Here is a 288,358-nt window from a genome sequence, read left to right as displayed (position 1 = left end):
ATTGTATCATTCTTAGTAGTTTTATCTTCTGGTGTTTGGACCAAAGGTTGTACATTAGTAGCTGGAGGGATAATAGAAGGTGGTTCTTATGGATTCACCTTTTCCCTTGCAGTATCAACCACTATCTTCTATAGTTCATCCATACTTATCAACACAGGATTAGCACATAATTATGCTTGCAATGTAGTTTGATCAGGTATCTTCTTCAAATCATCCTCTGTAAGGGGATTGATGTTCTAAGCTGATAGATTAGAAACATCCTTGATAGTTACTATTTCAGTAGTTTCACTTGTGTCATGTTGAGGACTGACACTTGGCAATTCTGTGTCTTGCACACTCTATTCTGGTCATTGCTCTGGCTCAGTTGTTGCCTTGTCATCTATGTTCATTTTTTCTTCTTCCTCAATAGTGTCATTATGATCATCATCTTCATCATCCTTCACTTCAATGGGTTCTTGTTCTCCTTCCTTAACTGTAGTCAACCCATAAGTAAGTCTCCATATCTGTGGACTTCTTGACTACGTCCTCAATATTGTTTTGCAAGATGTTGAAGGCTCTATATTTAGATGTAAACCTAACTGCATACTTCTTTATAGCCTTAGAAATTTTTTCCTTAGTTAGTTCAAGCATCACTTGGGCTAGTGTGGTCTCCCTAATTTGTCTTTCCAAGTTCAGACAATAGTGCCATTTTTGCTCAACTATATTAGATAAAATCTTTGGCATTGAGTTGGCAATCTCTAGTGGAGTTGTCTTGAATTTTTTCATCATAGCATATATGGCTTCTTCCACTTGATTTTTCTCTACTTTACCCAAATTAACAAAATCAACATGTGTAAATCTTAATAATTTTGCACTATTCTTAACATTTTCACATAAATTTTCTAAGTCTGAAAGAGGATTAAGATGCACCACCTTAAATTAGTTGATGTAATCTGAATCTATATTATCTTCATCAGACTTGGCTTGTGCCACATACTTCCTTCTTATCCTTTTTGGCACTCGACCTCCTTGTTCTACTAGTTCAGTCTTTTCTTTAGCCTTTTGAGCTATTGCACATGTACTAGCCCTTGTAGTAGGTGCAGTGGGCTTCGGCTGACTTGGCTTAGCTACCTTTTTAGCTTTAGTCACTGGTTGGACCTTAGTCTTCCTCTTCTTTGGCTTGGCAAGAGTAGGTGCTTCCTCGGTTTCTTCTCCTTTGGCACCTTCAGTTATTTCAATCTCCTCTTCTTATGGCTGATCTTCACCCATACCCTATGCTAATGCAAAAGGTGCTTGTGCTTGGGTTTCTTCTTCCTCTTCATCCTCCTCTTTTTCTTCTTCTTCTTCTTCTTCCTACTTGGCACCCTATCCAAATTTATCTTTCAACTTCTTCACTATCTTCTCCATTATGATTTTGGATTTAGCTATTTTATAATTTCTAATTATCTTTACACTTTTATCTACCTCTTCTAATAGTAAAGTAATAATGGCTATAGAGGCTTCATCTACATTTATTTCATAACCTAAGGGTCTCAACCATCTCACCCTTGGTGTAGCAACTTGTACAAAAGTGTAGTTGGCATCCACAAGAAAACATACATCATCATAGTGTTTCTCTACTAATGACATTGGTATTCTGAACCTTTTCTTCATTGACTGTTTGAAATCTTCAAAGTAGCTAGTCATTATAGATTCAAAGTTCTCACCTAACTATTCAATATATTCACCAATCTGCACTGCTATTCACCTATGGGTTTTCCATGCATCTGTTCCAAATGTTAGAAAGGTTTTTTGCATGTAAAAGAATATGCATATTAATATGGAACCAAATTTTCATCGTGCACTCTTTGTCTTTCTAATTGCTCCAAGGTTCTCCATCAATTGTTGTAATTGTAGCTCTGCTAGATCATATCTTTCTTAACAATTTTATATCCCATATCCATAGCTATTTATGGCACACTATTCAATCTACTAGATTGATAGAACTTGTGTAATATAACCCTTATAGCAAAGTCTATCAAAGGATCAATGATTGTGTCAATTGTCATGCCTCTCTTGTTCCATATAGCTCTAGTATTTTTCTCAATTACCTCCTTCAAATCACTTCTCAGTGTCTTAGATCATAGTGTTTCTCTACTAGTGACATTGGTATTCTGAACCTTTTCTTCATTGACTATTTGAAATCTTCAAAGTAGCTAAACATTATAGATTCAAAGTTCTCACCTAACTATTCAATGTATTCACCAATCTGCATTGCTACTGACCTATTGGTTTTCCATGCATCTATTCCAAATGTTGGAGAGGTTTTTTGCACATAAAAGAATATGTATATTAATATGGAACCAAATTTTCACTGTGCACTCTTTGTCTTTCTCATTGCTCCAAGGTTCTCCATCAATTGTTGCAATTGTAACTCTGCTAGATTGTATCTTTCTTAACAATTTTATATCCCACATCCATAGCTATAGATGGAACACTTTTCAATCTACTAGATTGATATAACTTGTGTGATTAACACTTATAGAAAAGTATACCAAAGGATCAGTGATTGTTTCCATTATCATGCCTCTCTTGCTCCATACAGCTCCAGTATTTTTCTCAATTACCTCCTTGAATCACTTCTCAGTGTCTTGGGCCAATCTAGGGTTGGGTAACCAGTAACCCTATGGATTATCCTCTTAGTTATGTTGATAGGTCCATTATCCAACCATAGTGAACCATCATGAATTCGGCTAAGCACTATCCTAATCCACTTTGTCTTAAACACATTTGGGAAACCTAGGGCTTCTGTTAATCCCTTTTTCTCTATAATTTTGAATTCTTCCTTTAGTACACCATTATCACAAAGTTTTTTGTATGCTTCTCTAATTTCCATATCCCCAATGCTACTAATCTTATAGTTATAGCATTTTCTTACATCTTGTACCATTAAAATGTTTGATGGAATCATCCACAATGCACCAGAAGGGTCTTTCTTATAAGTAATATCAGGAATAGCTTTGAAAATTAGTTGCTTAACTTTGTTACTCACTAATTGAAGATTCAAATCTTCCTTTCCTTCTACATTCTTTGAACTCAATTCCATAATGAGAAACTATGGTTTATAAAAATTTAAATTACATAGCTCGACTCTTGATAAATACTTTATAATATTTGATGAAATGATGTAGGATTGCTGCTAAAATATTTTGCAACTACTTTGGATGGATTTCCAAATCTCCTTTTGCTCTTTCTCAAATTATAAATGATGAGAAAATGAGCTAAAAATGATCAAATACCCTCTAAAAACCTTGCAATTAATGTTGAGTGCTTACAAAATTGTAAGCTTGGCATAAACCGGTTTTAGGCTCACCCGAAAACCATTAGCATTTCCATCACTCAACAACCATTAACATTTCCATCACTTGGAAACTATTACAAGCTTGGCATCAATTTAGCTAGTCTATTAGTTCAGCATCTTCTAGCATTCCACTTGGCACATATTTTTTTAGTACTAAATCCTTTGGAACTGATGTATGCTATAACATTTGAATGTCAGTCCCACATACCTCTTGATTACCTAGTTTGATGAGGTGTGATCACTTGACCCGTTGGGTGAAGTGATCCCTTCTCCATTTGATGTACCACAATAATCTTTCTTTTTCCATGTCTTATTCATCTCATCTCTAATTTATTCAACATCTTCCTTGCCTTTGCCTTTATCAAATTCACAACTTGGCACTTTTGACCTTGTTGGACAATATCTACTTATGTGACCAATCTTTAAATAGCGAAAATATGTGGTTTGACTTAACCACCTTTGGTATTTATCATTGAAGTGTGTCCTAATACAATTCTCAGGAACATGTCCATATTCTTGACAATAATGATAGTTATATCTTGTGTTATAATCCCAGTTATAAGAGTTGTCATTCTTCCTTACCTTTGTTTGCCTATTTGATGACCACATAGGTTTGGATCTACACTCAAAAGCTCTATGTCCATACTACTGACAACTATAGCAATATCCTTCAAATATTTGTGTGTGCATGGTCTTGGTTTTGCATTCATGTGCTTGATGGCCTTGCTTTTTGCACCATGTGCTTAGGCTTGATATTCTATTTTGTAGTCTAGCTTCTACACACATTAGCAGTATGTCCTTTCTTACCACAATTATGACAAGTAGGTTTGGACTTCTTACCTTTGTTGTTTCTTTCTTTTTCACTTTTGGATGATTCTCCTTTTTCAATCCTTGTGAATCCCAATCTAGATGCATAATTATTGGATCTAAGGGATCTCAATAATTGCTCAAAGTATTTGATGTCTTCATTTGGCTTGTTGAATCTTTCAGCAGATTCATTTTCCCTCTTTAGGTCACTCTGCAATTATTCATTCTACAATTTTAATGTAGTTATCTCAATGTCCTTTACATTCAATTCATAGTTGGCATTCATCATTCGACTTAGAGTATCCAATGGCATGTTGGAAATCTCGGTTAGCTCTGTTAACTTCTCTTCCAGTCTGTTACTTAGAGTTATTTTGTCTTCTTCAATCATGGCTTTGTCTTCCATAGCTTTCTTCTTCTATTCAGTCACCTCATATAGTAGTATGGTTTGTGATTCTTTCTCTAACTTGAAATTTTTGGTTTCTTCAGCTTGGACTTTTTTCTTTTCCATCAGATCTACAATTGTTGCATCAAATTCATTTGATTCTCCATCTGCAAATAGCTTGGTAGTGTCAATCTCTTTGTATTGTGTGTCATTCTCCACAATAGCAATTTGTTTCCTTCTCTTCAAAGACTTCTTTAGTTCTTCTCTTGCTTCATCCAATTGATGTAGAATGAGTTGTATCTCAATTCCCTAATTCTCAATAATCTTTCCCAACTTGTAGGCTTCTATTTCAAGATCTTTCCTCAGAGTTGCAAAGATTCTCTTTCAAAGAATAAGGCCCTGATACCAATTATTGGAATTACAATAGGAAATATAAACTTCTGAAGGGGGGGTGAATTAGTAGTTTAAACTTGGACTCATAAAACTTTCACCACACATCCATTTTGTGCATTCAATGAGTGAACTAAAATAACATGTAAAGCATGTAAACATATAAGAAATCACACACATATGACACCAAATATGATTACTCAGAAACCCTCCAATGAGAAGATAAAACTAGGGTGAGGATGACACCCACAAATCTTCACTACTACAGCAATAAAGTGTATCCAATGAAGGTTACAATATTTTGATCACGAAACATGATCTACCCTGTGAAAGATCTTCTCTATTAAAGGCTTACAAAGACTGTTAGGTCTCACCTTTTTAGAGGATTTCAACACTCTGTTAGAAGTGTGCCTGGTTAAAGGACTTTAACTTACAATTAAGTAAGCACCCTGTAAGAGGATTTCATACAGCCTATTAGGACTACTCTATTAAGAGATTTGGACTAAAATCACCTGTTAAAATGTCTCAGCATTGATCCTATGGTTAGCACTTGATTTCCTGATAATAGATCAGCTCTAAACTACTGTATCTTTGATCCTTCTTGATTAGATGTCTCTTTTTTGTATCCTTTTCTTTCCTCTATTCTACTCTAACTGATTCTGCAATGTAATCTCACTTCATAACTTCTAAGCCACCATGAATGCTCTATTTTTTTCATGCAAACTATTCTCTTCACTCCTTCAACATTTGTAGAAAGTTTAGGGATTGTCCTCCTTAAAAAGACTTTAGTGACTTAGGGTTATGTATGAATCTATTGTTGTGATTCATCTATTTTTTCTGCTTAATCCTTCCCATTTTTTGATTGGCTACATGTAATTGCATAGGAAATCCAACTAGAGATTTCTCCTTATTTTCAAAATATCAAAATTCAATCTTAAGTCAGCTCAAAAATGGTTTACATAGTTGTTTGTGCCTTTAAAGAAAAATATGTCAAACTATTTCACTCGGCATATAAAGTCTTTGATGCTCAACATGCACTAATATTTATACTATGACTCGACACCTATAATTCTCGGCATCCACTATTTACTCGGCTCTTGAATCACTCGACATATGCTATTTGCTCAGCACTCACTATGACTCGACATGCTCTATAATATTCATGTTGTCCTCAACATGTTCTACTTGTTTGGTATGAACTGAGTAACTTAGGTGTGTTGACACTCATTTGTCAAAACCAATTTGAGATCAATAAGTACCACTTCTGCAAAACAACACTTAAGTTCTTTCCATTAATCTTGTGGTGTAGTAAATCCTCAACATGAAGATGTGGCTATCAGAATGTTTGTTGATACACTTGTAGACAATGTTGTTGATTGGTTTCATGATCTACCTGCAGGATGCATCACAAATTGGGATACTATGAAACAAAGGTTTAAAGAACGTTACAAAATTATAGAAGATGCACAAGTATTATTGTTGCAATTGGAATAGATAAAGAAAGAACCATTAGTTTCTATGAGATATTCCAATGCAAGATTCAATAAACTCATCAAAATAATACCCACTACAAGAGCACCTATGAATGATAATAAGAAAACTTTCTACATTAGCTCTATGCCTCTTGATTTGGGATATCAAATTAGAAGAGAAAATGTAGAAAACTTGCAAGCTACCTAGACACTAGTTGTGGAGATGGAGGATGACATGATAGCCTCTGATAAGTGGAAGAGAGAGTTCCAATGTGGAACCATGAGTAATACAACTAGTAATTCTTACAATACAGAGGCTATGCTTCAAAAATTATCTAATGAGCTCATTTCATTGAAGAAAAAAATTAATAGGCCTGCTCATTCTTTTCATCAACCTCATCAAGAAGGTTATAGAAACTCAAATGGAGGCAAAAAATTGCAAATACCACCTATTCAATAGAGATTAGCAATTGAAGGTGCCCCAAAAAGATAAAAATGTGTTCTTTTCACTTAAGGGTAGATCATGATGGAGATACATGTGTTGATATGATTAGATATAGGCAGGTGGTGGATAACAAAGAACAAACAATTGAATATCATAAAAGTGAGGATGATCATGCTCCTTGTGGCGACTCTGAAAACTATTTCTTGGAGTATGAATCAGATTTAGAAGCAAGAGGTGATTGTTTTGCTACTCTAGAAGGACCTCTGTTAATAATAATGACTAGAGGTTAGAAGAATAGAAATTAGACTAACAATTTAGTTCCTGTAAAAAATAATGCACTATCAAACAAAGTTGATAAAGATAGTGGCATGGAAACTTCAACTTCACAAAAGGAACAAAAAGGTAAATCAACTAATTCCTGTGACATCATATAATATTATGAAGAGGTAAGATTCTAGATATCTCCATTAGATTACTTGAAGTCTAATCTTGACCAATTGCAAAGATTATTGAGCATTGTAATAATAAGGATGGGGGTCATGTTATAATGCTAATGTTCATGATCATAATGAAGTTAGAACTAGTGGAACTTCTTTAGCTAATGAAGATTTTGCACTCCCTAAGTTTTTTAAAGAAGAAGAATCTCTTGTCTTAGCCACATGCCCAAATGAGAAATTAGATCCCTTCTACATATCCTTGTTTATCAATGGAAATAGATTAAGTTATTACATCATAGATTTAGGAACCTTTGATAATGTAATACCTACCTCTATAGCAAAAGCTTTAGGCCTTCCATTGACTAAAAATTTTGGTAGATGTTATTCAATGGATAAAAAACAAGTGCCCTTGACTGGATAGATAAAAGATGCTCAAGTTGCCCTTGCTGCCTATCCTTCTAAAATGCTAAAACCTACTATTCTAGTGGCAAACATCCCTAGAAGCTATGGCATGCTCCTAAGTAGAATTTTTTGCAAAGACATGGGGGGAGAAATAAAACTAGACTGGTCTTATGCCACTATCCAAGTTGGAGATAAAAAGGTGAAGCTAGAACTAGAAGAGAAGGCAAAATTTATCATCCTAAAATTAGATGACTAGATCTTAGATCTTGTATCATGAAATTTAGTTTGGTAATTACATGCTTTTCTCTAACACCCATGATATGATATTTTAGAAGAATTAGAGAAAAATACAGGTGATCAATTGTGGACTGTGGAATTTGATGAAAATTGCATGCTAATGCTAGTTCAGGTGCAGGGGTAGTGTTGACATCACCTAGTGGAGAAATGACTTGCTTGGATTATAAGTTAGATTTCAAAAATACTAACAATACCACTAAGTATGAAGCTCTTCTCCTTGGTATAATGACAGCAAAACAAAAAGGAGTCAAGATACTTAAAGCTCAAGGAGATGCACAGTTGGCAGTGAAACAAGTCAAAAACCAATATGCAGTAAAGAACTCAATATTGAGAAGCTATCATAATAAGGTGTGGGATGAAATTGAGAGTTTGGATGCTTTCTCAATTACATCAGTACTTGGATAATTCAATTCAAGAGTTGATTCTTTGGTAGTTTCTACATCTTTGCTCCTACCACACCTTGATTTCAAAGATCAAGTTTATAAAGTAGAAGTTCTATTCAGGCCTAATGTCCCTGATAATGAAGATTCATGGTAGGTGTTTGAAGATGATAAGTATATAGTAAAATTCATTGAAGATGAAGACCTTTTTGAATGTTTTTATTTTGAAGGAAGCACAAATGCAAATGGTGATGATTTAGTGATAGATGATAAAAAGAAAGTAGAGCCTAAAATGATTCAATTGAAAGGTAATAGGATTCCACCCCATAAAATCTCTTTAGAAAAACCTTTTGATAGGCATGATGCATACATAAAGAGGGAAAGAGATAAGAAAGGAAAAACCTATGGTGAATATAATGGAGTAAATATAGGTACAACAGTTAGCCCAGAGATGAGTGTTACACACCAGAGGAGAGGGTAGAGATCAAGAAATTACTTATTGAATTTCAAGATGTATTTTCTTGGAGTTATGAAGACCTAAATAATTTCATGGGTGGAAAGTTCAAACATGAAATCCCTCCTAAATTAGAAGCAACACCATTTAGGCAAAAACAAAGAAATTATAATCCTATAGTTAAAGGAGAAATTTTCAAGGAGATTGGCAAAATGTTGCAGGCCAAGAATATATACCCTATTCATCATTCCACTTGGGTTGCTAATATTGTGCCAGTGAGGAAGAAGAATGGAGAGATAAGGATTTCTGTAGATTTTAGAAATCTAAATCAAGCCTAACTCAAAGATAATTTTGTTTTCTCTAATATGGATCATCTCTTAAAAACTATTGTAGGGTCAGAAATGATGTCCATGTTAGATGGTTTTTCAGGATATAATCAGATTCAGGTAAATGAAGCAGACCGGTTCAAAACTACATTTACCACACCATGGGGTACTTTTGCCTACAATAGAATACCTTTTGGTCTAATTAATGCAGGTACAACCTTTCACCGTGGCATGAATTTGGCCTTTGAAGATTTGAAAGATAGAATTATTGTCATATACCTTGATGATTTGATAGTCTTTTCCAAGAAGAGAAAAGATCATATCAGAGATCTAGAAAAGGTACTGCAAATATGTAAAGATCATGGTGTCTCACCAAATCAAAAGAAATCAGTATTTTTTGTGATAGAAGGAAAACTTCTTGGTCATATTATATCCCAAGAAGGAGTGAAGATTGATCCAAATAGAGTTAAAGCTATTTATTAATTAAGTCTGCCATTGAGTAAAATTTGAGTGAAGTCCTTGTTTGGCCAGGTAAATTTCTTGAGGAGATTTATTCCTAACTTCTCTAAAATAGTTAAATGTATAGTTGATATGATGAAAGGAAATAAAACTTTCAAATGGAGTGATGTTGGGAAAAAGGCTTTTGAAGATATCAAGGGTGCCATTGCTAAAGCCCCTGTGCTTCTCCATCCTGATTACACTAAAGAATTCATCATTTATTGTTATGCCTCATAGCATACTATGTCAGCTATATTGATGCAAGAAAATAAAGAGAGAATACAAGCTCCAATTTCTTTCATGATTATACCATTAAAGAATCAAGAAATGAGATACTCATAGATGGAAAAACATGCATATGTAGTGGTGAGAGCCCTTGAAAAATTTCAGCTTTTATGTGTTGCATTCTTATTCAGTGATATAAGTGTTAGATCTTGCAATGAAAAGTATTCTGACACAACAAGAGGTTGGTGTAATAATATAGGAGTTCGGATAGTAAAAGTCCAAGAATATGATATAGAAATTAAGCCAACCAAACTTGTAAGAGGTAATGCACTTTGTAAAGTTGTGGCAGAGGATCAAGAATTCAAAGAAGAAGATACTCCAAAAGTTCTTATGGTAAGTCTTCAAGATCCTTGGTTCTCAAACATTGCTTATTTTTTGACATTTGGTGAATGCCCTAATGGATTGACTACTAAGAAAAGAAGGGATCTAGAAACAAAAGCCTTGAAGTATGTGACTCATGATGATGTCTTGTACAAGAGAGCAATTGATGGAACATTTTTGAGATGTGTGGATAAGGAGTAGTAGGTAAAATTGTTGACATCTTTTCATAATGAGGCACGTGGAGGAAATTTTTCTTCTACCAACACTACTTTCAAAATTTTGAGACAATGTTACTACTGGCCTGACATGTTTAAAGATGCATATAAGTGGGTTTCTAATTGTAAGAAATGCAAAATGTTTACTGGTAAACCTCAGCATGCTACCCTACCTCTTTGGCCAGTGATAATTGAAGCTCCTTTTCATCAATGGGGTTTAGATTGTATAGGCCTAATCAATCCTCCTTCCAGTTAAGGATACTCTTACATATTGATTGCTACAGACTATTTCAATAAATGGGTTGAAGCAAAGACAATAAAGAAGACTTTATCAGAAGTGGTATGCGAGTTTCTCAAAGAGCGTATATTGATCGAGTTTGGAGTTCCTGTGAAGTTGTTAATGGATAATGCATCTTATTTTTCCTCTTCAGAGATTACTGAATTTTTCTATGCTAATGGTATTCAAGTTGGGAATTCCTCTAATTATTTCCCTCAAGGAAATGGGTAGGCTAAGTCTAGTAATAAGAATCTTATTAATATTTTGAAGAAATTCGTCTCTAATAATAAAAAAAGTTGGCATAAGAAGATTCATGATGCTTTATGGGCTGATAGAACCACACCGAAAAGAGCTATAGGTATCTCACCTTTTGAATTAGTCTATGGAGTCGACTGTAATTTTCCATTTCCTTTAGAGTTTGTTGCTTGTAAATTAAAGACTATGATTGAAGAGGATGTTTTCAAGGATGGATTAGAGAAGAGGATCTTTTATCTTACCAAACTGCAAGAAGAAAGAGAAGAGATGATTGATAAAATCATTGAACATCAGGGAAGAGTCAAAAGTTTGTTTGATAGAAGAGAAAGGCCTAGAAAATTCATGGAAGGTGATTTGGTATTGCTATGGGATAAGCGACATGAGCCAAGAGGTATACATTTGAAGTTTCAGGTTGTATGGAAGGGCCCTTTCATATCATACAAGTGAATCAAAATAATTCTTTCAAGTTAGCATATCCTACTGGAGAAACCCTGCCATGTTCTAATAATGGGCAGGATTCAAAGTTGTACCAAATGAAAAATTGAAACTAGGTAACCCCTGCATAGTAGTTAGATAGGTAGGTTTTCCTTTCATGCAATTTGATTTCTTTTAGTTGCCTTCTTTCCTAGGTAGTTTATTGTTATTTTCTTAGTTTAGTCTATCATTTTTGTTTCCAAGTTGTCACATTTGTGTGGAACCAAAGATTACTAGGATTCTTTCAAGCATTATCATGCTTAAATCCCTAGACTGAGCCAGTTATTGCCCAAGTTTCAGTTCCTATCTTTTTGCTTTAGAGTTTTGAGTCAACTCAAGTGTCAATGTCTTGAGTCTGAGTCTAGATTTCCTATATGATGGCTTTTCTTCTCATCATTCTTTTTGAGCTAACATGATGTGGGAATTCATATGAGCAATGCACCAGTCCAATGGCTAGGTGATTAGGTTTTGGAGGGTTTTTTATATGTTTCCTTGATGAGAAGAAGGTATGGATTTCTACTAATTCATATTTCTTTGTTCCTAATCATGTTGAAGACAAGGATTCATGTTGTGTAATAGTTTTTCATGGAAGATATTGCAAACAATCAAATTCAAATGCAAGAGAAGCAAATAAATTATCAAAGATGGTGAATTACCCAAGTCAAAGGTGGTATGAGTCTTGTTACAATCTAATAGATGGCTTATATTTAATATGCATGCTTACGTAGCTAAGTTAACAAGTCAAATGGGTCAGGGTTTAAATTTGGATCGTCAAATAAAGATCAGATCAACAAATGATATTATAAGATGAAATTATAAGTACACAACAATGCATCTCCTCAGTTATCAGATCTCACATAGATCCATGGTCATTATTATGTCACTATAAAAGTTGCTCAATCATTATTTGTAGCAACATAACAATAGAACAACATGGTTCCCTGTGGGCCATTACCTTTTGTGATTGATATGATTGTCAAATGAAGCACCATGTGTCTACATTTGATTGGTTTGATACAAAACAAAGCCATGTTCTTAAGAAATTTCTTTTCACCATTGATCTCTAGATCAATCGATGGTTGTTGCTATGTCACCCTAAAAATTTGCTGGATCAATAATTCTAGCGACATAGAGACAAAGCAACATGTATCCTGGGGGCCATCACATTTCACGAGATACAGTTAGAACCTAGTCACAAAGTGCCACAAAGAAAAGAAGTTCAATATTAGGTTCTCCAAGCAATGAAATAATGTCACCTATCTACCATGGTGTGCGGTTGATATGGTTGTCAAATGAAGCACCAAGTGTCTATATTTGATTGGTTTGATACAAAACAAAGCCATGTTCTTAAGAAAGTTTTTTTCACCATTGATCTCTGGATCAATCGACGGTTGTTGCTATGTCACCATAAAAATTTGCTCGATCAATAATTCTAGTGACATAGAGACAAAGAAAAATGTGTCATGTGGGCCATTACATTTCACGAGATACAATTAGAACCTAGTCACGAAGTGCCACGAAGCAAAGAAGTTCAATGTTAGGTTCTCCAAGCAATGAAATAATGCCACCTATTTGCCACGATGTGCATAGCTGGAAAGTGGACCTGTATCAAAAAGTAAAAGGTTAAGATCTTTTATCGTCATCGTCAGATCAAAAAGAAATCAATGCTTTTCATTATGTCACTATGGAAAGTTGCATGAAAGATAATTATAGTGATATAACGATATTTTAATACATGTTCACAGAGGGACCCATGAAGGAAGTTATAAAGAAAGGGTTATAATGTTTTAATCATGATCATTGGTTTAAGATTGATGGTCATAATTCCAACTTGTTATGACTGTTACAATATGAATTATAAAAACTTGGTGCCAAACAATAGAATATGAAGAAAAAAATGATTGTCTATAGGATTCCTAAGATTGCATGAAGCTAAACAATCATTGGGTGTTTTTAGAAGTACCATGGATTCATAATCATTGATGGAAAAAATGCCATGTATTCATATTATTAGATGATTCCATATTTTCTTTTCTTTTCTATTGTGTGATTGTTTCTTTGTTGAATTGAAGGATAACAACAAACTATAAATGTAATCTCATTTGACAATACAAAGGTCAGAAAACTTGATGGTGAATTGGTTTATAATTCCATTTACCTAATTTTCTTGTCATGTTTTTTTGCCCATGCATAGATTAGTTATGCATTAAGAGTTGAAAGACAATCATATGTGATTCTCTAATAATCATATGGATTCCATTTCATTTTGGCAATTATAGTGAAGGTGATTCCATTTACTTTCTTCATATATGCTTTTCTTTCTTTACTTGTTAATTTCATATCAAGTTAGGTAGTTTCATTGGGAAATGAAAGATAAATGTGTATGAATTTATTAGTTATTGGTTGGATTCCATTTTATTCAAGGCTGATAGTGAAAGCAATTCCATTTTCTCTCATGTGCATATCTCTTCATTCCTCTTCTGCATTTATAATAGAAGTAAGGGTTAGAAATCTCAAGATAATCTATTACAGTCATTCCATTGGGGTGTGATAGGTTATTCAAAAGCATCTTGCCTAAATTGTTTGTGTCTACAAACAATTTGGTCATCCTTTACTACTCTTAGGTTAAGATCTTATAATGTCAAAACTTCTAATGTCATAAAAACATATTCATTGCATATCATTGAGAATCATAGGGAGTTGTACCTAATAATTCAGAGGGTAGTGATAGAATACATACACTAATTAACCCATTTGTTGGTAAACATCCTTTTGTCTCTCCAAAACATTGGGTATCAAAGAGTCAAGTTATAAAGTCTAATAGGAGGACAAATTGTTAATCAACACACTCTAAATAAAATTTTTGTAAATCTTAGTCATCATATCAGAATATGCACAACCACTCTCAAATTTTAATTGATTTTGGCCCTTCACATTTTGCCATAATAAATACCAAACAACAGTATGCAATTCTGAAATAATGATCAGCTTATAATTAAAACTATTCTTGCAAATATTATGCCAAGGAATAAGAATCACTAGAGTTAAGCGAAAGCCAAATTGTGACAATAACAATTTTCACACATATCATCACAATATTTTCTACATAATGAGAAACTATCATTTAATTCAGACTGTGAACTTGATAATGATCTCACGATGGGTATCTAGCTACACCATTAATTGCAGCCTCCAAATGATATTAATCTAGGTAGTCAAGCGCTCAAATAATAGTTGTAAAATGTTGACCAATCACAGAAAATATGAATGCCAACAAGGAAAGTAGTTTCCACCTCCAATTGCAATGCAAAATTACATCCCATAGTAGACACATGTCAATGTTGAATATGCAGTCAATCATCCAAGGGTGGATAATATAGGTAGTCAGGATGTATGGTCGACTTCAATTCCCACACAACCTGTCAACATTAGCAGTAGCTTCAAACCAAAATCGTGACCTTTAGTTGCTCACATGGATGGAATCCTCACATGTATGCTAGTAATCTACAGGCCTTCACAACAATGTTGCATAGCCTTTAGCAAATACTGTTGGCTAATGGATTAGTTTTAGGTATCTAATCCATAGTCTCCAGTTAGGAAATTAGGTTCCAATCTTAATTAAATTCCCTCCACTTTCGATACAATGGGAAATTGATATTTATTTCATAGTGATGATATCTATTTCATAGTGATTTCCCCTCAATAATCAACTAATGACAACCAATTTCAAATTTCCTAGACACAATAAGAAACGGTAGAAGAATTTGCAATCTGTTATACTTCAGCAACAAATTGCAACACTAGTAGAAGAAACCCTTAGCCAATCAATATAAAATATTCCAAATTATTCTCCTTAGCCATAGAATGCACACTAGGAGATGTTGACCAATGGTATACCTTAGCACAATTGCCAAGAACTTCTCAAATGAGACCATTATACTCTAGTAAGGGCTCACAAGTCAAAAATCAGGAAAAGCCACAAAGGCACAAAAGTAAATATATTTTCAACCATGCCTTTCCCAATGAAATAAGCCCTAATTTCAAAGCCTTTTTTGGCCAAGGTTTCATTAAAACTCCACTTATAAAATTGTGGAAGTTTCCCAAAAGAACTCAACACTAGAAACTTTCCAACTCACTTTTTAGAAATATCTCTTAAAGTCATTATTATAATAATACAAACATCATTATAATAATGCAACTCAATGATTAATAAATAAACAAGAGCTCATGCAATTATTAACCTAATTAACTCAAGGTGACAACCAACTGCCCAACCACCCATTGCATTGCCAAAATAGAAACTGCCAATAATAAACTTACTAAAAATAGTAAGTCCACAATTGAGACCCCCAAAACACCTTGTTAGCTCATGAGGATTTCTATGATGAGCTAACTCCATCAACTGAGTAGACAAGTTCCAAAAATAGGGACATTACACCCACCCTTCGCAACTTTGTTATTCTCTTTTGCTTTGACAATGACTTTCAAACCTTGGACTTCATGCTCTAGTGGTAATATGCAGCTTGAAAATATTTACCAAATTCTACTTTGAGGGATCTTACGTAGTATCTACTTATGCCTTTGGTAGTTGAGAAGAAACATATGTAGCTTTTGATATTTTTGTGGCTTTCTTTATTCGATCTCTGATTTCTCATAGCAACTCAAAGACCATCCACAAGAACATCTACACAATGAGTTGTCTCTGATACCAAGATGGTGAAAATCGAAATCTCAAACTCGACCCTCTTTAGAAAATGACAAGAACCAAAATCATAAACTTGCACGCATATAAGTGTTAGAAAATAAAACTTAGTACACTTTTTGTTTTTATCCATGCTTTTATTGGATAAATCTTATATCCTTGGTGTGTAAGATAACTAAGGAATGCTTCTGATTTTTTTAGTTTTATTTCTATTTTTCCTCTACTTTTTATGCTTTGAAGAAGCCTGTATTATTGTAATTCTTTCATTGTAATTAATGAGAAGTTCCATTTTTCATCTTTTGTTTTGAATTTTTTCTTCCTATAGCTACATGTTTTGTTCTATCATTCTAGCTAGATTATTTGTTGGTTAAGCTAAAATTTTACATGGTATCAAAGCTCATGGCTGCTAGCAAGGAGAGTGAATTTTTTTACTATAGGTATTGAAGAAACTTAGAGCTTTTGAAGAACGAAATTTTTTGCCTTTGCTTGCTTGAAGCTATATTTCTATTTTAAATGGAAGCCAAAGATTTTGCTCCAGCTCAGAAGTAGAGACTTGCATGGAATAGTAATGGAAATAGAGGTTGAACTGAATTATGTTGGTCCATCATAGATAGGCCAAGATCATGCTCTTTTTGCATAGGCCTTGCCTTCATCTTCTTCTTAGTGACACAATTTTAGTGGACCTCTCATGCCTTTCATTTCAATATTTTGGAGGGTTTTCTACAATTAGTGTTGATGCTTCCTTGGTTCCATAGTTGATCAGTTTTGTAGACTATTGACACCTACACTTTGACCTAGAAATTTATTTTTGCATGGTTGAGTAGTGTCATTCAGGTCACTCATACAAATTTATGTGTCATATGCATCCTTCACTGACAAATGTTTTGCCTTTTTTTTCCATCTATTCATTGTTTGGGGCCTTCTATGTAGATTATTTTGTTTTGTATCTTCGATTGACAGATGTTTTCCCTAGTTTTTCATCTACTCATTGTTCAAGTAGTGTCATTGGGGGAACTCATGCAGATTGATCATGATTTTCATCTTGGTTTCAAAGGAGGTTTTGCATTCAACACTATGATAGTTACCATTTGACAGTTGTCCACACTTTTCTTGTGTATCAAAAGATGCTTTTCTAGTGCATATTTTGAGGGGGGGTTTTGTTCCTACTGAGTTTTCCCTCTTTCCTCTTTCCTTTTCTCAAGCTTTTATCTCCTTAGTTAGACTTAAGAGGGGTGTTAGAAAATAATATGTAGCACACTTTTTGTTTTTATCCATGCTTTTATTGGATAAAGCTTATTTTCTTAGTGTGTAAGCTAACTAAGGAATGCTTCTAGTTTTTTAAGTTTTATTTCTATTTTTCCTCTACTTTATGCTTTGAGGAAGCCTATATTATTGTAATTCTTTCATTTTAATTAATGAGAAGTTCCATTTTTCATCTTTTTTTCCAATTTTTTTCTTCCTAAAAGTTGCATATTTTGTTCGATCATTCTAGCTAGATTATTTGTTAGTTAAGCTAAAATTTTACAATAAGAAAGGCACAAGCTTGTAGAAAATATATATTTCTTAGAATGAAATAGGAGGGTACATAGATATATCTTTATGCATGTGATTTCATCTCCTCTCTATCTCAAGGATGAATTTTTTCCTCCTTTTAACCCTACAAATGACTACTAAAAGGTTAAAACCCATATATGTAACAAATCAACTTATTTAAGAAAAATCAAATAATAATCCCTAATACTCCTCAAACTCCCTATACAATTTGTTAAATAATTGGATTTGGAAGATTGTACATAACTTACAACCTCTATCTTAGAAATCTCCCACATCATACGAGACTAGAATAGAAATGGGTAAAATGTGCTTGCATCACTTTTGACTTTATTCTAATATTCGCCACTTCCTCATGTTTAAAAATAATAATAAGATGCAAAGACAATGATGTTGCCAAGATGAAAAAAAATATGCTAAGAAGCCTCCCAAATAGAAGAGATTAATGCATGGTATTATACTTTTCCTTCCAAAAAAGTAAGCATGTGAATGATAATTTATGTAAGTTTATTTCAAAAACTGTAAGCACTCATTCAAAATATAATGTTCACTAAGTATATTCTATTCAATATATCTAAAACATTTGGAATAAAATATAATTGTTTGATTTCTTCAATGAGAGATATGAGGAAAATTTAAAGAATTTCTCTGTGCTAATAAGACTTCCAAAAAATCATAGAAGAGAAGTGACAAAAGAATATCAAGAAATCCTAATGATGCATTAGAGAATCCATATGAGGCCAATTATGGTCATCCCCCTCAAAATCTTAAGTTCAAATAGCTTATTTCAAACTCCCCTACCTCAATACACTAATTAAGATGAGAAAAATCCTCTATTGGAACGTTCAATAATATGTACCCAATTTACTTTAAAGCTCTACAATCTAACTAAAATGGTCTATCAAAATTTATTAATCCAAAAGAGGCATTGGGAAATTCAGTGATATATCAAAATTAGTATCTTCAACATGACAAATGGACGTGAAACTAAAAAAATACTTCAAACTATCCAAAACTATTTATCATTTGACATTCAAAAGTGGAATAAAAATTTGTGCAGACATATTATCAATTTATGAAAATTAAACAGACTATGGAGGAACCTTCAAAAAGTTTTAGAATAGACTAATAAGCTTCATAAACAACCTTTTTTGCTAAATTTCCATTGCATATTGTAAGCATGCTTTTAGCACATGCTTTCATAACTTTGAAAATTGGTCCCATGGGAAGAATCTCTAAATCATCCCAATGTTGTAGTTGATTTTTACCACTAATGATGATTTTGTAGACCGTGACTTGTGAAGAAGATAGTGTTTTGGGGATGTGTTGAACCTGAACTTTGAACCTCGAAGTTCAAAGGTTCAAGTTCAAAGTTCAAAATTGAGTTCATTAATTCAAAGTTCAAGATTCAATTTTAGAGGTCCACCTGTCAATTTTTGAAATGCAAATTCAAAGGATTAGTGGCTCAAAGGTCCAAAATTGAGTTCAAATTTAGTTTCCAGGTTCAAAGTTCAAGATTCTCTAGTTTAGAGGTTCAGATGCATGGTTTAGAGTTGCAAGTCTTTTCGAAGTTCAAATTCGAGTTTAGGGTTCAAAGTTTGAAATGCAGATTCAAGTTCAAGTTCATCTCAAAGACATGATTATCATTGTAGTTTATAATTTGAGTTTTGCTCCCAAAATAGGATTTGAATATACATATTTGGGAAAATGGACTCAGTATGATGGATTCAAAATCACATGTTTTAAGTTTCATATCACAAGCAAAAGAGTCTCATTGACTTATATAGACCTAGTTGTTAGCTCCATGCAGTTAAAAGGGGGAGGTGATGTTCTTGAAGTGAGAAATATCTCTCAATGAATTGGTCCTCGAGATGATATGGCCTCCTCAAACATGGAAAGCTTGTGAATTCCAAACCTCATGTCATGCCCAACAAAATTGAAGTTGTACTTCAAACACTTGATAGACTAGTAAATGGTGGAAATGTAAGATTGAGGAATCCCCAATAAATATTGCATGACAGTTAACCAATTTGATGCCTTTTGAATGCACCTTGTGGCATTCTTGGAAAATGTTTCTGATGTGAAGACTCTTCAATTGTGTGATAAATCATGATAATTTTCTTCCTTAAAATCAGGTTACAAATTCCATCAAGCATGTTGCCAACATAATCCCAATGTTCATGATGCCCATGGATGATGTTTTGAGAAGTATCAATATTAACCTTCCATTTGATTTCAAAGACAACACATATAGTCTTCCCGATGATAGAGATACATCAAGTATTTACACTTGTCAAAGAACTCCATGCCATTCATCAAGATAACGGTGCATGATGATTGTTGAAGAAGATTAACATGAAGACACACATTATGAATGCGAGCTATTTACCAAAGCATTTGAAAGGAGAAAATCCTGAGTGGTTCAAAAGATTAACAAAGGGAAAGAATCTCCAGGTATTTGTGATCAGAGACTATCTACGAAATCTAGCTTCCCCTTTGCGTGAACAAGTGAAATATTTGTTGATTCACTTGCATGAAATCAAAATCCATGGTGATGGCAAAGCATAGGAGCCAATGCTAGTGTTGTTAGGAAATTGATCACAGTATGCACCTTAGTTGGTTACACCCAAATAACAATGCCCATTTCACATGGAGAGCACACACACCAACCATTCGACCAAATTCCTACATAATTGAAGGGTCAGAAGACAATCCAATTTTTGTAGAAACTGAATGCAGCCACCCAAAGAAAATAGAATAAAATAGAGATTTTACACAGGCCTAACTTTGCTAAGCAAAGACCACTTTCTTTTATTCCATAGACACACACTAATTAATCTGATTACATTACCTCTTTATATTACAGAGGATTGCATATTATTCAGCCTAATTCTCTCATCTAAACTAATCATCCAATTATATAATCATAAATATCCACTCCACTCGAAGAAGCTCAAACAAATACAAATCGCTAAGTTCTCAAATTGATCTTCTTGCATGGGCATGCCATTTGGAGAAGACTCAAATGGGCATGCCATTTGGAGAAGACTCAAACACAACTCTTTCTAATTGATACTTTAACAAGCGTAAATGGTGGAGATAATCTTGAATTTACATTTTTGTTAATCAGTCCTTGTTGTTGTGCAGTGAACTATCAAATCACACTCAATGATGGAATTGGAGTCAAGCAACAGTAATCTACATACTCCCCCTTGATGTTGAGACTCTCAATTCAATCTCAAGGCACTCAAACTTAACTCTTACATCTTATAATGCAACTCTTTCTCATTAGTCTTATAGACTCGCATGGTACTTCTAATAGAAATGAACCATCTCTTTATAAATTTTTCTCTTTTCGCATCACTAGAGTCTTATAGACTCATGTAGAACTTCTAGTAGAAGTGAACTATTTCTTTCTTAATTTCTCTCTTTTTATGAAAGATCACAAGGTTCAGTCTTCCCTTCCTTTCTCTAACATAGAGAAGACTCGTGACACATCCATGTGCCAATCAAAACAAGAAATCATCAACTACTTCACTCACATAATTGAAGATGGTTGCTTACCTTCGTCTTCAACTGACAAAATAGGAGAACAAACCAAATCTTTTGTGCTACAAGAAACATCACAAACTAGTGGCTTTGATTTCAACATTTCTTTTTCTTCTTCCAAAACTTTTATTTTCTTACCCAAATAATGAACATTCTTCTTTTTAACTTCATCAAACACAATTAACTTTTCTTTCAACTCATATCTAAACCTTGATCCACCATTGCCACTTTTAACATGCAAACTTGGAGATTTGTACAACCTTCTCAACATTTTCGTCACTTTCTACCAACATGATCCATCGATCCATCCATAATCAGTTTGTATACAACCTTTCAAAGATTGTCCACTATAATCTCTATTACTACATGACTCTTCACTATGAATCTTCAACCCACAGATGCTACAAGGCTGAAGATGCCAACATTTATCCTTTGTATGTTCATCTCTGCTACAATGGGAACACAAAATACATTCCTTACTCGAATGTGATTTGTTCGAACCTATAGTACTACCAACATCAAATCTATCACAAGCAACATCAAATCTCTCTCTCTTTTACCAAATCCAAGGCCTTCAAATTTCAGCCTCCAAATAGGTTTGATGGGCTCCTTCATGCCTTGCCCATGCTTTCCTAATCCACTTCCTTGAAAGCCCATTTTCTGCATAATCTTCAAGCCAACATTATTCCTAAAGCAACATTTTTCACTATCTATACAAATTTCATTCATACTTGTAGATGGTTGCTTACCTTCATCTTCAACTAACAAAATAGGAGAACAAACCAAATCTTTTGTGCTACAAGCAACATCACAAACTAGTGGCTTTGATTTCAACATTTCTTTTGCTTCTTCCAAAACTTTTATTTTCTTACCCAAATCATGAGCATTCTTCTTTTTAACTTCATCAAACACAATTAACTTTTCTTTCAACTCATAATTTTGTTAGTTCTAAATTTCTCTATTTTGGACAAATATTTATGTCTCTCCTTTCCAAAAACATTGAAATTCTCCACCAATTTTGAATTGAACTTCTCCAATTTTATCACTTCATCATTCAAACAATCCTTCTCACAAATCAACCTCAAATTTTCTTTTTTAACACTTTTTTTTCCAAATCTACCCATTAAAACAAATTTTCTTTACACAAATAGATTACCTCTGTTGTGGGCACTACTCGTGGACTACACAAAATAGATCTTTAATCTCTATAAAACTCCAATCTTCCATCTTCAATTTTTGTAAACAACATTTCCCAAATTACACATGCTCAAATCTTTGTCAAAATATTGCAGCCCAAACGAACATCTTCATAGCCCAAGATCTTCATCTACTCCGATACCAATTGTAGAAACTGAATGCAGCCACACAAAGAAAATATAATAAAATGGAGATTGTTTACACAAGCCTAGCTCTGTTAAGCAGAGACCAATTTCTTTTATTCCATAGACACACACTAATTAATCTAATTACATTACCTCTTTATATTATAGAGGAGTGCATATTATTCAGCCTAATTTTCTCATCTAAACTAATTGTCCAATTCTACAATCATGGATATCTACTCCACTGGAAGAAACTCAAACAAATACAAATTGCTAAGTTTTCAAATTGATCTTCTTGCATGGATGTGCCATTTGGAGAAGACTCAAACACAACTCTTTCTAATTGATACTTTAACTAGCATAAATGGTGGAGATAATCTTGGATTTACATTTTCTTTAATCTGTCCTTGTTGTTGTGCAGTGAACTATGAGATCACACTCAATGATGGAATTGTAGTCAAGCAGCAGTAATCTATAGTTTTCCTTGCTTCAAGGCAACATGTAAAATGCTTGATAATATGCTTACTCGAAAATACAAGATAAAGGAACTCACAATAGTTGGAAGTGGTGCTTGCCACAACTAGATGGAAAAAGAAAGGGATAGGAATCTAATTGACCAGTGACCAGTTATGAGTGCTTTCTTGAATACACAAACATATCATCAAGCTCACTTCTACATGTGATTCAAAAGCCACCATTAGATCATGTCAACCATGATTATAATGGTGTGAATAGAGCTCGATTGCTTGCAATACTAGTGAAAACATTATTAGGAATCTATGGGCTCGAATCAGTGGATGTTGTAAATATTCAAGGTGATCAATATGCTACACACAACAATAAGGCAATTGGATTGCAAGAATGTGTGATCAACCCAAACTATGGGTCAGAATCCCTTTCGTCTCAAAACAACATAATCATCAATCCACTATCAAGCAAAGTAGGAGATGCCTACCATAATGCAAAAGTCAACGAGTAGATGGAATTCTTATACACACACACAATGCTCAATCTCCAGTTTCGAAGAGATGGACAGTCACTAACAAAGTTCCTCACCCCGTCCCCTGCCCCCCAAATTATTGTGAATTTCATAATCAATGGTGTTTGAGGTCAAATACAAGTGTCTCCTCAAACCCAATACATGAAATGCACATGTTTTCTCATAGTTATGAATCTAGTCAAGATAGGTGCCACAAAAGTAATGTGTTGCATAAGTAACCTTACATTTAAGTTGAATCACAAAATCTACCCATCCAAGACATGAAGTCATAATATGGTTTTTATAAACAATATGACTAGAAAGTAAGGGGAAAATCTCATCAGGAAAATACATATAAGTTGGAGTGAATATTAAATATACTGACCCTTCCAAGATTGAATTTTGATAACTGAATGTTAGGCTTGTAGTTTATTTATTGCAAGAAATCCATTGAAAGGGGGTTCTTCTTTTCAAATTTGACACTCCTGAGGCTGCAGAAAGGGAGGAGAATACTTTCTAAATGTAACAAGGCAATGTAGAGGAGAGGTTTTTCATTTGGTTTTCTGTAATTTGACCATATGAACAAGGACATGATGATTTTTATAATTGTTTTGTCATGTTTTCTTGAAATAAAAGGATATTTGTGTGTTGGACCTTGAGGTCTGAACATTAATTTTTCTAATTGAAACCAATCATGTGATTGTTTCTTTCTTATTCTTGAATCCAGTCATGTGATATCATGTCAAGAATGGGTATATTTATAAGTTGGTTGGCTAATAAATTTGTAATTTACAGAATAGATAATATGTTTAACTCGCCTTGTTTCTTCAGTGGTGCAAAGAGTCGAATAGATGATCTTATGGTTATCTGTTCACTCTCTTGCTCTAGTTTGTAACTCTTATAATCACACTCGGTCCATGGTTCTAGGCGAGTGTTAGTATGCCTTAGTGCCTTCAGGTTAAAAGTATATCATAATGTTTAATTCATTGCAAATCTTTTAATGAGGGAGTTGTACCTCTCAATTCAGAGGAAGATTATCAATGCAATGATAATCTATCCAACTGTTAGTACATGTTTGTTCTTCTATTTGGGCATCTCGAGTCATACCTTGTAATTATTTTTCGAAGGAAAAATCCTTATACTAACACATAGTAAGTTCTTCAAAAAAGGGCAATATAAGATTTAGAGATATACAAAAGTTTCCATCTTCAATTTGAAAAAATGACATAGAACCCAAAATATATCTAATATTAAATATACATCAACGTCCATGTATCCTAATGCTTGACTACCTTCAAGACATGTAAAAATCTAATTTGGTTATTTTTGGACACTAATATAATCTCTTTTGATGATCACATCTTTGTATGATATTTCTTTCTAAGCCACCAGGCTAATCCACACACTAATAAAGAAACTCTGATGGGAACAAATAGAGCTTGCCCATGCCCAACTGGGCTTGTTATTGATCGTGCACCAACATATTTCAATAGAACACAAATCTACATTAAGCACATAAAATGAGATGCATACTCACCTTTAGCTACAAACATGACCATTTTATTTGATTTTTTAGATTCTTAGTTTGACCCATTTTTTTGCTCATCTCCATTATAAACCTTTGCACACAAACAGTCATAGGAACCTGCCAAATTATGACACATCCCTCTTTTCTGTTTTTCAAAGAAATCATTTAATTTATAGTTTTGCACTCATCTATGTTGAAAACTTGTCATCATTCCCACCATGGAAATCAACCATCACCCATATTCATTGATTAAAGGTTTTTCTCCACCCTAGTTGTTCTTGAAACACTGCCAAAACAAGACATGTAACACCATCTACAAGTTATGCAATGTGTAGGTAACAACTTCTGAAAGATCTACTTATTCATTACTATCAAAGAAACATTGAAGCACCACAACTCGTGTTGCTTGTGTTCTCTTTCAAACCCTTTTCATATGCATGAATGAAAAATGTTGATCCACAAAGGATACAAATAACTCCTCCAATAATTGTCATGCATAATAGAAATAGACACACTTTCCTTGTAATTTTAAATTCAATATTACAAAGTTTTCAATGGCTTTTATTCCATTTTAATCCACATACACAAAAGACATATTATATAGAGGCTATGTATACATACATATGTATGTATGTGTGTGTGTGTGTTACTTTTATTTTAAGAAATTAGATTTTAAAAAATTAACTTAATAAAAATCTTTAAAAATATTTGTTATTTAAGTATCAAGTTATAAAAAAGATTACATATAAATCAATGGAAAATGTTACCCACATATTATAGTTACTGATGGCCAAAAAGATTGAATTAGAAGTTGTACTATTAAAATTAATTTCAAATATTACTTAGTGTTATAAATAGAGTTTAAAATTAAGAGGTTTCTTAAATTTTAATATAAAATTGACTGAAATATGTTAGTTATGTCATTTTTCACAATTCTCGTGATTATTTCTCATTTATTTTATGGATTATTCTTTGGTGTTCTCCTCACCCTTACACAAACCTAATTAGCATATTCATTTTATTTTGGAAAAAATGTTGTAATAGGTTGGATACTCATATTTTGTAGAATATGTAACCAAAATGTTTATCTTATATCATCTTTGTTCCTTACTTTTCAATCCAAAATGTATTTGGATCTTTCACAAAACTCACACTAATTTGCAAGTACTTGCAACTAATAGATTTAGAAATAAAGGAAACCCTACAATGCATATTAGGTCTCTTGAACACATATCCATTCTAAAATTAATTTATCTTAGTTCTCAATATTAATGTTAGATTAAATAAATATGCATGACATCGTTGAAAATAATTATTCAATTGAATGTTGTCTTTGATGTTACACAAAATGTCAAGCCTTTACCGAGCAGTCGGTGATAGCCACCAAGCTCACTTGGGCATCCAAGGCAGTTTCCTATATATGTTGAGCATTCAATTATAACCAAGTTCAGAGACAATATTAACGGAGCTTAGTCTGTTAATGAAGCGAAGTCAATATTGATCGAGTTGGGTTAGTTAACATTAGAACTCCTATTCTAACAAAGTTGGGTTGGTTCACGAAGGGATCCTCTCTGTTGACCCAGTACTCAATTCTATATTAGTTGACTATCAGCATATTTAGTCTGATAAATTTATTGGTTAATACAAGTCGACTTAAGGATGAAAACTGTTTAATTAAAAGAGTATTCAGGTCGACTTGGCAAGTTGAATCTTATATATGAAAGGTCAAGTTGAAGATTGAAAAATGGAATTGAAGAAGATGAACTAAGGAAGCAAATTTGGAATGATATCTATAAGAGGATAGAGTATCTGAGTTGACTAAGCTACAAAGAACATTCTAATCAAAGAGGATCAAGTAATCAAGCCAGAACTGAGATCTGAATCAACAAAATCAGTTGCATCAACAATTAGGTCAAGTCATTATTAGTCTCTAATAATTGTAGCAGTGAATCAAATCTCTTAAAAGAGTTAGCCTAACAGCTATTCAACAAATCCTCTAACAAAGCCACTCCTAACAAAGTGAATTAAATCCTCTAACAAGGTCACACCTAACAATGTATTTTGTAACCTTTAACAGGGTTGGCTCTTAACAAGACTCACTTCAGAAGTGTGAAAAACAATAACTAGTTGCAATTAGTGGTTTTCCCAAATTGGGTTTCCAAGTTAAATTTTGGTGTCTCTTTTGTTCATGTTATTTCCTTTGTCTCTACAACTAAGTTAATAAAGGTTAATCAAATTAATATCTTTAGATCTAATAGCTATATCACTTCCAAACTCACATGTGACATAATTTGATCACTCTACCTTAACCACATTCTCATTTTATCAAATTTTACTCCCAAAAATAATTACACTATAGGCAAGATCTTTGACGCTTGTGTACCTTGTTTTAAAGTTCAAATTGATAGAAATATTAATTTGATTTTCAAAAATTGAAGAGATGTTTTATTTATATATTTTTGGATCAAATTTATTGATTTATATTTCATAAACAACAATTTTTAATAAATTCATTTCTTATTAGCATGGAGTATCTTTAATGATTATGTATCTTAAATATATTTAAAAAGTTTTGAATTATTACGCATTTCAATACAACTCGAATATTTTTATTGATAATTTTTTTTTTCTAAAATCAAATAAACTTCCCAATTGATAATTGCTATTTAATTTATGTACAAATCAATATACCAAGCCTAATACCTCTTTGAATTTAAGCAACTAACTTTGTAATCAATGGTTTAATTTAATTTAATTTATAAGTAGTAGATATTAGCACTCATTAGATCTAGGTGATACTCACACATGTGATGCACTGAGACTTTTGTGGAGGTCACCCATCCTAGTTCTACTCCAGCTTAAGCGCACTTCACCATGGAGTTTCATCCATGGTTAAACTTACTCTATTTCCAACCCCATTTGCAAAACCTTCACCAACCTTATGAACCAAAATCCCTTAAGCTCATCAATTGATAAGTAGAATACTTTCCACAACGAGTCAAATTGTAATATTGCTATGAGTCCAACTCATTGTCCCATATTTCACAAGTAGTGGTTTACACAAATCTAGGTGATCATCACAAAGCCACCCCAATCCTATTCTAGCTAGACCGCAATTAACTATGAAGTTTCCTCCATGACTATACCCACTCTAGATCAAACGCATGTTTTATTCATTGTTATAAGAAATAAATTTGTGTAAACCACTACTCCTAAAATATGAATCAAACTAAAAAAAAAAAAAACTTTTATCTATCAAAATAATAAAATCTCTTCCATATTGTGACCTTTAATAGGAGTGATCGGCCATGGTACTATGAATACTTAAAGTGACAGGGCGGGAAGGAAAAAATTGTTCACTAAATTTTATTCGAAGAGAATACCTTTATACTCGCTTGTGTCCGTCCCACTTAAGGAACGTGGTAATATCAATCTTATATTCTATAGGCTCTTCATAGTAATTTCTCACTTGCTCCTTTTGTCAAATCAAGACAATAACATGCAAGCAAGCTGTCCTACAGTCACATCACGACCAAATTTCCTTATTTTTATAAATAGTTAGTCAAAAAGAAATTTTGGTGAGATGACGACTTTGGAACAAAGGATTTCCTTCACATTCACCATTTCTTTTCCATTTAAATTATTCTACAACTTTTCTACTTCCTCATTTCCCATGTTAACGCTGAAATGAACGAGCTAGTGAAACCCAATTCGCATTTGAAACTGATTTCTTCGGAGCACGAAAATGTGAAGCTATTTAATTTAATTTAGTTAATTCTAAAAATCCAATCACATACTAATGGCAAATTTACTAGGCAAAATGAAACGTAATTTTTTCCATACATAAAATTATCTTTAAAATAGTATAAAAATTCTAATGTGAAGTCTAATCTCTCCCAAGTCAAATTTTCTCCAGGCACAATCCCAGCCTCATTTATTATGATGCACTCGGCAAGACTTTTGGTAGGCTCTTTTATCAACTTTACTAACAGACATTGAGAGTTTTTGAATTTTGCTCAACAGCGTCTATTCAAAAATATTGTAGAATAAAAAGACATCGTTAATTGGTACTACAGTGGCATTCTGAGATGTGTTGCAAGTAATACATATTTGCAAGAGTCTGATCGCAAGCTATGAGTTTCTGCACAAGGACAGATGTGCGGAGAGCGACATGAGAAGATGAAATCATGAAAATGCTACGGGAAAATCTCTCTGCCTTCAGAAAATGGTATATTGAATGCTGTGTGATTTTAATTTTTAACACAACGCTATGCTCCAGTGTGCAGTGTCAGGCTGTCAGATACGAACTGACAAATGACTCAATCTGCTCTCTAGGGCCTCTCATGTCATTTTCATTATTTCATTTTTTACATTATCCATTTGTTGTTTGGGCGGGTCTGCGCACACTGACTTTGATCAGAGGAGCAGCACATCCGGCCTCTAGGAAGTGCAAATTCGATAGGTGGACGCATTCTGATGCTACTATAAAATTACTAATTAATTAGCGCTTCTTGCCAGATGTGTACTCTCCACAGGCTGCATAATTTATCCAGTCGGCCTCTTTTCCAGCATTACGATTATGCAAAAGAGCTACTCCAAAATCTGGCGTCTCAAGAGGGCACATAAAAATGGTCAAGGCGCTCAAGTGATTTTCTTCACCTTGAGCTGGTAAATCTCAGGGATCAAATACAAATGTTATTATTAGCCTGCCAGAGTTCAAATCTTGGCTGCAGGGAAATTCTATAGAAAAGCGTGCTCACCAGAGGCTAGGCATAGATGATAATCCGTAAAGACCAGCAGCAAATCTATTGGTGAACTCAAATGTTTCTTAATCATTCACCAGGAATCAAATTTTGTTCAGAGCAAGTATCTGACACCATAAAGGGTGAGTCCCCAGCTTGTGCCTCAGGCAAATTCAGCGGGATGCATACCCCTCATTGCTCGACTCTTGGCAAAAGATATTTCAGCCTACAGGCTGATGCTCTAGTTTCAGGTAGCAAAAACTGGCTTAGGGTCCATTTGGCCCCTGGAAGATGACAGCAATTGACTTTTCCAAAATCTGGATTTGAAAATTTTTACGTTTGTTTCAAAATAGGCAAAATGGAATTAGCATACCGGACTTCCAATTTTGCCCTAAAACCAGGTTTTCCAACTTCCTACTAGCAAGTAGGAATTGAAAATCAAAACCTGGTTATGTTTTATAAGGAATGTAAAAACAATAGATTGGACTACTTTATGAAATTTGCCTTCAACTCCAAGCTTACACATAAAAATGTGTCTTCACACACATCTTCCGAGTGAAACAAACGGTTCAAGTAAAATCTCAAAAATCGGAATGAAGATTTGCAAAATCTTGATTTGGCTAAACCAAGGTTTGTAGAAATCTTGGTTTTTTAAATTCCATGAACCAAACAGACCCTTAGAGAATTAAAAAGCTTTAAAAAAAGGGACTGCACCTAAGTACAGGAAGAATCGACAGTTCTCTGAAGGGAAAAAGTCCAGTGGTCTCACCTCTTATACAAATGTGCTTATTGGGCTGCAAAGATACTCACCAGTTATGTGAAAGCAGGCAGTCGTGGTAATTAAGGACCGATAATACATTACCACTGTGAAGCGTATTCTAATGGTTAACCTCCACGCCAACAAGAACATACAATTTACTTGAATTATATTATTATAATTTTATTTAACAGACTGGGATGCTATTCCCTACATGTCTTTGTTGGACAATGTGGTCAAAAAACTTGCCAAAAAGATCGCGACATTTCATAAACTAAAAACAAATCGATCATTCTTAAAGCCTTCAATTTTAGATATAGAGAAAGCTTTTTTCATGTTTCAAATTAAATCTTACACTGAAACTCTTCCCATTTCGAATGCTGGGACATCCTTCTGGCAATTCAAATGTAGCTACCAGTGGGAACGCATTTTAGTTATAGATGAACCCTTGCATATAATTTAGTGCAAAATATATGATAGTAGGAACGGCTTCTGGTGGCTGTCCTGCTGCTGGCAGTGGTGGGCTTGGGCAAAACTATACAGTTGATGTGGATCAATTTACTCCCCACATTCTCTATGTATTCACCAGACAAAAATAATGTCCCAGATGACAATGAACATCAAGAAATTCTTTACATTTTCAATCTATAATGTAAGTTTCAATGATTTATTGGCTTAGTTGATGTACCGGACCAGAGTAGACAACACCTTAAAGACAGAACGAAAAATAAAAGCAGAGAGCATACCATGAGGTACTGTCTTAAATGTTTGAGAAAAGCTACATTATCATATACAGTGCCCAAAATGCCAGAAAGATACAATTTGCCATGCATGGAGCATATAAAGAAATAGTCAAGCGCAAAGCAGTAGCAAATCCAACTTTGCTGACAACACCTGCCCTATCTCTCTGTGTTCCTCTAGAGCATGAAGCCAAAACTGCCTACCAATAGTAATGCAATTGCTTCAAAGGAATCAATATCAGCAATCGCCCTTCAATAATTAAAAAAAGAAAGACAGATACTGATGGCTGCTAAAACCAGCAAAGGCTATCCATCAAAACTGTAAGCAGCCAGCCGATATTACATATCAAGTAACCTTAAGCAAATTCATTGACCAGAATCCAAAGGGTTTGATCTGAAGACCTTGCTGTATTTCACAACATGATTGCAGAGAAGCAGGTGCAGCTTTAGTAAGCAAGTTGTCAAACTGGCCACAGAAAAAAGAATCATTCATCTTTACTGATTAATTTAATAATCCAGATTTACATAATAATAACAGAAGAATTCAAGAATTAGATTTAAACTATTGTTCTTTTCCTTCTAAGGTTTCATTGTTTACCAGAAAATAAGCACGATTCGGTATTTGATCTTGGCTTTGAAGATGATGAAGAGGAACCAAGGGTTAACTCAAGGTCATCTGAGGCAATCTCACCACCACATTCTTCGTGAATCCTCTCCCCCTGCCAGGGCTTAACTGCCACATTTCCGAAGGCAAACTCCTCTGCTGGATCCATGCAAACATCAAACATCATTCTCGGTTCTCCTTCACTTGCTGATGCAACAGAAGAAAATTGTATATTATTTATAGTTTGAAAGGTACCAGGTATTTCGTCATAAACAACACAAGCAGCTTTGGTTGAGAAAGAAGGAAAGAAAGACATAACCATGTTGCAACAATAATATTTTGATGTAGGCTTATAAGAGTGGAAATAAAGAATTGTCCAAGAGAACAAAGGTAAATTCTAGAAAATGCTAAACAAAAATAGACTCCAGACAATGCCGTTTCTCTCCTCTGTCTTCACATGTCTGTTATCATCAGAGAAAAGAAACAACGACTCAACTCTCTTCAAAGATGGTGCATATAGTTTAATAGATTCAAACAGAATAACGACCCTGATTTGTTTAGAAATATAGATTGTGAGATTTTTGTAAACTCTTATATTGAAAAGATTTTGCTTAGACAAATAGCATAGTAGCATATCACAGATTGGAATAAAAAGTAGGCATCCATGACATCTATCTCTTCACATGATTGAGATTGTTTACTTATTCATTGTTGACTTAGCTTTAATTTTATTAGCATAATCTTGTTAGAAGTCTATGAAATTGCCAATAGTGGCATGTTGTGATGTTTAAGTTGTTGAGTTGTTATCCTTCCCATCAAGGTTCAAATCTAATAGGATGAGGTCCCCTGTTTGTGGCCTCACTAGTTCATAGCTCCAGATCAAAGCGTTTACCCCTCAATAAAAAAAAATTTTAAAAAGTCCATGAAATACCTGCATCACTTGCTCTATCCAAAGCAGCAAAATTTGAAGGAGATGACATTCCACTTTGTCCGGGTGTCCAATTCGACGGAGATGACATTCCACTTTGCCCAGGTGTCCAGAGTCTGCTGCTTGGGGCTGAATTGTGCCCTGAAATGCCTGAAAGCCCTTCATGCTGGAGCTGCCGGGCTGCAGGGGTTAGAAGATTAAAGGTAGGGGATGCTGGACCAGCAGGAGGCAAACGTATCCCATCCATCCACTGACCCTTGTCTGCTACAGCCTTCACAACAACCTCCGACTCCCTGACAGAGGATAAGGGAAATCCTTGCTCAATTGTTCGAGTGCATAAATACCCTGATTCTGGTGGTGGACTGGCAGGCATGGATGATGCAGCCACAAAAGAGTAATGTGACCATGGGCTCACAGGCGTTGAGAACCCAGATGTCGGACAGTCCATTTCATTATTGGATTTCACCATGGCATCCCAATCGAGCTTAACACGTGGCCCACGGGATGTGGGAGAACTAAGAGGTGGTGTAACAGGTGCACTAATTGAGCCAAGTGGAATCCTACTTGGTGAGGATGTTGACAAGTTCTTGAGCCAAGGTATAAGGGAGCTCCCCTCCACATAGGATGATGAGGCTGGACTTGGCTGATATGAGGCCGCTGGGCTTGGTTGGTAGGATGATGATGGGCTCACTGAAGTTGATACCGCAACATCCATCCGCTCTGGTGGCTTGCAACCCTGAAGAAGTATCAACAAAAATAACAAATGTCAAAAGACCTGCAGAGTGAACAAAATGAAACAATGTGATCTTTCAGAATTCCTCCAATATCTGTGAAGGGAGGAAAAAAAGGGAAAACAATATCTCTACATCTGGCCAAAAAAAGGAAAGGGGGAGGGGGCCGTGTTTATCTTAAGACCCCCTGCATAAATGAGCATTACTAACAATTACTTTATAAATCTGCATATTTGAATGAAAAGAAACGAACTTCCAGATTATTGCAAGAAATATCTAGAAACAACTCTGTTATGTACTAAAGAATCATGACTCAACGTGCCTCAAGACTAATGAGATAATGTGTTCAGAAATATTCTAAATCTTTCTTTTTTTTAACATTCACTGCATAAACTGCAAAATAACCAAATAGGATAAAAATAATCTCGATGGCAATGAACAACAAAAGAGTATTTCAAATTCCTTCCAAAATCTCCAAACTAGATAAAAGGATCACACAAAATAATCAATACAAACGAGTTGTAAAATACAACCACTAAGCATATATAAGCACAACTAAGAAAATTATAATTAATCTTGAGAAGGTAAAGAACAAGGACGAAGATCAGAGGAAAAGTATTTTAAAGTAATTCAGATTATGCGAAGTGAGAGAAAGATAAAAGAAAAATATGATGTAATGAAGGATGAAAAAATGAAAAAAAAATCTGCCATAAGAAAATTAATCTACCGTACCTACAAATATTAGGATGAAAAACTAAAAATAACTTTTAAATTACCTGCAAATGAAAAATGGAGCAAAAAAGAAAGAATCAAAGACTAAACAATGCAACGGGTGTGTATAGAATAAAAGCAACGTTTTAAACTCCCTCCATGAATATGCAGAACGGAGAAAAAATCTAGACCGATTTCAAAAATGGGGAGAACGAAACAATTATTTTCAAACTACCCAAAACACCTTCAGAAATACTAAAAGAGCAAAAGAAAAGAAACAAAATCTCAGAAAAATACAAATTGAGGCCTTATATAGATCATAAATCATCTTTCAAACTCCCTACAAATTTGGAAAATGAGAAATTGAAATTATACTAGTAAAAGCTGTAAATTCAGGATCGTAAATTTAAAACAAGAACAATCTTTCAAGTTGCCTGCTAAATGCGCAGAATGAGCACCAAGAATTAAACTTATCTAAAAAGACGGAAAAATGAGGATTAAAAAACAAAACCTATGTTGGATTCACTCCAAATACAAAATAAGGAAATAGAACAAGGAAATACCAAACAACTTCAGAAGCAATCAAGCAGCCTTAACTTTAGAGTTCCCCGCGCAACGTAATAAAACAAGAAAACACAAAAACAAAAACCTACACACGAATACACTGAAAGATAAAAAGTGAAGCTGAAAAAAAAAATACTATTGCAGATCCATACAGACGCTGCTGCAACTTGAGATCTTTATACAGACACTAATATTTCAAATTAACGCAAAAATAGGTCCAAAAAAGGCAAAAAAACTAGACAGCTCTTCTGAATTATTTTGAGTAGAATACTAATCTCTCGAAATAATAATTCCAACAGATGGGAAAACGAGTAAACAAAAAGGGATATAATTATCAAATTCATGAATACCTTGCGGTAAGTGGTTCCATCCTCCTCCACGGTCCATCCAGCCTCTGCACAGAGAGCCTTTAGAACCTCATTGTTGTCACAGTGCTTGGGAAGCTTGTAGTTCCCATACATCCTCAGACCCGCATAAATCTTTGCAGCTATAGCCCTCCTCCGCCTCTCTCTCCTCTTGTTATTCTCCCGCTCCTTCCAGGTCGGCAATCTCGTCCCGGACGTCATCATTAACTACCAGAGATCCCGAATACAACTCTACAGATCCGATTCCTGGACCCCTCTTCCAAACAACACAATATTTGCACGAGGACTCGACCTTCGGAACCCTAAACAACGTCCTACAAAATCCTTCAATTAAAGTATTTTCACCTATTAACTTCACTAACGCAATACAATGTCCAAAAACCGCGAAAGCGGCACCGTCCTTTCCGCAACTGAGACCAGATCCTTAATAACACTCATCAACCTTTCTGCAGATAGCGAAAGTCGATCCACCAAGCAACTGAATAAAAGCGATCAAACAAGCAGACGCGGGAAAGCGCAAAGACTTCTTATCGTTCCGAACCTTTCCCGCAGATTCGATCTGCAGGCGCCTAAATCATGAATGTGCGGGGAAACCGTCAAAATACGTCTGATCCCGGCCGTTCGGCTTACACACACCTTTTCCGCTCCTGTACCTCGGTCCTTCGTTGCCTCCAGCTTAAGTACACGCTTCTAACTCCTTTATCCCAATCCTCCGAAGCCTCGAGCTTAAATATTGTGCTTCCAGTCCTCCTCACACCTTTCTCACTCCTGCACTTCGACCCTCCGACGCCTCAAGCTTAAACATGCGCTTCCAGCCTTACACACACACCTTTCCCCCTCCTGTATTCCAATCCTCCGACGCCTCCAACTGAAATATAGCGCTTCTATTCCTCCACACACCTTTCTCACTCCTGGCACTTCGAACCTCCCGCTTAAACACGCACTTCCGGACCTTTTTCCCCTCCCCTGCTCCAGCTCAAATATGCGTCTCCGGCACGACAAAAAGCTCCACTCGGATTCGACCGTCGGACCTCCAAACCCTAGAAAACCAACCGAGATTCAACACAATGCCGCGTAATCTTCAAAACACATCCTCCTCGACGCCTGATGATGCCGCGGAGGTCAAAGAACGCACGCGCCTTTTTTAGCTTGGATTCAACCCTGGGAAGCGCAGAAAGAACACGGAAGGTGCAATGCGAAGGGAAAACATCCCAAGAAGAAGAAGAAGAGGAAGCGGAAGAAGAGGATGAGGAGGAGCACAGGGGAAAAATTAGGGCAGGGTCACACGAATCACGGGACCTGCTTTGAAAAGGCAGCAAGCACGCCACAATAAGCCCCTGCACAGATTAATCCCCGCGCTTTCCACCCCGCCACGTGTCCCCACACCCGCGTCTTTTCAACACCACGTCATCCGCCTCGACAAAACAAGAACCAATACCGACAAGCCCACTTTTTTCTACGCCTACGTGCGGCAGCGAAGACTACTTAAATACTACTATATCTCTGTATGGCGCCATTACGGCTTTGAACGTGCGCGTCGGGCCCGTTAAGTGTCGCGCAAGTTGCCGGGGCGAGGGGGCATCCGGGCCGTCGGGTGGAGAGAGTGGAGCGTGAGATGCACGGCGATGGGGACAGGGCGCTTTGGCGACGTACCGCACGCGCTTTTGGAGTAAGGCTCGTTCACGTGGATGGGCACACGCGTCTTATGCGCAGAGGGCCCCACCCTCGCACGTGCGACTTCTTTTCCCGGTCTTCTGAGATGTCACTCATGGGGCTAAAAGTCAGGGGGAGTGATTTAGTTGTTTTTTGGAGGCTTGCTTGGGTTTGGATTTGGACGGACCCTTGTGGAAGGAAGGAAGGTGGGCCTCCTACTTCCTGCCTACCTAGTCTGCATTACCTTACAATGCCCCACACTACCTACTAACAACTGTATATGTAGGGGGTCATTCAAACACATGCTTCAAGGGGTTTTTAAGTGTTTTCATACAAATGGTTCACTCTTAGGTTTCCTTCTTGTGGGGAGTGATTAGTGTAGGAGAGAAATTTCTCTCTTTGCCTTTATTACAGAGAATTAATAAGACCTAAGGGTACAAGGATAGGGATATAATGAATTTTAAAATCTAAGGGTACAAGGCTGGGATATAATGAATTTTAAGTTTTTGCTTGGTTGAATTAGTGAGTCCAATTTAGCTTCCTTCTTGTAACTTCCATGTCATTTTATGTGGGAATCAACATTTCTCTTTCATATTTATTGCTAGAAAAAGGGATCTTGAGATATAATCTAGAGAAATAATTTGTGTTTTTCAAGTTTTGTTCGAGATTGAATTTGTTTAGAGGATTTAGGTAGATGCATAAATAACTTATATATTTTGGTATCTTTTGATTTTGTTCTTGTTGTTTATATATAGGCAGGTTTATGTTATCTTTTAATTGGTTATTAACATTTTGTGTGTGTAAGAATATGAAGGTGATGGAAAATACATAAAAGAAAGTAGATAATAAAACTATGGAGTAGAAGGTAAAAGTGGGGAATGAGTGCCCTCCTACTTGCAACTGACAAAAACACTCATTTAATATCATTTGTTGATTAGTTGAAAAATCTAATTTGTAATGATTTGTATTTTTTTTTTAATTAATAGATACTAGATAATTGTTTGGTCAGTCAATTTTGTGTGCTTAATGGACATTGCCCTCCTTCTCTAGCTCACCCAATCAAAGTGAGGTAGGATAAATTTTAGAGTTGATTAGAAGGTGAGTTAAATATTTAAAAAATATATATAAACATTAATCAAGATGACATAAAATATGACATCAATAGAAGCTAAAGTGTGCAATTGGAAAAGACAAAATAAATGAAATATAACATATCAAGTTTTTCATACTCTTGTGAGTCCCTTATAAGCATTCATCTATGTGTTTTAACTTTTAACAATTGTTGTTGTTTATTCATTGTTGTTATATATATAATTCTTGATGTTTTTACTATTATACAGTCCAAAACAATTGTAGCAATAGCTCTGTGTTTCATATATTATAACTACATGTTTGTTGTGTAATGTTATGTGTTTATCTAATAAAAATGAAATGTAACATATTATATATTTAAATGGGAGATACAAAGTAAAAATGAAGATATGTGAAGCATTCAAGCGGGGATGACAAACTTAAAGTGAGGCATAAGCAATTAGTGGTAGAGAAAATAAAATCCACCCACCCTCACAATGTAAGGGGAGATAACTTTCTGAAGTCAATACATATGGAGAAACAAATATTAAAAGAAACAACAATATAAACATAATCAAAAGCACTGAAGCATAAAATATAACATCTAAAAGAAGTTAAAAGTGTACAGTTGAAAAAGAATAAATAAATAAAATATAACCTACTATATGAATATATTATGTTATAAAGAGGTGAGAACCTATAACACAATGGTAAATTTTGAGCCTCTTAGCTGGTAGGTCTTGGGTTGAAGTCCACTGAAGCTTAATAAACAATAATAATAATTAATCACAACACATAATAACTAATATAATTATTAATCTTGGCATCAACCTCTTACTGATAATATCATAAATAATTAAAAACAATTGATCTTGGACACTACCTTGAGCAACCTTACCAAATTTATCATATTTTTGTTATGATACTTCTTCTTCTTTGCTTGTGTTTACAATGACATATTTCATCTTGATATTCTTTTATGCTTGATTAAAAGGTATGTCAATGAGTGGTACATTGGGTACTTTTCTTACCATTGCATTCTTTCAAACTTGTGGTTGTGAGATAATAATATTTGTTGAGATGTATAACAACTTATTACTTTGGTTTTCACAGTCTTCTTTATTTGAAAGTTTTGATTTGTCTTTTTTAGTTTATTTCTTTCATTCATGTTTGATGTTCTATTTTGGTTGCTTCTTATTTTATTATTTTTGAAAACATGATGTTCAACTTGATGATGTTTAGGTTCTTGCTATTTTTTTATTTTTATTAAATTGAAATAGGCTTGTTCATGTGGACGGACACGCATGTTTAATGCACATAGGGCCCCACTCTTGCGTGTGTGGCTTTTTCCTGATATTCTAAAATGTCACTCTTGGGCTAAAAATCATTGTAAGGGAATTTTTTTTGGAGGCTTTCTTGGGTTTGGATGTGGACAAACCCTTACGGAAGGAAGGTGGGGTTCCTCCTTCCTTCTTAGTGCATTTCCTTATCATGCTCCATTACTGACAACTATATATGTGGTCATTCAAACATGTGCTTTAAGGGTTTTTTGTATTTTCATACAACTAGCTCATTCTTGGTTCATTTTGTTGCCTTCATGTTATTTTGGGGCAGGGTTTAGGGTTGGGGTAATATTTCTCTTTCGTATTTATTACAGAAAAAAAAATCTAAGGGTATAAGGAGAGAGATATTTTAAAGATTTTATAAAAGTGTTTGCATACAATAGGTTACTCTTAGCTTCCTTCTTTCTACCTTCATGTGACTTGGGGGAGGGGAGGTTGGGGAGTAATATTTCTCTTTCATATTTATTGGAGAAAAAATAAATAAAAATTGTAAGTGTTTTCATACAATACATCAATTTTAGTTTTCTTCTTTCTACCTTCAAATCACTTTGGGAAAAGATTAGGGTTGGGGTGGCATTTCTCTTTCATTTTAAAATTTGGTAAAAACTGAAAAACAAATTACAATATAAGGAGAAAGACTTAATGTTTTACAAGTTTTCTTTTGAATTGAATCACTAATCGGATTTAGTTTCCTTCTTGCTATGTTTATGTCATTTCAATCAGAGAGATGGGATTAGGGGTGGGGGCTAACATTTATCCTTCATATTTTGCTAAGAAAATAAATCTTAAGGTATAAGGTGAAGGATTTTGTGTTTTTAAGTTTAATCTGAGATTGAGTTGGTTAATAGAATCTAGTCAGATGTGTAAGTAGCTTAGATGTTTATATATGCAGGTCTTTGACCATTTTCCCAAAAAAGTGACATATATATTTCAAGATGTCTTTTGATTTTGATTTTGTTGTCTGTTATCAATGTGTTTATGTTTACTTATTAACATTTTATAACTGTAAGAAGGTAAACATAATGGGAGATACATAAAAGAAAGTAGACAATAAAAGCATAAAATAGAAGGTAAAATAGAGGAATAAGCAATTAATTGAAGAGAAAATGAAAACCAAAAAATAACCCCCATACGGCCACCCCCCCCCCCCCCCCAACAAGGTCATTCTCCACCTCACTCCACTGAAGTAGGAGAGGATAATTTTCTAAATTTAATAGATAAGGCAAAATATATATTAAAAAAATACTATTAACATTAATAGAAACAATATAGAATATTACATATAAAAGAAGCTAAAGTATGCATTTGTGAAAGAGAAAATAGATGAAATATAACATATTGTAGTAATGGATATCAAGTTTTGCATGCTCTTCCTTTATAAGCATTCATCTTTATGTTTTGATTTTTAACAATTGTTTTTGCATTCCTCGTTATTATTTTTGTAATCTTTGATGTTTTGGATCTTATACAGTCCACAATAGTGACCACTTTACATTTATTGTACAATGTTATGTTTTTATCCAACTAAATTATTCAAGTGGGAAACATAAAGTAAAAGTGAAGATAGTTGAGAACCAATAAGCAATTCAAGTGGGTAGAACAAATTAAAAGTGAGGCATAAGAAACTAGTAGGAGAGAATAAAAACCAACAATGTTCACCTCCAATGTAAGGGAGGATAAATTTGTGAAGTCAATATAGATAGGAAATAGGTACATAAAAAGCACAACAATTTAAACATTATCAAAATCATTAAAGTATAAATTAGAACATCTAAAAGAAACTAAAGTGTGCAACTGGAAAAGAGAAAATAAATAAAATATAACCTATTATATGAACATATTATGTTATAGTAGTGATCACAAATCATCAAAAAACTTCTTCTTGGGTGTCATCTCGAGTAACCTCATCTAATTTATAATCTTTTTGTTTTGGTGTTTCTTGTTCGCTTATTTTTGCATTGACGTCGAAATTGGAGTGATTTTGTTGTGTTGAAATTGAGCATCCTAGAATCATGAAAACTTGTGAGCGAGAATCATCAATCAAATAAAGCATGGATTTGCTGTCAAAATTTTCCAAAAAGTTTAACTTTAGTACTTCTTTTACAATAGATGGACCCTATCAATAAGATCATTAAACAAAAGAAACTTTATGATAATCTATCATTCAAGCTTGAATTGCCACAAAGTGGAAACAAAGGAATTGGCTCGACCAAAATGTCATGTGGGTTACCTTCAGAACCAATACATTGGACACTTTTTGGGACACATTTTGAACCAATTGTTGTCATAAAATAATTAAAAATCATATCAACATGCATCTAGGGACCATGAAATTGAACAAACATATTCGAATAAGTCACAAAAACCATTTCACCACAGGGATTTTTCATGATGTAGTGTGGGTTTCAAAATTTTAATTGCCAAAGATGATTTATGGGGTATATTGCAATGGGGGACAAACTTGGTCTTTGTTGCCAAAGCGGAGGTGCATAGGCATTTTATTTTTGCAAGAAATAAAGGTGTTAACATGGGCTCATGTTTGGGCATGAATACCCTTGTAGGTATGGTGAGATTCCAAATATTAGGGGTGCGTGCTAGATGCCTCCTCTATCAGGCATCTCTATCATTGCTTCAAATTTCTCTCCTTCGAAAACCAAACTTCAAGCTTCATTTGGTGGACCCACACCACAAAAAATGAAAAGAAATAAATTTCCCTATATGTCAAACTCTTTGGTTTGAGTTGACCTACACACACCCAATCTACTTATACCACACAAAAAAATACATCGAAAAGCTTTGTTAAGTCGTGATTCATGCTTGCAACATTGTAATAAGAATACCAACAAGCTACTATACGCGTTCTTTATGCCTACCACACATATTCTTATCATGATAAGAAATACAATAATATCTAAAATGATCCCTATCACTTAAAATAATATTATAAATATTTTACCAAATAATCTCAATACTTATAACATCAGCAGCAGTAGTAGTAATAATACATCATTTTACCCCAATACAAACATTTAACTTCCTCCACCTTGAACTTGATAGTTCACCAAACCTAATTCATGTTCAAAGAAAAAAAAAACAACCTATGTTGATAATTACCTTATTGGAAAAACCGGTAGGCAACTTACCCATCAAGTTTGTGGAACTTTTCCTTGCGAAAGATTGGGCACAAAACTTTTGGGTTGAAAAGCACATAAATTATAGCAATTGAACATTCGTATGCGTGCAAAACTCGTCTATCAAAGCACCTAAATAATGCGTTGGCCTTATCCCATTGAAGGCGATGGCGAATGAACGTAAGGTACCTCTTTCTAGTGGTCAAGGTGCATGAATTTGAACGTGAGCATCCATTAAAAAGGTCAAGGATAAGGTGGAGTGTGGATCAAGTATTACCAAATTGCTCACACGTGAAGGGAAAAAACACTTTTTAAAAGCCCACTAACAAATCAAATAATGTATGTACTACAAATCCAAGATTTATAGGTAGTTGGACTTTATGCTATAATTTAAAATAATGCCCATTAATTCAATTACAAGGCTAATATATAATGAAAATAATTGTTCAATTTGACTTGTGGAATTAGGGAGAAATAATAAAAACTCATGAAGAGAAAAAGGCTTCTAGAAGTGATGACAACATGCATATGCAATGGAGGAAAATATTATGTATTGCTTTAAGTGACCTCAAAAGCACTTCTATAAGATTGGGTGATAAAATGACCTCAAATAATTCAGACACAAAATTATTAAACAAGTAAAGGAGGGGGGACCGGTAATTCATGGATAGCCATGAAAACATTCTTCGAGTAAAGTATAGCAAAGAAAAATCAAAATCTTTTTAATAATTTAAAGATTTAAAGTAAAAAATAGAAAGTCATAATTCTCTAGTTGAATGAGAGATTAATGGAAAAAAAAAGTACACAAAGGATTGCTTTTTCCACGAGGATGGCCCAAGCTCAATTTAAGTGGGTTCATCTCTTACAATTATAGTGATAGTAAAAGTAGCCCAATAATTATAAAGATGGTTTTTTACCTTTTTTTTAATTAAAAATGTGAAAAGTTGGATATTCTATTTATTTTTATATATATTATATAATATTTATGTGTAATAGACATTTAAGTAGGATAGTTTGATAGATGATAAAAAAATGTTCTATTGTAATTTTTTTAGTTTTTATGTTATTTATTTATCATTTTATATTAGATTTGTAAGTGATCATTTAGTTCGATTAGCTTTATGATTAGAAAAGTGGTTTTTAAATTTTTTATTTTCAAATTTAAAAGTATTGAATATGTTTTACTTGTAAATTTGAGCCAATCAAAATATGCAATTATTAACTTGTGTGTTTGATTGTTGTATTTTAGGATATAACCGAGTGCATTATGATTGAGTAAGAACTAGCAGGGAAAACATTTTTGCTCATTACATCTCTACAAGAACATGAAATCAACATTGCATCCACACTCCTAATACACCACTTGACTACCTACTATTTTTTCTCATTATTCCATATTCTTTTATTCATATTGGAGTTGTTTGGTGAAGGGAGAACCCTTCCTCTCAAGAGGTCCTTGAATTTGTTCCTAACTGCTACTAATCAACTATCAAGTATTTTGAATTGAAGTCTAATAATTTATTTTATGTCCAAATAAAAAGAAGTTCAAATTTACAAGCTATGTCTATATTTGTACATAATGTTTAATTATGTCCTCTCATAAGTGTACCAAAGAGGATGATCATGCATTGATGCTATTAAATCAAGTGAAAAGGGAGGTAATAAAATTTAACTGATGTAAATAATGTATGATGGTAGTAGATTACAAGAACCACTAATTATTGCACATGTTGAGTATACAAAAGAACATTAAACAAGATGTTTAATACAATTAGTGTCATTATTATCAAAATATGTGTGTTAGTAAGCAAATTTGTCTTCTTGAAATGATAGTTGAATGTAACCCTATAACCCAAAATTAAAGAAAAAATGTCAGTAACAAATTTTTGGCGACTATGTCAAGGAGCAAAGTATTAGAGCCATTATTACTTAAAATAGAAGGTCATTCCCCCTCACCCTCCAAACTGTAGAGCTTGGTGACTTTGTATTTTAGAACCTACTCATAACATATTTTTGGTAGAAGAAGTCTAGGTTGATTATCATGGCTTTGCTTGTAGCTCAACCAAGGGAGATTCATTTTAGGACTCTCACTTTGCCTCAATATTTAGTTTTGCTCATACGACCAAGAAAGAATTTCCCAAAGTTTACTAGAGAAAATGTGATGTAGGAGCATCCTTGGTTGGCTAGCAATCCTGCATGTTGGGTGTTTTGGCTTTGGAGTTGGAGGACTCTGTTAGTGAAGAGGTGGTACTTGGTCGATATTGAGTTGTTCATGGTTGTTGTGTTAATCAAGTGACTCGGTTAATGAAGGCGTTCGACGATGCTTGGGGCACTCAACAGATATTGTGAGCTTGGTTTGCACAAGGACTCGATAATAGTGTTGCTCATGTTAGCTTGGTCAATGAAGGGGCTTAGTTATACTTGTGGAGTTGTTGATACTTGACATAGTTTCTTTGATGCTTGATTTGGTCTTGGTTTCTATGTTGCCCGAGTTATTTGTGAGCTAACTTTTGGCATTTAATTTGGGTTGTGGGTAGTTAATGAGTGTTGTATTCGACTTGTGGCTTATGCATATATTTAATGTAAGGGTTTTTTAAAAATTTGTAATGGGCTAGGTTGACCTATGGCTTAGTTGGGTATAAGTAGGGGTGTTTGTGGAGTCTTTGGGCAGAATCATCTAGTTTGGAGAAGAGGATGAAGTAGAGGAGCGAACTTTGAAGGGCTAGTAGCTGAGGCTTGGGAAATAAGGAGATTGTTTGGTGGGCTTGCGAGGACAAGTTTAGATCTCCCTTGGAGGTTTCTACTAGAGTGTGGATCTAAACTAGCTGGTGTTTGGCTTGGATCTTGAGGCATCTTATAGAACTATTATTGTAATTGCTATTGTATTTGGTCGTAACTGGAAAGGCCTTATAGCCTGACACATTGCATGTAAATAGTTATTTTATGAATAAAGAGTTGCATTTGGTATTAGATCTTGTATCTTGTATTGTGTTTCTAATGTGTGGTTATTTGTTGGGGGCTAGGACATCTCCTTTGGGGATTTTCCTACCTTGTACTACGTCATATGGTATCAGCATGAAGGTTTTCCTGAGCATGTAGATAGATTGCCGAAGTTGAGGTAGTTTGCACTAGGACTTAGGGAAAGGATTATCTGAATGAAGGTTGGATTTGGTTGATTTTTTATGGAGAATTTGTGTAAATCCTAGAAGATGCCTCCTAGACAATTGGACCCTAGGGAGATTGAACATCTCTGTGATGTTATGAAAGCAAGGATCTCAAAGAAGATTAAAGTAGAATTTAGATATGAGATGGTGTTAATGAAGAGTGATATGATTGTTGAGATAATAAGTGTTATAGGTTGTGTACCTCAGCATGCGAGTACTGAAGATGGTTATGAGGAAGTTGTTGAAAATTTTGAGGTTGTTGGATCAAGTGGTGAGGATGGAACTGATTGTGTGGAGAGACCTATGGAAAATAAGGATGGTTAGTTTGCTAGGCCTAGATCTTAGTTGAAGTTGAAGCATAAGATGGAGGTTTCTAATTTCTCAGGTACTTTGTGTGTTGTCTTAAAATGGAAGCACTTCCATGTTAAGAGTGTTTAACCCTCCAAATAAGTGGTATGGGGTCATGTCAAACACCTTGAATGGGTCTTTGCATGGATCTGGTTGTTTTCCCCCTATTCTTCTTCTCTTTCTCTATTTTCATCCTATTTCTGACAACTTTCTCTGTAAAGCTGAGGACTTTGACTTTTTGGGTCAAGGACAACTTGAAGAATCCAGGTAAACCTTGACCCTAGCCTAGGTCAAGGATGACCTCATCCCTGACCCCAAGTCCAATTTTCAATTTCTAGGAGTTTTAGGATATCAGGCTTCAGAAAGTTTATTTTTCTCGCTTCTAGGTTGGCTATTTCGGGTTTCAGAATGGTAGACTCTTAAAGTGCATTTAATCTAGGTCCATTTCTAGGGATCAAGGTTAATTGGGATTTAATGCTCCCATGTCAGCCTTCTCTAGGAGTTTGTGCCCTGGATCTCTATATAAGGAAGCCTCCTCTCATTTTTCTCTAACACATAAGACACATTGTGATATTAGATGAACTATTATCTTTCTACATCCATTATTCTATGAAGTAAATATCTACTAAGCATTCAAGTGTTCAAGCATTCAAGCATCCAATTCATCAAGGAGATCCATTGTTAGCCATTGAAGGATTCAATCTCTACGAAGCCCTCTTCTTGAAGATTTCTCCATCCATATTCATCCAAGCCTTTTTATATGCAAAGATACATTCAAAGTTGGTGTTGAAGATATAATTCCATTGATTTGAGACATCCTACATATATTTCTACATTCATTTGGAGCATTTGTACTTGTGGATTCAAGGATTTGAATCCTCCATAAGGATTTCAATATAAGCAAGGTGAATAGTTCCATTTACTTTATTTATACATATTGCAATTTCAATTACATTTCAAGGTTGATTCCAAATTGGGGTTTGACCAAGGCAAACCCCCCATCCAAACAAACAAACCATTTTTCTTATAGATACAGGTGTGGAACAACGAATTGAAGAGCATATTTGGATACCCTTTTTGTTGAACTTGTGACATCCGCAAATAAAAATTTCATCAGAGCAGTGTAGGTCAAGGTTGACTTTTCAGGGTATAATTTGCCCCAGGGTAAGATTATGCCCCTCTATCTGGGTCAAGATCGACCTCCCTTCAAAAGGACAAAAGTTTTCTAGGTTTTCTCCATCTCGACATTTTCATTTTGAAACAGGTTATAGAATTCCCCAAAACTATACATAGACATCAAATATCAACATTTCCAAATTTATCCTACTTCAAGGTTAGTATTTGTCTTTTATCTATTCAAGATTTAAGCACATACTTTTCAAATGGTGAAGACCATATGATCTATTATTTTCTTCATATTCTTCATTGCTTGATCCATTTGTGCATTTATTACTTCCTTGTGGTTAATCAATTTGGATCATTCCTTTTGGGAATTTAGGTTGAGGATAGGTCTTATTTTCTTCCTACTCATTTTGGTGAACTCGACACACTTACCCTCTTTTATTTTGTGGAATTTGATTTCTTATTTGTTTTTGTGGTGTTGAATTTGATTTTTATATTTGTTAGGTCTTTTCTTGCATTAAGGTTAGATTTAGTTTATGCTCTTGCATTTTAACATTCAAAAATACAAAATAAAATAAAATTGCAAAATCTCTTTCAAAATACAAAAATATTTATGCTTTATGTTTTATTAGTTTAGTTCATTTGCATTGCATTGGTTTATGAGCTTTATTGCTTCTAGTCCTATTTCTGATCTAAGGGTTAGATGTAGTCGTAGACTTATGGTTACCTTTGAGCCTGAGTCTTCTTCTCATTTTCTTAGGATTCTGGATGAGACTTTTATTCTTCCTAATTCTAATCCTCTTATGGATCAAAAATCTTCTCACTCATCTCATGATGAGGATGATGCTTTAAGAGTTCCTCTTGAACAAATTCAAAAACTTTCAACTGAACTTGATAAAATGGGTAATTGGCTTATTCAAGAAAACCATAATCAAGATTTTATTCAAGCTATAGAGACTTTTAAGAAAGCTCTTCATGATAGTGATCAAGGTTTTAATCTCTTGCATGGTATTACTCACCTTATGTAATCCAATGTTAAACCTTTAGCTCAAGAAACTCAAGATTTAGGGTTGTTTCCTCCTGTCACTAGTGTATAACCTTCTTCTATTCCTTTCCCTAGTGTTCCTACCTATACTCCTTTGGTGACTGCAATGGTTCCCGCTATCCCTATGAGTGTTCCTCCTATGTCCCTTCCTATATTACAACCTTCTTATCATAATGTTCCTTTTACTTATTCCAATCCTCTACCAACTTTAGTTCCTAGTGTTCCTCCAATTGTGTCTTCCATTACTGTAGCTTCATAGAGCTTTCCTAGTGTTTCTAATATTGCTAGTTCTTCTATTTCTTCTAGTGATTCAACAATTATCAATTTGGCTCAAACTGTGTCATCTTTACAACACCAACTTGCTACCTTATCTCAAAAAAAGTTTAGTATTCCTATGTGTGACATGGGAAGTCCTTTGTCCCAGGATATTATTTGTACTCCCATTCCTCAACAAGTTGATATGGCTCGTTTTGAGAATTATAATGTTAAGGGAGACCCTGTTCATCATGTTAAAACATTTCAAATCCTTTGTAGTGATTATGCTCATGATCATAGGATTTTAGCTAAGTTGTTTGCTCGAACCTTTTGCGACAAGGCATTACAATGGTTTTGTTCCTTGACTCCTTATTCTATTAATTAATTTCCTCAACTTGCCAATGCTTTTATTCAATAATTTCAAAGCAATATTGGCTTGCAAGTGTCTTTGATGGATTTGACGCATTGTAAACAAAATTCTAAAGAAAAAATGACTAAATTTATTGGTAGATTTAAGCATTTGCATGCTCAGATTTCCTATCATGTTCCTAATATTGATATTCAATGTATGCTTATTTCAAATTTGCAAAAGGATATTAGAGATAAGATTTTGCTTACTAAATTTACTTCTTTTCAATAAATTTGTGTAGCGCTCCATCATTATCAATTACAAGTGAGTCAATTTGAGAGCACCACTCCAATAGGTCATGTTCCTATTGATAAAGTTGATTTTGCTCCTAATCCAAATAAAGTTCATAAATTCAACAACTATGTCAAGATAAATAAACAAGAAAATGTAGTTGATGATCAAGTTGTTGTTGCATCTCATAATGCCACTTCTGCATCCACTGCTTTTCAATTGAATTGTACATTTACTCCTCTTTCTGAATCTTTACATTCCTACTATGAATAGGTTGTTAATTGGTAATATGATTACTTTACCTCCTATTTGACCTCTTTTACCTGCTACAATGGTGTCTAAATTTTTTGATCTGAAAACTTTTTGTCAATATCATCACCAAAATGGTCATGATAGTGAGAAATGTTATTCTTTAAAGCATAAAGTTCAGGTTTAATTGATTCTAATGCTTTATCTATTGATAATTTTGATGGTAGTGGGAACAAGTTTGTTTCTCCTCCTAATCAAAATCTACAAATTTATATGAATCCTTTACCTACACATGATACTAATACTATTGCTTAGCCATCTTCTATGGATATTGTGTATGATTCAAAGATGGATGATCTTAATCATGTTGTTAATCAAGTGGAGCATGTGGTTCAATCTGTATCTCCACCACAGTCTCAACCTCCACTTCAATCTCAAGTTTCAGTTCTAGCTCAACTGAAACCTAAGCATTAATTGAAGCCTCAACCTAAACCTCAACAACAAACTAAGAAAAAATGACCTCGGGAACTTTTGATAATCATAGTTTATATCATACTTCTAGGCTTAGGGATTCTGCTACCATTGGCTTCTTTTGGCCTTCATTACCTAATTCATGTCCTTCTCAACCTAATAATCTTTTCCATTCATATCAAGCCTTTGAGAATCATAAGATTCTCGAGTTAAGTTTCCCTCCTATGGATCTTAACTGTGGTCTTTTGCCTACGCCTTCCAAACCTCCTTTATCTATGGCTTCTACAACTATTAATCAAGCTCCTCCTATTTCTTGTCAGTCTCCTAATAATCCTATTAATCCTCCTATAGAACCTATGGAGGATCAAGTAATTGTTCTTCCTAGTTCTTAACATATTTCAAGAAAGGAAAAACATAACTAATTTGCTAACAAACGTTGTAAAAAGTGTTGTGCTCAAGCTAAAGCTCATAATTATATTCTTCAAAATTCTTTACCTTCTTTAGATACAACTATGCATGATGTGTTAGAAGAAGTTATTATTAATAATGATGTTAGGTTGCATGATTCTAATGGTTCTATTTGTATCTTAGATCCTATTTTTATTAATCTAGATGAAGAAGATACTCTTGTTGATATTGATGATGTTAATGATGAATATGAAACTATTGACATTGATATTGATTTACCTAATATGCTTTCCTCACAATTGACACTTACACCTAGTATTGAACATTGTGGTTTTCAAGAGGATCCTTGTTTGGAACTAGCTATCATTCCTACTATGTTGGATATAGTCCCTCTTGCGAGTTATCCACTTTCCCTAAATGATATACAACAAGATGGGGAGAGTAGGCGACATGCTTGATTGGCTAGTCCTTCATGGTACCCTTTTGTGTGTTTGTTTGTTGTACTATGTTTCTCTTGTGGTGTATTTGCTAAATGTTGTTAGATTCTTTTATACTATCTTTGTTGCTCTGTTGGTGCAAGGTGATAATAAAATCAAACTTGTTGTATTATTCCTCTATGTGTATCTTTATTCCTCCATATGTTGTTTAATGTTATGTTGTACTTGTGTTATTGTTTGTACATGTTTCCTAGTGTAATTTTCTTGAATTCACGACTTGGTAGCATTGATTCTTTTTGGTCTCTAGGTCATGGTCCAAAAAGATTTTTCTTTGTATTTCTTATGTGATTCTTCCTCCTTTGTGATTGTAGTTCTACTTTCTTTGGAGAATGATGTCAATTCATATGCACTATTTCCCTTATTTTTCTATATGTACTATTTCCCTTGATTTGTCTTCGTCCGGGGGCATCTCATAGTGGAAATGTAATCAATGGAGTTGTTTATGTTTTTGTTAAATTTATTGCTCCTATTAATGTGTTAGCAATGACTTTAAAGTCAATTCCATCTGTCCACTTGCATAGTTTCCTTGTGTGGTTCACAATGGGACATAAGTTCTCATTGGGCAAGATAATCACACTCTTTTTCCTTTTCTCTTTTTCTAGAGATGTCTCTCTTATTATGATCTTGGAGTTGACGAATACTTAAGTCTCTAGGGGCATGAGGATCTCTTTGTCTCTTTGATTTTAATAAGATTATCTTTTTATTACGATCTACTTTACCAAGAGTTTGCATCGAGTCCATACTCTTGCTAAAATGGGGGCTAAATGTATCATCTTAAAATGGAAGCACTTCCATGTTAAGAGTACTTATCCCTCCAAGTAAATGGTCTAGGGTCATGCCAAGCACCTTGAATGGGTCTTTGCATGGATTTGGTTGTTTTCCCCCCGTTCTACTTCTCTTTCTCTATTTCTAGCCTATTGTTGACAACTTTCTCTATGAAATCGAGGGCTTTTAATTTATGGGTCAAGGATGACTTGAAGGGTCAAGGTTGACCTTGACCCTAGTGTAGTTCAAGAACAACCTTGACCCTGACCTAGGGTAGGGTCGACCTCATCCCTGAACCTAGGTCCAATTTTTATTTTTTGGGAGTTTCGAGATATTGGGCTTTGGAAAGTTTCTTTTTCCTACTTCCAGGTGAACTGTTTCAAGTTTCAAAATGGGACTCTTAAATTCCATTTAATCTAGGTCCATTTCTAGGGGTTAAGGTTAATTGGGATTTAATGCTCCCATGTCAACCTTCTCTAGGAGTTTGTGCCCTAAATCTCTATATAAGAAAGCCTCCTCTAATTTTTCTCTAACGCATAAGACACATTGTGATATTAGGTGAACTATTATCATTCTACATCCATTATTCTATGAAGTGATGATCTACTAAGAATTCAAGTGTTTAAGCATTCAAGCATCCAATTCATCAAGGAGATCCATTGTTAGTCGTTGAAAGATTCAATCTCCATGGAGCCCTCTTGTTGAAGATTTCTCCATCCATATTCATCCAAGCCTTTTTCTATGCAAAGATACATTCAAGATTGGTGTTGAAGATCTAGTGCCATTTATTTGAGACATCCTACATATATTTCTACATTCATTTGGAGCATCCATACTTGTGGATTCAAGGATTCAAATCCTCCACAAGGATTTTAGTACAAGTAAGGTGAATAGTTCCATTTACTTTGTTTCTACATATTGAAATTTCAATTACATTTCAAGGTTGATTCCAAACTAGGTTTTGACCAAGGAAAACCCCCCATCTAAATAAACGAACCATTTTTTCTTGTAGATATAGGTGTGGAACAACAAATTGAAGAGTAGATTTGGATACCCTTTTCGTCAAACTTGCGGGATATATGAACAAAAATTTTGTTGGAGCAGTGTCAATCAAGGTCAAATATTTAGGGTACAATTGTGCCCTAGGGTATGATTATGCCCCTCTATCTGGGTCAAGGTCGACCTCCCTTCAAAAGGACAAAAGTTTTTTGGGTTTTCTCCGTCTCAACATTTCCAGTCTGGAATAACACTACATGAAACTGTACATAGACATTAGAAATCAACATTTTCTAGATTTATCCTACTTTAAGGTTAGTATTTGTCTTTGATCTATTCAAGATTTAAGCACATACTTTTCAAATAGCAAAGACCATAGGATCTATTCTTTTCTTCATATTCTCCATTGCTTGATTCATTTGTGCATTGATCACTTCCTTGTGGTTAATTAATTTGGATCATTCCTTTTGAGAATTTGGGTTGAGGATAGGTCATATTTTCTTCCTATTCACTTTGAATCCTAAAGACATAATTGATTGGAATGGTGAGTTGGAAGACTACTCTAAGTTGGAGGATATTGGAGATTCACTCATAATAAGGTTAGCATAACTAGGTTGAAAGGACATGTTGCTATTTGGTGGAAAGAACTACAAAGAGATAGAGAGGAGGAAGGTGAAATGAAGATCACTAGATGGAGCTTGATGGTAACTAAGTCAAAGGCTAAGTTAATTTGTACTGATTATGAACTTGAGTTGTTCAAAAGGTTGCAGAATCTGAAACAGAAAGATATGACTGTGAAAGATTATACCGAGGAGTTCTACAAGTTGATTATTTGGTCTAGACATAGAGAATTATCAAAAGAGAAGGTATCTCAATACATTAATGGTTTGAGATTCAATATCCAAGATGAGGTTGGTATTTTGAAGATTGATTCGATTGAGGATTCTTATTAGTATTCCCTAAAGGTAGAAGATAAATTGAAGAGGAAAAGTCAATGTAATTCCATAGGGAAGGAGAAGGTGGACTACTCAACAAAGGCTAAATCAAGTGCAGAAGATGAACCAAAACTTGGTGATCAGAAGAGAAGGATAGGTAGAGGTGAGTTTACAGGTACTTACTACAAATGTGGAGAAGAAGGATATAGATTTTATGAATGTCCTATGGCCAGTGACAAAAGAGTTGCTATTGTGAATGAGGCTAAAAACCTTACCAGTAAACCTAAACAAGGAGAATTTTTTTTGGCTCAGTGAGTATTGATTGGTTAGAGGATATTGGAATCTTGTCAGAGGAGTAATTTGTTTAGGACTTGTTGTAAGTCTAGTGGTAAAGTTTGCAAGGTGATTGTGGATGGTGGTAGTACTAATAACCTTCTACTAAGGAGATGGTTCAGAAATTTGGTTTGAGGAGAATGAGACATCCTTGTCCTTATAGGATTGGTTGGTTGCAAGATGTACATGCTTTGGAAGTGAGGGAGCAATGCCTTGTTGATTTCCAAATTGAACAATATAAGGATCAGGTGTTGTGTGATATTGTGGACATGGACAATTGTCATTTATTGCTTGGTAGACCTTGACAATATGATTATAGGGATGTGCATGATTGTGTCAAGAATGTGTTTACTGTTGAGAAAGGTGGTAGGAAGCATTCCTTGACTCCTTTACAGAACAAAGAACTTGATAGGAGGAACCTAAGTATTGGCAACTGAGTTGAACTGAAGGGTTCTGAGAAGGTTAGAGATCAGTGTGGAAAGAAAACTTGTGGAACATCGAGGATGGATGTGAAGAAGCAAAAGAATATCAAGGGAAAGAGTGTGTAAGTTGAGGACTTGGAGGATATGTATGTGAAGAACTAGTATGTAATTTATGTAATGAATCCCAAAAGATGTTCTTCCATCTACTGGGAACATCTTTTCAAATCTGGGGTGTCTGATGTAGAAGCATCCTTGGTTGGCTAGAAATTCTACATGTTGGGTGTTCTGGCTTTAGAGTTGGAGGACTCAGTCAATGAAGAGGTGGTACTCAATTGATACTCAGTTGTTCATGGTTGTTTTTTTAATTGAGTGACTCAATTAATGAAGGCGTTCACTCGACATATACTATAAGCTCAGTTTCACTGGGACTCACTAGTAGTGTTGTTCGAGTTGGCTTAGTCAATGAAGGGGCTTGATTATGCTTGTGGAGTTGCTAAAACTCAATGTAGTTTCTCTAATGCTCGATTTGGTCTTGGTTTTTGTATTGCCCAAGTTATCTATGAGCTAACTTTTGGCATTTAATTTGGGTTGTGGGTAGTTAATGAGTGTTGCAGTCCACTTGTGGCTTATGCATATATTTAATGTAAGGGTTTATTTTAATTTGTAATGGGCTAGGCCATCCTGTGGCTTGGTTGGGTATAAGTAGGGGTGTTTGTGGAGTCCTTGTGCATAATCATCTAGTTTGGAGAAGAGGATGAAGTAGAGGAGCGAACTTTGAAGGGCTAGTAGTTGAGGCTTGGGAAACAAGGAGATTGCTTGGTGGGTTTGTGATCACAAGTTTAGATCTTCCTTGGAGGTTTCTACCAGAGTGTGGATCTGGACTAGCTAGTGTTTGGCTTGGATATTGAGCGATCTTGTAGAACTATTATTATAATTGCTATTGTATTTGGCCGTAATCGAGAAGGCCTTACAACCTGACACATTACATGCAAATAGTTATTTTATGAAGAAAGAATTGCATTTGGTATCATATCTTGTATCTTGTATTGTGTTTCTACTATGTGGTTATTTGCTAGGGACTAGTACATCTCCTTTGGGGATTCTCCTACCTTGCACTATGTCAAAATGTACAGACACAAATTGTCACATTCCTATTACTTAGGATTTTTGGACTTTCAAAAAATGTATTTTTTTGCCTATTTTTTAATCACACACTATTGCAATAACTTGGTTCCAAATTTTGGAAGATGGATGTATTACAAATTGGGTTACCTTGAGTGATAAATTTCTTGCAATGTTTAGGTCACTGGTTGATGTGGGTACTCTTTGTGGCTACATTTTAGAATACAAAAAAAGAAAAATAATAATTTATTATTAAACAACTTGTTCTTCTTGATATGTGTTATACCTTGCATACATGTCCACACTTTTTGTGAGTAAAATGTTGGGTGGACCCTTTTTTCACTTTTTGCCTTACCTTGTTTGAGGTAAGTGTTAAGGGAAAAGGTTAATTTAATTTAATTTATTAAATAACCTTTACTCCCTTCTTAAGATTTCCATTTATGCATTTAGATTTCAATTTAATAATTAATTAGTAATTATTAAATATCATTTACCTCTTAGGGTTTCCCCTTTAGGTTTTCGATCTCCTTCATAAGGATTGATCAGTTGTAAGTTCATTTATTATGTTTTACACAAGCAAATTCTATCTTCTTGTGTATTGAGCAAACCCTTCTCTCTCTTTAAGCTTCTTACTTCCTTGTAATAGGTTATTTGCATGCTAGACATCCAAGGATCTATAATTTTTTCATCATCAAGTTCTACATGGTATCAGAGCCTTTCTTAGGGCTGCCTGTTCTTGTTTCAAGAAAAAGAAGAATGAGGGTTTGACAAAACATATCTAACGAAATAGAGGGGTCTTTAATTTTCAAAGCACTTTGAAAAAGACCTCATGGTTGGATTCAAAAGGTGTCAAAACTCCCATTTTCATATAAAGTTTATCAATTTTGGACAACATTGACTAGGGAGGCAATTTTTTTTTTGCATAACAGGGTTGTATAACCTCTGCATGCACTCTGAGACGAAGAAAAATTGCAATTTTTTTTTGCAAAAAATGTTGTTTTAATTGCCAGTTGTTCAAAAAAATTGTAGCAATTACCAAAACTACTAGGAGTCATGGTAAACCACCATGGTGACTGCAGACGGTCAATGTTAACTGTTGTGGCCTTTAGCCCGCTAGCCATCGCAGCTCCATCGCGGCTCCACCAAGCCGTCACCGCTATTGCTTAGCTCACACTCCACTAGATCATTTCCTGGAAGCCACTACCACGTGAGCTACACCGCTCGAACTCCACTCTGAGCATTTTTTATATTTAAAAAAAAAAAAAAAAAATGCCTTCTAGAGGCCTTGGCCATCTTTTTGCTCTAACTTGAGCATATGAGGGTCTTTTTTCGATCTGAAAGAAGTGACTGAAAGATGATTTAGAGACTGAGACAATGGTGTAGGTATTTTTAAAAAATTTTCTATTATAATACCTATTTTTTTGCTTGAAGTTAGATGATGTCTTCTATCTTCCAAGGGGCGTAACTTGCTCATTTTAGCTCTATTTTCTGATTCAAAAGAAGTGTTAGAAAGATCTTCTTGAGCCCCATCCAAAATATTTGATATTTTCATTAGTATTTATCAAAGTTACATGAGATTCTCAAATTGAATCATTTTTCTCTCCTTGTTTATGCATTCCTTCTAGCAGCTGGGGTTTAGTTTTTTGTATTGTGGGTGTGCTTTGTATTATTGTTTCTATTATTTACATTAGTAAACCATAATTTTTTCAAAAAAAAATCCAAAACCTTCCAAAACAATGGCTAAGACCTCTTATTGTCTAGAACTTTTGACCCCTCATAACTATCACACATGGAAGACCTCGATGACATGACTTCTCTGGTCAAAAGGGTTGTGGTCTTATTTAGATGCAGTGCAAGGAGTTTACATAGGCCTTTTTGAGGTCATGCAGCATAAGAAAAGGATGTATGAGGCAATGGGGTTGATTACTTTATAGGTATTTGTTAGTCTACAATTTTATCTTGATGGGTGCAATACCCCTCTAGCTATGTGGACCAAGCATAATGGCTTGTTTGGTACCATGAATGAGTTTAGGGCACTTCAGATTGAGGTAGAGCTTACCTCTCTTGTACCAAATTATTTTCCTTCCATTGAGGACTTCTTTTTGAAGTTCCAACAATAAAGATCTTTATTACAAGGTTGTCGAAAAACCAAGACAAACACTAAGTTTATCTACCTGATTCTTTCTAAGCTTCGTTGAAACTTTCAAATTTTTTCTTCTACCTTCTATTCCACTAAAGATACTTTGGCTAACATCCTTTGAGTTTTTTTGTGATCGTTTGACTCAAGAGAAAGCTAAGCTCTCTTAGTTGGATTCTCTCACATGCTCATAGACTTATGCATTGGTAGCTCGACCATCTTCTGGGATAAAGGAAAAGACACATAAATCACATTGTACAGAGTCTTAGATTGATTCTAGTCCTCATAGTTCATGAGGGCCACCTCCTAAGGGGGGTAAACCAAAGCCAAAAAGACAAAAGTGTGCTTATTGTAATAAGCCTAATCATGATGAGTCTCATTGCTACGAGAATAAGTTAGATGGCTATGCCAAATAGGTTTTAAATTTGATAGCTCTCCTTTAGAAGAGCAACATTGATATTCCTTCTACTTCTCACAGATCGTATTCATCATCATTTTGAGTTAGATGGTAAATATATAGGAAAGGGTCATGCACTATGTGCAACTACTACTCCACATTATTCTAGATGATTACTGGATTTAGGTGCTTCACACCATGTGGAATCTTCTCAGGATTTGTTCTCTTCTTTTGAGGCTTCTCATATTCCACATATTTTGATGGGGAACAACACTATTATGATATTATGTCGAAAAGGTTCTATTGGCATTAATGATGGTACATTTCATGATGTACTTTGTGTCCCATATTTGTCCTCGAATCTTCTCTCTATTTATCAGATTATACACAATGGGATAGGGAACACAATTGAGTTTGCACAAGATTCAGTGCACAATAGAGATAGTGAGACAAACAATATTGTTGCTACAGGGATTGTTGATCACTCTTCCTACCTATACTCTTTCTCTCATTTTGGTCCACCATCTCCACTATCAGAGACTAACTCTCCTTCATGAGAGACTACTGAGGTGAAGTCAGGTTACTTGAACTTATGTGTTGTTCCTGAGACCAGTGTTGTGACTTCTACACCTCCACCTCATGTTTTGATTTCATCCATTACACATGATTACTCTTCAGCTTTGCCTACCATTGTAGCTCTAGTCATCAAGCCACCTACTGCATTTGTTGAGGATATATCAAAGGACACACATCTCCTCTTAGATGATAGATTCAATACACTTGTTATCCCACCTCCATTAAAGATTGTTTTTTAGGACTCTCATGCATTATCCTTTGAGCGTTAGCTAGGACTTCCAACTTCACCTTACATTCAGGGGTTTTACCCTCCTTGTCCACTACCTTTGTTTCTTTCAAATTGGAGCCACATTGGTATGTTCATTGACACAAGAGTTATGCCATTTTGGGGGATATGGAGTTGCAAGATTCTATCATAAGGGGGTTTTATTGTACTTATGGTCTTGAGAGAGTTTCTTGAGATATTTTATTTGTGCATCCTTTTCTATCTCTTTTTGCAGTAGGGTTTTTCCCATTGGGTTTTCTCTATTTCTTTGTTTCATAGAGATTCGGTTGTGATTGGGTACCTCATTAGGCCTTGATGTCAGGACCCAAGTTTTCTTTCAACACTGTATTGTAGTTTCCTTGTTTTTTCTACAATGTGTGTAGCTACATTGTTGCTCATCTTAAGGGGGGTGTTAGAGTAAAAGGTTAATTTAATTTCATTTATTAAATAACATTTAATCCCTTGTTAAGATTTCCCTTTATGCACTTGCATTTCCATTTACTAATTAATTAGTAATTATTAAATGTTATTTACCTCTTAGGGTTTCCCTTTTAGGTTTTTGATCTCCTTCATAAGGATTGATCGGTTGTAAATTAATTCATTCTGTTTGCACTACTAAATTCAATCTTCTTGTTTATTGACCAAACCCTTCTCTCTCTATCTTTCTTACTTCCTTGTAACTAGTTATTTGCATGTAGGATATTTGAGGATCAATGAATTTTTTCATCATCAAATTCTACAGTAAGTGTATGCAAAAATATGTTCCAATGCCTAAACAAATAATCTAAGCCAATAAAAGCATACACAATGAAGGATTACAAATCAAAATGTAATTTTTACCTTTCCTTACTAGTTGCAATGTGCCTCCATTGTCCTCCCAGTCTTGAGTTGTCTTGATTTTGTTAGCCCTCATATCATGATCAGCTTCCTTCTTCAAGATTTCTTCAAGGTGTTGGAGATTGTGAACTTCAATGTAAGATCAAATGGAATGATCCTAATATGGATAAATGAAGATGGAGATGAATGATGAGATAATTGAGATGCAAATAGATCTATGAAATTGAAAACTAATTGCTTGAGAATGCTTCTAATGCTAATTTAAAATTCTAAATTTGAGTATGATTCTAGATGTTGGAATGAGGAAATAGATGTCCCTTTTATAGACTTTGAGTAGGTTCTAGCCTAGGTAGCAACATCCAATGGTGGAGAGACAATTAAGGACACATGGACAAAGGAGATTGACTTAGTTGGAGAGATGGAGAAAATCGAGGGTTTAGTGAGTTACGAGAGAAAAGTTAGGGAGAGGAGAGACGCTTGGCATACATCTCATCAAGACCTCTGGAGAGGACTTTAGATTTAGAGAGGACTCCATGGACAAGTGTCTCATGAGCCACTGTTGATTGCATGAGGTGGATTGAGTGAATCCAAGCTGGTAGAGGAAGTGGAAGAGGACTTAGTCACACAGAGATATGTGTCTTAGAGGTTGAGTTAATCAAGGCCACATATCCTCTCTTTGCCCCATAAAATAGGACACATGGGTGAGGATAAATAGAATTCTTTAATAATTAGTTAAAATTAATTATTGATGTAACTATGAGGTGGCACATGACATGGACTGACTAGGTGGACTAGAAGACTTAGTCATTTAAGTAGATAATTAAGTAATTTAAATAAATTACTTAATAGGATTTATTTATAATACTTAGGATAGTGTAACTGACTTAGATGAATTAGTTTAATAAATTAAATAATTTATTAATACTAATAGAGGAATAATATTAATTAAATATAAAAATATCTAATAATTTATAGAAAGTAAATTAACTTAATAAATTAAATAATTTATTAAACTTAGTAGAGAGAAATTTATTTGACATCTCTTGCTCTCTCGTCCTGATGATGGTAAAAATCTCCACACAATCTAATCCAGAAATTGATTTACATAAGAGAGAAATTTATTAATTAAATATTAAAATATTAAATTAATTGACTTGACATTTTTTTAGTGTATACATATTGCCCATCTTTGGAATAATGTGTGGACAACACATTGTTTCAAAGGTAGCTAGTGCTTGACCTTGTTTCCCTTGCCCCCTCAAAAGATTTATCAGAGTGTTAATTTGAGCAATGTTTTGATAATCGAAAAAAAATAATGGACTAGGTGATATAACATAATGAAAAGTGATGTTGTATAGTAGCACTCCCAAGAAAAAGGGTCCCATGGGTATATATGGGAAAAAGACAAGGTGGATGAGTCATCATTTGCACACTTGGCATTAGGAGATTGGAGGAGAGTGAGTGGAGCAAAGATGCCTTTCTCGATTGTAGAGCACCAATTTGAGCAAGTCTGGAGATATCATTAGCTAGCTGACTATGGAGAGTTGGTAGGTAGTCGATCCCTCTCAGTTAGTTGATATATTTAGCAAGAATTTTTGATAGATTGATAGGGTTTGATAGATTTGTTATAGGTTGGTAGGCTAGTTTAGATTTTTTTTGAATTTTTGAATTTTGGGATACAGATGCATAGTTATGGCACACCAATGCATAGGTATATTGCATGTTTGTGCATTTAGTGATGATTATGTGCATTTGTAGGCTTAAGCTGTGCATAGGTAGAGTAAAAGATCACAAATGATAGATGTGTGTATTTTTAGAATGATTAGGCACATATGTTTAGAGATGTTTCACATTTGATAAAAATGTGCAAGCTTATTCAGTTTTGGCACTATTATGTAGGGATTATGTGCACTTGTTACAAATGTGCATTCGTTTAGGGGTTGTGTGTATTTGTGTTTGGTGGTGGCACAAATGTTGTGTATGTGCAAGTGTTAAGCAAAACTATGCATCTATTGGACAGAGTTGTGCATCTATTAATTTTTTATAGAAATGATGGAAAATTATTGAATTGATAGGATAAAACAATGTTTAAAGTGTTCAAGTGGGATAACTGATGTGACCCATGTAGGTATTATTGTATAAATGCCAACTAGAAACCCCATTAGGTGTAGACAAATGATAAATTTGTCGATAGTCATGTGATAAACATATGATAGGATCAATTGTTTGATAGAACATGTACAACAAAGTATTCTAGGATAGCTAATATTGTGGTTTGTTGAATTATGCAGGAGGACCAATTAGATATTTTGATGACAAGGGATATATTTCCAGATATACAATATTTGAGGCCTCTATTGACTGAGTGATTGCATATTGATTGCCGCATGTGGACTATATCATGCTACATTTTGGCCCATGATCAAGGCCAACCTTGGCTTGTTGATGACGCTTGCAGAAAGATGACATTAAGAGATGAGCACATTTCATCTTCCAATATGGGAGACGAGTGTGACACTAGAGGATGTATACAGGATCCTTAGACTCTCAATTCAATGGAGAGCTTGTTTAGTATGATCAGTGTGGGGGATTAGAGGAGTGTCATGATATTTTGGAGATGAAGAGTTAAAGGGCTATGAGATTAGCTAGGAGTTCATGGTGGAGGCTTGTGATCTATTACCCACAGTACTAGCAGGTATGATAGCTGGGTCTATTTTCCCTAATAGGAGATCTAGAGGATTCCCCATGGGATGGGGACAAACATTGCAGCGGATATTGGAGGAGGGTACCCGATTTGTTTGGGGAGTGTGTGCATTAGTGCACTTATATCATGATTTACATCTGGTGGTATACTGAGGAGGTGCATCATTATTATCTAGGGTTACTCTATTACATGTATGGGAACAAGAGCATATAGTAGTAATTCATCCTATTCATATGAGATTGAGAGGTGCGGGGTAGCCATTTGTTCACTTGTATGCCTTGATACATTCTTAGCCTTAGTTAGGAAATTTAGAGCATTAAAGATATGTATTGGACACATTGGATGGGGTTATATAGAGACCTTACTTGGATTTTTAGGCATGGGATGATGAGATGGAGTTAGGATATTGTTTTAAGATGAGATGGTTGATTGGTCAGACACCACATATCCTGGAGAGACATTTAGTGGGTCGTATCCAAAGATTGTTTGGATGACTACAGGGGATGCCCCAGGGCATGACTAAGTTTTCCTAGATACATCAGGAAGGGAGGGACTAGGGACCGATGATATTTTATGAGGTGGCAAGACATGAGTTTTTGCACATACCATTCTAGGCTTTTATGATAAGGATAGATGTGGTAGATCTTGGTAGGACAGGGGAGTATGAGAGGTATCTTTAGAGACACCCGATTTTGCAGATATCATCTCCAGATGAGCCACCCCAAGTAGTTAGAGTTGACTAGAGAGGAGAGAGGGGGAGGGGGAAAGTTAAGAGACATGGAAGAGGGAGAGGAGATGGAGGTTATGGGGATGCTGGTGGAGATAATGAGGGAGGGTTGAGGTGATTCTGGAGATGAGGGGTTTTGGTATAAGGTTTAGGAAAAAGACCAGCTCCTTAGCTTCATCTAGAACACAAATAAGGTCCTATATTGATGCCAAGAGTATCTAGAGAGGAAGAGGAGATCGAGAGGCCTAGACAAGATGGTTTGGCGTAGGTTCAATATCAAGATGAGGAGATGAGGGAGATGATGTATATGTTTAGGGTATGGGCATGGAGGATGAGATGGACTAGGCTGCAGAGGTAGAGAAGTAGGCATACATAGTTCCTTAGCTATAAAAGTTGACAGAGAGATTGGAGGGACAACTGGAAGAAGCTCCAAGGGAGTGAGATAGGGCATTGGAGACATTAGAGAGTGTAGAGACCCTATTGGAGCAAATGTAGAGGACTCATGACTTGGATGCAAATGTAGAGAGAATGAAGCTTATGCTAAGAGTAGGCAGGGAGATTATCTATTTGAGGGAGGCCTATGAGAGAGCAGTTCCTGATGATCAGTAGATGGGGATCTTTAGAGAGAGCTCATATTATGGTAGACCATCAACAACTCCACAAAGGGATAGCGAGGGTGTAGCCTTAAGACCACCGAGGCTAGAGACCAAAGGATAGACAAAGACTGGTGGAGATACTGGTTGGTTTGGATCATCTATACCTCAACGACGAGATAGACAGATAGAGTTAGGCAATAGTGCTAGCTAGGCATTTGTATACACCATGGAAAAACATTTTGTACTCTGATGGATTTTCATTTCAAGACAGTTTGTTATTATTATGGTATATCATCAGCTATTGGACATTGTATATTATTTTTGATCATGCGTAGAAGTAGGACTTATGGACATTGGACACTTATTATTATTTTGTGATCTTTATGGATTTATGATGCTTATATGTGATGGATACTGATAGCTCATTATGCATGATGTGATATGAGATGATTTGTCATGATTCTATTTACATCTATATACATGGTTTATGATGTTCTTATGATGTGATGATTTTGGATTTTCTAATGTTCTAGATGTTTTATTTTGATGAAATGAACATGTGGGAAATGCAATATATGTTATGCAATATTTTTGAATGGTTAATGATAGATGCTATGTGATTTATGAATGTATTTTATTTTACCATGTATGGATGCCTAAAATAAAAATGTTAATGAGGAATGAGTATTTAATGAATGAGAATGATGACTTAACCTAAAGATGATAAATGGATACACACTAAATGTAAAAAAGGTGAATGAATTTTGTAATGATGGAATTCCATATGAAATGCAAATGCTTTTTATTAATGTCCAATAGCTTCAATCTGGATAATAACAAAGTCTCACCCTAAAATATCTAATGAAAGAGAATTAAAAGACCTAGAAGAATGGACTCATAATCTATAAAAGGATCCTCACATATGAAAAATGAAATGAATATGGATGATCATGGAAAATAAAAATGGATAGGTAAAATGCAATACTAAAGTTCACATTCTCTATTCCCTTGTAACATCTTGTGTTCGAAGGTAACATTAAATTTTATCATCATTGATCTCTTTATTGTTGTAAGAGAACACAAGCATCATGGTACAATTAAACCAAGATGACCAAAGCATTCCTTACATGTATTTTCATATTGCAAACTTGAAAAGCATCTATGTTGGAAATAATTATTCAATTGTATATTGTCATTGATGTTTACACAAATGTCAGTATTAACCAAGCAATACAAAGTTTGGAATATTAACATTGTATATCTTAGTATTAACCAAGCAGTCAGGTTATGAAGACTTTCTAGTAGTAACTGAGTAATGAAAGGGAACCTTCTTGTTGTATTGACCAAGTGGTCAGGCAATGAAGAAGTCATAGTGTCAACCAAGTGTTTAGTTCCAATGTTGATCGAGTGACAACATATTGAAAGTGTAAAATGTTTTATTATTTGAGGGAGACTAATTGGATGATTATTGATGTTTTGAAAGGGTATTCAAGCTGACTTTTCCTAGCTTATGATAAATAAGAAAGGTCAAGTTGTGAAGATAATGTGCATAAAGAAGAATATGAAAAAGATGGATATGTTAGCAAAGGCAAAAGGTAGAGCAGGAAAGTGTGGAAGATAAGCTGCAAAGGAACATCTGACTAGGAAGGATCTAGAGGTCAAGCCAGAATAGAGATATGAATCTGCAAAGATAGTTGCTTCATATATCAAGTCAAATTACTATTGCTTTCTAACCATTGTAGTTGTAAAGAAATCTCTTAATAGAGTTGACTTAACAATCTCTTAACATAGATGGTCAAGGATGGCAAGACCTGTCCCTAGTTTCCCATGACCTCAAACCTTTGATGGTTATCCTGAATGTTATGATCCTTAATAACAAGAAGGATGAAGTCATTTGGGGAGACAACTCAAATGGGCAATACTCTTTTTCTTTAGGCTACTTCTCGCTATGGGATAGATTGGAGAAACCCATATGGGCTAAGGCTTGGATTCTTGGTCTTACCCCAAAAATTAACATATTCTTTTGGCTTCTTCTCCAAGATAAAGTTCTTACCTTGGACAACTTGGTAAAGAAAGGTCAGATTATCCCTAATAGGTGCAACCTTCGCAAGCAAGATTTGGAGATGGTTAACCACTTATTTATTCATTGTCCCTACTCCTATGAGGTTTGGAATCTTTTGACCAGGGACTATAGGGTTAGTTGGTGTATCTCAAAAAACATCTAAGAGTTCTTTGGACAATGGAATAGTGTGCATATCGGAATGAGGACTCAGATGTTATGCTCTTGGTCTCTTTCACACTTCTGTTGAGGAATATGGAAAGAGCAAAATAATTGTATCTTCAGAGACATGGAATCCCTTGCTTTTGTTATTGCAGAGAAAATTGAAGGTTCAATGAAAGAGAATTTTGCGATTAGAAAGGGAGGAGACATAGAAGAAGGAGGAAACAACATAGAAAATAAAAAGGATAGGGATAGGAAAAGATAGGAGGCTAGGTGGCTTTTTCCCCTTGAAGATTCACATAAAGCCAACTTTGACAGGGTAGCCAAAGGGAATCTTGGTCCTACTGGCTGTGGAGGAATTATCACAAATAGTCATGGGGATGACATTGTGGCTTTTTCTTACCCTCTTGGGTCTCAGTTGAACCATTTTGCTAAGGCCAATGTAGCTTGTCACATTTTTAAATTGGCCCTAGCTTTTGGGATTGAGAACCTTTGGTTGGAGGGGGATTCTTTAAATATTGTTAATTGTTTAAAGGGTCAATCTTTGCCCTCTTGGACCAATATGAATGTGGTGGAGAAGATTAAATCTAACCTAGGAAAATTTAATAAGGTCCACATTATCCATGTGTATAGGGAGGCCAACTCAGCCACGGATTGGTTTGCAAACAAAGCGGTAGTCAAAAACATGATGATGACATGGCATAACAACGACAACTTTCTAGGGGCTGTGAAAGATTTAATATTGTTGGATCATATCCAGGGAAGTATGAAGGCTATCCAACTTTAATTATGGTAAGATTTGTAAGATTGCACGTTGGACAAGGCATAAATGAAAATCATACAAAGATATTAAATATCCATCATATCGAGTTTTTGTGACATGTTTTATGGGTCAATTTGCCTTCTGCCATTATAGCCAAATGTAATAATTTTTTCAGGGTTTGAAATTTGAAGGAAGCTGAAGTCTATGAGAGAACAATGAATAGGTGCAAGATTTTTGAACCAGAGGACATATGGTAGGGGAGAGAAGTAGGAAGGATCCGATGGGGGAGGCAAAAAATTGGAGGAAAGACTCGAAGGTCTGGCATAAGCTGGAGAAGGGTGGTATTACGAGATTCATAGAAAAACTCCATGGATTTGATAAGGAGATCACTAAGATTATGGTGAAATCATGGAAGGATGGGCGTGTAAAAATCGATGGGATCACTCATCAAGTTAATGTGGAATTGATTTCCCAGGTCATGGAGATCCCCTTGGAGGGGATAAACTTTTTCAGAGACAAGAAAATGTTGGCTAATGTAGTCAAAGACTATGTGAAGGATGAGGATGAAAGGAAGAAAATCATGAAGACTAAGACATGTTATGAAACAAAGTCCATTAAAAAGATTTGAAGGTATGTCGTAAGGGTTATTATCGAATATATATCTCTGGATACTAAGATTAGATAGGGTTAGAACACATCACTTCATTCTGTTAAATTATTTTAGGCATGGCATAAAGATTTCCTTTCATTTTTATCTTTTCACTTCAATGAGCAAGGGCATTGAGGGTTTTAAAAAGAAACCTATTGCAAACCCAACCCTTCATAAGGGTTTGCTCCTTCTAGTCAATGAATACCTAAAGACTCATACCAAGGGTAAATCCCTCGATGAAATTAGGGACGTCTCTAAGGAAACTGAGAGCTCGGACTCTGAGGAAGTCCGAAGCATAAATTTGGAAGAGGAGGATAATACCCCCTCTAAAGGCAAGAAGTCAAAGGAAGGGGAGAAAATTTCTCCCTCTTCCAGCATTGTTCCTAGCAGAAAGAGCCCTCGGGGCTTAACCCCCAATCCCCTCAAGTCTGAGGAATAGGAGGAGGAGGAGCATGACGCTGAAGAAGAGGAAATAGAGTTGAAGGAAGAGATTAAGGGGGAGGATAGTGAGAAGGTTAAGGAGGAAATGACAATTATGTCAAGGAACCCCAAGAAAAGGACAACCAAGGAAGCTTCATTGTTGGAAGAAACAAAAAACCAGACTCCTGCGATTTCGGGCCCTGTCCCTTCTATTTCTTTGCCACAGGGAAAGATAGAATTACTAGTAGAAGATAGTGGGGAGATGGTTTTGAAAGATAGGAGGGGGTTGTGGAAAAATTTCAACACCAAAATGGTGAAGATGGGGATTGTCAGGGAGACGATGAACCCCCAAGTGATGGAGGATAAAGATGGAAAAATCCATTTTGATGAACTTATCGATCTGGCTCTGGTTGCAATTTCTAATAATGCGAGAGAATATGGGCTCAATTTGCTCAAGAACACTAAAAAAATCATGATAGATAACTTTCACTCTATCAAGTGGCTATTTCATGAGATAGAAGAGCTCAAGGAGAAAAGGAGCCAGGGGGATGCCCATATGAGAAACAGTGACTAGGGATACCATGCTAACCAAGAGGATCAAATCTCAAAGGTTGAAAAAAGAGTTCTAAGGATGGAGACTTCTAATTAGAACCTGGCTAATCAAGTGATTGTAACTTTGAACACCTTGAATGAGAATATCAATAGTCTGGGTGAATCACTAAAGGATGCTGGATTTGGTGGGGAAAATGAAGATAAGGCCAGTATGGACTTTGGGCAAGCTTAGGGAGAAATGAAAGAGACCAGGGGATCGACTGATGATCAAAACTAGGACCAAGTGGGTGTGGACAACCAGAGGGCCAATGAAGCTGCAGAGACTCTGTAGGTTCTAGATAGGGAGAACTAATAGTTTCAATTTTCATTTTTTGTTTCATCCTTATCTAGGGTTGCTAGCTTTTGTTTCCTGGCCACAGGCCTGTCTTTTTGTTTTGGATTTTTATAAGCAGATGCATAGTAGCAGGACTTTATTTATTATTTCTATTTCAATTATTATGTAAAAACTTTTGGGTTTCAGGATCCTTGTAAAACCTATTTTACTTAATAAAAAACAATCATTTTTGTAAATCCTCTAACAAGATGAGATTTCAAGAGTGAAGTGTTTAAAGACCTCTAACTAGGACACTCCTAACAAGGTGATCTAAATCCTCTAATAGGGTCATACTTAATAGTATATTTTTTAACCTTAATAGGGTTGGCTCCTAACATGGCTCACTTTAGAAGAGTGAAAATTATTGTGACTAGTTGCAAGGGGTTTTTCCCAAATTGGGTTTCCATGCTAAATAATGATGTCATTCGTGTTCATGTTGTTTACTTGTGCTTTATATTTCTACAACTAAGTTATTAAAGAATAAAATATTTTGACAAATTTTAAGATTACTTTGTTAACCGAACATGAGATATATACTAGTGTTAACCAAGCTATTCAGTATTGTATGATTAGTGGAAGTTTGTATTGACATCTAAAGGACAAGGATTTGTTGTTGTGGTAACTAATTCACCCTCCCCTCTTAGTTACTACTCTTACATTTCCAACAATCTAGGTATAATTGAACCGAGATGACCCGAGTTTCATTTGCATGATCAACAGACAAGGGATGTTTTCCCATTCATCATATGAACAAATATTTGAGGTAAATATATGTGTGACCCTTCATGATCGATGCAATAATGTGATAATCAAAGTTATCAGCATGGACTTCTCAATAGATGCATGAAGGTTGTTAGGCACAAATACCCTAAAATAAATGCTTAACAAGTACAATAAGAAACATCCCACAAACAATAAACAAAGAAATATCATATTCCATCCCCATTATTCTAGTCACAATGGTAAATGGGAGTGATTAACTCTTACCAATGAGACATCCTAGAATACCATAAGAGCATGATAACAATAAAATCAAATTGATGAATGCATGTACTCTAATAATTAATCAACGCTATCACTAGATGCATAAATAGCTTTCCAAAGATCATGTTATTATTTGATGTGATTCATTTAGATTTTTTGATGAATCAAAACTTTTGATTTGTAATAGTTTGATTGAGTATTACGAGTTATAAATCAACAACTTGAATCCACTGATAAGCACTGCTTGGTTGTCATTTGTTTGTTTGAAGATTGCTAAAACAAAATCCTTTTTTGTCCTCTTTTGAGACATGGTTTTTTAAATACCCACTTCCAAAACTAGGACAAGAACATGCCTCTAGTTAGGTATTGGATTGACTTATTGATGGAGAAAGACACATAAGGGAATATGGATGAAGATCCAATACAACCCAAGCTATGATGGAACTTTATTGTGGATATGTACATGGCTGACAGTTTATTATGGTTATGTATAGGACAAATTATGAGTTTGAAAAGGGATGATGGATATAGACTAGGTGTTGGAGAACTCAGAGGAATCCTAATAGATAGAAGAGCTAGTTTTGGCATAAATGATTTCTGTTGCCATGATTTCACCATTTACTTTGGTTTTTTATTTATTTTTTATTGTTTTGGTTTATTTGATTTTTTAAATTTATTTTTGATATTTTTTGTCCCTTGCATTGGGATTTTAGACATAGAATTTCTTAAGGTGTATGATGTTGATAGGTTCATCCAACTGCTCCCTATTAGAAGTTGATAGTTGATATGCCCCAGATCCAAATACAACAATGATCACAAAAGGACCTAGCCAATTTGCTTCAAATTTGACTTTCTTTTCTGTGTCAGCTTGATTCTTTGGATTTTCTTTTAGGATTAAGTCACCCACTTGAAATTCTTAAGGTTTCACTTTGTTATTGTACTGATGGGGCATCCTCTGTTGATACACTTTCAAATGGTCAAAAGCTTTTTTTATCTCTTTTCATCTAGCAATATGAATTATTGCAAGTGTGATATTTTGCAGTCTTCATCTGGAGTAAGATCCCTTAATGTCACTTTGAGAGATGGTAACTTGAACTTGAGGGGAAGTATAGCTTCGTTTCTGAAGACCAAGGAATATGGAGTGGCTCCATTAGTTGTGTGAATGGATGTATGATAAGCCTATAGTGCTGGACTGAGTTGAGCATGCTAGTCATGACCAACGTCATTGATAATCTTTTTAAGGATCTTGATAATAGTTTTTTTGGATGCGTCCACTTGACCATTTCCTTGTGGGAAATATATGGAGGAAGAATGATGGGTGATGTGAAACTTCTCACGTAGTTCTTTGATATCCTTATTTTGGAATTGTTTACCATGATTTGTGATTATAGATGTTGGGATACCATATTGATAGATGATATAGTTAAGGATGAACATGGAGACTTCTTTTCCTATGGCGGTTATGAGTGGAATGGCCTTAACCCATTTTGTAAAATATTTTGTTGCTATAATGATAAATCTATAGCCATTAGAAGAATATGGGTGAATTTTCCAAACAAGGTCAAGTCCTCACTAGTTGAATGGACATATTGTTGTAAAAGGATAAAGCTCCTCAATTGGTGCATGAATTAAATTCCCATGTATTTGACACTTTTTGCATTTCTTGGCATATTGCAAGGAATCTGACTCCATTGTAGGTCAATAATAACCCATACACATAAGTTTCTTAGCCAACGAAAGACCACTTGATATATACCCTCATGTACTTTTCGTAAAGTAGTTTCAGATTCATCATGTTCAAGAAAATGTAAGAAAGTACCATTATGGCCTCGTCAATATAAGCTATCAAAAATTAGGGTATAACAAGATGTTTGGCAAAGGAAGTTTCTCTTTTGGTTTCGAGATAAATTAGGTGGTATGATATTGTCTTTTAGATAGGCATAGATTTTTCCATAAATTGGGGAACCTTGACTCACTAGATGAAATACAATTGAAGAGTCAAGATCATCATAAGAAGGATAAGATAAGGGTTCCACTAAGAACTCAAAATGAGCTTGTGTGTTTTCCATATCTAGCAAAGAAGCAATCGTTGCCAAGGCATCTACAACTTTGTTGTCTTATCGAGGAATCTTTTCAAATGTGATCATTGTGAAATACTACTTGAAGTCATCTACCATACACTTATTAGGGAATAACTTATCATCTTTGGTTTGATATTCATTATTAACTTGATTAATGATCAATTGGGAGTCTCCATAAAGATTAACCTTTGCTATTTTTCACTGTACTGCCATTTTGAGTCCTATGATAAATGCTTTCATATTCAGCCATGTCATTAATACAAGGAAATAATAGTTTGTAAGACTTGGGTATTTTGCATCCTTGTGGTGGAACAAAGAATACTCCTACTCCTGAACCATCAAAATATAATTTCCACAATTGTGTTGATATTTGCATGATTTTGGCATGTGGAAGCTCGACATGTATTAGGTGTTCATCTGATAGTGGAGCATCTGCTAATTAATATTCTATAACTTGTCCCTTTATGGCTTTGTGACCCATATACTCAATGTCAAATTGACTTAACACCATAAGCCACTTTGCTTGTCCGCCTGTTAGTGCTGATTTAATAAGCAAATATTTCAAAGGATCGATCTTTGCAATTAGTGTGACTTTGTGAGATAACACATAGTGTTGCAATTTTTGTCAAGCAATGACCACCGACAGACATGCTCTTTCAATTGATGAATGGTTAAGATCATATCCCACTAGAGTGCAACTAATATAATAAATAGCCTTTTCTTTTTCGTCATGGTCTTGTTGTGCCAATAAGGCTCCCAAAGAGTTTTTAGTCACTAATATGTATAAAAAGAGTGGTTTACCATGTATAGGTGACATCAAAGTTGGTGGGTTTTTCAAGTATTTTTTGATCTTTTCAAAAGCTTCTTCACATGTGGCATCCCAATGAAATGGCACATTCTTATGTAACAAGTGCATGAAAGGATGACTTATATCAACCAATTGTGAGACGAACCTCCTGATGGATCACAATCTTTCTTGTAATGATCTCAACTGACTTATGTTTTTTAGTGGTGGAATTTCCATGATTGCCTTAACCTTATTAGGGTCACTTCTATTCCTTTTACATAAACTATATATCCCAATAGTTTTCTAGATGTGATGCCAAAAGTGCATTTCTTGGGATTCAATCTAACACTGCATTTTCCAATTCGGTGAATATCCTGTCCAATACTTGTAAATGATCTTTCCTAGTTTTTGATTTTCCAAAGATATCATCAACATAGTCTTCCATTATGGTATGCATCATATCATGACAAATTATAGTCATATCTCTTTGATACATAGGACCTTTATGTTTTACACCAAAAGGCATGACATTCCAGCAATAAGTACCCCAAGGACATGTAAAGGCCATTTTCTCTTGATCTTCTAGTGCAATTTTGATTTGGTTATAACCACAAAATCCATCCATCAAAGATAGCATTTCATGTCTAACTAAAAGATCTGCAATAGTATCAATGTTTGGTAAATGAAAATCATCTTTTGGACAAGCTTTGTTTACATATCTAGAATCAGTACATACCTTGATAGATTTGTCTAGTTTTGAAATAGCAACAATATTTGACATCCATTCCACATAATCAATCACTTTAATAAAACCAACATCTAATGGTTTCTTTAATTCAACCTTGACTAGAAGTGTCACATGTGGACACATCTTTCTGAGTTTTTGTTTCACTGGTTTGATGCCTAGAGATATAGATAAATGAAGCATTATAAGATTCGGATCTAAATTAAACATATTAGTGTATGACCATGAAAAATTGATTTGTTTAGATCTAAAAAACTATGTAAAATCTTCTCTTTCTAATTCTAACAAAGGTACCACTATTTTTAGGATGTGTTGAGATTCTTCTATTATGATATTGATAGGCACTATTGATTCAATGAGTATTGTTGATTTCTCTTAATATAAATAATTAGGAAGGATGTCAATCCTTTCATCTTTAGGTGCCTTAGAGAGGTTTTCACCCTTAGATATGTCTTTTCTTTTTACAATTTTTGGATCTAATACTGCCATAGAGTGGTTTTCACCATTAGATCTATTAATTATTTTCACATTTTATGATTAAAAGGTTTGACACACTCACCAAAATAAGCCGTCATTGATTACAATAGGGAACCCTTTCTTATGATCTCCCCATGGTATATGATCTTTGATCTCAAGATAATCTATGATCATGTCATCATCATGAAAAACATCTAGTTCATGAATAGGAGGTGAAGCCCAATCAATAAGTTCATGATGTATTAGTGGCAAGGGATCATTTGGCTCATTTTCAAAGGTAGTGATGGTATTGATAGATAAGTTTTCAAGGTTTAGGAATGTATCGATAATGTCCATTTCCATACTCTCATTCAGAATGTCATGTTCTTTATAAATCTCTCTTTCTCCATGATCGTCACAATCATCATAATATGGGATCAACTCTAATGAGTCTGACTATGAACTTTATCCCCCATGGTATGTGTCATTATAAGTCTTAACAATATCAATTTTCTTATCTTCAGTGATGATATTAGAATCATCTTCATCGAAATCAACATCTTCTTGTTTATCTCTGATTTGATTTAAAAATTCTAGCATGACCTTTTGTTTCCCTTTTGTTTCATTTATTTGATCCGATCTATATCCCAATCTTGTGGTATCTCTCTAATAATTTGGATTTTTCAAAATGGATTGTAAAACACCTCTTTGCAAGCCAAGAGGTACACTTCCTTTGTATCCCATTTTTACTAAGATAGCATATCCTTTCCCATAATATTCAGGAGATATATGTTCATATTTGATGATCTCTTGTTTCTTTTCTTTGTAAAGGAATTTCTCAACATTTTTGTCATTTCCTTCATCACTTAAGGTGCCCCCACTCACAAAAGTGCCAAAGATAGTAGTGAGAGGTGGTTCTAACTTTTGTTTTATCATCAAAGATCTTCTATATATATTACCTAGGAGATAGGGGTAATTCTGTGATGCAAAATGTTTGCCCCAAGGTATATTCTCCCATTCTTTTCTCTTTGACATCAACTTTGACATCTGACGACTTGGAAGTAGATGCTATATTGCTAGGATCTTTGCTGAGAGATGTGGATATAACCCGATTATATGGTATTAGATAATCTGTCAATGACTTCAGGGTATTGCAATACTGAAAAGGATTGGGATCCTCTTTAATTGTTATCTCTTGTCCATCATGGGGGAATTTTAGACACTAATGAAATGATCAAGGTATTGCTTGCATAGAGTGAATCCAAGGATGTCCTAAAAGAATATTGTGGGATAGTTCCATATCCAAGACTTGACAAGGTGCGTCTTTGACCACAGGACCAACTTTGATAGGTAACACAACTAAACCTTTAGATGTCCTTTATTGTTCATCATAAGCTTTGATTGTGATTTTGTCTTTAGGATCTACTACATTTTCTGAAAACCCTAGTGCAAGGACTAATTTTAGAGTACATATATTCAATCCAACTTCTCCATCTATAAGGAATCTTTTGATCTTATGATTTTGTACAAGGACTTCAATGTGGATTGAAGCATTATGAGGTTGGTGAATGGAAAGATCATCATTTTTAGTAAAGGATATGAAATTTGGGGTAGTAAAATGTATCGCCATAGCTTGGAATTGATTATAATCTAGATTGGTAGGTATTGTGGTCTCTATTAGATCTTTTTCAAGAATTTCTTTGTGTGATGTTGATAACTGCAGAAGCTCTAATATGGATATCTGGGCTGGTGTTTTCTTCAATTAGTCCAAAAGGTTGTATTTTTTTGATGTTCCAAGCATAGACTTTGGTACATAGACAACTTTTGTTTGAGATATAAATGGTTTAGATGAAACAACTTGTAGTGTGACCTTAGTTTGATTCCTAGTGGTGGTATTAACGTGTTTGGACTCATCCTTCTCATGAAAGGTAATGACATTGGCATAATACTGAGAAGGATCACATTTAGATAGGTTGTTAATGTATGTTTAGGATGTATTATTGTAATTAGCTTGATTTTTAGTTTTAGTGCTGGAGAAATTCCCTTCATCATGATCTAGAAGTGGATCTTTGAATGTAGTATGTGTCTCATTTGAGGTATGTCCATCAACATTTACTTCACTACTCTCAACTAAATCCTGTATCACATTCTTTAGTCTTTGACAGTCATTCATTTTATGTCCTTTGCCTCTACGGAATTCACAATATTCATCATTGTGTTGAAGTTGATGAAAGATCAATTCCACAGCTCCCAAGAATTATTTGCATGCAAACACCTATTATAGAAAGAGAGAAGCAAAAGGCTGTGGAGGCTAGAATTCTCAGATCCATAGATGAGACATTCTTGATGAAAAAGATAAAATTGCTATTATCAAAAGTGAATCAATAAATTACAAAGAGATCAATCCTTATAAAAGGAGATCAAAACCGTAAAAATGTCTAACCTAGGTTGCATCATAATAATTAATAAAATAATTAATTATTAGATGCTCCAACCCCACAACTCCCAAGAATCACCTACATGAAAACACCTGTCACTAAAAGAAAGAAGCAAAAGGCTATGGAGGCTAGAATTCTCAAATCTGTAGTTGAGACATTCTTGATGAGTAAAAGGATAAAATTACTATTATCAAAAGTGAATCAATAAATTACAAAGAGATCAATCCTTATAAAAGGAGATCAAAACCCTAAAAAGGTCTAACCTAGGTTGCATCATAATAATAAATAAAATAATTAATTATTAGATGTCTAAAGTTTAGCTTAAGCAGACTAGAGTTAATTAGGAAATATCTAATTAGTCTAACACATTGTTCCACCATGATGGTTTCACTTTTGGTTCATAATCTTTCACTGCAGGAAGTGTTATAAGTTTCAAGTGATTAATTTCCTCAAAGCTGATTCAAGAGATTCATCTATAGGAGTAAATATTCATTTCTTGGGTATAAGAGATCTTCTCATGAAAGACTGATTGTTTTAAACATCTCAAGAATTTTGACTGGTTTGAGGAGTAGTAGATTTGTTACCAAGATTCAGTAGTGGTTGTAAAATTTTGACATTTCGATTATTGACTACTCCATCACTCACAACATTTTTATTTTTGTTCCAATATTTAGATTTGTCATAGTTGTTATTGGAATTGTTGTTGAGATTTGAAGGGCTAGCATTGTCTTTTGTGTAAAGTTTTAGTTCTCCTTTTTAGACCATAACTTCTTCAATTTTAACACCATTTTCAATGAGCTTTGTGAAGTTTGGTGAACATTGCAATTGTACTCTATAGCTCATGTTTGGTGTGATATTTTGTATAAGGATATCCATCTTTCATGTTTAGGAATGATTCATGGATATTTTGATAAGAGATGATACCATTTTTGCAAAAAGGTAAGGAATGGTTCCCCATTATTTTGTTTGGTATTAAAAAGGTCTAACATACTCACTTCATGTCTAATATTGTAGGACTAATGTATTACAAACATATCAACTAGCTCATTAAAAGACTTGATACCAGGTGGTAACTTAGAAAACCATTCCATAGCTTGGCCTCCCAAACTTTGTGGAAATAGCTTCATAAGTTAAATCTCATCATGAGCTACTTCAATACAGGCAACACAAAATTCTCTAACATGGTTTTGTGGATCTGTATTCCCTTTATATTTGTCAAACTTGGGAACCTCAAAATGAGGATGAAAAAAAATCATGACCAAACTTTTGTCATAGGGTATGGACATATGTTTTATAAGGTGTACCTCTTGGATGAAGATCCAATTTTAATTTCTTGGATTTGTTGTTGAAACATTTGGATTTGTTGTGCCAAAGGGTCTAATGACAATGTATGCCCATGCATAGTATTTCCTTGGATATTGATTCCTTGAGGATTTTGACTATGAGTGTTCATACTAGGAATGTTATAACCTTGTTGATGAGGTCCTTGGAATGTTGGATGTTTTAGTTGAAAAGGACTTGATTGAACATATGGTGCAGGTAATTTTTGAGCATAACCTTGAGAAGAAACATGTTGGGGATAAACTTGTTGTGCAATACCATGTGGGGTCATCCCTAGTTGATAAGATCCTTGATATGTTGAGTTTTGTTGTTGGGAAGGACCTTGTTGGGCTACACATTGTTGAGGAATACTTTGCTAGGTATAACATTATTGAGGAGGTCCTTGTAAAGTTACCATTGGTGAACTAGGACCTTGTTGTATTAAACCTTGTTGAGGAGTACTATGTTGGGTATAACCTTGTTGAGGGGGTTCTTATAAAGTTACCATTGGTGGACTAGGACCTTGTTGGGTTACACCTTGTTGAGGAACATTATGTTGGGTATAAACTTGTTGAGAAGGTTCTTGTAAAGTTATCATTGGTGGACTAGGACCTTGTTGGGTTACACCTTGTTGAGGAATATTTTTTTGGGTATAACTGTTATCTCTAAAAGTTGCACCTATGACTGAATTCCAACTTGGTCAACTTTGAGTAACATGGAAACACTCCTAGGTAGTAGGAGATACCTAAGTTAGGAGTGAATCTCCATATTATAGGTCAATTCCTCTTGATGTCTCATTGATTTACTTCATCAAACAGGAAAATAAACTTGAAGGAGAAAAGTGATAGAGTGGATTGCTTGGAAAGTAAATACTAAAAAAGTACAATGGGTTGATACATCGAATGGTAGGATGAAGGCATTATTGGCCTGAATCAATGAAACAATTTTGGGCAGCTAACAAGAACTCAATATTGAAAAGAACCATTCACATATAAATATTTCACAAGAAGGATACAATTTAGGCAAGACGTTAAAGGGGATACTAACATTCAAAATGGCACAAACTTGAATGGAAACAAAGTATCTTGACTTGTAACCTATATAAATAATCAATTCCTACTTATAGTTAAAACTAAGACAAAATCCAGGGATTCAAAGAGAAAAATCTCAAGAAATTTTATCCAATTAGAAACTTAAACCACAAGCAAATTGTAGGACTAATGTATTACAAACATATCAACTAGTTCATTAAAAGACTTGATACCAGATGGTAACTTAGAAAACCATTCCATAGCTTGGCCTCCCAAACTTTGTGGAAATAGCTTCATAAGTTAAATCTCATCATGAGCTACTTCAATACAGGCAACACAAAATTCTCTAACATGGTTTTGTGGATCTGTATTCCCTTTATATTTGTCAAACTTGGGAACCTCAAAATGAGGATGAAAAAAAATCATGACCAAACTTTTGTCATAGGGTATGGACATATGTTTTATAAGGTGTACCTCTTGGATGAAGATTCAATTTTAATTTCTTGGATTTTTTGTGCCAAAGGGTCTAATGACAATGTATGCCCATGCATAGTATTTCCTTGGATATTGATTCCTTGAGGATTTTGACTATGACTGTTCATACTAGGAATGTTATAACCTTGTTGATGAGGTCCTTGGAATGTTGGATTTTTTAGTTGAAAAGGATTTGATTGAACATATGGTGCAGGTAATTTTTGAGCATAACCTTGAGAAGAAACATGTTGGGGATAAAATTTTTGTGCAATATCACGTGGGGTCATCCCTAGTTGATAAGATCCTTGATATGTTGAGTTTTTTTGTTGGGAAGGACCTTGTTGGGCTACACATTGTTGAGGAATACTTTGCTGGGTATAACGTTATTGAGGAGGTCCTTGTAAAGTTACCATTGGTGGACTAGGACCTTGTTGTATTAAACCTTGTTGATGAGTACTATGTTGGGTATAACCTTGTTGAGGGGGTTCTTATAAAGTTACCATTGGTGGACTAGGACCTTGTTGGGTTACACCTTGTTGAGGAACATTATGTTGGGTATAAACTTGTTGAGAAGGTTCTTGTAAAGTTATCATTGGTGGACTAGGACCTTGTTGGGTTACACCTTGTTGAGGAATATTTTGTTGGGTATAACTGTTATCTCTAAAAGTTGCACCTATGACTGAATTCCAACTTGGTCAACTTTGAGTAACATGGAAACACTCTTAGGTAGTCGGAGATACCTAAGTTAGGAGTGAATCTCCATATTATAGGTCGATTCCTCTTGATGGCTCATTGATTTACTTCATCGAATAGGAAAATAAACTTGAAGGAGAAAAGTGATAGAGTGGATTGCTTGGAAAGTAAATACTAAAAAAGTACAGTGGGGTGATACATCGAATGGTAGGATGAAGGCATTATTGGCCCGAATCAATGAAACAATTTTGGGCAGCTAACAAGAACTCAATATTGAAAAGAACCATTCACATATAAATATTTCACAAGAAGGATACAATTTAGGCAAGATGTTAAAGGGAATACTAACATTCAAAATGGCACAAACTTGAATGGAAACAAAGTATCTTGACTTGTAACCTATATAAATAATCAATTCCTACTTATAGTTAAAACTAAGACAAAATCCAAGGATTCAAAGAGAAAAATCTCAAGAAATTTTATCCAATTAGAAACTTAAACCGCAAGAAAACATAATAAGGGTTCTAAGACTGTTCCTTCATTTAGATATCAAAGGTCATTGAACAACATTCATGCAAATTGACTGTAAAAATAAAGTGGTGTGCCGAGAAAATCATGAAGGACTCCTAAGAGATCTCGCCAATGCTATCCTACATAAGCCTTCAAAAATGCCAACCCTTTCTCCACATCTTTGGAATCCTTAAATAGACAAGGATTGCAACAAGATTCAGATGGGAGGGACACATGTCAGAAAATCAACAGAAGAGTACTGCTATCTTAGAGAATTACATTACCATTAAGTTTGATATCTCCCATTATGGGTAACAATAGGAGAATAATCATGGAAAAGCCAGGTGCTACACACTACAGGAGTACCTTTATTGCCCTTGCTTCTTGTGGCATTCAAAGATCAAGTCCACAACCACCTTGTCCGGCATAACTTTAATAGTTGCAACTATATTAAAGGAAATATCATATATTTCTTGGTGATCGTCCCATGGAAGTGATCTGATCCAATCTCCACCATCCCCATGCTTAATTTTAAATTAGATATTCATTAAAATGTGGCCATTTGAAACACCAACCCATCCCTTCAATTGATTCCAACTTGCTACTTCATTTCTCCATTGATATTGTGCTTGTTAGAAACAATAGTCCACCAAGATAACTGAGAGGGGGGCAGGGGGGGGGGGGGGGTGGGGTGAATCGGCTATCCAACAATTAAAACATTTATCTTCTTTAAAAAAACTTAACCATTCAACCAAAGTAAACAACAACCATAATAAGATGCACATAGACAATTACACTAGATATGTTGACTAGGGAAACCATTGATAGGAGGGAAAACCCCGGTGGGAATGATGCCCACAAGATGATGTAGTAATATAAATATTCCTTGTTAGAGGATGGACCCTTTTAGGAGTATATTACAATATTCAGTACATATAAGTCCCTGTTAGGAGACTTTGAATCCCTGTTAGGAGATTCCAACCCTATTAGGAGTTGTGCCAACCTTGTTAGGAGTTGCAGTACAATGTATGCAAGATGAGCCCACTGCCTAAACATGCAATTTCAACTACAAGAAGAGCTCACTACACAAACATGTAATTTACTATCATGTTATTCTTTCCTTTGTTCTATTAACTATACCAATCATTGTCAGGCCTTGTAGACTAGGTCATGAACCTTGGATCCAACTATCAAACCTCAAATCACTCAGAAAAACCTTAGAAATGAAGTTTCCTTCACTTTCGTTCTACTCTACTCAACTTTGCATTCAACTCTCTTCATTGCTTTCAATCACTTTGCATCAATTCAATTCCATACAATACCATACTACTTGATAAAGGAAAATGTCCTTCCTTTATACCGAGTCCATAAAAAAATTCCCTGAGTCTGCTATTAGACCTTCTCAATTAATCATTATAGGACCACATTAAGAACACGTTACACTTAGTGATAACATTAATCTTTTGCCTTGCAACTTGAATAACTTTCTGTACATGTGTCATTATGACAAGTGAACTTAGCATGTCTTCTTCATATCCTCAACCTCAATTCTCAAAATAATAACTTTGCTAATAGATATAACAAGTTTACTAGAACATGCCTCTGTAAACTCTATCTCAAAACAGATATCACCAAAACTTACATAACTTCTTCCACACTTATCATTTCTTCTTCTAATGTTAATTACATATACTAGCTACTCAAAAGTATCTCTCATACCCTCAAATATTTTTACTCAACTAGCCATTTGTACCATCTTGATCTTTCCATTGTTCTTTTGTCAAATACCACAAAAAATTGCTATGTTGACATCAATGACAAACTCAGTCATGAATGTAACATATCATCATAGTAACATATTTGCAATACTCCCCCATAAGAATATCATCAACATTCATGCTTCCAAAAATCTCCCCCTTTGGCATTGATGGAAACATAGATGAAAAACATCTAGTTCCAAGAATACCAACAAATGAATATTCATCTTTCTTTTCAAATCCTCTTCATCAATCATTCTCCCCCATTGATATACCTCAATGTGCTTTTTTTCAAATTGTTATTCCATGTTGGACATCTTTCAAACATGTTATACTTGTTCTTGCTTGTATTTACTTCTCCCCATGATGTTCTTCCTCATGATCTTCTCTCATGATGTTTTCCTCATGATTTTTTTCATGCAATACTTCTCCCCCATTGACATCAATTTCAAAGGTTTCAGCAACCACAAACTTAGCAACAATTGATTCTTACTAGCTCAAGTGTCCAAAGACACTATTCAAAACAACATTTAACAAGATTCCTAGATGATTCTGTCCATCACAGATACTCCCCCATATAGGAAGCATTTGCATTCAGTCTAGACAACAATGCTACTTTGTTGCACTGGATTGACACACTCTTTCATCTTCTACTCTACTATAGGAAGGGGCATAACCCCTAACATACCTCACAAATACTGAAAAGCCTCTTTGGGAAGAGGCTTATTGAATATATCTACAATCTTCTCTTTAGTGGTGACATACTCCAATCTAATTTCCTTTTCTGCAACTTTCTCTCTCAACATGCGATACTTAATAGAAATGTGCTTAGTCTTCAACTGCAACACTGGATTTTTAGACATATTTACTGTACTTGTGTTTTCACAATATGTTAGTAAATAGTTTTTCTCAAATGATTGTATATTCAAAATGGAGAAAAATGCATACCAACAAATGAATTCCTATAGAATGTTGAGGAATTCTCTGCTTAAAATTTTTCTTCAGAAAAATAGGCGCAACTACCTTTATTAAAAATAATGATTTTTGATTTTAATCTCAACAAAAAGATCTTTTTAAAATACAATTCGCTGAAAATGTTGAATTAACTTATTCTATTTCATCAATATAAAGTAGATTTGAATGCTAAAGAACCACTTGATCTTAACTATCAATATTAGCCACATAGTTGAAAGTCAAGTAAACAAGCAGATAGATCAAATAAAACTCACTTCTCATAGCTTCTCAAATTTTGAATAGGCAATTTCAGAATGAACAACAAACACAACGAAAGATTTTTATATAAATAGTATCTTTAGAAATACTGATTCAAAGAAGTAGATAGTAATATCTACCTCCAAAATCCTTTAGCAAAATCAAACTGTAGAGTTCTATTTATGTTTGCTGAAAATCTGAAATGCTATCTTCTAAAAACTTAATATTAAACCTAAAACAAAAATAGTTTTGTCTATCAGTCTGTTGGAGATTAGCCCTATGCTATACTAACTATTACATATATATATATATATATATATATATATATATATATATATATATATATATATATATATATATATATATATATATATATATATATATATATATATATATATATATATATATATATATATATATATAAGGCATGGGGCTGGACAGTTGCCAAAATTACCCCGCTAGGAGTAAAATAGTCTTTTAGTTAACATAATTGTGTTGACTGAAATGCAAGAAAAGCAAAAACAAAAAAAAGAACAACTAAACGACTATCTATAACTATGTATTTTGATCAAGTAGCACCATCCACATTGGCCACATTTCTTGCCACTTTCCATGCTTTGTAGGCAGTTGAAAATGCTGAAATAACGGATTGATGAGGCAGACCAATGTAGGCGAGCCACTGCTTCTAGATTTCTTTTTCTTTCTTCAATTCCACTATCTTTTCCTCATGCTTTTCCAAGTGTTTTAGGTTGATTATCAACATGGCTTTAGTGTGGGCTACGTTCGAAAAGTCTTGCTTAGTTGGTGTCTTTTTATCTTGGAGTTCCTGGAATTTCTTCTGAACCTCTTTGATCACTTCCTTGGATTAGACAACAAAGTCATCTTGTTTACCTGTGAAGTGCTTGACAAACAACTTGAGGTCTCTCTGAATTATCTAGTGTATGACCTTAAGTTCTTGCAAGGTTTCTTTAATTTCAGTCATGCCTTGTATTAATGCTTCATTCATCCATTCAATACAATCCTTGATTACATACAAGGCTTTCTCATCCAAACCTACTATAGGACACTCGGCTTGAAATTTCTAAAGTCCAAACTCTTGGATATCTTCTAGCCATATTACCACCTTTGCCCAATTGTTTATTTCTTTCTCATATCCTTCATTACTTAGCTCTACCTTTTTGGTGATGGCGGAGATTTATTTCAAAGCCTTGTCCAAGAGACTTATGTGTTTCATAGTGTCATCTAGGATGCCTTGCACCCACTCCCCTGCTATCTTTGCAACCACTTTGCACTTTTGTAGATTATCAAGGGATTTCTGGTTGGTTGCAGAGGACACATCAACAATTGCTGATATTTCACTAATGTTTTTTGCTTCAAGATGAAGGATGACATTGATATACTATGCCATACTCTTTATTGTCTCCTTCATCTCTTGTTTATCCTGTCCATCCTTCCACACCCTATGTGCAATTTTCTTATTAGAGGCTTTGAAGAACTCCATATCCACTTTACAGTTTTCTTTTCCTAAGTCAACCTTTGTTATTTGGTAATCTTGAGGGGCTAGGGATTCCTGCCAGCTTTCATCTAGTGGCATGGCTATTTCAGCCAACTAGTGTCCTAAGTTTTTATCAAATCTGATCCTTGATTCTATCCTAGCTTTCTTCACCTTAGGTGTTTTCCCCACACATTTACTAACTAAATCATCAATTGGCATCAAGAGGGGCACCATGCTCTGGCTCCTTTCAATAGAAGTCTCCAACCACTTAGGTGTAATGGTTCTTTATTAGCTGCAGGGGAGAACTTAGCCAAGGCAAGATTACTCTCCTGGCTATCAGTATTTACTAGTGACTTTTGGGGTTCAAGTACACTGTCCACCATAGGTGGTTCTTCTGTAGCTTCAAGATCAACTATCACTGTACTCTTGCCTTTGGTTGTTGATGCTTTCTTTGTGCTTGAACGGGTCACCCTTTTAGCTTTAGGGATTCTTGCTTGAACTTGAAGTTGAAGTGATTGTGGAATTGCTTCAGCTTCAACTTCAACTGAACCTGCAATAGGACCATGAACATATTGGTTAGTGATAGATTTTTGCTTTTGAAAGGCCTTTTTACTTTTAGTTTTTTAAGGCTTCCCAGATGGGTTAGGGATGACAAGAATTTTTGATTTTATCCAATTTTTAGTACTAGCTAGCACATCTTTAGTGCGAGAGAATACATCATCCTCTTCTCTTCTTCCCCAATCAATTTTAGGAATAGGCATGCATTCAATTTGGTCAATGTAAAATGGGTCAAGCACTTCTTCTGAATCTTCCTCTATTAGCTCGCATGTTTCAAGATCAAGATTAAACATATTGATTTGCTTAACTGTTAACCTTGACCAAAGCCTTTTTCTTACTTCAAACTCATCAGGACAATTTGCCCAGTTTTCTTCTAACTGTGGAATGTGAACAAAAGAAACTGCATTTTAAAAATTGCTCTTGATGAATCCTATGTAATCAAAATTTTCTTGAGGGGAGAAGGTCTTGAAACACAGATGGGTCAATGATGCTATTTTTAACATGGCTTGCTTTAGACTAGGACATCTATAGTGGCTGATTTCAATAGGAAAGAAAACAAAAGAAGATCTCTTAGAAATCTCAAAAGACTCTACCATAGAGACAAATTGTCTACACATTTCAGATAAAATAATAGAGTCTAAGCAATAACGAGGAGACTTCAATGGTTCACCTAAAAAACCACCCATTCTAAGATATGCGAACCTAGGGAATTGAATGTAAAAATAGCCATAGACATGTATAGCTTGCATTGCTTCCTTAGATAGTCTATTATTTTCGTGACCCTGAAGCTAAAAAACTAGCCTTCCTAGAAAGACATCATTCACTCTTCTAAACTCTTTACACAAAGTAACATCCTAAAGATCACTATAGTATTGGTAAATGGACATTTCATCCGTCCATGGTGAATGTGGAAGACTTTCCCATTCTTTAGATGCTACCAAGACATAAATTAAAAAGGAAGATAGAAAAAATGGACCAAAATTGTCGATGACCACTAAACCCTTGTGTAAATTCTCAGCAATTAGGTCAGCCCAGTCAATAAACTTATCCCCTTCAAAAATATTTTGGATGAAGAAATACATCCATGCCTCCTAATGAAATCCATGCTCATTTCCTTTGACTCTGTTCAACAAAAGCATAATGTCTGCAATTTCCTTGATGAAATGTTCAATGGTTAATAGTTTGGGCAACCTTGAACCGCCTTCTATTGGTTTTAGGAGCCAAGATTGGGCTACTTTATTGTCATAATTGCTTTTCCTTTCAGCATATAGGCATTCTGCCTCCTCAAATGTCCATGGTTCATAGGGTTGCTTGTGAGGGATCCTAAAGGCTGAGCAAACACTGGTCCTGTTGATTTTGACTATTACTGCCCTTGAGATTTTCTTGACACACCTCATGCTAGGATCATAGTGGTTTATGCATTCAATGACTAGCTCTGGGCATGTGATCACTATAGGGAATGCGTCAACTTCAAGCAGTGCACTATTAACCAGTTTCTGATAAATAGGACTTGAATGGGTATTTTTGGCTCTTTCAATGAAATTAGTCAAACTTTTGTTGACCAAAAATGTGTCACAACTTTTAGGTAAATAGCTAAGGAGACATGGCTTTTCCAACTTGGGCATTTTGGGGAAAAATAGCGTCATGGCTTGCTATGGGATGATAGGGTCTAAAAGACACAAATAGAAACTTTTCAAAACAAAAGCAAGCATAATAAAAATTATAGAGGGTAATGGCGGTGCACTTACAGTTTGACAAAGCTTATCCTGCGACACATTCTCCCTACTAGATGACACCAAGATTTATTTTTGCAAATGGAAAAATGAGCAGTGAAATGGCTAAGTAATGCATTTAAGGGATAACTTATGAAGGAAATTGTAGTACAGATATGGAAAGTAAATATAATAATTACTACTTGTGTGTCGCGCATCGAAAAATATCCTTTGAGTGATTTATTATTAATGCCCATCAAATCCACACACTTATTAATGCTCTATGTCATCATGAAATGAAAATTTTTCCTTTTCTCGAAATCTTGTCATATCAAAACACGTGCCACCTTAACATTCTTATTTATTATTTCACATTCCTTGGAAAATGTCATCATTGGGGCCCATTCTGCCTTTTTATTTCAAAGATTGAATGCCTGCATGAAAGCATAACATTAGTATACAAAAGCGATATCGAAGTTGAAGTTGAAGTTTGAGATGATCGGGCTTCAACTTTGACTTCAACTTCATCAAGATTAACTTGGGGCAGTGAATGTGGGTTTTTGATACATGAAAGACGATAAGGAAAGTGAACTTGAACTTGAAGTTAATTGAAACTTCAAGATCAACTTCACAATTGAGAAATGACTCACACATGAAACGCTTTAGGACATGAGAAAAATATGAATGTGGTAACACAATATATGAAAATAGCTTCACTAACTTCTATCCTTCTATCCTTCAACATCTGCTTCATCCAAACAACTTGATTACAATTGTTTGGTGCTACAACATATTCTACTTTCGCTATACTTTGTGATGTACAATCCTGTTTCTTGCTTAGCCAAGAAACCAATCTTCCTCAGCCAAGAAACCAATCTTTCTCCAAGAAAGAAGGCTCCACCACTAGTGATTTTTTTGTCATACCACAATCCAAACTCTAATGTTCCTTTCAGATATCTAAATATCCTTTTGATTGCTGCATAATGTGCTTCTCTAGGATTAACCTAGAATCTTCCAACAATTCCAACTACATTTTCTCTATTCGGCTTTGTGTGAGTCAGATATTGCAATCCTTCAACCATAGATCTGTAATTCTTCTGCTCAATAGTAGGTGTCTCATCCTTTGTAGATAACTTGTGTCTAGTTACCATAGGTGTTCCAATAGGTTTTCATGTTTCCCAACTAAATCTTTCTAGTAAATCCTTCAAATACTTAGTATGAGAAATAAAGATTCCTTCTTTATTCTGTACAATATGTAATCCTAGAAAATATTTCATTTCTCCTATTATACACATTTCAAATTCTTTCTTCATCTCTTCAGAAAATTTCTCACTTCTCATCATTTCTTCCAAATATGATATCATCAACAAATATTACCAAAATCATCAAACCATCATCAGTTTCTTTCCAATATAGATTACTATTTTCCATGCCTTTTCCATATACAAGCTTTATTAAATGCTTGTCCAACCTTGCATACCAGGTTCTGGGTGCTTGCTTCAACCCATACAATGCTTTCTTTAGTTTGCATACTATGTCCTTATCATCTATCAAAGGAAAACCTTTAGGCTACTCAATGTATAATTCTTCTTCAAGTTCTCCATTTAGAAATGTTGACTTAACATCCATATGATACACTTTGAATTTCTTTTGTGCTACATGGGCTAGGAATAATCTTACTACTTCTATTCTAGCCACTGGAGCATAGGTTTCATCATAATCTATTCCTTCTTGCTATGAGTAACCTTTACACACCAATCTTGCTTTGTTCCTTACAAATTTTCCTTGCTCATTCATCTTGTTCTTGAATACCCAGTTGATTTCGATCGCATTCTTGTCTGCTAGTATGGGAACCAATTCCCATGTTTCATTCTTTACTATCTGATCCAATTCCTCTTTCATAGCTTGTTTCCAATAATCATCTTTACATGCTTCATCTTCATTCTTAGGTTCAACTTGAGATATTGAACATAGTTCTTCATTGACTCTACTTCTTGTCATCACACCTTTATCTCTGGTTTTGATGATTTTCTCAGATGGGTGATTCTTTATCATATTTTTTCCTGAAGTAGGTTTTGCTATCTCAACTCTTGGCTCTATTGAACGTTCCAAGCTTTGTTCTTGTCTTATCTATCCTTCATTCTGCAAATCAAGTCTCAAGAAATACTTTGTTATTCCTTGGCTTAGTAACATTATCATCATCTAAATTGTAATCAACTATTCTCTCTTGTACCCTGAATTTCTCATCAATTCTCACATTAGCACTTTCCATAATAGTCTTAGTTCTCATATTATAGCATCTATAAGCCTTCCTTTTCAATAAATAACCAAGAAACATACCTTCATAACTTCTAGCATCAAACTTACCAATATCATCATCCTCTATTTGATCTTAAACATTTAATCTTCATACCAGATTCATTCTCAACGAATATCTTGAACTTATCAAATGCCTTAGATTTCTCTTTAAGAAATGCAACCCACATCATTCTAGAAAAGTCATCATCTAGAATCATAAAATAGCTTTCGCCATAGAATCCTTTAGTCTTTGTAGGACCACTGAGATTTGTGTGTACAATCTCCAATTTTTCTATAGTAGTAAACTTCTTGTTGGGAAAATAAGTTTTTTATGCTTTGCCAAAACACACTCCTTGCAAATTGTGTTAGTATGTTTTACAAGCTTAGGAAAATCTCTAACTGCAAACATACTACTAGTCTTCACAAGACTATCAAAGTTTATATGAAAAAATCTCTTATGCCATAACCAACTGTCATCTACCTTTGTAACCAAACATGTCATTGCAGTAGGATTCAATTGGAATACATTACCTCTAAATCTAGTTCCCGTTCCAATTACCTTTCCATCTTTGTCTTTGATCATGCATGTCTTCTTTGTTAAATATAACTGATAACCTTTTTCCACTAGTTGTCCAACACTCAAAAGATTGTTCTTCAAACTATCAACAAAATATACATCCTCAATGTTAGTTTTACCATGAAGAGTTATAGATCTAATACCTTTAACTTGGAATTTTGCATTGTTTCAAACTCTGACAATGCCTCCATCCTGACTTTTGTAGTTAAGAAACTTGTTCATATCATCAGTCATATGATGTGAACAACCACTATCAATTATCCAATTATATTTCTTCTCAACCTGTGACACCAATTTTACTTTTTTTGGACTTTCTTCCTTAATTTCCACAAATCTTATTTCATTATCACTAGCACTTACTGGTTGATCATCATAATTATTTTATTCATTTGCATACAAGTACTTTCTATCTTTTATAGGTTTGTAATTTCCTTTATACATTTTCTCTCTTTTAGGACACTTAGATGCATAATGACCATATTCATCACAAGTCCAACTTTTAAAGATTTTCTTACCTCTTTTTTCTCTTCTTACTAGAAGGGCCACTCCTTCTTTAATCTTTCTATCCTCCTTTGATCTACTGCTACTAGCAAAATCTCCTCTAGCACTTGTGCTTCTTGATAAACTAGGTCGAATATTCAAGGCACTGAAAGCTATCTCTGATTTGGTCAATTCTCTGGACTATCTAAGCTCATTCTCAACTACTTCAAGTCTTCCAAGCAATGTCTCCTTTGTGAAATATTTGGTACAAGATATCAATAACTGTATCATTTGAACTACTAGCTTAAATGGTGGTGTCAAGATCTTCAATATCTTCCATATAACCTCATTGTCTTCTTTGGTTCCTACTTGAGATCTAATACCTTCAGTGATTCATCTTCCATCATTTTAGTATCTTGAAATGTACAAATCCAACTTTGTAGCCTCAACTTCTTAGAATGTTCATCACCTTCAAAACTATCTTCAAAAGCTTTCCAAATCAAATGTGAAGTAGCAAGTGACTTCTACCTGACTGTATTCAAATTCAGGAAGTGCTGTCAATAATGCTTCTCTAGCTCTTATGTCACACATAAAAAGATCGCTTTCTACTTTAGTACAATTTTCCAAATCCTTTTCAACAATGATTGTCTTTGCTGGTTTTCTCAAGATCGAATATCTTGGACCCATACACAATAGATGTGTCTTCATCTTTTCCTTCTAGCTATCATAATTTGTTCCATTAAACTTTAGACTAACTTTTCTAAACATGCTCCCCATGTATCTCCCAAATTTGTTAAACTTTATCTTCAAGGACCTAATGCTCTGATACCAATTGTTAGAAACAATATTCCACCAAGATAACTGGGAGGGGGGGTATTTATCTTCTTTAAAAAAACTTAACCATTTAACCAAAATAAACAACAACCATAATAAGATGCACATAGACAATTAAACTAGATATGTTGACTAGGGAAACCCTTGATTAGAGGGAAAACCTTAGTGGGAATGATGCCCACAAGTTGATGTACTAATATAAAAATTCCTTGTTAGAGGATGGACCCTTTTAGGAGTCTATTACAACATTCAGTACATATGATTCCCTATTAGGATAATTTGAATCCCTATTATGAGAATCCAACCCTATTAGCAGTTGTAGTACAATGTATGTAAGATGAGCCCACTACCCAAACATGCAGTTTCAACTACAAGAAGGGCTCACTACTCAAACATGTAATTTACTATTATGTTCTTCTTTCTTTTGTTCTATCAATTGAACCAATCATTGTCTGAATTTTTAGACCAAGTCATGAACCTCAGATCCAAATATTAAACCTCGAATCACTCAGCAAAGCCTTGGCAATGAAGTTTCCTTCACTTCCACTTTGCTCTACTCAACTTCACATTTAGCTCTCACTACTTCTTACAATCACTTCACATCAATTCAATTCTGTACAATACCATACTACTTATAAAATAAAATTTCCTTCCTGTATATCAAGTCCATCAAAAAATTCCCTGAGTCGACTGTTAGACCTTCTCAATTAATAATTATAAGACCACATTAAGAATATGTTACACTTAGTGACAATATTAATCTTTTGCCTTGCAACTTGAATAACTTTTTGTACACATGTCATTATGATGAGCGAACTTAGCCACATCATCACCAACATGTCTTCTTCATATCCTTAACCTTGATTCTTAGAATAACAAATCTTCTAAGAGATATAACAAGTTTACCAGAACATGACTCTGTAAACTCTATCTTAGAATAGACATCACCAAAACTTACATAACTTCTTCCAGACTTATCCTTTCTTCTTCTAATGTTAACTACATATACTAGATACTTAGAAGTATCTCTCATAACCTTGAATAGTTAGAATACTCAACTAGCCATCTATACCATCTTGATCTTTCTGGTGTTCTTCTTCCAAATACCATAGAAAACTGCTATGTTGACATCAATGACAAACTTAGTCATGAATGTAACATATCATCATAGTAACACATCTACAATACTCTCCCATAAGAATATCATCAGCATTCATGCTTCCAACAATCTCTCAACAATGCCAACCTGGGGTCAAAATTTAACTGACTGCCAAGACATATCCATGTGTTACAACACGATAGGTTAGGAATGCCACGTTTGGTCAACGTCACAATGACTATCTAGCAAGGTCATATACATAATAGTTGGAAAGTGAATATTAAACTTTGACTCCCAATCTCCTCATAATATGACCTTATGACATACTAGGGAGGAAGAACCTTATGATCATCTCTTTCCTCTATTGGCGTAGCATAGGCAATTTGATATTCGACCTTCGTGATATTATGACAAATAATAATCATAAGATTGTAACCCGCATTAATGACCCCTGAGATTCCTCAACATGCTGCCTATCATAGCATTAGACCTTGAAGACTTTCTTGTGAGATCACAATTTCTATTTTCATTGCACTTGATCCTACGACTGGCACGATCTTATGATATATGAACAATGTATTATCTCATTCCTCTACCTTCTTTGAGATCTTAACACCCTATGATCCTATGATCTTTGTATGGTTGTGGGGATCCTTTTCTTCCTTCACAATCCTATGCCACACCATTTATCATAATATTAGAGCCTAGACACACATCACCTTCTTGCTTTTTCGTTATGGATCAAGGGCTTGCAATTTTTGTTAGCTAAAAAGTGATAACTGTAGATCTGCTAGAGATCTACGATGGAAAATATCATTGGGTCTTCTTTGTGCCCCCTCAAAATATTTTCCCAATGGGAATACATCTGTATGCCATCCTGCCCTGACATCACCTTTGTCATATTGCAACCCACCATCTGAAGTTGACCCCACATATCCATGTGGAAAATGCTTGCTATGTCACTATAAATAAAGAGCTTGCAACTCCCCAAAGTGACAAAGCGAGAACCCTTGATCTATTGAAGATCAAGGACCCTTGTGATTCTTTTGATTTTATGACAAAATGGGACCCACAAAACATGGAGATTATAATAAATAAAGTTTTTTTATAACCATAAGACATGGATATTTAAAAGATTAAAAACCTAGGGATATAATGATAAAGCATGGTAAACATTTATGTATTCCCTTAATGGAATGGGGATTTAATGAGTTAAAAATATTTCATTCTCATGACCCTAAGAAATATGGCTAGTCAACCTATCCATTTTGTGCGTGGTGATAAAAATGGGTAACACTTTTGGCGACTTTCACTAAATGGCTACTTGCTAGACATCAAACTAGTAGCCTTAACAATCTATTGGGTATAGAGTCAAACTAGGAATGATAATGGTTTGAAAATGACAGTCACACATGCTTGGATATATGCATTTGGATTAAGCATTGCCAGGGAAGGATACTAAGAATAGAGATGTTCTATACTAGCGGGTGTGCAACAACTTGCTTGCTTAGACCTCTGGGATCTTAGGAACTTATTGAAAGTAGGGAAGACCACAACTAAACACACTTGTACTAACTGCACTTAGGGAAAATGAAAACTGGAAATATGTATAAGAAAGAACCTAAAAGTCATACTTGAAAACAAAGCTTGAGGTGAATCCCATTCATAGGGATGGGTAGAACTTCTCTTTTCAGAGTACTTAGCTGGTATGCATTATGTTCCCTGCATTTTGAGATTATGAATGAGCTAGTCCACATATTATCAAACTTATTATGATGGCTCGGTCTACTTTTAAGAACATCCCACTGCAAAATCAGATCTCCTTCCTTGAATACCTTGAGCTTAGACCTCTTGTAGAACACCCTCTTGGTTTGTATCTACTGGTGTTCCATTATTTGCAATGATTTACTCTATTCTTCTTCAAGCTCCAACAACTTGTCATACCTCATCTTCAGAGGATCATCCTCTTCAAAAAGCATCAAACTTTTAGTGAGTTCTAACGATGGGAATTCTACAGAAATATGTAATTTAGCTTGCTTCCTATACACAAGAACATAGGGTGAGTTACCCAGAATCCTCTTGGGAGTGATTCTATCAAGCCACAGAGCTGATCTCAGTTTGGAATGCCAATCATGTTTGTTGCCTTCTAAAGTCCTTTTCAAAATCCTTAACAAGTTCTTATTTGTGCTTTTAGCTAGACCATTGCCTTGAGAACAATAGTTTGATGAAGTATTGAGGTATACTCCATTCTCTAATGTCCATTTATTTATTCTCATCCCCACAAATGCCAAGGCATTGTCAGATATAATGGAGTCAGAAACTCCAAACCTGCACATTAGATCATTATAGAAGTTCAGAATAGAAGTCTCGTTGGCCTCTTTCAGAGCTACTGCCTTTGTCTAACATGTGAAATAGTCTATGGTAGTTAGAATCCATTTGTGGCCACCATTAGAATTTGGATTAATGAGGCCCACAAAATCTACACCCCACTTCATGAATGGCTACTCAATCAAAATAGGATGCAGGGGTAAGGCAGGTAGCCTCTCCTTCCCAAAAAATAATGCACATTGTTTACACTTTCTTTCCCAGGCATGAGCATCCTTAAATAGGTTGGGCCAATAATATCCAACCCTCATGATTTAGATGCTATTATTTTTGGGGGAATGTGACCTTTTGCATCATGAAACTGTGCCAACAACTTGCTGGTATCATCATTGTTAATACATCTAAGGAGGACTCCATTCACATCCTTTCTAAACAGAAGGCCATCCACTAATATATAAGGTATATAATGCAATTTTAAATGCCTTCTTTTAGCCCTATCAAGTGAAGAGGGACATTCTCCAATTTGCAAAAAATGGATCATATCTTGTATCTAGATTTCTTGTTGACCTTGTTGGGGAACGTCCTAATTAGCAAAGACAAGCTCTGCTGTATCATTAGTGGTCTGAGCCTTCTCATTAGCCAATTGTTCATAGAAGACTTTTCCTCTAACAAGCTTAGTCACCTAAATATCTATATCATATTCCATGACTCGAGTTATCCAACCAGCTCTCTTTTCATTGAGATCTTTGCTCAGCAAGAACTCCTTCACACTAGGATGAGCCACCATGAGATGAATCTTTTTATTAGATACCAAATGCTTGAACTTATTTAAGCCTTTAACCACCACAAGCACATGATTCTCAATGAAGCTATATCTCTGTTCATAATCTTCTAAGCCTTTACTAAAGAAAGCAACATGCTACTCTATATATTGATCATTTTGCTAAACCAATTTTCCAAAAATTGTATCCACACTACCATATGCATACAAGGTGAAATATTTTAAAAAGTTTGGGTTTACCAAAGTAGGAGTAGCAGATAATGCTTCCTCTATCACCTCAAAACTATGCTTGGCTTCTTTTGACTAGCCAAAAACAATATTCTTTGTAAGCATTGATGTTAATGGCTTCAATAGGTTAGCAATATGTAGAATAAGGTGTCTGAAAAAGTTGATTCTCCTAATGAAATTTTGTAATCTCTTCTTATGATGTGGCAAAGGCAATTCTAGGATGGCCACAACCCTCTTAGGATCAATGATGATGCCTTGTTTGGATACAACATATCCCAATAACTTCCCCTAGTGGACAAAAAACACACACTTCTTTGGATTGAGGGATATGCCAAATTCCCTACATCTCTCTATGATTTGTCTCAAATGTTCAATATGTTTCTTAGAACGTTTGGAGAAAATAATGATATTGTCTAGATATATTAGCACAAGTTTGTATATCGAATTGTTGAAAGCCATTTCCATGGCTTTTTGGAAGGTTGCTTCTGCATTAGACAAGCCAAAAGGCATCATCTTATAAGCCATGGTACCCCACTTGGTGGTGAGTGTAGTCTTGAAATGGTCTTCCTTTTTAACTAGAACTAATAATAGCCAAAATATTCATCGAGGAGTGAAATATTTTCTGAACCTAAAACATATTAGAGCATTTTCTCCATAGGTGGTAAAGGATGACGATCCTTCAATGACACCCTATTAAGGTCTTTAAAGTCAACACACAACCTTATCTCTCCACTCTTTTTGCTAATAACAACTAGATTTGACACTCAATTGGTGTGTTTGATAGGAAATATTATTCCACTCCAAATGAGCTTGAAAACCTTCTTTTGCATTAAGGGTTCCAAATTTGGATTAATAGGCCTTTTCTTTTGCCTTATGAGTTTGGAATTGGGTTCTAACTATTAGGAATAAGATGTCTCAACCTTGGATAATTCCTATTCTTATTATTTGTTTTGTAAATGTATTTTTTTGCAAATAATGTAATTAAGTGTGAGTGTACATGTCTAGTTGGCATGTTGACGTGTTACTCCACTTGCATGTGTCAGGATCTTGAATTGTGTGCAAGGAGATCATGACTAAAATGGTTATGATGGATTTCTATGATGCGTAAGGGTTATCATTGGAAGATATGATGATGGGTCAAGACATGAAGACATGTGGCAATTGATCATTGAGTATTGTACATTTGAGTCTCCATCTAGCACACAATTTTTTTTTTGGGTTCCTACTTTTCTGGAGAATGGTAAAACCCTAATATGATTCTTCTTTTGAAGTTGCCCTAAAATGGAAAGTGCATGATATAAGTGACTTTAGGGTTTCAGATAGGAGAGAGTGAAAGTGTATTGTTGGTAGTGTTTTGTTGCGAATGGATTTGTCTTTTGTTTCCTGAAAGAACTTGCATTGAAAGTGTGTTGCAACCTTTGTGTTGAAGATAATACATTGTGTAGGTTTTGGAGGGATGGGGTTGTTTTACTAAAAGGTTTTTCCCCATCAACATATCTTTGTGTTTATTTTTTCTTTCTCTATCTATTTTTCTATATTCATGGTTGACTGCAATATTGTTGTTTATATAATATCAAATTTGAAATTATAAGGATTTAAATAGAATTTGCACAATACTTTACTTAAGGGATTAGTGTAGGAAGTTGTTTCCACACCTGATTTTCCTTACACTAACTCGATTTTATGTTGGGCGAGGCATGGATCAAATCCTTTAAGATCAACATATCCCCAAGAAAAAGTATCATTATATTTTTGGAAGAGCTGGACATAAGACTACCTTTCTTCAGTAGGAATTGCTTTGTGAAAATTTAATTTCTTTCCCTCTGCAATCTCAAGATCTTCATAATGATCCTACTGAACTACCAAGCTGGTCTTATTCTTCTTGAATTGGTCATCAATGTTGAAGATAGACTCTAGAGTGACCAACCCCTTGGGTAGTCTATTAGAGCTTAGTTGTATAACCTGATCACCATATTATCCTTACACCTTTTGTTGATTAAATGATGAATGCAGGTCTTCTTCAAGTAGAAAATTCAGGATTTGTTCATCAATATCAAAGACTTGCTAATTGACATCATTGCCAAGCATGGAGGGCGTGACCATGACTTTGATATGTTTTTGTACATTTTTTTTGCTAATGTTCTCAACTATATCAAATTGTGCCCCTACAATAGCTAACCTATCAACATGATAATTCAATTTTCTAGGAATAACAACTATGTTAAAAGCATTAAAGTCCTCAATTATATCCCAAACTCTTTGTTTATAGCCTTTTAGCTTATCATTTTTGGTCATGTGCAACCCTCTCACTATTGACAATTGGCTAATGTAGATATGTAATTATTCTCATTTATGGAAACACATGATTTACATGTTGTAGAAAACCTTAGAAATAAAGATAATTAGCTTTTGGTACTCAGAAAATTGTCTAAGTATGAAATTGGTTTACAATAGTGTATTGTTTTGTATGTAACTTGTTACTCACATCAAATTATGATTAGTGAAGTTAGATAGAGATAGTATACATGTTGGTGATGATGTGTATAACCACATAAATCAGTATAGACTATACAGAAAAGAGATATTTGTGTTTTACCAGTGAAACAAAACAACAAAATTAAAGGTAAAAAAAATATTTTATTTAAAAAATAATTACTTAACTAATTAGGGCTGACATCCTAGATGTTTACTCTAAGTTGGAAAAGTGTATTATGGTCTTAGCTGACCCAACAAAATTTGTGAAAAGGCATGGTATTTATATAAAGGATATCTTGCGATAAAATGTGTGAAAGTGTGCATTTTGTATTGTGATAAGTGATGTGTGAACTTTTTGTGAAGTGATATATGTGAAGCTTTGAGAACCTAATTTTGTGATCCAAGATTGAGCTAAGGTCAGAGATCAGTCAAGGAAAGAAGTTATAATACCTATATATTAGAAGACTAATTACTTGTTTGGGCAATGAATTCTTCTTGTAATTAGAAGTGCATTTTGGGCAGTGAGCTCTTTTTGCATCTATCGTACTACAACTCGTAATAGGGTTGGAATCTTCTAATAGGGATTCAAAGTCTCCTAACAAGGACTCTCTCTATTGAATTTTCTCATTGACTCCTAATAGGGTCCATCCTCTAATAAAGAACTTATATATCAATCTATTATCTAGTGGGTATCATCCCCACATGGGTTGTCCCTTGGCCAAGGTTTCCTTAGTTAACAAAATATGGTGTTATGAGTTATCTTTGTGCATGGTTACTATTACTATTCAACATTACTTGTTTACTTTCTTATGTGTGGTTCAAAGTAATAAATAATATCTAGTTGGCGACTAATGTTTGTAAATTACCGATTCTCCCCTCCTCTTAGTAATTCCTATTTCTAACAATTAGTATCAGAGTGTAGTTACTCAAAAGAGGCTTAACAACTTGAGTAAGATCCCTATGGATATGGAATAGTTGATGAAGAACCTTGAAGAGACACTTGAATAAATTGATCTCCTTAATAAAGAAAGAGATAAGCTGAAAGATAGATATGAAGACTCCAAAGCATATATTGGAAAATTGAAGGACAAGATTGAACATCTCAAATCCAAGCATGAATCTAAAACTAGTGACAATGATTATTCAAAACTGAAGACAGAGTACAAGATCTTGGAGCATGAATTGAATATTACCAATCTAAAGTTGAGTTTGAAGAGTGATCCTAGCAAAGTTGAATCTGATTTAAAGAATGAAAATTCATATCTTAAAGCAAGTCTAGCAAAGAAGACATCTGAGTTTGAAACATTGAAAGAAGATCATGAAGAACTTCATAAGTACAACATTATTGTGAAAGGTGAACTAACTTAGTGCAAGCAACAACTTGAAAAGCTATATTCTATCAGAGAAAAACTTGATGATTTAATGTCAATACTGAGAGCTACCTATGATAAGATTGGTCTTGGTTATCTATTTAACATGTCTGCAAAGAAATCTAAAATTAGATCAAATTCGAAAGAAAAAGATAAATCTGATGATAAGATTGAATCTGGTCAATCTTTTGATAAACCTAAAGAAGTTGATCAAGACAAAGAAGTTGAGATTTTGGATGAACCAAAGAAAGTTGAATCTCCTAAGGAAACCAAGTATGAATTTAGAGGTAAGTGTTTTTCATGTAATGAAATAAGTCATATGAAAAGAAATTGTACAAATAAGTCATTTAATCATGTTACTAATTTTTATTGTCATAATTGTCATGGTATGGGTCATAGAGCAATTGATTGTAGGAAACCCAAATATGATAATGATGGAAGAATAGTAGAATGTCTAGAAATACTAATCCTTGGATTAGCCCTTCATATTTAGCTATATTGTTGGTGCATGTAAAACTGAAGCAAAAGGTTGTATAATACTTGTCCTGCTGAGGAGAGATCAACATTGCTCCCCCACTTGAACCATTCTTGCTCCTAGAGCCATCAAAGTATTATTCCCAAACCTAATTTTGCTGCTCAAGATGATTAGTTGTATTTTTTTAATAAGGTTTGGCATTACTAGCCTAGCTTCTTGGAAGACATAATTCCCTAGACCAACATCTATAATATCTTCAATGCTAATGTCATTGGTCTCATTTCTTGAGGAGTTCTCTATCACCCACTCATCTAGTAAAACATCAGGGATACCATCAACTTGAGTATTTGCATCTTGGGTGACAAGATCTTCCTTCTGATCAAGTGCAATACAATTAGCATTGATCACATTGGGTGTGTAAGGTTCAATGTGGTCTTTAGTGAGTAACTTAGACCTAATTGTTACTTTGGTTCCATACCTGTTCCTAAATAGCATATGAGACTAATCTACTGATAGATAGCTTCCTATCTTGGCTTTGAATTCTATTGACAAGCAAAGGGAAAAATATGGGGCAAATCTATCACAAAGATATCTTGGGGAATAGAAAAGGCAGGACATGTATTGAGTGTTAGGCTTGCATTCTATATGATACCTAAGGTGTTAACACATGAACCATCTAATTGGACCACACCCTTTTCTAAGGGTTCATATTTTAAACCTAGCCAGTCTATTATCTTCTTAGGCATGACAAAGCTTGTAGCCCCACTATCCACCATACAATTATGCACCAAATTATTTCCTATAATTAATGAAACATAAAATGGTGGAGGCTTAACACCCTTACCTTGGGTTTGACTCCTTTTCTTATCATCATCTTGGATATCAGCTCCTTGATTTGTAAATACAACCTTCGAAGGCTCATTTTCAATTTGGCTTATCATGTTTGGGGAACCTTTGAATAGTAACACAAGTTATGTTAGGTTGATTTGATACCTTCACACTAATTCATAATACTAGTCCACTCTCCTAGGTGTACTAATATGCATTTGTAGGTTAACCTATCAATACGTAATACTTGATCCTGATTATCCACATAAAATGTAAGAACTAATTAAAATAATAAATATTTACCAATTTTTTTAATTTATGATATGCCATTGATCTTCTAACTTAATCTAACTCATCTTTGCAATTAATCTAGTCAACCTTTATCTATAACACTTCCTAACATGAACAACCTCTAATAAACATGTTACTAGCTTAAACCTTATAAATTTTATTATTATTATTATTATTATTGTCAAACATTGTTCTTAAGTTACCAATTAATAATTCAACATTATACAACTTCTATCACCAACCCTACATATCATCACTAATATCCAACACTTAAATACCCCAAAAGAAAGATGCTTAAAATTAGAATTCTAACTATAACATTGTAAGGTAAAATATAAATATATATAAATCAAGATTATAATTGCTAAATATCAATGTTAGCTAACTAAACTAAATAAAAAAAAGTCCAATAACACACTCACATCATTATTTATCACTATAAATCACAATAATCAACTAATAACTCAAGCTTAGTAATTTTAAACACTAAAACTATTTTTATAAAAGGCCCTACAAACATAAATCATATCAATAAACACTAATAATTATATGATTAAATTGAAACCATCCCTAACCACATTCTAAAATCTTTTACTAACTCGTAAACCATTTACTTCCTAAACATGACCTCCTTTACTTAATTGGACTAGTTTATAACTAACTAAACAATACCCAAGAATTTTTTTATTTAAATCTAATAAAAAACATAAACAATTTATAATCCTAAAACTAAACACATTTAACAACAACCTATGCTAACTTAAACATAACTTAAACTATTCCTAATTACTCTTAACCTTACCCACTTGCCAAGTGGGCAAGTGGCCTATTCCACCTACCCACACACTAACCCATGCTCCCCACCATGCATCTCCCAAGGCATCACACCAACCCATGAGGCCTGCATGTAGTTCAACAAGGATAGACACTTCCCAAAATTTTTCTTTTCCCCTAGGAAATGGGGTACACAAAGTGGATGGAGGGAGGTTTAAAGAATTACCAAGCGTGTCTTATGTTGACAAGGTAATAATCTGCATTCATTACTATTACCAAAGGCTTGCACCCATTTTGGAGGAAGAGGTGTGAGGTGGGGTTGGACCCACATGATGTCCCATCTTCCACTTCTTCATTGCTTTGAAAACTTATTTTTTAAATAATTTTTTCCCTCTCTACTTTATGGGAACTGATGATGAGTGTGTAAACAATAATATTATAAAAGAAATCTTTCAATATATTACTCTTATTTTGAGATTTCAAACAAAATGGATTTTAATATTTAAAAAATGTATTGGCGAGCATCTTATGGAATATTCTCTATGGCCTTTTGTGAGAAGGTATTTTATTTATCCCATACATTTTCCAACATTTGTAGATGCACAATTGGTCTCTCTTTTATGTTAACATACATTTTTATTTCTCCTTCACTTTATGAGTTTTCTCATGGGATTAAAATAACATGGGTATTTATATTTTCCCATGAGTTGAGGGGTGATTTAAATTAGTGTTCCAATGTTTCAACAAGGATTTTAATTCTATTGTATTGTGAGACTTTTAGTCCATTCCTTTTGATGTTCTAGCTTGATGTGTTTTCATTGCAATTATGGTCAATTTATTGTCTAGGTAGCCCCTAGGTGGCTCTCTTCTCATCAAACATCCTAAGGCTTTCATTTTGTGTCCTCTTTAGGTTTTCCCTACTCCACTTCTCCTTATACCTCCATGTGGGATTCTTGTCATTTCACTGCATTAAGGTCTTAGGTGATCTAGGATTAGGTGGGTTGTCGTCTGAGCATCTTCTTGATGAGTAGAAAGTCCTTTCTATTGCTACAATTTTGATCCTACCTCAAGTAAGAATGCTTCCTTTATATTCTGACCCATTCTTCTAGCTATTTTTCTTTGGAGTCTGAAGAATAAAATAAAAATGACATCTACAGATATACGTTTGGTTGATTCATGATGCAAAGACCAACAGAAGTAAAGATATGAAGCTAAGAAACTCTTTGATTGAATATCCGAAGTTAGAATTCAGTTTTGTGCAGAGAAACAAAACTTCATGTTTTCTGTTACTCAAACTCTGGGAGTGAACAACTTCTAGTATGTTTTTGAAGATTAAGATCATATCCTGATCATTGATGCTATCTCAGATCAAAGGCTAAGATTTAAAAATGAATAAGCTATGTTATAAAGAAGTCAATCCAAGCCTTTGATATGCATTACTAGATGATGATTCCACGGTCTATAATTCATCTCAAGGATATATAAGGAAAATGTTTCAAAATGCTTCTCTCTTTGAAAAGAAAAGTTCTCAATGGTTCTTTTCCATCTAATGGAAACATTCAAGGTTTCCTTTATGAAGGACAAGAAAGGTAAAGAATTCTTGTAGGAAAATAAGTCTATGTTTCCTCCCCTATACATAAGATGTTTTGGTATGAACCCTTGTTTTAGATTCTAAAGTGAAGAGGGGAGTTTCCATAAAAACAAATTCAACTGATTTGGTAAGTGGCTAATCTCGCTACTACATAAGATTTAAGTGAATGATATAATCATCAGATTTATGAATCATCATATGGGTGGAAGTGAAAAGTTTTAAATATCTATTAACCATGAAATTTATTACAAATCCTACTATTACAATCGTAATTGTGATTTATTTCATTTGTGTGGCACAACGTTCGGATTCTCACATCTACATGATCAAATTTTTCCCAAACATAGTTCTTCATTTTTTTAATGACTATTTTATCAAATTATTTGTCCATTTTATGAAAGTATAAGATAATGGAAATTAGCAAAATAGGGTATGATTGTCTAATTGGTTTGGAAAGTGAATTGAATAACTATTCAAATACATAATTCAAATTGTATGATTTAGGTGATCTGCACAAAAGGCTCAACTCTTAGCCTATTCACCCAATAATCCAAAAATTAAAGGAAAGTAGATTAGTTGAAGCTACTGGGTTCCCTATGGCCGTGCAAGTGCTAGAGCTAGTAAAGGAAAATATCAAAATATACAACCCAGAGATAAAGAAAATATTTCTACTCAATTAGTCCATTCTGTTTTCTATAAACAAAGCGTTAATGCAATCTACATTCGAAATCCTAGTGAAAGAAGAATACTGTGACATCAACTTCTCATTCTCTGCATCAATGCTCAATGAAATGAAGACTCTGAGAAGAGAGCACCTGCAAAGAACTTGGCTCCAGACAACTTGTTCCAAAAAGAGTAAGATGCCAAGGACTCTTTTTGGAACCAATTTAAAAAGAGAGATTGTGGACATCTTGGTATTATTGCTAAGTCAATCTTATTAGATTTCCACAATCCATTGGAGTATAATTTGTGCTTCTGGATTTGATTGTGTCAAATTTTTTAGCATCAACGTTTCGGATCACACTCTGTGATCCATCATCAGGATGAGAGAATGCCAGAATGAAAAGGAAGGGAAGAGATCTTAGATTTTGTCGAACATCACTTCTATTTGGTACATGCCATATGTGTTGAGGGGCTACAGATTGATTGGGCCCAAATCATATGTGAAGAGATAGCCTCTTGGCCAAATTCAATGAAAGCATTCAAGTAGTTTTACGTGTCATCATATCTAATTTATGCTTTAACCACACATTATCTATGGACGTGTCTTCCCAGTGTCAAAGAATATGATGAGAATACATAGGTTTATGATTTTTATCCCCACCTATAGCTATAAAGGAGCTTTGAAGAATATGTAAAGGTTAACGATGCCTTTACAATGAGATTGTGTCAGGAATTGTAAGGTTTCCCTGAGCAAAGGTTTTCACCTGAGACTACATTAGCTATGAGCCAATTCGGATGTTGTTTCATCAAATTTTTGTCTTTCTCCTATCTAAGGATTGTTGCATTTAATGGTTTCCCCAAAAGGCTTTCCAAATATCCCAAGGACAAGGTTGTTCTTGTTGAACTATGTAGAAAAATATTGCAGGTGAACACCTTGTGTTCCAATGTGAAAAAGATAGCCAGGATTTTCTTCCCAATTGTGGTGGGACCTTACTCCTATACTTCAAGCTCTGATGTCTAGAATCTGGTCAAAATCTTTGAGAACAAGATTAAATTGATTGATTATGACGTTATAAGGCCTCAATATGACCCAATAAACTTTGTGAAAGATCATTTGAAGCTTGGATACACTCATAGACATGTCCCAAATATTGAAGATTATTGGGCCGAATGTTATGATGAATACCAGACTAGGGAGAGGTATTGGTCCAGGCTAACAATAAATTAAATTAAATTGTATAATGATTATGTTGATGTTTCTGATCTTGTAGATGATGGCTCCTACATGCATCCCTCAACCTATGAGCAAGTCAAGAAGACCCCCATTGTGTCAACTTTGCTCGGAAGTCTTGTTGTTGACACAATGGAAGTCTTGATGTGTGAAATCATCAAAAGGACATAAAAGTGGGTGGAATGGACTAGAGCAAGAAAGAAGAGAACTGGAAGTGCAAGCTCTACTAGTGGAGTAGCTTTCAGAACAACTTAATCAACTACTACTACATCCATGACTACTGCTACTTCCATATAAGCTGGTCCAATACAGTCTATTGGTGGTGGAGGAGACCAACCTCTTGAAAAGAATTTCCAAATTACTCCAGCCTATGGAGGAGGATCTTTTCCGAACACAAGAAAGGTTGGAGATGATAAGACAAACAAAGAGAAGGAGTAGGAGAAGTTAGTGGCTAAGCCCTCTTGCCCTATGCAAGTCATCAACTTGGATGGTGACAATAACCCTTGGATGGTCAAGAGAAAGATGCATCTTAGTAAGGTGACACTCTAGCTCCGTCAGACACCAAGGTAACTGCTTTTCCTATTTCCACCTAGAGAAAGGAGACACCCCAAGTGGCAAGGAAGCTCTTTGATCCTACAACTCGACAGTCAACACTCCATGCCCTTTCAATTGAGTCTTGGTTAGAAGAGAACATTTATAGAAAGAAGAGGAGATGCAAGGAGAGTACTCCATATAAATACCTCATCGTGCAAGAAACTCAGTCCCAACCCATGTCAAAGAAAGAAAAGAAGTATAAGACCATTGAAACATTGGCATCAAATTTGACTATTGGTCATATGCTAGTAGATATTGCAGAAACTTAGAAGGAGGGAAAGTTTCATGAGCTGACTCCAAATGATGTTTAGATCAAAACTGTTGACTTGAGAATTCCAGTGCATGACTCTATGATCAACATTTGGAAATCAAATAATACAAAGATAGAAGATAAGATGGAGGAGTTAAGATTGGAGAAAGAGGTACTGAAGGCCTCAAATAGAGAATTGATGGATTGCATTAGAGCTACACTTGGAAGCACACTTTCAAGTACATTTGATCCAAGTGCAGAGGAGAAAAAAAACCTATTGCTTAAGCTACAACAAGAGAGGAAATTTTGTCAAATTGGCCATGCCTGGATAGATGAACTAATGACAAGCCACACCACCCGTACCAACTCACAACCAAAAATGCAACAATATGGAGATAGAGAGATGACAAAAATGCTTCATAAAGCATCCATTAATACTTGAAAATTCATTAGAACAGATTACATACAAAGAGCTTCTACTTGAAGAGCTTCACTTGAAGAGCTTCTATTTCTCCAACTTCCATTAGAAGAGCTTCCATTTCTTGAACTTGATTACAAATGATAATAAGCCTTGCTTAAATAGGCACTTCTAACCCAAGACATTACAAACACAACTAATGTGGGATAAAAGGTAAATACAACTACCTTTAAATAAATATTAAATTCCCACCCAAATACAACTAAGCACCCAACAAATATTAAATACATGATTTAAGGCATCATGCATCATGAACTCAAGGACAAAGGTTCTCCCCTCATAGAGAATCTTGTAAATATGTTGTTAGATGCATATAGATTGAGAGAAGTAGTGTCAAAGCACCAAGACTCAATCAAGAAGGAATTAGAAATCTTAAAAAAGTAATTATATTTTTTGCAAGAGGTGATTCACATGAAGACAAACATGGCTATGAATCATGGGATACTTAAATTTGGCAAAGAGCCATTACTTTATTGGAAGCAATCTTTTGAATTCAAATATTAGAGTTCATCGAAGTTTGAGAGTGAATTGAAGCATGTCTATGATTTGGTAAAGAAGGAAATGGATAAAATATGTGAATATTTAAAGGTCTTTCATACTGAATCTTATGTCACTAATAATCATCAGCTAGTGGATATTGAGTGAATGATGACTAAGTTTATTGCAATCATTGAAGAAACTTCTGATCCAATGAACTAATTCCAAGTAGCAAAGCTTCTGGAACTCACAGTAGTGAACTGCATCCTAAAATGTGTAGCAGAGAAGCTCAAATCAAAGATTTCTAGAGTGGAGGATCTAATAGAAATGCATGACTATTGGATGGTCAGAGTTGACAACATCCTTATTCCAAGTGTTATGGAGCTAAAGAATGTAATCAAAGCAATGAAGGCCTACAAAGCTAAATCCATAACTCCGAAGAAGAACTGATGCTTTGTCAGAAGCATTACATACATCCTCCCTACAATGTGACAAATGTTTCCCTCTCTCTAATTGATATTGTATCCATATGTTGCATTCTTCTTATAGTCTTGACTTTGTAACAGATGATAACCCAGTATATCCTATTTTTAGCATTCATCTATTTAGAGATTCTCTTTGATGTAATCATCAAATGTAACTGGCCATTTATTAGAGGGCCTATAAATGTAACTTTTTAAAGAAAAAATATGATCGAAAAATTATTATGTGGGCAAACCCTTATAGTCAAGACTACTATGTGAGACTTTGCATCTACATTTTAATCTTTCTATTCATTTAAGTCTCACATTGTTCTTGGAATGAAATATGTTGTTAATGAAAACCACAAGATTGCAAATAAATTGGGTTTTGTTTCCTTCTTTTTAGTGATTGTGAGCTTCACTTTCCTCATTTACAACATTATCTCGATTCCTCTATTCTATGCAAGTTAGTTCATATGCATTTCATTATTGTGTGAGAAGTTTTGGTTTTGGTTAATGAAAGGGACTAAATGGGAGACAATCTGAGTATTGTCAAATATTAGTAACTGGAGTAATCTAGATATTGTCTAGTTGACCATACTTTCTCTTCTTATGTAGTGTGCATTGGTAGATAGTTTTGTATTGTTACATCCTACATTCAATGGTTAGAATAGATTACATTTTAGATGTTAGATGAGCTTAACAATAACTTACATACATTTATATTTGTGGAGGTTGTGAGTTGTAATCTAAAATTGGCCTAGATTTCTTGAAGTGTTAGATAATCTGGTCATACCTCTTCTACTCTTTGGTTAAGAGCATACCCCAAATTAGCTGATCTACTAAAATAAAATTCTTTACAAATATTTACACCATAAGGGAGTTGTACCTTTCAATTCAGGGGTCTCTGATAGATTAGTACATTGATCCATTCAATCATTACCTATTTCTTTGTCTTCCATCACTTTAGGCCTATTAAGAGTCAAGGTATAAACCAAAATCTAAGGAAGAAAAATGTTAACCAACATATTGTTAAACCATTGAGTTTTCTAGGTAAGATTAAAGTGCATTAAAGTTGAATTTATGAACTTGAACATTGAATCTTTAACAAGAACTTATCGGAAAACTATTCAAACTAGATTTAAATTTCCTCATAAAAATGCCATGATACTACTAATGTCAAACCTTATTACTTTCATTACTAGAATTCAAGATTCAAGATATAATTTATGGAACAATTAACCTTTACTAACTATTCTATCTAAATACATTTGAAACTAGGAATTGAATTCAAATAAAATAAAACATTGTCACGCAGTGTACATCTTTTTTATAATACAAGTTCATTTATATTATCAAGATATAGAATTTATAACATATGACCTATTCCATAGATCTTCACCAAGTTAAAACTTCATCTTCAATACATGAATGCAAAATACAATAGTAGGTAATACAATGGAGAAGTCTCCAGCACAATGACTTAAGAAAATGATCAATGTTACAAATCCAAGTTTGCTCCATCATTAGGACTTATCCAAAATCTGTAAATACACATAAAACCAACCATGGAGAGCTCACTTTCCATCCTAGGTCTCAAGGAGACCACCCATTGAACTAGGAGAATGAATAATGAATGGATGATAACCAAGTCCAATCACAACAACATAAGACACAACAAAAAATCCCATCCAAGGCTCGCATAATGGGAGTCACCTTGAACCCATAACACAGAGGTGAAGGTGCACTACCATGTAGGATATTTCCAAATATAAAACATACAAGAAACATGCCTCTTCCAAGGCTAGAATTAACATACAATTTCTATATTTTCTTCTCCTTATCTCCCCCAAAGAAAGATCAATAACATTGGCATGCAAGGGCCCATACACCTTGCATTTCTTCCCTCTTCTCACCATGAGAAGAGACTCTAGAATTCCATGGATTCCATGAGGAGACTCTACACTTCCATGGAGTCCAACTAACCCCTTCCCTTATACTTGGAAACTTCTTCCCTATCCAAGGGTGAGTAATGCCATTACACCCTTCACAAATTCCCTCATACAAAATCAAAAGATGAACACAATAAGAATGGAATCAAGGCCAAAATATCATCCCCTTACATTAAAACAACACAAAATACATGAAGTACATATCAACAAGAATTAAATAACATACTAATCTATTTGCAAACAAGAACAAGATTTCCATAGCAATGGTGGAGACCAACCTTCACAAGTGTTATGGTAGAATGATGTTTGAGAAGAGCCCAATCCCTTTTTGCTTCCTTCAGTCCAAAATCCTATTGTCACTAAAAGTAGAGAGTAGGTGAACAACCTCTAACTCCTCAAAAGGCCTCTAAAAAGGCCTCCACATCCTACCCACCCACCAACATTAAATTCAAAATTGACCCCTGAGTCCTTTGACTTTCACTTGTCCCCTATCATAAATGCAATATTGGAAAGGAGTGTAGGTTTGGGGAAAGGTCAAGGGTTCACTCAATTTTAAAAACATGTGGGAAATAAGATATTAAAAGGGTCATCAAGGCCACTAGCGGGTTCTATTAGTGTTAGAAATGTCCCTAACCCATATCCCTAACACTTTGGTACTTATATTTCATTAAAATTGGCCCCTAGGACCACTTTTTGGCCTCTAGAAGTGACCAAATTTTTTTGAATCCAAATAATTCAATTGATGGGACTTTAAAAGTATCTCTAAATGAAATGGGTTTAATTAGGTTCCTAATAAGTTAGTTAGGTTTAGGATTACATACATTTCCAACCTTAGTAGACACGTCATTACACATACACGTGACATGTGTCAAGTGACACTGTAAAATCATATTACACAACATTGACATGTTACTAATTACATAGTGAAAACACCTAATACATACATACAAATTACAATCACGAATTAAATCACTTAACAAAAAGGTTTAAATCTCTTAATTAGATTCAACCTTAGCTTTACAGTTTGTACACATGGTTAGTTATTGTTTCTTTGATAATTTCCATGGTAACTTTCCTGCACACTCAATTTGAATATCAATAGTTTGATAAAAATCACATTTATTATATAAAAAAAAACTTAATTTGCATAATCAAATTGACTAACAATGTGTAAACACTTAAAATTGTCCTAAATGCTATATTAATTGATTTAATATTTCCCTTGACACTATAATTGATTATTCATTAATTAATTATATTTTTCATATTATTCTACTTATTCAATTAAATAGATTCACTTCCCTAATGTATTTAAATTTAATTTTTATTCATCCCCTCTAATGTGTTAAATTTATTTAATGCATGGTACTCCAAAAATCCCCTTTTAAATAAATTCCAATTTATTTAATTCCCTCCACTTTATTAAATTCTATAATCCTTTGATTAAGTTAAATCTTATTTAATTTAATCTTAATCCTACCTAAAACCTAGACTACCATCCATCACTCTCATCCTTCTAAGCCTACCCACTAGTCAATCCCACTTAATTATCCTAAATACCCTCCTAAACACCTTTTAGCACCTAAGTGTTTTCTCACACATGTGTGAGCAACTAAAAATCCAAAAAAGCCCCCCTTTTATTAATTTATCTAAAAAGCCTCTTACACTCTTACACACTTGTCCCCCTTTCCTTTCTCCAAAGTTGCTCACACGTGTGAGAAAACCTTGAGCCATCTCTTTCACCAGAAATGCTTATGTTGACCTTTGCATGGCTTGTACCCTTAGCCCATGTGTCTCCCTTGTGGAACCTATGTCGATGCCACATAGATGCCACCTCCCTAAGATCTCTCTCAAGCCTATAAATAGAGCCTTTGTCTTAGGCATTTCTCATCTCTATCATTTGCATTATTATCATGCTAGTATATTTCTAGAGCTCTTAGTGATTTTATGCATTGTTCTTAACTCTTTGGTAGTTGTTAGATTTCATTTCTTTCATTAATAATCTAGTTTACATTCTTGTATTCATCTCCATTTCCTAGAATGTTTTAAGAATGACTTCTTACATAGCCTCCTCTTGAAGCATTCCTCACTCACCTAGCTTAGGTTCATATCTCATTCTCATACATTAATCATTGAAGGAATTCATGCAATCATTATGTTTGGGAGAGCACATCCACATCCCTTCAACTAGAGCACACCAACAAGGTTCACACGGGTGTCCTTGTTGAGCTGTTGTGAGGTTGCGTGGGACTCATATCTATTAGTTTTTAGCTTAGTAAAATGTAATTAGTTTTAGTTGTTTATTGTTTGAATCTTGATATATGAATATGTACAACTAATGTTTACCTTGTTTAAGCATGCTCCCGATACGTAGGTTTTTCATGTATACACAACATTATAAATCTCATTTCAATGATTTGTTCGATTCTTGCATCAGATTAAATATAACAAAATTACATAATTAGATTAACCAATATTCATATTAAACTCATGTGATTCAACACTATAATATAATCCCTCAATTTTAGTATTACACTTATAAAATACAACTCATCAAAACATTCTGAATCTAACTTTGATCAGTTTATTCTTATAAAAAAGAACCATCTGAATGTGTATAACATAACCATCAAGGTATCATAAATAAAATTATCATAATATAAAATACCATATAACATCATTAGTATAAATTGATGTTTAAATAGTCAAATAATGTAGCAAGTCTCAAATCATAGGGTATCAAAACAAGGACGTACCAACTGATATCTGTTTCCATTAAAACCCCAAACTATAAAATCTTAATTCATTCGCATCATCATAATCATCTAAGTCCATAACTTCTATTACCTAGCAATGTAGATGTATGCTAGAGAACACACACAATGTTTATGATTTAAAACATAATTTTTAGTAACCGAATAACTCATCCTATACATAAATATAACCTCTCATACATAATTACTCTTACAACCTCAACACATCACAATGTACTTTTGATGTTTAAAATTAATCTACTTAAGGGCACTTCTAATGAGTTGATAAAATTTGTCTTCAAATTTTGAATGATTCATAAGATGGTAAGTATTAAATTATATAATTGTAACAATCACCAAATCATTATGTGTAATCTAGCCATACTTTATCATAATGTCTTCTGCATGGTTTTTAGCAAGAACAATAACATTTTCACATACCATCACCTTTTTGTGCTCATATATCCATTCAAATTTCCTATAAAGGATTTAACAAAGAAATCCATATTTAAATAAGTACATATGAGGAGGGGTCTTACAAGATAATGGCTAAAAGACCAATAGTTTATGAAAAATGCAGAACTCTGTCGAAATTTGGAAAATTTTGTTTTGATTTTTTCGGTTCTCTATTTTTGTTGTTGTTTTCTTTGATTTTTGGCAAGAAAAATATGCACATATGTAAAACAATATGAATGATTCCTAAAAATGTTTCTAAAATGCAATGCAAAAATACACCAAATATGTATGCAAAAATATGTGTCAATGCCTAAACAACTAATCTAAGCCAATAAATGCATTCACAATGAAGGATTGTAAATCCAATTGTAATTTTTACCTTTCCTTACCAACTACAACGTGCCTCCATTGTCCTCCTAGTCTTGAGTTGTCTTGATTTTTTGAGCCCTCAAATCATGATCAACTCCCTTATTCAAGATTACTTCAAGGCGTTGGAGATTGTGAACTTTAATGTAAGATCAAATGGAATGATCCTCAAATGGCTAAATAGAGATAGAGATGAATGATGAGAGAAATGAGATAAAAATGGATCTATGAAATTGATAACTAATTGCTTGAGAATGCTTCTAATGCTAATTTGAAATTCTAAATTTGAGTATGATTCTAGATGTTAGAATGAGGAGATAGAGGTCCCTTTTATACACTCTAAGCAGACTCTAGCCTAGGTGGAAACATTTGATGGTGGAGAGACAATTAAGGACACATGGAGAGAGGAGATTGATTTAGTTGGAGAGATGGAGAAAATCAAGGGTTTAGTTGATTTGTGTGAGAAAATTTAGGGAGAGGAGAGATACTTGAAAAAAATCTCATCAAGACCTTTTGAGATGACTCCAACTTTAGAGAGGACTCCATGGAAAAGTGTCTCATGAGCCCTTGTTGAGTGCATGAGGTGGATTGGATGACTCCAAGTTGGTAGAGGAAGTGTAAGAGGACTTAGTCACCCAAAGACATGTGTCTCAGTGGTTGAGTTAATCAAGGTCACATCTCCTCTCTTTGCCCCATAAAATAGGATACATGGGTGAGGATAAATAGAATTCTTTAATAATTAATTAAAATTAATTATTGGGGAAATTATGAGGTGGCACATGACATGGACTTACTAGGTGGGCTGGAAAACTCAGTCATTTGTGTGAGTGGATAAGTAAGTAATTTAAATAAATTACTTAATAGGATTTATTCAGAATACTTAGGATAGTGAAACTGACTTATATGAATTAGTTTAATAAATTAAATAATTTATTAATACTAATAGAGGAATCATATTAAATAAATATAGAAATATTTAACTAATTTAGAGAAACTAAATTATTTACTAAATTAAATAATTTATTAAAGTTAATAGAGGGAAATTTATTAATTAAATATTAAAATATTTAACTAATTGAGAAAGAGGTAAATTAACTTCTGATTTAAATAATTTATTAAAGTTAATAGAGGAAATTTATTAATTAAATATTAAAATATTTAATTAATTGATTTGATAGTTTTTGAGTGTATACAATAAGCCATTTATTTTGGTGTTGATTTTCAGTGTTTGGTTTCCTGCATCACTATCTAGGATGTTAGACCCTTTGGTGTATGAGAAGTGAGGATTTTTGGCCTCATGGTAGTGACCCTTGGTCTTCAAGAAAGCAACTTTTGGATTGGGCAAATTCTTATTCCCATGTGTCTTTGGCACTAGGAAAAGGTTTCTATGGTCTTAAGGTTGGATGCATGGAAAAGTTCATTAATGATGAACAAGTATAGTTAATGCACCTTTTTTAATTATCATGATTGATGGGTCATTTATGATGCTAGAAGGGATTAATTATTCCTTCGTTCAATAATAGAAATTGTTCTCTATAAGAAAAAGATTTTGTTTGGGTCATCACCTTACCTAAAAATAGTCACCTTGTAGGTTTGCAAATGTTTTCTCAGGTTAGGGATGTAAGGAAACTTGCAACAAAGAATATAACTATTTCCAATAACCCATAAGAGATCTAAAATAAATATGTAATTTAAATTTACATGCAAGAGAATAGTCAACATACCCACAAAAATGTGACACAAGATATACCCCGGGAAACCCTCATTGAGAGAAAAACCCAACTTCCAAAAGCATCCATCACAATGTATTATTCAACAAAAAATACCATTTCCATATAACCATGGAAGCCTTCAAAGCCATGACCACAACTAAGAAAGCTATGTGAACAAATGTGAATCCACACATCCCATGCCATTCTTCGAACCTTCACAAATGCTCCCTTGGCTAACTTGTCAAGCCTTGTCCTACTTGACTCTTGCCTTTTTGCCTTCTGTCTTCTCACTTCTTGCTCCAATGACTACCCTTGTGGTTGCTTATATAGCAGCAAGTCCCACAAAACCACCAAGTGATATTACATAAACCATGTGCTACATAACCTATTGACCCCACATTTAATACTAGAATTTTAATTCTTTTCCCCAATATTAAATAATTATATCCAATATTATCACAATGTTACAATTTAACTCATCAAGTATATCCCATGGGAATCTTTTCATGTTTCACATCCATCTAGACGCAACATTACATAATAAAATAAAATAATACAACATAACAATATTATGTTATGTGTGCAACACCCATTATCTCAACAATCTCCCACTTGTTGTAAACATTGCATAGGGTCAATATGTAGCCACATAAATAAACAAGGGAACAATCCCTCCTAGCACATCCACCATCATGGATCAAAGTACATGAAGTGCTCCATCCTAGTACCCACAAAAAAATCAAAGTATACAAAATCTTGAACATGAATGAAGCCACCTCCTATTATGCCACTACCACTATACATACATAGAAGTCATCAAAAGAGAAAGCCACCCAACTTGTCACATTAGAAGATCATAAAATCCTATAACAACTAAAATGCCAAGCACAAAAAACTGATCCAAAGGTAATCGTATGTATCTATAGTTTTCAAAATATATAGCTGAAATAGAACCCATAGAAAGTGCCAAACCCATCCAACTATCCATACCTCCAAAGGTATAAAAAGTTAATCTCACATCATCAACATATCCAATTTGTAGCCAACAATCACAAGCCTTAGGAGAAATACTTGCCACATATATACCAAAAAGTTCCCGCTGCAAAAAAAAATGTCAAATCTATAGCCAATCCACTCACAACATCTCAAAGAAGTGAATCCATATAGTCTCAAGGACATCCACAATACATAAACTAATAACCCATAAGAAAAACTCTCATAACCAATCTCCAATGTTCTCCCAAGTTCTCCACAACCAATAGAGGAAAGAGATAAAGGAATAATCATGTCATCTCTCACATGACATACATGAGCACAAACTAGTGATGACAACCTCTAACTAATCTCAAATCCAATGTAAGTAAAACCAAACATCCAAAAAGATAACCAAGACCAAAGAGAAACCATGCAAATTATAACCTGTATCATGTCCTTCTACACACACCTCTAGATGTAAAATGTGCAAGTATGATCTCCTCCATAAAACCCCAAACAAGAAGACTTAACAACACCCAAACCATACTATATAACTAATCATGGATGTAAGCCTCTCACAAGAAGATCAAACTCATAAACCATTCCTAATCCAAGGAATATGCCCAATATAAAACCATCTGCCAAACTCAACCAACATAAAAACATATGCAAATGGAGCTAACCAATGCTAAACCATCTCTCAAATGAACCCTCCAGAACTAACTCATGTACCATAGCTCAAGATCCATATCCATGAGAAACAAACATAAATATAATGCACCTAAGAGAAACAATGGGCTATACCTCTCAAGTAGAAAAATTTTGAGTGGACCAAGAGCGAGGAATTAGAATGCTCATCAAGGTGTCCAAGTCTTCAACCAAGACTCGTCTAAGAAAAATCTCCTCTCAAGTCCATATCAGGTGAATTCCCCTTAGGGTACCTGCTGAAACCAAACAATTGTCCCAACAAATATTTTTCTAATCCAAGACAAATTAGCATCACCACCATCTCTAAGTATCTATGAGCACCTATAACCAATCAATCCATGCCAACTCCAAATGCAACATATCAATATCATGAAGTATCCAACTTATGATCAATGTACTTAATACTAAGAAACTAAACCAACATCATTGTCAAAGTTCCAACCATGGCCTTAGGAATATAAACATGTCAACATGATCTAACCATCTCAACCAAAGAGATAACATGCTCTATATGAACATACTATAACATGTCAAAACTCTAAATGTGTATCAAGAGTATACCATGACATAATAATAAAAATATCCTCACTCCAAGGATAACATGTCAAATGAAAGCATAAACCACACCTTTATCAAGAACCTCATTCGTCCTCAAGATGCAACCATCTCCACACACCATGAAGAAAAAACCATCTCCACATACCATGAAGAACCATCTCCACACACCATGAAGATAACCAAGAACCCTATGAGACCTCAAGATCTAACCATCTTCACACACCATGAAGATAAATAAGTGTACCATGCAAATGTAAAAGATGCTTCTGTAGCAACATGATCTAAAAAAATCTCCAACATCTACAAACACTTAATAAATATATCAATGCCAAAAAAAATCCCACTCAACCATGGTACTAAGGCATCATAGAATCCATCTCCTACATTAAGATCCTCCAGGTCTACACTCACACAACCAAAGTGTCAGTACCAAGTGAAACCAAGAATATACAAACCAAAACTAGGAACTACTCCTATACTGTCACCTCATCATTGTCACAAGCTCCCACTAAACCTTATATCCAAGCTATCCATGAAATCATGAGGAAAAACCATCCTCTAAGTATGAGAATCAACCAATGCATTAAACCATCAAAGAAATCAAAATGCACATGATGAGCTCTTCAAAAAAGAAAACAAATAACCATGATCCTCAACCAAGAAGATATACCACCATAACTAAATTAGGAATACAAACCAATCAACATCAAGGACATACCTATATATCCAATCATATCATGCCAAAATTCATGGTACCAAGTTCACATCCATGAACTGAGCATCTCACTCTCAATGTGTCCAACTTATAAGCATAAAATAGTCAGCCACAATCCTTTGTCATGACTATACCTAGTAACAACATCTCATCCCTTCTACATGATGAAATAAGAAATTAGAAAATCATGTCACTTAGGGCATAGAAAACCCAAATCCAAGCCACTAATATGAATATGCACCAATAATGAAAGATCAATGGGCAAAGACAACCCATATCCAAGCTATAAATACAAACTGTAAGTATAGACCACTTACAACACTGCACAACTTGTAGACCCAACAAGTCATCATACGTATACAAACCAAAACACTGATAACCATATCATCATAAAACCAATTTGAAATATGAATTGAGTATATAATAACATCATATCTTAAATCTCCAAAATATACAAAGTCATGAACTTACAATGTTACAATAGTCAATATATACCATAAACTATTCATATCAATATATCACCAAATAAATCATGCCAAACCTGCACCAAATATGAACAAATGTGTAGAGCTCTCCAAGAGCTTTTTATTAACTACTCAAAGTCCAAAATCTAACTCTGTATGCCCAAGTTAGGCCTTAATCTGTGCTCAAAATAAATATATGATTTTAGGCTCTTACAACCTAACAAAATGTCAAACTCACAAAACCAAACCTACACCAAGTTGTAGTGCTCTAAATTATTTTTCCAACGCCTATAAGAAATCTAAAATCTAATATACTTAGAGAAAGTTATGGCCATTTTACTAAGATAGTCTTTTTACCATTTTCACTTTGATTTTTTAAATTTTTGTAATGAAAAATTTTGACGGGATTAAATTTGACGGCCATCACGAGCTGAAACTAAAAAAATCTTTCATTTCCCCTAAACATAGCCAAACTAGGGCCTATTATGTATCAAAATCTATGCAAACATCGACCCAGATCCAATGGTGAGGTTTGTTTTTACCTAGGAGGTCATTTCTGCAAGCTCCCCCTAAAACCCTCATTTAAATGCAACATCCAAAAAATCCTTTTGTCCAACAATTTCACATGCCCAAAATCTACCAATATCCCATCATAATTGCAAACCCAAAACCCTTAGATCTACAATAAACAATTCATATATCTTGTCCTTTCTTTTATCCTCTCATGCATTACCATGGATTCAATCTAGGGTTGCAACAACACAACCACAGCTTCGATATCACTTGTAAGGAAACTTACAACAAAGAATATAACTATTTCCACATAACCCATAACAGATCTAAAATAAATATGTAATTAAAATCTACATGCAAGAGAATAGACAACATACCTACAAAAATGTACACAAGATATACCTTGGAAAACCCTCATTGAGGGAAAAATCTAGCCTCCAAAAGCATCCATTACCATGTATTATTAAAAAAAAATACCATTTCCATACAACCATGGAAGCTTTCAAAGCCATAGACACAACCAAGAAAACTATGTGAACAACCATGAATCCACACATCCCATGCCATGCTTCCAACCTTCACAAATGCCCCCTTGGCTAACCTGTCAAGCCTTGTCCCGCTTGACTCTTTCCTTTTTCCCTTTTGTCTTCTCACTTCTTGCTTCAACAACTACCCTTGTGACTACTTATATAGTAGCAAGTCCCACAAAACCACCAAGTGGTATTACATAAACCATGTGCTACCTAACCCATTAATGCCACATTTAATATTAGAACTTTAATTCTTTTCCCCAATATTAAATAATTACATTAAATATTATCACAATGTTACAATACAACTCATCAAGTATATCCCATGGGAATCTTTTCATGTTGCATATCCATCTAGATGCAACATTACATAATAAAATAAAATAAAATAATATAATAATGTTATGCAATGTTTGCACAACCCATTATCTCAACATGGGCTAGTTCTATTCATGTTGAAACTAGGATATTAGTTCTTCACGCCACAAGATCTTTGCATACTAGTGCTCTAGGTTGGTGTTTCTCTATTTTTCCTTCCTTTTCATTTGTAGGTGCATGTCTTTCTTAGTTTTTCTGTAGTCTATTCTTTCTTTTAGGTCATTTTATTTCATCCATCGCATTTGGTGTAGTTTTGGCGGTCGCTCAAATTTTACTTTTGGTTGGGTTAGTGTTTTTGTTTTATTTCTTCCAATCATTCATTGTAGGGTGGCATGTTGAAAACACTTGGTTAATTGTGTATTGTCTTTGATGTTACACAAAATTTCATATCTTTACTAGTCAGTGTATGCCGAGCTCACTCAGGTGATGAAGATAGTTTCTTGTGTCTACCAAGCATTCTAGTGTTTTCCAAATTTAGAAGGTAGTATCTACCGAGTTTACTTAGGTGTTGAAGAGAAGTTTGCAGAAGTTGAGTATTAATCAAGCTCACTCGGGTAACAAAGGAAATGTTGGATGGAACCGGTGTTAACCTAGTTCACATGGTTAATATAGGAAAATCATTTCTGAGTTAGTGTCTACCGACCATGGTCAGCTAATGAAGGATTTTCTTTTTTTGGCATATTGAGTTCAATAGATTTGTTTTTTGGTTCTAGCCAATTGAGAAGATGAATATTAATTATTCTAAGTTTTATTTGAGCCAATTTGACAATGGATATGATATAAGGTAAAGTTGAGGATTGAATGAGAGGAAGTGTATGATAGAATAGAATATGCCAAGAGGAAGCGAATTAGAAGGATAAGTAGAATATCCCTAAGGAGCTGGAAAGATACATTCAATTAGGAAGAATCAAGTATTCAAGCCAGAATTAAGATATGTAATCAGCAATTCAGTTGCATCAGAAATTAGGCCAGCTCATTGTTACTCTCTAACCATTGTAGAAGTGATCTAAATCTCTTAACAGAGTTGGCTTAATAACTATTTGTAAATCCTCTAACAAGGTGACATTTCTAGATTGAAGTGTCTAAAGACCTTTAACAAGGCCACTTCTAATAGGGCTATTAAATCCTATAATAGGGTCACACTTAATAGTGTATTTTTTAACCTTTAATAGGGTTGGCTCCTAATAGGGCTCACTTCAGAAGAGTAAAAATTAGTAACTAGTTGCAATTGGTGGTTTTTTCCAAATTGGGTTTCTACGTTAAATCTTGGTGTCACTTGTGTTCATGCTATTTCTTTCATGTGTATCCAACTAAGTTAATTAAGGTTAATCACATAAAATATCTTAGTATTTTCATGTTAAGCATTTTCCAAGTTATAGTTGTTCTTTCAGTGGTTACCGAGTTACAACATAATATCAATATTAATCGAGTGCCTATGTGTTTGCCGAACAACAATATTTTTTAGTGAAGTTTATGTTCTATGATGACATCTAAGGGATTTGGGATTTATTTTAGTGGTAACTAATTCATCCCTCCCCTCTTAGTTACTCTTATAATTCCAACCAGGTTGAGTTTCTTTGGCTCTACCCTCTTCATTTGCAAGACTAGCTAGCTTTCCCTCAATGGTATGGACTTAGTAGTCTTGGTTTTGGGTCACTATGAGGTGGCTTAAGGTTTATAGTTGAATTTATATTCTATTGTGAGGGAGGTAGGCTTGTCTCTATTATTTTTCTTCTTTTTTTGTTTGGTTTGATAGTGCAATTTTACTTCCTTTGGTTTTATTGGGCATTTGCCTCGTTGAAAAGTGGTTTTCATCATTTGAGTGTCCTTTGGCACCCTCTTTTGTCCCAGTTTTGTGTGAGGTAGGATCTTTCTAGTTAAGTTGGTTTTTTTGGCTTGGCCAAGAAGTTGTATGCATTCCTTCACAGGGTGTTTGGTTGGTGGTTTTGGCTTTGAAAGAGGATATGGGTATGTTGTCACTGTTACATACACATGTGCGACCTTAGTCCTAGTAGGGTAAGTGGTGGCTTATTGGTGTTTTGATGGGGGCTCCACTGTATGTTGAGTAACTTTTAGTGGTTATTTTATACCCTTGATCATCTATGTCAGTGCAACATCTCACATCGAGTTGAGTTTCTTTCGTCATTTACAACAAAATGACTAGAATTTTGAATTCTTATGACTGTAACATTAAATGTACCCAACATTTGTGGATCCCATGTGTCATGAAGAAAATATTGAATAGTGGTCTTGTGAATAATGTAAGGAAAAATCATCATCATTAGCCACGTTACTCGAAGTTTTGTCTAGGTGACAAATTTTTGGTTTCCGATGGAGAGAAAATAAATGATGTTTTGTTAAGTTTGAAACTATCCATTTTTCACTCACAACATTTGAAATTTTAGGTTGATGGGATTCATGGATTCCATCCCCTATCATTGGTGAGAGGTAGTTTTCATGCTCCCAAGCTATGGCTTCTTGATATCATTGTTTTGCCTTTTATCAAAAGCTAATTTACTTATTAGGCTTTTGAGTTTCACGTTCCTTTCCCATGTGGCATATTTATCCTTCTAAAGGAAGTGAAGACATAAAATATTGAAAACCCAAAAATATTGAATTTGATAAAGGACTTAAGTATTTTTAAAAAGGAATAATGATATTAATGTATGTCTAGTCTCCATAGGTGCTAATGTGTACTAACTTTGGAGGACTGGAAAAACTATTCATATATCATGGCGGGACAAGTACTAGTATAAACTCCAGTACATGAATGTTGCCTAGTAAAATAGGCATGTCTGAGAAAATACATGAAGATGATTCTCCAAGGTTTCTAAGCTAGTCAGTTCCTAAGATCTAAACCATGGAAGGACCATTTTCCAACACAAGAGATGAGGCTTCTGAAGAAGGGAAGTTCTAGAATCAACAAGTTAACAAACAAAAATGTGCTTGCACAATCGTCAATCTACAAGAGTAGGTCTAAGATGTTTACCCTCTGGATTAGGCTTCCCCTTCCACATTTGACCCTCTTAGTGTCATGACATGAGAGGTTTCATAATGAGGACTCTTCTACATGAAAGATTTTCAGCATGGAGGGATCCTTTTGGCCGAATTCAATACCTGTTTAGAAGAAGCTTCACTTGCTTTCAAAAGCACCACATCTCTATGAAGTACATTTTTGGGTCTGGGATTCCTTCTTCACTATGACTTGGTTTAGTGATCTTTCATTACATGGTAGTCAACATTCAACATTCTATATTTGAGAGTCTTGGAACTAAAGCCATTTTGGTGAATGGGTCGATGTGTTGGGATTCTCTTTGAATGTGGCCTTCTGCCATCGTTGTTGGATGATAGACTTATTAGTGATACAATAAGAAGTTAATGATGGGAGATAAAGAAATTTATTTTTTTCATCTGAAAGTTTCTTGCATACCTAGTGCATTTAATATTGTTAGAGAAGTGAAGTGCTCTTATAATTTAGTGGACACCTTGGGGAGATAATTGGCAGAGATTTGATAAAATGGTGTGTCAAGATCAACTTTTATAGATCATATTTTCTGTGGGAAATCCCCTTATTTATTCTCCTCTTCTCTCTATCCCCCTTTCATGGGATTTTGGATATAGTTTCCCCTTCCACAACTATTTATGCGTGAAGGTAGTAGTAGATCATTTAGATTTAGGAAATAAAGGCGATAGGCGAATTGGTTAGGGCTATATCACCTGATTTGTTATTGCAAAAGGAACACTAATCTAAATACTAGCACTCACAAAATAAAATAGATAAATATTCATGAGAGGACAAAGGAAAAAAATAGTGGAAAGAAAACCAAGTATGGTAAGCTCCTCAGATGTAACCTTGATACTTAGATGTTTCCAAATGATAGTTGGATGTGTGCTACATTTTTCCTCAAGCTTTGAATGATGGATTATCAAATATGGGGGTAGATGGAGGTTTCAAAAATGGAAGTGTGGAGAGGTTTATCCATCATAATAGTATTTTGATAGTTTGTAAGCTCTCAAAATAACATTATAACTTTGTAGTAAAATTGGATGATTTGTGAGAGGGGAAGGGTCCAATTTATAGCCCAAGGGGTAAGGGAATGGATGGCTCAAATATGATTTAATGAGTTTGGTGTTGAAGGACTAGGATGTCCTAAAAGGAGAGCACATGGATTGTGCTTGTTTGAAGCCAATTAGGAGGTGACAATTTTCACAAGGGGAGAGAGTGTGAGAGGATAGAGGAATGTGACCATTTTGGGGAATACAAGGGGACAAGCTAGAGTTATTAAGGGATGGCCTTGGAGGGTAGGTCTTTAATGTTCTGTAAGAGGCTTAAGTGCATTTGGATGAGGATTTGAGGGATCTGGCATGAAGGAAGACTTTGGTTTGGGTTAGGAAATCTTAAACCATGCTTAGAGTTGTGCAAATGTTTAGGGAGTGATTAGGCTTCGATTAGGAAATGGGTTAGAAGACAAGTGAAGGGGGTTAGGTGAAGGCAAGTGGGTTGGATAATTAAGTGGAGTTATTTAGTTAAATGGAGGATTAACATGGTTGAATAGGTTGGGTTGAGTGTGAGCTCTTGGGTTAGGGGTTTTAGTCCATGGTTGGGGGATATTTGATTTAATTGATTTATTAAATAAAAGGGATGAACATGAAATGAAATGAAATTGGGTGATACCTTTATTTAATTTAATAGGGGAAATAGGGATTTAATTACTACATCGGACTATAGGTTGTCATTTGATTATTAATTAGAACATAGTTAATTAAATAATATTAATTAAGTAGGGGATGACGATAAATTAATTAAATATTAAATACCCAATGAATAATGTCTTAAAAGATGACTAAAAATTATTACATTAAGGATACAATTTGATTTAGGTGTCCACAGTTTACCCCTCTTTGACATAATGTTGAGACACCATTATTTCAAAGAAGTTTGAATGTAAATGACATGAAGAAAAGTTTTAAAACAACAAAATTACCCCAATCTTTGAGAAGAGAAAGAAGAGACTAGACTTTGTGATGCCTCGTTAAGAAGGTGTCAGGAAGAGAAGTCAATGCTCGATGACTTCTTGAAAATGTACAAGAAGGCAAGATTTGCAGGAGGATACATACTAGTTAATAGAGGGTTAAAATTGTGATTAAGACACAAAAATAATAGGGGAGAGATTGAACGAGATCACCTAGGTAGGGGAATGGAGAATGGGGGGCATGAAGTAGGGCCTTTAATAGGCTCTAGGAGGGTCAGAAAGGGTCAATTGCTCTCATATTGTTACCGAGATATTATGAGATTTGAGCTCTGGGTGAGAGGATGTGATAGCTACATTAGGAGAACCAAAGGATCAGATGGATGTGGTACGATGTGTGAGGGAATAAAAGACACCAGATAAAATAGTAGGCTTGAAATAATTTGTTTTTAGTTTATCATTTTAAAGTTATAACTGTTTAGGTGTGTTAGAAAATGTGTTCTTATGGTCATAGGATGGGTGGGAATGACAAAAAGGTCCACAAGAACTCGATCCCATGAAAAATTTGATAGGTAGGGGTAACTTGAGGTAGGATAGAACATTTTATAGGATCATGAACCCGTGATGAAGTTTTTGCAAGATAGAAAAATTATTTATGGGAAAGTGGTCTTAGAAGCGAGAATGCATTCTCACAAGGATAAGGGAGATAGTGAGGGAAGCCAATCACCAGAATGAGGCCAATGATGATTAGGGTAGAAAATAGAGGGGAGCATTCCAATGCATATGTGGGAAAACTTGAAAAGTAAAACCTTGCAGGAATACAGTTTTGGTATCAGGTACGCGGGGAAAGAAAAACAACGTAAGGGAAAGGGTGGAAATATAAAGGAAATGAGAGTACGAGGGATTCTGACCAAATATTGATGTGGGTGAGTGTGCTTTATGGATATAATGCTCTATGGATGCATTAATATCATGAGAGAAACACACAATAGTGTCGCATCCGAGAGAGCGGTTCAGGGCAGTAGATTAGGCCAGGATCGAGGCAATCAGATTGGGCTACTTGGCAAGGTTACCACATAGTTGCACCTCCATGGCAATGGCGACAAGATTGTGCAAGTGGTGGCACAACAAGATGATAACCTTCCATCTTCTGACTAGAGAGATGATAGTGATGCTGGAGGATGTATATAGGATTTTCAGGTTGCTAATGTGGGGGAAACTAGTGATGGCAACAAGAGGAGTGTCAAGAGAGAGGGTTGTGAGGAGATTAGTGGGGCCTAGAGTCCAATTTAGGTTCTAGAAGGGTCAATTTTCCTTGGATGAGCATCTGGATTAGGTGGCATCGTAGAGGTAGATTTATTTATATGTCTGTGGTTGGTGTTAGGGTATATTTCCCCAAACATAGGTAGGACATGAGTGACATTGGCACTGACTTGACTACTATTCAGATCATGGATGAGAGGGCCCTAGTTGCATGGGGGTTGTTGATGTTAGCAGAGCTATAAAGGGATTTACACTAGATAGTGTATTAGGACACAAGGTGCCACTAAGGAAGGAGTATTGGATTCTCGACCTTGCTACAGGTTTGGGCATAGGAGCATATTGCAATGTTTTAACTAGTGGGGAAATGAGACAGGAAACTAGATGTTGGAAATACAATAGGGAAAGTAAAATTTGAGAGGGTGGGGGTGGGTGAATTAGTCCTTCAAAACTTTAACCCTTAAAACATTCACCACACATCCATCTCAAAATTTGCATGTAAACTAAAATACCAAACTAAGCATGTTCACCCATAGCATGAAATCAAATAAACATTCAACACATATATGACACAAGATATTTGGTTACCTAGAAAACCTCCAATGAGAAGCTAAAATTGGGGTGTGGATGACACCAACAAATATTCAATACCACAGTTGTAAAGTGTATCCAATGAAGGTTACGATGTTTGATCATAAACTATGATCTACCCTATGAAAAGTTTTCCTTGTTAAAGTCTTACAAGATTGTTAGATCTTATCCTATTAAAGGATTTCAACACCCTGTTAGAAGTGTGCCTAATTAAAGGGCTTACATATAATGAAGTAAGAACCCTATTAAAATGTCTCAACAATGATCCTACAGTTAGCACTCTGTTGCTAGATAACAAATCATCTCTTTGCATGTATCTTTGATCCTCTCTGATTAGATGTATCACTGCTATCCTCTAACTTCTTTCTTTTGTTATACTCTAATTGATTCTGCAATTCATAACTTATTGATTATCACAAGTCCTTAGTCACCATGAATGCTCTGTTTGTGCATGCAAATTCTCTCTTTGCACATACAATGTTTTAGGGTTTTCCTTCCATAAGAAGACCTAGGTGACTTAGGGTTAGGTATGAATCAATGATTGTGATTCATCCATTTTTCCACTTAATCCATCCCTTTAACTAATTGGTTGCATGTACTGGATAGGGATCCTCAATCTAGATTCATTCTTATCATCTAGAATGACAAAACAATCCTTAAGTCATCTAAAAAATGGTTTACATAGAAGTTTGTGCCATTGCAAAAGACTATGTCCAAAATTGTTTTACTCAGCACTTAAAGTATCTAATGCTCGGCATCTACTATATCTTCAGTGCTGTAACTTGTCCTCTGAATGAATTGACATCCATTGATCACTCAATATCTAAATCACTTGACATCAACTGTCTGCTTGACACTTGAGTGACATAGAACTTACTATTTACTCGACACATACTAGTGATTGGAACATACTATATATCTCACTCGACATACACTATTTGACAACTTGTGCTCGGCATACATTAATTGTTCGACATGAACTAAGTTCTATTTAGTAAATGAATTAAGTGTATTGTCACTCATATGTCAAAACCAATCTAAGATTAACACCAAATGAATTGATGGTATTTAGTTGGGGTGACCCATTGACATATTATCATACATAAGATGTAGCCTATTGATAAGTACAACTGGATGAGATTACAATGGTGACATGGAGGCCATATATGGGTCTTGGGCCATGACTAGGGTACACAAAGGAATTGAGGGATACTATCTCACCATGATTCATCTTTGGGAGGTGAGACGACATTGTAGAGAAAAATAGGCCCAACCATGTCCTATGACAATTTGAATGGCGACAAGATGTGCCAGGGGATCCCATATGGTACCAACTAGTGACATGAGAGCCAATGAATTTTTTTGGGTGACTTTATGATGGAAGGGATTATTTCATGCTTGATAAGATTTATGACCAATGGAGTGGGATTGGTTTGAGGGGCCAAAAAATGTATGATCTACATAGAGATACAGGGATGCCTCTAGAAGGTTGTGACTGGTGGACCTTGCAGAAGTGATCTGGGCTATAGTAATGGTAGGAGGGATTTCTTGAGTGGTGAGGATGGGGAGGTATGAGGCAAGGAGATAGAGACAAATGGTAGAGGTGACAGTATCGAGTGAGGCACCACAATGGAGGAGACACTAGGAGGAAGAGAGGGAGGAGGAGGATAGGGGACAAGGGGAGTATAGGCTACAATCATAGGAATAGGTGAGAGGTGAGGGGCCACATGTGCTAGTAGGGGAAGCAGGTGTAGGAGGAGGATTATCATTTGAGGGAGGTGATGATGGATGGGTGGAGAGATACACATCATTGTAGAAGACACATGAAGAAACGAGCCAACTATTGAGGGACACATACTTGGAGAAGGATGAGAGGGATCAAGTGTAGAGTGAAAGAGACTTGACTTAGGGTTAGGTGGGTAGGATACAAGTAGAGATGGATGGGATTTGAATCAATTTTGAGATACAAGAGGGGAGGTTGGAGGATTTGGAGGTAGAGAGGGAGAGATTACAAGGGAGGGTGGAAGAACTGTGCAGAGAGTTAGATGACCTTCTAGTGGAGGTGGACATGCTAAGAAAATAGATGGAATTGGGAGATGGGATAGACAAGTTGAGAAAATTGAGGGGAGAGGTGGAGGATCTGTGAGAGAGGGCAAAATATTATAGGATATACCATCTAATAATCCCTATAGAGAAGATTGAGCATTATAGGCACCCTACATAGTCAGGGATACTTGCAACACATACAGGGATGCATAGCGATGGGGAGAGTGGGTGGAGCATAGGGGGATCTTAGAGGACATGAGGTTCTAAGAGGATAGGGTAGAGCCATAGATCAGGGTAGAGCTAGAAGTGGGAGAAGGGGTTTGCATGGAGGAGAGATGAGGGGTATAGCCTAGGGATTGGAGGAGATGTGAGCAAAGGAGAAGAGAGTGTGCAGATGAGGGGATAGGTAGAGATGAGGCCACCACATGCATCAGGGATAACACAGGGACCAGAGGGTGATCCATATGTGTCACATGGGGAGGATCTAATAGAGGATGGGACATATGAGCAGTGATATGCTTCATTTTGGCTAGGCAACATGAGTTTGTATAGATATTTGTTTTGCAGGAACATACCTATATCTACTATATGGACATTATATTTGTTATGGACTTGATGGACATGTACTCTTTCATGGTGGGTGATGCATTCTTTGATTATTTATGGGATGTGATATATATGATGAGCATTATTTTTTGGGGTAGGAGATATGTGCTATGAGTACTATTCCCATGTGATATCTAGTATGTGTTTTTATGAAATGCATATGATATATTGATGATGTGTGTGTTTGCAGGATGTGATGTAACACATATGAGATGTATGATGTTACTAACATGTATGATGCAAGATGTGATGTGTTTTATATGATTTTGTGTGATATGTTATCTTGGTACTGACATGTGAATGCAAGATGGATATTTAGTAGATGTGTGTATATGCATTTATGGGTGTGATTTATGATGTTTGGATGTATATGGATATAATTATCATTTTAAAAATGCATTTATTTATACATATGAAAATATATTTTATGATGTGAATGATGTAATGGAAAAATGAATATTTTCCAAATGATGACTATGTGCCAAATGATATGGACATAAGTTCTAAAAGAGGAATTAAATAATGAGATGGAAGCCTAATTGAGATAAAATATAAGGTAATAACAATATGAGTTTGTGGATTAATGAAATGAAATGAAAAGGGGACTAATATGACACTAATAAGATAATGAAATGAAATGAGTTAATGGAATGGATAATGAAATGAACCTAAGAAGTTATTGAAATGAAATGATAATAAAATGAACTTAAGAAGATAACGAAATGAAATGAGATAATGGAAGGGATTGGGGGGAGGGGGGAGGCGGCAGAAGTGTAGCATATCACTGATTGAGTGTAACCTCGTGGGGTAGGGGAGGAATCATTTGCATAACTTTAAACACAATTTAGGGAATCAATGGTGCATTGGGGGATGGGACAATGGAGGGGGATGATGGGTTAAAGTGGCCTCTTGTAGGATGGTAGAAGGTGAGGGGGCAAAAAAAAAAAAAGAACTTTGGATTATCATGGAGATGATCAATAAGATTTTGGGTAGGACTGATAGGTTTTATTTGTAGGATAAGATGGGTAGATAAATTTAGTCAAAATAGAAGTTATTTCTTGTTTTTTGGGAGTTGGGGATGATGGGTGGGGGAATGAAATCTTGAGTTTCAAGTGTTTCGTAGAGAAGCACCACCATGTAGTTTGATCACTTAATTTGATATAGAAATACTTAGGGAAATTCCAAGGTTACTAGGAATATCAAGGCCTTGTCACTAGTATTACATAGGGCTGACTCAAAAAAAACACACAAGGGTTGCCTCAATGTCACACATGAATCCTAGAGAAATCAAGGTAAAAATGATGTTGGGTAGCCCACTGTATGCGTGAATATGTGGCCTCTGCTAACACACACACACTTCAACATGGTCATTGTATGCGGATTCATGCTGAAATGAACATTGGATTGTTCATCTGAAAATCAGCCTGCAAAGCGACCTGTTGCCTTCTATCTAAAGGGATTTTGCCTGTTAATATCCTCAAAATCAAGGTGCAGGCAACCAGACCCTGTAAGAACGAAGGATTTGAATGCAATTTAAGCTATATGAATGTGCAAGTAATCTAGATGAAGTGCAAGCAATTAATCTAAGAAATAAAAGACATTAAACTAAAAATGTATGCATTATTAAGCTAGATGAATCTAAACTAAGAATGCAAGATGTATGTAAAAATATGAGAAAATGTGAGTATGAATTCCAGCAGTGATTCGATGCAAATTCTCCAAATTCATCCTCCTAAAATGAAGAGATGAGGGTCTCTTAAATAGACTTTCCTAGAATCCATCAACGGTTGAGATCGATTTCAATCAACGGTTAGGATTAAAGGTGAAGTTCAGTCATAAAGGGAGATTCCCAAATTAAAGGGAGTTAACAGATTTAATTTGAGTAAAATAAGGAGTTAACTGATTCAATTTGAGTAGAAAAAGGAGTTAACTGATTTAACTCATTTTTGATCAATAGTGAACTGGAAATTTCTCTTTTTGAACTGAAGAGAGATTTTGTTGAGATATTTAATTTAATAAAATGAGATATGCTCTCATAATTACTTTTTCTATTTGATTAAATAATCTTTAATTAATTAGAGACACTTTTCTTATTTAATTAAATAACTTCATTTAATTAATTAGGAATGGCTTCCCATTTAATTAAATAACTTTGTTTAATTAATTAGAACTAAGTACTCCATTTAATTAAATAATTTCGTTTAATTAATTAGAAATACCTTTCCCATTTAATTAAATAATTAGATTTGATTAATTAAGATAGGCGTATTTATTAAATTAAATAAATTTAATTCCATAGTACATTAGCCTTAGGATATAATTATAATTTAATTAAAGTATAAATACTTAATAATTAAATTATAATTAAATCAAGTAGGTTTAATGTGACTAATATGAGTGCGTACTATAGAAATTAAATAAGAAATATGATGAATGCAGATTAGGGTTTTCTGCATCTGACAATTAAGTCAAGTAGCGAATAGCAGAATGAGAATTGCCTATTAGAATAAGACTTAGAAATTATCAGAAATAGACCAGAATTGGTATACTAGCAATGAGCCAATTTTGGGGTATTACACCCACAAGAAAATGATATTTCCCAAGTGCATCATGTGAGCATATGTTTGGAATATGCAAGGGTTATATCTAATTGACTCACCAACATAAAATAAAGAGATGAAAGAATTGATCAAGACCTTGCTTCTTAAATTTCCCTATTCGCAATGCACCATGATATAAAAGATCGTGGCAATGTTGAGGAGGGAACTATTGGAATAATGAATGCTAATGATATTCCTATGGGGGAGTACTTTACATATGTTACTATGATAATATGTTACATTCATGATTGAGTTTGTCATTGATGTCAACATAGGAATTTTCTATGGTATTTAATAGAAGAAGAATAGAAAGATCAAGTTGGTGTGGACGACTAGTTGAGTATTCTCACCATCCATGGTTATTGGAGATACTTCCAAGTATCTATTATATACAATTAATGTCGAATGAAGAAATATTAAGTCTTGAAGAAGTTATGTAAGTTTTGGTGATGTCTGTTCTAAGATAGAGTTTATAGAGGCATGCTATAATAAATTTGTTATATCTCTTAGTAGAATTGTTATTCTAAGAATTGAGGTTGAGGATATGAAGAAGACATGTTGGTGATGACATGTCTACGTTTTCTCATCATGATATTTTGTGTACAAAAATTTATTCAAGTTGTAAGGAAAAAGATTAATGTTATCGCCAAGTGTAATGTGTTCTTAATGTGGTCCTATAATAATTAATTGAGAAGGTATAACAACTAACTTAGGGAATTTTTTTATGGACTCAGTATAATGGAAGGACATTTTCCTTTATCATATGAGATTGAATTATGACATGAAGAAGTTATTGTAAGCAACAGAGAGAGTAGAATATGAAGTTGAGAAGAGCAAAGTGGAAGTGAAGGAAAGTTCATTGCAAGGGTTTTGCAGAGTGATCCAAGGTTTGTTATTTGGATCCAAGGTTCGCGACCTATTCTACAAGGTCTGATAGTGATTGGTTTAGTTGATAGAAGAAAGGAAAGAAAAATATAACAATAAATTGCATGTTTGGGTAGTGAGCTCCTCTTCTTGTTGAAATTGCACATTTGGGCAATCTGCTCATTTTGCATACATTATGCTAAAACTCCTAAAAGGGTTGGCACAACTCCTGATAGGATTGGAATCTCCTAATAGGGATTAAAAGTCTCATAATAGGGACTCATATGTACTAAATTTTGTAATAGACTCCTAACAGGGTCTATCCTCTAACAAGGAATATTTATATTATTACATCATCTTGTGGCATCATTCCCATTGTGGTTTTCCCTCTAATAGAGGGTTTCCCTAGTTAAAATATTTGGTGTAATTGTCTATGTGCATCTTATTATGGTTGTTGTTTACTTTGGTTGAATCGTTAAGTTTTTTTAAAGATGATAAATTTTTTAATTGTTGGATAATTGATTCACCCCCCCTCTTAGTTATCTTGGTGGACTATTGTTTCTAACAATTGGTATTAGAGCATTAGGTCCTTGAAGATAAAGTTTAACAACTTTGGGAAATCCATGATGTGCATGTTCAAGGAAGATAGTCCAAATTTTGATGGAACAAATTATGATAGCTGGAAGGAAAAGATGAAGACACATCTGCTATGTATGGGTCCAGGATATTGGATCTTGAAAAAATCAGTGAAGACAATCATTGTTGAAAAGGATTTGGAAAATTGTACCGAGGATGAAAAAGATCTTTTTATGTATGACATGAGAGCTAGAGAAGCACTATTGACTGCACTTCCTAAAATTGAATACAATTAGGTAATGTTACTTCACATTTGATTTGGAAAGCTTTGGAAACTAGTTTTGAAGGTGATGCACATTCTAAGGAGTTGAGTCTATAAAGTTGGATTTGTGCATTTCAAGATGCTAAAATGATGGAAGATGAATTTGTAAGAACATATGTAGGCAGGATATTAGAAATTACTACAGGTATTAAATCTCAAGGAGGAAATAAAGAAGATGATAAGGTTATATGGAAGATATTGAAGACTCTAACACCACCATTTAAGTTAGCAGTTCAAATGATACAGTTGTTGATATCTTGTACCAAAGATTTCACAAAGGAGGCATTTCTTGGAACACTTGAAGAAGTTGAGAATAAGCTTAGATAGTCCAGAGAATTGACCATAATAGAGACAGCTTTTAGTGCCTTGAATATTCAACCTAGTTTATTAAGGAGCACAAGTGCTAGAGGAGATTTTTCTAGTAACAATAAATTAGATGAGGAAAAAAAGATTTAAGGAGTAACCCTTCTAGTAAGAGAAGAAAAAGGTGGTAAGAAAATCTTTAAATGTTGGACTTGTGATGAATATGGTCATTATGCATCTAAGTGTCCTAAAAGAGAGAGAAAAGTATAAAGGAAATTAAAAACCTAGAAGAGATAAAGAGTGTTTGAATGCAAATGAAGAAAATGATTCTGATAAACAAGTAGTAAGTGCTAGTGATGATGAAATTGGATTTTTAGAAATTAAAGAAGAAGGTCTAGAGAAAGTAGCTTTTGTGTCATAGGTTGAAAATAAATCTAATTGGATAATTGACAATGATTTTTCACATTATATGGTTGGTGATATGAACAAGTTTTTTGACTTCAAAAGTCAAGATGGAGGCATTCTTAGAATTGGAAATAATGCAGCATGCCAAGTTAAAGGTATTAGATATATAACTCTTGAATGTAAAACTAACACTAAGGATGTATATTTTGTTGATGGTTTGAAACACAATGTCTTGAGTGTTGGACAACTAGTGGTCAAAGGTTATCAATTGCAATTCACATAGAAGACATGCATGATCAGAGAAAAAGATGGAAAGGTGATTGGAATATGAACTAGATCTAGAGGTAATGTATTTTAGTTGAATCCTACTAAAATGACATGTTTTTTTGCAAAGGTAGATGATAGTTAGTTGTAGGATAAGAGATTTTTTCATATAAAATTTGACAGTATATTGAAGATTAGTAGTATGTTTGGAGTTAGAGATTTTCCTAAGATTGTAAAACCTACTAACACAATTTGTAAGGAGTGTGTTTTGGCATAGCATAAAAAAACTTCTTTTCCCAACAAGAAGTTTAATCCTATAGCAAAATTGGAGAATGCACTCAAAGATCTCAATGGTCCTACAAAGACTAAAGGATTCTATTGTGGAATCTATTTTATGATTCTAGTTGATGACTTTTCTAGAATGATGTGGGTTACATTTCTTACGGAGAAATCTGAGGCATTTGATAAGTTCAAGATATTCAAGAATAGAATTGAGAATGAATATGGTATCAAGATGAAATGTTTAAGAATAGATAGAGAAGGAGAATTTACTTCAAATGAGTTTAACATGTTTTGTAAAGAAAATTGAATCAAAAGATAGTTATCAGCTCTGAGAATCCCTAAATAGAATGGCATTGTAGAGAGAAGGAACATGTCAGTTATAGAAGTAGTACAAGCAATGTTAACTGAGAATGATGTATCCAAGATGTTTTGGAGAGAATAAGTGAATACAATAGTCTACATCATGAGCAGAGTGCAAGTCAGGAAAGAAACAAACAAGACCCCTTATGAACCATGGTTTGGTCACTCACCTATAGTTAAGTATTTAACTTTTTTTGGTAGTAAGTGTTATATCAAAAGAGATGATGATATTGGTATGTTTGATGCTAGAAGTGATGAAGCTATGTTTCTCAGTTATTCATTAAAAAGAAAGGCTTATAGATGCTATAATATGAGAAGAGAATTGATGAGAAATTCAGGATACAAGAGAGAATAGTTGATTACAATTTAGATGATGATGTTGTTATTAAACAAAGGAATGATGAAGTATTTCTTGAGACTAACAATGATTTGAAGAATGAAGGAGAGCCAAGGCAGGAACAAATCTCAGAACCTTTAGCAGAGGTAAGAGTTGAGATAGAAACTCCTACTTTGAGAAAGAATATGACAAAGAACCATCCACCCAAACAGATCATCAGAAGTAGAGATAAACATGTGATAAGAAGAAGTAGAATCAATGAAGAACTATGTTTGATATCTCAAGTTGAACCTAGGAATGAAGATTAAGTATGTAAATAACATAATTGGAAACAAGCTATAAAAGAGGAATTGGATCAGATAGTAAAGAATGAAACATGGGAATTGGTCCCTAGACAAGCAAACAAGAATGTGATAGGAACTAAATGGTTATTTAGGAACAAGATGAATGAACAAGGTGAAGTTGTAAGGAATGAGGTAAGGTTGGTATGTAAAGGTTAGTCACAAAAAGAAGGAATAGACTATGATGAGACCTATGCTCTAGTGGCTAGAATAGAAGCAGTAAGATTATTATTAGCCTATGAAGCACAAAAGAAATTCAAAGTGTCTTAAATGGATGTCAAGTCAACATTTCTGAATGGAGAACTTGAAGAAGAAGTGTACATTGAGTAGATTGAAGGTTGTCCTTTGACATTTGATAAGTACATAGTATGCAAACTAAAGAAAGTGTTTTATGGCTTGAACTAAGCACCCAAATCCTAGTATGCAAGGTTGGAAAAGCATTTGACAATGCTTGGATATAGCAAAGGTATGGAAAATAACAATCTATATTGGAAATAAATTGATGATGGTTTGATTATTTTGGTAATATTTGTTGATGATATCATTTTAGAGGAAATGATGATGATAGTGACAAGTTTGCTGAAGAGATTGAAGGAATTTGAGATGAGTATGATAGGAGAAATGAAATATTTTCCAGGATTATAGATTGTATAGAATAAAGAAGGAATCTTTATTTCTCAGACTAAGTATTTGAAGGATTTACTAAAAAGGTTTGGTTTGGAAACATGTAAACCTATTGGAACATCTATGATAACTAGACACAAGTTATTTACAAAGGATGAGTCACCTATTGTTGAGTAGAAGAAGTACAAATCTATGATTGGAGGATTGCAATATCTGACTCACACAAGGCTGGATATAGAAAATGCAGTTGGAATTGTTGCAAGATTTCAATCAAGTCCCAAAGAAGCACATTATGAAATAGTTAAAAGGATATTTAGATATTTGAAAGGAACATCAAAGCTTGGATTGTGGTACAATAGATCTAATGATTTTACTCTAAGTGCTTATACTGATGCTTATTGGGCAGGTAGTATGGATGACAGATTGAGCACCAGTGGTGGAGCCTTCTTTCTTAGAGGAAGAATGATTTCTTGGTTAAGAAAGAAGCAAGATTGTACATCAGAAAGTACAGCATAATCAGTATATGTTGTAGCAAAAAATTATTGCAATAAAGTTGTTTAGACGAAGTAGATGCTGAAGGATATCAGTATAGAAATCAGTGAACCTATTGTCATACACTCTTATGACACAAGCACAGTAAATATGTCTAAGAATCTAGTGTTGCATTCTAAGACCAAGCACATTTCTATTGAGTATCACATGTTGATAGAGAAAGTTTTAGAAAAGGAAATTAGATTGGAGTATGTGACCACTAAAGAGTAGATCATAGATATATTCAATAAGCCTCTTCCCAAAGAGTTGTTTGAGTATTTGTGAGGTATGCTAGGGGTTATGCCCCTTCTGACATCAGAATAGAAGATGCAAGAGTTCATCAATCCAGTGTAATAGAGCACCATTATTTTTTTGGACTGAATGCTAATGCTTCCTGTATGGGGCAATAGCTATGATGGATAGAGTTATCTAGAACTCTTGTTGGATGTTGTTTTGAATAGTGTCTTTGGACACTTGAGCTAGTATGAATCAGTTGTTGTAGAGTTTGATGGTTGTTGAAACCTTTGACATTGATGTCAATGGGGGAGAAGTACGACATGAAAAGCATCATGAGGAATCATGAGGGAGAAGATCATGGGGAGAAGCAAAGACAAGATAGAAAAAGTATAACATGTTCAGAAGAAGTGCATCATGAAATGAAAAATTGATGGAAAGCACGTTGAGGTATATCAACGAGGGAGAATGATTGATGAAGAGGATTTGAAAAGAAAGATTAATAGTCTTTTATAATTGGTATTCTTGGAACTAGATGTTTTTCATCTATGTTGCCATCAATGACAAAGGGGGTGATTGTTGGAAGAATGAATGCTAATTATATTCCTATGGGGGAGTATTGTAGATATTTTACTATGATGATATGTTACATTCATTACTAAGTTTTTCATTGATGTCAACATAGTAGTTTTCTATGGTATTTGATAGAAGAACATCAAAAAGATCAAGTTGGTAGAGATTGCTAGTTGAGTATTCTCACTATATGAGGTTATGGGAGATACTCCTAAGTATCTAGTATATACAGTTAATGTCAAATGAAGAAATGTTAAGTCTGGTAAAAGTTATGTAAGTTTTGGTGATGATGGTTTTGAGATAGAGTTTATAGAGGCATGTTTTGGTAAACTTGTTATATCTCTTAGCTGAATTCTTATTTTGAGAATTGAGGTTGAGGATATGAAGAAGACATGTTGGTGATGATGTGGTTAAGTTCACTTATGATGAGACTAGAAAACATAACCTTCAGGACAACTCTTTGAATATAAGGGAACTCGCATGAGGAAATTCTAAAGAACCTTTTGAAGAGAGTTGTATGTTGTAATCAGAGATGAACCAAATTGAAAGAAAAATTGGGATATGTACAAGGGTATTAAGATAAGGACTGACAATAGAGGATTTACAACTTACTAACCAAGGTATTTACAAGGGTTACTATAAAAAAGTGTAGTTTGATAGGATAGTGGTACTGACTTGATAGAATACAATAGAAAATATCTTAGGATGAGGAGATAGTAGGAGGAAGATATAGTCGACTGATTATAATGCAAGGGGTATGGTACATAGATAGGATTCATAGGAGCATAATACCATTTTTTAAGGAAACAAAGGATATAATACGAGGGATATGTTTCGATGGGAGAAGTTGATGGTATAATATAGTGCATTAATTTAGATTCCAAGCTCAAGAATTGGGATAGTGGTATTGATAGTGTTGTGACGTGATACTGGAACACCCTGGGAAAATGGAGAGATGGATGGCTAGATGGTTCATTGATAGATAATGAGAAGGCAAAGTACTCATGGCACCTATTGCTAGGTTTTCACCAAGGTATCTATCCAAGGCACTTGCATTGCCAAGTTTTCACCATTGGATGCTTATTTTTTCTAACTATTTTGGAATCATTAGGCACCCGAATTGCCAGGTGTTTCCATAATGAAGATTTTTGCTAGATTTTTAAAATGTTTTTTATATTTTATTTCTGTTGGATGCACTAAGGGTCTTAGGTATATAACTTCTAGAGGTGAATTATATTAGTAAGATCATTCAAGGGTTCACCTTCAAGTGTTGATAGTTGATATGCTCCTGAACCAAAAGTTGTTGTAAAAACATATGGAAAAAGGCCATGTGGGCTCAAAATTTCCCTTCTTTCATGGTCTTCTTGGAATTTCATGATTTTTTTGAGGACCATGTCACCAACTTGAAATTAGCACGAGTGAACCTTTTTATTGAAGTTTCACTTGAGATGATTATGATAAACTATGAGGTGGTCATAGGCCCATTGCCTTCTTTCATCCAATAAGTCTAGCTGTGTGAGTTTTGCAACTCCGTAGTCCTCATTTGATACTTGTCCTTGCAATGATATGTGTAAGGAGGGGAGGTCTAACTCAATATGTAGGAGCACTTCAACACCATTGACCAAGGAATATGGAGTTGTGCTTGTGGATGTACATAATGAGGTACGATAAGACCATAGGACTGGATTTATTTGTAGATGCCAATCGTGGCCATAGTCATTGACAACTTTCTTAAAGATTTTGAGTAGGGTTTTATTAATTACCTTAGCTTGACCATTACCTTAAGGGAAATATGGGCTAGAGAATGTAGAAGTTGAGAAAACCAACTTCACAGATCCTCAAGAACACCTACATGCAAATATCCTCCAATGAAGAGAAACCAAAAAATAGAAAATGCAGAGCTTGGAAATTTTCAACAATATGAGAGCAAAAATGTTTTCCAAGTTATGAAAAATGAAAGTACAAAGGTTTAACCTTAAAAGGTGAACAAAACCCTAGAGGGAAAAAGAAACTAGGTTTTCACAATATAATTAATATAAAATATTAATTATATGCACCTAAGAGAGCTAAAGTAACTAGAGTAATAAATGACTTACTCTAACACCCCCCCTTAAGAAAAGCTTAGGAGGAAGCTAACCTAGCAAAGCTATGAAAGCAAGAAAATGGGTCCTAGCAACAACGTTTGATTAGGTACCCAATACAAGAAAAACTCTATAAACTAAAGATAAAGGAGAAAACCTAGTGGGAAAAACCCCTCTCCAAAAAGAGATGAAAGGACAACAGAAAGAAAATGGCTCAAGAGACTCTCTCAAAACCATAAACAACCCTCCCATGAGAGAGAGAGATGAGATATCAAAGCCCCCCCATAATGATGAAGCCCTTGTAGAAATGAATGGAACTCCAATGTGGAAGAAACAAGGGCACAAAACAAGGAAACCACTGAGTGACAAGAAGGCCTAATTGATGCTCAAAGGAGTAGACATGAGGATCCTAAAAAGGAATCCCCAATGCAAGTGTTCTGACACTGTCATGAAAGAGGAGATGAACATCCTCTGTAGAATCCACAACAAGTGCTCTTTAAGGCTCAATGAGTGGAGCTAGAGGGTTCGACAGAGCTGAAGAAGAAAAGACTTCAATGGGATGTGGTGTGGTGATCTCAGGAATAATACAAAGGTTCAAGTGTCCTGACTGCACCACATGATGCTCTCACAAAAGAGAAGAAGTATGCTTTGATGATGGAGATGGTGGACCAAAGTGCAAGAAGGTGTAGAGATAGGTGGTATGATCAACTATCCCTATAGAAATAAGGCCTCCTGTTGCACTATCCTAAATGTAGATTGAATCTGCAGTGAACTCAACTGTCTTCCTTGATCCACTATGAGTAATTTGATACATCGAGAGAAGGTTTGTAGAGAGAGATGGAACATACAATACATCATTGAATGTGCCATCCTAAATGTGAACTAAACCTTTCCCGTAGACTATTAGAGAAGTGTTATTCCCCATGAGAATATGAGGAATGTGAGAAGCCTCAATAGAGGAGAAGACCCCTTGAGAAGATGCCATATGGTGAGATGCACCTAAATCTAGTATCTAAGGGACCTAGGAAGGGGATGCGATGGAAGCGTGTAATGCATGACCCTCTCCAAAATCCGGTGAAGAATTTGAAGAGGTGGAAGAAGACTAAAAGGTAGACCCCTGTGACGTAGAAGAGGATGGGATGAAATAGAGCTCTTTTGAAGAAGAACTTGCAAATCTGCAATTTGTTTCTCATAGCCATCAAATCTCTTCTAAAAATAATGTGCCTCATCATGAGCTCCTTTCTGACAATAGGAACTAGAAGAAGTCTCAGTCTTCTTTTTCTCCTTCTTCTTAGAAGAAGAGGATGGACTACTAGAGTGCTAATAAGAGGAATCAGATATTTTCTTCAGCTTTTGCTCCTATATATCCTTGGCAAGTAATGCTTGTGACGGTGAACCTATAAGTGAGTCCATCTGAGTGAGTTTGGACTGCTCACAAGTTAACCTGTCATAGAATATCTCAAAAGAAGGCATATGATGTCTATTACCCAAGGCATCCATAGTGGAGTAGAAAGAGGAAGAAAAGATCTGATACTGTCCTCACAACTTTGAGAGTATAAAAAAAATACATTCACCATTTGAACTTCATCAAGAAGTCCTCAATGGTGGGGAAATTGGTAGGTATCAAAGAAGTCAACTTTGTATCAAGCTATAGTGCCCTGAACTCATTCACTGTGCCAAACAAAGTTTGGAATTTGGTCCAAATAGCTAGTGGAGTGGTCAAACCATCCAAGTGAAATAGTATACTAGCTGAGATGTTCAGTGGAATTAATCCCATGGCTTCATCCATTTTGTTTTTTTGCTAAAGAACCTCAAAAGGGTGCTACAAAATAGGTTGGTTTGCATCTAGACATGACCATAAGCCTCTTGACATAAGAAGCCTAGTCATCTGTGTCTTCAAAGTGTGATAGTTGTGCGGTGTGAGCCAGGTCATAGAAGGATCTAACATTGAGAGAAGGAGATAGAAGCAGAAGGATCTTATTTTCAAGTAAATTACAAAAAATAAAATGCTCCCTCCCATAACGAATAAATATATCCCTCAAAAACTAAAGAAACAACTATTGAAAAACACAACTACTAAGAAAAGAACCTAGAATTTGGATGTAGAGAAGAGGAAAATAGAAACCTCTACTTCAATGCCAAAATTGGAAGCACAAACAAATTCAAAATTAAACAAAACCAATACCATTTTCTCTATCCTTGAGTCAGCTTTCTGGCACTTCTTTCAGATTGGAAAAATACATTCGTATGCTCAAGTTATGAACAAAAAATTGACTACTGCTCAAAAAAAGAAGCTCAGTGGAAAAATATAGACCTAGGAAAAAATTTGACGGTAGTACGGCTGTCAAATGGACGTCGCCAGCAAAAAAAATTGGCTGCTAGTTTGCTGACATCAGCAGTCAAAATATGATATCACCTTGCCAAAAAATAATGTTAGCAGGGGTCATGGGGTGATGATGTCATCTTGTATGATGATGACATCACATCAAAAAATGATGTCAGGCTAGAAAAGATGATGTAATCCTTGGAAATGATGATGTGTGCCGCTAGAATCTGACGTTAGCGACAGGTGGTCGTAGGTGGCAGTGCCGCTAGCTGAGGATGTGCTTGAGCGATGAACGCCAGTCTCGTGACTGGTAGAGGCGGAGCTTTGGCAAAGCTTGGGTGGCGGCTAAGACTTGGTGGTGTGCTGGTGGAGGAGTAGGCCACAATGGCTGCTGGGCAGAGTGGAGGGGTTGTTTTTTTTTAAACCCATTTTTTTTTTGATTTTTTTGTTCGTATGATCGTACAATAGCCTGCAAGGGGGCCAAAATTTTTTCCCAGACACCTGGAAGCCAAAAATGACAAGTTTTATATGTTTCTTGACTGTAAATAGCCTTCTAAATCCAATGGTGGCATCCGTTTCTAACTCCAAAAAAGTTGGGGTTTCTAACTACAAATTGTGGCTTCAAGAATCTTTAAATGAGGAAGCAACAGGTCTACTCTGATACCATATAGAAGTTGAGAAAATCAACTTCACATATCCTCAAGAACACTTGCATGCAAATATCCTGCAATGAAGAGAAACTGGAAAATGGAAAAAGCAGAGCTTGGAAATTCTTAACAATATGAGAGAAAAAATGTATTCCAAGTTATGCAAAATGAAAGTACAAAGGTTCAACCTTAAAAGGTGAATGAAACCCTAGAGGGAAAAAGAAACTAGGTTTGCACAATGTAATTAATATAAAATATTAATTATATGCACCTAAGAGAGCTTAAGTAACTAGAGTAATAAATAACTTACTCTAACTAAGAAATGGTGGTGAATGTGAAGGGAGGTGCATAACTCTTCCATATTTAGGTTTTCAAAGTTACCACCATGGTTTATAAAGATGGTGGTAGGTATGCCGAAGTGATAGATAATATAGTAGAGGATAAACTTGGAGACCTAAACTCCTAAGACATTGGCAAGAGGAACAACCTCAACCCACTTTGTGAAGTAATATGTGGCTGTGATGATCCATTTGTGGCCCTCTAAAGAAAGGGGGCATTAACGGCAACAAGGTCAAATCCCCAACATGTAAATGATCATGGTGGTGCAATAGGTTGAAAGTTTTGTGCTAGAGTTCATATTAGGTTAGCATGTTGTTGGTAGGGTAGATAGCTTTTGATACATTTACAAGCATCATGCTCTAATATGAGGTCAATAGTAGCCTTCTCTAGGAATCTATCATGCTAAGACTATACCACTAGTGTGAGCATTACAAAGTACAAAGTGTACCTCTTTCAATGCCATGGTGGCCTTGTTTTGGTCTAAACACTGAGAGAGTGTATCATAATAAACTCAACAATATAGGGTATTGCAAGCTATGCTAGTGTAGTAGAAGACTTTGCGAATAAGATTTTGGTATTGGGTTTGTGTGAGGCAAGGAGAAATGATACCATTAATTAGGTAAGTTTGGATTTTTTGGTACCACAAGGATTAGGGACCAACCAAGATGCATATTTATATTGATTCATTATTCTTGTATGAAAACTCATGTAGTTTCTCAACTAGGAATTCATATTATGTCACCTCTCGAGGGATTTCTAAGAGTGATCCAATTGTAGCCATTACATCGACAACTTTGTTTTGCAATCTGGGTACTTGTGGAAACTAGAGTTTGGCAAAGTGTTGCTTTAATTAATCAACCAATTCTTTATAAGGTAGCAACTTGTCATCCTTGGTTTGGTATTCATCAAGGACCTTCTTGATAATCAATTTTGAATCTCCAAATACTTGTAGGTCTATGATGTTCCATTCAACTACCATTTGGAGACCTACAATGAGATCTTCATACTTTGAGATATTATTGGTACATTGGAATCGTGGCTTGAATACTTTGGAAATGTAATCACCTTGTGGGATAATAGATAATATTCCTAATATTGACCCATTGGAGGTATAGGATCCATCAAAGTATGCCTTCCATAATGGTTGTTCTTCTATCATGTAGAGATGTTCATCTGAAAATTCCATAACTAGAGGATAATCATCAAGTAATGGTGCATCAACCAAGTGATCCACTATAGCCCATCCCTTGATTTCTTTTCTATCAACATATTGGATGTGAAATTCACTTAGGAGCATGAGCCATTTTTCTAGGTTACATGTGAATGTTGTGCATGATAACATGTATTTTAAAGGGTCAATCTTGGAGATGAGTTGCAAAGTATGACTCAACATGTAATGATAGAGCTTCTGATTGGCAAAAACCACTATCAAACAAGATTTTTCTATAGAAATGTAATTAAGTTCATAGAAAACTAGGGTGAAATTGATGTATTATATATGGTTCTTTCTTTGTCCTTATCATCAAGTTGTGCTAGAAGTGCACCTAACACTGTTGGAGTAGCTGTTAAGTATAGTATCAATGGGCAACCGACAACTAGTAGAACTAAGATAGATAGATTAGCCAGGTATTGCTTTATCTACTTGAAGTTGTGTTTACATATGGGGTCCCATTTGAAAATTTTATATTTCTTGAGTAGATGTGTGAATGGTTGACATTTATTTTCTAGTTGTGAGATGAACCATCTTACTGATTATAATTTGTCCCAGAGGGCATGAAGATATCACAATGTCTTGTGAGGAGGCATGCCCATGATGGATTTGACCTTCCAGGGGTCAATCTCAATGCTACACCATGTTACAATAAATCCTAGGAGCTTCCCAAATGTGATGCCAAAAATACATTTCTTGGGGTTAAGAATGAGGTGATAATTTACTAACTAATCGAACTCCTCTTAGAAGTCAAATAGGTGATCCATGAATCAACATATTTAACCAAGATGCCATCTACATAATATTCAAGGGTTTTGTGGATGAGGTTGTAGAAGATGAACATCATAGCTCATTGATAGGTTGATTTAACATTCTTTAATCCAAAAGGCTTCATGTTGTAGCAAAAGGCTCCCCAACGGGTGGTGAATGTTGTCTTATGTTGATCCTCTTCCGCTATCTGTATTTGATTATACCCAAAGAATCTATCCATGAGGGATACTAGTTCATGGCCGATTGTGAGATCCACAATCATGTCAATATTGGGCAAAGGGAAGTTATCCTTAAGAAAAGCTTTGTCGAGGTCTCTCAAATTTGTATAGATTTTGATATCACAAGAGGGTTGGGTGATAGGTACCATATTGGAATTCCATTGTGAATAGTCAATTGGGTGGATGATATTTGCTTCTAGCATATTTGTTAATTACACTTTGACCAGTATGTTGTAATTATTTAGAATAATTGGGAGGGGGATGAATCAGTTATCCAAGGTCCAAATGTACAAATAAAACTTTTCAGTGCTTAACATATTCATATCCATAAAACCATAACATGTATGCATCCATTAGATCATACAAAAGCTTAACTTAGTAGGTCACTATCCTAGGTCACAATAACTTTGTAGAAATATAAACATGAAATACCACAAACTCATTCACATAATTTGACACAATGATTTTACATGGAAACCCAATTTGGGAAAAACTACTAGTAACATGCTACTCAATTTCATTCTTCTAAAGTGATGTCGTATTAAAGGCCAACCCTATAAAATGTTACAATACATATTGTTAATGTGACCTAGTTAAAGGATTTCAATCACCCTATTAAAAGTAAGCCTTTTTATAAGACTTGAGAAAATTTCATTAGAATGTAACATGGTTAAAGGATTTAAAAATGACAGTTAGGTCAACCTTAATCCAAAGGATTTATCCACACTGATATGGTTGTTAGAAAGTAACAATAGGACTTGATCTGATAATAAAATACAACTCACTTGTAGATTAAAAATCTCTAGTTTAGTTCTCCATTCTTCTTGGAATTCATACTCTTCAAATCTCATAGCTTGTTCACCCTTCAAGACTTCAACCTCTTAAGCCTTCTTGCTTTGTATGCTAATTGCAATCCCTTCTATTTGGCCACCAAATGAAGCAACACCCTAGACTTCTTGTATTCCTTGGGTTCTTGCACATGAAAACCTTTGCTTCTAGCTTGTTATCTCTATAAATAGATAATTTAGATATTTTTTTGTTTAACCACAATCACCCATTTTAGGGTTAGGTAAGATTCAATGAATCTACCCACTTTTCCATTCTAGTTCCTCTAGAAACTTCTACAATCTTCCTTGAATTTTCCTCAAAATAGTTTATCTTGAATTCTATGCCACCAAATCATCATAGTTATCTTCCACATGCTTCACATATTTCAAGAAATCAAATTAGTCAGCTCATATTTGTTAAATATTTTATTGAACACTTTTTACTGTCACTTGGCATCTACATTGTTCACTCAACAATAATGATCTTCTGATACTTGGCCAATACTAAGTTGCTTGACACCAACTACATCTTCTTTGCTTGGTCACTACTATTATTTCCCTAATGCTCAATACTTACTAAATTTTACAGATGCTTGACACATACTAACTTTTTGGTCAACTTGAACTAGAATTTTCTTGACTTACATTGCTTGTAGTGCCAGGGTTGGCAGACACTTTTTATGAAAACACTTCTTCTTGGCTTAGCTAAAGTAACCATTTAGTTAGCCTTAAGTAGATCAAAAATACACAATATGATCAATGTCCTACGTGGTGTTATTACTCCTTTTATACACTAAATAACTCAACCTTTCTTTCGCTTCTCTTGTTATCTTTTCTTTTCAAATCCTCTTCATCAATCAAGAAAATGATAGCATTTGGACAAAAAAAGTAGGTGTCTCATCAAAAAGTAGTAGGTTTGACATCATTAACAAAATAATTATTATTTTGTGATAGGTTCTACACTTCAAACAATCTCTTTTCAACAATCTCCCATTTTAGCATTGATGGCAAACCAATACAAACAACAATGCCAAAAAGAAAATTAATATCTTTGAAATTTCTTTCTCTATCTGTATATGTCCTTTGTCTATATAGGGTATTGTAATCTTTGTCAATCTCTTTCAAGGTATCTTATCCCTTTGACTTATATGTTCTCTTGTTAGGAATTTATCCCTCTTTTCTATATCTCCCTCTTTGAAAATAATGCCAAAGACTTGTCATCTTTTCATGCAGATATAATCAATTTAGGTTCTCCCTTTGTCACCTTGCATGTGATTGTAAATCTTCTGATTCAGTTCCTTCATTACTTGAGCTAGTGTTTGATCCATACCATATTTATACAATTTACTATAGTAACCACATATTTAGATGCAATAGTAGATTAAGATATACAATTTTGTTTCTTACTGGTCTAGGTGACCAATCTCTTTTCTAAGAAACATGCTCTGCCGCTTGTACTAATTTTGTCATCAATGTATCTGACCAATAAAAATCTTGTTGGAAATATATAAGGAGTAACTAAGAGGGGGGGTGAATTAGTTACCACTAAAATAAATTCCATATCCCTTAGATGTCAACAATAAAATTTAGACTGAGAAAACTGAGTATTGCTGTTGCTCAGTAAACAAATAGAAATTGCTGAAATTCAATAAATGCAAAGTGGATTACTTTTAGTTGATCTTAACACATTAATAGTAATTGTAAGCATACGAGAAATAACATGAACACATGAGATACAAGGATTTAACATGGAAACCTAGTTTGGGAAAAACCACCAATGTAATTAGTTAATTTTTTTCACTCTTCTAAAGTGAGACCTATTAGGAGCCAACCCTATTAAAGGTTAAAAAACACACTATTAGGTGTGTCCCTATTAGATGATTTAATCAACTTTCTAAGAGTCGCTTTGCAAGAGGACTTAAAAAAATTCAATGGAATTGCCATCTTGTTAGAGGATTTACAACTAACTGTTAAGAGATTTTAGATCACTACTACAATGGTTAGAGAGTAACAATGAAATGACCTGATTGTGATGCAACTAAATTGATGAATCTAGATCTCTTTTCTTCTTAACCTTGATCCTTCCTGATCGAATATTACTTTTCTACTCTACAAGGATACTTGCTTATCCTTCAAGTTTGCTTCCTCTCTTTTCTTTTCAATTCAATTAGCACACTTGCACACACTAGAAATCTCAACTTGACCTTTTATTTATACCTTCCAAATTGTCAAGTCAGCCCAAATTCAAATTACAATAACCAATATTCATCATCATAGTTGGCTAGAATCAATACATGAAGTAATTAAGCTTCATATGCCAAAATAGGAAAAATCGTTCATAAGCCGACCCTACTCGGTAGAAACTAACTTTGGAATGATTTCATGTGTTAACCAATAGAAGCTTGGTTAACATTGAAAACATGCAAAAATCCTTTGGCAACCAAGTGAACTTAGTGAATACTAACTCTATCCAACTTTCCCTTTGTTAACTGAGTGAGCTTGGTTAACACTCTTTTCTGCCTCAATTCCTTGAATACTCAAGTGAGCTTAGTAGACATTGTCATCTATTCAGAGTAAACCTGTGAATGCTCAATAGACAAGGACAACTTTCTTCACTAACCAAGTGATCTCGGTAAGCATTGTTTGTCAGTTGATATAATATTTGTGTAACATCAAAGTCAACACACAATTAATCAATTGCATCCAACAATCTCCCTCTTTGGCATTGATGGCAACACAAGATGTCATAACATAATGAAATTTTGAGAACATGATTCCTTTTGATAGAAAGTTTCTCCCTCTTTGATTTTACACAAGAACTTCTTCTTTATGCTATATTTTTCCTTTGTATAACTTCTTTTCAAACTTCTCCCTGTACAAAATTTCAAAAAGATAAAGATATAACAATAAACTTCTCCCTCTTTGACAACACATGCCAAAGACAACACATGTCAACTTTGTATCAATGTACCTTGAGTACTGATTTATATGCAATATTCTCTTGATTATGCTGCATCAACTGATTGATTTATAGCTTGGCTCTTGTTGATGCATCACTAAACTTTATTTAGTGAGCTTTAGATAGGGGAATGACCCCTAGCTTACCTCTTAGATACAAGAATTCATCCTTAGGTAATGTCTTGGTGAATATGTCTAAAATTTGTTCCTTTGTATGGACATATTCCAATTTGATTTCTTTGTCCTGCACCAGTTCTTTGACAAATTGATATTTTATAGCAATGTGCTTTGTTTTGGAATGCATCAGTGGGTTCTTTGATATGTTAATTGTGTTGGTGTTATCACAATACATGACTACTGGCTCTTTGATTTCAACCTTCATTCTTTCCAATAATTGTTTGAACCAAATAATGTTAGAATAATCTACTATTGCTGCTATATACTCTGCTTCTACTATGGACTGGGATGTGCAATTTTGCTTCTTGCTTGTCCAAGATACCAACCTTTTACGAAGAAAGAAAGCTCGACCACTGGTACTTTTTCTATCATCAAGATTTCTTCTGAATCAACATCACTAAATACCTTTAGGTCTAGGTTTCCTCCAAGCTTGTACCATAAACCATAGTCTTTAGTACCTTTCAGATATCTCAAGATTATTTTTATTGCCATCATGTGATTTTCTCTAGGTTTAGCTGAGAATCTTACCACTATCCCAATTGCTAAGGCAATATCAGGCCTTGTGTGAACTGCATACTATAATTTTCCAATCATTTATCTGTATAAGGTCTGATGTACTTCTTTGGAATCATCATCTTTAGTAAGCTTGAGTCCAATACACATGGGGGTACCAACTAGTTTTGAATCTTCCATACTAAACTTCTTGAGTATCTCTTTTAAATACTTGGATTGGGTGATATAGGTACCATTTTTGTTCTGCTGTATCTGTAATCCAACAAAGAATTTTATTTCACCAAATATGGACATCTCAAACTCTTTGTTCATTTGTTCTAAAAATGCTTTGCATAGGTAATCATTTCCTATAAATAGAGTATCATCCACAAATATCTCTGCCAACACAATTTTGTTATCTAGTCCTTCCTTGATGTACAGACTAGAATGGTATCATTTGTTCTTTGAAAACCAATCTATATCAAGTAGTTATGTAGTCTTTTATACCAGGCTTTAGGAGCTTGTTTGAGACCATATAGTGCTTTGGTTAATTTTCAGACCATATCGCTTTTGTTAGGATCAACAAATCCTTCTGGCTATTCAATGTAGACTTCTTCATCAAGAATTCCATTCAACAATGTAGATTTAACATCCATTTGATATACTTTGACTCCTCTATGAGCTAAATATGCAAGTAGGGTCCTAACACCTTCTAATCTTGCAACAGGAGCAAAAATCTCACCATAATGAATTCCTTCTTGAGAATAGCCTTTACACACTAAGCTAGCTTTGTTTCTCGATACTTGTTCATCTTCATTCAGCTTATTTCTGAATACCCATTTTGTTCCAATCACATTTTTATCTTTAGGCCTAGGAAAAAGAGTCCAAGTTTTGTTCTTTTCTATCTATTCCATTTCTTTGTTCATTGCCTCAATCCAACTTTCATTTTCTAGAGCATCCTTGACATTTCTAGGTTCAAAATCAATAAGTAAACATGTACCTTTTAATTTGCTTCTTGTCATAGTACCTTCTAATTTATCACCAATAATCTAATCAAGTGCATGATGCCTTCTGACATACTTGGCCAATATAGGTTCTTTTCCTTTTGAATTAATTGATTTTTCATTTTGAATTTCAAATTTAGGCTTGGCTTGTTCAGACTTGGTAGGCATTGATTTGGTAGCTTTAGAATGTGACTTAGGTTCCTGTGACTTGATTTGTACTTCTTGCAACTCGATAGCTATGGAAGATGCGAGAGGTGAAGTCTCCTTATTGTTAGATGTGCTAGGCAATGTATCAAGTTTGAAGTAAACAAATATTTTGTAATCTTCTGGTTCCCTTTTGCTTTCTTCTTTAGTATTTTCTACAAACTCATCAATTCTCACATGTGCACTTTCTATGATTTTATGAGTAGACAAATTCAAACATTTATATGCCTTAGTTCTATAGGAATATCCTAAGAATATACCTTCATCACCTTTCACATCAAATTTTCCTTTTCTAGATTCTTTCAAGATATAACATTTACTATCAAATACTTTCAGGTAACTTATATTGGGTCTGTAGCCATACCATAATTCATAGGGAGTTTTATATGAGTTCTTCAACTATACTTGGTTCAAAGTATGAACTGTACTATTGATGGCTTCCTTCCTGTATTTGATAGCAACATTCTTTTCAATCATTAGAGTCCTTGCACAATCCATGATGGATCTATTTCTTCTTTCAGCTATTCCATTCTACGTAGGAGTGCTAGGGGTTGATACTTGCATTTTGATTCCTCTTTCAATGCAAAAATTATTGAATTCATTGGAGATAAATTCACCACCTCTGTCCGATCTTAAGCACTTCAATCTTTTTCCTATTTCTTTTTCTACTCTTGCTAGATACCATTTAAATTTTTCAAATGCTTCTGACTTTTCTCTAAGATACATAATTGTCATCATTCTAGAGTCGTCATGAACAAAAAGAATAAAGATTTTTTCTCCACTATAACTTTCTATTCCAATAGGTCCACACAAATCAGTATGGACAATTTCTAAGACATCTTCAGACTAATAGTTTTTGCTCTTAAAACTAGTCTTTCTCATTTTGTCAATCTGACAATTTTTGCATAAACCAACATTTGGTTTCTTAAAACTAGGGATACCTCTTACTTTTCTGAATTTTCTTATCTAGACCATATTATCAAAGCTTACATGAGCAATCACCAAGATCAAAATAAAATAGATTACCTCTTGTTTGTTTTCCTGATCCAATTAGATTTTGTTTGTCATCCAATAGTCTTGCCTTGCCATACATGAATTCTACGTTGAATCCAATGTTGATTAGCTATGCCACATTTAATAGGTTATGTTTCAGTCCTTCAACCCAATAGGCATTGTCACATATAAGTTCATTGGTTAATGAGATCCGACCTTTCCCTTTTATTCAACAAGGTTCATTGTTTCCAAACTTTACATTACCTCCATCATAGTTTTCAAAGTGTTCAATTTTTTTTTCTCCAATCATATGATGTGAACATCCAATATCTATGATCCATGTTTCATTTTTACTAACATGAGAGATAAGTTTCATCTTATCTTCTTCTTCATCATATTCATCTTTTATAACAATGTACACTGTTTCATCTTCACTGTTATTAGAATCTTTAGTCATAAAAAAAGTTTTCTTGTTGGAATATTCAAATATGGAAAGAGCACTTATGAGAGGGGGGGGGGGGGGGGTGTGAATCACAAGTATCACACTTTAGCGTATAAAACTTTCAACTGAAAGTAAATTGCATGCATGTAAATACATCAAATAAACATGTAACAAAACTCATGCATCAATAACTCATAATACTGAAATTTGGTAACCCAGAAACCCTCCAGGAACAAGAAGGTAAAACTGGGGTGGGGATGATACCCACAAAAATTTACTACAGCAATATTGTTCAACCACTTCTGATGGTTTGTCCTGTTAAAGGGCTACCCTGTTAAAGGCTTTACACTGTATTAATAGCGACCTGGTTAGAGGATTTACAAACACTTAACATGAAGTGTCACCCTATTAAAGGATTTTAATCACCTAATCAAAAGGATTTACAAAATAGCTGTAAAGCTAACCTATCACCATAGGATTTTCATTCTAATACAATTGATAGAGAGTATTAGATACAATAAACCTGATAGATTACAATCCTTGATTGCTGAATGCAGGCTCCTTTTTCGCCTTCTCTTGATCTTGATCCTTTGTGATCTGATAACTCTTGCTTCTGAAAATAGATTTTCTTATGCACCCTTGTATGTCCTTTCATGTATGTTTAAAATGAAATTTCATCTTCCTTATAAAGACTTCAAAGACTTAGGGTTTGATTTGGATCTACGATCCATATTGAATCTCAATTTCTCGTTCAATACTTGTCTTTTACTGATTGGTTGCATGCCTTTATCCATTTTCTTATTGGCTGCATGTGGATTGCACGAAAAAAATAAAAGATTCGATTTTATCATTGAATCCCTCAAAGTTTACCTTATGTCAGTTGCAAAAACTGTTTGCATCATAGTTTGTGCAATTTCAAACTTTTATGCTGATCTACTGAGTTACTCGGCTCTTGAAGTATTGCTGATACTCGGCACATGCAGTTTTCTGGATAGCTTGGCACCTAAACAAAACTGTATCACTCGACACCTGTTACTCTCGGCACTTGTTTCTCTCGGCACTTGTTAACACTCAGCACCTGTTAACACTTGGCACTTGTTGCTCTCGGTACTTGTTAACACTTGGCACCTGTTAACACTCGACACCTATTAACACTCGGCACCTGTTACACTCGGCACTTGTTAACACTTGGCACCTGTTACACTCGGCACTTGTTATAGCTCAGCACTTTATCTTAATCGACACTTACTCTTGATCTTGGTTAAGTGTAGTGACACTCAGTTGTCAAATTTATTCTTTAAGCTAGCATTTCTTACCTTTATCTTTGAAGGATTTGTGACTTTTGGATTCCTTCTTGCCTTTGTACTTGTGGCTCTTCTTCTCATCCTTTCTTTCTCTGTTTGGGCACCTGGTAGCAATATGATGAATTTCCTCACATAAAAAATATATTAAAGGAACTTTACCTTCGTACTTTCCTCTAACTCTAGAATATTTCTTTGCAAGTAAAGCTTCAACAACTTCAAGATCACTCTTAGAACTTTCCTTTATTTCCTCTTTACTTTTTGACTGAATGTCCATTATTTTCTTGCCTTTTTCTTTGAGTGAAAGTTTAGCTTCAAATGTAGACTCAAGATTTTTGGAAGCTAGAACATAATTGTCAAAGTTGTCTAGCTCAAAAGTTGTCAATCTTCGTACTAAGGCATCCAAACTTAACTTGTGATTTGGATCACACCTCTTTTATTGAATAGAAGATACTCTAATTTCATAGATAGGAAGCAATGTTTTGAGAACTTTACTTACAATAGTTTCTTCCTTGATTTCTCCTCCAGGAGCTCTGATTGCATTGACACTAGCTTTGATTCTTTCCACATATTTGGCAACATTTTCATCTTCTCTCATTCTCATTTGATGAAACTGTCCTCTAAGGCTTTTTGCTTTGGCTCTCCTTACATTTTCATCACAACCATAGATGCCCTTTAGCTTGTTTCACATATCAAAAGAAATTTCATAGTCTTTGATCTCATCAAATTCATCTTAGTCGAGAGCAGATGCAATATTAATCATCATGATGTTAGGGTTCTTTTTCTTAGCAAGATCTCCAATAGATAATGTACCAGTAGGAATTTTATATTCTTCATCAAGGTATTTGTAGCCTGAATAACTAATGGTGGCTAGATGAAGTCTCATGAGTCCCTGCCACGTTGAAAAGTTGTCTCTGTTTAGCCTTTGAATCTCTCTCTTGTAAGACATCTTGATCTTTAGCTTAAGTCCTTGAAACCTTTCCTAAAAGCACCAAAAGCTCTCATACCAATTGTTGGAAATATAGAAGGAGTAACTGAGAGGGGGGGTGAATCAATTACCACTAAAATAAATTCCAGATCCCTTAGATGTCAACAATAAAATTTAGACTAAGAAAATTGATTATTGCTGTTGCTCAGTAAACAAATAGAAATTACTGAAACTGAGTAAATGTAGAGTGGATTACTTTTAGTTGATCTTAGCACATTAATAGTAACTACAAGCATAAGAGAAATAACATGAACACATGAGATACTAGGATTTAATGTTGAAACCCAATTTGGGAAAAACCACCAATATAACTAGTTAATATTTTAACCTCTTCTGAAGTCAGCCCTGTTAGGAGCCAACCCTATTAAAGGTTACAAAAAAAACAGTTAGGTGTGACCCTATTAGAGAATTTAATCACCCTGCTAGGAGTGGCCTTGTAAGAGACTTAAAACAATTCATTGGAATTGCCACCTTGTTAGAGGATTTGCAATAGGTTGTTAAACCAACTTTGTTAAGAGATTTTAGATCACTACTACAATGGTTAGAGAGTAAGAATGAAATGACCTGATTGTGATGCAATTGAATTGCTGAACCCATATCTCTTTTCTACTTAACCTTGATCCATCTTGATCAAATATTACTTTTTTTCTCCATAAGGATATTTGCTTATCCTTCAAGTTCACTCCCTCTCTTTTCTTTTCAATTCAATCAACACACTTGCACACACTAAAAATCTCAACTTGACCTTTTATTTATACCTTCCAAATTGCCAAGTCGTCCTAAATTCAAATTAAAATAACCAATATTCATCATCATAGTCAGCTAGAATCAATACATGAAGTAATTAAGCTTCATATGCCAAAATAAGAAAAATTCTTCGTAAGCTGACCCTGCTTGGTAGAAACTAACTTTGGAATAATTTCTTGTGTTAACCAACAAAAGCTTGGTTAACACTACAAACTTGCAAAAATCCTTTAGCAACCAAGTGAACTTAGTGAATACTAACTCTGTCTAGCTTTCCCTTCGTTAATCAAGTGAGCTCATTTAACACTCTTTTCTACCATAATTTCTTCAATGCTCGAGTGATCTCAGTAGACATTATCATTTGTTCAGAGTAAACTTGTGAATGCTCGGTAGACAAGGAAAAATTTCTTCATTAACCAAGTGAGATTGGTAAGCATTGCTTGTCAGTTGATATGACATTTGTGTAATATCAAAGACAATACACAATTAATCAATTGTATCCAACACATCTGCATAGGCTCTTAATTTAGACTTATCATTCTTCTTGTAGTATAGACCATAGTCTTCTGTTCCTTTCAAGTATCTCATGATCCTTTTAACAACTGTCAATGACTCTCCCTAGGATTTATAGAAAACCTTGCAATAATCCCAACAACTAATGCAATGTCAAGTCTGTTGTGCATTACATATTGTGATTTTCCAATTATAGACCTATACAATGTTTGATTTACTTAAAATAGAATAATCGATTTTGGATAGTTTGTGTCCTATCACCATAGGAGTGCTAATAGGTTTTGAATCCTCCATGCCAAAAGTTTTCAGTATTTCCTTTACATACTTAGACTGAGTGATGTAAATAGAATATTTCATCTGATATACTTGTAAACCAACAAAGAGCTTTATCTCACCAAACATAGACATCTCAAATTCTTTCTTCATTTCATTTGCAAATGTCTTACACAATGCATCTTGTCCTCCAAATATGATATCATCAACAAATATTTCAGCTAGTAAAACCCCTTTATCTCCTTCTATCTTCAAGTACAGATTGTTGTTATCATCAATCTTCTCAAAACCAATCTTCACAAGATAATTTTGAAGACTTTCATACCATGCTCTTGGTTCTTGCTTTAAGCCATATAAATCTTTGTGTAATCTACATACCATGTTCTTGTTGTTTGAATCAAAAAATCCTTCTAGTTGTTCAATGTAACCTCCTCTTCTAGTATACCATTATGAAATATTGACTTCACATCCATTTGATAAACTCTGAAACCTTTGTATGTAGAGTAAGCAAGTAGAGTTCTTACTCCTTCCAATCTTGCAACTAGAGAAGATGTCTCTCCATAGTCAATTCCCTCTTCTTGTGTATATCCCTTGCAAACAAATTTTTCCTTAATCCTTTTTACTTCACCATTCTCATGTAGTTTTTTTTGTACACCTACTTGGTTCCAATCATATTCTTGTTCTCTCATCTACGTACTAGAGTACATGTTTTGTTCTTCTCAATCTAATCAATCTCTTCTTTCATGGCTTTACTCCAGTATTCATTCTTTAATATATCCTTCACTGACTTAGGCTCATGCATGCTCAAAAACCATGTATCACTTTTCAAACTATTCCTTGTCATTGGTCTACCTTCTTTATCTTCAATAATTTATTCAATAGGGTGATGTCTCTTGACATACTTTGACAATATTGGTCTTGCTCTTCTTTCTTTAATGGGTCTATCAACTTCAAAATCATTGTGTACTTCTCAATCAGATAAATCAACATTCCTTTAATGTATATTGATCTCAATATCAGAGTGTACCTCAACTTTTGTCTGCAACTCAGTTCCTAAATATGACTTGGTTCCTGAATACAACTCAATTCCTAAATGCAACTTGACATCCATTGTATGTGACTCAAAAGTCATTGATACTTGCTGCCATTGATTTACACCTTGGTTAACATATTCATCAATATTCATGTCTTGATATTAGTATATGAAGGTTTTATACTCTTCATGTTCCTTCTTAGGTTCAGCTTCATGTACCTTATATATTCATCAAACTTCACATTTGCACCTTCCACAACTTTTTTAGTGTTAGTATTTAAACACTTATAACCTTTACTTCTTATGGAATAGCCTAGGAATATACCTTCTTCACTTTTAGCATCAAGTTTACCATTCCTAATGTCCTTAAGAATGTAACACTTGCTTCCAAATACCTTAAAATATTTTACATTGGGTGAGTATCCATACCATAGTTCAAAAGATGTGGAATTAGTACCTTTCTTGACTTGTACTTAGGTCAAGGTATAGACAATTGTACTTATAGCTTCTCTCTAGTATTTCAAAGAAACATTCTTCTCCATCATTAGTGTTCTAGAACAGTCCATTACTGATCTATTCCCCCTTTCAAGAATCCCATTTTCTGGAGGGGTCCTAGGTGCAGAAGTCTGTCTTTTGATTCCTCTGTCATTATAGAATATATCAAACTCATTTGATGTAAATTCTCCACCTTTGTTAGATCTCATACAATTCAATCTTTTTCCAGTCTCCTTTTCAACTCTTTCCAGATACCACTTAAACTTTCGAAAAGCATTAGATTTTTATTTCAAAAACATAACTGTCACCATCCTAGAATAATCATCAATAAATAGAATAAAGTACTTATCACCTTTGTAGCTTTGCACATTAATTGGTCAACACAAGTCAATATGAACTAATTCCATAATTTCTTTTGAGGAATGAGTCTTACTTTTAAAACTAGATTTTGTTATCTTGCCTTACTGACATTGTTTGCAAATCACATTATCATGTTTCTTCAATTTTGGCAAGCCTCTGACTCTTTTCATGTTACTGATAATGACTAAGTTATCAAAGTTAACATGACATAACCTCTTGTGCCATAGCCACACATCATCAAATTCTACAACAAGATAAAATAGATTACCTCTTGTTTGATCTCCATTTCTTTTAGTTTTCAATTAGTGTCATAGATCTTTGCTTTCTTGTTAAAAAATTTAACTTTACAACCTAGACTATTCAATTGTGACACATTGAAAAAGTTATAGTTAAGTCCTTCTACATAATAAGCATTGTCACACATGATCTTTTCTGTCAGTTTGATTGATCCTTTACCTTTTATTAGACAATGCCTATCATTACCAAATCTAACACTATTTCCATTATAGTAATCAAGGGTAATGAAATTAATTTTATCTCGAATCATATGATGTGAACATCCATTGTCAATGATCCATCTATCACTTTTGTTCACATAAAATATCAATGCAGTTGCCTCATCCTCATCAAAATTATATTTCATAGTAATAGACACAACTTCATCATCAACGTCATCAGATCCATCTTTTTTTTCCTCTTTAGCAATGTAGCAAGACTTCTCTCATTTGTCTTTATAATATTTTCTGTTCTCATCTATTTTACTTTTGTATTTATCTCCACTTATATTGTTCTTCTTCCTTGGACACCTAGCAACAATATCACCAATCTGATTACAGTTAAAATGCATGACAGGTAGCTTACCTTTGTATTTCCCTTTGCCTCTATGAAAACTCCTCGCCAAAAATGCTTCAAGCTCTTCTACATAATCTTCATCTATATCAATGTCACTAGAAACATGCTTGAGCTTTTTCTTTTTCAGTTTAGGTTCTTTCAGTGATAGTTTAACTTTGAAAGAAAATTCAAGATTTTTTGTTTTGAAGTTATTAAAATTAGAGAGTTCAAATGCAGTGAGTCTATCCATTAGGCCTTCAAGGGTTAGATTACTATTAGGCACACACCTTAGTTCTTGTATGGAAGAGACTCTAATAGCATAGATAGGTAGCAGGGTTCTGAATACTTTGCTGATCACAGTCTCATCTTCAATAGCACCATTTTCTCCTCTGATAGCATTTACAATATCTTTTATTCTTATACAATACTGGACTATAGTCTAACCTTCTTGCATTCTTATGTCTTCAAAATTTCCTCTTAGAATTTCAACTTTAGCTCTTAGAACATTCTTATCTCCTCCATAGATCATCTCAATAACATCCCACATCTTCTTACAAAAATTACATCCTTTGATGTAATCAAACTCCAAGTAGCTTATGGTAGAGGCAAGATCTAACATTTCCTGATTGTTTTCTTTCTTCCTTTTCAGATCATTAGTAGTAAGGGATCCAATAGGATCAAAATGCTTAGTGGTGATGCTAGAGTGTGCATAGTCTCCAAGACCTCCTAGATGTAGCTTCATCAAACTTTGGCATGCGTAAAAATTCTCCTTGTTTAGTTTGAGCACCTCCTTTTTGTGCATCTTGATCTTTAGCTTATAGTATGCTCAAACTATTTCCTCACAAGCACCACCACTCTAATACCAATTGTTGGAATTCTTTAGAATAACTAAAAGGGGGGTGAATCAGTTATCCAAGGTCCAAATGTACAAATAAAAAATTTCAGTGCTTAATAGATTTATATCCATAAAACCATAACATGCATGCATCCATTAGATCATACAATACCTTAACTTAGTAGGTCACTATCTTAGGTCAAAATAACTTTGCAAAAATCTAAACATGAAATACCAGAAACTCATTCATATAAGTTGACACACAGATTTTACATGGAAACCCAATTTGGATAAACCATCAGTATCATGCTACCTAATTTCACACTTCTGAAGTGATGCCCTCTTAAAGTCCAACCTTGTTAAAGGTTACAATACACACTATTAAATGTGACCTAGTTAAAGGATTTCAATGATCCTATTATGAGTGAGCCTTGTTTGAGGACTTTAGAAAATTCCATTAGAATATTACCTAGTTAAAGGATTTACAAATGACTGTTAGGTAAACCTTAATCCAAAGGATTTATCCACACTCATACAATTGTTAGAAAGTAAAAACAAGATTTGATTTGATAATAAAATACAACTCACTTCTAGATTTCAAATCTCTAGTTCAGTTCTCTATTCTACTTTGCATTCATACTCTTCATCTCTGATAGCTTATTCACCCTTCACACATTCAACCTCTTAAACCTTCTTTCTTTGTATGCCAATTGCAGTCTCCTCTATTCAGCCACCAAATGAAGCAACACCCTAGATTTCTTGTCTTCCTTAGGTTCTCACACATGACAATCTTTTCTTCTAGATTGTTATCTCTATAAAGAATTTAGATCTTTTTTCATTTAACCGAATTGTCCATTTTAGGGTTAGGTAAGATTCAATGAATCTACCCACTTTTCTATTTTATTTCCTCTAGAAACTTTTTCTACAAACTTCCTCGACTTCGCATAAAAATAATTTATCTTGAATTTTGTAGCACCATCTCATCATATTTATCTTCCACCTACTTCACATAATTCAAGAAATCAAATTAGTCAATTTAGATTCAAGAAATCTTGGATTTAACACTTTTTATTGTCACTCGACATCTATGCTACTCACTCGCAGTCTTCTGATACTTGACCAACACTAGGTTGCTCGGAACCAACTACATCTTCTCAACTCAGTCACTATTATTATTTACCTAATTCTTGGCACTTACTAAATTTTAGTAATGCTCAACATATACTAACTTTCTTCTCAACCTAAACTAGAATTTTCTCGGCTTACATTGTTTGCTCGGCCAGGCTTAACAAACACTTTTTATGAAAACACTTCTTCTTGGCTTGGCTAAAGTAACCATTTAATTTATCCTTAAGTAGATGGAGTAAAGTCCCAAAATTATATCAAAGTTATCACTTATAGGTGCACAAAACCACCTCCCCAATACAATTTAGGGCTCTAAAAATGATTCCAAAAACCCACAATATCTAGACTAGATCTACTTCAAAGTCTAGAACATCTTTAAGGCATAAAAAGACAAAATATTATGACCAAATGTTTTAGGAATGGAATATGGTCTCTATCAACACTAATGAGCATCAAACCTTAAATTTTGTAAACATAAAATGCACAAGAATTGCTTTTGAAATTCAATCTAAACATGCAAGCCTATAAATAGGGCTACAAGGAGAAATCATGGATTTATTAAGGAAAATTACTTGGAACTCCACCATAGAAAGTCTTGACCATATTAAAATTCTTCAATCCACTCAATAACAACCCCTTCCAAGTTAAGACTCCTAACCAATCCCCTAACTCCATTTGTTTACAATTCTCTCCTAGGCCTCCTAGGGCTATTAGGTCACTTTTACAAAGTAAGTACTACAATTTATAAACATGTTACAACCAAAAAAATCATAACACTTGAGGAACATTAGAAAACAACTAAATCCAAGGATTTAGGCTTCTACTACACCTCTGGTCCAAGTTGTGCTTAAAAAACCCAATTCTAGACAATCACATTTAGATGTTTGTCCAAAGGGTTTGGTGTTTTATCTCAACACCCTTTGCCTCCTGATCTAAGACCCCAAAATATTTAAAATAAATCTACTCACCTTTCTTTCTAGAAAGGCTCATATTTTTCCCATGGTGTAATCTCTGGGAGAGAGATTTTATCTCAAAACCCTAGTAAGGGCCTTCCTGCGACCAACAAGCACACAAAATTAGACAACTCTCATTCTACCAAACTTCAAGACTTCAAATCACTTGAAATAAACTCATAAGAATATAGAACAACTTTTCCAATCCTTCAGTGGTAGGGTTTTCCTAAAGAAGAGTATGTATGGATGGATGAGCAAGAAATCCAAAAGCATGCCTTAACTTTGCAAGACCTTATCTCAAGAGGACATGAGATCAGTACACCCCATGAGTATGGTGCAGGAGCACCCTCAAATTGATCCATTGAAAGCACATAAAAAGGATAAAATACAAAGGGTTAGGTTAGTAATTGGATCTTGAATCCAATGTTAGAAATAATATCCTATTTGTAAGGCAAGGTGACATTAAGTATGTTATAAACCTAGTTGTCTACCTTAGCCATTTATGGGAAATTTCTAACTTAGAAATGGGTAAAAGTAGTCTAGGAGGTTTAATAAAAGTTAAAATATGGTCATAAACATCCTAAGATCCTAAGTAGAGTCTACGATTAAAGTTTTAGAAAGTTTGTTGCAATTTGACAACTTTTTCAAAAAGTTGTCAATGTTGCATAATGCAACTTTTGTGCAAAAAGTGCAAGATTTGAATCCCAATGTTCACAACCATCTTTTTTGGTTGGAATTTATTGGGAATGGTTAAATAAGGTTGAGAAAAATTTCTCCAATGGAGGAGGAAAATCTAATGTATACATTTTTATTGAAATCAATAAAACCTATTGTTTTCCTATAGAAACTGATTGAAAATACAGTTGTAAGAATTTGTATGGATGAAAATGTGCCATTGAATGATTGGATTTTTTTTTCTAGATTATTATGAGTTTATTTAAAGTTATTTTAACTCTTTAATTTGGGTAGAATAAGAGTTATTTAATTTTGTGTGCTTGCTGGTTGTTGAAAGGTCCTAACTAGGGTTTCAAGACAAAATCTCTTTCTCCTAGAGATTCCACCATGGGAAAAATATGAGACTTGGTGGAAAGAAAGGTGAGAGGATTTATTTTAATATTTTTGGGGTCTCATATTGGGAGGTAGGAGGATGTTGAGAGAAAACACTAAACCATTTGGACATGCATCTAAATGTGACTATCCAAAATTTTGTTTTTAAAGCAAAACTTGGCCTAGGGATGGAGTAGAATCCTCAATCCTTGGATTAGATGTTTGGTGATGGCACTCAAGTGTTTCAATTGGTTTTTTGGAAACATATTTTGAAATTCTAGTACTTTATTTGTAAAAATGACCTAATAGCCCTATTAGGCCTTGGAGAGAATTGTAAACAACTAGAGTTAGGGGATTGTTCAAGAGTCCCAACTTGGAAGGGCTTGTTAATGAGTGGATTGAAGACTCTAAAGGTGGTCAAGAATTTATATGGAAAAGTTCCAAGTAAGTTTCCTTCATAAATCAATGATTTCTCCCTGTAGCCCTATTTATAGGCTTCGGTGTCTAGATTGAATTTCAAAAGAAATTCTTGTGGAGTTTGTGTTTAAAAAATTTGAGGTTTGAGGATTAGTGTTGATAGAGATTATATTCCATCCCTAAAAAATTTGGTCTTAAGATTGTGTCTTGTTAGTCCTTAAAGGTGTTCTAGATTTTGAAGTAGATTTAGTCTAGATTATGGGTTTTTAGAATCATTGTTAGAGGCCTAGATTGTATTGGGGAAGTGGTTTTGTGCACCTCTAAGTAAAAAATTTGATATAATTTGGGGATTCTCCTCCAGTAGATCAACAATACACAATATCGTGAATGTCTTACTTGGTCTTAGTGCTTCTTTTATATACTAAATAACTCACCCATTCTCTAGGTTCTCTTGTTATCTTTTCTTTTCAAATCCTCTTCATCAATCAACTAAATGATAGCATTCAGACCAAAAAGTAGTTGTCTCACCAATAAGTAGCAGGTTTGATATCATTGAAAAAATAATGATTATTCTGTGATAGGTTCTACAGTTCAAACAATCTCTTTTCAACATAGTAGAGTGACCTTGGGATGCATCTTTTGTAGATTCTACTTGACTAACTTGACCTTTGGATCTATTTCCAAATGTTGTACCACTAATTTAAGATCTAGTCTTGGCATGTCTTGATAATACCATGCAAATTAACCAATGCTTTCTTGTAGTACCTCAATGAGAAGGTCTGCTTGATTGGGTGGTAAGGATGCCATAATGTATGTAATCTTGCGTGTCTCTATTAGACTGATGTTGACTGGCTTGGTTTCTTCAGTCACGATTTATGATACTATAGGCCTATGATTTTGTTTGTGAAGGATGAAATATTCATCTTTAGGTGCCTTAGAGAGGTTTTCACCATTAGATACATCCATGAGTGATATGCTAGTACTCTAGAAGAGCTTTCACCATGATATATTTATCTTTATCTTTTCACTTTTGCAACTAGAAATTTCATCCTCTCTAAAGTAACCATTAGGATCCAACATGTAGACATAGGTTGATGGTGGTTTTTCCTTTTTATGTGGTATTTTAGTTCCCATGAATCTCAAAAGTGCATCTACAGTAGGAAATTCGTGAATATGAAGTACACTTGGTTGGTCCCAATTAATGAGTTCAGGATGAGCAAGGGGAAGATCAATGAGGTTAGGGATAGTTCATAGAGTATAGAGGCTCCTAAGATGATTTATTCAAGGGAAATATTTTCATAGGCTTTCTTTTCAACTTCCTTAGGGATGTCTTCGATCTCTACAAAGTCATTTTGGATGTTCAAGAAGGCATGTCTATTCTCACTTGTGCCCCCAGTTGTAGGGAGTCCAAAACCTTGGCCTTTCTTTCTCTCTCTATGATATGCTTCTACTAGTACCTTAATGATAGATTCTTCATGTCCTAAGATTCCACCTTGATAATCTCACCATTTGTTAGCAAGTTTGTGTGAGAACGAATATTTCTGTTTGAAGAAGTCAAGGAGCTATGTATCTTTTAGAGGTGGATCCTTGTATAGCCATGTGCTAATATTTGGAGCCATTTATTTCACATTAAGGATCCCATTGGAAAAAAATGTGGTGGGTCCAAGATGCTTGAGATGAGGGGATGTGTCTTTCTACTATCCTTGATAGGTTGGGTGCCCTCAACTATGTGGGTCAAGAGGTAAAGCACAAACAAAAAATGCATCTGAGAGACTATACTTACCATAGCCTCGGGAGTTGATCTTAATAGTGGGGAGTATAGAGGCTAAGATGGTGTTGGGATTGAGGTAGGTACTAGAAGAGCTAGAGATGGTGATGCCAATCTCAATTCTAGGGCAATTATTTAGCATAGGATGCTTCTACTGCATTGCAATGCACAAAGGGTTCTGGATCGATGTGGATGGTTATCTCAATGACATGATGTAGAAATTTGACACACTGATGATAAGTGGATGGAATAAATTTCATAGCATGAATCCATGGTCAAACAAGGAGGATATTGAAGGGTTGATTAAGATCAACTACATGGAAAACTATTTCTTGAGTAGTAGGCCCAACTTTGATAGGCAATAAGATGTTTCCTTCTATGGCTCACGCCAAGTTGTCATAAGATTTAATGGCAATGACTTCATTTATGATGTCTTCCTCGATGTACCCTACTTGTTTGATGAACCTTAATGTACATAGGTTTAATACTAATCCATTATCTATCATGACATTCTTGACATCAAAGTTAGAAATCATGATGACTATGCAAAGTGGAAGGATGTGGTTTGGTTCAACTTCATGGATATCAGAGGGTTCAAAGGATATTGATCATGATGCAAAGAGATGGCATACCAAATTTTCAAATTCTATAGCATTGATATCAATAGGGATGTGAGATTCATGAAGTGCACTATCAAGGATTTCCTTATGAAGTGGAATAGTGAGTAGGAGATCTAGGATGGAGATTTGGGTTGGCATGTTTCCAAGGTGTTCCAGAATATTGTACTAAATTCTTGATGGAGTAGGCATAGATGGCCCTACGATGTTGAGTTAGGTTCTTTGTGTAGTGATTGGACAATGATTATGAGGGATTTTGATATTGATTACATTAACAAAGGGTTCCACCTGTGATATGCAACCAATCAAGTTACCATAGTCTAGGTATGCGAAAGTGTAGTTTTGTGATCTGTCATGATTATCACCTTGCTTGGTTTGGGTATTGTTTGTTTGGTTGGTGTTGTCAGTATTATTATTTTACACAAACACCTTGCTTGTATTTTTATTGCTATGTGTTGGGAATGCATTCTGATAGATCAATAGTCTTGTGTTTGGATAGGCTTTTCCTACCACGATGATCTCATTTTGGTCAATGTGGTCTTGTACATAATCCATGAGTTACATGCATTTGAGGGTGAGGTTCCCTTTCCCATGATGAATTTTGTAAAACTCATTCACTCTATACCATGTTTCCTTAGGTTAGCTTTGATCTAATGGTTGTGTCTGTGGGTGTCAAATAAGATTATCTTTGGCCAATATTTCAAAAAAAAATGTCGAGTGGTCCTCCCAAAGGTGTGTATACTCAATTTTTTCTTTAGACCCATGGTTTTGGTCTATTTTCAATAGTGATAGCATTGGTGTGATTTGCTTTTTCTTGGTGACTAGGCATTTGGATGGTGTTGGTAGCTTTGTTGATAGCACACATTTTGTTGGTATGATGGCTATTGTTGTTGGGGGATTTGTTGGTAAGGAGTGTTGAATCTCCTAGGTGTTGTACTAACTACTTGGACATGTCGAGTGTTAGTGGCACCCTCCGTGATGATATTCTTATTGTTGTTCTAGTATTGTGGTTTGTCATTATATTTCCCTCACTCTTGGGTGTTTTCCTGATAGATTTTGATGACTCCATCTTTAATGATTCCTTTCTTGAGGCCCATGCCCTTTTCCTTGATGTATTTTGTATGTTTTCAAAAAATTTATAACTATGCAATGAGCAAGGTTGGTGTATGTGATGTTAATTAAACTTTTGACAAGGTGATGCTTGGGTATAGTGCATGAGATTTGGGTTGTGAGAGTTTTCCATCTTTGTAAGTAATTAGGAAGGCTTTCCCCTCATTATTTTTTTGGTGTGGACTAAATCAACTATAGATAACTCAGTCTCAAGTAGGTGATCATATTGGGCCACAAAAGCTTCTAAAATATTACCAAAGGTGTTAACATTTCCATGGGGTTTTCGACATAACCATTTGAGAGAGAGACCTCCCAAACTTTTAAAGAGGTGCACAAGGAATATGTCTTTGTAAGCCACTTCTTGGAAATACATGTAAAATTCCTTGACATGCGTACTGGACCTTCTTTCCCCCTTAATTTGTCAAATTTGGGGATCTCAAAGTGTTTAGGAAAAGGATTCATTGTTATAGCTCTATCAAATGGATATGGATAACATTTTTTGAACTTGAAGGTCTTGGATTGAGTTCCATCTTTGAGTGCTTTTAGTGCATTTTTCATATCTTCCCATTTAGGGTGGAAAAGTGTTGTATTTGGTGCCCGTAGTGCAGGGTATGTATCAGATGAAGTAGGTGAGTATGGATGGATTTGGTGGGTATAATATAGTGGGTGGAATGTGTATTGTACTACTTGTGGGATAATATTTATTGGTTATTGGGGTGGTGGTTGGATATATTGTTGTGCTTGTTGGATCTGGTTTTGGTACCTTGGTTTTTAGTGGTGGGGGGTAGGCATTGGATTGTTGTCTAGCTAGATGATTCTCTATGGATGTTTGAATATATGGGTGCTATATGATTATTATTGTAAGGGTGGCGATGGATATATTGGGGATACATGTTTGGATTGTGCCCTTGTTTGAAGGGGAAACTTGGAGTTTTAGAGAGCCAAATAGTGAGTGTAGGGAAATGCTCCTATTGTCAAAAATGGTTGTTGTGGTATTGTTTGGCCAGTTCACAAGGGTGACATGGAAAAATAGTTGGTGATAGTAGGTGTTGGATTAACTAAGGGTGGTGGTGGTGGTTGGAAATTGGTGAATGGATTTTTGGTTAAGAGACTTGTGGTTAGTCCTTGTGACTATGAAAAACCCCAAGGATCAAGTGGGAATATGGTGGCAATATTTTGAGTGAGAATAAATGGATTGATACTAACATTGGGTGTGACAAAAGGTGGATTGTTAGTCCTTGATGGGGACATCCCCATGGTATATTGAGGTGCTAATTAGATGTTCTGCTAGAATGAAATTGGCTACAATTCTAGTGGCCATATATGAGGTGGAATTGGAAACATGGGGAATGGAAGGTCTAGTACTACTGAGTGGGAAGGAGGTGGACTATAAAATTGGAGTAATGATGGTGGAGGTATTTACAGATGTAAGTGGTGTGATAGTAGGATGATGGGATGTTGTGTGGACCAATGATTGTACCATGGTGGGTTGATTACTTTGTGGGATGGGAGCATTAAGTTGGGTGGATGGTATATTTGGGTTCAAGAGTTCTAGTTGTATTATTTGATGTCCTCTTTCTAGAATGAAAAATAGGTCATTAGGATTAGAGAGACAATTGGGTGGTGGTAGTCTGCCAAATAAGGGATGGATGATATCTAATATGTCCAAAGGTGGTGGTCACCCAAAGCCAAAGACACTGACATTATCTCTCTAAAAGTTTACCATGATGGTTTCTCTAATTCTATCTATGATAGCATTGAAAAGGGTTGCATGCTCTGGTTGATTCATAAAGGCATCTATGTCTAGTGGTGAGGGACCCATGTCTTTTGGATTTTCTAGTGGGTCAAGAGTGATTATAGTGGCTTTTGCATCTGGTTGTGTATTAGCCAAGGTACCACTAAGACTAGGAACCATATTTTTATTATTCATTTTGCTGAGACATGTGGTAGAAGTCATGGAATGATGAGGTTCCTAAGATGAAAGTTTTTTTAATGATACATGCAATATGCAAGCATATGCTTCCTAAAAAGAGTGTGATAAAGTAGAATGCAATGATTTTCTAGGATGAGTATGTATGATGGTGCAAAGGATAACGGTAGGATATTTGAATTCTAAGGATACAATGTCTAAGGTTTCTAAAGGAATTATTGATGTGATGCCAAGTGTATAAGAGATGTTGTCCTATTTATGCAAGCTCAAGATGTGGAGGATGTGTCAACTTTAGGATAGACTAATGACCTTATGAAAGACATATGATGATCAAATGTGGGACTCAACCTATAGACCAAGGTGATGAGGAACATAAGTAAAAATATATAGACTACTTTAGAAATTCTTAGTTAGAGGGAAAATCATGAAAATATGATGGATGTAGGATAGAGGATGGAAAAATCTAACAATGTGACATTAGAATGTTCATATAGAGGATGGGAATGATGGAGGATTTTGATCTATGATTTGTGTTGTATAGGGATGGATTTATAAATTTATGATCCTAGGATGATGGATATATAAATAATGCCAAAGGATGATGATGACCCATACGATTTCCCTAAGGGACAAGGATATGATAAGATAAGGGCAAAGTGTGTGCGGAAGAAGAAGAAATTTAATCATGGTGGGTGTAGCTAGTATAGTCAATGAGGCTCTTATTGACTCCACATCTTAAGGTTATGTTTTGAATTTTTTGATCCCACTCTAATTTTAGGGAAACCTCAATACCTTCTTTCTCAATTCTATCTAGTTTAGCAAGTCTTGGACTGGGTGTTTGTTTCTTGCATTTTGCTTCTATTTCTCTAAATACTACTGGTTGCTTAAGTTCAACCTTTTTAAACTTAGGTTTTGGTTTGTCTGACATGAGGTTTCCACTAATTGGCTCTAGGTTTGTGTCAACTTTGGTACAAGGTAGTGACTATGCTAAGTATGCCTTTTACTTATGCTAGAAACCATGATTTTCTGGACAGGAAATGATTTTGATTGGGCCAAAAAAAAGATTTTCTCAATGGATGGTGTAATAGGTTTAGTTTAGAAATGAGGTAAAATGGAAAAAACTAGAACAATGGTTGTTGCAAATGGACTTTCTAAAGGTCTTTTTGTAAAAACAAGGGTAAGAATTTTTTGATAGTAGATAGGACTATTGTGAGCAAACGATCTCTCAAAGAACAAAGCAACTTTGAGAGAGAAAAACAAGTGATCTATTTAACAAAATAATTTGATAGTAACCAATGTGTATGTTTTTACAAATTTTTTTTCATTGGTCTAGTCACAAAGAAGAAAATTCAAACACACTTTATTGCTAAGGTCAAATTGGCTTCAATATGTTATTCCATCCCCCACAATTTGATGTCTCTTGAGTTTAGTGCCATGAAAAATAGAAGTCTCCCTTCTGTAGGGAAAATAACTCTTGGGCATGAAATCTAAGTAGCCTTATTCCTCTACTAGGGAGCATGATGATGAGTAATCTTGTGGGGCATTGTTTCCCTTGCACCAAAAAATAACATACCAAGGATAAAAGGGTAGCTACTAATTGGATTGTAATAATATCTGTGGAGTCCTCCCAAATAGTTGTTGCACACATGACCCATTTAAGAGCTTATTCAGACCATGCTGAAATCATAGGAACTCATTTCCCTACCTCAGACTACCATCGTAAATGCATCACCCAAACTTGTGTGGATTAAGATTTTTTTTTACCATACTTCTCATTTATATACTGACTGGAGGGGTTATTGGTTTGATATTACCTAAGGGGATGCACATTTCCTAGAGGATAGAACTCCCTAGAGGATAGAACTCCCTAGAAGAAACTCCTAAGTTGTTGCAGATAGTCTTACTAAAAACTTTGATACATGCATCATGTATTTAATGGATCTACTATGCAAGAAATAAAGATAACTCAAAGAGTGTTTTAAGAACACATCTTTAATGCATGCAAGACACGTGATTTTTTTTTCTAAGTATAATTTTAAGGGTTTTCAATAAATGAATACATTTGTTGTTTAGCATATATGTTCTTTCTAACTTCACAACGTTTGTCAACTTAAGAAAATCGAGTCAACTTAAGAAACCACTATGAATTTTTTTCGAAAGAGATGAAAATAAGGACAATTTAATTTTTAGGGAATTCACGATTTGTATTTCATTTTTAAGCACCAAATCAAAGTTTTTCCTTTGAAATGTTATTTTATATCCAAAACCAAATGTTCTTTGCATTCATTTCTTTTAACCTTTAGGCATTCAAGATTGTCTTTTTATTTATTTTTTAATATCCAAAATGAAGTGTGAGTCTAATTATTTGTATAAATAGAGAACATATTTAAATTATTCTACATTGGATACTTTCCACAATCTAGTTAGCAACTAGAGACATCAATCTTGAGGGTCTATTAGGAATTCCAACAATTTGGGTTCATAGTCCAAACTCACAGGAATGTGGTCAAAACTGGTGAAAAATAAAAATTCAATTGATAAATAATGGGCAGTGAGAAATTTTTACACTGAGTGAACCTATAATAACAATGTTCCTATAGGTATTTGGAACAATCCCGCATGCATGTCTAATGGCAAGTTTGAAAGATATTTTTGGTTGCATGAAGGCTTACATAGAGTGACCCGTAGAAAGAATATGCCAACCCATAATAGCATATAGGTGTGTTGAAATAATGGGTGTTGCACACATTGCATAATATTGTTATATTTTATTATTTTATTTTATTATGTAATGTTGTACCTAGATGGACGTGCAACACGTAAAGATTTCCATGGAATATTCTTGATGAGTTGTATTGTAACATTGTGAAAATATTTCATGTAATTATTTAATATTGGGGAAAAGAATTAAATGCCCAATATTAAATGTGGGGTCAGTGGGTTAGGTAGCACATAGTTTTAGCACATGGTTTATGTAATACCACATAGTGGTTTTGTGGGACTTGCTACTATATAAGCAACCACAAGGGTAGTTGTTGTAGAGAGAGATAGAGATAGTGACAAGGAGAAGACAAAAGGCAAGAGTCAAGCGGGACAAGGCTTGACAGGTAAGCCAAGGGAGCATTTGTGAAGGTTGAAAGCATGGCATGGGATGTGTGGATTCATGCTAGTTCACATAGTTTGCTCGGTTGTGGCTATGGCCATGAAGGCTTCCATGGTTGTATGGCAATGGTATTTTTGCTGAATAATACATAATGATGGATGCTTTTGGAGGCTGGGTTTTTCCCTCAATGAGGGTTTCCCAGGGTATATCTTGTGTCACAATTTTGTGGGTATGTTTTCTATTCTCTTGCATGTGGATTTTAATTCCGTATTTATTTTAGATCTATTATGGGTTATTTGGAAATAGTTATATTCTTTATTGCCAAGTTTCCTTACAAGGTGTTCCCATGAAGTTGAATGTGTGAAGTTAATGAGAAGAAGAAAAATAGACATGTGGAGGATAGAGGCAGGCCTTTGGAGGAGTTCTAGCCACCATGGGATCACAGTCTTGTCAGTAGATATCTTCAATCTTGTGACCATGGGATCAATAAAAAAATTAGATTTTTGAAGTTTGCTAGGTAAAACCTAATTATATGCTTGGGAGTGCATTGAAATTGTCCATGTTTGGAACCTACCAAACAAGTCAAAAAAGTCTAAAAAAGGAGTAAAAATATACAAGATGTTAGATAATTTGGTTAGTATAGAACATTACAAATGAAATAACAGACATTAGAATGACCCGAAAGTGGGCTCCCACCAGGCATGCCAAAATGTATCACCTGATTTCATATTGCAAAATGAACACTAATATAAATACTAGCACTCACAAAATAAAACAGATAAACATTCATGAGAGCAAAAAGGAAAACAATAGTAGAAGGAAAACCAAGTATGGTGAGCTCCCCAAATGTAACCTTGATACTTAGATGTGTCCAAATGATGGATGGATGTGTGCTCAAGCTTTAGATGATGGATTTTGATCAAATATGGGTGTGGATGGAGGTTTTAACAAGGGAAGTGTGGAGAGGTTTTGCCATCACAATAGTATTTTGATAGTTTGTAAGCTCTCAAAATAGCATTATAACTTTGCAGTAAAAGTGGACAGTTTGTGAGAGGGCAAGGGTCTAATTTATAGGCCAAGGGGTAAGAGAATAGATGGCCAGGATGTGATTTGATGGATTTTGTGAGGAAGGGCTAGGATGTCCTAAAAGGAGAGCACATGGATTGTGCTTGTTTGGAGCCAATCAGGAGACTTGTCACAAGTGGAGAGAGTGTGAGAGTATGCAAGAATGTCACCATTTTGGAGAATGTGAGGAGACAAGGTGGAGTTATTAGGGGATGGACTTGGAGGTTAGGTCTTTAATGTTCTATAACAGGCTTAGATGCATTTGGATGAAGATTTGAGGAATTTGACATGAGGGAAGACTTTGGTTTGGGTTAGGGAGTCTTAATCCATGCTTAGAGTTGTGTAAATGTTTAGGGAGTGATTAGGCTTCGGTTAGGAAATGGGTTAGAAGAAAAGTGAAGGGTATTAGGTGAAGGCAAGTGTGTTGGATAATTAAGTGGGGTTATTTAGCTAAATGGACAGTTAACATGAGTGAATGGGTTTGGTTGAGTTTGAGCTCTTGGGTAAGGTTTGGGTTAGGGGTTTTAGTCCATGGTTGGGGGATATTTGATTTAATTGATTTATTAAATCAAAAGGATGAAAATAAAATAAAATAAAATAGGGTGATACCATAATTTTTTTATAGAGGAAATAAGGATTTAATTAATACATCAAACTATAAGTTGTCATTTGGTTATTAATTGGACTATAGTTAATTAAATAATATTAATTATCTAGGGGATGATGATAAATTAATTAAATATTAAATACTTAATCAATAATGTCTTATAAGATGACTAAATATGATTACATTAATGATGTAATCAGATTTAGGTGTCTATAAGGGCAAGAAGTTGTTTTCCCACCTATAGTTGTAGATAATCATCTATAAAAGAATGTTGACTATTCTAGGGTTAGTAAAATTGATGATTTTATCCTCCACTTTATTGTAACACCCTTCTTATGAATAAATGAAATATTGTCTTTTCTATAATTTGGCTTATTGGAAGGGTTGTCTTTTGTCTCACCCAGTGCATGCTGATATTTATAAGCTATTTTTTGAGTAGAAGAATCCTAAAATTCTTGCTATGGGATTCATTTATCTTTGAAAGTAGTGAGATCTTTCTATTTTGTTGCTATTATATTCCTTGGCTTGGATAAAACTAAATTATCTTATTTACTTAGGTACTATTTCATTTGTAACAATGATTTATGTTATAACGATTGATCAAGCATGCATTTAAGTTATCCTACCATTCAACAATGGCAATGTGTCCATCTTTAAGGGAAATACTAAGGATCCTCCCTTCCTACTTAGCTTAAAAGTCTATGGTAAAAACTTGTACAATTTCTTGGTGGACTCTAGAGCTTCAGGTAACATCATGCCTCTCTCCATATGCAAGAAGCTTGGATTGATCTCCATGCTATCCAAAGGTGTGGTAGTGTTGTCAGAATGGTGGGAGAGCTAATAAACATTCCAGTCTAGCTCATGCAAGAACCTTGGGTATCTAGTATCATCAACATCCAAGTGGTGGACATCCTTGAAACCTACAAGATGTTGTTAATTCATAATTGGTCAAATAGGGTACATTTCTACAGACTTTTCCCATCTATGGTTTCCATGGAAGGGGAAGTAAATCAAATCAAAGTTGACAACAAACCCTAAATGAAGCAAGCTCTTACTGACTACAATCATGTGAGTGAAGTTGCCTATGCTCAACTTGGATTTGGCCCATATCGAGCTATGGAGACCCTAGCCTTGGATTTTTTTCTAGGAGGGACCCTTCTCGACGAGGATTCAGTCATTATACAAAGAATTCATGACCTCATTGTTTAATTGAAATATGACATCAACCTTTAGGGTGATCGTGCTTCCTTATCTAGTCTCCTATCCGATTTATGGTGTAGGTCCACTATGAATGACACTCTAAGTTGAAGTGTGAGCCCTGTGAAAATTTAGTAGTCTACCTTTCTAGCATCCCCCAAGAGAAACAACAAGAAGAAATTCCTATTAGCATGAATGTTGATGCTATGGGGGAGCATTGCAGGATGTTGTTATGATGTATCTATAATTGTGTTTATCATTGATGAAAACATAGTAATAAGTTTGTAAAAAGATTGATAGAGCAATAAACTGTGATTTTTGTATTGAGAACATTGTATTACTTATCTAATGATGCATAGTTACCAATGCATAGTACATTGTGTATTTGTTACATGGGAAAGTGCATAGAAACTAAATTAATAGTGTACTGAAGATATGATTATTTATAGAGAATTGTATAAAAATAGAGTATGAGGAAAGAAATTTCTATTGGATGATTGCTACAGTTTGTTACAATTGCAATGAAGGGTTGCGTAGTGAACTAGAGATAGTTTACTGATCATTGACGATGTTAGAGAGTGCACATGTATGCAAGTCATACATGTGAAAGTTTGTGTATAACTGTGAGCTGACAACCTTAATTAAATGTGTATTTCATTTAATTAACGAATGATAATGAAGTATGAGCCCACTCAAGGATTTATTAATTAAGTGTGGTAGAAAGGAAAAATATTTTTATGTTTACAAACATGATGTAGAAGTGAAGACTTGTGAATTACTAAGCAGTAGAGAAGAGTGATTTACTAATGTGTGTAAGTGACCTTAAGGGTTACTGTTACTAATCATAGAGTTCCAAATGTGATTGCATGATTTGAAGGTGAAGGAGTTTGACTTACTAGATAGAGGAAGAAGTAAAAGCCTATTACACATCTATTATTCTGAAAGGAATAGTATCAAGGTCAATTGGACAGTGGGTTCATTGATATGATCCTGAAGCTATTTTGATAGTGGAATTAGTGGCCTTCTATAACTCCTAATAGGGTTAGAATCACTTAACAGGGATTCAAAGTCTCCTAATAGGGACCCTTGTACTAAATGTTGTAATAGACTCCTAATAGGGTCCATCCTTTAACAAGGAACATTCATATTAGTACATCATTTTGTGGGCATCATTCCCATCGAGGTTTTCCCTCTGATAAAGGGTTTCCCTAGTCAACATATCTGGTGTAATTGTTTATGTGCATCACTTTATGGTTGTTGTTTACTTTGAATGGTCAAGATTGATTAAGAGGTTAAATTTTTAAATTGTCATATAACTGATTCACCCCCACTCTTAGTTATATTGGTGGACTATTGTTTCTAACAATTCCTACCCTAGATGAGCCTCCAATGATCATATTTGAAGCTAACCATTGAGGGACCCACCTTGATGTCACCTCTAGAGGTAACGCCCACCCCTGCATCCTCCACATTAGAAGACAAGCTGAAATACCTTCCACCATAGGTACTACCCTCTACACCACCCCCTAATCCTTCACCCACAGAATGTGGTCTTTGGACCCTAGATTTTGATAGATCTTGGGCCAAGGCTAGGTCAAGTATGTGAGTAGAATTGATTGACCTGAGAGGGAGATCTTTCACTATCTCGAGCAAGGAAAGATAGAAGGAGACATAATTGAAAAATGTCAGAGGGAGATCTTTCCTTGGCCATGCCAATTCCTTTTTCAATCAGTAGTGTTCTAGGACAATCAATAATGGATCTGTTTCTTCTCTTTGAAATACCATTTTGCTATGGTGTCCTTGATGAAAATAGTTGTCTCTTAATTCCATGCTAAAAAAAAGTTAGCGAATCCATTAGACATAAAATAACCACTTCTATTAGATCTCAAAAATTTAAATTGTTTACCAGTTTCCTTTTCAACTCTTTAGTTAGACCACTTGAACATTTGAAAAGCTTCAAATTTCAAATTTAAAAACATAACTATCATCATTTGAATAATCATCAACAAAAAGTATGAAATATCTATCTCCATAGTAGCTCTCAACTTTCATAATATGTACAAAGCAATATATACCAACTCTAGAATATCATTAGATGAATGTGTCTTATTTAAAAAGAAAGACTTAGTCATCTTACCAAGTTGAAATTGCTTATGCATATGATTTTCAAGTTTATGCAAGTATGGTAAGCCTCTTGCTTTCATTTCTACTCACTTCAATGATATTCTCAAAATTTACATGACATAGTTTCTTATGCCACAACCATACATCCTCAATTATAGAAAATAGGCACATACTAATTATAGGATCTAGGTAAAATAGGTTAAATTTGGTTTTGTCTCTAGCACCATTCAAGTTTCCATCATCATCGTAGATCTTTACATTCTTGCTTTGAAACTCCAATTTGTGACCTATATTATTCAACTATGCAACACTCAAAAAATTGTATTTTAGTCCTTGAGCCCAATAAGCATCATCACATCTAATTTTATCATTTAGCATCAATGATCACCTACCTTTCACAAGACAAAAGACATCATTTCTAAGTTTAATAGTTCCACCATCACATTCTTCTAACTTATCAAACCTACTAACATCACTAGTCATGTGATGGCTATTTCTACTATCAATAATCCATGTATCACTTTTATTAGCATGATAGATAATAGATTTATCTTCCTCACACATTTCCTCTTTTGAGTCTTCTTTAACAACAACATATATCAATTCTTCACCTTCATTCTCATCATTAGAATTTGACTATGTTTATTCTTCCTTAGTAATATATCATGACTTCTTCCATTTGTCCTCATAGTCATTGTAATCCTTGTTATTTCTATATTTGTTCTCCTTCTTTTCTTTCTTGTCACTCCTATTATTTTTAGGGCATCTAACAATAATATGAAAAATTTCATTGTTTACATTTGAATATTGCTTTACCTCTCGCTAGCCTCCATGCCAATAATGCTTCAATCTCATCCATCTCATTATCATCTGATTCTGAATCACTTTCATTTTTGCTACTCTTCTTTTACTTTGAACTTTGAATAGTTAATGATTTCTTAAAATTACTCTCAAGCTTAGGCACGCTATTATCAAATTTACTTAACTCAAATATAGTCAATGTACCAACCAAACCATCAAGAGGAAGATCATTACCAGGAACAACTTTGAATTCCTAAATAGTAGATAATATTATAGCATAAACATGCAATGCTTTTCTCATAATCTTATTTACAACATGATTTCTAATGAAATCTACTGCAACTTTGATGGCACTCACAACTTCCTTGACTTAGTTGACATATTGAACACTGTTTTCTCCTTCATTCATCCTAATCTCATGATACTTACCTCTTAGAATTATTTCTTTGGCTCTACATATATTTTGATCTCTACTATGCACAAGTATCATCTTGTCCTGCATCTCTTTAGTAGTATCACAATCTTTGACACCACCAAGCTCAACACCATTTAGTGTAGAAGAGATCTCAATTGTTAGACTATTGTGTTCAAGTTGTTCTAGTTCATCTCATCAATTGTCCAAATCTTATAATACATCATCTCCAATCCTAGATAGATACAACCTCATCATGCTTTGTCATGAAGAGAAGTTCTCTTTGTTCAGCTTTGATACCCCTCTTTATAAATCTTTAGATCTTCAGTAAATCTCTTCAAATTTTTCCATCAAGTACTGAACTATGATACAAATTTTTAGATAATAGTGGGGGGGGTGGATGCGTTAGTTATAACTAGTTATCCTACCTTAAAAATACTTTTGACCAACTCAAAGACTTTAATCTTGTAGATTATTAGCTTGGTCACTAGATCTAACATAAAAATATAAAATAATATAAACTTTGTAATAAACTATCAACTTTATATATATATATATATATATATATACATACCAAGTATCAGAGTTATCTTCCAGATTATACCAAGTTGTAGTAATAAACAATAAACATGAAATAAAATTGCAACATCATAAATTTCTAGACAAATTTAACATAAATATTTAATGTGCAAACTCTGTAAAGGGGAAAATCACCTAGGAACTAACAACCCAAAATTTTCACTCTTCTGAAGTGAACTCTTTTAGGATCCAAACTTGTTAAAGGCTATATGAACATTGTTAATCTGACCTTGTTAGAGGGTTTTCATCAAATATCATCTAGACCTTTTTCATTCTTTGAAACTTCTAATGAGTGGCTTGCGCTAAACGACTTATAGAATATTCAACAGAATGTCACCATGTAGGATTTAAAAAGACTATTAGGTCTACTTAGTTAAGATATTTTACTGCTATAATGATTAGTGATTAACAATGAAATGATCTAGGAGGTTTAGCACTACCTTGCTTGTTGAGATCTCTAGATGTCACTCAATTTCTTTCTAATTCTTTTTATTGTTGATGAATAGACTTCACACATCAACTTAGAACTTCCTTTTCTTGATCTTCATAATGAACTTCTTCTTGATTCTCCTTACTTCTTCAACTTCTTCAACAACTACGTAATCAATAAAAATAAACATTGTGTTCATCCTTTAAATAGAAAACTTTTTTCATTCCTCTAGAATTTTTCAAGTTTTACTATTTAATCACAATCATTAGATCTTCATTAGATTCATGTTCATTGAATCTAGATTCTCAAGAAATATACTTCCACCTTGAACTTTGTACTAAATTTCCAATTGTTAAATCTCCTTCATCAAGTCTTCTTTGAATTTCTCTAGCTGTTGGTCTTATAAAAAACTTTATCCTTATCTTCAAAAATTCTCAAACAATCTTTATTTTAATCAAATGTTTGCCTCATATTAAATCCTTTGTTAAACCATTTTTCTTTTTCATTCTTAGTTAACATTATATCTTTCTCAATCAACACTAGACTTGGTTGACACTACACTTTCCTCATTCCTTCATCAGGTGCTCAGTGGCAACTATAGTAGCTTTGTTAATATTGTGCTTCTTCATTCACCTACCAAACTATCTTGCTTATACATGATATTAACACTTATCAAATCATGTAAAGAAATCAAACCAACCTTATAATATCGGGGTCTAACTCATTTAAGTGCCCATTGAATACCATATACTTATCAACACTTGCATCATCATTCTTTCTTGAAATCCTCTTTATCAATCAAATGACATGACACTCTAATGAATTAGTATAATGTCTAACCAACTAAGGCTTGACATCAATGATAACATAAAAACTAATATGACTCTTTCACATACGGTATCAACATTATCATTTGGGGCTAACAATATGTTGTACCAATTGATAAGTTAAATAGATAGATGATTGATAAGCTAATAGGAAATAAGAGGGAAAATTTAAAAATTTAAAAACTAGACAACACATTTTAGGTACTTGATAGCTATCAGGTACCTAATTAGGCTCAATATTTACCAAGGCTCCTTGGTCAACTCAAAAAAAAGTGTTTAGTTTATTTGAGTTGAATCATACTTTGAGCATGTATATGATGAAACTTATTCCAACCAAATTTGATGGAACAAAAAGGGTTTATTAAGGACGTTCTCAATTTTCTATCAGTAAATTGTTTGGAAAAATATGGGTTGACAAGTAATCATTACTTATTTTCTAATGGAGATACCTATAAAGTGTTGTATGAGATAGTGATTAAAATACAACTATAACCTTCAAACAGATAATATTTTTGAAATCCAAAAAATGCATCATGTTCTATGCTTCACCTATTGAAAACAGATTGATATGAGTATGATAAATGTGTTTCAATCATTGTTTTGTCACTGATGTCAAACCCTCTACTTGCTGGTGAGACAATTTCTTATATTAGTTAAGTACTATCATTTGTTTGATTGACAAAGAGGATTTGATCAAATGAGGTAACAATAGCACCTAGAGGAAAGGTTGAGTTATGATATGAAAAGGAGTACAAGAATTAGTCAAGATTGTGATATTATAGTGTATTGATAATCTACTTAAGGTTGTAAAGGTTGGTTAAACTGATTAAGTTTAGAAGAACAAGTTAAATAGAGTTTGTCTACCAATCTTAACTGAGTGGAAAATAGGTGCCAAAAAAAATTAGTGCAAGTTGAGCAAGAAAATCAGTTGGAGTTGAGCAAAATCAATTTTAGTGTAAACTGAGTGAAACAATGTAATTCGAGTAAAGTTTAGTTGATGCTGAGCACCGGTAAACTTTAGTTTATACCAAGTGTTTTTTTATAGTGGATGCCAAGTAATGTAGTATGTGCCAAGCATCAGAAGCCAGTTAATGTCAAGTGTCAGCATTATGAGAAAGATCGAGAATTTGATGAATCTATGCTGGAAAGTTTGATTTCTTAGATTGTGTGAACCTATGGAAGATAAGATTGATGAGCTGGTGGCACATAATTCAAGATGAACTATTTTAAGGTGAATTCAAAGAGAATTGAAGGAGAAATTTCTAGAAGGGAATTAAATGAAATGAGGGATAGATTCATTGAATCCTACCTAATCTAACCTAATTGTAAAATGGACAATGGAGGATAAATGACAAAATATCTTAATTCTCTATTTATAGAGATGGCTGGACAAAAGCATGGGTCGTCATATGTGAAAACCTAAGGAAGAAAGGAGTCTAGGGTATTTACTTCATTCAGTAACCTAAGAGAAGAGACTACATTAGCAAAAAAAGCAAGAAGGCTTAAGGGTATGGATGCTTTAAGGGTGAACAAGCTATTAGAGCTGAAGAGTGTGAAAGTCAAGTAGAATGGAGGACTAAAACATAGATTTGTAATCTACAAGTGAAGTTGTAAGTTGTTATCAGATAAGTCTTTACTATTACTCTCTAATCATTGTATCAGTCTAGGAAAAATCCTTTGGATTAAGGTTGATCTAACAGTCATTTGTAAATCCTTTAACTAGGTGACATTCCAAATGAATGACCTAAAGTTCTCTAACGAGGCTCACTCCTAACAAGGTGATTGAAATCCTTTAACCAGGTCACATTTAACAGTGTGCATTGTAACCTTTAGTAGGGTTGACCTTTCATAGGGCATCACTTTAGAAGAGTGAGAATGAGTAGCATGTTACTCATGGTTTTCCCCAAATTGGGTTTCCACATTAAATCAGTGTGTCAAATGTGTTATTGAATCTTTCTGTTTCATGTTTATATTTTTGCAAATTGATTTGACAATACCTACAAGTTTAAGTGATTGCATAATCTAATGGATGCATGCATGATGAATATGTTTATGGATATGGGTTCACTAAGCTGTGAAAAGTTATAATTGTACATCTAGACCATGGATAACTAATTCACCCACCCAGTTATTCTAATGAATTCCAAGAATTGGTATCAGAGCCATCTGCTTAAGATAACTAGTTTGAAGGTACTAGAAGCACAAAGATCAAGATGTCAAAAAGAGAAGTACCTAAGCTTAATAGAGATAATATTCCTACATGGAAAGTTCTAATGAAACTACACCTAAGAGGTCTTGGAGATCACACACAATCTACCATTATTGGGCATACTGATCCCACTGGAGCCCTGACTACTGAATATTTGAAGAAGAAGAAGGAACACAACCAAGTAATGTTGGATATTGCATTTTCCCTAAGCTATAATGAGTTTGATGATATTAAAAGTCTTGATAGTGCAAAGTAAATGTGGGATGCTCTACACACTATCTATAGGGGTGACAAGAATGTTCTAAGAGCCAAAGCTAAGAGTCTTAGAGGTAATTTTAATGATATGAGAATGCAAGAAGGTGAAAATATTGCTCAATATTGCTCTAGGATAAAAGATGTTAATGCAATAAGAGGGGCTACTATTACAATAGATAATGATACATTACTAAGCAAAGTTTTGAGAATACTACTACCTATATATGCTATTAGAGTTTCTAGAATACAAGAACTAAGATGTTTACTAGGGAATACTCTAAGTCTTGAAGGTTTGGTAGGTAGGCCACTAATTTTGAGCTATCTAACTTTGATAATTATAAACCTAAAAATATGGAATCTTCTTTCAAAGCTAAGCTGTCATTAAAGTAACCAGATGAGAAGAAGAAGAAAAAGGAAAAATATGTATCCGGTGACAATGATACAGACGAGGAAGATGTAGATTAACTTGAAGCACTATTAGCAAGGAAATTTCATAGCGGTTAATGCAATTTTAAGGGTAAGTTACCTTTCATGTGTTTCAATTGCAATAAGGTTGGTCATATTGCTGCTAGATGTCCAGAGAAGAAGAATTACAGAGGTGGTGACAAGTACAAAAGTAGAACAAATGAAGAAAACAAAGACTACAAAGACAAAGACAAGAAGTCCTACTACATTGCTGAAGAGGAAACAAAAGATGGATCTAAAGATCATGATGATGAAGTGGTGTATGTTGCAATGAAGGATGAATTTGATGAGGATGAGGCAACTACACTAGTGTCTTGTGTGAACAAGAATGATAGATGGATCATTGACAGTGGGTGTTCACATCACATGCTTGGAGATAAAAGTAAGTTGATTACCTTGAATTATTATGATAGAAATAGTGTAAGATTTGGTAATGATGCACCATGTCTAATAGAAGCAAAAGGTTCAATCAAGATCACAAAAAAGATTTTATGTGACAAAGCTTATTATATTGAAGGACTTAACTATAACTTGTTGAGTCTATCACAACTAAATAATTTGCGTTGTAAGGTTGAGTTTGAGAACAAAATTTCTAAAATATATCATATTGATGGAAAACTAGTTGGAAAAGGTGATCAAACTAGAGGTAATCTATTCTACCTTGATATAGAGGATGCTACTTGTTTAGTTTTAGAATTTGATGATGTGTGGGTATGGAACAAGAGGTTATGTCTTGTTAATTTTGATAACTTGGTTAGTATCAATAACATGAGAAGAGTTAGAGGTTTGCCTAAGTTCAAAAATCTTAACAAAATAATCTGCAAACAATGCTAGTTAGGCAAAATGACTCATACCTCTAGAGGAATATTAAAGATTGTTCATACTGACTTGTGTGGACTAATTGAAGTGCAAAGCTACAAAGGAGATAAGTACATTATGCTATTTGTTGATGATTATTTAAGAATGATGATAGTTATGTTTCTGAAACAAAAATCAAATGCTTTCCAAATGTTTAAGTGGTACTTAGCAAGAGTTGAGAAAGAAATAGGTAAAAGTCTGAGATATTTGAGATTTGACATTGGAGGATAATTTACATCAAATGAGTTTGAGATGTTTTATAATGACAAAGGAATCAAAAGACATACATCTTCTCCTGGAACCCCTCCACAAAATGGAATTTCTCAAAGGAGGAACATGTTTGTAATGAACTTTGCTAGGACACTCATGATGGAGAAAAATGTTGCTTCGAAATACTAGAGAAAAGTTGTAAGTATAGTTGTTTATACCTTGAACTATGTACAAGTCAAAAAAGGTACTCATTCAACATCTTTTGAGCTATGGTATGGATACTCACCCAATGTAAAATATTTTAAGGTATTTGGAAGCAAGTGTTACATTCTCAAAGATTTCAGGACCAGTAAACTAGATGCAAAAAGTGAAGAAGATATATTTCTTGGTTATTCCACAAGAAGTAAAGATTATATGTGTTTAGATAATAACACTAACAAAGTTGTGGAAGGTGCAAATGTGAAATTTGATAAATATACAAAAGTATATGAGGCTGAACCTATGAAGGAATTAGAAGAATACAAATCATTTGTGTACTTTTATGAAGGTATGCCTACTGAAGAAGATGGTATAAATCAAGTTGCAAACCAACAACAAGTTTCAGTGACTACCGAGTCACACACTATGAATGTCAAGTTACATTTAGGTGCTAAGTTACAAAATGAAGCTAAGACACATTCTGATTCTAAGATTTGTGTAAATTAAAGAGATGCTAAACTACTTGATGAAGAGGTATATAGTGATTTAGAAGTTAAGAGACCAAATGTAGAAGCCAGAGTTGAACCAAGATTGTCTAAGTATGTCAAGAGACATCATCCTTCTCCAAAAATAATTGGTGATAAAGATGCTAGACAAATGATGATGAAAAAGTTGAGAAATGTTACATGTTTACTAAGCATGAAAGAACCCAAAATAGTGAAAGATGCCTTAAAATATGTGGACTAGAGTAAAGCCATGCAAGAAGAGATTGAATAAATTGAGAAAAATAAGACATGGACTCTAGTTCCTAGACTAGAAGATAAAAATGTGATTGGTACCAAGTAGGTATACATAAACAAGTTAGATGAAAATGGTGAAGTCACAAGGGACAAGACAAGATTAGTTTGTAAAGGATATGCACAAGAAGAAGGCATCGATTACGAAGAGACATTTTCTCCTATTGAAAGACTAGAAGGAGTAAGAACTCTGCTTTCTGACTCTGCATACAAAGGTTTCAAAGTCCATCAAATGGATGTTAAGTCTGCATTTATGAATGGTATATTAGAGGAAGAGGTTTATATAGAACAACTAGAAGGATTTGTTGATACTAACAACAAAAACATGGTATATAGACTACACAAAGCTCTTTATGGTTTGAAGCAAGCACCAAGAGAATGGTATAAGAGACTTCATAATTATCTTATGAAGATTGGATTTGAGAGGACTGATGATAATAACAATATGTACTTGAAGATAGAGAAAGGAAAAGATATTTTTTTATCTAGAATTTTCATTGATGATATCATATTTGGAGGTCAAGATTGTTTATGTAATGCTTTTACAAATGAAATGAAGCAAGAATTTGAGATGTCTATGTTTGGAGAGATCAAGTTCTTTTTGGGATTTCAAGTACATAAGATGAAATATGGTATATACATCACTCAGTCAAACTATGTTAAAGAGATACTGGAAACTTTTGTATTGGAAGATTCTAAGCCAGTAAGTACACCTATGGTGACAAGACATAAATTGTCAAAGAATGATGATTTAGCTGAGGTGAATAAAAAATTATATAGGTCTATGATTGGCAAATTACAATATGTAGTACATAGCATACCTAATATTAAATTATCTATGGGGATAGTTGTAAGATTTTCTACTAATCTCAAGGAGAATCAGTTGATAGAAGTAAAGAGAATAATGAGATATCTGAAAGGAATAGAAGAGTATGGTGTATACTACAAGAAAAAAGCGAATTTTGAATTGAGAGCCTATACTGATATTGATTGGATTGGAAATATTGATGATAGAAAGAGCACCAGTGGAGGAGCATTTTTCTTAAGTAAAAGACTAGTTACATGGACTAGCAAGAACCAAAACTACATTTCTCAATCTATTGCTAAAGTTGAATATGTTGCTACTACAATGAATTGTACAAACATTGTATGGATCAAGCTACTACTCAAAGGTATCAAGGAGGAAATCACCAAACCTGTTATACTTTATTTTGATAATAGAAGTGCTATAAATATATCAAAGACTCTCGTGATGCATACAAAGAATAAACACATTGCAATCAAGTATTATTACTTAAGAGAATTAGTTCAAGATAAAGAGGTGAGGATGGAATATGTCAACACAAAAGAGAAAATAGCTGATATCTTCACAAGAGCATTACCTAAGGATGCTCATGAGTATCTAAGAGATAAGCTAGGAGTGATACCCCTATCAACAACTATCCAAGAAGCATGAAGAGTGCCTTGTATCAAACAAGCTGATTGACATATTTTACACATTGATGTAGTGGATCTTAATTTAGGATTAGCCTAAAGTAAGCAAAGAATTTTAACTACAAATTAGTCACAAGAAAGGTGACTGAGGGAGAAACTAAAAAATATTCATATCTACATATAAAGATGACAAGTCTTTGGAATTATTGTCAAAGAGGGAGAAAGTGTAATGAAGAATGAACTAAGGGAGAAAGTGTATCTTTTGATTACATCTACCTTGTAAGAGGGAGATAATGTTGAGTGAGATATAAGAAGTGATTAAGAGGGAGTCATAAGGATGAGTTGATTGTCTATTGATCATAACATAATTTTGTAAGCTATTCAGAAGACATAAGTTGCTGATAGAGGGAGAGATCTCAATACAATGAATTATTTTCTTTTTGGTATTCTGAGTGGTCATATTGATTAAGTTTGGTCAGTTTGGTTTTCCATCAATGCCAAGGAGGGAGATTGTTGAAAATACATTGATACAAGTATGATAAATGTGTTTCAATCATTTTTGTGTGACTGATGTCAAACCTACTACTTGCTAGTAAGATAATTGCTTATATGATTGAAGTACTATCATTTATTTGATTGATGAAGATGATTTGATCAAATGAGGTAACAATAGCACCTAGAGGAAAGGTTGAGTTATGATATGAAAAGTAGTACAAAAATTAGTTAAGATAGTGATATTATAGTGCATTGATAATCTAATTAAGGTTGCAAAGGCTGGTTACACTGATTAATTTTAGAAGAACAAGTTAAATGGAATTTGTCTACCAAGATTGATCGAGTGGACAGTAGGTGCCAAACAAAGTTAGTACAAGCCGAGCAAAAAAATTAGTTGAAGCCAAGCAAAGTCAATTTCAATGTAAATTGAGTGAAATAATGTAAGCTGAGTACAATTTAGTTCATGCTGAGCACCTATAAAATTTAGTTCGTGTTGAGTATTTTGACTGTGGATGCCAAGCAATGTAGTATGTTTTGATAATAGATTGAAAACAATTTAAGAGGGAGATTGTTGAGATCAGATTGAAGAAGACTATCAAAGAGGGAGATTATTGAGCACATACAAGTATGATCAATATGCTTCAATCATTGTTTTTTCATTGATGCCAAACCTACTATTTACTGGTAAGACAACTGCTTATATGATTTAAGTACTATCACTTAGCTGATTTATGAAGAGGATTTGATCAAAAGATGTAGCAATAGGACCTAGAGGAATGGTTGAGTTATGATTATGTAATGAAGTACAAGAATTAGTTAAGACAATTTAACATGATGCATTGATAAGGTTACAAAGGCTAGTTACACTAAGAAAGTTTAGAAGAACAAGTTACACAAAGGTTGTTTGCCAAGCCTAACCGAGTGGATAGTAGGTGCCGAGAAAAGTTAGTGCAAGCTAAGAAAAATAGTGGATCCTGATGAACCACCAACTAGAATTGGAGGAATGCAGGGGGAGCAATACAATATGTGTTGATCACCAAAAGCTAGATGATGCTGAGCTGCTACATTATTTTAAAGATAGTGAAATCGATGAATCTGAGCTAACAAGTTTATTTTCTTTAAATTTATGAACTAGGTGGGAGATAAGATCAATGAGTTGGTGGTACAGAATTCAAGGTAAACTATTTTTAGGCAAATTCAAAGAGGATGCAAGAAATTTTTTCTAGAAGAGTTATGAAATATGGGATAGATTCATTGTATCCTACCTAATCCATCCTAAACCCTAATTTAGATGATGGAGAATGAGCAAGAAAATACATTATTTTCCTATTTATAGGAATGACTGGTCAGAAGCAAAGGTGGTTGAGTGTGATAAATTAAGGAAGATAAGGAATCTAGGGTTTTGCTTCATTAAGTGACTTGAGAGAAGAGACTACATTGGCATGTTAAGCATGAAGGCTTAAGGATATATATGCTGTTAGATACAATTGATTAATTGTGTATTGTCTTTGATGTTACACAAATTTCATATCATTATCAATCAATGTATGCTGAGCTCAGTTGGGCAGAGAAGACAACTTTTTGTGTCTATCGAGTGTTCATGTGTTTGATTAGTTTAGAAGGTAGTATCTACTGAGTTCACTTGGGTATTGAAGGATAGTTTGTAGAAGATGAGTGTTAACCAAGCTCACTTAGTTGCCAAAGGATCTTTCTAAGTTTGTAGTGTTAACCGAGCTTTTCTTGGTTAACACATGAAATCATTTCTGAGTTAGTGTCTATCAAGATGGGTCGGCTAACAAAGGATTTTTTTGTTTTGGCATATTAAGCTCAATTGATTCATCTACTGGTTCCAGCTGACTAAGACGATGAATATTAATTATTCTAAGTTGTATATGAGCTGACTTGACAATATGAAAGATATAAGTATAAGGTCACGTTATGGATTCAAAGGATTAAGAAGTTATGAATGTATTGAAGATTTAATGATGACGAGAGGAAGAAAATTTGAAGGATAAACATAATATCCTTGTGGAGTAGAAAAAATATATTCGTTTAGGAAGGATCAAGTACAAGCCAAAACAAAGATCTATAATCAAAAATTCAATTGCATTCAAATCAGTACATCTCATTGTTACTCTCTAACCATTGTAGCAGTGATCTAAATCTCTTAATAGAGTTGGCTTAACAATTATTTGTAAATCCTGTAACAAGGTGGTAGTTCTATTTAATTGCCTTAAGACCTTCAAAAAGGCCACTCCTAATAGGGTGATTAAATCCTTTAATAGGGTCACACCTAACAGTGTGTTTTGTAACCTTTAACATGGTTGGCTCCTAATAGGACTCACTTCAGAAGAGTGAAAACAGTAACTAGTTGTAATTGGTGGTTTTTCCAAAATTGGGTTTCCACCTTAAATCCTAGTGTCAAATGTGTTCATGCTATTTTATTTTATGTGTCTACAACTAAGTTAAAGTAAGGAAAATCACAAATATTTACATAATCAGTACTTACCGAGTTACAAAATTTTATTTGTGTTTACTGAACATCAACAGTATTTGGTTTTCAAACTTTATTTTGTACTGATATCTAAGGGATTTGGGATTTATTTTAGTAGTAACTAATTCACCCCTCCCCTCTCAATTACTCTTATATTTACAACAATTGGTATCCGAGCTTTTGGTGCTTGTAGAAAAAGTTTCAAGGACCTAAGCTAAAGATTAGGATGTCTTACAGAAGAGAGATTCCCAAGCTGAACAGAGACAACTTTGCAGCATGGCAAGGACTTATGAGGTTACATTTGGTTACTATAAATGATTCAGGGTGCAAATATCTTGATGCTAAATACAAGAATCCCACTAGAACATTATCAATTGAAGATATTGCTGAAAAGAAGAATAATAACGTCATGATGATTGATATTTCATCTGCTCTTAGTTATGCTGAATTTGATGAAGTCAAAGACTGCAAAACAACTCATGTGGACCAAACTAAAAGACATATATGGAGGAGATGATAATGTAAGAAGAGCTAAGATTGAAAGTCTTAGAGGTCATTTTGATCAAACAAAAATAAGAGAAGAAGAGAATATTGCAAAATATGTGAAAAGAATCAAAGCAAGTGTAAGTGCAATCAAAGCATCTAGAGGAGACATTGAAGAGAAAATAGTTGTCAGAAAGGTACTTAGAACTCTTCTTCCTATTTATGAAATTAGAGTGTGTTCTATTCAAGAGATGAGATGTGATCCAAATAATAATATATCTTTGGATGCTCTAGTTGGAAGATTGACAACTTTTGAGTTAGATAACTTTGATAACTATGTTCCTAGTTCAAAGGTTATTGAGTTTGCTTTTAAAGATAAACTCTCACTCAAAGAAAAGGCTAAGAAATCAAAGTATAGTCAATTAGGAAGTGAAGAAGAAGAAATAGAAGAAAGTTCAGATAGTGATCTTGAAGTTGTTGAAGCCCTACTTGCGATAAAGTATTCCAAAGGCAAAGGAAAGTACAAAGGTAAAGTTCCTTTGATCTATTTCTCTTGTGAAGAAGTTGGTCATATTACTACAAGGTGTCAAAACAAAGAAATCAAAGATGAAAAGAAAAGCAATAAGCACAAAGGCAAGAAGAACTACAAGAACTACAAGGACAAGGGTAAGAAATCTTGTTTTATAGCTAAAGATTCTGATAACTAGTGAAGATGAAATGGTATATATTGCTATAAAAGATGAATCTAATGATGAAGGAGATAAGATGACACTTATCTCTCATATTAGAAAAAATGATATATGGATTATTGATAGTGATATTTCACATCATATGACTAGAGATAAAACAAACTTTGAACACATGGAATATTATGATCGAGGTAGTGTGAGATTTGGAAACAATGAACCTTGTAACATAAAAGGAAAAGGATGTATTTCATTAAATAAGGAACTTGTATGTAATAATGCTTATTGGGTTGAAGGACTAAAGAATAATCTACTGAGTGTGGCACAATTGAATAACATTGGATTCAAGGTAGAATTCATGAAGGGACAGGCCAAACTACTGGATGGAAAATGAAATCTGGTTGGATCTGGCAAGCAAACAAAAGGTAATCTATTTTATCTTGATCTCAGTGAATGTTCATGTTTTATTACTCAAGTAGAAGAAAGCTAGTTATGGTATAAAAGACTATGTCATGTAAACTTTGATAATCTAGTTAAGATAAGCAAACATAGAAGAGTAAGTATTCCTAGTTTGAAGAAACTTGATATGGGTTTATGCAAGAATTTCCAAATTGGTAAGATGGGAAAGACTAGTTTCAAAAGAAAAAACTATCACTGAGAATAAGTCTGAGAAATTGTTCATACAAACTTATGTGGACCTATTGGAATAGAGAGTTACAATGGAGAAATGTTTTTCATTCTTTTTTTGATGACTGTAATATATCTAAAAGAAAAATTAGAAGCCTTTCAAAAGTTCAAGTGGTATATGGCAAGAGTAGAAAAAGAAATTGGAAAGAGATTGAAATGTTTAAGATTAGACAGAGGTGGTGAATTCATCTCTAATGAATTCAATAATTTCTACACTGAAAGAGGAATTAAAAGACAAGTATCATATCTAGTACACCACAAAAGAATGAATGGTATAGTTGAAAGAAGAAACATATCCATCATGGATTGTGCAAGAACCCTGATGATTGAAAATAATATTGCAATCAAATACTAGAAGGAAGCTATCAGCATTGCAGTTCATACCTTGAATAGAGTATAGTTGAGGAAATATTCAAACAAAACTCCTTATCAACTATGGTATGGCTATTCTTATGAAAGTCTTGGAGAAGTTTGGATTTAGTAAAGCTTGGTGCAAATGGATTAAAGCCTATATTTTGGGTGCTAAATTTTTAGTCCTTATTAATGTCTCTCTAGAGGGGTACTTCAAATCTTCTCAAGAAATTAGACAAGGCAACCCCCTATTACATACCTTATTTATTTTGATGGCAGAAGGATTTAGCAAGGCTATAATTTAGTCTCAACAATTGGAGCTTTGGAAAGGCATTCGGTTTGGAGGAAATGATCTAGTAGTTACTCATTCTCTTTTTGAAGTTGACACTTTGTTGTTTGGATCTACAAACATTAATGAAACCAAGCATATTAAGTATTTACTGGATCAATACTCATTATTCTCAAGTCAGAAGATCAGCATGGCAAAATAAAAAATCTTCTTCTTTAACACAACTCCACCTATTGCACAAAGCATTAGAAAGATCCTTGACTTTGAGGACGAAAAATTACCATCTACATATTGGAAAAATATAGTAGATAGAATTAAATCTAAAACAATGGCTTGGAAGGTAAGATGGCTTTCTTTATCCAAAAAAATTCTCTTGATCAAGTCTATCCTCTCAACCATTCCAAACTATTATTTCTCTATATTATCTACACCTAGATTTATCATTAAGCAGATTGAACGCATTATTCAAGATTTCTTATGGATGGAAAATATATTAGGAAATAGAAAAATTCCACTTATCTCGCTAAAGGAAATGTCTTTAGAGAAACACCAAGGTGGGTTTAATCTTCTTAATCTAGCTTTAAGGAATCTTGCTTTCGGAGGTAAGTTAGTTTGGTCTTTGTATGAGAAAGTGGAGTCTAAATGGTGTAGCATCTTACAAAGAAAATATTTAGACTCTTCTGACCCTTCCAAAATTTTCACTAAGGACCATCTTCCTAAAGGATTAGCTGTTTGGAACTTCTTGGTGGAATTCCACAATTTAGTTGCTAGATATTTGACTTGGAAAATTAACAATGGTTTTAAGGCACTTTTTTGGTAGGATTCATGGAATGGCCTTCCTCGACTTTGTAATTCTCAATCCTTTGTTAACTAGAATGGAGTTTTTTATGCAAAATGGGGCCCTTATGTAGCTGATTATTTTTAGTTTGTTAATCCAGTTTCATGTAGAGTCACTTGGAAAAACCTAGATTGTTTACCAATTCTTGATCAGATCAAAAAAGAATTTGTAAGTATATACATTTCAAGAACTATTTTAGTGATGAATCTCCTAGATACATTGATCTAGGCCCCACACTAGGAGGGTAGATATTTAGTAAAATTGGGTTACTTAGCTACCAAGAATCTAGAAATTGGTAACAAGTCATTTTGGGCATTCAAATTTTGTTGGAACCCAGTAGTTTTACCAAAGGCAGGAAGTTTTGCTTGGTTAGCTTTAAAAAAGAGAATTTTGATAGGAGAAAAGTTATCAAAATGTAACATTGTCCATAATATGAAATGTGTATTATGCATGGAGGTAGAGGAGAATGTTGATCACCTCTTTGTTCATTGTAAAGTGGCATATCAATGCTAGATCTTCATCCTTGAAAAATTAAATTTCAGTTTGCCCCTTCCAAACACTTTATGGGACATGTTCCAAGATTGGTCAAGCCCAACAAACCACTCTTACTATTTGTGTATTTGGAAGTGCATCCCAACAATTGTTATTTGGGCAATTTGGTGGAGAGGAATAAAAGAATTTTTAGAAACCAACCTTCGACATTAGAAAGTGTGTTGTCAGCATTAGAAGTCATGGTAGGGGAAGTTGTGGTTGCCTATACCAAAAGAACTTATGAACACCTTATTGTCATAGGTTGGGATATTGCATTGGGTAATAGATGGACTAGTCTATTGTGCCCTTCTTATCAATTCATTACTTTAGGTCCTTGTGAGAAAGTTAATAGAATGGTTGTGAAATGGATTCCCCCCGCTATGGGAGTTTGCAAGTTGAACTTTGATGGTTTCTCTAGAGGTAATCTTGGTGAATCGGGGGCTGGAGTGTGTATAAGAAATCACAATGGGTAGGTGGTAGGCATGTTGGCTCAAAAATTACCGATTGGTACAAACAATAAAGTTGAAGCCATAGCATCCTTACTTGGTTTAAAACTAGCACTTTAGTTAAACATAGCCAATATCCACATTGAGGAAGATTCTTCAGTGGTCATCAATTCATGTGTAAAGAAAAAAATAGAGAACTTGAAGTTTGGTTATATACTAGAAAAAGCTTGAGCAATAATTGACAAATTCAAAGTGGTGTCCTTCTCTCATACCCCAAGAGAGGGAAACCAGATTGTAGATATTTTATCAAATATAGGTTGTGACTTGAAGACTAATGAGATGAGGATTATAGAGTTTATATCTGCTAACTTTCCCACTTTATTTACCTGAATTAATCAAGAGCAAATGTTATAATACCAGTTCAATCTCTTTATTATTTCATGATGGTCACACACAAGTATCAATTTGGTTGTAATTATTTTGTATGGTAGATGATAAAATTCATGGCTTGATTATGTGGATGACATGAGTTTAGTGCTGTGTACTTTGGCAACTATAATGACTATGACCTTTATTCTTTAGGGCAAGTATAAAAATTGATTTTTATAACTGATAAGGATCTTCATTTCTTAAAAATTGGCATTGGTAGTACATGTTGTGTAATTAAAAGTCATTCATATGAGCAATTCACAACAAATGAATAAATTTGATCAAGATTGTACTGTTACGTGGCAAGGTATGGTGTCATCTAAATATGCAATTTGTGTGAGGCAGTTTATCAATTTTGTTGCCCTAGTTGTTTAGTGTAAGGACTTGTAATTGTGGGTAATGGAATTTTTAGAGCTTTTCTGTAATGTTTTTAGAGTGTTTTTTCAAGGGTATAGTCGTCAGCATCCATGGCTCAAATGCCTTCCAATTAGTGAATTGATAGATGTTTTGAAGATCAATTGTGATCTATGTTTGCATTGCTTTATGGACATATTGGGACCCTTTGTTCTATGTTCTCCTCACCCAAGAGTTATTCTTCCATCCCACATTTTATCCTTCTTCTTCACTTTTACCATTGACCTTCTTCATGATTACGCCATTGTGGAGATTATTGTAGATAAAATTGGTCTTGGTAGGTTGTTTGGCATGGAAAGTATTAGATGAGCCCTACGACAGTATGATATAATACGAGGTGAGATTCCTTTTGTAGGTATTTAAGGCTTCATTCATAACAGGGGACACATCGAATTTCAAAGTTTTTTGGCTCATTTTCAAAGGCTTTGCATGAAGGGAATCTTGGACTGGCTGATCTATATTTATGGTATTATAGCCCATTTTTAACATCATAGTATGTTGATGAGTTAATCACCAAAGCCTATGCCATTGATTTTTTACTTTCACATGATCATAAGGTGGATACTTTCAACTATTTCACATGCTTGACTCCAATGCTATTAGGGGATTTTGGTCATCATAAGTTTCAAATCATGTATATTGATAATCCTTTAGTAAGATTGGATTTGTCAACTAGGGATGGCCCAATTCCAATGGATTGGGAACCTTTCTAATTTTTTTTTTTGGTGGCTCCTTCAATTGGGTATTCGACTTGGCACTCAAATTTTGCAAGTTTTGTCAATTTTGATTGACCTGAGCTTGATATGATAGATTGATCCAGTGCTATGTTCGCTAGGTTTGGTATGGAATTAATACTATACTTCAACTTTTCATTTTGATATGGACTTAAAATACAAAGTTATGGAGGATTGAGTTTTTTAATAGTTTCCTTTAACTTTATCTATATCAAGAGGCATTACTGATTTCTACTCAAGATTGGTTTTGGGTTTTCTGGATCTTGGTTTGCTTGTTGGTTGATGGATTTGTTGGGCAATTGTAAATTTTTGTTAAAATCTAAAAGTTGATGGGATTCTTTCCTATTTTTGTAAGACAATTTTCACATATTGATATTTTAAGTTGTATATATCGATGATTTGTAACTTGCACATATTATGATGATGCTAGGTTTTCTTTTTGGTTCTTTCCCAGTTGAGCTCTTGAACTAGTTTATATTATAAATATATATTACATGGCTCATCCACTTTTGCCAAAAAAAACAAAAACTATTGTATGGCTACAAACCTAATGTAAGTTACTTGCAAGCATTTGGAAACAAATGTTATATCTTGAAAGAATCTAGAAAAGGAAAATTTGATGTAAAAGGTGATGAAGGCATATTTCCAGGATACTCCTGTAGAAGTAAAGCATACAAATATTTGGATTTTTCTACTCATAAAATAATAGAAAGTGCACATGTTAGAATTGATGAGTTTGCAAAAAAGAGTGAAGAAGAAAGCAACAAAGAACTAGAGGATTAAATTTTTTTTTCTTACTATGAACTTGATACCCTACCAAAACTATCTAAAAAAAAGGAGGCTTCATCTCTTGAGTCCCCAAAATCTCCAATAGTTACCATGTTGTAGATAATGTAACTCGAGTCACAATGTGAAGGACCCAAGTCATAGTTAGAGGCTACCAAGCTAGTTCAAACAGAGTTTGATGGACCCAAGTCATAGATAGTGGGACTTGAGCTTGATACTGAAATTCATGATGAAAACAATGGAACTCATGTTAGCAAGATATGTTAGAAGGCATCATACACCTAATTAGATCACTGGAGACAAATCTGACGAAACAATGACAAGAAGAAAATTAAAAGGTACATGTTTACTTGTTAAATTTGAAACAAGAAATATTAAAGATGCATTAAATAATGAAAGTTGTATTGAGGAAATGAATGAAGAAATAGAATAAATAGAAAAGAACAAAACCTAGACTCTTGTTCCTAGACCTGAGGATAAAAATGCAATTGGCACAAAGTGGGTGTTTAGAAATATGATTAATGAAGATGGAAAAGTTTCCAAAAAATTGGCAAGATTGGTATGCAAAGGCTATTCTCAAGAAGAAGGTATTGATTATGGTGAAAAATTTTCTCCTGTTGCAAGATTAGAAGGTGTTAGAACTTTATGAGCATATGCAGTACACATAGGAATTAAAGTATATCAAATGGAAGTTAAATTTGCATTCTTGAATAGAATTATTGATGAGGAAGTCTACATTGAACAACCAAAATCTTTTTTAGATCCTAGCAAAAGAGACATGGTTTTCAAGTTACACAAAGAATTATATGGTCTTAACCAAGCTCCTAGAGCTTGGTATGAAAGACTACATAATTACTTGGTATAGATTGGCTTTCAAAGAATAAATGATAATAGTAGTCTGTATATCAAAGAAGGACTTGACAAGAAGATTGTGTTGGTAGAAATATTTTTTGACGATGCCTTATTCATAGGAAATGATGACATGTGCAAAGCATTTTCAGAAGAAATAAGTAAGGAATTTGAAACGTCCATGTTTGGAGAGATAAAATTCTTTGTTGGATTGTAGATTCAGTATAACAAAAATGGTTTCTACATCACTCAATCCAAGTATATTAAGGAGATACTGAAGAAATTTTGAATGGAAGATTCAAGACCAGTTGGAACCCCTATGTCTACTAGACATAAGCTTTCCAAGAATGATGATTCCAAAGAAATAGACCAGACCACATATAGATCAATGATTGGAACATTGCAATATGTAGTACATACAAGGCTTGATATTGCACTTGCTGTTGGTATGGTGCCAAGATTCTCAACAAATCTCAGAGAAAATCACATGATGGAAATCAAGAGAATCATGAGATATCTGAAAGCTACTGAAGATTATGGTTTATGGTACAAACTTGGAGGCAATTTGGACTTGAAAGTGTTTATTGATGCTGATTAGGCAAGAAGACTTGATGATAGAAAAAACACTAGTGGTGGAGCATTCTTTCTTGGTAAAAGATTAGTATCTTGGACAAGCAAGAAACAAAATTGCATCTCTCAATCCACAGTAAAGGTAGAATATGTTGTAGCAATAGTTAATTATTTTAACATTGTTTGGTTCAAACAATTATTAGAAGAAATGAAGATAGAGATCAAGGATCCAGTAGTCATTTAGTGTGATAACACCAATGCAATCAATATAGTAAAGAATCTAGTAATGCATACCAAAATAAAGCACATTGCTATAAAATATCACTTCTTAAGAGAGTTGGTGTAGAATAAAGAAGTTATATTGGACTATGTAAATACAAAATAATAGATTGCAGACATATTGACCAAGCCATTACCTAAGGATGCATTTCTATATCTAAGAGGTAAGCGAGGGGTCATTCCCCTATCTGAAGCTCACTAAATAAAGTTTAGTGATGAATCAACAAGAGCTAGTTGAAGATTAATCAGTTGGTGCAGAATTGATAAAGGGCATATTGCAAATGAATCAATACTTAAGGTACATTGATATTAATAGAGTTGTTTTCTTTGGCATGTGTTATCAAAGAGGGAGAATTATACTGTCATATCTCATGATTTTTTTGTCATTCTAAAGAAGGAGAAGTTCACTATCATAGAAAATTTATGAAGAGATATCTAAGAGGGAGAATGAACTTGGTAGAAGCTATTGTAGACAAAGGGAGAAATTGAAGAAAGGAAGAGCTCACACTGACAAAGGAAGTTCTCATGAATAAAACTAAGGATATGTTCTTTACTTTATTATTATTCCAATATTTCATTGTGTTATGACATATTGTGTTTCCATCAATGCCAAAGAGGGAGATTGTTGGATATAATTGATTAATTGTATATTGTATTTGATGTTACACAAATGTCATATCATTATTTGTTAGTGTATGCTAAGCTCACTTGGGTAGAGAGGACAATTTTCTATGTCTGTCGAGTCTTCCTATGTTTTCCTAGTTCAGAAGGTAGTATCTATAGAGTTAACTTGAGCGTCAAAGGATAGTCTATAGAAGATGTGTGTTAAGCAAGCTCACTCGATTAATGAGGAAAAGTTGGATGGAACCAATATTAACTAAGCTCGCTCGGTTGCCAAAGGATCTTTGTAAGTTTTTAGTGTTAACCAAGCTTCTATTGGTTAACACAAGAAATCATCTCTAAGTTTGTGTCTACCGAGCTGGGTTGGCTAATGAAGGATTTTCTTGTTTTGGCATATTAAGCTTAATTTATTTATCTATTGGTTCTAGCCAACTGAGATGATGAATATTAATTGTTCTAAGATGTATATGAGCCAACTTGACAACATGAAAGATATAAGTATAAGGTCAAGTTATGGATTCAAAGGATTAAGAAGTTATGAATGTATTGAAGATTTAATGATGAAGAGAGGAAGTGAATTTGAAGGATAAGCAGAATATCCTTGTGGAGCATAAAAGATATATTCAATCAGGAAGGATCAAGTACAAGCTAGAATAGACATCTATAATCAGCAATTCAGTTGCATTCAAATTAGGTCATCTCATTGTTACTCTATAACCATTGTAGCAGTGATCTAAATCTCTTAATAGAGTTGGCTTAACAACTATTTGTAAATCCTCTAACAAGGTGGCAGTTCTATTGAATTGTCTTAAGACCTCTAACAAGGCCACTCCTAATAGGGTGATTAAATTCTTTAATAGGGTCACACCTAACAGTTTTTTTTGTAACCTTTAACATGGTTGGCTCCTAATAGGGATCACTTCAAAAGAGTGAAAACAATAACTAGTTGCAATTGGTGGTTTTTCCCAAATTGGCTTTCCATGTTAAATCTTGGTGTCAAATGTGTTTATGCTATTTTATTTTGTGTGTCTGTAAGTAAGTTAAAGTAAGGGTAATCACAAAGATTTTTATAATCAGTACTTACCGAGTTACAACATTTTATGTGTGTTTGTCAAGCATCAGTAGTATTTAGTTTTCATATTTTATTTTGTATAGACATCTAAGGAATTTGGGATTTATTTTAGTAGTAACCAATTCACCCCTCCCCTCTTAGTTAGTCCTCTTATATTTCCAACATATTCTTGAAGGGTGAACAAGCTATCAAAGCTAAAATGTAAGAAGGCCAAGCAGAATCGAGGACTGAAATAGTGATTTGTAATCTACAAATGGAGTTGTAAGTTGTTATTAGATCAAGCCTTACTGTTACTCTCTAAAAATTGTATCAGTCTAGGGTAAAATCCTTTGGATTAGGGTTGACCTAACAATCATTTGTAAATCCTTTAACTAGGTGACATTCGAAGTGAATGGTCTAAAGTCCTCTAACAAGGCTCACTCCTAATAGGGAGGTTGAAATCCTTTAACAGGGTCACATTTAACAGTGTGTATTGTAACCTTTAATATGGTTGGCCTTTCACAGGGCATCACTTTAGAAGAGTGAAAAAGAGTAGCATGTTACTGGTGATTTTTAAGAAATTGGGTTTCCACATAAATCATTGTGTCAAGTGTGTTGAAGAATCTATTATGTTTCATGTTTACATTTCTGCAAGTTGATCCAATAGTAACTTACAAATTTTAAGTAATTGCATAATCTTATGGATGCATGCATGATGAAGTTAAATGTTTTATGGGTTCACTAAAGCTATGAAAATTTTTCTTTATACATCTAGACTTTAGATAACTAATTCATCCCCCCACTCTCCTTTATTCTAAAAGTATTCCAACAGTATGTATCGAGCATCAGAAGCTAGTTAATGTTGAGTGACATCATTATGAGAAAGATCCATAATTCGATGAATCTAACCTGACAAGTTTGATTTACTGGATTGTGTGAACCATGTGGAAGATAAGATTGATGAGCTGGTGGCATAGAATTCAAGATGAACCATTTTGAGGTGAATCCAAAGAGAATTGAAGAGAAGTTTCTAGAAGGGAATAAAATGAAATGAGGGATAAATTCATTGAATCCTACCTAATCTAACCTACCCTAAAAAGGAGGATGGAGGATAAATGAAAAAATCTTAATTCTCTATTTATAGTGATGGATAGTTAGAAGAAAGGGTTGTCATGTGTGAGAACCTAGGGAAGAAAATGAGTCTACGGTATTTTCTTCATTAAGTGACCTAAGAGAAGAGACTGCATTGGAAAACAAAGCAAGAAGGCTTAAGGGTATGGATTCTTGAAGGGTGAACAAGCTATCAGAGTTGAAGAGGGTGGAAGCCAAGAATAATGAAGGACTAAAATAAAGATTTGTAATCTACTAGTGAAGTTGTAAGTTGTTATAAGATCAAGCCTTACTGTTACTCTCTAATCATTGTATCAGTCTAGGATAAATCCTTTGGATTAAGGTTGAACTAACAGTCATTTGTAAATCTTTTAACTAGGTGAAATTCCAAGTGAATGATATAAAGTTCTCTAACAAGGCTCACTCCTAACATGGTGATTAAAATACTTTAACTAGGTCACATTTAACAGTGTACATTGTAACCTTTAATAGGATTGACCTTTCAGAGGGCATCACTTTAGAAGAGTGGGAACGAGTAGCATGTTACTAGTGGTTTTTCTAAAATTGGGTTTTGTTGGTAAACAGATTGTTCTTTCCAATGTAACTCTTACATGCCCGAACCTGTGAGAAATAATTTGATACCAACAGTTGGATAATCTATCATGAGATTGATAGATTTCCTCTAAATTTAAAAGTACAACTCTCTTATCAATGATATTCAATGAATTTGTTTGTTCCTAAACTAATTGGGTACGTTCTTAACCCGAGAACAGAAGAGGAAAACCAAGCCAGCCCTAGACAGAACTAACTCAGGCAGATTTTAACTCCTAAATCTAGCCAATGCCAAGAATCAACAACTCCTATGACTTCTTGATATCGGTAATGCAATATAGATGAAAATTATGTGAATGCAATGAAGAAATGAAGATTTAATATTCAGATTTATGCAATAGGAATACGTGCAAATACTCTGATCTACAACACATTCATTATTTGACGCAAGATGCAAGATAATGTCCAAAACTGAACACAACAATACTTTGATTGAATATATTTAGAAAATAATACTCAAATTCTCTGATTTGAAGCAAAACTCTTCTTTGTTTTGAACACAACAAATACAATGCTCTGATTTTTATTTGCCTGCAACTCTGGCCAAATCTATTACAGAAATCAATGCATGAAATGAAATGCATAAAATAAACTACTGTCTTCTCTCTACTATAGCAATACCTACTCTTGCAAAAAAGAAGCCCCTCTCATTGGAAAAGGTTTTAAAATAAATACATTCTCCAACAACTATTGGTTTCTTCCAGTGACTTTTCCATTCTGTAACTGATCTTGTCTCTTCAACTTTACATATTTTTCCTTTTGAAAACTGATATGCTTATTAACTTTTAAAGTTAATAATGATAGATATTAACATATTTAAATTATATGTTAACAATTGACATTTAAATATGTTAAATCAATATCAAAATCTTTCCTTCATTGAGTGGACAACAAAATAAATAGTTCTGCCAGGTAAAAATGAGCCATTTTTCGTGGGGCATATCTTTTTATTCCACCATTGGATTGAGCTCATTTTTTGATATGTTCTTCAAAACTTAGTTATATTCATCCTGACTAGAGCGATCGAAAAAATAATCAATGAGTAAAAAGATATGAGTTTCTGAATTCTGCTCTATATGACTGCAACAAAATCAGAATTAATAAAATAAAATTTCCAGCCATTGTTCTTTCAATGCTCTATAATCCATGTCTTCAATCTGCAACAATGTTATCTTCAATGCTTACAATGTTAATTCTCTGCTAAAATTTGGGAGAAATTCTCTGGAATTCTTATAGCGGAAATTTGACTCTTGTCTTGTCCCTTTGGTGGAAAATTCAACTTTGACTGCGAAAGTCGCAGTGGAAAATGAATTTTCCATTTTCATGTAGTGGGCACAATTTTGATGTAGATTGATTCACAAATTATTTTTCTGGAGTAATCTTGATGCTAGACCCCATATACTTCATTTTGGATTGAGATTTGCCTTTTCTCTCCTCATGTGGAAAATTGGACTTTGCTTGCGAAAGTCGTAGTGCAAAATGAATTTTTCGCTATGCATTTTTCTTTTTGCTGAAAAATGAAATATTTGCTTCTTCAATGGAAAATTAGAAAATGACTGCGAAAGGTGATGCAAAGAATGAGCTTTCCATTACACATTTTTCCTTTGGTGGAAAATCCCAAGTTGACTTCTCCATTGTGGAAAATCAGAAAAGTGCTTCTCCATGGAAAATTAGAAAATGACTTCTCCATGTGGAAAATTAGAAAAGTGCTTCTCCATGTGGAAAGTTAGAAAAGTGCTTCTCCATGGTGGAAAATTAGAAAAGTGCTACGAAAGTCGTATTGGAAAATGAGTTTTCCACTACACTTCATTTTTCCTTTGGTGGAAAACTCCAAGTTGACTTCTGCATTGTGGAAAATTAGAAAAGTGTTTCTCCATGGTGGAAGAATGAACTTTGGCTTCTATTTGCTTCCACATTTGTATATTTGGACCCAAAAATAATTCAATCCTTCATAGAAACTTTGTTAAGCATAATGGGAACAATTTTTGGGAAATTCTTTATGGTAGGCAACTTTAAAAGTTTAAAAAAAAAATGGCGTACTGAAAGTGCACCTACAGGTTTCCACATTAAATCATTGTGTCAAATATGTTATTGAATTTTTTGTTTTTCATGTTTACATTTTTGCAAATTAAAGTTTAAGTGATTACATAATCTAATAGATGCACGCATGATGAAAATGTTTTATGGATATGGGTTCACTAAGTTGTGAAAAGTTATAATTTTAAATCTGGACCTTGGGTAATTGATTCACCCCCCCTCAGTTATTCTAAAGAATTCCAACATCACCTACTAAAAGGAAAAAGAACAATTTTTTTTGTAATGTTTTAAATTAGTTAAGGTGGTCAGAGATGAGATTTTTTATTCAGAAAATGTTGTAGCATAAAATTCATAATTAATTATTTCTTGGAATAAAGATACCCAAAATTATCAGTCACATCCATACATGAGTCTACTTCTTATATATAGAATCTTATAAATGAATAGTAGCATATGATTGTGATTAAGGTGGATAGACATACACCCAATTTATATTTTTGTCTTGAAATTTTTGTACCACTACATTAAAATTCAAATTTTTGGCCAATTAATTTTTTTCATTTAGATAAGGCCTAGTATTTTTTTTCATTAAAATACAAAGTCACGAACCTCAGATGCAAATATCAAACCTCAGATCACTTTGCAAACCCTTGGCAATGAAGTTTCCTTCACTTTCGTATTGCTCTGCTCAACTTCCCATTCCACTCTTTCTATTGCTTAGAATCACTTTTCCATGTCCTATTCCACTCTTCATGATAAAGGAATAGGGTAAGTGCAAGAAGTTGGGTCTCACTTTTGGGAAAAAAGTGGAATTTTTTTTTTCCTATTTTTGAAATTTCTTGTCGATTGATGTCAAAATTTGAGGCATTTAGAGATTGAATATAAAAAAAACTTCAGAAACAATTTTTTTTGTGTTCACAATCTAGTTTTTGAATATGTTATTTATTTGTATACCCATATGATAGAGTTCGTTTTTGGTATGGATCTTTAAAAACCTCTTTTCAAAATGCTTGTTTCAGGACCATACCGCACTTGTGTACGAACACCATAATTTAACACAAATAAATGAATTTTCATAAATCCTTTGAAAGTGAGTTATCTAATACATCTAAGATTGATGACAATATTTTTCCTTAATTTCTTATTGAATAATTTTTTTTTATTAATTATTAATTGGCTATAAAGGTAAAATTTAAAACCTCTCATGTACAGACACCATAATTTGATAAAAAAATTCACTTTTTTCAAAAATTCTTTTTTTAAACCTCAAAATAATTATATGTAGATTGATGACATATAAATTAATTTAAGAAAAATGATAAAATAAACAAGTTATTAAAGTTTTAGTGAACTTCACTATTTTACATTTAGGTACCACCTTTCATTAAAAATAATGCAAAAATAGTAAATAAAATCATAGCACTATAAAATTTATATTTCTAAAATCAAGACAGTGAGAGCTCTAATGAGTTTTTTTTTCATAAAAAAATTTGATCAGGAAGACCCTCTAAAAATTATGGCAGGGCTTGAATTTGTCAATTCAATGAATTAGCCATGTCTTTAGAGGTCAAGGAATAGGCTTGGTCTCACCAAGCCTATCCCAAACCAAAATCCGAGAAAGGAGAAAAAAATCCCACTCAATGTTGTAAGAAATAGGTACCCATTTTGAAAAAGTCAAATCAGCATATAAAATCCCCCCAAAAAATAAAATTTTAAATTTTTAGAAATGGGTACCCATTTTTTAAAAGTAAAAAACTGGTACCTATTTTTGAAAAAATGGGTATCTATTTCTAAAAAATACAATTTTTTTATGTTTTCAAAAATAGGTACCCTTTTTTTGAAAATAAAAAATAGGTACCTAATTTTAAAAAAAATGGGTGCCAGTTTTTAAAATTTTGGATTGGGTGCCCAAGCCTATAACGGGTACCTATTTTTTAAAAATAGGTACCTGTTTCTAAAAGAGCATGATCTCAATCCCTAGACTTTCGTAGAATTGTGACCCAACTCTTTGCTTCTACCCAACATGTCCTTCCTTTATATCGAGTCCATAAAATAATTCTTGAGTCGGTTGTTAGACCTTCTTAATTAATCATTATAGGACTGCATTAAGAACACATTACACTTAGCGATAACATTAATCTTCCACCTTGCAACTTGAATAACTTTCAGTACACACAATATTATGAAGAGCCAACTTAGCCATGTCATTGCCAACATGTCTTCTTCATGTCCTCAACCTCAATTCTTATAATAAAAACTTTGCTAAGAGATACAACAAGTTTATCAAAACATGGCTTTGTAAACTCTATCTTAGAACAGACATCACCAAAACTTACATAACTTCTTCCAGACTTATCATTTCTTCTTCTAATGTTAACTACATATACTAGATACTTTGATGTATCTTCCAAAACCTCAGATAGTTAGAATACTCAACTAGCCATCCATACCAACTTGATCTTTCTATTGTTCTTCTGTTAGATACCACAGAAAATTGCTATGTTGACATCAATGAAAAACATAGTCATGAATGTAGCATATCATCATAGTAACATATCAACAATACTCCCCCATAGGAATATCAGCAACATTAATGCTTCCAACAATCTTGCAACATGTGGACCATAAGTATAATCATTACGTGAGCCAAGAACACTATAAAAAAACATTAGTGCCATACAAAACCTTCACAACATCTCCAAAATAATATCCAAACTCATCTTTAGCATCAATCATCTAAACTAGAAAACTTAGTCTAATAAGAAAATATTTCTATACTCTGAATCAAGAAAAATCTCAACTATAGCCACAATGATAAGATTAATTATAATTCCAACATTGAAATCTTTGAATCATCAAATCTAGTTCATATTGAGCCAAATACTTAACCTCTACACAAAGGATCTTTGTACACTAGTAACCAAAAAATTGTTCAAAAATCATTCACACAATCATGAAAACATCTATAGGTTGGCAATAATCAACTAAAAGCATCTCAGAAGTTTCAATAAAACTAATAGATACCTCTATATATTCACTGTAATAACCAAATCATCCAAATTACCAAAATTGGACACTATGTAATACATTGTCTACAACATAAAATAATATATCGACATATATTACAAAATATTAATTCCAACATACCTTAATTGATGGAATGATCATCAAACATCTCTTAATTATCTAATAGAAACATCTAAGAATCTACTTAGCATATAGAAACCACATCTAGTAATCTACCATTTGGCATTGATGATGACATATGAAATTAAAAAACTAATTAATGCCCAAAGTCAAAATATATCCACCTGATCACTCTAGATATCTACCTTAATAATATCTCCCGCTATTTATAATATAATCATATCTTCTATATAAATCTCTTACTAAATTTAATCATGTTTTTTACACATACCTCCACTACTACATTTGACCTCATTTTTCTAACAAAATTTTCAACTGTCAATTAAAAAGGTTTAGGTTGGTTGGATTGTAGAAAGAAATTTTTTTCTTTTTTAAAAATCTAACCTGTGTTGGTCAAAATTTCGACCAACATGGGCTTAACTTTAAAATGAAAATTCATTTCATGGAGTGCACGAAAGAGCTGGAGCTAGAGGATGGTTAAGGGTTTAAGTTTTAATTTGGGGTCCTGAGCTTGCATAGTAATTTAGAAATTTGTGAATGGATTCCCTGAAATTTGCCATGAAATTGAGATTGAAGGAACTGGTTAAAGTTTTGGTGAAGAGTCAAAAATGGTTGCACAATTCAGTGTCTGTTGGTTTGGGATTGTACTGATATGTTTCTGGATTCGATTGTACTGATTGGTTTGGGATTACTATTGGTGATAGTCATGGCATTTGTATTTATTCATAGCCACATTATAGAGGGGCAAAAATTGATGGGGAAGTAGAGCCTTCATCATTCTTCTTACAATCAGGTCACCTCTGATCCCTAATCAAAAGGCAATCGCAGGCCATGGCCAAGGCCAACAATGATTAAAATACATCTTTTAGTGGACAAATTCAATCCCAAAGCTCTTTAGGCATGCATTTCTTGTCATTTTTTACTTCTTTTTCCATTTGTTCATTGCAACTCCACTTTTTCCATTCTTTGTGTTTTGGGGCAAGATTATGTGTTGCCTATTAACATTCTATTGGTTAGGCTTAAAGTGTTTATTAAGAATTTGAAATGTACATTATTCTGAAATGTATTATATAATTGTCAAATGACTAGTTCACTCCATGTTGTTGGACTTATGGGCCACTTTGTCGCCATGTAGTAATTTTTTTCTTATTTTTTTGTTGCTTGACATGTTTTTTCTCTGCTCTGAAGTATTGGTTGGGTATGTGAGTCATCTTTAATGAGGTGTGGAACAAGGTTGTACCTTGCTAAGTTTTAAAAAATTAAACATTGATTAAGCTTAAGTTTACATATATAGTAGGATTTGAAATTAGATTGTCTTATGATTTCTCCCTCTTAACAATAACATATTAACTTTTGTAGCCTACTATATACAGTAATGTTCTTTTGGGGTGAGCTTCTGGGCTACCTTTAATGCCTTGTTGGTAATATTGAGCCGCATTATACAGATTTATAAACATGGATTGCCTTTAATGCCACAAAGTTGTGAATGGCTTTAATGCCTCCAATGTTGTGAAGAGTAGACATGATCCTCAATCTTAAGATTTGTAAATATAAATTATACCTGAGATGTCCCATATTTTGCACATGACAACCTTAAATTTTTGAATAGGCCTCCTATATGGATTAATGTGAAACTTAATTGTGGTATTTGGGATACTTGGGTGACTCTAGTTATGATTACACCACAATACCTTATTCTTGAAGACTCAATTCTCATTTTCTAGCAATATAATTTATTGTTCAATTTTCATCTACCACTACACCATAACTTCCTCAACATGAAAATAGAGCTCTAGTTTGAGAGCAATATTATGTTCCATTCATTGTTCCCATTATCATTACACCACAACCCCTTGGACATAAAAGTCCAGTTGTGAACTTCAAATCCTGGATGCAAAGAACTAGCAAAAACATTGGGCACAGAGATCCAGTTCTTATTTGAGTGCAGTGTTATCTATTTAGAATTAGACTCCTTAAAATCTAATCCAAGAAAGTGGGGTTAATATGAATAATTCACAAAATTAGTAAGGTTTTAGTCGAAAGATATGAAGCTACAGAGAAGGCTACTAAAGCTTCTTATGCATGATCTTTTGATTGGATCTGTCATGACTGTATAGTTGTAGAGCATCGCTAGTAAACAAAAATCTAATAACTAGAATAATGTACAATTTTGCAGTGTTTCAGCTTATTGCATTATATTCAGGGTTGTTAGGTACAAACTTGAAAATGTGTGTTTCTTTTCTTTTGAATTTGTTTGAGGTGGTCTTTTAACACATGACCTTATCTTATATGATCCTTACAAGTATAATTCTTGGTAATTGGAAATTACTTTCCAAAGACAATATTTATGTATCATGTTTTGGATGTCTTCTCCCAAATTTGTTCTACATCTTTTGAGGTTGTTTTCTAATTTCTTATGGAAAATCATGTGTACAAGTAGGTGATAGTGTTATTTGTGTGGAAATTAAACTCAATCTCCAACCTCAAGTATTATTTAATATGAACAAGCCCAAGAAATTATTGCAAGTTTGTTAAATGGACTGTACAAAATAATGTACAAATTAGTATGTGTTGCTAATACAAGATCTTTAACTCAAAAGAAATTTTAAGAGTATTCATATAACATTATGAGTGATGCATAACCATCAGAATACATCATGATCACCCATATTTTAATTTTTAACACTTGTTGTTCAGTTTATGGACAAGCTAATTTTGAGTGTTTTGGTACAAACCTGCAAAGTTTTTTTTCCCCATTTGGAGGTGACTTTTTAACACATGAGCTTATCTTATGTATATCTACTCAAGTGAATTTTCTATGTTAAGTGGGTGTACCACTTTGTTTGGCTTAACAATGTTAGTTCTACATGTTTCTGTGATATTCCGATGTCTTATGAAATGTTGAGAAATAGCTACAAGACTTTAGTTGTCAACCTTGAGAATATAGCAAGGTAATTATCTTAAAGGTATAAGGTATAATCCTATAACCATTAATTTAAAGGTGCCCTTCTTGTTCTAAATGTTGTTTACCAAGTATTTTCTTTTCACTGACCACTTGTGGTATGTGGAGGGAATTTTTGCTCTATTGAATAAGAGGGCTTCCTATAATTTGGTCAATAGATATCGGGGGGTGCATTAGATATTTCTTGATAAGGATTTAGTTAAGGTATTGGAAACATATACAAAATCTCCATGCATATGTATTGACCTATTCTTGATAATAGTTTTGTTAGGGTACTGGAAATGTATACTCAAACTCCATGTTTCTATCTTCTCTGGTGGAGCTTATTTGTAATCTCACAGCTCTTAGATTTGATTCCTAATCTTCTCATGTCTATCGTCAAAGAAAAAAATTTGAAATTCATTACAAGGAAAAACCTTATGATATCGCGCTTTGTTGCAATTTTATAGTTTACTAAATAAGGCTTTGGCAATGGAAAATAGTTTAATGTGTCTCTACAACACTGGGTCCTATTTTTGTTCAATGTTTATTAATAATTTGTAACAAAAAAATCCATTTTCCCACCCAGAATGTCACCAAGGGAAGCAAACAAAGTAGAATAAGAAGTTCACAAGACCATAAATTTTTAGTAAGTACCAGGTAGAACTTGACCAGCATCATGTTGAGAATCATTCAAATTTGGACAAGATTCCTTTATGCTTAAAGTATGCATAGATTCAAGAAGCTTAAGTGAATACAATTTGAAAATGATTAACAATTATAAAGAGTTGACAATCACATCTATGAACCTACACAAGAAGTTCTCGACTAATATCAACAACAAAGCTCTCAACATTCAATAAGTACCATTGCAGTCATGTATCCAATTCTTCAATGGAAATGGATACAAGATTTTTTTTCATAAAGTAAATAATTCATGACAAAGAGAGAAGAAAAGATGGGCAAAATGAAGAGGCTTGAGAGTTATCTGACTAGTTTTAACATATATAACCAAAAGCCTAAGAGTGGGTTAGTATGATATAAAAGACATTTACACAAATAAAATTTAACCAAATAAGCATATACATGGAAAAGGTAAAAATGTGCGAAGTTGATAAAAAAATACACAAGAAATTGTTTCCAATCAAATTGGGTTCTTTGGTTTTGGGAAACCAATGCAAGTGGATAAGTCCTATTTTAGTTCTTGGTGACATTTCTCACATGTGACTTGAGTTCATCACCAAGACTCAGCTAGTCATTAGTGCTATTCCAAATGTCATGAACTACTGATAGGCACTACACAAGAAAATTTTCCCAATTAATTGGGTTCTTTGGTTTTGGGAAATTGATGCCAGTGGATAAATCCTATTTTGGTTCTTGGCAACATTTCTTGCGTGCGACTTTGAGTTCTTCACCAAGATCCATCTAGTCATTAGTGCTGTTACCATAGTCATTAGTACTATTACCATAGTATTGTTACCAGATGTCCTCAACTACTGATAGGCACTAAGATCATCAATTTGGGCTTGCAATATGAGTGTGTTATCAGGTCTTCTTGGCAATCATCCAAGTTTTCAAAATCATAATGTATCATTCCAATCCCATTTGAAAACATATTATAGTATCAACTTGCATCTTGGGATTCATCATATGAATTAGAAAGTCATAAAGCTGAACGACAACTATTTCCATAAAATTAAGTAATTAGGAGTGTCAATCCATCTTAAAACTAAATGATTACAAGGAATTTTCTATTAGAAAAATTACCAACATAACTACATCCTTAGAATTCACCAAGGATGATCATGAAATTTTCAAATTTATTAAAATTAATCTTTTTTCCACCATGTGTTGGTCAAACAAAGCTTACTTTTGCTCAAATTTTCATCCTATTGTAACACTACATGTTTTAACTCTACAAGGTTCAATCATGATACAAAAGAGACAAGATCTAGAAACTCTAGATTTTTAGAATTACAAATCAATATTGTATTTCAAATTATCTTTCCCATTACTGTCAGCTATGTATAGAGTACCTTGTCATCTTCATTGCAAACAAATTTTCCATTTTTTTTGAAAGATCCTTACAATGAATCAGACCTAAACTTCCAAAACACCAAAAACCAATCCAAATGTGCTCATTGTTTGAGAATATATTTTTAAAGACCACTTTTCTATAAGATGTTATATGTGTTTTAAAACGAAATGTTGAATTCAACCAAAATTTAAAAAACTAACTTGCAAATTGCTCCAAAAAAATATGCTCACTGTCTTATCAAAACTAATGTTTCAAGTAAAAGACAAAAGTTCCAAGACACAAAAACATAATTAAGTAGATAAGAATTCAAATTAAACATCAAACTCTGTCAAAATCAAAGTTTTATAATAGCAACCCCACATTTGAAGTTTCTCATATACTCCAAATTGAAAATAAAACTATTTAATGGAATATATAAAATAGTCTAATCCTATGTTGAGATGAAACATGTTTTAATGAACATAATTTTCAACATATTTGTTTTGAGGAAAGTAATCTACTACACTTCTTCAGAAGTTGAGATAGAGCCAACTCCATTAGGCTTGTTGTGCTTCCTAGCATACGTCTGATTCCTTAAAAATTGGATACATGACTTGTAATGGTACTTATTGAATGTTGAGAGCTTTTTTGCAGATATTAGTTGACAACTTCTTGTGTAGGTTCATAGATTTGATTATTAGCTCTTTATAATTGTTAATCATTTTCAGATTGTATTCACTTAAGCTTCTTGAATCTATGCATACTTTAAGCATAAAGGAATCTTGTCCAAATTTGAATGATTCTCAACATGATACGGGTCAAGTTCTACTTGGTACTTATTGAACTTTTTTGGTCTTGTGAACTTCTTATTCTACTTTGTTTGCTTCCCTTGTTGATAGTCTGGGTGGGAAAATGGATTTTTTTTGTTACAAATTATTAATAAACATTGAACAAAAATGAGACCCAATGTTTTAAATGCCACATTGGAACACACATCTACCTATGGGTTAGACTTTTAACCCGCATAATTGTTTCCTCTTGTCTTTGACGACATGTTTTGTAATATTTTCAAGTTTATTTTTGTCTAGGATGGAGTAGTACTAGGATGGGTAACCTCTCGAGAAGTCCCAGTGCTTCACCCCTATGAGCATCACCTAGATCTAATGAGTGCTAAGTGTTCCATTTATTCTAATGAGAGATGAATTTTTACTAAATCACTACTCATGAAACAAGGGTTAATGAGTTTGACTCATAATCACATAGTTAAATCTTGATAGCAATATCAAAATTTGACTTGCTATGGAAATTATCTCCTACTTATAAATTTGTATGTAATTAGTTATCACATGGATTTCCTATGTTCTTGATAATGTGATGAAGTTAGACAACTAAAGTTTGTTTCTGGGGTCACATTAGTAATACTGAAAATTATTTTCTTTGTAATGCAAGTGGAATGGATCATGTTCATGTACATCCAAAATTTCTTCATTCTAATGCTACCTCCCATAAATGGGCATTTGGAGGTTTGCTTCTTATGCAACTCTTCTGATTGATGAATAATATCTAGTTAATACTCTTTTTAATTACTACCATTTATAGATCCATTTAAAAAAAAAGTAGGATTCACTATTTGAACTATATAATTCAATGTTTTAGTTGAGATTATCCTACCCATATCAACTAGTAACTTGTGAGATATTTTATCCAAGGCTTTATTCTTGTGTTATAAAGTAATATTATCTGTGAAGACAAATCAGATAATTTCACGTACATGAAATGGAGAACCTTTTTATTGTTGAGATAACATAAAAAGTATTTCCAAACTTTTTGTCAGGACATCCTTGATTTTCTTCATCAATAGTTTTTTGAATTTCTGATCAATAAATCCATTATCCATAGTCTATTCTGGATAATGAAAGTAATTGCATTGATCTTGTTATCATTGAACTTGCCATTTCAATGTGGTTGTATAAAATCCATAGAAAGGCCAGTACCCAAGTTAGATACCATTCTGGATGTTCTCTTGTTGTCTTGACAACATTTTGATGTAAACTATATAATGCATCTGCAATACTATTTTCTTTTTCTTGGAACTTGATTTCTAAGCATGTTATATATGCCATAATGTGATGAATTGTCCACTATGTTACCTTAGCCAACTTTTTCTAGATAAAATATGGATTACATTTAAAACTCAGACCCTTTTTGGTTTGAGTTTTAACCTTCAATTGATTTGTTTATGTTCTAATTTTTTTGTGATTCTAGACCTAAATCTGTCTCTTTCTAGGAGGTATTCATTTTGATTATTTTAAAAATTTCTCAGGCTAGTAGATATGCATATTTCTTTCTTTCATTGTTATATTAAAGGGCAAGTATGTGATATCTATAATCATCTTTCTTGTAAGGATAACTGGGAAGACTACCAAGCTTAGGCTGATTTTAGGGATAAAATAGTCTAGATTAAGGTGTTTTATGAGATGCCCAATCATGTCGAGCTAATGGTCAACTTGTTCCCACGGGGATTCGAACTCAAGTCATCATCTTTATGAATATTTATTGAAAGTTGTTTGTCACCTTATTCTAATATGGGGATTTGAATTTAAGTCATTCTCTTTATGAATGCACTAATTTATAAATTATACAAGTGACCTTTGGACTCTCCAAAAAAAAATGTTTTTCTATTGTAAAAGGTGCACAAATCTATTTTTTGTTTTTTGTTTTTTGTTTTCTTTTTTCTGTTGGCTCTTTTCTTTGTTTGCCTCCATTTTGCAGTCTCTTTGTTAGTACCATGTTTATTTGTTTCAAATTTGAATGAATAGTGTCGTTATCAAAATAATTTGTTGAATTTGGTTCTTTTTATGACTTGTTTCCCATCTTATGGCGAATTATTGGTATCTCTATTATAATTAATCTCTAGCACACATTTTTGTTGAAAGATTACTTTAATGACTTTTATTTTTGTTCATCATTGCAGCAATTGTAGAGTTTCTTGATAATGCAGTTGATGAGGTAATATTTTTTTGTTCTTTATTTCCTGAGATGAATTATTGAGGTGGCTATAGTCACTCATTTATGATAGTGACCACAAAGAAGCTTATAACTAATATTAGTTCTAAAATAGGTTTTATGCACCCAATGTTGTTTGCCAATTGTTTGTCTTGACGATGACTATTTGTCAACTTGATGTATGATGTTTTCATGACAAGATATCTTTTATTTGAAGATTAATCTTCTATAATGGTCTATATTGTGGCTCAATTTTTTTTGTCCAATGTTTCTCATTTGGTCCACAAATACATAATGGTGCAACTTATGTCAAAGTGGATTAGATTTACAACCCTCGAGATGCTAATCATGCTTTACTTTTTCAGGGTGTGAACATTTTTCCTAGCTTGCTATAGCGCTCTTTGTGTAAATTAGTTGTATTTACTTTTATGAGTATAGACTAGTTGAAATATCATGTATTTCTTTAGCAGATGATGGAGGGGGCATGGATCCTGATTGTATTTGATGACCATCTATAGCCTGTCCATACAAGATGGGCATGTGTTGAATTGGCACCCTAAATTTGCATTGTAGTCCTTTGAGTCATGTAGGTGTCTTGGATAAAGAGCTCACTTAGCCTACCAGTTGGTCTTAGTTGTTTGCTCTTTCCATTTCTATAAACTAAATATCTTTACAATCTTGTATCATTGAGTTATTTCATTAATCATTATTTAGAATTATAGTTAGGATCATTATTTTTTATCTAACCAAATCTACCTAGCTTGTTAGAATAGTATTATAAGTGAGATGGTGTTGGGTCATTCATCAAATTGAGTTTTCTATGCAATAGATTTGATTGACTGACCTTCCCCTTCAATTCCTTGTCAGAGATGTGAAACACACACTATAACATGTCTCCCTCTGACATCTTGATTTGTGGATGGAAGGGCTAGAGAAAATGGTATTATGTAATCACATCTAGTTTCTAGATGTCCTCAATGGTGATGAACATGTAAGCCAACTAAAATTTTAGCATCTCCACAATAAGAATGCAGGATCTTTATCTCATTTTGTGGCTTTTCAATTACATTTGCTGCATCTAACTGTTGATAATTAGACAAAGTTGACTGTACACCCTCTACTGTGATGGCTTCCAATTCTGTCCTACCCCTAATCATGTATTGAACTACCATTACTAGAAATTAATCTGGGAGAAGGAACTAGAGAAGTTATATTCTAACAGTAGCATTAAGGAGATATTGTGCAATATGGAGATAAAATCCCTTTAATTTTTAGCTTTGGAATGATGCCCTCATATTAGATTTTTGCAAGACTACTTTTATAAATAGCAACACTAATGTAGCTGGTTCTTAACAAGTGAAATTACCAAAATTTTATTGTAAAGATGATGTTCTAATGGGCATACACCTTGTGTTTCTATTTCTCAGGCATCACCATTCATGTTAGGAAATTCATGGTTTTTGTCATCCTCTATGGTCATTTTTTCTAGGAGGAACTTATTAACCTGCATGATGTTAATTTTTAACTTGGCAGCGATCTTAGTATTTGTTGTGTGTGAATTGTAGGAAAGAGATTCTTTTTATTCGTGTTACAATTTTGAAATCACATTCTAGCTCTCCAGATTATTAAATTTGATGTGACTTTTTCATTCTTTTTAAACTTCAATTTTGTATGGGGAATCTTTTTCCAACTCTGAAAGGACCCACATGACATTTAGGTTTTATGTTCTGTTTCACTTGTTTTATATCTAGTACCCTATACTACATGTGTTAGTCTTGTTTTCCTAATTTTGTACATTGATGGCTGGTAGGGGTGATTTCCTCACATTAATTTGTATAATTCGTTGGTATAAAATCCATCTTTGCTAATCAAAGAGGGAACTAGTAACTAGTTTATTTTTAATGTAGAAACTAATGGTTGTGATAGATCAGTAGAGGACTTGGTGGGGAATATGAAGAAGGCACTTTGAGTTAGTAAGGATATGAAGTATTATTGAGGTCTAATCATCTATATATACTCAAGTCAAATCATTTCGTATATATATACTTCTAAATTTCTGATGGCATTTTAAAATTTCTTGAGTACAGGCTTATATTGAAGTTGCTGAAGGAATGCTGATAGATGATATCAATTCTAACAAAGCAATCAGTTTACATGGGGCTAAATTTATTCTATGCCAAACCAAAAAAACTCAAAACCTTAATGTTTTGACTCATTGTAACACTAGAAGGTGTGATAGAGCTTCAATAATATGTTTGATGTATCCATTTCTTTGTGAACTCTGTATGATTCTAACATAACTTAGTGATGTGTTTGGCTAGTCTTGCAACTGCTAGATATGGTACTGCTCTTGGTGTGATTCATGCACTTTATTCTGAGAGATTGTTAGAGACTACATTTTACACAAAGATGAGACCATTCAACAAGGTACTGTGGATGGTTCTTTGTTAATTTTTGTGACTTGAAAAATTATCATAAACAATTTTGACTTGCAAAGTTTTATCGTACATTATTTGAATTTAAAAAGTCATCTACTTTAGCATATGTAGTGATTTCCACTTGCCGACTGATTGTTCATTTGATGTCAAGAGACTGTTCTAGTTATTATTTGATCAAGGGTCCTCTCTAAACATAGAGAGTGTATTAATGGTTGACAGTTTCATAGGCTTATTGATTATTGAAGAGATTAGGTGGAAATTTTCACAATATTTTAGTTTAGCTAGTCCTGCTTGTGTAACTATTTTTGGTTTTCGAAAGCGGCATAAGTTTTTTATTAGCATTTTTCCCAAGAAACTTCCCTGTTGTATCCCTCAAAGTTGATGAAAGATGAAAAGTTTTGAACAGTTTGATCCAACTTCGTATTTTATTAAAATTCCATATATGAACAAATTTATCGCGTATAATTTCAATATCAAGATTTATATTGACTTGAAGATTTGTTGCATTTCTTTTAGGGATAAAGTCTCACCGCATATGAATTGCTCCATGATCACATACCTGTAGTGCTTACAATAGATTCTGCAATAGCGACATTACAGAAGTTAGGTCGTATAGATGCTATAGTTGTAAGAGCAGATAGGATTGCAAAAAATGGTATGTAGAATTACTATTAATATCCTACAATTTATTTGCTATGATATTTGAAATTGATGTTCATCAAATTAAATCTCATTAGATGATTGGCCGACATAATTTTGCCAAAAACATTTGTTCTTGTATGTTAAGGCTTGCTAATTTGGTATTATATTTTCATAGGTGACACAACAAATAAAATAGGAACATATAATCTAGAACTCTTAGCTTTCCACCATCATATCCCATTTTATGTAGCTACTCCTTTGACCTCATTGAACCTTTCAATTTTATTTGGTGAATATATAATAATAGAAGAGAGGTCACCAAAAGAACTAACTCATGCTCTTGGTGGCCAAGGTCAACAAGTAGCTCCATGTGGGATTTTTGTTTGGAACCCTGCTTTTGATATTACCCCTACAAATCTTATCTCGACCATTATAACTAAAAAGGTGCATAGTCATATCTACTCTTTTGTGAGTAAACTGTCATTTCAAAAAAAAAAAACAATTTGATCTCAAACTTGGTTTTCTTCATTTCATACATTGTATAAGTGCAACCATGATATATATTTTGGCGTATAATATTTAAAATGTGTTGTGTAAAATAGGGTATCATTACAAAGAAGGATCCAACTTCTGTGTTGGATGTAAAGGAGTTCATAGAGAGTGTTTCTTAAGGAGCAGACAAAGGATACATTGGACAAGTGCAACTATGATTTCCATAACAATTTAAAGAAACTAAAGTACTCTTCTATCATTAAATTCTAAAAAAGAGAAAAATGTTTGCACAAGTAAACTTCAAAAGTAGTTGTTCCACAGTAAACTTTAAAAGTAGTTATTCTAGTGCTAAAGTTCTTGTGGGATAAAATGCATAATTTTTATATAGTGGTGTTTAGTTTAGGATACTTTTCTTCTTCAACTTATGTACTGTACTGTATTGTACTTTGAAAACTGACTGTTGGGTATGTGTAGGATCATGGTGTGCCAAAAAGTGGCAATGTGAAAAAAATAGAGTTTGAACACGTCTAAAAGCGCTTCAAAATCCGCTTTGACTTCTTTTCACCTATCCAGGTACCAAACCTGGAAAGTAAGGCCCAAGCCTTATCGGATATCTGATTTGAGATCGGATATCCGATATGAAATCGAATATCCGATTTGAGATCAAATATCCGATATGAAATCGAATATCGGATCTCATATCGGATATCGGATATGAGATCCGATAGCCGATATCGGCGGCATAAAAATTGGAGGGAAAAGGCACAAAAATTAGAGGGAAAAACAAATTTGTAAGTGATATAACTAATTTGAGTTATGAAATATGTAAAGATATAATATATAACCTATAAATATATAATATAATAACATAACTATTATATATAAAATAATATATAATCTATATATTATATAATAATATAATATAATATTATATATATATATATAACATAATGTAAAGATATAATATATAATCTATTAATATATAATAATATATTATGTTATTATTATTAGTATTATCTATAAATATAATATATATTATTATAATATATTATTATTATTTTTACTATATTTTTATTAAATATAATAACGTAATATATTATATATATGTTATTAATACATATTATTGTTATTATCATATATAAATTATAATCTATAATATATTATTATTATTATTATTATCATATGTAAATTATAATATATAATATATTATGTTATTATTATTATAATCTATAAATTATATATATATGATTGTTATACTATATTATTATTATTTTTACAATATTATTTCTAGTGGAGTCATTTATATGGGTCAAAAGGGCTCACAGGATGACCTATGACCCCTTTTGACACATTTCATGACGACATATGCCCCTAAGGGATCCTAGAACCCCTAGGGACATATTAGAATAGTTTATATGGGTCGAAGCGGGTCACAGGATGACCTATGAACCTGTTCGACCTATTACAAGATGATATTTGTCCCTAGGGGTCCTAGGACACTTAGGGACATATTAGAATCATTCATATTGGTTGAAGGGGGTCATAGGGTGACCAATGGCCACCTTCGACACATTCCACGATGACATATGTCCTTAGGGGTCCTAAGATCCCTAGGGACATATTAGAATCATTCATATGGGTCGAAAGGGATCATAGGGTGACATATGACCCCCTTCGACACATTCCACGATGACATATGTCCCTAAGGGTCCTAAGACCCCTAGGGACATTTTAGAATCTTTCATATGGTTTGAAGGGGGTCATATGGTGAACTATGACCCCCTTCGACATATTACATGATGACATATGTCCCAAGGGGTCCTAGGACACCTAGGGACATATTAGAATGCTTCATATGGGTCAAAGGGCGTCATAGGTTGACCTATGACCTCCTTTGACCCATTAAATGATGGCATATGTCTCTAGGGGTCCTAGGACCCCTAGGGACATATTAGAATCATTCTTATCAGTCAAAAGGGCTCATAGGGTGACCTATGACCCCCTTCAACCCATTAGATGACGACATATGTCCCTAGGAGTCCTAAGACCCCTAAAGACATATTAGAATTATTCTTATGGGTCAAAGGGGGTCATAGGTAAACTTATGACCCTCTTCGACACATTACATGATGACATATGTCCCTAGGGGTCCTAGGACACCTAGGGACATTAGAATGCTTCATATGGGTCAAACGATGTCATAGGTTGACCTATGACCCCCTTCGACCCATTAAATGATGACATCTATAGCTAGGGGTCCTAGGACCCCTAGGGACATATTACAATCATTCTTATGGGTCAAAGGGGGTCATAAGTTGACCTATAACCCCCTCTGACCCATTATATGACGACATATGTCCTTAGGGGTCCTAGGAACCCTAGGGACATTTTAGAATGTTTCATATGGGTCAAAAGGGGTCATAGGTTGACCTATGACCCCCTTCAAACCATTAAATGACAACATATATCCCCAGGTGTCTTAGGAGCCCTAGAGAAATATTAGAATCTTCAACCCATTACATGACGATATATCTCCCTGGGGGTTCTAAGATCTCTAGGGACATATTATAATCATTCATATGGGTTAAAGGGGGTCATAGATTGACCTATGACCCCATTTGACCCATTACATGATGACATATGTCCCCAAGGGTCCTAGGATCCCTCAGAACATATTAGAATCATTCATATGGGTCAAAGGGGGTCATAGGTTTACTAATGACCCCCTTTGACCCATTAAATGACGACATATGTCCCTGCCAATTCTAGGACCCCTAGGGACATATTAGAATTGTTCTTATGGATTAACAGGGGTCATAGGTTGACCTATGACCCCTTTCAACCCATTAAATGATGACATTTGTCCCTAGGGGTGCTAGAACCCCTAAGGACATATTAGAATCGTTCTTATGGGTCAAAGGGGGTCATAGGTTGACCTATAACCCCCTTCAATTTATTATATGACAAAATATGTCCCTAGGGGTCCTAAGACTCCTAAGAACATATTAGAATTCTTATAATCGGTCAAAGAGGGTCATAGGTCACCCTATGACCCCATTTGACCCATATTACCCATTCGAATATGTCCCTTGGGGTCCGAGGACCCCTAGGGACATATGTCGTCGTTTAATGGGTCAAAGAGGGTCATAGGTCACCCTATGACCCCCTTTAACCCATAATACCCATTCGAATATGTCCCTAGGGGTCCTAGGACCCCTAGAGACATATGTCGTTGTTTAATGGGTCAAAGGGGGTCATATGTCACCCTATGACCCCCTTTGACCCATATTACCCATTGGAATATGTCCCTAGGGCTCCTAGGACCCCTAGCGACATATCTCATCGTTTAATGGGTCAGGGAGGGTCATATGTCACCCTATGACCCCCTTTGACCCATATTACTCATTCGAATATGTCCCTAGGGGTCTTAGGACCCCTAGAGACATATATCATCGTTTAATGGGTCAAAGAGGGTCATAGGGCCCTTTGACCCATATGTACGATTCGAATATGTCCCTAGGGTTCCTAGGACCCCTAGAGACATATGTTGTCATTTAAAGGGTCAAAGAGGGTCATAGGTTACCCTATGACCCCATTTGACCCATATTACCCATTCGAATATGTCCCTAGGGGTCCTAGGACCCCTAGGGACATATGTCGTCGTTTAATGCATCAAAGGGGGTCATAGGTCACCCTATGACCCCCTTTGACTCATATGAACGATTCAAATATGTCTCTAGGGGTCTTAGGACCCCTAGGGACATATGTTGTTGTTTAATGGGTCAAAGGGGGTCATAGGTCACCCTATGACCCCCTTTGACCCATATGAACGATTAGAATATGTCCCTAGGGTCCTAGGACCCCTAGGGACATATGTCATCGTTTAATGGGTCAAAGAGGGTCATAGGATGACTATGACCCCATTTGACCCATATTACCCATTCGAATATGTCCCTTGGTGTCCGAGGACCCCTAGGGACATATGTCGTCGTTTAATGGGTCAAAGAGGGTCATAGGTCACCCTATGACCCCCTTTGACCCATATTCCCATTCGAATATGTCCCTAGGGGTCCTAGGACCCCTAGAGACATATATCGTCGTTTAATGCATCAAGAGGGTCATAGGTCACCCTATGACCCCCTTTGACCCATATGAACGATTCGAATATGTCCCTAGGTGTCCTAGGACCCCTAGAGACATATGTCGTCGTTTAATGGGTCAAAGAGGGTCATAGGTTACCCTATGACCCCATTTGACATATATTACCCATTCGAATATGTCCCTAGGGGTCCTAGGACCCTTAGGGACATATGTCATTGTTTAATGGGTCAAAGAGTGACCTATGACCCCCTTTGACCCATATTACCCATTTGAATATGTCCCTAGGGGTCCGAGGACCCCTAGAGACATATATCATCGTTTAATGGGTCAAGAGGGTCATAGGTCACCCTATGACCCCCTTTGACCCATATTCGAATATGTCCCTAGGGGTCCTAGGACCCCTAGAGACATATGTCATCGTTTAATGGGTCAAAGAGGGTCATAGGTTACCCTATGACCCCATTTGACCCATATTACCCATTCGAATATGTCCGTAGGGGTCTTAGGACCCCTAGGGACATATGTCGTCATTTAATGGGTCAAAGGGGGTCATAGGTCACCCTATGACCCCCTTTGACCCATATGAACCATTCGAATATGTTCCTAGGGTCCTAGGACCCCTAGGGACATATGTCATCATTTAATGGGTCAAAGGGGGTCATAGGTCACCCTATGACCCCCTTTGACTCATATGAACGATTCAAATATGTCTTTAGGGGTCCTAGGACCCCTAGGGACATATGTCGTTGTTTAATGGGTCAAATGGAGTCATAGGTCACCCTATGACCCCCTTTGACCCATATGAACCATTGAAATATGTCCCCAGGGTCCTAGGACCCCTAGGGACATATGTCTTCGTTTAATGTGTCAAAAAGGGTCATAGATCACCCTATGACCCCCTCTGACCCATATTACCCATTCAAATATGTCCCTAGGGGTCCTAGGACCCCTAGGGATATATGTCGTCGTTTAATGGGTCAAAGAGGGTCATAGGTCACCCTATGACCCCCTTTGACCCATGTTACCCATTCGAATATGTCCCTAGGGGTCCTAGGAGCCCTAGAGACATATATCATCGTTTAATGGGTCAAGAGGGTCATAGGTCACCCTATGACCCCCTTTGACCCATATGAACGATTCGAATATGTCCCTAGGGGTCCTAGGACCCCTAGAGACATATGTCGTCATTTAATGGGTCAAAGAGGGTCATAGGTTACCCTATGACCCCATTTGACCCATATTACCCATTCGAATATGACCCTAGGGGTCCTAGGACCCCTAGGGACATATGTTGTCGTTTAATGGGTCAAAGGGGGTCATAGGTCACCCTACGACCCCCTTTGACTCATATGAACGATTCAAATATGTCGTCGTTTAATGAGTCAAAGGGGTCATAGGTCACCCTATGACCCCCTTTGACCCATATGAATGATTCGAATATGTCCCTAGGGTCCTAGGACCCCTAGGGACATATGTCATCGTTTAATGGGTCAAAGAGGGTCATAGGTCACCCTATGACCCCCTTTAACACATATTACCGATTCGAATATGTCCCTTGGGGTCCGAGGACTCCTAGGGACATATGTCGTCGTTTAATGGGTCAAAGAGGGTCATAGGTCACCCTATGACCCCCTTTGACCCATATTACCCATTCGAATATGTCTCTTGGGGTCCAAGGACCCCTAGGGACATATGTCGTCGTTTAATGGGTCAAAGAGGGTCATAGGTCACCCTATGACCCCCTTTGACACATAATACCCATTCGAATATGTCCCTAGGGGTCCTAGGACCCCTAGAGACATATGTCGTCGTTTAATGGGTCAAAGGGGGTCATAGGTCACCCTATGACCCCCTTTGACCCATATGTACGATTCGAATATGTCCCTAGGGGTCCTAGGACCCCTAGGGACATATGTCGTCGTTTAATGGTTCAAAGAGGGTCATAGGTCACCCTATGACCCCCTTTGACCCATATGAACGATTCGAATATGTCCCTAGGGGTCCGAGGACCCCTAGGGACATATGTAGTCGTTTAATGGGTCAAAGAAGGTCATAGGTCACCCTATGACCCTCTTTGACCCATATGAACGATTTGAATATGTCACTAGGGGTCCTAGGACCCCTAGGGACATATGTCATCATTTAATGGGTCAAAGGGGGTCATAGGTCACCCTATGACCCCCTTTGACCCATATGAACAATTCGAATATGTCCCTAGGGGTCCAAAGACCCCTAGAGAAATATGTCATCGTTTAATGAGTCAGAGAGGGTCATAGGTCACCCTATGACCCCCTTTGACCCATATTACCCATTCGAATATGTCCCTAGGGGTCTTAGGACCCCTAGAGACATATATCGTCGTTTAATGGGTCAAAAAGGGTCATAGGTCACCCTATGACCCCCTTTGACCCATATGAACAATTGGAATATGTCCCTAGGGGTCCTAGGACCCCTAGGGACATATGTTGTCGTTTAATGGGTCAAAGAGGGTCATAGGGCACCCTATGACCCCCTTTGATCCATATTACCCATTCGAATATGTCCCTAGAGGTCCTAGGACCCCTAGGGATATATGTCATCGTTTAATGGGTCAAAGGGGGTCATATGAATGATTCGACTATGTCCCTGGGGGCCCTAGGACCCCCAGGGACATATGTCGTCATTTAATGGGTCAAAGGGGGTCATAGGTCACCCTATGACCCTCTTTGACCTATATGAACGATTCGACTATGTCCGTAGGGGTTCTAGGACCCCTAGGGACATATGTCATCGTTTAATGGGTCAAAGAGGGTCATAAGTCACCCTATGACCCCCTTTGACCCATAATACCCATTCGAATATTTCGTCGTTTAATGGGTCAAAGAGGGTCATAGGTCACCCTATGACCCCCTTTGACCGATATGAACGATTCGGCTATGTCCCTGGGGGTCCTAGGGACATATGTCGTCATTTAATGGGTCAAAGGGACCCCCTTTGAACCATTAAAGGATGACATATGTCCCTAGGGGTCCTAGGACCCCTATAGACATATATCGTCGTTTAATGGGTCAAAGAGAGTTATAAGTCACCCTATGACCCCCTTTGACTCTTATATATTAATAATATACATATATATTAATAATATACATATCAATATAATAATATAATAATATAATAATATATATAATAATATATATAATAATATATATATATATACACACACATATACATATTACATTATTATATTTAATGAAAATATTACGTTATTATATAAATATATTAATAACATACATATTAATATAATAATATTTATAATATATATTATATTTAATAAAAATATTACGTTGTTATATAAATATTATATTATTATACATATTAATATAATAATATATAATACATATTACATTTAATGAAAATATTACGTTATTGTATATATTAATAACATACATATTAATATAATAATATATAATACGTATTTTATATATATATAAATTACGTTATTATATTTAGTAAAAATAATAATAATATATATTATATTTATAGATTGTAATAAGATTAACATAAGATATTATTATATATTACTAGATTATATCTTGTATGTTTACATTACGTTATTATATATATATATAATATATTAAAATATGCCTTTACATATTAATATAAGTGAAATAATTTAAAAATAAAAAACTAGAACGTTTAAATCGAATTTCTCTCCAAAATTTAAAGATTTTTTGAATTTGACTACCGAGCCATATCGGATATCCGATGTCAAATTGGATATCCGATTTGAAATCGGATATCCGATTTTGAATCTGATATCTGATCAGGCTTGGTATTTACCAAGCCTGCCCGATCAACCCCAAAGACGTGTTTATAGAGAGTTTTAGTGATACTCAGACTTCGGGTAGCCGTCTGACAATGTTATTTTGATCGAAATTGAATGAAACGAAATGGGTTTTTTAATATCACTCTCTAGACTCCAACAATATAATTTCTGTCAAATTTTGAGTTCGATAAGTATTTATTAGTTAATTATCAATGAAGATTATTGTAAAGTGCTGATTGACATACTGAATGAAAAATAGCTATAACTTTCAAACGGTATAACATTTTTTAAATCTAAAAGTTGCGTCACATTCTATACTTCGCCTAGTATAAGAAAAAAAAAAAGAAAAGAAAAATTTGATCAAATTTTCTATTAGTTAGGGTGGTCAGACACGAGACTTTTTTTAATCTGAAAAAGTTTTGGTAGAAAATTCATATTTAATTATTTATTTGGAATAAAAATATAAAAAAATATGCGTCACATCTGGGAATTAGTCTAGTTTTCATATCTATAATTATATTAAAAAAATATTATGATTTGATTTTGATTAAGGTGGTCAGACATACACCTACTTTTTATTTTCGACCTGAAATTTTCTTAGTACTGCATTAAAATTCAAACTTTTGACCAATCAATTATTTGTTTCTCCTGATAAGGCCTAGTAGTTTAGAAACTACATTCAATTTTCTACAAATTATTTTCTTACAAATTTTTGATATAAAGTACATAACCACTTCAAAATTATGTGTCAAGTTGACATAAACCTGATTTGCTGATTTTTCACTGCCACTTAAGGCCATAGTTTGGTACACCATGATCTTGCACATACCTTGTCATGAATATGAAATTGCTTTGTTACTTTGATTATATAATATATCATTGTTCATAGTTGAAAAAATTTCTATCAACTTTGGCAATATCAAGAGTGCATAATAAGGCATGTTACACTTCAATAGTTCTGCTTTTGCTTACATTCTTGGATGCTTTCATTTCAAAGAATACATGTCCATGCTATATGTTTATGTTCTTCTTCGTTCCATGCTGTATTAGGCAATTGTTTCTTATCCAAGCCATTTAATTTGCAACCTTTTAAATCTCTGCAAAGATAAAGTTGGAGCAGGAGAATTTTTCTTCTCAAACGTGTCCTATGATTGTAATTGATTTATAATTAGAGGACACCTTTGAGAAGAAAAATTCTCCTACTCCAACTTTATCTTTGCAAAGATTCAAAAGGTTGCAAATTAAATGGCTTGGATAAGAAACAATTTCTTGATACAACATAAATTTTTTTTTTGACCAAAGATTGGTGGAAATCTTGACCAATTCTTGATAGTTTTCTACTAAGAATTGGTCAAAATTTCCAACAATTATAACTTTTTTTTGACCAAAAATTGGTGGAAATTTCAACCAATTCTTGATAGTTTTCTACCAAGACTTGGTTGAAATTTCCACCAATTATAATTTTTTTTGACCAAACATGGGTGGAAATTTTGACCAATTCTTGATAGTTTTCTACCAAGAATTGGTCAAAATTTCCACCAATTCTAATTTTTTTTTGACCAAACATTGGTGGAAATTTTGTCCAACAATGAAAAATCAGAGCTAGCAAAAATTAAAAATTTTCAATGAATGTATTGGTCAAAATTTCAACCAACATGTAGGTAGGTCAAAATTTCAACAAGAAAAATTACCATGAACTGCTTGGTCAAAATTTTGACCAACTTGTGTCAAAATTTTGACCAAAATTCATCGAAAATTGAGTTCAAATTTACTAGTTCTCTCCCCCTTTTACATAAATGGAAAAAGTGCCAAGGATTTCAAAAAGTTCTAATCTAACCTCAAAAGACTTATAATCTGCATTATCAAACCACCGAGATCTTCCTCTCTAAGGAGAAGTCTCCAACACGCAAACCAAAAATAATGTTTAGTAAAGTCACTATATTCATGTTATTCCATGAATTTTATTATTTTACTATGAGGGTCTATGAACCCAGGTTAATCTCAGATATACTCATATGTACTCTTCGATAAGGTATTTGTAAAAATATTAACATTCTACTCTTTAGTAGGTGCATAATCCAATCTGGATTCCTTCCCATTCACTTTGTCTCTTAGTAAATTATACTTCATTGAAATATTCTTTATTCTTGAATGTTGTTCCACATTCTTTAAAATATCAATAAAACTTGAATTGTCATAATATATTGCTATAGGTTCATCAATGCATACCTTCAAATATTTCAACATCTACTTCATCCAAATGAATTGTGTACAACTATTTGTAGCAACAACATATTTAGATCTAGAAATAGATTATCAGCCATAATATTTTCTCTTACTAGTCCAGGACATTTACTAGTCTAGGAGAATAGTCATTTTCCCAAAACAAAGGCAACTCTACTAGTACTCTTTCTTTAATCTACAATTCCTTCTTAATCAAAATTAGTATATATAAAAAGTCTGAAGTATATATATATATATATATATATATATATATATATATATATATATATATATATATATATAAAATCACAATCCATAATCAATTGTTCCTTTCAAATATTTGATGATTCATTGTATAGCACCAACATGTTTCTTTTCATTCAATTTGATATCTAGCCTATCTAGGCTGTGCCAAATAAAGTAATCCTTCAATTGTAGATTTGTATCTAACTTTTGATTTATAAAAGGGGATTCATCATCTTCAAAAGTATACACTATTTGGAGTCTTCCATTCCAAACTTCTTGAATGATTCTCTAGCATATTTAGATTCTGTAACAAAAATACCTTTATCTAATTGTGTAATTTGCAATCTAAGAAAGAATCTTATCTCACCTATCATAGTCATCTCAAAATATTTTTGTATTTCATCAAAAAATTCTTTACTCAACTTGTCATTACCTCTAAATATAATATCATTAATAAATACTTTAGCAATTAAAATACTATCATCAATTATTTTCAAATACAAGTTATTGTTTTTATTCCCTTTAGTAAACCAATTCTCAACAAACACATGCCCAATCTATCATAATAGGATCCTATCTTTCTAGAATCCATAAAAATCTTTGTGAAAATTATAAATAATGCCTCTTTCATCGATTAGAGAAAATCCATTAGGCTATTTAACATAAAAATCCTCATCTAATTCACCATTATGAAATGGTAAATTAACATCCATTTGATAAAATTCAAAATTTCTATAAGCAACACATGCAAGCAATAATCTATCTTCTTTAGTTCTTTTAAATGTATATTTTTTTATTGTAATAAATACTATTAAAGTTGATGAAAGATCAACCCTATAGCTCCCAAGAATCACCTGCATGCAAACACCTATCATAGAAAGAGAGAAGCAAAAGCCAATGAGGCTAGAATTCCCAGATCCACAGATGAGACATTCTTGATGAGAAAAAAGAAAAATTTCTATTATCAAAAGTGAATCAATGTGTTAATTACAAAGAGAGATCACCCTTATAAAGGAGATCAAAACTAACAGGTAACTAACGTAGGTTGCATGATATAATTAATAAAATAATTAATTATAATAAGCCCAAAGATTAGCTTAATTACACTAGAGATAATAAGTGACTTAATAATTAAATCAATATGTTTAATTAATAAGGAAAACTTATATTACTCTAACAAATACCTTACATTTGTGAATAACTTTTACATACTATTCTTTCTTTATTCTAGACCAATTTACCTTCTTCATTCAATTTTTTTCTTTCTTCTGATGACTTCTTAATTTTTTTATCATATCCCCATTCAAGGATCTAGGAACATAAATCAAGTTCTATTTCTGTTTTGAATATGATCTAATTCTTCTTTTATAGTATTTACCCAACTCTCATCAATACAAATTGCAGTAACATATTTACGGTCAATCTTAGATATTCAACATGTTTCATTTCTAGCAATTTATCCTCTAGTCTGAATATCTTTATTTATATCACCAATAATAACATTTTATAAATGATTAATATTTAGATATTGTCGAGTCTTCAGAGTATATATTTTAGTAGTTTCCTCGACATCAATATTTTCCATATTAACCTATGTCTATTATACTAGATCATTTAGCAACTTAGTATGATTATGTATTTCCTCATCCTGTTTATCTTCTTTATGTATATTATATCCTTAATCACTTCCAAATATTTTCACATTCTTGTAAACTCTAACATTAACACTTTCAATAATTTTCTTAAATCTAAAGTTGTAACATTTTATAGGCCTTTCTCTTTGTATAATAGCCAAGAGAAATTTTTCCAATACTCCTAGGATCAAGCTTTCTAACATCTTCATTTCTAAATTTTCCCTAAAAGTCACTCACGCTGCTACCATCACCCTCCAAATGCTAGATATGGAAGATCATAAGTTCCTCTTTAAGTTTCTTGCTGATGATTGGGTTCAGGTTTTATTGGTTGGGAAGGGAAAGGAAAAGAAGAAGAAATAAGTCTACAATTTCAAGGGATCACTGGATCCTAGTTGTTTTATGTTATTATGTTATTACTTGGTTTGTTGGTATCCAATTGTTACTCAGACTTGGGTTGGCTTGACTGTGCCAACATGTTTTATTATGAACTTAAGTAGTATGGTTAACTCTATAGACTTCTGCTTTAGATTAGTTGTTTCTGTACATAGTACTATGCTGGTTAATAGTTTAAGTAGAACTATAGTGGTTAAGTTACTTCTTGTTTTGTTTATGTTTTAGTGATGTTCTCTATTGGTTTTTGCTAGTGATGTGTTGGTTACCAACCTTTTGGTTGTAAGGGCCGACCCCCTTGTTTTAGGTTGCTTTTAATTTCAAAAACATCTTCATCTCTCTTAATTAACATCTATTTAAAAAAATTCTAAAGTATTTCATGGTAGGTGTATGACCATTCCATAATTCATACGAATTATAACCAATTCTCTTCTTATTATATACTTTGTTCAATATGTACATTGCCATACATATTTCTTCTTTCTAGTGGATCTCTAGTACTATTCCTTTAATCATCGTGATTCTAGTTGTGTCTAAAATTGATTTTTTTCTTTTTAGAAACACCATTCTTTTATGGGGTTCAAAGATAAGAATTCTGTCTCTTTATTCCACAATCTGCACAAAAAAAATAGAATTCATTGAATGTGAATTCGCCTCCTCTATCTGATCTTAGACATTTCAATTTTCTTTCATGGTCATTCTCAAAGATTATTTTAAAAATCTAAAATCTCTAATTTCTTTTATATTTTTCTTTCAAAAATATCATGCACATCATTGTAGAGAAATCATCAATAAGTAACGTAAAGTATTCGTCTCCATAGTAACTTCTTATTCTTGTAGGACCACATAAATATGTATGCACTAGATCTAGAAAACCATTCAACTGCATACAAATTATTTCTAAAAGTATATTTAGTTAGTTTTACCAATTAACATTATTTTCAAATATTATTATGCTTTATTAGTTTAGGAAAATACCTCACAACATTACTGGCACAAAGCTTTACCATACTATCAGTTTAAATATAAAAATCTTCAATACCAAAATTAATTACTATTAACCTTGGAAACCAAGCATGTATTCTCAACTATTTTAAAGTGAAATAGGTCCCTTTTAGTTATTTACTAGATGCAATCAATTCTCCACTTCTTCCAAGAATTTTGCACATCTCATCCATGAATTCAAATCTATAATATTTAGCCAATAGTTGTTCAAAACTTAGCTAGTTGTGTTTCAATCCTTCAACATATAGAACATCTTCAATATAATTCTTACCATTAGGAGAAATAGACCATTTTCCTCCTATCCAACAAGGAGCATCATTAGTAAACCATATATATGTTGATCTCAAATTGGTTTTGACAATTGAGTGTCAACACACTTAAGATATTTACTAAGTCCATGCTGAGCTAGTAATACATGCCGAGTATAATATGTATAGATGCCCAGTTGAAAGGAGTAATGAGTCACTCAAGTGTTGAGAAAATAGACCATGCCGAGTGATTCAAGTGCTGAGTAAGTAGTTGATGCCAAGAAATTCAGGTGCTGAGCCAGAAATAGAAGTACAGTATGTGCCGAGCATTAGTATCATCAAGTGCCGAGTAACACAAATTAGATCTAGTTGTTTGTAATGGCACAAACAACTATGTAAACCATTTTTATGCCAACTTATGGATAAATCTCAAAGCTTTGAAGATAAGGATGAATCTATTTAGATTCCCTATGCAATCAACATGCAACCAATAAGAAAATCGGAAGGGATTAAGTGGCAAAATGAATGAATCCCAGCCATAGATTCACACCTAACACTAAGCCACCAAAGTCTTTATAAGGAAGATGAAGTCCCATAATTCAGTATGTATGTATGTATGCGAACAAAGAGTAGAAGGAAGAAAAGGGGTGAATTGATCAGAAAGCATTCAAGGTGACTTCGCAAAGTGAAAGAATATTAGAACCAGTTTACAAAATAGAGGATTGAGGATACAACATTGGGAAATCAGATTAGAAAGGATTAAGAAGGACAAAATGATGATCTAAAACTAGCATGTTAAAGTTGTAAGTCATCAGATCAAGCATTCTACTATTAATTTATAACAGCTATATCATCAGAGTGAAATCCTTTGGACTAAGGTTGACTTAATAGTCATTGTAAAATCCTTTAATAGGGTGACATTCCAAGTGAATGTTCTAAAGTCCTATAACCAGACACACTTCTAACAGGGTGGTAAAATTCTTTAGCAGGGTGGGATTTAATAGTTTCTTGTAAGCCTTTAATAGGATAGATCATGTTTTATGGTCAAATTATTGTAACCTTAAAAGGTGACACTTTATTATTGCAGTAGTGAGGAATTATGGGTGTCATCCCCACCCTAGTTTTACCTTCTCATTTGGAGGGTTTTTGGGTAATCATATTAGGTGTCAAGTGTGTGTATGCTTATATATTTTGACGCATTTTCTTTACATTTCATATCAATTTATTACATGCATCTAATGTATGGTATAAGAGTTTTAAGTGCTGAAGTTTGAACTTCTAATTCACCCCCCTCTCAAAAGTGTATGTTTCCCATTTGTAACTCTAACAATTCATATCAGAGCTAAGTTCTCAGGAGGAGAAGCTTTACAAATTGGAGAAAAGATCTTGAAATGGAAGTCTACAAGTTGGGAAAGACCATTGAAAACTAGGAGATTGAGATACATCTCATACTACATCAACTGAATGAAGCTATAGATGCTTTGAAGAGTTTCCTGAAGAGAAGGAAAGTGATTGCTATAGTAGAAAATGACACACAATACAAAGAGATTGACACCTCAAAGTTATTTGCAGATGGTAACTTTAGTGAATTTAAGGTAGCAATTGTAGATCTAATGGAAAAGAACATAGCATAAGCTGAAGAGATTAGAAATCTCAAGTTGGAACAAGAATCACAAGCTATACTATTGTGTGAGGTGATTGAACAAAATAAGAAAGCTATAGAAGACAAGGCCATGATTGAAGAAGACAAAAGAATTTTGGCAAATAGATTGAAGGAAAAGTCAGCAGAGCTATCCAGGATCTCAAACATGCAATTGGACAGCTTAAGCCAAATGATGAATGCTCATCATGAGTTTAATGTTAAGGACATTGAAATAACTACTTTGAAGATGCAGAATGAACAGTTGCAAAATGACCTAAAAAGAGAAAAGGAATTCGCTGAAAGTTTCAACAAGCCAAATGAAGCCATCAAGTACTTTGAGCAACTACTGCAATTCCCTAGATCTTGTAGAGATAGATCAGAATTGGGCTACACAAGCACTAAAGAAGGAGAATCATCCAAATTTTTTGAGGAAAGGAACAATAAAGGTAAGAACTCTAAATCTACTTGTCATCATTGTGGTAATAAATGACATATAGCTAATGTTTGCAGGAGTAAGAATGCAATTCAGAATGCTAAGCCAAATAACATGACTCATTACCACAAGTGCAACAAACAAGGTCATTAGGCACATGAATGTAGAACCAGAACCATGCATGCAACAAAATTTGAAGGACACTGCTACAATTATCAAAAGTATGGACATAGAGCCTTTGAATGCAGATCCAAGTCCACATGGTCATCAAGCAAGCCAACAAAGGTAAGAATCTATGAAAACTTCTATATCTAGGATTACAATATAAGATACAGCTATCACTATTGTTAGGAATATGGACATATCCATGAGAATTGGATAAGAACACACTTTAGTGGTAACTACAAGAGATGGTTGAGTCAAACCACATGTTTTAGCTGTCACAAGACTGGTCACATCAACAAGCATTGTCCAACTAGGTCCGAGGCACCAAGTTTTGAATTTGACAATGGTAAAGGCAAGACAGATGTTGAGAACATTAGGAATGAAATGAACAAGACACAGAAGAAGAAAGATGTTAGGAGTACATCAAATGGAAAAGGGATCACTTCACCCAATGGGTCAAGTGGTCACACTTCATCAAACTAAGAAAAAGGAGGTATGTGGGACTAATATTTAAAATATTTTATCATACATCAATTTCAAGAAATTTTAGTATTGAAAAAGATATATTAGCATGAATAAAGATGCAAGATAATGAGGAAATTCCATGGTCAAATCTTCAAGTTCTCACATTTCTACCAAGTATGAAAGGTCCACTTCAGATGCCAAGTAAATACTAGTGTGTGCTGAGCTGATAGTCGAAGTTAGTTGGAGCCAACTTAGCAATAGTTGCCTAGTGGAGGTAAAATCAACGGATGCCAAATGAAACAAAAATCACATTAAGCTGAGTTTTATAGTTTTACATAACTAAGCATTAATTGCAGAGTTTTGAAAGGTATATGGTTGTATATGGTTGATTTTTACATTTTTTTTGTCAAATGTTACAAACTCAAAGCAAGAATGAGCAGAGCGAAGAAGCAATCTACAAACTCGTTCAAAGTATTTGCAATAATCTTTGCAATGAGTAAGCATCATTTCATTGATTTTAAAGGTATTCTTCAGCTATCGAGCTATGAAGTTTTATACTTGTTAAACCCTAGTTTTATGGTATGGCATCTAGTTGAAAAATTGTGAAAGAGAATGAAACTTTTGAAGTTCGATTAGTTAGCAATGAAGTTAAACAACCAAATTTCAAGGCTATACTAGAAGTTGCCTATAAAAATGACCCAGTTGGAGTGTTATCTATGATCCTGCCTAAGGTTATAATGGTTCAGGATGTGAGGAAATGCTACAATTGAAAAGCAGGAGCCATTGGAGACATGGAAATAAGATAGGCATATGAAAAATTGTGTGAAAACGGAGTCCTGAAGGAACAATTCAAGATTGTAGAGAGAAAGGGTTTGACCCATACCTTAGATTTTCCCATGGTTTTTAAAATATAGTGGATTAAAATAGTTTAAAGCAAAATACATGATGAATTTCTATAGTTAGAGGGTGGACCCATTATAATTTCTAAGAGAATTGTCCATAGGGTTACTAGTTATCCAACCCTAGATTGGCCCAAGATAGTAAGAAGTGACTCCAAAGAGGCAATAGAGAAAAATACAAGTGCAAAGTGGAACAAGCGTGGTATGACCATTGACACCATTACAGACCCTTTGCTTGATTTTTATGTTAGATTTATTTCTCACAAATTCTATCAATCAAGTAGGTTAAACAGCGTGCCCTGCATAGCATTGGATGTTGGATACAAGATTGTTAAGAAACATCACACTTATGATCTTATAGAACTTCAACTTCAATAGATAAATGAGAATATTAGAGCTATTAGAAGGTCAAAGAGTGCTCAATGCAAGTTTAGATCAATACTTAAATGTATGTTTTTCTATGTATAAAATGAGTTTCCATCTTTTGGCAAAATAGGATGGAAGACAAATAGGTCAGTTGCTGTTCAAATTAATGAATATATTGAGAAAATGGGAGACAATTTTGAGTCAATTATGACAAGCTATTTTGAAGACTTTAAGAAGTTTATGAAGCAGAGGTTAAGGATTCCTATTTCCCTAGTTGAGCAATACCACAATGACATTTGTTTCCTTGTAGATATTGATTACACTTACATCTAGGTTGCAGTACCTATGGTTAGATGGCTAAGGCCCCAAATGTTGATGAAGCTTCAACTGCCATCACTACACTCCTTGCTGTAGAAATTGACAAAAGTGCCAAGATATTCGGCAATTATGATTTTGTGAAGTCAAAGGTTGAGATGGAATTGAAGACAACCTCTAGTTTGAAAAAGAAGGACAAAATTGAAAGGAAATTAAAGGCCAAGTTTGGAGAAGGGGCAGGTGATGATGAAGAAGAAGATGAAGATGAAGAAGAGATGCAAGGTCAAGAACCTTTAGGTTTAACCCAAGGCATGGTGAAGACCAAGAAGAAGAAGGTGCAGAGGAAGAAGAAGCTAAGGAAGCACCAGTAAAGAATAAACCTAAAAAGAGAAAGGCTAAGTTACATCCTAAAGCCAAACCTAAAGCAAAGAGGGCTACCAACCCAAGCACAACAAAGCCAACTGCTCCAACAAAAAGGGCTAGTACAAGGGCCACTACTCAAAAGGCCAAAGAGCAAGGAAAGGAGAAAACAAAAGAAACTAAATAGAAGGGCCCAATGCAAAAGAAACAAAGGAGAAAGTATGTTGCACGACCTGAAACAAATGATGAAAAGATAAAATCAGAAGATACAAGTCAATTTAGGGTGGTAAGTCATGCACCTAAATCTGATCTTGAGAACAGTTGTGATAATATTAAAGATAATGCAAATATGATAGGATTAAAGAACATTGATTTTGGAAAACTTGATAGAGAAGAGAAAAAAAGGTAGAAGAGTTAGTGTATGCCATGATGTCTAAATTCAAGAATACTCCACTTGAATTAGATAACACAATGCCCAAGGAGCTATACACCATTGTAGAAAATAAGGGAATCAACCCTAGCCCAAGTGATGTCTGACCTAAAAAAGGGGCAAATTATGAAGTCAAATAAGAAGTAGGGTACCAGATTTGCACCCAAATATAGGGCATTCAACATTCTCCAGAACAACATTGAAGATGTTGTAAAGAAATCCACTCAAATGTCGAAATTGATATATGGATTAACAACTGTGAAAGTAGGAGAAAAGGATCCCTTTGAGGGAAGAAATAATGGAGAAGGAGAGGAAGAAAAGGAAGAGGAGATAGAAAAAGAAAAAGAAGATACCAATGTGGAGGAGACACAAAAGAAGAAAGATGAAATGGCCATAGCTAAAAAGTTGAAAGAAGAACAGAATGTGGAAGACACACAAATGCCGACCATGAGCCCTCCACATGATACAAGCACACTTGGAAAAACCATAATAGTAAAGGATGTTCTTGATAACTCACCCCAGAACATCAACCCATTAACTATAGAGGATCTAAAGAAAATCCTTGACCAATCCACACTACAAGCCAGATTGTGTGAGAATCCTATTGTGGTCAGTGTTGAAGAGCTTTAGAAGGTGGTAGCTAATATAACAAGGGATAACGTGAATCCACAAGAATCACCTTCTGCCATCCCTTCATCTACTAGTGCTCAACCTCTAGTGAAAACATTAGATGATACATCTACAAATGTTGACACTACTATAAAAGTTGACATAGTTGAACAACAAAATCAGACTGCTCAAGAAGAGAAAGCTCTAGAAGCACAAATAGGATAGATAGAGGTATCTGTACCTAAAACACAAACACAAGGAGTAGGTCAAATATTAATGATTGATCAAGAAAAAAATGAAGAAAAGGACATATGAAAGGAGAAGGAGCAAGAATCCATACAAACATTGGTAAATTTACCAACATCTAGCACTCTAACAAAAGTCCTTCACAGACCAAGCACTGATGCAATACCACTTCAAATCTCAGCATTAGGCTCCATCTCATCCAAGGTTGCCAAGGTATTTCACTATGGAGATGCAATTTTAGATGAAGAAATAGTGATACCAAAATATGACTATATGCAACCTTGACACTAGAGCAAATAGGCATAATGCATGAAGCCTTAGAAAATAAGAAACAACAAGAAATACTCAAAAAAGAGTACAAACAAAGTCAAGCATTACAAGATATTAAAGACTTCTTTTTAGATGCTTTTAGCTTGCAAAAAATTGATGAATCTAAGCCAATATTAGAAAAATTATCTAAAATTGTGGAACAAGTGAATAATGAAGACCAGAAAGCCAATGTCAAACTTATGGAATGGTTTGAAAGAAACTTCCAAGGGAGAGTCAATGAGAAAATATTAGGTGATATAGCACTCTCACAAGTTAATTGGCCACAAAAATTGAGGAAGTGAAGAAGGTACTTGAGAACATATCCTCATTGTACACAAAATTGTGTGATCCCACACTCTTCACACAAGAAACAGGCCATAAAATTTTGAGTCTAGAGAACAATTTGAAACTATCAAGTATGCAATTACCTAATAATCTAGCTCAAAGTGAGAAGCATTTCCATTCATTTCTTTACACACAAAGTCAACTAGCTATGTTAACATTAGAAGAGGCTAATATAAGAGCCAAGTTGACTAACATTCAAGCCTCCCTTACCCCTCATATGGAGATACTCCAAAAGGAACTAAGATATCCAGAGACATTGATGAAGAAAGATCCAAATATTTCAACATTAGATGGACTAGTTCACCCTACAACAGAGATAGCCATCCAAATAAAATCATTAAATGTTGCATTAGATAACTCGGATGCTACTATGAAAATTATAATGGAAGTCGATAAGAACTTTTTGGACAAATACACAATCAGTGTATAGACCTTTTGACATAAGTGTCAAAAAGGGGGAGATAAATATAAAAGGGAGAGATAAACAAAACAAGGAGATAAACCAAAGGGGTAGAGCACACAAAAAGGGGGAGAAAACAACAAAAAAAAGAATAGAAACAATATATATATCAGATAAAGAGTATCAATACTTATGAAGCAAAAGAGTATCAAAAAAAAGTCAAATCTATGGAGAACAAATTTTGGATACAGAATAGGCACATTAACTTAGGGGGAGTTACAAAATTTTGAGGTATATAAGTCTATTACAGAAATTTGAATTTTTTTGAAGTTTTGTGTATATGTTGAGCTATGAATGTATTATACTTGAGGAGATTAGATCTGTTATATATAGTTAAGTGTTTTTGACACTCATGTCAAAGGGGGAGATTTTTGATCTCAGATTGGTTTTGACAATTGAGTGTCAATACACTTAAGATATTTACTAAGTTCATGCCAAGATAGTAATACATGTCGAGTATAATATGTATAGATGCCAAGTTGAAATGAGTGCTGAGTCACTCAAGTGTCGAGCAGATAGGTCATGCTGAGTGATTCAAGTGTTGAGTAAGTAGTTGATGCCGAGAAATTCAGGTGCCGAGCCATAAACATAACTACAGTATGTGCCGAGCATCAATATTATCAAGTGTTGAGTAACATAGATTAGATCTAGTTGTTTGTAATGGCACAAACAACTATGTAAACCATTTTTATGCCGACTTATGGATAAATCTCAAAGCTTTGAAGATAATAAAAAATTTATTTAGATTCCCTATGCAATCAACATGCAACCAATTAGAAAATTGGAAGGGATTAAGAGACAAAATGAATGAATCTCAGTCGTAGATTCACACCTAACCCTAAGTCACCAAAGTCTTTATAAGGAAGACAAAGCCCCATAATTTAGTATGTATGTATGCATGCGAGCGAAGAGTAGAAGGAAGAAAAGGGGTGAATTGATTAGAAAGCATTCAAGATGACTTAGTAGAGTGAAAGAATTGTATAATTAGTTTACAGACTAGAGGATCGAGGATACAACATTGGAAAATCAGACCAGAAAGGATTAAGAAGGATAAAATGGTGATTTGAAACTAGCAAGTTAAAATTGTAAGTCATCATATTAAACATTCTACTGTTACTTTCTAACAATTGTTTCAATAGAGTGAAATCCTTTGGACTAAGGTTGACTTAATAATCATTGTAAAATCCTTTAACAAGGTGACATTCCAAGCGAATGCTCTAAATTCCTTTAACCAGACACACTTCTAATAGGTTGTTAAAATCATTTAGCAGGGTGAGATTTAATAGTCTCTTGTAAGCCTTTAACATGGCAGATCATATTTTATGGTCAACTTATTGTAACCTTAACAGGTGACACTTTATTGCTACAATAGTGAAGAATTGTGGGTGTCATCGCCACCCTAGTTTTACCTTCTCATTTGGAGGGTTTCTGGGTAATCATATTAGGTGTCAAGTGTGTGTATGCTTATATGTTTTGATGCATTTTATTTACATTTCATTTCAGTTTATTACATGCATCTGATGAATGGTATAAGAGTTTTAAGTGCTGAAGTTTGAACTTATGATTCACCCCCACCTCAAAAGTCTATGTTTCCCATTTGTAACTCCAACAATATAGATAGTGATTAGAAAAGAGCAAAAAAAACTTCAATATTGTATATATATATTTTTACAACATTTCAAAGTGTGGCCTTCCCAAATTTAATTATTTTAATCTCCCACCATATTTTACCTAGCAAATGTGTTTTTATAATAATAAAATTTCACATTTGTGGATAAGACTCTCTCCTCTAGTGATCAATATAATTTTGTAAAAATATAATTCAATTTGTTTATTCTTTCTTCAATTCAACCTCGTCACAAATATTATAAGACTTACTTGTAGTATATTGTAATTAAAATATATTAGATCTATTCAAATTATTATAGAAATTATACGAATAAATTCTTCACTTCAAGCTCTACAAAGAGTAGGTTTTTTTTTTTTTTTGATTGTTTGTTTTTTTTTTGTTTTGTTTTGTTTTTATTCTTTTCTTTTCTGAATTACTTAGTTTTTGGCATTTTGAGGAAGTTTATGATGTGGCTTCCACCTAAGAAGTTCTAGTTAAAAAAATTTCAATCCAGAACTATTACAATTGAAACCCGATGAGCATATGCTTTCCAATTATTTTATCATGTAATTTATTTATCTTACATATAATCACTGGGTTTCAAGTGAAACTATTTTGGCCAAAAATGCCTTGCCATTTGTAGCGACCACACATGTTCGAGTGAAACCCTTCTTGTTAAAATATTTTTGGCTGAATTTGATTTCTTAGCATAAAGTACAACACAAATTTGTACTTTCACCCTTAAATAAAATATTATTTTAACAACTTCACCATATACACATTTCCTACCTAACATAAATTTTAATACTTTTTTCCATACTCAAGTCGTATTTTCCTCTCATCAATTCTATTTTTTTAAGGGCCTGTTTGGCTCCTAGAATATGATTTGCAAATAGGCATTTAGAATCCTAAATTTGGAATTTTGGAACTTGAAATCTAGATTACGATTTTGGGGATTTCATTTGGGACCATTTGGTTCAAATCGAAAAATATTTGATATTCAGAATTCATTATTCTGGACCTATTTGGTTCAAACCAAAAAATCTATTATTACATAATAGTTGAATCTTATGAAAGACCTGAAAAATATGAACTTCAAAAATGAAACGAATATATACATATGTTTTATCTAGTTTGAAGAATATATCAAGAATGGTCATTTGGAATGGTAGAGTGGACTGATATATTGTTACTAAATATTTATTCTTCACTCTCTCGTATTTCTATCATTCTAAAGTTATTAGAAATTGTAGATAAGAAAGGGACATTGATCTGAGAATAAGTTTTCTTACGTTTGATACCACAAAGATCTTATCATGAGCTTCATTTTTTGTTACATATCACAAACATCCCATCATAGACAAAGTGAATGTCATAGGCTCACAAGGGAGAAGTTGGATTTTCAAAAAATATCAAGCTAATGCAATTGTATAGCTGGAAGGTATGTGGGCACTGAGAAACACCACTTGAATCTCTACTATGAGATCATGCTTGAGAGAGGTGAGTGGGTAGATGATGTTGTTGATGTAGGTGAGTCTTTCAAGCCACTTGAGACAACCTGCTCCAAATCCATAACAAAGAGGGCAATGTCCATTGAACAGGATTTCAACTAAACCCTTGAATGTTAGCCCTTCATAAGCTTAATGCTTTCTTTCTACTTTTTCCTTGTCTTAGTTGATCAATATAGAGGGTGGATTATTGTGTCATTGAATGTGCAGATTGTCATGCCCCTTGCATGATCATACTCCGTCGCCAAACTCAAAATTGAAATATAAATTTATTGTCCAGACATCAAATCCAATTAGATTTAACTTTATTTGGAATCCACATTGGGATTTAAAATGCAGTTTAAAAAGTGGATTCCAAATAATAGGTATTTTGATTGGAGATGGAATTCTTGTTTTGGGGGTCAAATGGGGATACCAGATTCTACTTTTTCCCAATTCCAATTCTGATTGTGAGGACCCAAATAATGGATTAGAAATTTTTTAGAATTTTGAATGCCAATTCCATTCTAACTCTAGCTACCAAATGGCCCCTAAGTGTAGGTTGTGGTAAGATCATCTTTATGACCTTGATTTTGATAAAAATGTGCAATTCATACACAATATAGTTTTCCTCTTTCTATGGCATGATAACCTAAACAAGATTTCAATTCTAGGTTTTTGTCTTAGGCATTAAAATCTCCAGCTTCTCAAAAGATTCAACTTTCTATATGTTTACATAGAGTTACACAAAAAGTCATGTACTAGATTTGACAATACTTTTCTCTTTTAGAATTACACATGATTGAAAGTGTTGTCTATGTTACTTGCATAAAATATAATACTCACAACTACCATTAGGTTCTCTATGACTTGTGAAATCCTTTAATTATAACATTCTTGTATAAATTACCATCCAAAATTACCCAAATATCCATACCATAGATGATAGATATTGAGGAGTCTTGGGCAACCCTTTAAAGGACTTATTAATTTTGAATGAATATGTACACTTTATTAATGAGAAGAACAACTATTAGATATATCAATAATATAATTTATATTTTCATGAGGATCGCTACCACAATATTCTCTGTCTTTCATGCGAGAAATGATGCATTTTCCTTTCTTCATCACCACTTTCAAATCTCTTGAGACTAGCTATTGGATACCAACATACTATACTTTTTCATTAGGAAAATTTCCATTCTGAGCAATCTATTTTTATTTTCAATGTATTTTATATGGAGTGTGATTGATCCTCTATCTAGCTCTAATAATATTTCATTCGTCACTAGTTTTATCACAACCAACATTTTTTATTACTAATCACACAATCATTGCACTGAATGTTTAAATATCAAACTTAATTCCTTCCCACCAATGTTTTAAATTATGATCTTATTTGACTAATAAGCTTTAACTATCTTTCATCACTTGTGATTGCACAATTGAGAAAACATGTATCTCAACCTTACAAAATTTTCTAGATGGTTCTAAAGATATAATTGGGAGTTTTTCACATGCAGATGCCTTAGAAAATGTAATTTTTTGGGGTCAAAAGATGCCCTATCCATAGTATAGTATAGGACTTTTTAAAGAGGTTATATGATGCATTTCATGATAATTGTAAGGGTAAAAAATAGGGGATAAGATTTTGGACATGAGAGACTATTTTTAACTTGGTTCATGTAAATCTTGGGTAACACAAGTCAAAGATATGCAACACATGTCAAGGAGGTTTTACACATGGTATTGTAAAACCACAAGTGGTTTTGTAGGTTCTAAGAATGCTACAAAAGGAGGGCTTGGGGAGGAAAGGATTCTTGTAAATTTCCCCCAAGCTTGAGTTGAGGTGATAATCTTGTAAGAACTTGCATTGCAAGTGTCTTCTAATCTCCATTTATTTGATAATATATTATGAAGGTCTTACAGTGCGAGGTTTTCTCTTGTAAGTATTTCTTCACAATAATCATTGTCTTATATGTTCATTGTTGTTTCATTTATGCTCTTATTTGTCTCTTGAAATCTTTGTAATACTTAAGTTGATATTTTCATATCATCCTCTCAAGATTAGTATATGAAGCAATTCTACATACCTTTTCTTACTTACATGTAGATGCTTTTCCACATGCTTTTCCACAATAATAATCATATTTATGAAAATAATAATCTGTAAATTAATTTTTATCAAGCCTCTAATTTGATTCCTATAGTTTCCTTTGTTGTCCTCAACTAGTTTTTCAAGGTAGAAAATATTTTGTGAATACCTTTAATAAACTCAATATTATTTGTTAGAGAACATCTGAATCTCTTTAAAAGCATCTTGATCTTCACTAACCTTACTTTATTAGTCTCTTTGTCACTATTTTAGAAGATTCCAGATGCCTCGTTTGCATAAGTTGTTTCAATTTTAGGGATAAATTGCCTTTATCAAGTTTTACTTTATAAAAATTAGAGCTTCAATAAATTTTCTTCTTATCTTCTTTGATTGCATCTTTTAGTTTTCTATGAAGGTTGCATGTATTTTTGGGTATGTTGAATCCATCTATTGAATATAGGCTCTCATAAGTTATTTAATACCAACCATCTTTTGACTATAGCTTCTCATAAGTTATTTAATACTAGAGTTGTTTTCATTTTTTATATCCATTGTTGTAGTGGTTAGAATATTGTGATGAAAAAAATTCTATTTATATTGTTTTCTCTCACCATAATTGAAAATCAACTAAATCTTTAATAAATAGTGCATTAAAAAATAACTATTGAACTATTTTTTAATATTAAATCTAAATTATAAATGAAAAATACTTCTTTTATACCAGCTTAATAGGGACTCCAACTATATATATATATATATATAAACACATTCTAAGAGATTTTTTAGAGCAGTCAATACAAATGACAAATATATTTCATTAGACCCAAAATAACATTTCCAGCTTTTTCAAACTTAGACTCTTAAATTTTACAAATTAGTACATAAATAATTTTTGGACAACTATTTATAACTAATTTTCTTGTACACAACAATACTTTTTTTAAATCCACACAATGCCAATCTTTCTTTTTAAGAATTTTTGTTTTCTTCTCTTATATGTACCCTTCTTCACTCTTTTTCAACCACAAAATATTTTAATTTTTAATTTTCCTTATATTTCTCTTCAAATTTTAAATTTACCCAAACACAAAACTTGCAAAAACATAAACTTGCTGTTCAAAACCCCCCAAACCAAACAATAAAAATGAAGCCTATAGATTAAATTCTAGCTTGTGGTTACAAAGGAATGTAATAAAATGACTACACACTATTTTTTTATCCAGTCTACCTTCTATGCCATTGCACTACTCTCTCAAAACTTCAATAATCCGCATGCCTAATACAAACTAAGCAAAGATAATGTCAATTTATACCTTAGGACTATGAATACCTAATCCACTCCCTGTCACTATTTTACAATACGAAGAAAAAACAGTAAAGGAAACTGTAGTGAATACACTAACAAAATGTACAGACTGCTTTTTGCCTCAAATTTATGCACTGTTCTTGCTTTTAATATTCGACTTTCTCAATAGAATCAAATCATCAAAAAAGAATGACAACCTAATTGAAAAATCAAATTACAATGATTAATTATTTGTTGCACAGTACAAAACTCTTAATTCAAATCATCACTAAATATGATAACTAACTAAATATCTTAAATGAAAAATATTACATGTATTAGTTGAATCACATTATAAATCATTAGATATTTAAATACAATGCCAATGCATTTTATTACACAATTGGCATATCTAACTCTTTCTGTTCTTCAACTTATTTTATTAACAACCTTTTCAACATAAAAGGTATACTATATATAGTAACATAATTGTTGTCTACTAAGGACAATTAGGGTTCCTGCCAGGTCCACCATAATAGAAGTTGTTAGTGGAGTCTTTGAATTTTTGTATGCTGTAGCAGCTAGGTTGAGTTGCAAGAGTAGCAAAGTCTGCAACATCTCTATAGATATTGGCTCGATCCACTGTCATTAGATTTCGAAAATAACTAGATTTATGAGATCCTTCTGCTGCAAAGTGGCCACTTCCCATTTGAGTAGAAGTGTGGTGTCCATCTGACTGCGAGTTTTGAATCTCCCCTCCCCATTGTACACGCGTTGCATAACCAAGATTTAAAAGTTCAGCTGGCCAATAACCCACTGCTACTAACTCATTCTTCAGTTGATATGCCAACCACCAATTATTCGATTTTGGATCCTGAGACCATGTTACTCTTGATGTTAGAAAATTTGGAGAAAAACTTTTCATGCATTCAATGTTTGTATATAACATCAAATTTTATACCACAATATGGGATGGTAAAAGAAATAAATTATGATGAGATTATTTATTACTAATTATTTGTTTAGTGTTAGGATTGTTTATTTCTATTTAAAATGTATTGAGATAAATGGTAAAGATTGATTGTACTACATTGACTTTTTAATTTTTAATTTTGTTTTTTTAATAATATTTGCAGACTAAGGAATACAGATCATCAAGAACAAATGGTAAATTTTTCCAAATTGAATCAGAATTCATTATATATGAAATATAGTCGCATCCTAATTTGTGAACTCTATCTAGTTTCATACGATCTTTGAACAACATGTTTAGGTATTAGGTTGAGTGGAAGACCCTTCCCGTCTTTCAGGGAGATAAATATTAGAGGAGTACAAATTTAATCAGAAATATATATAAAGTAAGCAATCTTGATTAGAGTTCAAGGAACAATACTTTGAAGTGAATAAACTTTCTCCCCTTAATAGTGAGATTTCCACTTCGTATGAGAACTGTATCTGCAGTTGTGGAATGAGGGTTGTTTGAATATTAAAATAGATTGTTTAAACTAAAATTCGTTATGAATATACATAAAATTCTTTTTATTCTTGGTAGTGATTAGACTTGTTTTAGACTTTTGTATAATGAAGCTTTTGAATTGAATTCTTATTTTTTGATCAACTGATCTTTCGTCATGTGATAGAAAAGATAATATAATATAAAAAATGAACAGAAGATTTGTATCTATTTTTAATACCACCAGTTGGAGATTTGTGTGCATCTATTCGTGTAGTAATTGATTTCTATTATTCGTAGTTGTTTCATTTGATATTAGATTTAGACAACCAAGGGCTCAGAATCCAACTGTAGCTAATGGTTGAGATTGTTAAATTTGCAGAAAACGTGGGTAGTGAGTACAAGGGAACAGAGGTGTCTAAGCCCCAATGCTCAGCAATGTCTTTGTAAAGATATTAGCAATCTGGTGGGACGTGATACAATACTGCAAATCAATGATGATTAAGTGCACGTTGATTTGGATATCGTTTGATTGTCACACTAAATGATTCTCTTGTGATGAAAACAGATATTCAACCTTTGTCGATGATAGAGCAATAATATATTTCTTTTAACTTGACCAATCAATTGAATGAGATCCCAAACTGAGAATACATCTTAAAGTGGATTTTCAATCAATGCTATTACTGATCCAATCATAGTATGAGAATACATCTTAAAGTGGATTTTCAATCAATTCTATTACTAACCCAATCAAAATTAGTATAGCCAGTAAGATCCAAAGTACATAGCCAGTGAGATCCAAAGTACATCTAGCTGAATAATGAATCCCAATATCGTTCATAGTTCCTTTCCTTAAATACGCTCAATAGCTTTCTAATATATCTAGCTGAATAATGAATCCTAATATTCCTGATAGTCCCTAAATACACTTATAGCTTTCCAATATAGTTCACGAGGCTACTGCATGTATCTAGAAACAATGCTCACTACATATGATAAAATTGGATGAGAGCGACTGAGATAACAGACTGCCCACATGTAGCCAATAGTGTGCAATCAACTAATGGTGCATCCATGTCATCCTTAAGCTTTACCCTAGACGTGAAAGGTGTGATCCCCACTTACAATCACTCATGTCAAATTGAGCTAGGAGATCCCTCACATACTTGGATTGAGAAACTTGGGCACTTGATTGATTATGAATGATTCAAAACCAAGAAAAAAAAGTTGAGTAGACCTTGTTTTCATCCAGGAAAGTCTATCTATCATACAAAGCTTCTTTAGTTGCAACAATAATTATGCTTAAATCACCTGTCATTAGCAAATCGTATACATAGATTAGTACGAGAAACAAAGAGTAAGGTGTTCTCATCATATAGACATTTGGATCACATTTACATCACATGGAATTTTGAGATAGAAACCAATGATCCATTTTGACATACGGAGATCTAAGTACCTGCTTGAAGCTACAAAGTGACTTCTTCAGTTTGCATACCAATGAGGAATCTGTGTTCTTCAAATCAATCTGATGAATCTTGTATCCTCTTGCTGCTACAAGGGAAAGAGCCAATGGAATAGAGTACATTTTTGCCATCAGAAAAGAAGTCTTATCACAATCAATGCTATGAACTTGCTGATAATATTTGGCAACCAACTTTCTTTGTATTGGCTTATTTGACTATATGTTGATTTCTTTGGTCTATAGATCCACTTACACCTAACAAGCTTACAATTAGATAGAAGTCAAACCAAGTCCCAAGTCTGATTTGCAACAAGAGAATTGAACTCCTCATGCATGACTGCTTCCCAATGATGATTTCCAGAAGCTTCTACTTAAGTTTGAGGATTAGTTGCTTGAATCACATAGGCATGCATTGGAATAATGATGGGATTGGTAACTGAAAATGTGTGAGAGGAATCATAAATATGAACCAAGATCCCTATTCTTTGAATTTTGACAAGAGACACCAAAACTTCACTAGAAGCCCAATTGAGATTTCGATATGGATCTATATCTACACATGCATGCTCATATTCATCTAACTCAGATTTAGATGAAACTAAAATCATATCAGTATGGATACATGCAGCATCCTCGAGATGCGATTGCAACTATATTTAGAAAAATTGTTGGAAGTGTGATTTGTCTTGTTACAACTCGGTCAACTATCATTTATGGATTTAGTTTGAATTCAAGATTTATGGACCCGACTTAGAGTTCACATTGGCAAGCTATAGAAAGAATATTGAAGTGCATTGAGGGACTATAAATTATGGGATATTGTACTCTACTAAAGATGATCGAAGTCTTGGTAGATGTAACGAAGTCTTGGTAGATGTAACGCATGAACAAAGGGAGCCAACTACAGTCTATTGTGATAGTACATCTACCATTGCATTATCAAAGAATCATATCTTTCATTCCATAAAAGGACCAAACATATTGATATCATACATTACTTTATTTGAAAGTTAGTCAACAATAAAATTAAGTATACAGAGAAGTCTTGAAAATTGTAATTTAAGTTAATCATATTAGTGGTTAAAATTGGTGGGTGTGTATTAGACTTTTCTAACATTTTACCAATTTCACCTTTAAAAATAATTATAATCTATATCAGCCATGTATAGTTATTTATAAAAATATTATTTCTAAAGTTTTGCCGTCTTAGGACAATTATTTTCAGATCTTTCTAAAAATCTTCTACATGTAAATTATTCCAAGTGCCATAACACAAATATCTTATTAGTTTTTGTTGGAATGTGTAATTTCAACTCAAATGAATTGTAAAACAATAATAGAGAATTCTAGAAATTTCAAGAGGATTACGAATAGGGTTAGGTAAAGTTATGGAAGTCGTATAGGGTTAGGTAAAGTTCTAGAAGTCGTAGATAGTTCTAGAAAAGTTTGTCCCTTGTCGACTAATGTAGATGTTTTTAGAAATAAACTAAGACTTCTATAAATAGAGGCATCATGTAATGCAATTGACAATTGGCAAATGATGAATGAAATATAATATATTTTATTGTGCGGCAGCACATTGTGTTCTGTGTTTGGTATTTTGTATTGTTCTGTGTTTTTGTTATTTTTCATGCTGCCCACCCTTCAGTTTTGTCTTAATTTCTTCGCCTTTTTCCACTGGAAATAATTGAATTCATCTATGATTTCTATTCAAAGAATAGAACAGTGGTAATGAATTCTGTTTATCTAATCAATTGATCCTATCTTTAATCATGTAATCAAAACGGATTATCTAATCAATTGATCCTATCCTTGATCATGTAATCAAAACAAATTATCAAATAACTTATAAAAGATTGATCAAAACAGATTATCTTATAACTAATAAAAGATTTATTTGTTTCTATTGCATCATAAATAGAATAAACTCAACATCACTGCTTACCTTCCATAAGAGAATGAGGATATATTGATCTTTGCCAGAGACAGTAGAAACAGGCTCTAAGAAGCTACCAAGTGCTACCTTATTCGTGTACTGTACAAAACCAGGGCACATAAGATTGTAGCAACCAGTCTTCTGATATCCGTCAGCCTGCAGCAACTCGCAAGGATCATAATAATTATCCTTCCATGCATCTTCGACACACATGATAAAACATCTGATTAAATAGAAAAACTAAATACCAACCGTCCAATAAGTAAAGAGTCTAGTCTTGCTATCATGATACAGTGGGAAATCAACCTGATTCAGAGCAATCATAAAGTGAGTTATGTTCAAAATCTTAATACTAAGATATCGTATGGTTTAAACATCACACAATAATGTTTGTTTCTTATATTTTAAGTATTAAATAATCAAAATTGATTTACTTTTTCTAAACTTTTATTTTTTCAAATTATTATTTCTTACATTTTAAGTATTAAATAATCAAAATTGATTTACTTTTTCTAAACTTTTATTTTTCCAATATGTAAAGATGACCTAGTAAAATGAATAAAAGGAGACGTACATGCCATCCAGCTTCCACTGAGTTGAGATCTGAAGAACTATCGCCCGATTCAGACAGTACCCAAATCTGCGAGATGCTGAATTCATCATTTTGAACACTTGGTGCCCATACATTAATTTTAGCCTGTGCCCCATAGTGTTCTCCATCCACTGTGGCTACTGCGTACTGTCACATAAAGAAATAAAACAAGTTCAATCATTAGAAATAAAACAACAAAGTAAAACTAAAAATCTAAAAATTCTGCAAATAAACAAAAAGAATAACTAAATATTTCAACGTTTCAATAAAATAGAAGGGGAAGCCATCTTGGAGACTCGAGCACATTCTTTGTAACTATCTATCTATTTTTCTTTGTTAATCTCACCGGCCAATATTACTTGTTTGAAACAGAGCTTCTTTTATGGTAGAAAGGTGTTCTACAAACAAAGCCTCTATAACTGGCATCTTAGATTCAAACTGTCATTCTCTTTAGAGGGATGCGATTTTTCTTTTGTAAGTCGCCTCTTTGCTCTTCTTAAAGCTGCTGTTTTTTCATTGTTTGTGAAGTGCAAATTACAATAGAAAGACACAAAAGTACGAGTCCTAGAAATCTAACATATCTCTGCTCCTCCGTAGTCTACTCGTAGTAATGGAATCTATTTGCATGCAGCCTTGTGTTGAGAAAGTCGCATTTAATTTTGAGGAAGGTGTAACTTCGTACCCATGTCGGCTAAAAATCTCTCATTTTTTGGGAAGTTGTCTAGCTTGATGTGTATGGAAAGTGAGTAAATAGTTTGCTAATTGATTCTGTTGCAATGAAAGGTAACAAGTGGAGGCTTAAATGCATTTTTTTTTTCAGTTCAAAATGTATATAGTCTTTCAAATATGCAATGGGTTTAGAGGAAAGAATTTATTCAATAAAATGATTTATAGAGTCAATTTGTAAAAAGGTTTTTTTTCGTAATTTTGTTTCAACAAAGTTAATCTATGCAATAAAGTGTTATAAATAGTACAAAATAAAAATAATAATTGTTGAGATAATGGGTGTTGCACACATTGCATAATATTGTTATTTTATTATTTTATTTTTATTATGTAATGTTGTGCCTAGATGGACGTGCAACATGTAAAGATTTTCATGGAATATTCTTGATGAGTTGTATTGTAACATTGTGATAATATTTTATGTAATTATTTAATATTGGGGAAAAGAATTAAATGCCCAATATTAAATGTGGGGTCAGTGGGTTAGGTAGCACATGGTTTTAGCACATGGTTTATGTAATACCACTTGGTGGTTTTGTGGGACTTGCTACAATATAAGCAGCCACAAGGGTAGTTGTTGTGTGTAAGAGAGTTGAGCGGGACAAGGCTTGACAGGTTAGCCAAAGGAGCATTTGTGAAAGTTGGAAGCATGGCATGGGATGTGTGGATTCATGCTTGTTCACATAGTTTGCTCGATTTTGGCTATGGCCATGAAGGCTTCCATGGTTGTATGGAAATGGTTATTTTTTTGAATAATACATGGTCATGGATGCTTTTGGAGGCTGGGTTTTTCCTTCAATGAGGGTTTCCCAGGGTATATCTTGTGTCACATTTTGTGGGTATGTTGTCTATTCTCTTGCATGTGGATTTTAATTTTGTGTTTATTTTAGATCTATTATGGGTTATGTGGAAACGGTTATATTCTTTGTTGTCAAGTTTTCTTACAAGTGGTATCAGAGCTATGGTTTTATTATTGTAACCCTAGATTGAATCCATGGGAATGCATGAGAGGATAAAAGAAAAGGGCAAGATATATGAATAATTATTGCAGATCCGAGAGTTTTGGATTTGCTGTTATGATGGGATGTTAAAATATTTGGGCATGTGAAATTGTTGGATAAAAAGGATTTTTTGGATGTTTCATTTAAATGAGAGTTTTGGGGGGTAGCATGTAGAAATGACCTCCTGGGTAAAAACAGACCTCACCATTAGATCTGGGTCGACATTTCCATAAATTTTGATATAAAATATACCCTAGTTTGGCCATGTTAAGAGGAAATGAAAGAGTTTTTTGGTTTCAGCCCATGATGGCCGTCAAATTTAATCCCGTCGAAATTTTTCGTCACTGAAAAAATAAAAAATGAAAAATCGTACTGAAAATGGTAAAAAGACAGTTTTAGTAAAACGGCCATAACTTTCTCTCAGAATATTGGATTTCAGAGTTCTTACAGGTGTTGGAAAGTTAATTCAGAGCACTACAACATGGTGTAGGTTTGGTTCTGTGATTTTGAAATTTTGTCAGGTTTTAAGAGCCCTAAAGTCAGATGTTGTTTATTTTGAGCACGGATTAGGGCATAACTTGGGCATACGGAGTCGGATTTTGGACTTCGAGTAGTCAACGGAAAGCTCTTGGAGAACTCTACAAATTGGTTCAGATTTGGTGCAGGTTTGGCATGATTTATTTGGTGATATATTTATCTGAACAACTTATAGGTATATTTTGACTATGGTAACATTGTGAGTTTATGGCATTGGAGATTTAAGATTTGATGTCATTGTATACTCAGTTCATATTTCAGTTTGGTCTAATGATGATATGGTTATTAGTATTTGGTTTGGATATGCATGATGACTTGTTGGGTCTACAAGTTTTGCAGTGTTGTAAGCGGTCTATACTTACAGGTTGCATTTATGGCTTGGTTATGGGTTGTCTTTGCCCATTGATCTTTCATTATTGATGCATATTCAGATTGGTGGCTTGGATTTGGGTTGTCTATGCCCTAAGTCACATGATTTTATGATTTTATCTTCATGTAGAAGGGATGATATGTTGTTACTAGGTACAGTCATGGTGGAGGATTGTGGTTGACTATGCTGACAGGTTGGACATATTGAGAGCCAGATACTCAGTTCATGGATGTGATCATGGTGCCATAGATTTTGGCATGACATGATTGGTTATACAGGTACATCCTTGATGTTCATTAGCTTGGATTTTTGATTCAATTATGGTGGTATATCTTCTTGGTTGAGGATCATAGTTATTTGGTTTCTTTTGAGGAGCTCATGATGTGCACTTTGAGTTCTTTGATGGTTTGATGCCTTGGTTGATTTTCATGGTTAGAGGACAGATTTTTTCATCATTATGTCATGGATAGCTTGGATACACATTTTAGTGGGAGCTTGTGACAGTGATGGGGTGACAGTGCAGGATTAGTTCCTGGTTTGGTTTATATCTTCTTGGTTTGGAGAGGATGGATTTTATGATGCCATAGGTGACTTGGTACCACGGTTGAGTGGGAGTTGTTGGCATTAATATATTTATTGAGTGTTTGCAGATGTTGGAGGTTTGTCTTAGATCCTGTTGCTGCAGAAGCATCTTTGACATTTGCATGGTGTACTTGTTATCTTCATGATGTTTGAAGATGGTTAGATCTTGAGGACTCATGGAGTTCTTGGTTATCTTCATGGTGTGTGGAGATGGTTCTTCATGGTATGTGGAGATGGTTTTTCTTCATGGTGTGTGGAGATGGTTGCATCTTGAGAACTCACAGGGTTCTTGGCAAAGGTGTGGTTTATATTTTTATTTGGCATGTTATCCTTGGTATGAGGATGGTTTCATTATTATGTCATGGTATACTCTTGATACACATTTAGAGTTGTGACATGTTATAGTATGTTCATGTGGAGCATGTTATCTCTTTGGTTGAGACGGTTAGATCATGTTGTCATGTTTATGTTCCTGAGGCCATGGTTGGAACTTGGACATTGATCTTGGTTTAGTTTCTTGGTATTGAGTACACTGATCATAAGCTGGATACTTCATGATATTGCTATGTTGCATTTGGAGTTGGCATGAATTGATTGGTTACAGGTGCTCATGGATACTTAGAGACGGTGGTGATGCTGATTTCTCTTCGATTAGAGAAGTATTTGTTGGGATGGTTGATGGTTTCAGCAGGAAGTCCGAGGGGCAGTCACCTGATATAGACTTGAGAGGAGATTGTTCTTAGATGAGTCTTGGTTGGAGACTTGGGTATCTTGATGAGCATTCTCATTCCCCACTCTTGGTCTCCTCGGCAGTTTTGCTACTTGAGAGGTATAGCCCATTATTTTCTCTCAGTTGCATTATATTTATGCTTATCTTTCATGGATATGGATCTTGAGCTATGGTACATGAGTTAGTTCTGGAGGGTTCATTTGAGAGATGGTTTTAGCATTGGTTATCTCCATGTGCATATGTTGTTATGCTGGTTGAGTTTGGGAGATGGTTTTATATAGGGCATATTCCTTGGATTAGGAATGGTTATTCCTTGGTTTAGGAATGGATTTATTGAGTTTGATCTTCTTGTGAGAGGCATGATTAGTTATATGGTATGGTTTGGGTGTTGTTGAGGCTTCTTGTTGGGGTTTTATGGAGGAGATCATACTTGCACAATTTACATCTAGAGGTGTGTGTAGAAGGACATGATACAAGTTATGATTTGCATGGTTTCTCTGGTCTTGGTTATCTTCCTGGATGTTCATTTTTGCCTACATTGGATTTGAGATTGGTTAGAGATTGTGATCACTGGTTTGTGCTCATGTATGTCATGTGAGAGATGACATGGTTATTACTTTATCTCTTTCCTTTGTTGGTTGTGGAGAATTTGGGAGACTATTGGAGACTTGTTATGAGAGTTGTTCTTGCAGGATATCAGTTGATGTATTGTGGATGTCCTTGATACTACATGGATTCACTTCTTTGAGATGTGTTGAGTGGATTGGTTATAGATTTGACATTATCTTTTGCAGTGGGAGCTTCTTGGTATATATGTGGCAGGTATTGCTCTTGAGGCTTGTGATTGCAGATTATAGATTGGATATGTCGGTGATATAAGATTCACTTGTTATACCTTTTGGAGGTATGGATAGTTGGATGGGTTTGGCACTTTGCTGTGGGTGCTATTTCAGCTATGGATATTTTGACAACTACGGATACATGTGATTACCTTTGGATCAGGTTATTGTGCTTGGAATTTTAGTTGGTACAGGATTTTATGATCTTCTAATGCGACAGGTTGGGTGGCTTTCTCTTTGGATGGCTTTTATGTATGTCCAGTGGGAGTGGCATAATAGGAGGTGAGATCATTCATGTTTGAGATGCTAGATACTTTGATTTTGTTGCAGGTACCAGGATGGAGCACTTGGTGTATTTTGATCCATGATGGTGGATGTGCTTGGAGGGATTGTTCCCTTGTTCATTTATGTGGCTACAGATTGACCCTATGCAATGTATACAACAAGTGGGAGATTGTTGAGATAATGGGTGTTGCACACATTGCATAATATTGTTATTTTATTATTTTATTTTTATTATGTAATGTTGTGCCTAGATGGACGTGCAACATGTAAAGATTCTCATGGAATATTCTTGATGAGTTGTATTGTAACATTGTGATAATATTTTATGTAATTATTTAATATTAGAGAAAAGAATTAAATGCCCAATATTAAATGTGGGGTCAGTGGGTTAGGTAGCACATGGTTTTAGCACATGGTTTATGTAATACCACTTGGTGGTTTTGTGGGACTTGCTACAATATAAGCAGCCACAAGGGTAGTTGTTGTGTGTAAGAGAGTTGAGCGGGACAAGGCTTGACAGGTTAGCCAAGGGAGCATTTGTGAAGGTTGGAAGCATGGCATGAGATGTGTGGATTCATGCTTGTTCACATAGTTTTCTCGGTTTTGGCTATGGCCATGAAGGCTTCCATGGTTGTATGGAAATGGTTATTTTTTTGAATAATACATGGTCATGGATGCTTTTGGAGGCTGGGTTTTTCCCTCAATGAGGGTTTTCCAGGGTATATCTTGTGTCACATTTTGTGGGTATGTTGTCTATTCTCTTGCATGTGGATTTTAATTTTGTGTTTATTTTAAATCTATTATGGGTTATGTGGAAACGGTTATATTCTTTGTTGTCAAGTTTCCTTACAATAATTAAGAGAGAGTCTATTGTTTTATGTTTTGTGACTTTCTCATTTTTTTTTCACTTCTTTTATGTTTAAATCTACAATAAAATTCAATAAGAATAGGGATTACCATAATTAATAAATTTATTAATGCAATTAATTATGATCAATGAAATCTTAAAGTCCACCTTTAACTTTAAAAAAGGTTTATTTAGAATGACTATGGGAATTAATGTTTAACTTACTAATGAAGAAGCTAACATAGAATAATTTAGTAAACATGATCAATCATTTGAATTTCTCTATCTTATCAATTATCTAGAAATCATTTTTCATATTGAAGCTTTAAATACTCAATAAAGTTTGACAACTCTACTAGCTAACCTTAACAAGCTAGATGAAATTAAAAGTCAATATTTAGAGAATGAGGTCAAGATTCTAAGTCACAAGACCTTTTATACCCTAAAGGACATTTTCTTAACGAGTCCATTTCATTGAGGCAACACTAGAAAAGTGTTGGTGGTGGTGTTCCTCCTGGGTACTCAGACTAATTACTTTGTTGAGACCATAAGGGCTTATCAAGTTCTTCTTCTTGCTAGAAATTTGAAGTCTTTGAAGGCATGGGCAGAGAGAGATTCTATGAATATTATCAAATATCTAAATTGTGATAGTCCTCCCTCATCTTCTATATGTAATTTCATATCCCTCTCAAAAGATATTATTAAGACCTCTGAAAAGGTCTTTATATCTCATGGACATTGAGAAACAAAAGACATGGTAGACTTGGTTAGCTAATGAAGGGGCTAAAGATGGTCACTAGTTGAGCTGGTGGGATGACTCATATTTTGGTTATGATGCCAAATCCATCCTTGGGAATGACCATACTCATGCAGAGGTTATCAGTTGGTTTCACCCTTTTCAATGATGTCAGGTCCTTTCAATGTGATGACTCTTAAATATGAATGTATGCGAGTGATTTCTAACCATAATTTAATCTATATTCTACACACTTTATGGGTTACTAATTTTTTTTGAACCCTTTCTTTTGTAAGAATTATAAATTTTTCTGCCATTTATTTGTGTTCTTTGGGAATTGTCTTAGTTTTCTCCATTATGAGTGGTGGTAGAAAGAGAGTTGAGCCCATACCTTGTGAAGAATGGAAGATGAGTAAGATAAATATGGGTAAGATTATTGGTTATGTTGAAAGACTGCATGGGGGTTAATCCCAATTGAAAAGTTGGATAGTATGGATACATGGATATTTTCATTTATGTAAATACTCTCATAAGGTAAGGTCAATTAAATTTAAAGTTAAGTTCTAGATTGGATTGGTAAGAAAATTGTCTAAGTATAACAAAGGATTACCATTAGCAAAAGTACAATTTTAGTCAGTGAGCTTCACTGAGGTCAAATATATGGCCATAATTTGGAAATATGATATAATAAAGTTTGTAAATTACATATATATGTTTACTAGAGTTAGTATAATAGTTGTCATGAGTTTTTGTTGGAAAACACGAGGATAATTTGTTATCACAGATTCAAAGTATATGGTAAATAATGAATAATTTAGCTAAGAAATTGAATTGTCTTGACCATCAAATTCTTGTAAATGTAGGAATGACATACTAGATGTTAACTCTTAGTTAGAAGAATATAATTATAAGTTTTGGAAAAGCATTTACACATTTTTCTATCAGGTCAACTTGATAAGACAACTCTAAAGGGTATACATGAAGGCATTTTGATATGTGCAGATATGCCATTGTACGAATATGTTATGGAAGATTTATCTATGATGGAATATTTCTTTTGTGATAATTATATGCAATCAATTTATATATGAGCATGATTAGATTTGAGAAATACAAAGGACTTATTAGATATTGAAGATATCAAGAAAATCATTTTTGGTACAATATCTATATCTCTTATAGATTATAAATAATTGTATGAGTTGTGAGCTCAAGTTTGTAATGTGACTCCTAATAGGGTTGAGGCCTCTAATATGGTCTAGTCCTCTAGAAATGATTGATGTACAAAATGTATGTAATAGACTCCCAACATGGTCAACACTGCTAACAAAATATTTTTAATTAGTACATCATTTTGTGGGTACCATCTCCACCAGGGTTTTCCCTTAGCCATGATTTCCCTAGTTGAAAAATATGGTGCTATGAATTAATTATGTTATATGCACGTTATATTTTAGTTTATTCATCTATACAAGTTTATGGTTATATGCTAGAATTCATTTGGAAAAGAATAGATGATCTATTCTCCCCCAATTAGTATTCCCTATTTCTAACAATCCCTCGTGAACCAAATTATTTAAAAAGAGATTGAGAGATAGGAGAATGGACATTTTTTGAAGGAATTTTACCATTGATGAGAATATAATTGTGGTTGTCTTCGTTCTCCCCATGGTCAGCATGAAATTTTATCAGGATAAGAAGATTTTAGATGTTGTTGTCGAGCATTTCTTGAAGACTAGCACTAAAAAGGAAGACACAGTTCATTCTAACAAGAACTATTTTTCTACTAAGAGTATTAATAAAATATGGAGGAAAGTCCTCAAGGTAGTCACACAATACATCACCTTGGAGGTGAGGTTCATAATAGTGTATAACTATCACTTTGTTTTCCTCAACCATGTTATGTACAATGAGAGGGATTCTTTACCTTTCTATATTCTTACCCCTCTTAGATCTAATATTTTAGAATTTTATACAAATACTAGTAGTCATCCTTCTCTTCATAAGGGTCTCATGTTTCTTATTTAATACATATTTTAAATTTAACCATGTGGGAAACCCTATATCAAAAGATTATGATTCTAAGGATACTTCAGCTAAGGAGATTGATGTAGACAAGGGGCTTTATTTAGATGATTTTGATTTTGAGGAGCCATGCCCTATAAGGGATCATCTAGAAAGAGGAAAGAATTTTGAAGTAATTTCTTCCCCTTGTTTCTAAGTAGAAGAAGAAAACTAAAACTGGGAAGAGGAGAAAGTGTATCAATATGGTTTCACAAATCAATAAGGAGGTTGAGGATATCTAGGCCATCATGGACCAAATGACCCATTTGGACGAAGATGTTTCTCAACTTCTCAAAATCTTCATTGAGTGTGTTTTTTCTTTTGTTTTTGTTGTCCATCTATAGTGATGATAATGTGTTGTTCTTTTGGTCTTGGGATAGATTTTTATTCTTTCCTTCCAATATTGTCTCTAGTTTTTTTTTGGTTCTCTTAGACTATAACTATTAAAATCTTAACCTTTTTTTTGTATATGTATTTTGGATCCCTTAAAATACATTTTTGATTAATAAAAAACACCATAAAGAATGTTGTTTTGATAAAAAAAAATGGCTCATTATTGCTTTCTATACCCCCCAATGGTTCTTGAATTGTTCATATTTGCATTTACCTTCTACTCCACAAAAAGGACTATTGATGCAACATGGATAGTGTTGAAGCATTGTATTGACAAGTAACCAATATATCCCAAAAGAAAATATTTTCTATTTTTAAATTTTTCTTTGAAAGATTATGACAACTTTGAGTAATTGATTTTGGATCACATCTTGGAAGATTAATTTTAGGAGAAAATTTTCTAAGATTTAGTAGTTACAACTATCCCGATAAGAATGTATGAAAAATATGTACAAGTGTAGACATAGTATCCCAGAAATTTGACATAATGTCTTGGAGATATTTCAAAATGGAATTATTGAGGAGCTTTAAGATGATTCATAGGTGTAATGAAAATTTTATACATATTTTCCAATATTCTCTATCATGTGCCAAGGTTTAAAATCAATTATTAGAAAAATCATATACATGGATAACTACTTATAAATGAATCTAATTATAAATGAGTAAATTAAAATAATAATGGGGTTGATTGGAATACTTATCCAAGGATATCTGTTCTAATATGGAAAGAAACAATCGTCACTTTTGAAAAAAAGAAGAAGCTGACGAGACAAGGCATTTGAGGTAAAATTAAATTAGCTTCTAATTTTATATCGAATAATAAAACCCATGCAAAAGAGCCATAAATCAATTTGAATAGGAAACTAAAAAATACATCAATATTTTATGAAGAGGGGAGGCAGATATAAGGTGAAAAATGTACTATTAAAAAATAGGTTTACATTGAAGATGAGTGAGACCTCACAAGGAATGTAGTGAAGGAACAAAGGGACATCACAACTAGAGGATCATGTGTGGTGTTTGCATGAAGTAAGAGGTGGGAAGTGTGTGCACGCAAAAGAAAATATGTCCCACTAAGCAAGATTTAGACAAAAGAATTTTAGAGAAATATGAGAGAGCTTGTCTAAGTTGAAAAACCAAAAAGGAAGGCCAATTTTGTAAATTTTCATTAATATCATTTTGTTACAAATAATATATGAGTGAAATTTATTATTTATACAATATATTATGTGATGATAAATAAAATTCTGAGCATAGATAATCTAGTTTGTAGTTTTTGATTTTGACTTTAGTGAGTTGTTATTGTCAAAATTTTCTCTTCTAAATGGCATATGAGCTTCTAATTTTGAGCATGTGTGTCATCGGTGACCATGATGTAGCCTACACTATGATCCACAAGTGAAGAGAAGAGAGATATGCAAACTAATCATAGGTTGTGAGAAAGTTTTCACTTGAGTAAGGTGGTTTCATAGGGAGCTCAAAAGGGTAATTGTGGGTGTGTGATGTCCCAAAAAATAAGAGATCAAAGGCACAAAGAAAAGTGAAAGTGTGATGAGAGATTATAAAAATTAATATGATGAGTTTAAGTATAGGAGAAGATTGGTTATGGGGAGACTTGTTTCGATTGCATTCATAGAAAAAAATTGGGGTAAGTGTTATGGTATGCAGACATTTGCTTTGAAGATATAGAGTTACAACTAAAATAAGAAGGCTGTGAGAGTATCCAACATAAATGAGTAGTGAAAAGAAGATGACATAATTATTATATATTTCATTTGGTAAATTAATACAAAGATGATGATAGAGAGGAAAATACTAGAAAGGTTGATACAGTGAAAGAGGAATAAGTTAAGAATGAAGAGTTATCATCAATATCAATCTTTTATGAAAATGGAAGGCAAATATAAGGTGAGGATTTTTTTTTCAATAAAAAAATTAGAGTTTCCTTGAAGATGACTAGCACCTCACAAGGAATGCAGAGAAAGAAAAAGGGGTATCAAGTGTTGAGGAATGTGTATAATAGTTGTATAAAGTTAGTGGTGGGGAGCAGTTGTATAAAAAAATTAAAGGTATGTCAAAGAGCTCATCTAATTTGAAATACCAATTTAAGCAAGTCCATTATTTTAATGTTTTCACAATATTATTTTGTTACACATGTAAAAATTGAGTGAATTTAATTTTGTATACAATGTATTTTTGATGGTAAATAAAATTATGAGGATAGATAATCTACTCTGTAGTTTTATTTTTTAATTTTAGTAAGTTATTTTTTTCAAGACATTCTCTTACATAAAATTTAATTAGAGCCATTAGCTCTAATAATTCAAACCCATAACTCACCATAAGAAAATCTAAAATACAATATGTAAGAAACAATTAGAGAGTTATGCAAATCAACCATCAAAAGTGAGGTAGTGCATGCTTGTAAAGTGATGTAACATTGGAGATGTCTAAAGGATTATATTGGGTGTGTACACCATCTATTGATTGAGATCTAGGAGCTGAAGAAAGAAACTCAATGTGTGATGGGATATTTTACCATTTAAGTTGATGAGTTCAAGGAAGAGGAAACTATTGGTTGTGAAGAGACTTGTTTTGATTGTATTTGTGGAGAAAAAATGAGATAAGAGTGAGTGAGAGAGAGAGAGAGAGAGAGAGAGAGAGAGAGAGAGAGAGAGAGAGAGAGAGAGAGAGAGAGAGAGAGAGAGAGAGAGATGCAACTAGAACATGAAGGAAATGACAATATCCTAGACACATGAGGAGAAAAAGGAAGTGAAAGTGGTTGTAATAGATCATTGGTTGGTAAATGAATGCATGAATAATGATAGAGAGGTAAATACCTCAAAGTTTTATCTAGTGAAAGAGGAAGAATTTCATAAGGTAGAGGTAATCCTTGATGTTTATAGGAACTAGATGAAGAATTTTCATTGTTAATGAAAAGTGAAGACAAGCTAACTAAATAAGATGTTATAGAAAAAATGTGGTGAAGTAAAAGAACATAAAAATGTTTTGATTTTAAAAGTGTAATGTGAAAAGGATGTAGATGCACATAAAGAAAGAGTGAGAGATATATATTAAACATTTGGTTGGTTTCTTAAATAGGCAAGTGGTAGAGGATATTGTTGGTGGAATTTAGTGGAGATCGTTGAAGCTTATGGTAGATTAAAGCTGAAAAAGGCAATATCAGAGTGATTTTGGAAGAGGAGATTATTTTATCTTGTATAACTACCCACAAGAGGAAAAAAAGGATAGCAAATGGAGTTGTGAGAAAAGGGTGATAGATTGGAAAAATATTCAAAAAGAAGATTAAAAAAAAATCTTTCACCTCCTTGAAATAGAAATGATGTCTATTGTAGGTATCCAACAACTTAAAAGGGTAGTTCAACTATCTAAATATATTTTTTGTGTCATACTCAAAATGTTTTTCCTACCCAACATATTTAATGAAGGAGTATTGAGTCTAACAAGAAATTAGGAGAACCTTAAAAATGTTTTTCATTTACTTTTATTTTTGTTAGTGGTATCTAATGTCTATCAAAGATTAATTTTGACTCATAGTCTAGAAGGTTTTTCTTAGGGCTAGAATTTAATAAGAGGTTTTATTTATAAGCATCTTGATAAAGATGGATCTAAAATATGAAAGTTTAGATAAAATATGCTAGTTATTTGATGTAATATTATAAAGAGATTACATAATAGAATTATTGAGGTGATTTAAGATAATTAGCAGGTGCATTTTTGACAACAAACATCTTTTCTAATATCCTTGAACATTTTCCAAGGTGGAAAATAAATTATTTTCCAAGTACTAATGATAACATTAACTAATGCATATATAAAAAATATGTTAGTAACATCAAATAGATCTAGGAAACTTAATGGGGAGGTGCGTATAAAATTAGCCAAGGTAATTTATACATAGAATTTTAAAAAAATTATGAAGATTATTAAAAATGAAAAATCTCATATTTTATCTTTATGATGCTAATTTTCTTTGGCACTGTGTCTGTTTGTGAATATTTTCTCTTTATATGTGCCTCTTCTGTCCCTTTCTAGGACATCCATGGAAAATAATTTGGAGTCTTATCTAGTGCTCCTCTTGATGCCTCTATCCTTCTATATTAGTATAATTCTAGGGACATCCTCTTCTACGATGAAACAACTCATTTTAATAGGAAAGGGTAGTAGTTCCCAGGATGCAATGCCTTTGTCATCTCTCCAAAATATCAACAGTTTCCTTCACCATGTACTGAGATCAGATTTGAGGTTGTGAATGAACATGAAAGATCATAAAATCTTATATTTTTATAAGTTTATCCATGACCTAATCTATCAATTTTGTGAATTCTAACTACAATTACCTTTCATGCATTCTTTGATAGAAGTATCTAGGAGACCTATTTTGAGTACTCATTATGGTTAATTGGTAGTGGGTGTCTTATTGTTAATTTTCTGTCCTATCTATTTTTCCAAGGATTTTTAATATAGTAAAAGAAACCATGGGCCACTAGACCTTTTCATTTAACTAGTGAATGATAATTGTGACTCTAGGGTTGAGTCACGTGTGATGCATATATGGATCATGATCTATTAACTTTTGATGGAATGACAGAGAAATTTTTTTTTTCTTGATTGGAAACTTAGTTAGACACCTTATATGGAACCTCTATTTCATATTCTAGGATATGTGTGGAGATAAACCTCTCATGACCTTAGATTCTAAGATTGATTTAGATATGCATGAATGGATGGATCAAACAACTTGGATATGAGACTTATCCATTTAGATTTAGATTTTATTATAAAAATAACCACTTACCTTATCTTTTACCCTCTCTTACTGTTGGGTGATGCGACGCACTCCCCTGCCCACAGGTGGTTAATTATGTGGTGTTCCATGTTCACTAACAGTCATGGCTTTTGGTGCAACAACAAATGGGCCCTACAATTGGTATCAGAGCCTGGTTTTGGCCTGGTCATGGGTTCAAATCTCTCCGGTGCCTTCCTGACCCGCGTAAGCACCTGGTATGCGCGTCGAGGGGGAGATTGTTGGGTGATGCAATGCACTCCCCTGCCCACAGGTGGTTAATTATGTGGTGTTCCATGTTCACTAACAGTCATGGCTTTTGGTGCAACGACAAATGGGCCCTACACTTACAACACTAAAAATGAGCCCTTAGACTCTAACCTTTCATCTTCTCAACATTGGAAGACTCTAGCTAATATCCCCTCTAATGTAACAACATCCCAAAGTGACCCTATTTAGGAAGGATTTGTGAGATAGATGAAAAATAATTGAAGGAAACATGTTATTTATTTTGAAATTATCAAATAAATATGAGGTCTTAAAAAATCTTGTTGATAAAGAAGTAGTACAAACCATGGATATCAGAAAAGAAAATATTTTTGTTCAACATTTCCATCTTGTCACCCCCCTATCAATGTCATATCACATTTTTTGGCACTTCATAATTAAACCCCTAAAAATAGTGTTTTACTAAACGTCTTCTAGTTTTTTTTACTTCTATTGCCATCTTCAAAACCCCTCTAACAACTTAACTAGACTAAAAAAAGAAAAAAGAATGATATCTCTCCAAGATTAGGTAGAATGCCTACCAAAGATTTGATGGCATCAAAGGGAGAGAAAACTAACATTAAAGTAAAAATTAACCCACTAGACTCTTACCTCTCTCAAAGTTCTTTATGGTTTTTCAAACATGGAATATTAGAGTTTTAATAAAAATTACCATCAATATGTTATTAGAAGACTTTTTGAAAACACCAAATCTGATTATATTCTTATAAAAGAGACAAAAATGATAATGAGTTCAATGGTCCAAACCATTAGTACAATCTACAAAAGTGAAAAACATATGTAAGTGGCTTCTCATGGTGGAGATAGAGTTATAGTTACAATTTGAAAATCTCTTATTTGGAATACTTTGGGTCATATTTTGAGAAACAATATATTAGCACTCCATTTAAAAAAATTATTTAAATAATAAATGGATTATAATAGCCAATTTTTAGAGTGGAAGAGGTCTTTATAGACTAAAAAGGCAATGATCTATTATTCACTACATGCAAAATATGTGGGATGAGGTTGATTGCATTAGTATAGGTGATTTTAATACTAAACTATCTCTTAATGACAAAGAAGGTAAATCTCCTTATTTATATGGACACATTAATCTCAAAAGTAACCTTTTATGTTGACCCATCTATTGCTATAGGTGCTCAAAAATTATGAAGAAGTGGTTTCTTTGTAGCCCATCATACACTACATGAAGGGAAGAATCCTTCCTTATTCACAAAAATACACTACATAGGGTTGGTCTTAAATTCCTCTTTAAGTTTTTTAGGTTCAATCCTATTTCTTTCTCCCCCCATATTCAAATTAGAAACAACATAGATAGAAATATTGAGACACTCACAAGTAGAAACCTTTTTGGAACTAACAGACCAATAAAAGCAAGACAATGAAAAAGGAGTAAGGAAGGCCATTATGAGGTTTCTAGATCTTTAAGATGGAAGGAACATGCAATGGTAGAAAAGAGATGGTGTAAAAGTGATGGAGAAAAGTCCCAAATTCATGGTAATCCCAGTTTATGATCAAATTTCTTGAGGACACCTTATTGATATGATCATAATGAAGTTTAATAAATCTACACCTATGAGAGTAAAACCAAACAGTCCTTGTGAAATTAATCTTTCCAAAAGAAAATGGCAGATATTAAACTTATTGTTATAGTTCCAACTGATCCTAATGGTGCAATCAAGGGTCCTACCATAGGCTAGGTTGCAAGTACAAAGATTAAAAATAGAGCCAACGGGTTACTATTAATACAAATGTGAATGGTGGGCCCTCCCTAATCTATTGTTGTATTCCAAAGGAAAAGTTAGATACATATGGTGAAAACATTATGAGTAGAATGAGAAACAAGGCCAAAAGTTTAAGTCTAGGTCACCCAACTCATGGAATTGAGAACCAACTCAACATCTAACTTTGGGTAGTTGATGCTAATATTTAAATTGAAAATGATGATACCAAGAGGGAAAGGGCCCATCATGCAAGGTTGAAGGTAACCTAATCTAGAAAGATCAACATGCTAATTAGTAATGGCAATACCCTCCTCTTACCTTACATGGTTTTTAGTAGGCTATGGAAGATGATTGAATGTTCTCCAAAAATTAAGGATGACAAACAATAGACCATAAATAGTCATAAAATCTACCATTGAATTCTCCTCCCTATAGGCATGTCTTATTTTCACCCCAACAAAAATGTGAAGGAGGATGAGGATATCATTGAGGATATTATCCAATTTATAGCCTTCCTTGGCATGGACTTTAACCACATCAATAAGGATTTTGGAGTCCCCCTCAATTTCCAAATTTGTGCAGTCAATTTGTAAAGAAAATCTTAGAACCCATAAGAGAGCCATATCCTCTACTTGGTTGATAGTATGGTCCCTGAGTAGACCATCATATAAAGTGATAATTGACCCTTGTCATTGTGAATTAGACCACCCCTAACCTCAATCCTACTTCTCACAACACCATCAAAATTGACTTTGGCCCATAGAGGCTTTAGTAGGAGGGGCGAGGGGGTTCATTTAGCATCCCTATAAATGAGGAATTTAGAGTTGTTTAATTTACTAAATTCTTTACCAATTTTCTAGTCTTTCACAATTTTAAGTTCAAAAACACATTAAGGTACTTGGGAATCTTCTTTTGGGAGACTCATAGGCTCTCAATCATGAACTTTCTTTTACATGAAACAACCTCAAGAGGGGATTGTTACTTATCCCTAGATGTCATGTTATTACACTCTTTCTAGGTGGTCTAGAATATGTGGTGGGGGGGTGTGTGGGGATGATTCTTTCTAAAGGAGTTGGAGAAAAGTGTATTGGGAAGGAGAATGCTAGACCATAGTGAATTATTTTATTTTCTTGCTAAAAACCCATTGGAGGTTGAGATTGTTTAGGATGAGCTACCAGACATTGATAAAGAATTCATAGTGCAAAAATATGTGATTGATGCATTCCTCCTTCAAAAAAACAAAAAATCTATTATAAAAACCAAATGCACGTTTGGATATGTTTTCCAATTTCCAAAGTAATAATTTTACCATGCAACATTGTGCACCAAAAGTTGACTTTAGGGATTAGTTGATTATCTGACACTTTCTTCCAACATACATAGGTGGCATTTTGGAAATGGAAGGAACACCCATTTATAGAAAGATATATGCCTTGATATCCTTACCCTCAACAATAGTCATTTCCCCCCTCCATAATACTCTCTCTCTCTCTCTCTCTCTCTCTCTCTCTCTCTCTCTCTCTCTCTCTCTCTCTCTCTCTCTCTCTCTCTCTCTCTCATATCTAGATTAACACTTTGGTTTCCAATTTCCTCCCCTAAGGAAAGTAGGTGGATCTACATGCTATTTTCATTGATAGAGATAACCTGGGTTTGTTAGCTTCTGATCTTATTTCTCTTTTGCAATAGAGTAAAATTCCTATCTATTAATAAATTGATAAAATCCTATGGTCCCTTCCATAAAATAAAAAAATTACTATTATGCATCTTAAAATTTATCACTTAAGGTTGTTACTAATACTTTCCCTTTGTAAAATAACATTCCTTCATTTTTGTACATTATTTTAAGTTTTAGATCCTTGTAGGTGGCCATTCTCAGCAAAGAGTTTGCATAAATGACCATGATCCAAGTATTTGACTTTCATGATTTTATACTAGTCAACATACCCCTTACGAAGAGTCCAAGAAAACTTGGACAATAAAGATCTATTAAGGGTATTAATGTTATGCAGACTGAGGCTACAAAATGAATTGGGAAGGCATGCCTATTTCTAATTAAGTACACATAGTATTTTGTTGTCTTCATAGCTAGACCAAAGAAAATTATGTTGGGTTTTTTATAACTTATCTTCCATAACTCCTGTAATCTTGAAAAATTGTACAAAATAGACTAGGATTCACTGCAATGAGGCTGAGAGCAACTCAAGCTTCCCTGCAACATTGGGATTCTTGCCTTTCCACCCAAAAAACTCTTTTCTTCACATTCTATAATATAATTCTAGTAGCCATTCTTGACATCTTTAACTATAAGGGGGATCCCAAGGCATGTGCCTAAGAGAATTTTAAATTGATAGTCAAGGATATCCAATCTTTACTTGCAACTTAGAGTTAGTATTGAAGGAAAAAAATCATACTTTTGTGATAGTTAATATACTAACTAGGGGTAGAGGAATAGTCATTAAGGGTGACCTTAGACTCCCTAGCCTCAATAATAGAGGACACACCAAAGAATACAGTGTCATCCACAACCTTCTAAGAAAATCTAGGGGGTAAGATGATGGTTAGTTTAACTCCCTATAGAGAACTAATTTTGGCAAGATGAATCATATTGTGTCCAAGCACCTCTGCCATTAGAATAAATCATCAAGGGGAAAGAGGGTTCCCCTATCTCAACCCATTAGTTGGATGGAACTTCCTCCTAGGTCTCCCATTCATGAGTATAGAGAACTTGACTATCTGAACACACCCCTTAATAATATTAATGAAAGGCTAGATGAATTTAAAAGTAGAAAGAACTTTGCATAGGAATGAATAGTTGAATTTATCATATGCTTTAGAGATGTCAAGCTAGAGGTCCATATTGTTAGTTCCACTATTATCAATAGAATGGAGAACTTCATGTGTTGTAATGGAAACATTCATAGTTTTTTGTCTAGGGACAAACACCTTCTAGTTGTTGTTATGGTTAATAATGGAATCAAGAAAGGCTTAATTCTATTTAGCAAGATCTTGGATAATTAGTTTTATAATTTTTTCTATAGATTGATGGGTCTAAATTTCTCCATTATAGTAGGACACACAATTTTGATAATTAGGAAAATGTAGGTATTATTGAGTTGCCTTAGTAGCTTTCCAATTCTAAGGATCTAGCAACCCTAGTAATTCCCAAACTAATAATATCTCACAAAATCTAAAAAAATCTAGGGGGAACCCATTTAGACCTAGGGCTTTATGGGGCCCCACAACAAAATTTTCCCTTTTGACATCTCATAAGAGAACTTGGAAAGGAGAAAAGCATTATGGCCATCAGTGACGACACTAGGGAGGATTGAGAAGAGATGGTTCTACATCACACATTAGTTACTAATATTATTATCCCTAAAAATTTGAGTAAATAAATAAGTGGTAAGATCTCCAAAGAGAGTAGGGTCTAAGATGAAAATAAAAGATTATCCCAGAGGTTGTGCATAGAGTTTCCATTTTTGTGTTTTTAAGCAGATATGTGAAAGAAGGTAATGTTGCAATCTCCTACTTCAAGCCACTAAACATGTGATCTATAAGTCTATAAAAATTCTTCATTGGCCATGACTTCCTTATAGTTTTTCCTTTTTGTCTCTTCTTCCATATACAATTCAAGGGAAAGATTAACAAAGGCCATATTTTTATTAAAGGTGTCGAGTTTACCAATAATGTCCTTTTTAGTCTTGAATATATCTTCAAAGTTATTTTTGCTCCACCCTTTAACCTCACCTCTCATGATCTCAAGCTTTTTAGCAATTCTAAAAATACTAGAGCTTTTCACCAGGATAGACTAACAATTCTTGATTATCTCATACGTAAAAGCACACATCCATGTCATGTTTTATAAAGAAAAATAATAGTAGAATGCAAATTGTTCAAATTCAATGGTATAAAAATGGTATTTATGTTACATCAAATGAAATGTGTAAAATCAGATTAATTTTATGCGTATAATTTTTTAAATTTTTTTGAGTAAGAATTTATTCATGTAAAAAAATTTTAAAGTCCTTTTTTTAGCTGCAAAAAATTTAGGGTGTAGTTACCATCAAACATCTATATGCAAATCATCTTTGTTTTCTTTGATTTGAAAATATATTATAGATGACATGCATGTCTAGGGCATAAGAAATGAAATATTGGGTTTTGATGTATATTTTCTTATGGTATAAGTACTTGAGTACCTTATCAGAAATCAACAAATTTTTCCTCCTGACAAAACTTCTCTATCAAAACTACACCTTTTTGAATTTTTTTTTTACATTCTTGAAGAGGACTCTCTAATCTACGGATAAATACAAATATATATATATTTTTGATATGATTTAAGATTTTTTTCCTTTTTTGAGGGAGCATCTTTTGAAATATTAAAATTCCTACTTATAAGATTTTGAAATTATAACATATTATAACTAATCAAAATACTATGAAATTTATATAATGATGATATTTACTCTGAGATCTATAAAAGGGCATTTTTAGTTTTTGAAAAAAGTTGAGTTTTGACAGAGAAATGAGTTTTGTGCAAAGCAAGTTTAGAGGTCCTAAAAGGTGACACAAATATGTGCTTTTACCCTCACAAAAACTATGGTGGGAGGTCCATGTGATCTCAAATTTGAAGATGGAATGGCTGGGAACATGTATATTAGACAACTTAAGTAGGAGCAAGTTATGGTTTGAATGTTCTTGGGGAGTGCAACATTGAGGACAGTTTTCAGCCTAAGTCCAAGGTGTACAAGATCAAGAATTGGACTAGTTTGACCTGGATGAGGTGCATGACATTTTTGTTGTTAGAGAAAGTAAAGAGGCTTCCATTCAATTGTATATCAAAGAGACTATTATTATAAAAAAATTTGAGAGCTCCCCCATGCTATCAGAATAGTCCATAAGTTCTCAAATATTTTCTATTGGAAATAAGGTGGAGTTGAAGTCTCCAAAAACCATTATTCTATTCCCCAGGAGACCAAGGAAGCTCAAGGTAAGGTCACTCCACAATCCAAATCTAGTTGGGAGGGTGTTGTGAGAATACACATTGAGTTTATGCCAATGGTTAGTCTAGGATGTGAATATAATCACCAAGTAGTATTGGAGAAGGTGTAAATATCTCCCCTAACATGGGAGAGATTCAAATAGTTGCAACCACACCCAACACCCCAAAATCCTCTGATTAAAAGAAGAGAGTTCTCACTAGATTTTACCCATAAGATATTTGAAGTTAGTTTAGGTCATCATAACCTCTTATAGTGTAAGAGTATCCACCTTATGATAAAAAATATAGTATCTAACATTAAACTACTTTTGATAGCTATTGAGGCCCCTAATGTTCCAGGAAAGAAAAAAACATTTCATACTTTTTGTATTTAGGTCAAGGGTTAATCCTCCCCAAAAAGAATCTTCCTTGCAACTTGTTTGTGTTGAGTATCCCTTTCACAAGGTCTTCCTACATTTTTTTTCATTCCCAAGTTCCATCCTTTTTCTTCTAGTCTTCTTCCTTTATGTCTTCTAGTTTGGGTCCTCATTAGTAACTCCAAGTGACTAAGGTACACTTGGTGTAAAAACCTAGGCAACTATCTCAAAGATAGGGGGGATTTCTATAGAATTGGGTTAGATTCATTGATTTTGTCATTGATAATGATAAGTGTAGGGCCATGGGTAGTGTCTTGAGATCCCTCAAGTATTCAAAAAAGAAGGCACCAATGGTATGACCGCATCCGAAGAGCTAGGGATTTTTCCAATTCACAACATATGTACTATAGAAGCAATAACTTTTATGGGTGAGGGAGATCCTTGAAACTTAGTGACACAACAATCTTAGAAGAGGGAAAAATCTTCAGAAGGGCATCCTAACTAATTACTATCTTTGTAGCACCCATGCCAAAAGTTTCTTTATTTTTCTATTTTAAGTCTTGCACCTTGGGTGCCTTGGACTCACCGAGTATCCTTTGAAGTTGCAAGCTTGGTAGAAAAGAGTAGCATGCTAAAAAAAATAGCTTGAATCCATCAACGAAGTTTATATTTGAGGGGGAAAAGTTCAAAAAGTTTTATTAATGGTTACACTAACACAAAACCTAGCAAAAACCAAGTGGTATCTTTTAAAACTAATAATATAAATGTGAAGATATAGTGGAAAAAGTAGTCACCAACCTTCCAAAAGACCTTCTTATCCCAAAAATAAATGGGGAGGCCCAAGAGGTGGATCTAGATAGGAATCATTTGACTAAGCTTGGCAGAGGGGTTGAAGCAAGGTGTCCATTTTCTTAGAGTGAAATTGTTTTCCATAGAGTGAGGACCTGTAGAGCACAAGGGAGAGGTCCTTTTTTGTTGTGAACTTGAAAGGAAATAAACCCTTAAGCATCACTAATACAGTCACATTGCCTTTGAGCTTCTACTCGAATCCAACCCACTTCATGTCTATGTTAATAGTTGGTTAGAAATTGAAGGACCTACCCACTAGAGCTATATTCAAGTCAATAATTATTCTATCCACTTTGGAGTCTAGGAGACAGATTTTAGAACCTTCCTTAGTGGTATAAGATTCCACCTAGGCTACCATCCCCCCCCAACAACCACACCTTTCTAGTTAGCTTTTGGGGAGATTTTTAATAGTGAATCTAATGTACTTATCTCACAAATATTGATTGATATCACACAAAAGTTGTCAATAGGAACATCGATTCCCACATAACAAGAATGCTGACCTCAAGAACCAGAAGGAGGTGACTTGGTGGTGGTGATGGGTGGTGGGGGGATCCACCCCTTATAGGTCCATTAAAAATTGAAAAAGTTGTAAAGCATTTTTTGGAATATTAATTCTTAGGTTTCAACATGTTATGGGGAGTATTTATTTTATAAGATATATATTGATTCTCTTTGGGTTGATCATGACTAATTCTAGGTATACACATAGATTAATAATATATTCGGTAACTTTTATTAATCTATTTTCCATGTTCTAAGAGCAAGGCTCCATATAGCTACTTAGCTTATTTTATAAGAATAATTTCTATAATTTGTAGTCTTATATAGCTACTACTTTATTGTTTATTATTTGAACATCAACATTAATAAATACCTAAATAACCAAGATTTCTCTAAGGAAAATATTTATGATACGAAGGTGGGTATAAAATTTGTCAATGTTAAGAATTTTGAGAGTCTACCCCTTATATAGAAAATTAGTCCACTATGAAATGCTTTCTTTGTATCATCTAATATTTATAGAAAGTCTAACCATGGTTTTGGTTGATATAATCCTACATAATCTAGTTATATACATGAAGATACATATTAAAAATATTGATTACAAGTTGTTGGAAATGGAATGAGTTAATAATTATATTAAAAATATAGTAATATTTTAATTGAATTTGAAAGTCTTATTATAAGATGGAATTGTCTTAAATCCTTATAGTTTTTCATGCCTTTATTTTTTCACAAGACTAGAATCTTCTTAAAGATAGAATGATATCTCAAAGTATATTTAGCTCTAATGGTCCATAATTTATCACCTAGCATCTTTGTGATTCATATATGTGTTATTTTTTAGTTCTTAGGACATAGCAATTACAAATTTATTTGAAAATGCAACATGTTTATAAAAGAGGATAATCCCTTTCATACTCAATACACTCTTGATATTGAGCTCTATATTTAGTATGAAAGTTATAATGGGGATTTTTTATGAAAAATATAGATAAACTATAGTGAGTCATCTCCTCACCAGTCTTAAAATTTTACATTTACTAAGGTAGATCTAAACACTAGTTAGATATGTTGACATTTTTTTCTAGCCAATCCTCCTACAAAGGGTAAAATAGAACACCGAATTTCTAGATGGAATAAGAATTACCTTTGTATCAGAAGCAATGTTCAAATTACCAATTTTTTTTTCATTATATAGTGAATATCATTTGTGTATTTAATTTTTTTTATATCATTAATTACAATTTTCTTATGGTTTGATGGTAAATGTAAGAAGAAAATAGTTGCAACTAGATTATAATATATGCATGACATGTCTTTAAAAATACTAATAATAACATTAACCTTCATTTTGTAGTTAGATTGTAATACTAAAATATATGACAACAAAAAAATGTGTTCAAATATATAAGAAAAAAAATAGTTTGATGAAATAAATTTTTAAAAAGTGTATTATCATAATATTTATAACATGCTTACTAGTACTTATGATACGATTGAGTAACCAATAAATATTATTAGCTTAACCTTACATTGGATATTTATTCTAAATCCCAAATTGTTATTGCTACTATTTCCTTAAGCAAAATAACAAATATTTCCCATTTTCTAAATTTCTTGATCGCATAAACTAGTTTTTGCTATTTCTTTGCAAATGATTTCTGCTTTAGTTTCATTTGAGTGTAATTATTGTTATTTTTCACAAGCTATATAATCTCATGCATTAAATCTCCTGTAGGAATAATTACCTCGTGAGATGAAACTTCAACTTTTTTTCCATAATGTTGAGGAGTTTTTGCTTGTATTAAATCTTCTATTGAAGTTCTTTTCACAGCAATTGTCCCTTCTGGACATTCTCCGTAAAAATGCCATGATTGAACAATATCAACATTTAAACTGGTTATGTTCATTCTTGCAATAGAGACTGAAGGTATCTCAGGAGGCTCCTTCATATATTCAATAGAACAATAAAACATCTTATTAGGTTTTTATAACAAAATAGAACATCAGATATTGAGATATTACTATTGAATGTAAAAAAAATTAAAAAATAAATAACAATATCATAAAATATATTTCAGAGTAAATATAAATTAATTATTATACAATTACTATTTTAAATAACTCTACTATTAATGGTGAGGAAACACCTAGGATAATCCATCATCTAATACGAAATTATCTATAAATTAAAGGCTCAAACAAGATTTTCTTTCCTGTTTAATAGTGGTTTTAATAAATGGTAGAAATCATAACACTCATAGTATACATGACATTTTCTTACTTGCATTTTATGGTTTTTAAGCAATGGGTGATCAAATGCAAGTTGTTTTTCTCGATCAATACAATCTATAGTATCTCCATCTGGAATCTGCATGAGAAAAAATTAAGTGACATCACAAAATAATTTTATATCACACTTTATAAAAGTGAATAATTTGAATGAGTAAGATTAGAGTACTTCACTTGTATGCTCTTGATAGCAGGCTTGTTAATTTTTCTTAAATGCTTCAGAGCCTCAAACGTTTTGGTAGAATTGTCTCTTCCCATGACGAAAGATTTCTCAGCAATTAAGACAAATACTAAAGCAAGAATCAAGCCATTCAAAGTCCATGCCATCCTCTTTGAAGATGCTTTATTGAGATTTGTCTCCATAATCATTTGCTGCAACATTGATCTATATAAAATAAAATAAAATATAGAACATTCGATTATCATGATTTGTTAATGAATATATAGTAAAATAGATTGTTAAGTACATCAATACTAAAACGTTTTAGGTATTAAATAAAACCAATACATTTTTTTCATAATATTTATGAAAAACAAAACTAAATCTTGATTGAAACGTTGCTAATGATTGTTTTTTCAAAAAATTATAAAAATAATCTAAAATTGTTTTGTTATTGAGAATATCATTCTTATTAATTGTAAAAATAATTTTATTAGCTCTTTCAATTTTTTGACCATATAATTTCTTGAGTTAACTATCTATGAATTAAATTTGGAGGTAGAAAATCAGTAATATTGTTTATTGAAAAAAGGATATTTTTTAATAGTCCACCATATCAAATTGTATTCCAATCTAAATAAGTTAAATCTGGCATGAATGTGACTCAAAATGCTAGAAAACTAAGAGGAGCGTAATATATTTTGATCAGCACACCCTTGTATTTCTATACAAAAAAAATTGTTTCTATACCAAAAAGGAATTTCATTATCTATTGAAAAAAATGGATATCAAGAATACCTTACAGTAGAGATGTATTCTTCATCCTCCAAAACTGAGAAAGCCCAAATGCACTGGGCGAGGTTCGATCCTTCGACGTAATATTGTGGAAGATTCGTACTGAGTTTCAGTATTGATCACCTAAAATGGGTGCTTGTTTCTCGCCATTCAATCTTCTTATCTGTCAAATCATGTGCACAGCTATAGTTGTAAGATTAGATAGATTTTGTGATCAAGCCTTAATTAGACATAGAATCCCGGATAATAGAAAGGCATACACTTGGAAGAATTGCAACTTTATAGCGATTTATGAAATTACTTGTGCTTTTGATTTTTTTGGAAATATTATTGATTTTATGGTGATATTTTAGATTTTTTAGGTTTGTTGTTTTTGATAAAGCTAAGATATATTAAAATAAAATAAGTTTTGGGATAAAATCATAAGGCAGTAGAAGTTTCGAGAGAGTTCTTTTAGCATACTAAAAGGATATGGTTACATAAAATTGTTTGAGTAAAAGTTTTTTAATATAAATATTGTTAATATCTATGTTTTTGTATTGTAGATTATAATTATTTGAATAAGTATATATTTAAATTATAAGTCTTTTTAGACTTAGTAAGTAAAAGAAATATAGCTTGTCGCATTTATTAAAGAGAATATTAATCTTAGTAGATAAAAAGTTCTATATAACATTCTTTTTAAATTTTATATATTATTAGACATTTAAGTTGTTTAATAGTCAAAAGTCTCATCATTCGTGATTTTGTTGCAAGCTTTTGTCTAAATATAAATTAGTTTAAGTTTTAATAAATATATCATATTTAATGAAGTATAAATTTTTAAAATATAATATTCTATAACTATAACTAACTATATACCTATTATATATTTGGGATTTTAATTTTAAAATGTATTTTAAAAAAGTAAATTAAAGTATCGATGTATCTACTTTTTATTTTATATATTTTATAATATAAATAGATATATAACTAGTAGCACCAGAGGGGAATTAGGAATCACAAATATTATATTGACAATTTTATTTTTATAGGATTACACATATAACCAAACTCAGTATTTTAAGATTAAATTAGATTTTTAATATATAGATTAAGGTTCCATATTGTATAATATTCAAATATGGTTAGGGTTAGTGTTCAAATTAGTTTATTATTCAATTAGTGCTTGAACTTAAGATTATTGTTCCCTCTTTTTATGAATTTAAAATTTATTTGCAACATTTGTGTTTGTCTACTAATAACAAATAGTTCAATTATCTTTAATGACTAAATATATTGATTTATAATTAAAAAATAGTGTGCAGGGTATGAATTTCTATAAGATATATGTAAATATGTAACCTCATTCATGTTTAAATGAGATTTTATAGTTCACTAAACTTTGAGTCGATATTTATAATTAGGGCCAAGAATCTATCAATAATATAAATGGGAGTATGCTTACATATTATATTTTAAAGTGTAGTATATTCCTGTAAATTAGTAATTTAAAAGAGTAGGGATGACCCCAATGTTTAGTAGTAGGCTGTAAAACCTTCCAAGTTGGATTAAAGTTTATAACATAATATAAAATATAAAAACTTAAGAGTATATTATATTAAAGGCTAATTCTTAGTCAATATTTATACTTAGGGTTAATGTTCTCCCAATAAAAGGATATTATTTAATTTTTTCTACAATAAGGTCAAGGATTATATAATCAATGTGGTTGTGATTTTTATGTAATTTAATATAATATACATTTCACTTATACTTAATAATATAATGATCATGACCCAAGAGATTTTATATGATATATAATAGAATCTATATAGTTGCTACCAAAATAATAATAACTTAACAATGTATATTTTAGAAGTGGGACAAGTGTTAAAATAAGTATAACATCATCATTTTATTTATTTTATTATTGAATTTTGTTTATGTTTATGATAAAACTATAAGTTAACATAATTATTTAAAGATGTATTATATAGTTACATATATATTATATAAAAAACTTATATATAAAAAGAGAAATTTAAAAAAAATATTAAATCAAAAGTCATTTCTATTTTTTATATTGGCATGCTAGCACAATCAAAGTTTTCAAGATTAAAGGAGAGTAAAGTAAGATAAATATTATTTAATTTGTTTGACTGAAATCATTTGCAATTACATTAAAGATTTCAACAACTCATTTCAATTTTACTAAACACAAAGCAATACAAATTACTTCCTCAATACATTTAAAGCTAATGATTACAATGGAATAAAACACGTTCATTACTTGTTTATTTTTATTATTATTATCTAGAAAAAGTTTCATTCTAAGTATGATAGGTATTTTTTATAAATAAATATATAATTATTTTTATGTTGTATAAAAATAAATTGTATTTATTTAATACAATGCTTTCAACCAAAAAAATAGTGATCAAGATGTTTTAAAAAATACATACATGATTCCAATTAAAGTTATACAACAATCCAACATAGAATAATAAATATAAACTTTAATGATTATAAATATACTTCAACACAATGTCCTTTTCTACTAAGGCATTATACCAGTTCTATATAAAATCGTCAGCAAATCAAAAATAAAAATACTAACATAGACTAATTGTTACAACACAATGACCTAATGAAATACTCACCAATGCGAATAGTGTTAAGGCCTTCATTTTCACTTCCATATATTCTAGAAATTGAGAAACTCTATTAGACATCTCCTTTACCTTATCCACAACAATTTGTATTTACAAAATATTGTTATTAGAAATATAATCTATTGAAAATGTTGCAGTTTCAAAATGCTGAATCATTTGGTAACAACATTACAATACAACATTTTCACATTTATGAATTGGTGTTTGAGTGGAGCCATCCAAGTTCACAGAAATAAAATTTTCACATTTATGAATTGGTGTTTGAGGGGAGCCATCTAAGTTCACAGAATCAACAGGGCTTTGCACGATAATTTCAAATTCATTTTCGAAAAATCTATTCTTTTTATCTTTCTTGAAAATGCTATTTAAAAATAAAATAAAATTGGATTATAAATTATTAGTTTCAAAGGAAAGCAAAGATATAATCTAGATATAGAAAAATCCAATGAATAAAAGAAATAAAATATGACACAATTATATTGAGTTACACACATTGATCAAAGAATATATTCTTTGCAATGTATTAGGGGTCTCTCTTATTTACCAATATACAAATTGTTAGATGAAAAAAAAATGTAAATTATATATTTAAAAAAATGAATATGATGTATAACATATGTTAATTCAAAAGTTAATGGAAAGCTATTTCAAGGAAATGTACAATTCTTATGTTAAAAATTAGTAAATTCAATGATTTTATTTGAACCCCATAATTACATTAGTTTAGAAAAGAACAAATATTCAAAAATTCTAATTAAAATAACTATCATCATCACAATCAATAATGTTTCACTAAAACACATCAGAATTTGTGGGTACAAAACAAAACATATAGAATAAATGAGATTTCTAATATTTAATACCAAATTATATAAAAATGAAAATATTTATGAAATCTTTTAATGTGAAAGAAAATTGTTTAAACTTTCAAATTATCAAATTTTTTTTGAATTAAAAGCAACCAAAATTAGGGGGCTGGCCCATTAATAGACAAATTGGTTGACTACCAGCAAAATACCAACAAAACTAAACTAACCCTAATTATTACATAAAAAAAAAAGAAGCTTGAAACCATAATTAAGAAAGTATCAGTAGGCTTGAACAAAGTTCCTATTTTCAATTCTAAGAAACTACAGTAAAAAATAAACAAAGGCTTAACAGCCTTGCAACTTATCAAGTCTGGTAACCAATAGATAACCAGCATAAAAAGAAAAGAGGGAACCCTTAAGATTTCTTGGCCTCCTTCCTCCCTAGGAGGATGTTAACCCAGTCTTCCACCAGGAAGTCAAAGAGCATCTTAGAGTCTTCCTTAGGTAGGCCTTCCTCAGTGTCCTTAAGAAAACTTAGTGTGGTGGTAGTTGCATGTGTCACTTTAACTGTGAACTTGGTCAATAGGTGTATTCTCTCCTCTAGTGCATGGATTCTCTCCCACACCTCATTTTTAGCCTTTTGCAACTTGTCTAGGTAGCCATCAGTTCTAGTCTTTGTAGTTTCCTGCACAATCAAGGGGTTAGTAGCATTTTAAGAAAAAACCTTAATAGGGGAGGAGATCATTATGGCGAAGGGCACCCTATCCACTGTATCATGGAATTGATCCCTTGTTATGTCCACACACCCCAGATCAATTGTCGCCAAAACATGTGACACATACTTATTCTCCTTTTTCCCTACTCCTAAAACTGACCTAGAATAGTCCAAAATCTCCTCTTCCACCTCCTTCATACCTCCCACCCCAAAATTAACCACTTTTTTTTTCATTCTTCATTTGGGGCAGCCTGAATCCTCTGAATCTGACTTGTCCTCTATGAGGCCACCACTTTCAATTTCCTCTTTGCATTGGATTTTTCTAACTTCCCCAACCTCCTCCTACCCCCTCTCCCCTCTTCCTCTGACTCCTCCAACTCCTTCTCCTTCTGTTTATCTTGTCTTCCTTTTTTCCCAATGGGGGTGGGATTTACTGGGAACCCACAATGTAAAAGCTGTGGGGTAGGGGCTCTAGGACCTATGATCCTAAGGGGAACCATTTGGAGCTGAGGGTTTGGATGGGCATGAATGTCAATTTCCACAATCCTAGGGGGGACTACGGTGAGGTGGAATTGATACAACTTGAAAATTAAACCCTGGTGTAAAGCAATAAAATTAACCCCCTTTACCTTTTTTTCTTTCACATCAATAACATTATCCTCTAATTCATGCAGTAGGAAGAAAGGAATAGAAATAAAATCTTGGTGGAAAAAATTATTAAGGAGAGGAAAGTGATAGTAGTAACAGACTCCATACCTTCCTTCTAGAGTTAAATACTTCATCAAAACCAAGCAAACCTTGTTCCATGGGTTGGGAAGCTTCTCATGCATGAAACCACCTCTATGCTGAATACATTCCTCTCCATCCACAAAGAAGTGTTGTAGGCTCACATCATCAGTCACCCTCGTTACCTTCTACCACTTCCTACCCTTCATGGTCAAACCCATCGCTTGAGCAATCACCTCCTCTGAGATATGGAACAAGATACCATTTATTGTTACTCTACAATCCTCCCAGAAGTTTACAAATTGTGTAGATAAATGCTCATCATGCCCATTAAGTTCCTTCATAAATGAGACAAAACCACCTTCCTTCAGTAAATACGACACCAAGGGCTTCCTTGCATTGTCATCAATCATAGCTAGTTCAATGCACATCAAATCGGCACCCATCTCTACAAATTTTCCCTCTCCTCTCTTCTTCTTCAGAACCTAGACATAGTTACTAAAAAAGACTTCACACTTAGGCTAAAAAACCAAAAAGTGGAAGTAATAATCACATTTAATAGTAATAATGGAAGTGACCAAATTAGCAAGAGAGATCACATGTCGGCCACCATGATCTTTCTCCCAATTGTCTTCATCATTCCCAATGCACATCAACCATTTAAAAAATAATTCTTTTCTCTGCTCGGTGTATAATAACACACATATAGGGAAATAATTAAAAAATCCTCCTCACACTTCAAATTTTTGGGCCATGCAAATTTATTATTTCCCATACCCACGCCTTCACTCCTTGCAACTTGTAATTCGAGGACCTATCCTCTCTGCCAGCTCAACTGCAAAATACAAAAAATATAGCTAGGACTCATCATTTTTCACTTTGTGGCTCACTAACTCCCTTACCAACTTTGGCAATGCATTCAAATTCCTCCAACATCTAAGCCCCTTCACCTTTAAGCCTATCATCACCATGCCATCAACCACACTATTTCCCTCCCTAACTATGTTACTCAAATCAAACCTATTAAGAATGGTTAATAGGTACTTGATGTCTTCTATTACTCATTTGATGGCCCATCCCTCCCTCATATTACCTTTGACAGTATCTATTATGATTTTGTAATCACCTTCAATTTGCACATCCCTCTTTCACATAGTTATGACCAATTTTAAGACGCAATAAAAAGCCATCACCTCCACAATATTGTTTGAAACTTTCCCTAACTGACTAGAATATGCTAACAACATCCTACCCTTGCTGTCCCTAACCATCCCTCCACTTTTCAAACCCTCCTTTCTAGCTATACCATCAAAATTGAGTTTGACCCAATTAGCAGGTGTGGGTTCCCATCGGGTTCTTTTCCTAGCCATAAGGTTAACATTATTGATCTCCATTATCCCTTCTACCAACTTCCATCTCTTGGCCACTCTAACCTTTAGGGTAGAAGGGGGGAACATCAATTTTCTCCACTTGCTGCAACTAATGTTCTTGACCGTCAATTTATACATCCTTTCCACCATAACATTGTCTTCGCTCTCCTTATTCTTGAATACCCTGTTATTTCTCTCTTTCCAAATACCCCAACAAACATGAGGAGAATGATCTTCCAAAAACTGATAAGGAGGGGTTGGGTAAAGGGGCCCTACTAGTTCACCTCTAGCTTTTGAAGAATTCACCCCCAAATATTAGTTGCGTAAATGCAATGGAAGAATAAGTGGGTGATGCTCTCTTCCTCCATCTTACACATATGTCATCTATTGGGTAATTGAAACCCCCTCTTCATCAGGTTGTCTATAGCGAGAATTTTCCCATGAATGGTGGTCCACCAGAAAATATTGACCTTTAGGATTAGGTGATTAAACCATACATTCCCCCAGTCATTAGGTTCAATATTTTTGTCAAACATTAGTTTATAGGTAGATTCAACCAAGAAATCCCTTGTCAAGGTAACCTTCCAAATGAACTCATCAATTTGGTCCCTTCCTAGGATTCTATACTCTTCTAGCATAGAATTTAACTCATCAATCAGCTCCCTTCCATTCATATCATTCTAATGCAGCTTCACCTTTTTCCACTTTCTCCCCAAGCTAATAAAATCAGCTACCATTCCACACCTGGTCCTGTAGGTGATACTAGAGGGACCCAAACTTTTTTTTTGTTAATGGTTTATCCATAAGCCATGGATCCTCCCAAAGATTAATTTGGTTACCATTCCCCATCAACCACCTAACACCCTCCTTCAGAAGGGTTCTATTTCTCACAATATTTCCCCATATTTTGGAACCCATAGGAAAATCATTATCAAATTGTTACATGAACAAAAAATGAAAGTTATATATTTCTAGAAATGAATTTGACATTTAATATATGTTAATATAAATCATAATGTTTTTTTTTAACTAAATAAATAATTCTTATATAAAAGTTTGGAAAGTTCACTAGTTTTATTCTAACATCATTTTGCATTGTTTTAGGAAATTAATATAGAGTTAAATATTCTAATTAGAATCACTATCATCATCATATCAAACAACATTTCATTGAAATAAATTAGAATCCATCAGATCCATTGAAATGTCAAACCAATAGATATGTTAATAAGTTTGATGTTGCAAATAGCATGTGTGTGTAACTCCATGTCTTATTCTTTCAAAATGACAATTAGTTTGTGTCCATGTTGGTATTTTTCCTATGAAGAATCAGGAGGACCCTTTGAGGTCCTCATCTATCTACCACAACTTGATTCCATGGGGTGTTTGTAATCCACCAATATAACTATAATTAAAGTAATAAAAGAGTCATTTTATAAAAATTATAAAAAAATAAAAAGACTAATTATAATTTTAATCAAATCTTAAATTAGCTTTGATAATTGAGATACACAAAAAGATATAAAAGTATTAGATCTTCAAGTTAACCTGTATGATACTCAAAACATATTTAAAGTATATTTACAAAATTCAAAATATTTGAATTTAAATTATAATATTTTGTAAAAAAATAAAATAAAATTTCACACAGTCCTTTTTTGGGCTAAAATGGCAAGCCACTAATATATTTTATTAATAAATAACTAGTTGAAGAGCTTGATAAATAACCAATAATAAAATCCTCTATCCTTATTGTGAATAAATGAAACCTATAAAACTAACCCCTCACAACTCCTAAGATAATTAACATTTCTCCTCATGCTACATCCCTTATAAAAGTCAAAATTGGACTCTAAATATCACATCATACATCCTATACACAATCTATTATAAATCAACAAATCATATCTCTAATCATAATATATACAATAACCACAATGGACCTCATGTCTTATTTTGTCTGTATGTCTAGTTAGCTAGCTAGAGTAGGAGAAATGACCTAGTACTTGAATGCATTCTAATGGAAGTGATATGCATTGTTCATTTGATAGCCATACTTATTAATTTATTATCTATACTTATTGCCTTAATGTTAATTTTCTTTTACAACATTGCACCAATAATTATGACTTTAAAGTTCTTAGTAAAATGATGACCGACAATAATTGAATAAAATGTACCCTTAGTTTTAAATCAACCAATGATATGATGAAATATTAGCTATGCAAGTATGGTTACCCTTTTTGCATGACCATTGGTCTCACTATTTATTTGGGTTGTTTTAGACAACTTAGAAAAAGAAATGTTGATGTGGCATTATAATTGATGATATAAAAGTGAAACCTTAGTTATAAGCATATAAACTCTCAAGTAAATTGCTATAAAAAATTGGGAGTGATTTGAAATTTTCATGGATGATTTTGATAAGAATGAAGTTAAGGTGCTTAAGTACTAGATCCTCTCCCCTACCCTCGAGGAACTAATATTTTAAAAGTGCAATGAAAATCAAAAGAAGAATGTATTTTCCATGTCATAGACATCAAAGAGTAATTGATGAAGCCTATGATTGAGTGCAAAGACCCTTATTTCATACTACACTTTGTCCCACCAATGATGAATATGCCTCAATAACCATCCTAATTTTCTTGCAAAAAAAGTTGTCCTTGTTAGCATAAATGCTTGATGTTGTTAGAGGTATGATCATATCAAGAAGATTCTTAATATGAAATATAGATGATTGAATACTTGCGTGTTGCTTTTAGAACTATATTTCTCATTGATCTCAACAATTTAGTCAAAGTTGTAGAGGAAGATTCATTTTTTGAGGTTGATGGTCAGAGAGTTATGTTCTATGCACTTAGAGGAGAATTCAAAAATACATTTTGATGTTGTGTATATGTCTATGGAAAGAGATATGTAGATTTGCACAAGTTTTAAAAGTTTTTATGGAGTCTTCTCTTAGAGTGAGTTTCTATAAAGTCAGTACTAGTATTTGATGAAGGGTGCTTCCCTTAATACCACAAACACATTACAAAAACATAGAAATAAAAATAATTGATGATAACAAAATATGGGCTTCTTATTATCTCCACAAATGTAGAATTATAGTATTATTAAATACAATATGCAAACCCTCATGGGCACCTTCCTTACAATAATTTGCAACATGGAGCTGCAAACGATCACCTAGAGTTGTCTTAGACAATGTATGGGCATTCCTTGAATAGGCATTTATACACTGCCCAAGAAGTTTCAAGACATCAAGCCCTAACCCTTCAGATTGATTAACTCAAAAATTACGTATAGAGTTGACTTGATATTCCTTGGACACTTATTTTGGAAACTTTGGTTGACCCAATTTTTGAAGGCCATAAATTTAGAACCATTTCTTTGATTGGCTATTATAACCCCTTTTCAGAATCCTCAACTTCCCATCTACAGGGCTCAATATTTTCAATCTCTAGTCAACCCCATTTTAGAGCCCATCCAGAGCCTCTAAGGTTTTAAGAATTGAGCATGAAGCTTTCATTCAAAATTTTCGCACTAAAAATACACAATCACTTCATGAATACTCATGACATGTACTGAGCCTTAACTAGTAAGATGATATATCCAAGATGAACATCCATCTCTAAAATTAAGATATTTTGAGCTCATATGAGCAACTTATTAAGTACTAAGCCTTTACAGAAAATAACTCTGCACTAAGACAAAAACTTATTCAAGAAATAGAATGGAAATATTTTTAGGTGATGCAAGATTTATCTTACAACTAGGATGCTCATGCATCAAACAACCAAGGTAATTTAAGAAGTGACCCTGTCACATCTCAGGTGGTAAGAGGAAAACCAAGACGGTTAATGTCCACCTTTGCTAGCCATGATGAATCTTCTACTAGCCTCCCTTTCCAGTTGACTAGGTACTCATCATAAGTTTTGTTCCTTGTATTTTTTCCAACACGACTATCTAGTATCTCCTCAATCTCCTTTGTAGTCGAATTAGTTGCTGGAATACTCTAGTGTGCTTCTACAATTTCATATCAATTACCTCCTTCATAATCCTTGGTAAAATTGAAAATTTTTTAAATAGCAGTGAAATATTCAATTCAACATTCAACTCCACTTCATAGGCATTTCTATAATTTCATGCATCTTCACTATCATTCACGGTCTACAATTCTTTATTTTTAGCTTATTACATATACCCACTAGAAAACACTCCTTTCTCAAATGAACCATGACTTCATCTCCAATATAAAATTCCTTATACCTCCTTTTCACATTTAATTTAGCCTTATACTACATATTCATCTTTTTAATGTGCTTCCTCAACTCCTCATTGTTGTTCTTCAAATGTTTAGCAAAATCCTCTACTTTAGTATTACTTATCTCTCCTTTATCCAACTGTTTCAATTCAAAAGCATTTCTAGGACTATTTCAACATACAATCTAGAATGGCAATTTACTAGTACTCTTATTGACATAATTATTGTATACACATTCTTTTGGTGGTAAAGTTAGATCCCATCCCTTTGGTTTATTTCCAATTAAATATCTCAACAAATTCCCCAAACTCATATTCACCACCTCTGTTTGTCTATCAGCATGTGGATGATGTGATGAACTAAACTTCAAGTCACTCTTTAGTTTCTTCTATAATGTATGCTAGAAATACCAAATGAACTTGGTATCCCAATTTGAAACTATACTCTTTGATAGACCATGTAGTCTCACCACTTCTTTAAAAAATAATCCTACCACATGAATAACATCACTAGTCTTCTTGAAGGGAATACAATGTACTATTTTTGAAAATCACTCAACCAGCACAAATATGGAATCATGCTCTCATTGTGTCCTTGGTAAACCAATAATGAAATCCATGCTAACATGCTCCCATGAATCTTCTAGTATATGTAGTAGTGGATGATACAACCTAGTATTTTGCTTCACTTCTTTTTCCATCTGACATACTCTATAACTCTACACAAAATTCTTCACATCTTGCTACAACTATGACTAATAATAATTCTCAAAAACAAAACAATGGTTTGATCTCTACTATAGCTTCATATGAACCCTTCCCCATGCTTCACCTTAATGAGATTCTCTCTCATAGAACTTTTGGGAATGCACAATTGAATTTCTTTGAACAACACACCATCTTAGATTATCAAATCCAACCACTTTGTCCTATCATTTGCAATACACTCTATACAATCCTTCCACGATTTTCCTAAATTAGGATCCTTTGGATACAAGTTGAGTTCCTTGATCCCAACCACCTCAATCTCCATTTCTATCAACAAAATATATCTTCGACTAAGCAAATATGAAACTTTGTTACTTCCCACTCATGTTTGAACATATATATAACTCTACAAAAATTCAATCCACTTCAAATGCCTTTAGTTCAATTTTTCTTGCCTACTAAAATATTGCAAAGCTTGATGATCAATATACAAAAAAAACTCCTTAGGAAGAGGATAGTGTCTCCACTTCTTCAATGCCTAAACTATAGCATAAAATTATTGATCATAAACAAAGTATTTTCTTTTGGCATCATTCAACTTCTCACTAAAATAAATAATATCTCTACCTTCTTGGCTCAGATAACTCCTATTGTAGTACCATTAGCATCACATTCTATTTGAAACACCTTATTAAAATCTATAAGTGCTAAAATAGTATGCTCTAGAACTTTTAATTTCAATAGATTAAAATTCTTACCTACTCCTACAACCCACTTAAATTCTTTCCTATCCCTCTCATTGTTTTAGTTAAAGGCCCACAAATACTACTAAAACCTTTGATAAACTTTCTATAAAAAACTAGCTAGTCCATGAAAATATCTTACCTTAGTCCCACTTCATGGAGTAGGCACTTCTCACTAAAATAAATAATAGCTCTACCTTCTTGGCTCAGAATAACTCCTATTGCAGTACCACTAGCATCACATTCTATTTGAAACACCTTATTAAATCTAGAAATGCTAAAATAGTATGTTCTAGAACTTTTAATTTCAACAGATTAAAACTCTTACCTACTCCTACAACCCACTTAAATTCTTTCCTATCCCTCTCATTATT

At 33.9% G+C, this 288,358-nt stretch overlaps 2 protein-coding genes and 1 pseudogene across 3 annotated transcripts; 1 reads left to right on the top strand and 2 right to left on the bottom strand.

The window, feature by feature from the left end:
- Window positions 1-31,333: 31,333 nt before the first annotated feature.
- Window positions 31,334-36,510, bottom strand: LOC149565777 (BES1/BZR1 homolog protein 4-like). 2 transcript variants are annotated; one of them, XM_089819258.1, is made up of 4 exons: window positions 35,195-36,510; window positions 32,842-33,574; window positions 31,905-32,117; window positions 31,334-31,772 (listed from the first exon to the last, which is right to left on the bottom strand). In XM_089819258.1, exons 1-4 carry the CDS (start codon window positions 35,411-35,413, stop codon window positions 31,768-31,770), a joined length of 1,170 nt encoding a protein of 389 aa, XP_089675384.1. In that variant the 5' UTR covers window positions 35,414-36,510; the 3' UTR covers window positions 31,334-31,767. The 2 variants fall into 2 exon arrangements, with proteins under 2 accessions (XP_089675384.1, XP_089675383.1); XM_089819257.1 differs by lacking the exon at window positions 31,334-31,772 and having other exon boundaries at window positions 31,894-32,117.
- Window positions 36,511-66,682: 30,172 nt separating this feature from the next.
- On the top strand, window positions 66,683-217,652 carry LOC149565776 (methylthioribose-1-phosphate isomerase-like; annotated as a pseudogene).
- Window positions 217,653-245,147: 27,495 nt separating this feature from the next.
- Window positions 245,148-281,346, bottom strand: LOC149565775 (protein neprosin-like). The gene is made up of 9 exons (XM_089816382.1): window positions 281,103-281,346; window positions 276,000-276,069; window positions 275,216-275,426; window positions 275,034-275,120; window positions 274,498-274,695; window positions 250,080-250,244; window positions 249,758-249,811; window positions 249,515-249,661; window positions 245,148-245,522 (listed from the first exon to the last, which is right to left on the bottom strand). Exons 1-9 carry the CDS (start codon window positions 281,344-281,346, stop codon window positions 245,148-245,150), a joined length of 1,551 nt encoding a protein of 516 aa, XP_089672508.1.
- Window positions 281,347-288,358: the final 7,012 nt, after the last annotated feature.

Source organism: Cupressus sempervirens, chromosome 3 (assembly GCF_028749045.1).
Source record: "Cupressus sempervirens isolate cs-2001-9-10 chromosome 3, ASM2874904v1, whole genome shotgun sequence".
In the NCBI taxonomy this organism is placed as follows: Eukaryota; Viridiplantae; Streptophyta; class Pinopsida; order Cupressales; family Cupressaceae; genus Cupressus; species Cupressus sempervirens.
This window is presented reverse-complemented; position numbering and strand designations above follow the sequence as displayed.

Excerpts from the sequence above, each read along its gene's own strand:
- LOC149565777 (XM_089819257.1), bottom strand. The coding sequence starts at position 35,413 with ATGATGACGTCCGGGACGAGATTGCCGACCTGGAAGGAGCGGGAGAAT. Across the intron at positions 33,575-35,194 it reads ATGGAACCACTTACCGCAAG|GGTTGCAAGCCACCAGAGCG; the intron begins GTATTCATGAAT and ends ATACTTCTTCAG. Across the intron at positions 32,118-32,841 it reads GGATAGAGCAAGTGATGCAG|CAAGTGAAGGAGAACCGAGA; the intron begins GTATTTCATGGA and ends CTGTTGCATCAG.
- LOC149565775 (XM_089816382.1), bottom strand. The coding sequence starts at position 281,346 with ATGGGTGCCGATTTGATGTGCATTGAACTAGCTATGATTGATGACAAT. Across the intron at positions 249,812-250,079 it reads CAGTGGAAGCTGGATGGCAT|GTTGATTTCCCACTGTATCA; the intron begins GTACGTCTCCTT and ends GCTCTGAATCAG. Across the intron at positions 245,523-249,514 it reads TCCTCATTCTCTTATGGAAG|GATCCAAAATCGAATAATTG; the intron begins GTAAGCAGTGAT and ends ACATGGTCTCAG.